Consider the following 258287-nt stretch of genomic DNA (forward strand, 5'->3'; position numbering starts at 1 on the left):
CCTTCCTTCCTTCTTTCCTCCCTCCCTCCCTTCCTCCCTCCCTCCCTCCCCCTCCCCTCTCTCTCTCCCTCTTTCTCTCTTGGTATGGATATTGGTACTTGTGCTTTAGCTTGGATTTTTCTACCACTTGAGTCACACCTCCAATTATAGCTTAAAAAAACAACAACACTGGGCTGGGAATGTGGCTTAGTGGTAGAGTGCTTGCCTAGCATGCATGAAGCCCTGGGTTCAATTCTTCAGCACCACATAAACAGAAAAGGCCAGAAGTGGCGCTGTAGCTCAAGTGGCAGAGTGCTAGCCTTGAGCAAAAAGAAGCCAGGAACAGTGCTCAGGCCCTGAGTCCAAGCCCCAGGACTGGCAAAACAAACAAAACAAAAAAACTTTACTGTTATTAAGGTGTTGTACAATTCAGGTAATGTGTGCTAATTCTAGCTTTTTTGCTGGTTAATCAGAGATAAGAAACTCTTGGATTTGCCTCCGCTTTATTTAGGGGAGAAAGCTGGCCTCAAACGGTGATCCTCAGATCTCAGCCTCCTGTGTAGCTAGGTATGAGCCACTGGCGACCCAGCTTAAGCACAGTGTTCCATTTATAGCAACCTCCTCTGGTAAAATAGGTTTAGAATTTTCAGAGGTGCCATGGGCTTGCCATCCTAGCACTCTGGAGAGGAAGGACTGTGAGTCTGAATCTGATGCCTATAATTCTAGTTATCCAGGTGACTAAATCCAGAGGATCTCAGTCTGGGAAGACAAATCCACAAGACTCTATCTCCACAGTAACCAGCAAAAAGCCAGGCCAGAGGCATGGGTCAAGTGGTAGAGCACTGGCCAAATGAGCAAGCTCAACAAGCTTGGATTCAGACTCCAGTGCCAGCAAAACAACAACAACAAAGCAAGAAAACAAACAAACAAACAAACACAAAAGCCGAGGCACTGGCCAGAATATTTGCCTCTGCTTACTCCAGACCCAGGCCATACACATGCAGGCTGAGTGTGTGACACAGGAACTATCTGAGCCCTTGCCTAGGTCAGGTGCAGCACCCAAAGCCTTCGAGCATTTTCTCTCGGTGAAGCCTCACCAAGCCCCTCTAGTTATTGGGGGCTCCATGATACAGACAGGGTAGGGGGGGTCCTCACTGTCCTGGGCATGGCAGGCAGTTGGGTTGCATCAGATCTCAACAGACCAAGCAGGGCCTCCAGGGCCCTTACACTCCTCAGCTCTTCCTCAAGGCCCACATGCTCCCCATGCCATGATGCACTGCTGTACTATGGCCCAGCAACACGGCCACCCAGAAGAAATGTTTCCTCTTTAGAGTCACTTTTCTCAGGTAGTTTGTGTCTGGAATGAAAAGTGACTAACATGTGACCTTGAGAGGAACCACCAGGGGGCACAGCAAATATTCAAGGGTGTTAGAATGCAATGATGGGGGCGTGGGGAGGATCTGTCTTTGAAGATGGAATTGAGCTTCTGAATTAACTGGGAAGCCAAGATTTCTGCTGTGACATCATTATCCATTCTTTTTTTTTTTTTTAAGCTCCAACACATGCGCACACACACACACACACACACACACACACATCATTATGCCGTATTAGAGGCACTATTTAACTGATATGTGCCTCAATTTAGTTCTCCTTTAAAAAATTTAATTGTTATTATAAAGGTGATGTACAGAGGGGTTATAATTATATAAGTCAAGTAAAGATTCAATTCTAAGAGGTACATCTGATCACAGTATAGAAATTGTGTGTGTGTGTGTGTGTGTGTGTCTGTTTGTCTGTCTATGTGTCTGTCTGTGCGGGAACTGGAGTTAGCGCTTTTGCTTAGTTTTTTCTTGTTCAAGGCTAGCACGTTACCACTAGACGGTGATCCTCAGATCTCAGCCTCTTAACCAGCTAGAATCACAGGTGTGACCCAACTGCATCTGGCAAGTGTTCAGCAATACAGCAATACTTACCCCCCTGGAAACTGCTGCCCTTCCTTCCTTCCTTCCTTCCTTCCTTCCTTCCTTCCTTCCTTCCTTCCTTCCTTCCTTCCTTCCTTCCTTCCTTCCTCCCTCCCTCCCTCCCTCCCTCCCTCCCTCCCTCCCTCCCTCTTTCTTTCTTTCTTTTTTTTTGCCAGTCCTAGGGCTTGGACTCAGGGCCTGAGCACTGTCCCTGGCTTCCTTTTTGCTCAAGGCTAGCACTCTGCCACTTGCGCCACAGAGCCTCTTCTGGCCGTTTTCTAGATATGTGGTGCTAGAGAATCGAACCCAGGGCTTCATGTATACGAGGCAAGCTCTCTTGCCACTAGGCCATATTCCCAGCCCTCGTTCTTTTCTTTTCTTTTCTTTTCTTTCTTTCTTTCTTTCTTTCTTTCTTTTTTTTTTTCTTTCTTTCTTTCTTTCTTTCCTTCTCTTTTCGCCCCCACTGTTGCACTTTCTCAAACAGTTTTCCTATATCTCAACTTGTATTTACCCTCAAACGCCTTCTTTCATCATCTTTCTTTTATAGACCAAAGGAGGAGTCTTAGGAGAGGCTCACAGAGGCTCAATGCCTCTGTGTCTGTACCACTAATCATATAAAATAAGATGTATCAAAATGAGCTCCAGAAAATGGAAACAAGAGTTTGTTGTTGTTGTTGTTGCTGTTTTCTTTTCTTTTTGTCTTGTTTGTTGGCATATCTATCTTTGGGAGTGTATGGGATACTATGTTGAAAATGAACCAGGTTGTGCATGAGGACAGGAGGGAAAAACTAGGAGAGACCCAGGGAAAGGATTGTCCAAAAGATTGTCCAAAAAGAAATGTACTCATGTGACTTATGTAACTGTAACCCTACTGTATATCACCTTTATAATAACAATTAATAAAATTAAATTTTAAAAAAGCCTTTCTGGGGCTGGGGATATGGCCTAGTGTCAAGAGTGCTTGCCTCCTATACATGAGGTCCTGGGTTCAATTCCCCAGCACCACATATACAGAAAACGGCCAGAAGTGGCGCTGTGGCTCAAATGGCAGAGTGCTAGCCTTGAACAAAAAAAAGAAGCCAGGGACAGTGCTCAGGCCCTGAGTCCAAGACCCAGGACTGGCCAAAAAACAACAACAACTCAAAAAGCCTTTCTGACTACTAGGCAGAAATAGGGAAATCCACAGGAGAACACTTCGTTGGGAGCATCTGGAGGCCTCTGGGCTCTGGGAGGTGTGCAGAAAGAAGGTGGGCAAATGGTGTGGGCCAAGGAGTATGCGTGGAAGAGAGATCCAGTGACACCCTAGGACAGGCAGGAGGAGCCTCCGCACTAAGAGGAGTTCCAAATTTGTCTTACAGGTCTATTCATCGGAGATTTTATTTGGGGGGGGGGGAGGGATACCACCACCAACAATTTTTGCTAAATTAATTCCTATATGAAGGCTTGAATACAGGGCCTCACACTTTTGCTTAACTTTTTCATTCAAGCCTGGTGTTCTACCACTTGAGCCATATCTCCACTTTTGGCTTTTTGCTGGTTAATCAAAGCTAAGAGCCTTATGAAGTTTCCTGCTTAGGCAGATTTCAAAGCTTGATCTTCAGATCTCAGCCTCCTGAATAGCTAGGATTATAGGCACAGGCCATCAGTGCCTAATCTTTTTCTTTTTCTCTTTCATCACGCCAGCCTTGTATCTTGAACTCAGGGTCTGGGCCTTGTTCCTGAGTTTTTATGCTCAAGGCTAGTGCTCTACTACTTGAGCCACAGCTCTATTTCTGGCTCTGGTTAATTAGAGATGGGAGTCTCATGGACTTTCCTGCCTGGGCTGGCTTTGAACTACAATCCTCAGATCTCAGCCTCCAGAGTAGCTAGGATTCCAGGCATAAGCCACCCTCACCTAAGTTTTTTTTTTTTTTCTTTTTTTAGATACAGGGTCTCCATCCAAGACCATCCTGTAAGTGGTACATCCTAAGCTTTGCAGAGCTCATGGACTCCTCAACTTCAGCCCAGAGACTCAGGCAAAGGCTCCAGTGTATGGATACCACTGTTGGGCCTGGAAACGAAGACATCCTGGAGGAGAGGAGGGCTGGGTTAGAAGGGGAGGAGGCTAGGGTAGTGTAGGGAGAGAGGAGGAAAGTGCTGGAAGGTTTAAGTACAACCAGATGTGCTGAGACTCTCCGGTCAGGCCCAGACTCTGAGAGGGCAAGAGGGAGGGGAGGGGGCCTGCAGGCTCTTTGAATTCCCACTTCCCCATTTGGCTATGAGTAAGTGAGCTAAAGGGAAGGGAGAATCCTAGTGTGTTCCCAGAAGGGCTGGCACATTTCAGAGTGGGTCCTGCACCCCCAGGATCGGGTGGTATCTTCTGCCTTTGGACAGGATGAGGGGCGGACCCTACTAAGGGTTCTGACTCAGTCCTGGCTACCCAGAGGCGGGGAAGACTTAGAAGAGCCTGGTGTGGTGCTACTAGCTGTGGGTGGGCAGGAGACCCCTGGAGTGTTTTCACAAAGGACTATATATCTGTGCTGGGTTCTGAAGGATGAATACAAGTTCACCAGGCAGAATACAGAAATGAGACTGTTATTTAAAATGATGAGTATGGGCTGCAGGATAGGAGTGGGTTGGTAAGCTTCTGTTTATAGACCAACAGCAGGACATAGTGTGGAATGGGTAGTCAGTGTGTGTGTGTGTGTGTGAGCGAGCGTGCGCACGCGCACGCATGCACACACGTGCTGTTACTGGGGCATGTACTTATAGCCTGGTGCTGTCTCTTAGTTTTGTTTTGTTTTTTAAAAAATTTATTCCTGGGTGGAACACAAATTCTATTCCTTGAGGGGAGAACCCTCAAATAATTATTTTGAATTCTTCTGAATTCTGTTAAGGAAGAAGCAGACAAAGCAGCCACCGTGAGTGGCAACCCTTTTCTCCTTTCTTGGGACGGAACCTGGTCTCTTTTTCTTTTCTTTCTTTCTTTTCTTTTCCGAAATGCAAAAGCAAGGCAAGGCAAGGCTTTATTCAAGCGTGGTCTCTTTTTCTTAAGCGGTGAGTAGGTACTACAATTTGATCTCAGGGCCTAGGCGTTGTCCCTTAGCTTCTTTCTGCTCAGGGCTGGCAAGCTACCACTTGAGCCACAGCTCCATTTTTGGCTTTTCACTGGTTAATTGGAGATAAAAATCCACGGACTTTTCTGCCCCAGCAGGCTTTGAATCTTGATCTTCAGATCTCAGCCTCCTAAGTAGCTAGGATTACAGGAGTGAGTCACCAGTGCCTGGCTGAGATGAGGATTTTTGGATGTGGGATATTAGGGTCCCCAAGTGTCCAGTCCTAGAGGTAAAGTGGGGGCTGATTGCTTACCCCAGCCAGCTCTTCCTCTAGATCTTGGGTGGCCTGACACAGAAGTGGATATGAGGCAGGGACTTTTCCTAATTCTGAGATTTCCAGGGGCTTCCGGGCCGTGTTCCAAGTGGCCCAGACACAGACTGTGGCTGAGGGGAGACAGCACTGGGATTTTCAGCATTGGAGAGACACTGGCAATTGAGTGAGAACAAGGAGGCTGGGCCTCCATTTGTAGGGATGGCAGCTGAGCGGCAACTAGTGCAGCCAGCCGGGCAGCAGCCAGCTGGGTGTGGTATGCTCTGGGCACACACCCCAGGCCACTAGCCTGGATGCGTTTCCTTCCTTTCCTGCCCACAACGACTCCTGAGTGGCCAGCCAGAGAACCACAAAGAGATGTCTCCCGCCCTTTCCTCTTCCTCTCTTCCATTTCTTTCTTCCTTCCTCCTCTCCACCCCATCCTTCCCCAGAGCTTTCTCTTTCCTTCCTCTTGCCCCCCCCCCCTTGCTCCTCTGTCCCTCCCTTCCTAATTCTCCCTCCTTAAAGCTGCTTCTCTCTGGCTCCCTGCGATTATTTTTCTGTGTGTCTGGAAAGGTCTCATGGCAAGTCTCTAGGTCAGGACAGTCACATGCACAAGAGAGCACACACGTGCATGTGCATGTGCGCGCGCGTGCACATACACACACAGGCACGCACGTCCCTCCCCCACCCCAGCAGCTATAAACTCAAGCACAACTCCTACCTTCTGAGCCAGGAACATGGGGGGTGGGAGTCTTCATTTGGAGTGTGATGCAAACCAAAGAGCTAAAAAAGGACTGAGGCTCCTTCAGAAGCCACGCATTAGCCATCATTGCCACTGTTATTATCCAATCCATTGCCAGGCACTTGACCTGCCGTGAGATGATCACAATGACCTCAGCAGGGGGCTCTCAGGACACAGATCCCCTGCCTCGGGGCACTTAGGAGAGGGGTCAGCTTGGAGACCACAGAGTAGGCCCCAGGGCCCCGCCCTTGGGCCGGAGGTGGAGATATGAGGAAGGGCCATTTGGCAGGACTGAGTGTTTGTCAGCTCTGGAGGCCTGATGATGTATTAGCAGGACTTTAATGAGCTCAGAGCAAGGGTAGCTGCACTTCATTGCCCAAGCCCTGGGACAGGATGAGGTTGGAGGGGAGAAGTGATCAGTCTTACCCCTATCTGCTAAATAAACCCTTGAATGTGACCATGGCCGTCTGTCCAGGAACAATTCAGTCCTGCCAAGAGGAGGACCTTACCTTAGCTGGCGGAGTCCAGCAAAGGCCTCTGTAGCGTACTGAGCCATCCTTCCAGTAGCTGATGACGCCTTCCTTAGAGCAGCCTCTCCTTCCCACCAGCCCCAAGGGGAAGAAGGCTGAACTGGATTTCCGTGCCAGGTGAGCGATCTCTTCCTTCAAGCTGGGTCCCCTCAGTCCAAGCCACTGCTGTCAACCCCTACTCTGAGCCTTTAAGGACTTCCTGGAGCAGTACTAGGCATGGTGTCCTGGCACCATCTGTGGGGCTGAGGGACCTGGGTTCATACACATATTGACCTCTCTCTCTCTCTTTTGTCAGTTGTGGGGCAGGGCCTAGGTGTTTGTCCTGAATTTTTGTGCTCAAGGCTAGGCTAGCAGGGGCTGGGAATGTGGTTTAGTGGTAGAATGCTTGCCTAGCATGCATGAAACCCTGGGTTTGATTTCTCCGCACCACATAAACAGAAAAGGCACTGTGGCACTGTGGCTCAAGTGATAGAATGTAGCATTGAGGGAAAGAAACTCAGGGGCAGTACCCCAGGACTGGCAAAAAAAAAAAAAAAAAGTGTGTGTGTGGGGGGGGGGGGACGACTAGGCTAGCTCTATCACTGAGTCGCAGCTCCACTTCCAGTTTTCTGGGGGTTAATTGTTGTTAAGAGTCTCACAGACTTTTCTGCCCAGGCTGGCCTTGAGCTAGGATCTTCAGATCTCAGCCTCCTGATTTGCTAGGATTATAGGCACCAGCCACCAGCACTTGGCTGGCCTCTCTCTTTAATGCCAGTTTTTGGTCCCTGGAGAGCCAGAGAGGTGCTAAGAATACAGTAGATTCTTGATGGGGCTTTGCTGTGGGATCCATGCATGGTACTTATTTTCTGGGTCTCAGCTACACCATCAGTAAGGAAATACTGGATTCAAGGGGCTCTTTCCTGTTTTGTTACTATGGGATTGTCCCTCTGTTTAGGGGTTCTGCCCAGCTAGGATGGTGTGTGTCACAAGATTCTCAGTCTCCTCTCATGCTAAAGCCAGGGGCTGCCTCAGCACCCAGCCCGGGGATGTGGAGTAGAGAGAAGAGAGGAAGGGAAAATTCTAGGGCTGGAACCCCCCTCTGACTTTGGTGAGTTCTAGAATCTTCTTGGTGTTGCTTCCGTGTGGGGAGGGAGGGGGAGGAGAAAGAGGGGGGAAAAATCAGGAAAAATATGAGGGCCTTCGGGCTCCCTTTCCCAGTGCGGCAGGGCTCTCGGGCCTGCTGAACTCAGACCCCCAATAGCCTCCGGAGGAAGAAGACTTCAGGCCTTTAAGTCCACTGAAGACTTCTTTCTTTTTTTTAAGAGTGTGAGTGTGTGTGTGTGTGTGTGTGTGTGTGTGTGTGTGTGTACTGAGGCTTGAACTCGGGGTCTTGCCCTCTCTTGACTTTCTCAGCTTATGGCATACACTCTACCACTTGAGCCACAGCTCCACTTCTGGCCTTCTTGGTAATTAATTGGAATCAAGTCTGCCGGGGCTGGCTTTGAACCGGAGCGGGTGGGATGACGGGCGCTCAGGTCTTCACAGAAGCTCTGGTGTGGGCGCACGGCTCGGCGCATCCACCGAGGCAGGGAGGCCGCAGACCCTGGGCCGAGGCTGGGCACAAAGGAGGCCCTGGTTGCGCAGCCTAGCAGCGTGCCCGGACCCCAGCGAGCCCCGGGGAGGAGGTCGGGCCGCGTCCCCGCCGTCTCCCGGGGAAGCCCTCCTGAGTCACGTCCGGGGCTCGCCCTCCGCCCGCCGCTCCCGCACTCGCGGGCCGGGCGTCCGGCGCGCAGTGGGTGCGCGGCCACCCTGGGGCGGGGAAGTGACCATGAGTCAAGAAGGCTGGGGCCTGGGGGTGCCGGGGGAGGGGAGGGTCTCGGGGAGGGGCCGTCGGGCGAGCGCGGCCGGGGATGCCCCGCGGGCAGGGGGCGGGGCGGTCCAGGAGAGGAGCGCGCCCTCCCCTTTAACCTTCGACCCAGGAAGCCGCTCACACCCAGCGGACGCGCTCGGCGGCCCGGAGCTTAGCCGGGGCCTCCCCGCCTTCCCGGCCGAACTTCCCGCTCCACCGGCCGGGAAGGCGGGGCACGCAAGGCCGCTCTCCACACCCAGGGTCATTTGCTCTTTTTTCCACCCCCTCGGTGGCTAATTTATATTAGAACTGGGGAGGGAGCGGGGCCCGCGAAGCGGGGCGGGGCGGGGCCCGGGCATGGGGGCGGGGCGGGGCCCGGGCATGGGGGCGGGGCCCGGGCACCGGGGAGGGGCGGGGCCAGGTGTGGGGCGGGGCACTGTGCGAGGACGGGCTGGGGAAGGGGGCGTGGCTCGGGAGGTGGAGGAGGGGCTAGGGAGGGGCGGGGCCCGAGGGTGGGGGCGGGGCGGGCGGGGGTGGAGGGAGGGGCGGGGGGGGGAAAAGGGGAGGGCAGCGCGGGCCCGCGAGGGAGGGCTCTGGGGGCGGGCGAGGGGAGGCGGGGGGTGGGGGTCCTGCCTGCGGGGGGAGCCGGGGCCGCCCCTTGTCCGGCCACCCCCACTGCCCAGTCCCGCTCCCGGCCGCGGCGGCCGCAGCAAGCCGCAGCAGCAGCGGCTCCAGGATGGTGAGCGCCGCTGCCCCCCAGCCCCGGCTCGTCGCCCCCGGCCCGCGCCCCCGCCCCGGCCCCTGGGCCGGACGCCCCCCCAGGCCGCGCACACTCACCTAGGACCCGGGCCGGTATGCCGAGGTACGGGTCTCGGGGCCAGGCCGGCCGGGGTCAGGGGGTGGTGACTATTGGATCGGGGTGTCCGGAGCTTTGTCCGCGGGCGCGGGCCCGTACCAGAGCCGGAGAGGGAGGGGGGTTGAGGGAGGGTCGCGGGGTTCACCTAGGCGGAGGTCGGAGGGCAAGACTGGCCAGAGCCCCGAGCGGGTGCGGGGGAGCCCGGGGTCACTTCCCGAGGAGGGGTGCGGGGCAGCGCGGGGGTCGCTGCCCGGCCGCCCACGGGCGCCCACTTCGCCGCCCCCCTCCAAGTGCCCAGGCGGCTTTGGGGAGTCGGCGGGGTTGTGCGTGTGGCGGGGGCGGGGAGGGGGCGTCGGGTGGTGGTGTTGGGAGCCGGGATTTGCGGGTTCGGGTCTCGGGAGGCTCCGGGGGCTGGAGCCCCGGGGCCGGCCCGCAGGCCCCTCCCACTCCGTCAGGTCTTTGTCCAGCGGCCCCAGAGTGCGAAGGAGGGGTGGGGGCTGGGTTCCCGGCCCGGAGATTCCCCCGCATCGCCACCGGGCAGTGACAGGAGGCCACTTCGGTCTCTGCGCCCCCAGCCTGCAGGGCCTTCCATTCCTTCTCCTCTGACCCGGGAGGGCAGAGCCCCCGGCTCCCCCATCTCAAGAGTTTGAGCTGCGCTTCCCTTGGCCAGCAGCTACCAGGGAGACCCCCGCCCCCCGCCAAGCTTCCAGTTCACTGAAGAACCCCTTAAACTTCCCCACTCCCGGGGCCCGCTCCTGGTCCGCACAGATGCCCGCGTTGGAGCCTCTGGATAGATCTCCGTGGCCTTCCGCGGGGATCGTGCACGCAGTAGGTGCTCCGCACACGTCGGCCCCAGTGCTCCGGCGTCCCCGCGGGCCCGGGAGGGCGAGCGGCCTGGAGCCGGTGCCCCGCGGCGGCCTGGAGCGCAGGGGTGGGTGGACGGGTGGGTGGGCTGTTAAAGGGACGGTCACTAAATCAGGATTAGGCTGTGAGGCTGTCAGGCTGCCGGCCCTGTCTCCATGGATACCTAATTTGGAGGAGAATAGAGGACGGAAGAATGTTTGTGTTGTGGTCCGCCTGCCTTTAGCCCCAATCCCAGGGAAGAGTTGGGGACCTGATTATAGCCCCACTGTGAGGCTTACAGCGTTGGGGTTTCTGGGTTCCTGGGACCCAGGGTCTTGGAGTGGGATGGTTGGTAGACGCTGCGGGTCAAAGACTCTGACCTTGCAGAGGGAGTCCTGGACTTTTCTCCTGAGTCCAGTTCGAACCCCCCTGAGCATCTTTAGGGAATCGGTCTGCTTCCTGAGCCACTCAGGCCGGGAGCAGATGTCATTCTCCACCGCGTCTTGGGCTCCCCCCCCCCTTCTTCCTCTCAAGGATGGACAGGCTGGACAGCTCAGTGCCGCAAATGTGCAGCGAACAGGGAGCCCGGTGCTGGTCGCTGGTAGCCCGGAGAGCTGCGGGGGGCGGGGGGCGGGGCAGGACTTCCTGGGGTGGGCGAGGGAAGGGGCGGGGTTTGCTGGCTTGGCGGTGCTGAACGGGGTGACAGGCCTCATAAATCCCCCTTTCCCATACTTAACACCATTTCATTTATTTCCACTCGAATCCATTGGTGCTAGAATCAGCCAGAAGTGACCCTCTTGCAGTGCTGTAATATCTTCTGGGGTCCTTTTAGGCCAAAGGGAGGTTAGCTCGGAGGCGGGGGGGAGGGGGGAGGCGGGGTGTGCACGTGTGACAGAGAGAGAGAGAGAGAGAGAGAGAGAGAGAGAGAGAGAGAGAGAGAGGAGGGAGGGAGAGAGGAGAGAGAGAGGAGAGAGAGAGAGAATGAATTGCTTCTGGTTCTCAAGCTTCAGGGGTCCACTGTCTCCCCAGGAGAAGGAGCTGAAACACAAGGGTGATGAGTTTGGTCTTCAATACCCTGCCCTGATTCTCTGACTGTGGGGTGGCCTGGGCCAACAGAGTGCCCTGCTTGGGCAGTTTCTGTCCAGCCTGGAGGGAGGCAGGGGAGCCAGGCCCAGACCGAAGTGTGGCTCAGACCCCAGAGTCCTCTCCTGCCTCCCTTCTGACCATCCATGGCCACAGCATTTTATGGATCAAGAGTCCCCTCCCCTCCCCTGCCTGGGCCAGCTTTATTGCTGATATCTCAGGCTCTCCACGCAATTTCACGCCTCTCTGCCTTTGCTCCTGCTGTTCCCTCAGCCAAATGCCTTCCCCATTGTCCCTGTCTTGCACAACCTCCTCATTCTTCAGGGCCCAGCTCAGATGCCACACATCCCCAGAGCTGCTTCCACACAGCCCCTGGGCTCCTGTCACTTGCCCCTCCCTCCCCAGTCCCCCAGCTCTGCACCTGTGCTTCCCTTCCGCCTTTGTGGCTGAGTCTAAACTAGGTTTTGCCTCTGGGAGCCCAGAACTGGACACATACTTGCCCCTTACTCCTTGCCCCATGGGGCTTGCCATTCCTTGGGTACCCTACAAATGTCTGTTGTCTGAGAGAAGGGGTTTTGTAAGGGCCTTTAGCCCTTGCACTTTCAGACAAGTAGCCCTGCTCTTCTGAGTAGTGGAGTCCTCTGAGTGGCTCTGCTGCTCCTCCTCTTCCTTCTCTACCTCCTCCTTCATGATCCCCCCTCCCAAGTCTGGGGAGGACTTTGCCCCTTCTCTTTCCTACAGACCAGCATTCTTTCCCTGCCATTATCATCCTGTTAAACAGAGAGGCCAGTCAGAATCCATATGGATCACATTAACAATTGCTTATTATCTGGGCCAAGACTCCCCCACTCCCCACTACCAGCGCCTACTGTGGCAGTTGCTGGACCCTTAGGAGCCCCCCCCTCCCCTCCCTCCACCATTGGTCAGCCCAACAGGGCAGGGAGGAGAGGGTTTTCCCTCACCCTCCCTCCTCAAGTCTTCTAGCAGAACCGTGCCTCTTCTTAACTTTGGCAGCTAATGACTTTACCCTGTTTAACGAAGCAAGGAACCTGGCTCGTGAGGTTCCGGGGCTGTGTCTGGGAAAGAGCAGCACAAGGCTGAGTGCACCTGTAGTTTATTGGTGGGGAGAGAACCCTCCCTACCAGTTGGCTGAAATCACCCCATGTACTGATGGCTTCCCCTATCTTAACCTTGGGTTGGCCCTGTTCTCTTGTGGGGGGCTGTGTGGTAATGATGAGGATACTGGCTGTACAAGGCTATGTGGCTTTGGATCCTAAGGCTTTCCTTGCTGCCAAAGAGGCAAGGCATAGAACTCGGGTTTAACTCAATGGTGGAGCACAGAAGGAGGCCCTGGGTTCAATCTCAATCACAGGGGTGGGAGGCAAGGAATGCAACCCTAGGGATAAAATAGCCCTAGCGATAAAATAGTCCTAGGGAATAGTCCTAGGGATGACAAGGGCCTCTAGAATTACCATTTTCGGGGTCATGGGGCTAGGGTAGCACTCTGGTACACTGGTAGAGGCAAGCACAGGTCCTGGGTTTCATCAGCATGCATAAAGAAAGAAAAAAGGAAAGTCCTAGACCCATTTATGTTTGCTAGTACATGAGTTTGAATTCAAGGCCTTGAGCTCAGCTGACTTTCCTTCTCATGACTGCTGCTCAGCCACTTGAGCTGTATTTCCAGCCTAGTTTTCTTTCATTTTTTGGTCATGGGGCTTGAACTCAGGGCCTGGGTACTGACTTTGAGCTCTTTTGCTCAAGGCTAGCACTCTCCTACTTTGAGCCACAGCGCTACTTCTGGTTTTTTGGTGGTTAATTGGCGATTAGAGTCTCATGGACTTTCCTGCCCAGGCTGGCTTTGAACCTTGATCCTCACATCTCCTGAGTAGCTAAGATTACTACCAGTGCATGGCTTTTTTTTTTTTTTAAATTTACTGAGCCCTCAGAAACTGAAGGAAGTTATCTGTACTAATCAATGCTGGGCCTTGTGTTCTCCTAACTTAGAAAGTTCTTGGGCTTGGAAGCCCATAGGTACTCTGTTTCCAGAGGCTCAATTTAGCTCCCTCTGAGGTGCTAAGGTCAGAGCTGTCCAGATCACCTGGCCTCTGCTCAGTGCTCCCTCCATGGCCTTAGTGGCAGGAACCCCATGCCAAGAGTAGGTGACTGGGTTGCTTGTTTGGCCAACCTTCGAATGGAAAGTACTTCCTGGGTCAAGGTTGGGATGACCATTCCATCTCTAACTGTGTGGTTTGGAGAGAGGCTGGGCAGGGATTTTTTTGTTGTCGTTGTTCTCCAGGAGCAAAAATGAGTGGCAAGAAAACTTAGCTCTTTTTGAAGCATTTTCATAAGGATCTTGGTAGCTCAGTTAACACTTACATAGTTCTTAAACACTCCCCATCATATGGAGGAAGAGGACTAAGAAAGGCATCCTGTGAATAAGCATCCTAGTGATGATTCAAAGGGACTGGTAAGTGGGTATCTGAGTTCTGGTTTTGAGTGACTAGCTTTGTAGGGACTGTGAAGAAACATAGGTCAAAATATTCAGAGCCATCCAGGCACTGGGGGCTCACATCTGTAATCCTAGCTATTCCGGAGGCTGAGATCTGAGGATCAAGGTTCAAAGCTAGCCCAGGCAGAAATCTCTGTGAAACTCTTTAATTAACCACCAGAAAACCTGAAGTGGCGTGGCTCAAACTGGTAGAGTGCTAGCTAGCCTTGAGCTGGAAAAGCTTAGGAACAGCATCCAGGCCCTAAGTTCAAACCCCACAATTGGCATTAAAAAAAAAAAAATCAGGGCTATGACTGACTGCTGCAGTGATATTTCTCTGGTTTGTGACACCAAGGAAAGGACTACAATGGGAATCAGCTAAACAGCTTCCATCTTTTTTTGTATTGCAGTGTGGAGAATCAGCCTTGTTTTAGAATTCACCTTGGGGGTTAGGGGTAGGGAGTGGGAGAATTAAGTTCATTTCCCCAATCCCATTTCATGATGATCAGTCTCCGTCCACACTCTAGGGACAAAGCCTTGAGCTGCATTGACTGTGCCTGCTACAAATCAGGGTAACCCTCAACAAGTGACTCCAATGAACCCCCTCCCAGGGTAGGAAAAAGAGAAGAGCATGTGTATGAAGGTTCTTCCCATAAAGGGCCACGTCATCTTTGAAGCCCTCTCCAAAGGAGAGTCAGGGCTTCAGGTAGAGAACAGGGCTCAGGAGAGGGTGGAGAGGAAGGCTAGCTTGGCTGCCTGCAGGATTCTGGGAAGTGGAAGTACCCCTCCCTCGGTCTCTTCTCAGTGCCCAGATAGGCTTAGACCCTCCTGTGCTCCTGCCCAATGCTGAGATTAATCAAGGATACAATAAAGAGGCTATATTTTATTCTCAGCCCACCTATGCTGTGCATCTCCCTACCAGCCCTTATATTGCACGGGGCCCTGTCTCTACCTCTGCCAGGTTCTAGAGGTTGGGATTCCTGGGCCCCTGACATTCCCCCATACCCACTGGACATCTGTGTACCAGGCCCTGAGGCTCTTAAGGCCCCAAGTTCAAACTTCAGCACTATAACAATGATGATGATTGGTTGCTACTTGAATAAAATACCTAGGGCTTGACCACCGCAATTCATGTTAGGTGCCTGTGGCAAAGTAGTACCAAGGTAGAGACATTTACTTCCTGCTCATGTGGAAAACTGAAACTTCATTTTCTTTCCTTACTTATTCCTTTCTTCCTTTCCCTGCCCCTCCCCCCCATCCACTATACTGGGGTTTGAATTCAGGGCCTTGGCTTACTAGACTGGCACTCTATCACTTGAGCCACACCTCCAGACTTGCTTTTTTTTTTTTGCTAGTTATTTGGAGATAGAGTCTAGAGAACTTTTCTGCTCAGGATGGCCTCAAGCCCACAATCCTCCAGACCTCAGCCTCCTGAGCAGCTGGGATTACAGGCATGAGCCACTGGCGCCTGCTCTCCTTTCCTTTTATTATTTTTTAATTTGGTATCACTTTCCAGAAACTTAGAGGATGTTGGGGACCACCAAAGAGGGAGAGGAACAGGCTCCACTTTCAGTACCACTGATTCCTGAAATAGAAGAAAGCCACTCAGGGGATTTGAGCTGGGCAGACACCTTCAGAGCTGTGGAATGTGTGTATACAAGACAGGTTGGAGTGTAGAAACTATGAGGGGGAGGGCCCAGCCTTGCCTCCGTGGAGGCCTAGGGTTGTTGTGTGTGAGGAGAGGCTATGTCAGTTGGGATTAGCAGGAAACTGGGACAAGGGACACTGCTTGGGGCCAGTCCACCTGCGACTCACTGCCCTGTTTGACCCTTGCAGGCTGAGGAGTCTGAGGGAGGTGTTGCTTCCCTCCAGAGCCATGGGGAAAGAAAGGACAGCCTTAAGTTGTGCCTTCTTTAAGTTCCTTTTCCATCCAGCTCCTCTCACACAGCGTTTCCCTTGTAGTCAGAGGTCCTGGTGCATTTCCTGCTGCTGTCCCATGCTGTACACTGGGTCATTCACAGGCAAGTTTCTCTGGCCCGTGGTTCTTGAGGGAAATTGTCGAGGGCCTTCATCCTGGACAAATGTGGAGACCCACGGAGGGGAAGGCCACACTCATTCTACCCAGAGCCCACTTCAGGGTCAATGGCCCACTTTTGCCATATTATCATTCATTCATTCATTCTCTTTTTCATTTTGCCATGCTGGGGAGGAACCCAGGGCCTTGCACGTGCTAGGCAAGCACTCTACACCGGGTTACATTCCCAGCATGGCATTTATGCTTTTTTTTTTTTTTCTATGCCAGTTCTGGGGCTTGAACTTCAGGCTTGGACACTGGCCCTGAGCTTTTTTATTCAAGGCTAGAGCTTTACCACTTGACCTATGTCTCTACTTCTGTGTTTTTTGTTTTTGTTGTTCTGTTTTGTTTTCCTGGTTAATTAGGGATAAGAGTTTCATGGATTCCTGCCTGGGCTGGCTTCAACCTTTAATCCTCAGATCTCAGCCTCCCAAGTAGTTAGGCTGACAGGTATGAGCCACCAGCACCAATGGATACCCTGTTTTCTTAGCTGCCAAATAAGAATGACAGCTCATATAGGAGGGAGAGAAGCATCTGGAGGCAGCCATCCTGGATGGGTGGTCCTCAGTCCTTGCCTGGTGACCTGTGCCTTGGTTTACTCATCTGTCACATGGGAATGCTGTCCTGCTCTTGTGAGGGCTGACTGACTGGTTGAGTTCCCACCCTGATCAGGTCGGCAGGGGAGTGGCTGTGGCTGTTTAGCCTTGCCTGGCCTCCTCCCCCTATTTTTCCTGCTCCCTCCATCCCTGTGCTCTGCAGGTGTGGGGGTTATCCCCTTGAGGACAGCCCTGCCCACTCACACCTAGGTGGACCGGCCAGGCTGCATAGCTGAGTGACTCAGCTTAGCACCCCAGGGCTGGGGAGGGTGGCCGCCTAGGCCTGTTTCCTCACCTTTTGGTCCAGCTCCCTGTGTGGGGCGTGTCTCACATACCCCATCATAAAGTAGTGTGTTTGAGACCAGAAAAATAGGGTCACTTTAACGCCTTTTGGAGGCCACATTGTCACCCAAACTGACTTGAGGTCACTTGGCAGGGGGTCACTGTGGCGCCCTAGAGAACCTTCTGGGCTCTGGGGCTGACACCTGTGTCTCATGAAGGCTGAAGACTTCCCAGATGGAACTGGTTTGTTTGTTTGTTTTGCTCAAGGCTAGCACTCTACCACTTGAGCCACAGCTTCACTTCGGGCTTTTTCTGTTTATGTGGTGCTGAGGAATCAAAGCCAGGGCTTCATGCATGCTAGGCAAGCACTCTACCACTAAGCCACATTCTCAGCCCACGTCATTTTTTAAAAAGGTAAAATAATAATTTAAAAAAATAACTAGAGGGCTGGGGATATAGCCTAGTGGCAAGAGTGCCTGCCTCGGATACACGAGGCCCTAGGTTCGGTTCCCCAGCACCACATATACAGAAAACGGCCAGAAGCGGCGCTGTGGCTCAAGTGGCAGAGTGCTAGCCTTGAGCGGGAAGAAGCCAGGGACAGTGCTCAGGCCCTGAGTCCAAGGCCCAGGACTGGCAAAAAAAAAAAAAAAAAAAAAAAACTAGAAGCTGAGGGTGTGGCTCCATGGTAGATTTTTGTGCTTAGCATGTAAGACTCAATTTTGAGCAGCCTCTCCCTACCCCCGTCATGCAATTACAGCTGTCTTCTAGCCTCCGGACACTGGTTGCGGGACCTCTGTGGGTACCAGTATCCAAGGACATCCCTTACCTAAAACCGTACCAGGATTGTATCAGCACAGATGAAACACTTTTACAAATGTTTTTCTTGACTCTTCTTTCTGCATTGGCAACTCTAGAGGCTGTGTGCATGGTAGAAAAGTAATAGTTTTCATAAAACAAGTCTTCATCAGCCTTGCTTGTGAGCCCTGGTCTGTCTGTCCCTTTGTATTGAGGAAGATGGTGAGGGAGGGTAAGGACTAGTGCAGGAGGCAGTAAAGGATGCTGGGCCAGAAACTGCCCACTTGCTCACCTGTGCAGAGCCTTTCCCAGGGAAGGCAGAGGCGGCTGAGCAGGGCCAGGAACTCAAGAGTCCAGTTTAACAAGTGCCATCAACTATCAATGAGATATATTCAAGTGGGAGAACAGAAGTAACTGGGAGCAGGGTACTACCTGTAATCCTAGCTGAGATCTGAGGATCGCAGTTCAAAGTGGTAGAATGCTATAGTTAAGCAAAAGAGCTCAGGGACAGCACCTGGCCCTTGAATTCAAACCCCAAGACTGACGGAGGGGGTATGTGTGGGAGTGGGGGGTGGGGGAGGGCAGATGTAACTGGGACTTGCTCCAGACCCCAAAGAGGAAGTCAACAGTGGCCTCCCAACTCAAAGTGACATGCCACTCTGGGAGTGTCCCTGCTGCAGCACATGGAGAGAAGGCATTCTGGACCAAGGAAGCAGAAGCCTGGCAGCGTGAATACATGAGGTCAGAGAGTGCACTGAGGTGACTGAGAGGTGGGAACGGCAAAATCTGAGCCTGAGGCAGGAGAGAGAGGCAGCTCTGGGGCCTTGCTAAGAGGTCCCTGTCCTCTGTGGGCAGTGGGCAGTGGCTTTGGTGTTTTGGAAAGCTGGATCTCTCTGGCAGCCAGGAAGGAGGAGTAGGAGGACAGGGAGCACAGGCGGTGAGTTCAGATGTCGGACTGACTGTGGGGTGTCACTCCAGAGCAAATGTCAGTGGAACTCATAGGCCCCTGGCATGGGGGTGATAAGAGGTGGAGACCTACAGAATCCATACTCCTAGCCTAGGTGGACAGATAGACACTGGAAAAAGAAGGCAGAGAAGTTTCCTGGGGCACGTTGGGTCGGGTCTGAGGACTCCATGTTCTTCAAAGGACCCTGCAGATTCTCATCTAAATTCCTAGGTCTTGCATTAAAATTCCAAAAGGGCTGAGTGCTGGTGGCTCTCACCTGGAATCTGTAATCCTAGCTACTCTGGAGGCTGAGATCTGAGGATTGCAGTTTGAAGCCAGCTCAGGCAGAAAAGGCCCCATGAGACTCTTATTTCCGATTAACTACTCAAAAACCGGAAGTGGAGTTGTGGCTCAAAACACCAGCCTTGAACAAAAGAGCTCAGCCCCTGAGTTCAAACCCCACAACTGCAAAAAATAAATGAATTCCAAAGGGCAGTGAGAACAGGCTGTGGGCACTGCTAGTTCTCAAGAGGGCCCTGAAGTAGGGGCATGTATACGATCTTGCCTGGGCAGTTTCGAAGTGACAGATACTTACGCGGCTCAAGTGGTAGAGCACTTCTTCAGCATGCTCAAGGCCCTGGGTTCAATCTTCAGTAGAGGAGGAAAAACAAAAACTGACAGGAGGTGGGGATCCTTTTCTATTAATGGAGGAGAAACTGAGGATCGATGTCTCATGCCACAGGTCAGGTGGTAGAGTCTGAATGGGACACCTGGAGAAGCTGTATTTTGGGTCTCAGACTGCATCTTCGGCAATGGTCAGCGGGTCAGGGAGCTTACCCCTGCGAGACAGCCATCTTCTGGGTCTAGGAGGCAGCTTATGAATTGTATATGTCTCCTTGGAGACTTTTTTGGCCAGGGGAGCACCCCATCTTCATAGCTTTCCTAGGCTAAAGTAGTGTGGTAGCTTCTGAGGAGCCCAGTTTAGTGTCAATGCCAACCCAAATCCCTTATTGGTGCCCTCAGCTGACTTGAGGGCTACTGCCCTCCTGACACTTGTCCATCTTAACAATCAGAGCCCGATCCTTGTAATACATGGGCATAGAGGGAAGAAGGGCTGCCAACCTCCATGTGGCAGCAAGCTTGCTAGGGAGGCTCCTGGGCTTCCGGCTGGCCTTCACACACCTGCCTTTACTCAGCCCACAGTGGGCTCTGGTGTCCTGGGAGTGAGAATAGCCAAGGAAGACAGACAGAAAGGCTCTAGTCCCTCTTCCCCCAGCCCCGTGGGAAGCACAGAGTCAGGGTTTATACTGAGTCCCTTTCTGCCTTGTCCCCAACTAGCTGCAACTGGAGCTTGAAGGCAGCCCGAGGGGCAGTGTGCCAGGGCGCCCTCACTCTTCCTGGCCTCAGTGAACGTGGGAGGGTTCCTTTGGGCCTATCTCCTGCAGCTGCGAGGCAGCATGCAGCTCGGCTGTCAGCCCTTCCAGAAGTGCTTGGCTGGTCATCTGGAACTCCCCACAGTTACTATTGGGCTCAAGAGAGAAAGCTTGCTAACCAGAATGGTATTCTCTTGCCCAGAACTTAGGCAGGAGGCAAATTTGTGGATAATAGCTAGGTTGATGCATCTTCCTCCACTGCCACAGGGAGAGGACCTGGGTTAGGAGACCCGTGGTGGGCTGGCTGGCCTCACAGGCAGGCATGAGGAGGCAGTCAGGGTGGACAGGGGAAGTGCCTCCCAGGCTGAGACTGAAACCACAGGAAGGGTCCTGAGAGAGCAGAGCGGGGCTGTTGGGAAGAAGGGGGCAGGGAGAGGAGGGCTTCTGAGCTGGAAAAGTGATTAGCAGCTTTGATGAGGTTGAAGTCAGGCCTGGTAGCCCCAGGGTGCAAGAGCGGGGGTTGTGGGGGAAAGCTGTGCTTCACAGAGGGTGGACAAAGGTGGCTACCATGCGAGGCACCCACCCCTCCCCCTGCCCAGAGCTGCTGGATCAGAGGAGGCCCAGGCAGAGCCCTGAGCCATGGGGGGTAGGATTGAGTCTTGTGTAAAATGTTGGGAGTCCTCCAGCACCAGGCACCCTAGGATCTTCAAGAATAGGGGAGAAGCTGCTTGCCTGTGGCTCACACCTATAATCCTAGCTACTCAGGAGGCTGAAGATCTGAGGATCACAGTTTGAAGCCAATCTAGGCATGAAAGTCTATAGACTTTTTTTTTTTTTTTTTGCCAGTGCTGGGGCTTGGACTCACAGCCTGAGCACTGTCCCTGGCTTCTTTTTGCTCAAGGCTAGCACTCTAGCACTTGAGCCACAGTGCCACTTCTGGCTTTTTTCTGTTTATGTGGTGCTGAGGAATCAAACCCAGGGCTTTGTGCATGCTAGGCAAGCAGTCTACCGCTAATTCCCATTTCCAGCCCTCAATTTACCACCAAAAACCAAAGTAGAACTGTGGCTCAAGTGGTAGAGTGCCAGCCTTGAGTAAAGAAAGGTAACAACCATTACCCAGGCCTTGAATTCCAGCCTCAGGACTAGCACCAAAAAAAAAAAAAAAAAAAAAGAAAGAAAGAAACAAAGAAAGAAGGAGAAAAAAGGAAAAAGGAAGAAAGAAAAGAAAAGGCTTGGGGAAGATCTGGGAGCTCCCCTCAACCCTCCAGGGTGGTAGTAGGTAGGCTGTTTGCTCAGTGAGTGTGCAAATTGGGATTTTATGGATTGCTCTTCACTGCTAGAGCTGGGGCCCCCAAATTCCTCTGTGCCCCAGAATGCATAATCTGGTTCTGAGCTTCCCCCTGGGAGGCAGAGGGAAGGCCAGGCCCCCACAGGCCCCCACCCTTCCTGCTGTGGTCTTCCCAAAGCCCTAGGCTTTGTCAGTGGCAGGTTGAGCGGTTCAAATGTGCTAATACATTCCCTGGGGCACCAGACAGTGGGACTTACTCTTCAGGGCTGTGATTGGCCAGAGAGACCATGGGAAGGAGTTTGTGGTAGCAGCTGGGGTGTGTGTGAGTGTGTGTGTGTGTGTGTGTGTTCACACACACTGCATGCCTGCTTGGGAGATTGCGTAGTATCATCCTGCTCAGACCACTGGGCAGAGACAAAGCGTCTTCACCCAGCCTGGAATGAGGATTAAGCCAAGAACAAGCCATGTCCCTGCTTGTCAAGCTGGTTAGGGAGCCCACCTGTCCACCTTTCCATCTTGAGCTGCTGGAGCTTAATGAACAAATGATGAATGAATGAATGAATAGAAGGGTGACTCCATATTTAACTGGGGTGGTATCTGCTTGAATCATCCCACACCTACAGATCCTTAAATTTCCTCCTAGGATTCCTCAGTACTCCCCTTCCCCACTGAGCTTCATTTTAGCCTAGGCCTGGCCAGACATCAAGGCTGGACATGAAGGACTGTCCAGGCCTCAGGGGACACAGCTGTGATCCCCCTGCCCCCCTTAACTATTGCAGAATGCTTTTACTGTGGTCACATTTCTTCTTCCCCGCTGGTCCCCATCTGTCCTTGGGATTGGATGAGGATGAGGATGGTGGGCAGAGTGGGGGAGGGGTGTGGAACAGCTGAAGGGGGAGGGAAGCACAGCCCAGAGAGCTAGATGACAAACTGCTCTGTCCTACCTTGTCCCTCTTCAGCCTGCCTCTCCTTTCCCTTGGCAGGCCCCATGGGCTGGGGGGAAGGGGCCGGCCCCAATGAGGCCAGGCCCGAATCTTAGGGAAGCTGGAGCCCAGTGTGGCTGAAAAACTACCCTGGGGAGCCTGAGAAAGAGTCCATCCTGCGGAAGGCCACCTGAAGCCCAAGGAGGGCTCTGCTGCACTTCCAGAGGAAACTCAGGCTGTAGTAGGTTGGGAACCAGGAACACCCCACGGCAGAGCTGAGCCCTGGGAGTTGGGATCATAATGTAGAACTTTCCATGTTCAGTCATGGATATGTTCTGTTGTGACAGCCAATATGTGGCTGTTGAGCACTTGGAATGCCGCAGTTGACAAACTGAATTTTGTGTGTGTGTGTGTGTGTGTGTGTGTGTATGTGTGAGAGAGAGAGAGATAGAATTGGGACTTGAACTCAGGGCCTTATGCTTGCTGGTGCTCTACCACTTGAGTCACAGCTCCACTCCAGGTTTTTTGGTAGTTAAGTGGAGATTTAGAGTCTACGTACGTTCCTGCCTGAGCTGGCTTCAAACTGCAGTCCTCAGATTGTAACTTCCTGTGGAGCTGGGATTATAGTCATCAGTGCCAGGCTTTCATTTTACAAAATCTTAATGGATTTAAATATAAAAGGTCACACCAAGCTGACGGCTGCCATTTGGACAGTCAGGATCAGAGGCTGGCTTCAGAGGTGTGTGCAATGCCCTCAGGTCTAAATACCATCCCTGTCCCTCCCTGACTGTGTGGCCTTGGGCCTTTGTCAGGCATGCTGTGCTGGGACTCCAGGCTGTCCCAAAGGAGATGTATGGATCCTTTGTGGCTAGGGGATTACCTGTGTCTGGGGGTTGGGGGTGTCTCTGAACTGCCCATGGAAAGTTCTGGGCCACTAGCAGACACTCCAGCAGGGAAGAAGTGGCTGAGGGCCTCTAGAATTGGAGGCATTGCAGGAACTTCCTTGAATGTCAGTACAGAAGGTTTCCTGAAGAACGGGTGACTGGGGTTTGCCCCGAGCGGAGCTGCCAGGGGATGGATGGGCGGCTGTGCCTGGAGACTGGGCCCTCCATTTCTTGTGTAAAACAGGGAGAGGGATGGCTATCTGGTGGGGAGGAAACTGAACAGTGACTGTGGGAGTTTTTGCAAACACTAGCAGGCTGGGAGGAAGAAGGGGCTTACTCCTCAAGGGTGCCAGCCCCTGGCCTGGCCTCTCAAGACCACAACAGATGGTCACAGCTTGGCTGTGGCCCTGACCGAGGACACAAGGCAGGGCGTTCTGTGCTGCCCCTCCCCCGCCTTGCCCTGCGCCTGTGTGCACACACAGTCCAGATTGGCCAGCTTCGCTCAGGCTGACCTCCTGCTGCTTGGCATTTGACATATGAGGAGGCCAGGACCACCCCCCCCCAACCCACGCCCACCCCAGAGAGGAGCCGGGCTGGCGGGGAGGCCTCACTGCCTCTAGGAAGCTGGGTCCCAAGGGCCCTGATCTCTTTACCATGTGTCCATGGCCTTTGATGGGAATTCCATCGCCTTTTTTTTTTTGTCTTCTCTCAGAGGCCTAAGGGAGGGGGGAACAGGAGGAGGACAAGAAAGAAAAAGGGGACCTGGTGGGGTCCTGGGATGGGTGCCCTTGTCTGGCTTCAGTCAGGTTAAGGCTGCGCAGTTTTTCTGGTGTTACCAGAGACAAACCCCCCTTACAGGTTCCTTCTTCCTCTCCCATTCCTGAGGCCATTCCCTGGCTTCCTCTCTTGTCTTGTATGGACTTGAATTGAGTCACTATGATGTTTTCTTTATTTGGCTAGAGAGGCAGTTTCAAGTCTCTTTGGCTGTATCTATCAATCCATTCACCCATCCATCTACCTACCCATCCATCCATCTATTCATCCCTCCCTCTATCTATCTGTCTTATAGTCTGTTAAGCAGTTACTGTGTAAAACAGGTGCTAGTGGCTTTTACCTGTAATCCTAGCTACTCAGGAGACTGAATTCTGAGGATCATAGCTTGAAGCCCAGGCAGATAAGTCTTTGACTCTTATCTTCAATTAACCAGTGAAAACCTGGAAGAGGAAACTTGACTCAAGTGGTAGAGTGCCAGTTGTGAGCCAAAAAATTGAGTGAGAGTGTGAGGTCCTGAGTTCAAGCCCCAGTACCACCACTGAAGAAAAAAAAAAAAGAGAAGGAAAAAGACCTTGCTGGGTGCCAGTGGCTCACACCTGTAATCTTAACTACTCAAGAAGGTGAGATCTGCAGATCAAGGTTCAAAGCCCGCCTGGGCAGGGAAGTTCATGAGACTCTTATCTCCAATTAAGCACCAAAAACAGCTGGAGGTAGAGCTGGTGGCTCAAGTGACACAGTGCTAGCCTTGAACAAAAGAAGCTCAGAGATCTCACCCTGGTCCTGAGTTCAAACCCCAGGACTGGCACCAAAAAAGAAGAAAGAAAAGAAAGGCCTTCTTCTGTGCCAGGCACTGTCCTAACTGCTTGAGACATAGCAATGAAAACAAATCTCCTGTTCTCAGGGAATGCCAAGTGGGTGTCCAGACAGGAAGACCACAGTTTGGTCAGGCAGGACGTGTGCTACAGAGGCCCTTGGGTTGAGGGGACGTCTTTGAGGTGAGGTGATAGTTGAGTAAATGCCTGAAGTAAGGGAGCCATGGTAGTGCTCCTGGCATAGAGAGCAAGGTCTCTGGGGTGAGGGGGAATGTCAGGGGGCCAGCATGGCTGAGGGGGAGGGCAGGTGAGATTGAGAGCTAATGGGAAGTGGCTCACTGGGACCTGGTCAGCCAGGTCCTTGAGGACTTGGGCTTCTTATCTGAGTGTGGTGGGAGCCACTAAGCTTATGGGGGTTGGGGAGAGGAGAATGGCACAATGAAGGATCTCCCTTGGATTCTGTGTTGCGAATAAAGGAGAAAACAGTGTCAGAGCTGGGAGAGATACATCTTTCAAGTGGGAGGAAGTGATTTAATTTGGACACATTTTGGAGCCAGGCTGGTGGGATTTGTAGCTTGATGTGAGAAAGAGAAAGAGACAGGGACTGCAAGTTTCTGTTTGAGCAGCCATTTTCTATGATGGAGAGACAGAGGGGAGGAAGGGCTGGAAGCCAGAAGTTTGCTACATGGTTTTGGACTTGTTAATTGTGCTAGTTAGTAAATCCTTGTAGTGGAGGTGTCACAAAGGTTGCCTGTGAACAGAGCTGCAGAACCCTGTCTAGGAAGGGGCCATGGTCAATGCTGGGGCCGCACTTATCCAAAGAAGTGTGTGGGGAGGAAGGAAGGCAACAGGCTGGAGGCCAGGCCTTAGATAGATGGAGCAGATGATGTGGAGGGCAGCTGGGGAAGCTGAGGAGGAGAAGCAGGGAGGCCAGAGAGCCTGTCGGTCATGTTTCCAGAAGAGGTGGTTGACTGAATGAGATGATGTGTGGGAAGGAGGAGGTGAATCCACAGGTGGGTGGAATTCTGGGTGCGAACACCTGCTTCAAGGGAGTCAGAGCAAATGCGAGAGGAGGGATCAGAAACTGACAGGCAACACCTAGGCTTTCTTGGTAGGGGAATGGGGGCAACACGAGAGAATGGAATTGGAGTGAGATCAAGAGATTGTTTCAGCATCTTTCCTCCCCCTCCCTGCCCAACGGGGAGTAATAACAGCATCTTGTATTATGGTTGATGGGAGCCCAGTCCAGTTGAGAGGAGGAGGAAATTGGTGCTGTAGGACAGGGGAGAGCCAGAGAAGAATGCTTTTTGAGTGTTGAAAGAAGAAGGGGTGCGACAGCGGGCACGTGGCCTCTGGCCCCTCTCTTTATGTCCCTTCTTCATCCTCTCTGCAGCTGCACAGTTTACACCCTTGTCCCAGCCTAGAAAGAAGGTAGGATCAGGGCAGATCTCCCCTCAGAGGTCTGCTGCTGGCCATCCGGGCCTTGTTACCACTGTGCAGGTGGACAGTGCTGGCCCAGAGGGAAGAGGCCCTCTTTCTGGGACTGGCCGTGTCTCCTGTGTGGAGCTGGGGCTCAGTGAATGGGAGTGCTGGCATGGGGGTGTGCCCCTTTCTTTTCTCTCAGAGCTGCAAGCCAGAGGGACTCAGGCATGCACACACCCATGCTGTCCAGACCCGTTTCCAGAGTTGCTGCTTCCTACAGCCCCAAACAGCCTCAACTGTCAGCATTTTCTCTTGGTCTCTTTCTCCCCTCCCTCCCTCTTTGTTCTGGTACTGAGGCTTGAATTCAGGGCCTCACCCTCTTGCTTGGCTTCATCTCTAAGTCTGGTATCAAGTCTACCATGTGAGCCACACCTCTGCTTCTGGCTTTTTATAGATTAAGTGGAGATAAGAGTCTTGTGGATTTTTCTGCCTAGGCTGGCATTGAACTGTGATCCTCAGATCTCAACCTCCTGGACAGCTAGGATTATTGGCATGAGCCACCAGTGCCAGTTTCTTTTTTTCTCTCTTTTTTCTATTATACTATAGACCTTAAAAAAAAAAGTAACATCTATAAACTAAATTCCTGTGATTCTTCATTAGCACCAAAAACTAAGAGTTGTCTGTGTTCTAAAAGAAACTGATTTCTTTCTCATTTTGAGACTTTGCATTTTATTTTTGGTGGTATTGGGGTTTGAACTCAGGTTCGCATGCTTGCTTGGCTGGTGTTCTACTACTTGAGCCATGCTTCCAGCTCTGTTTTTTTCTTTTTGCTGGTTAACTGGAGATAGAGTCTCAGAGACTTTTCTGTCTAAGGTTTCAAACTGTGGGCCTCTGAATCTCAGTTCCCTGAGTAGCTAGGATTATAGGTGTGAGTTGCCAGCCCTCAGCTCTAAAACTGTATTTTTAAATTGACAGCTAAGAGTTATATATATTTATATGGGGCATATGCTTTGATATGTGTACATGTATGGTTAGATTGGACAATGTGAGCATCACCTCATATATTTATTTGGCAATTTTCAAGTGTAGAGTATGTATTGTTAGCTGTGTCACCATAATGGGCAATAGACTGCTTGATTTATTCCTCCTAACTCAAATTTTGTATTCCACCCCCATCTCTCATTTTTATTTGTTGGTGGTAGTACTGTGGTTTGCCTAGGCAAGTGCTCTACCACCACGTGAACCACTAGCCCAAGCCCTAGCCCCTTTTACTTTTCATGCCTTTCATTTATGCCCTGGCCAGTGCCTGGATCCAGATGTTCCCTGGGTATCTGGAAAGATAGGTGTGTACCAAGCTCAGTTTTTTCATATTGGTTGAGATGGGATCTTGTGAACTTTTTGCCCTGGTTAACCTCAAATGAAGATCTTCAATACCTGTCTCCCAGGCAAGATTGCACTGTACCTAGCAAATTCTGTATTTTTTTTTTTTGTCAGTATCTCCCCATTCCCTCTCCCTCCCTTCCACCTTTCCTTTCCCCCTTTTGCTTTCTGGCCTTCCTTCCTTCCTTCCTTTTTTCTTTTTTTGCCAGTCCTAGGGCCTGAACACTGTCCCTGGCTTCTTTTTCTTCAAGGCTAGCACTCTACCTCTTGAGCCACAGCACCACTTCCAGCCTTTTCTGTTTATGTGGTGCTGAGGAATCGAACCCAGGGCTTTGTGCATGCTAGGCAAGTACTCTACCACTAAGCCACATTCCCAGCCCCTGCCCTTCCTTTCTTATGGACCACATCCCCCGTATCTTCTGTTAGCTTCATGTTGGTGGGCATCGGCCAGTGTAATGCAATCTTGCCACTCTAACAGCAGGCACATGGGGCTGGCATCCCAGGAGGCTGGGAGACTGTGCACCTGCAGAAAGCCAGTTTCAGCCACCACTCGGGCATTCTTATTTGGTTTCTCTCTCTTTAAAAAAAATACTGTTTTTATAGAGGTGATCTACTGAGGGGTTACAGCTACATGAGTCAGGTAAAGAGCACATCTTTTTTTTGACAACATCATTCCTTCCCTCTCTCCCCTCTCTGGCCTTCTTTAGACATGCAGTCTTGCCCACACTAGGGCCTGGCCCTGGCCCGGGAGCCGCCTCAGGCAAGATCCTGTGGGTCCGGTTCTGTCAAGGGCTGTTCGCTAGCCTAGCACTGGGACAGAAGGTTCCCCTGAGGTGTGTACAAGGGCTGTGGCAGGTGACCAGTCCTCCAGAGTCCCCTGGTCACTCTTTTCTTTTATAGTAGGTGGGGAGTGGCATGAGGAGTGGGGCTCGGAGGAGGGGCACAGGTCTGGTCAAGCGCTGCCAGGGACTGCAGACCCCCTAGGGCACCCGTTGTAAGCTGTAGACAAAAAGCCTGGGACAAAAGGCCTGTGGGAGCCTTGGTGAATAGATTAATGAGATCTCTGTGCAGAGGCCCCACAATGGGATTCTCCACTCCAGCCCCTTTGTCCAGGCTGAGATAATGGGACCAGAGGAGGCTTGCCCAGAAGGGGGCATCCGCCCCTGCTCCACACAGGCCTGGAGCTGCCTGTCCAGCTGCCCCTCCTCTACCCTACCCCCTCACTGCCTTTTGGCTCAGTCTTCTACCTCCCCCATGGGTAACAGAATCCACCATTAGAATTTCTGTTAGATCTGAAAAGGGACCTTGGGGATTGGAGGTACACGCTGGCACTGTGGTTGGGATCCCATCCCCATTCCTCCCTGTGGTTAAAAAAAAAAAATCTATCTTTCTATCATCATCATCATCATCTGTCTATCATCTATCTATACTGTGAGTCCTGGTGCTTGAACTCAGGGCCTGGGTAATGTTCCTGAGCTTTTTTGCTCAAGGCTAGAGCTCTACCACTTGAGCTATAGCTCCACTTTTGGCCTTTTTGATGGTTAATTGGAGATAAGAGTCCCATAGACTTTCCTGCCCTGGCTGGCTTCCAGCCATGATTCTCAGATCTCAGCCTCTTGAGTAGCTAGGATTACAGGCATGAGCCACCAAGCACCCAGCATATATATATATATATATATATATATATATAGAGAGAGAGAGAGAGAGAGAGAGAGAGAGAGACAGAGAGAGAGACAGAGAGAGAGACAGAGAGACAGACAGAGAGACAGACAGGCAGAGAGACAGACAGACAGACAGAGCGCAAATCCTTTAGGGGTTCAGTGAAAAGCAGTTTGAGGTCTACTACCCTGGGAAGTCAACTGTCTCCATTGATGGACGAGGAGAGTAGAGCTTAAGGAGGTTGAGTGTGTTGCCCATTTCCACAGTGACAGCCTAGTGTGGGCTGCAGGATGCGGGGTAGGGGCGGAGGGGGGCAGCATCACTACCTGTGCTGTTCCTGATGCACCTGGGAGGAGAGCGAGTGCAAGATGGTGGCCACAGTGGGTTCAGGAAGTTTTTGTTCAGTTGTGAAGGCCGAATCATTTCTCAGCAAGGGGAAAAGACTTCCTAAAACTGGGAGGAGGGCTTTTAGGAATTATTTTATGCTTACATCTGGTAATCCTTTCTGTATCAATTGTCCGTAAGTTTGATTGTGTTCTGTGGGTAGAGTCAGTCAGCTGTGGAAATGAAGGTGTTGTCTCTACCCAATCTCAACTGCCACTAGAGAAGGCTGTCAAGCTCCAAGAAGGAACTGTCTGCCTAGCCCAGAAACATATCCACAGGGAAAGCGAGAGCTCTCTTTGTGCTGTTTTGCCAGGGGAGGATGTAAATTCTGCCAGGTTGGAAGGGGCTCTCTACAGTTATAGGCTTGTGGACAGGCTCACGCAGCCCGGAATAAAGGAGCTGAGGCTATTCGGTGAGGGCTCTCCCTTCTGGCCTCAGGAACAAAAGGCTGGGGCTGACAGGCCTAGCTGGCAAGGGTCTAGGATCTGGATTTTGACTCCTGAGTCAGCAATGGAATAGTGGTGGGACCTTGAAAGTGTGTTCATCTCTCTGTACCTCCATCTCTTCTATAGAATAGGGATAACAGCAGTGATCTAGGCATAGCACAGAGTTGGGAGCTGGGGAAAAGGCTTAAGGGCTCGTGCATTAGGGTTTGAACTCAGGGCCTGGGAACTGTCCCTTAGCTCTTTTGGTCAGGGCTGGTACTCTGCCACTTGAGGCACAGCTCCTACTTCTGGCTTTTTGGGGGTTAACTGGCTACTATCTGGATTGGCTTCAAATCTTGATCCTCAGATCTCAGCCTCCTAGAGTAGCTAGGATTACAGATGTGGGCCACCTGTGTGGTTGGGGCTGCTTTTTTTTTTTTTTTTTAATCAGGATAGCAGGAAACCTCTCAGCCTAGAAGGAGAGAAGGTGACTTGTTTGGCATCACTGAGCAAGGGTGGGTTTCCTTTGTACTACTTTGTACCCTCTGCTTGACCATAAATTTTGAATATTTTTTAAAATCCTGATAGTCATTATGCTTTGACAGATGGAGGAATTGAAATTCAGTGAGCCCAGAATCATATAGTGTCTGCACCTGGATTCAAACCAGGCCCCCACTTTTCCTCAAATTCTAGGTCTTCCCTTGCCTCCAGTTTAGCTGATCTAGGGGGAGTGAGGAGTACAGTGTGCCTGTGAGCTGAACTCTGGAGGGGGTTCCTCCTTGAAGATCTTCCTGCAGGAGGTGGAGGGTGGGGGACCAGCACCCTCTATATGGGCTGTCAGGAAACACCTGTGAGTTACCATGTGCACACGTGGACATACCAGGGAGCCTCCCACAAGGACGCACACACAGGGGAGGCCACCTTGGAGATGGGAGAGCACTGCACTTGCTATGGGAGGAGCCACTGTTTGGCAGGGAGGAGGGATAACTGATTGGACTAGGTCCTGGCCCGGGCCAGATGGAGTCAAGGGCCAAGGTAGGTAAAGCACAGGCCTTAGATACATAAAGGTGGCAACAAAAGGCTTGTTTATTCCCCTGGCTAAAATGGGGAGGGGGGAATGACCTAAAGTGATGTATGTAATAGACACCGATGATATGGTCAGGACCCATGGCGTGGCTGGTGTCACGCATGAGCTTCCCTTCTTCAGACAGGGCCGAGTGCTGAACAAGTGACTGAGTGAGGCTGAGGCTGGAAGGCTGCGTAGAGGGTTGCAGGTTGGCTCATGAGGTTCACAGGCTCTGATGTGGACCATTCCCAATGATGGCCAGGCCAGAGTGGCTGGCTTATGGGTGAGAATCTGAGAAGACTGCTGGAGGCCAGCACCGGGGGAGTGGAGGACATGGCATGGCAGTGAGGAGCAGCAGCAGTGGGTCTGTGGTGCAGGGGAGAGAAGGGAGAGTGGGTGGGCAGTTCCAGAGCTAGGGTCTGTTTGCACTGTATCTGTCTGCTGAGAGAGGGTTGCCATTTTCCCCGGTATGGCTCGTGTAATATACGCAAGGCAAATGCCATCATTCAGGTTGAGCCTTTTTCCTCTATGTTTACCTAGAAGGAGCCAAGGCCCTGAGAGCAGTAACCAGAAAGAAAAGCAAGGAAATGAACCCCAACACCAACCCAACTCAGCCCAACTCGGTTTGGGTTGCATGTAAGACGTACTCCTTGGGTTGGTCTGACATTACTTTGCATGACCCTGTGGCCATACCTCTTGTGGCTTTGCCCTTTGATATCAGGTAACCCCTCCACTCTGATCTTTTTTTTTTTTTGCTCAAGGCTAGCACTCTGCCACTTGAGCCACAGCGCCACTTCTGGCCATTTCCTATATATGTGGTACTGGGGAATCGAACCCACGGCTTCATGTATATGAGGCAAGCACTCTTGCCACTAGGCCATATTCCCAGCCCCTCCCCTCTGATCTTTGGAGACCCCTGTCAGCAAAAGCCAGCGAGGGCTGTGAAGCTTCACCTCCGCTGCACCCCTACGCACCCCCAGCTGTTCTTTCTGCCTTTGGTGGCCTTGTCACCTCTCACATAGTAGGAAAGCAAAATGGCCTTGCGCCCCTTCCCTCTGGGACATCAAGACCCATAGCTCACACTTGCTCCTTGGGCAGTGGGAATGACACGATGTCGTTTTATTTTCAAATGCTATCTTATGTCATTGATGTTGGGTCACAGCCACAGGAAGTAGTGAGGATTAATGGAGGTGTGCCTGCTGGCAACCATCAACCTTCAGAAAGGAGGGCCAACTGCACAACTGGAGACTTGACTCCTCTCAGCCTCTTCTCCCCTCCTGCTGCTTTCCGCACATACTCCTCTCCAAGGCTCTGGAGACACAAGCAAGGCTGCTTAGATGCTGGCTCTAGGTTCATTGTGTGTGGCTGGAGCCCAAGGGGCAGGAGTCACTAGGGGGGACAGTAAAGAGCTCCAAGCAAGGGACTGGAGTATGTGACCTATCACAGCCCTGGCTTTTAAAAAAGTTTGGAGGGCTGTTACCCAGGCCAGTCTTGAGCTCAGCCTTCTGAGTGCTAGGACAACTGCTATGAACATGCTCTGGCTTTCTAATTTTCTTCTCAGCCCCTGTGAAAGGTGCAGTTCCTGTGACCTGGATATTCTGCTCTAGCCTGTTTGGTCCACTTGTTCTCACCCTTCAGGTCTAGTAAAGATGCCATCTTCTTGAGGAGGCCTGCTCAGCGAGGAGTGGCACCTAACCCATGCCATTTATTTTTCACCTTAACCCCATGCCGAGCAAAAGCACTTGGGATTTGCTCAACAAAAATTTGCTAAAGAGAAGGCTAGTTGCTGCTTGTAATCCTAGCTACTCTGGGAGCTGAGATCTGAGGATCATGGTTCAAAGTTAGCCCGGGCAAAAAAGATTCTTGTCCCCAGTTAACTAATAAGAAGCTGGAAATGGAGGTGTGGCTCAAGTGGTAGAGTGCCAGCCTTGAGCAAAAAAAGCTAAGGGATAGCGCCCAAGCCCTGAATTCAAGTCCAGTATTGGTGTGCGCACGCATGTACACACGTACACACACATTTACTGAAGAGTGGCTGGGAGTGTAGCTCTGGGTGTTTGCCTGACATACAGAACTGCAAAACAAAGTCCAAAACTTGAAGAGAGTAGCTCATCAGAAGCTTGGGTCTGAGAAATACTGACCAGAAAACTGTCTTTGGGAATGCTATGGACTCCCTTAGTCTCTGTAATGTTATCCTAAGCTCAGGCTAGCCCACTGGGACTATGCACCAGACTGTGTTATTAGGTCCTATATTCCTTTCACCAGTGCCTTGATGATTGCTATAGGACAGTACAGGAAACAGCCTTGGGACTTGTCTGCAGTGTTTATAATACAGATGTCAGGAGAGACATTGTTTATTACATCTCACAGATCTTTTTCTGAGGTTCACAGAGAAGTTTATGACCTCTGTGCCAGGAACACTTTTGCTTCTTCCGAGTAATGATGATATATAGATAGATAGATTGTGTGTGTGTGTGTGTGTGTGTGTGTGTGTGTGAGAGAGAGAGAGAGAGAGAGAGAGAGATCATATCTTCATCTTTATGTGGTGACTGAGAAGCTCAGAGACAAAAGTGGACCCCATTCTTTATCTTCCTGTGCTAGGGATGGAATGCAGGGCCTTAAGCATGTTATGTTAGGTTAAGCACTATACTACTACAACTGCCAGCCCGGAGATCCATTTTCTCTGAAGACTTTTCCTCTCCTCTCCAGAGTGTGTCTACCCACTCCAAACAATGCTTTTACTTTGTGGGAAAGACACATCTTGGAGATGATCTTGGAGGCAGATACAGGAGAACCTGTCAGGGCCCACAGCATTACACGTAATGTAGTGTACAGCACAGTGGCTCTGACTTCATCATGCACAGGCCAAAAGAAACCAAGTGGCAAGGAAATGCGTGCTGCTTGGGCCCGCACCTGCAGACGAGGCACTGCCACAAGGGCAGGCAGCTCAGATCAGGGGAGGATATGGAGTTAGACCCCAGTGAAGGCTGAAAACAATGCACAGGGGGATGTCAAACTCCTGGGCCAGCAGGCTAGGAGCCCTTGCACGGCTCACTCATCTTTACATCATCCTGGAGCTTCTGCAGGGCCAAGTGCCTGGCATGGCGTAGCAAGTGCCTGTTATCCACTGAGCCTCTGGGGTGTCTGGCCCTTCCCGCTGCTGGCTCCTCCACTCCTTAGGTCTCCGTTTGAATCCGGTGTCCTACCACACAGGGCCAGTGTGGCCAGGGCCCAGACCAAAAATCCTAACCTACAGGATGCAGTTGGCATCGACCAGGGCGCTGGCAGGACCCCCTCTTGGTTCAGATAAGCAATCTTGGGGTTAGAAGGAGTATTGGGTGGCCGCAGGGAGGATGCCACAGAGTGGGAGGGTAGGTGATGGGCGCTGTCCCACAGCACAGCCTACATGATGGTGGGCAGGACCTCACCACCCACGTCTCTCCTCTTGCTCACAGCTCTGTTGAAGATGCACTGGACACCCGAGCACGCCCAGCCCCTCAACCAGTGGCCAGAGCAGCACCTGGACGTCTCCTCCACCACCCCGTCGCCCGCCCATAAATTGGAGCTGCCCCCGGGGGGCCGCCAGCGCTGCCACTATGCTTGGGCCCACGATGACATCTCGGCGCTCACTGCCTCCAACCTCCTCAAGCGCTACGCGGAGAAGTACTCGGGGGTCCTGGACTCGCCCTACGAGCGCCCCTCCCTGGGCGGCTACGGTGACGCCGCCTTCCTCAACGGCGCCAAGGGGGACCCCGAGCCCTGGCCAGGGCCGGAGCCGCCCTACCCCTTGGCCTCGCTGCACGAGGGCCTCCCTGGAGCCAAGCCCGGGGCCGGGGCAGGCGCTGCGGGGCTCGGGGGCTCCCCGATCGTAGCCGGAAACCTGTCCGACACGCTGTACGCGGGCAACGCGTGCGGGGGCCCGTCGGCGGCGCCCGAGTACGCGGCCGGCTACGGCGGGGGCTACCTGGCGCCGGGCTACTGCACGCAGACGGGCGCCGCGCTGGCCCCGCCGCCGCCCCCGCCGGGCTACGGGCCCGCCGCCCCGCTCTACAACTACCCCGCGGGGGGCTACGGGGCGCAGCCCGGCTACGCGGCGCTCCCGCCGCCCCCGGCCGCGCCCCCGGGCTCCTACCTGCCGTCGGGGCTGGCGGCGCCCACGCCGCTGCCCGCACCCGCGCCGCCCCGGCCCGCCCCGTACGGCTTCCCCGCGGCCGCCGATCCCGGCGCGTCGCTGAAGCGCAAGGCCACCGACGAAGGCGCGGAGGACCGCTACCGCAAGTACGCGTACGAGCCCGCCAAGGCGACCGCGGCCGACGGCGCCCCCTACCCCGCCGCGGACAACAACGGCGAGTGCCGGGGCAACGGCTTCCGCGCCAAGCCGCCGGGAGCCGCCGACGAGGCGTCGGCCAAGTTCCGCGGCGGCGTCCCGCTGAAGGCGCTGGGCTCCCCGGCCTACGGCCCGCAGCTCGAACCCTTCGACAAGTTCCCGGAACGGGTCCCGGCGCCGGCTCCCCGCGGGGGCTTCGCGATGCCGTCCGGGGAGACCCCCAAAGGCGTGGACCCGGGCGCGCTGGAGCCAGTGACCAGCAAGATGGTGGAGTGCGGGCCCCCGGTGCAGTGGGCCGACGTGGCCGGGCACGGCGCGCTCAAGGCGGCGCTGGAGGAGGAGCTGGTGTGGCCCCTGCTGCGGCCGCCCGCCTACCCGGGCGGCCCGCGCCCGCCGAGGACCGTGCTGTTCTTCGGGCCGCGCGGCGCCGGCAAGGTGCTGCTGGGCCGCTGCCTGGCCACGCAGCTGGGCGCCACGCTGCTGCGCGTGCGCGGCGCCAGCCTGGCCGCGCCGGGCGCCGCCGAGGGCGCGCGCCTCCTCCAGGCCGCCTTCGCGGCCGCGCGCTGCCGCCCGCCGGCCGTGCTGCTGCTCAGCGAGCTGGAGGCGCTGCTCCCGGCCCGGGACGACGGCGCCGGGGCCGCGCTGCACACGCCGCTCCTGGCCTGCCTGGACAGCGGCTGCGGCGCGCGGGCCGACGGCGTGCTGGTGGTGGGAACCACGTCGCGGCCCGCGGCGCTGGACGAAGCCACGCGCCGGCGCTTCGCGCTGCGCTATTACGTGGCGCTGCCCGACGGCGCGGCGCGCGGGCAGATCCTGCAGCGGGCGCTGGCCCAGCAGGGCTGCGCGCTGGGCGAGCGGGAGCTCGCCGCCCTCGTGCAGGGCACCCAGGGCTTCTCGGGGGCCGAGCTGGGGCAGCTGTGCCAGCAGGCCGCGGCCGGGGCGGGCCTCCCGGGGTTGCAGCGTCCCCTCTCCTACAAGGACTTGGAGGCGGCGCTGGCCAAGGTTGGCCCGAGGGCCACCCCCAAGGAGCTCGACGCCTTCGTGGAGTGGGACAAGATGTACGGCTCCGGACATTGAGGGCGCGGGGAGGCCCGGGCCGCCTCCTCGCCGCCCCCCATCGGAGGATGGGGGTGGGGACGGCGGAGGCGCTCTTGGCCCGCAAGTGATGAATGTGGGGTGGGGGACGGGGCGGCTCCCGCCCGGCAAGGCAAATCGATGCCATAGGCGCCGCGTACTCAGGTTTTTCCTATTTATTGTGGTCAGGAAGTTCGCCATCTCTGCCCCGGTGGACGGGGCAGACCCGGCAAGGCTGGCACCGGGGGGCCCGAGGAACTGCTGCTGCCCTCCCCCTCCTTCGCCACCCTTCTGTTTCCTCGCTGTCGGGACGGCACCCTCCTTCCCCACGCCTCCCCTGCATTTGCTTAGTATTCGCTCCTGTTGCTTTGTCATGGACTCCCCTCTCCAACCAGTGCCCCCACCCGGCCTTTGCTCCTCCCTCCCGTCCCCACCTCTCCATCTATCACCTTCTGTGCTTCTGTCTATGTCCGGCTAGCGCTGCTGTCCCGGGGCGGGGCTTCCCGTCCGCGCCCCTCCTTGCCTTCTGTCCCCCTCATTCACGGCAGTGTCCTTTGGCAGATTTGAAGGCCCCCCGGGGCTGAGGAAGGGGGAGTAGAGCCTCCCACCCCTCCTGATCTCTTACCCATCTGAAACCCTGGGTCTTGGAGAGGGGGACAAGCAAAGAAAAGAACCCAAAGAAGGGTATTTTTTTGTCTTTTGTTTTTGAGGGGAAGTCCCAGAAATGTAGCTTGTTAAATATTTTAGGCCTCTTATTTTTTGTAAGATGTGTAGAATTTGCTGTTTTTATTTTGACAACTCAGGAAGAAACTGACCTCAGAAAGAATGTTAGACTTTGGCTGCTCTCCCCTGTGGCCCCCCCACCCCCCACCCCAGGGGAGCATATTCTCCCAGCAAGAGAGACCCAGGAGGGGGCAGAGGAAGGCCCGGCTGCCCACACATCCTGCTGTTCCTAGGACACAAGCAGAATGTATTTCTCAGGGCTTCCTCCCCTGGGCCTGCGGGGTAGGCCGGAGCGGGAAGGGGAGGATTTGAAGGGTTAGGTCTTGCTCTCTTCCGGCTCCTTCCCCCAGCTTTCAGCTTCAGGTTTCCTGTGAAGAGTTATCTAGACTTGGGTGATCCTTGCTCATTCCCTGCCCCTTAGAAGGTGACCCAGGCCAAAAAAAAAAAAAAAAAAATCTCCAGAGAAGTCACGTGGCCTCTGCCTTGGTTTAGGTGCCCACTAACAGACTGGAAGGATTTCCTCAGGAGGGAAGCAGTACTGGCCACAAGGCTGGTGGTACACAAAATCCACAGCTATCCTCAACTGCCTTCTGTGCTGGGACTCCTATCCCTCCCCGGGGAGGTTCTACGGGCAGGGCACCTCCCTGCAACCTGGCAGTCCCGGTCTAGAGGTCTGGGGCCTGGAGATGGATCCGTGTTTTCCTCAACATCTCAGCATCCCTATTCCATTTCCAGCTTGGAGTTCTTCCTCCATATTCCTCTCCTTCCACCAGTTTGACTTGATGGGGCTTCAGTTGTTGACCCCATGAGCCCACATCATACTTCTGATTTTTGGTCCCAAAGGGGGATACCCCCACCTCCTTTTCTCTGTCTAGCCTCTGCAAGCTTTTGGGCTCCTACAGTTCCCACAGCCTGTCTCCTGGCTTTCCTGGACAAGACGGGGTCCATGTCACTCTAGGGTGCTGAGGGGGAGCTGCCTCTCCACAGAGCCAGCCAGTTAAGCGCAGGGTTTGGTACCCCAAAGTAGTATTGCTGCCAAAGACCCTCAGAAAGCAGAGGGTGAGGGGCTTCTCTCAGGTGTATGTTTGAATGAGTGGACGGAGAGTATGGGGGGAAGCAGGGTTGGGATCCTGGCTGTCCCTTCAAGAGTCAGGCAGCCCTGAGGGTGGGTGGGAGCTCCCGGGGCCCAGCCCAGGGGTCCCCGCTGCCTCCTCTGCTAGGCCCTTCTTGTTCCCCAGGCTTGGGAGCTTTGCACAAGAAGATAGCCCCCAGTCTATGGCACCTACCTCAGGGGCACAGGGCAGGGAGGCAGGGCAGCTCCAGCCCTGGCAATGTGGGAGGCATACCAAAGAATCCAGGGGCCGGCTGTGGGCTGGGCACGCCGGCCCTCTGCCTCCTCCACTCACACTGGTGTCGGGACCCTCTCCTCCAGCTGCAACCACATCTACCTCATTGTGCTGCGTGTTGTACATGGACGTATTTATCTCCTGTCTGACGATGCTCTGCAGTTGTGGTCTGTCTACCTCAAAAGAGACTGTATTTTAAAAGAAAGTATTACACAGTATTAAAGCGATCACGTGGTTTCCAGAGGATTTCTTGGGGTCTCTGGGATGCAGCGTCCAGTGCGGCCTTTCCTGTTCCCACAGCAGACAGTTCTCATGGGATTCCGTCACTCACTGGCACAGCCAGTGGCTGTGGTCACATGAGAAGTTTCTGGTTGGGGACTCTTGTACGTCTGAGCTCTGGGCTAGGCCAAGCTGTTTCATGTAGTCCCATACTCCCTCCCACAGAATGAGGGGCACAGAAGACTCCCATGTGTGCTGAGTGAACAGATGAACAATGTGCATGAGTGTGTGTATGTGGAGAGTGAAGAGAAGGAGACATCTAGAAATCAAGAACCCAGGAGTTCCCCTGGAGTCCTAGGGTCTAGAGCTCCCAGACCTGGAGATGGATAGAGAGCAGCAGGCTTGGGGGTCCTTCTCCTTCTTCCCATGTGATGCTGAAGTTTAAATTCAAGACCTTGCACTTGCTAAGCAAGTGCTCTACCACTTGAGTCACATGCCTAAACACTTTGGGCTTTATTTTCAGGTAGTCTCTTTTTCTCCCACCTTTTACTGCCCTCCCCCCACAGCTTTGAAGTAACTCACATCCTCATACAGTTTTTTTTTGCTCACAACTGGTGCTTTGCCATTTGAGCCATATCTTCAGCCTGCTTTTTGCTGATTATTTTGGAAATGGAGTTCAGTGACTTTCCTGCCTAGGCTGGGTTTAACCCAAGATCTTCCATGTATCAGCCTTCTGAGTAGCTAAGATTACAGGCGTGAGCCAGTGGTGCCCAGCTTGGATCTCTCATGTTTGTTAGGGCAGCCTGCCAATCTGATTCTACTACCTACACTTCCCTTGTAGCTCGGAACACAGGCCTGCACCACCACACTCAAGGAGCCCTTCTGAGAACCACATGCTCTCCTTCCAGCCAATTTTCCTTGACATGCCTCTAGTCCCATTTTACAACTCTGATCCTTGGTTCAAAGGGAATCCCTACTTCATTTTCTGTCCCCTACTTCAGCATCCAGCCTGTTCCCTGCCTGCCTCTGGCCTGGTGGAATAAAGCTAGGGTCATGCTTAACTTCCACTGGGTGGTGGGCAGGGTGTGGAGACAGCTGAGTTCCAGTGTTTGTTACATGAGACCATGTGTCTACCTCACCATCATCTATCAGTTCCCAGATTCTGTGTGTGTGTGTGTGTGTGTGTGTGTGTGTGTGTGTGTGTGTGTGTGTAGCTCAAGGCCTGGGCACTGTCCCTAAGCCTTTTTGCTCAAGGCTAGCACTCTACCCCTGGCTTTTTTTGGAAGTTAATTGGTGATTAAAGTCTCAGGGATTTCCCTGCCTGGGCTAGCATTGAACTGCAAATCTTAGATCTCAGCCTCCTGAGTAGCTAGGATTACAGGTGTGAGTACCAGCACACAGATTACCTTTGACAGCTAATGATAAACAAGGGAAACAACTAGAAACACTTGCTGACTTAGCTCTGTAGAGAGGCCTGAAAGAAGTTTTGCCCTGAATCTTCTCAAGATGCTGGAGTAGTCTAAGCAAAGTGATTCCAAGTGCACCAGAGCTCGAGGGTGAGCAGCGAGTGAGGCAGGCACGAGCAGGCTAGAGGCAAAGCCAGCACACAGTGCAGTAAGCAGCTGATTCCAAAGGGACAGATGTGGGTGGACCGGGGCCAGAGAACTCTGGGGTTCAGAGACTCCCTACCCCTCGGCCCTAGGAGGCTCAGATACTTGATCCTCCATTTTACCATACAGCTACTGTGTCCACATGTGGTGAATGGCCCCGAGGACCACGGGAGTGGTTAAGTGTAGTTTCTGAGGTCCTACAGTCCAGGTTGAAAAAAGCTTAAAAACAGTTCCTTAAAAAATACAGCAGCGGGGCTGGGGATATAGCCTAGTGGCAAGAGTGCCTGCCTCGGATACACGAGGCCCTAGGTTCGATTCCCCAGCACCACATATACAGAAAACGGCCCGAAGCGGCGCTGTGGCTCAAGTGGCAGAGTGCTAGCCTTGAGCGGGAAGAAGCCAGGGACAGTGCTCAGGCCCTGAGTCCAAGGCCCAGGACTGGCAAAAAAAAAAAAAAAAAAAAAATACAGCAGGATAAGGTGTGAGGTGAGCACACTAAACTTCATATTCTCATGGTCAACATGATCATCTGGTATATAAAAGATATCACAAAAGCACTTAATGATTTCTAGAACAGTGCTTTGATGAGCATGTGCAACAAAGGTCTGGACACAGTGGTATGCCAGGACCTTTCTAATTGGAGGCTTGCGGCCTTGCAGTGTGGAGGCTGGAAAGAGCATGTCGCCTTCTTCAAGTGGGGTGGTGTCCCCAGCAGTCATTGGCTATGAGAACAAAGTGGGAGCAGGAGTGGAGAGAAATGAGGTTGGAGGAGTGGGTTGGGATGGAAATTCTAAACCCAGGCTTCAAGGAGAAGTGCCTGTGTGTGTGAGGAGAGAAAGGGGAGGAGAAAGGATCTGGATAGAAGATTTACTTGCAAGCATTCACTTCTAGCCTCAACATACCTTTACTGAACACTGATTGTGCACGAGTCTCTCTGGGGACAGTCTAAAGGGAGAGGCCGTAAAAAGGTAGAGCTGTCTGCTGGGGTGCCCCAGAGGTGAGAAGGGTACCCATGGGGACAAGTGGCCAGGACAAGGCCAAGACATTGTGAAGGAGAGTCAGAGTCAAGACTCTGTGGGGACATGAACCAAGTTCAGGTGAGTTAGGCCCCCGTGTGTGGGGTTTGGGGCAACAGGTGTTTACTTAACACAAGAGATAAGGACTTATGCTAGTGCAAGCTGAGAGTGGAAATGGGTCAAGTCCTCTTTAGCTGGGGAAATCTGACTGGGTCTTGAAGATGACATTGAGCAGGCGGCCTCTGGGGGGTGGGAGTGAGGGGGTGGTAAGTGAACTAGGGGAGATGGAGATTAGTGTAATAGGGACTCGAGGATCCACTTCAATATGTAGGCCCAGAATCCTAGCTGTCTAGAGGGCTAGGTCCCGGCCCACCTACCAGGGATTGGAAAACAAAACAAAACCCCCTATCATTACAGAACATTATGACCTGCAACCAACCCATGGGTGGGAGGGTCTCCTCCCAGTCCTTGGGTGCTGGAAGCTCCTGGTTCCAGCTAGAATGGGTCTCCCAGCTGGGCGCTGTTCACACCTGTAATGCGGGGACTGCGGCTTGAAGCCAGTGCAGGGACGTCCTTGAGGATCATATCCGGTGAACCCCCAGGATGCCCGAAGTGGCGCCGTGGCTCAGCCCAGGCCCAGCGCCCAGGCCCAGAGCTCAAGCACTTCGGCTAGCACACACGCTCGACCTCTGCCTCCCCCTCCCCCCGCACTTGGGTTCGTTCTGGAATGTTCCAAGCCTCCACCCCCCCTAGAATCCTCGGGAGGTGCCCCCCTGCCCCCTCTCCCCCCCCCCCCCCCCCACGGCCGGCCGCGGCGACGCGGCACGATGGCGGTGAGGGCTGTGGTCCTGATGCTCTGCGCCGGGGCCTGGGCTCCAGCTGGGGCCCAGGACGCCATGGGGCCTCATGCTGCTGTCCGCGTGGCCGAGCTGCTGACCCCGGAGGAGTGCAGCCATTTCCGGTCGCTCCTAGAGGCCCCCGAGCCCGACGTGGACGAGGAGCTGTCCAGGCTCTCCGAGGACCGGCTGGCGCGGCCCGAGGAGCTGGTGACTGCGGCGGCGGCGGCGGGGTCGCGGCGGCGCCAGCTGCGGGGGCGTCGGCGTCGGGAGGCGGCCACGGCCAGAGCCCAGGGGCGGAAGAGACAGCCAACGAGGCCCGCGGAGGTCTCCGACGGTTGCCGGGAGGCGCTGGCGGCCTGGCTGGCTGCCCAGGCCCCATCCCTGTCTTGGGACCGCTTGGCCCGGGCTCTGCGGCGCAGCGGCCGCCCCGACGTGGCCCGGGAGCTGGGCAAGAACCTCCACCAGCAGGCGACGCTGCTGCTGCGCAAGTTCGGGGAGCGCTACCTGCCGCTCCCTCAGGCCGCGGCCCCGGCCCCGGCCCCGGCCCCGGCTCCCGCCCCGGCCCCGGCTCCCGCCCCAGCCCCGCGCGTCCGCCGCTCCGCCGACGCCGCACCCAACTGGGACGAGCTCGAGCTGATCGTGGAACGCCTGCCGCAGCCTCCCTACGACCGGAGCCCCGCGGGCTGGGCCGGGCCGCTGGCGCTCGGCTTCCTCAGCGGCTTCGTGGGGGCGCTGGGAGTCGGGGCACTGCTCACCCTGCTCACGCTGTGGGTCACCGGGGGCGACGGCGACCCGGCGCGGCCCCGCGGCCCCGGCGCGCCCGCCACTCTTCCCCGCCCGAGGCCGACGCGCGCCGGGGCGCGGGACTGCGGGGAGACGGAGCCGCTCCTGAGCGGAGGGCGGCTGCAGGCGGCCTGGGCCTGGGCCTGGGCCGTCCCGGGCCGGAAGGCTCGAGCTCCGCGCGGCTGGCGCGCCTGGGAGGACGGACTATAAAAGCTACGAACTCTCGGTGGCAGCGCCTGTGGCTTTGTTGGTCGGCGGCAGCGGGAGACTCGGGGCCCGAGGCGCCGGCTACGCGTGGCAGTGTCTTCCCAGCACGTGCCGCCCAGGGCTGAGTAGCTGCGGAGTTGAGAGCCCGAGAGCACTGGGGGGCTCAGGCGTGCGAGCCTCGCTGCGCAGGAGGCCGAGGTCCGAGGATCCCTTCCGAAGCCAGCCTGGGCAGAGCCACCCATGGCGCCCATCACCAAGCAAACCACTAAGACACCAGCCGAGCTTGAGTAGAAAACCTCAGGGAGAGAGCCCTGCCCCGAGTTCAAGCCCCAGTACACACATACTCCTCTCACATTCTTCCCCCCCACCCCCAACCAATCGAAAGTCCTGAAGTGGCATAGGTAGGTTTTGAATCCCGAGCCATCTAACCTGAAAGTTTGATCCCAAAGGGATAGTGTGTGTGTGTGTGTGTGTGTGTGTGTGCGCGCGCGCGTGCTGGGGGCTGCCCAGACATGCTGGCAACCACAGCACAGGCCTCGCTGGAGCACAGATTAGCGGGATCCCTGCCCTCTCAGGCAAGGCCTCCGGAAGTCCCGCCTTCCTAGCCCACCTGAATAGTTAGGGGGTTGGGGGTGTGTGTGAGACAGCCCCACCCAGAAGCCCAGCCTGAGTGAGCTTGCCACAGGACCCGTCCCCGGGCACAGGGGTCTTGGTGGTAAAAGAAGCCGGGACAGAATGACAGGCCAATCCAAGAGGAGAGTTGAAAACAAGATTGACGTAACCCTTTATTGCAAATTCTAAAGTAAAAAGATGTACAGTACAAAGTAAAATTGAAATTTCAGACTATAAACTTCCAATCCACTTATACATTCTCATTTCTCAAGCATTTCTGCCATTTCCGCATAAACAGAACAGGGAACAAGTTGAGGGGGTGAGGGAAGAAGATACAGCAGGGGGAAAAAAAAAGAAATTAAGTGTCTAGAATAGTCACAAACCCCAGAAGCAAGTGAAAGAAAGAAAAGACATTTTCTCGACCTGCTGTCCTGGTGATGAGAAGCGGGGGTGGTTGGAGCAGTGCAGTTTAAAATGGCTCTCAGAATAGCAGCATTTATGGTACCATTTCATCTGAAGTTCAAATAATACTTTGCCCTTCCCTAGTGCCTTTGCCTCTGTATCTCAAAATGCTTTACAAAACATTTAGTTAAAGCCTCACAACACCCCTGTGAGGTAGGTCAGTATTATTATCCCCATTTTACAGATGGGGAAACTGAGGCACAGAGAGGTTAAGTGACTTGCCCAAGGCCACACAGCGAGCCAGTGATTGAGTTAGGGATAGAACAGTTCTGTCCCTTTTCTATAACCACTGGACCACGCTCCCCTTTACCTATATACATTCTTCACACACACACACATGTGCACATCTGCCCACCCCACCCCACTTAGCCTCTATGTACAAGCAAACAGCAGTGGGGGGCAGGGGCAGGGGGTGCCTCAGGAGCATTTAAATAAGAAAATCTTGTCAGTCATGAAAAAGGAGTCCAAGAAAGCACAGAGCTGAGCCACACCACAGACTCTGGTGCAAACTTTGCCCCTCTCCCCAACCCACACTTTTCTCCTGGTGGCCCCCTGACTGATTAGTTGCAGTGGATTCTTTGGGGGGGGGAGGGGGGAGTACCTGAAAATGAACGAAGCTTTTTGCAAGACTTTGGGCAACATCTGAGAAAAGAAAGAGGCATCGTTAGGGGAGATGCCCAGGACTCAAGTCACAGAGCGATCTCACCTCCACAGCAGGCCTGGAGGCGAAGGGCTGAGGAGCGAGGACCAGGAGTGACCAGCCAGCCATTGGTCTCCAGAGGAGCTACTGGAGCGGACTCGAGTGGGCACTTCGAGACCTCCTGAGAGTGCTCTGGACCAGGAGACATGGCCTGGAGAGGGATGTCCCCCAAGGGGGACACCCTGGTCCCTGCACAAATGTGAGGGACAGCCCCCGCCTGCTAGCCTGTCTGTGGGGGTGATGGACAGGCTCAGCGCTAGCTAGCAGAGGCTGCTGGCCATTGGGCTTGTCCTAGTGTTGGGGCATGGGCACGGGCTATGGATTTCTTAACATACGGATGAAAAAGGCAGAAGTAAGGCTCGTCCAGCTGGGCTGGCTGGGGTTGTCTCTGGAGGCTCTGCCAGGTGGATTAGGTGAGAAAGGGGATTGTGTGGGTCTCTAAGCACTGGCCCACAGGAATGCCACATGCAATGAGTGGGGTTAGGGGTCAGGACCTGGCTTTTCTTTCCAGTCTCTACTTAGCCAGAATTTTAAGTCTCTGGTTTCTGTCCTCATGTTCCCCTCCTTTCCCCATATGTGCTAAGGTCCCAGGTCCCAGACCCCTCCCAAGACTCAAGAATTGGGATAGTCAAGCAACAAACACACACCAAGACAGGCTTCCCTTGTACAGTAAAAAGGGTCGTTTTTATTTTTCTTTCTTTTGGCTTATAGTAGTGATTTACTTGTTTTTAAATTTTTATTATGTTTTAAATCACGTCTCATTTTGGGCAGCATTGGCCTCCATGCATTCACTAATACACTATTGGTCTTTTACAGTTTACATTGGTTGTGGCAAAAAATAAAAGAAGCCATCTGGGCACTGCCGCTCGCAGGGGCTTTGACTGGAGCGTCTGCTTCAGCCCACCCAGCCAATGTCTGTAGAGGTGGGGAGAGCGGGGCATGTTGACTTAGGAAGTCTCCCTGCCCTCACCCTCTGCTTTAGATCATGGACTCTCCTCATCCTAAGCAACAAGGAGGTTTATGGAAAGAAGAGGGGAAAAGTGTTTCTCACACAAATCAGCAGCCATGTCAGATGCTGCTCCGGTGGCTTTGGCTCTGCATTTTAAATGAACAAAAATCACGTCTTTTTGCTTTTTTTTTTTTTTTTAAAGGTGGATTGTGGAGTATAAATACTGCACCAAGGACCCGGCTACAAAAAAATAAATATTTGTATTATATTTATATATCTATATATATATATGTGCAGTGATACTGTGGCTGCTGCTGCTTTTTGATTGGCTTCGGTAATATTTGGCAAAGCATTGCCACTTGCCCACTCTGAAGACGAGCAAAATGCCATGGCTGATTCTTTCAGTTCAATGCCTGTTAACTGCGGGTGTAAACTGCTGGTGATGGTGTCATTTTACTACCAAAGTGTGGAGCAGGATGGGTGAGTGAGAGTGATGGAGTGAGTGACAGGGTGAAACTTCAGAGAGCGAAGGCGGCTTCTTTCTGTGAAGCTGGCTGATGGGCGTCAGATACCAAGGTCCACGTGTGGCTGAGGAGTCGGCCTCTGGCGGGGTCAGGAGCTGGCGGGGGAGGGTCAGGTCTCAGAGGACATTTGTTACTAGGCTCTAGTAGCTGAATGACATCACTAGCATGGCTCTTGGTGTATCTAGCGGGATCAGAGAGCTCTGTCGCCCATCTCAAGACCTAAGAACAATTATTAAGTTTAGCCAAATCTTGCATAGAAGTGTTTAGAATTTATTGCACATTGGAACATATATATATGTATATACATATATATTGTTGTTTTGGAAAAGACCATTATCAATAAAAATTTTTTTTTGTCTGTCTGTCTGGTTTGGGGATGTACATTGGCTGACAGCATCTAAGTTCTAAGAAGAAAGAAAAGTATAAAAAATAAAAATAAACATGACAATGGCATAAGCCAGAAGCCATTTCCTATTTAATAAGTTCATCATTTGTATTTACAAAAAGACATGCCAATAAAATAAAATCATATATTACAATATTTATAATTCTCTTAAAAAGAATAACCACATACGTCAGCGTCTGTTTTGTGCTGTTTACAATGTCGCCTGTACACGGCACTATACATTCATCCTAGCCAGTAGCAGGGTGCCGAGAGAAATACCTGTCCCACCTAGAGAACCCTACTGCGGGCTGTGGAAACAGGCTTAGGAGGCTGGACGGCTTCTAACGGCCCAAAAGGATCAACGCTCAGCCAACTGACCTGCTGTGGTTTGTTCTATGCAAAACTAGTCAAGTGGACTGTGAGATTACATCCAAAGTGCTTCTACTGCAAGGCAGATTGGTGTGTCTGATTATGGGTTGGTTCTCTTTCACCTCTATTATATGGTTCAGGAGGAATTTATTTGATTTGGTTCACATGCTAAATCTTTCCTCACTCTTTGAGTTGACTTCTTGACACATTTGGCCGCAGCATCTTGGCTTTGAAACCTTGTCATTAGATGAGATACCCCTGGACTGAGAACTGTTTTTGTTTGTAAAGCAGGAGTGGGATGGAAGATGGGATGGCCCCCCCCTCAGAAGCCACCTGCTTTGACAGTGGGCAGGCAGCCACTAAGCTGGCACTGTGGCTTCCACACAAGAACCAGCAGAGTCAGGAGAGCAAGTGGGTGTGGCTCAGAGGCGCGGCCTCGGCCTCCAGTCCCACCAGTGACTGCTATGCTAACCATACACAGAAGAAGCCCCAGCCCTAGCCCAGTGCTGCTGCCCTCATCTGGCTGCAAGGCTGGGAAGGAAAAGCCCTACTCAGTGGAGAGATGTGATGGAGGCAGGGGGAACCACAAAAGTGAGGACTGTGACAACCCCTCTGCAGAAGGGAGAGGCCAGGTCAGGTCAGCATATCTGAACCCCACTCCATATCGACCCAAGCCCGGAGAAAGCCATGATGCAGAAGGACATGACGCTAAATGAAGTGAGCACCCCAGAACCCCCAGTGAAAGGTTGCTTTAAGTTTCCCCAAATATCCCCTAGAGATAACATGCTACTCTGAATAGCACTCTTATCTCCACCCCAAGTGTCAGTTCTCCAATATGAAGGCTGAACCATCATCATAAATATTGCAAGATACAAATGAACTTTTTTTTTTTTTTTAGCCCTAGGATTTGGTTTTATAGTGACATTAATAGTACAAGCCATTTGGGATCAGAGTCTCCCCATGTACTAGACACAGAACAGCATTAAGTAGTTCATCTTGCAAAATGTGCAACAATGGCTGTATGTTAGAGATGTCTGTTAAACATAGACACACACGGATCCATCTGCTTGTTGGAGTGGGTTTTTTTTTTCCCCTTGTTGTTGGTGGCGGTCAATTGATTGGTTATATTTCCCTGCCCAGAAGGTGTATGAAAAGACTTTCTAAGAACTCAAAGAATTGCAGCCGGTATGGAACTCTTACCATTTTCTCCAAATACAGTGAACGGTGCAGGGCTGGGTTCTGTCCAGAGGCTGACCCAATGCGGGGGACAGGATTAGAGCAGTGTCCTGTGGTGTATGGATCTCATGCATGACTTCTGATCACGGCATGCCATCATGCAAATCGTTTCTACGCATTGAACGAGCACAATGTTTGGAATCGGCCTGAGCAAGTCCTCCTCAGCCTGAAAGAAAACCTGATTGTTTTCCCCCACCCATCTCCAAACCACGTGAAGCTCATGTGGAGAAGATGTGGTTTATGTCAAAGAAACTGACAACTGAATGACATGGGCTAAATGTGAGTGTGTGTGTTTTCCCTTTTTGCTGCTTAGCTTAACTAATGTCAGAGTGCAAATATAGTTTGCATGAACAAACAAACTTTTAAAGTGATGCTTTCTGCTTCTGAGAATCAACAAAATGAAAAAATAAAATCCATTTGGCTGCAACGGAAATGTGCTGGTCCCGGCAGCCTCTCCTGTTTTTATATCCTGTTAGTTTTTGTCCTAAGTTGCATTGACTGAATGTGGAACATGCAGTAACCACCTGCCCAAGCAATAGAAAATCTGTGTCCCGGGAGCAGGGTCCTTTGCCCTCGGCAGGTCACTGCTCAAGATGCAACCGTGTCACATGGTCATGGGAAGCAGATTACGTTTGGTACAGATCTTCAGGGTACAGTGTCTCCACAGCTGTTCTGCATTGATAGTATTCAGGAAGTTTGTAAACAATCTTTCACTTGCGAGTGTTAAACCGGTATATACCACTTCATTTTTGTTCTCCTCTAACATTTGGATTCTCTGACCTCTTTTTGTCTTTTGGCTCTTTCCCTTCTTCCTTCCTCTGCCCGCTGCTGCTTCTCCTTGTCAGGTTTAGTCACACTGTCATAGGATGGGAGGGAGGCTGTGGATGGGGTGCTCTCCTTTTTCTCCCGGTGTGTGCCTCCATTCTCCAGCTTATTGGAAGTCATCTTTTTGCAGATGAAGCCCCGCCTTGCCAAATGTCCCCGGTAGGCGCGCTGCAGGACCACTGCAGACACCTCTTCCTGCTTGCGCCGCAGTGTGGTTGTGATTGGCTCGTAAGACACTTTGGAAGGATTCGATGCCACGAACCGCTCCTCCATCTGCTGCCGCAGGATGTCCAACTCCCCACTGTCTCCCAGGACCCGCTTGGTGAAGGCAAAAAGGATGTCCAAGCAGTGGATGCGATCGCCGCTCACCATTGGCAGATCCATGGCGATGAGCTCAATGGTGTTGGGTTTGGGCACGCGGAGAGGATGCTCCAAGGCATCTGCGAAGTCTGCCAGCTTACAGTACTCGATGAACTGCGTGGCGTCGGGGTCAAACTTCTCCCAGATCTCATAGAAGGTCTCAAAGTCATCCTCACTCAGAGGGTCTGCACTTTCTTCTGTGGCTACACTGAAGTTCTCCAGGATGATGGCGATGTACATGTTCACCACAATCAGGAAGGAGATGATGATGTAGCTGACAAAGAAGAAGATGCCCACGGAGGGATTCCCGCAGTCCCCCTTGAAGCCACTCCCTGGGTGTTCCTTGTCCAGGTTGCAGTCAGGGGGCCGGTTGAGGATGGGCAGCAGCAGGCCATCCCAACCAGCCGAGGTTGTGATCTGGAACAGGCAGATCATGCTGTTGCCAAATGTCTCGAAGTTGAACATGTCGTCAATGCCAGCCTCGTGCTTCACATATGCAAAATTGGACATCCCAAAGATGGAGAAGATGAACATGACCAGGAAGAGCAGAAGGCCGATGTTGAACAGGGCAGGCAAGGACATCATTAAGGCAAAGAGCAGGGTACGAATCCCTTTGGCACCTTTGATCAGACGCAAGATGCGCCCAATACGGGCCAATCGGATGACTCGGAAAAGGGTTGGGGAAACAAAGTATTTCTCAATGATATCAGCCAGGAACATCCCTAAGAGAGGAATAGAAGAAGTTATTACTGACATCAGAGAGGCCCTTTCTCTTTCGCCTGGCACTGTAGAAATCATAAGCTGAAAAGGCTTTGTAGACTGAGTGCCTTCCTCTCAATCTGAACTGTTATTAAAAAAAAAAGTTTCAATAGCCAGAAGTGGTGCTGTGGGGGCTGGGGATATAGCCTAGTGGCAAGAGTGCCTGCCTCGGATACACGAGGCCCTAGGTTCGATTCCCCAGCACCACATATACAGAAAACGGCCAGAAGCGGCGCTGTGGCTCAAGTGGCAGAGTGCTAGCCTTGAGTGGGAAGAAGCCAGGGACAGTGCTCAGGCCCTGAGTCCAAGGCCCAGGACTGGCCAAAAAAAAAAAAAAAAAAGAAGTGGTGCTGTGGATCAATTGGTAGAGTGCTGGCCTTGAGCAAAAAGAAGCCAGGGATAGTGCTCAGGCCCTGAGTTCAAGCCCCAGGACTGGCAAAAATAAAAAAGTTTCAAACATATAGAAAAGAGGAAATAGTAGCACAGATGTCATGTGCCTAAAACACAGGTTTAATAGAAAATGGCATTTTACTAAATTACTTCCTTTTTCTTAATCCCTAGAAATATTCATAATAGTAAGTTGTTATAGTGGCTGTCCTAGTCTTTATAGTTTTATTTTGTACAAACCTATATATGGTATAGAGCATCCTACTATGTTTAGGAAATTATAGATTTTTTGGAGGGGGGGCACTGGTATGGGAGCTTGAACTCAGGAACTCATGATCTCCATGTTTTTATTTTCCTGGACTTTTCACTCAAGGCTGGTGTTTTACTACTTGAGACACATCTCCACATCAGGCATTTTATTTTGTTTTTTGCTAGTCCTGGGGCTTGAACTCAGGGCCTGAGCACTGTCCCTGGCTTCTTTTTGCTTAAGGCTAGCACTCTACCATTTGAGCCACAGTGCCACTTCCGGCTTTTTCTATATATGTGGTGCTGAGGAATCAAACCCAGGGCTTCATGTATGTGAGGCAAGCACTCTACCACTAAGCCACATTCCGAGTCCCCCACATCGGGCATTTTGCTGATTAACTGGAGGTAAGAGTGTAATGGACTTTTCTCCCAGGGCTGGTTTTGAACTGAATCCTCAGATTTCAGCCTCCTAAGTAGCCTTAAGCCTTTGTTGTTGTTGTTGTTCAAGGCTAGGCCTCTACTGCTTTATGTTTGTTAAATGGAGATAAGAGTCTTGCAGACTTCCCTGCCTGGGCTGGCTTTGAACCACTATCCTCAGATCTTAGCTTTCTGAGTAGATAAGATTATAGGTATGAAACACAAGCACCCAGAGAGGCTGGCCAAAAATTATAATCTTTTGAGATCTACCTATTTAGAGCACTTTTTGTGTGTGTGTGAAACTAGGTCTTTGTGTTAAAATAACTTTACAGTATTCACTCTAATAATGCAATGGTTTTCCCTTTAATGAAGAAGTCCTCATTTATTTACTTTCCCACATTAAAAAATGACTAGTTTATTAAGTGTGCATGTATAGTTTTCTAAGTTGTTGTCAAATGCTGTCCATGATGCCACCAAATTTCCATTTCTACAATGAAAGCAAGTTCCGGCTCCACTCCCAACTCTCACTACCTCTTGGCCTTCATGGCTTGTTCTGCTGGTGCCACCAATTTTCAAAGGATTTTTCCTAGCTCTGAAAAGAATATCTTCGTTGTTTCATTCTCCCATCTCCCCATGTTACCAAACAAGCGTAGATAATTAAAGGGAATTCTCAGCAATGACTTTCAACTTAGAGTTCCTGGATTTCAGACTAAAAGGCATAAATCTGAAACTAGTTTCAGCAGGTAAATATGGCCTAGTGACAAGAGTGCTTGCCTTGTATACATGAAGCCCTGGGTTCGATTCCCAAGCACCACATATATAGAAAACAGCCAGAAATGGCGCTGTGGCTCAAGTGGCAGAATGCTAGCCTTGAGCAAAAAGAAGCCAGGGACAGTGCTCAGGCCCTGAGTCCAAGGCACAGGACTGGCAAAAAAAAAACAAACACAAAAAAAACAAAAACAAAACCCCATGGTAGTAGGAGAATACAGAAATTGAGGGTGAAAGTGTATAAATCACAGGGCTTTTTCTATTTACAGCCATCCATAGGTTCCCCTCAACCAGACTGCTTGTCTTCACAACTAAAGGGCAACAAGGAGAGCGCCATGATGGGTGGTAGAAAGAAGAGAATGCTGGGAAATGAGAATGGAAGGGAAACAAGGGTGTTCTCTTCATTCACTGATTCTTCTTGCCACCCAGGTCCCAATAAGATGACATGAAGCATTTAAGTGAGCTATGAGAGGTGTTGCTCAGCTATTAGGATCATATATACTGGAGTAGTTAATTGCAGAAGGCTATAGAGTCCTTCATTTGAAGATTTAAGGCCAGGAAAGGGCCAGAGGTTACTTACTAGTAAGTTCAGAGGAAGGGCCAGGTAACTTCCTCTTCAGGAGCTGTTTGTGCTTTCCAGACAATTTCTACCTCAGCCAGGACCTAAGATGATATCTCAGCTTTCCTTTTTTTTTTTTTCTTTCTTTCTTTTTCTGCTTCTTTCATGTGGTACTAGAGAACTGAACTCAGGGCCTTGCATTTGTAAGGCAGGTGGCCTTATCACTTAAGCCACACCTCCAGTCCTCCCCTGCTTTTTGTGTTGGTCCTGGGGCTTGAACTCTGGGCATAAGCATGGACTCTGAGCTTTTGCTTAAGGCTAGTCTACCACTTGAGCTACCCTACCTTTTTGAGGCAGTTTAATGGAGACAAGAGTCTCACAGACTCTCCTGTCTGGGCTGGCTTCAAAACTTGATCTTGAGTAGCTAGGATTACAGGTGTGAGCCACTGGTACCTGGAAAACTTCCAGTTCCTTTTTGTGTTGGTCATTTTTGAGGTAGGGTCTTGCTTTATACCTAGGCTGGCCTGGACTTGGGCTGTAACTTCCTATCTGGGCATTCTCCAGTTGCCAAGGATGACGGCCAGCCGTTGCATTAGATGGAGTCTCATGAACTCTTATGCTCTGGCTGGCTTCCAAGATCCCTTGATCTCCTCTTCCCAGGAGTTCAGTACTCTTTTTAATTTTAATTTTTGTGTGTATGCTAGTCTTGGGGCTTGAACTCAGAGCCTGAGCACTGTTTTTATACTTTTATGGCCAGTCCTGTACTTGAACTCAGGGCTTGAGCACTGCCGCTGGCTTTTTTTTTTTTTTTTTGCTTGTTCTGTTTTTGGCCAATCCTGGGACTTGAGCTCAGGGCCTGAGCACTGTCCTTGGCTTCTTTTTGTTCAAGGATAGCACTCTACCACTTGAGCCGCAGTGCCACTTCTGGCTTTTTCTATGTATGTGGTATTGAGGAATTGAACCCAGGGATTCATGTACACGAGGCAAGCACTCTACCACTAGGCCATATTCCCAGCCATATTCCCATTTTCCCCCTCCCCCCCTCAAGGCTAACAGTCTAACACTTGAGCTACTGTGCTATTTCTGGCTCTGTGGTGGTTGGCTAAAGATAAGAATCTCACAGACTGTCCTGCCTGGGCTGGCTTCAAACCATGTTCCTCACAGATACTGGAGTGGTTCACTAAAGAAGGCTACAGAACCCTGGTTGGCTTGGGCTGAGGTGAGGCACAGTCACCACTCTGCACAGCCACCAGAGCCCTGGGGCTGGCTTCTGCCAGTGCAAGTCAGCCAAGCCCACGTGGAACTGGGGCAGTTTCACCCCATTCCGCATGCTCTTTAGGAAGGCCAGGACATGTCGGGAAGTCAGTGGGCTGACTACGTCTCTGCCTGCTGGCCAGGACAGCACCCTGGCGATGCTTTTAGGTGAGGGAAATCACGAACTCTGGAACCACCTTGAGTTCTGCTTCTGTCACTTCCCAAGTGAGTGACTTGGACACCTCCACTGTGAAGATGATATATACAATCACCTGTCTTGGGCTGTGGATTTACAGCACAGCAAACCGGCCTCACCCGAAACATAGTAAACGTCACCATCAAGCCACAGCAGCCTAGCTACAACTACTGCCACCTAAAATTTCCCTAAAATTTCATTACCATCCACTGGAACCACCTCATATTATACTTCTAATATGACCACATTTTAAAACAGCAACTTCCTTTTTATTTTCTCTGTTAGTCTTGAAACTCCTTGAAAGCAAGAACCTAATCTTATCTTTCGCCCTCAGTCATTTACAGTTCAGGACACTGGGGACACTTAGGACAATCTCACTTGTGGTGAGGCGCACTTGGCAGGCAGGCCCATGAAAAGAGTAGAGGACACTGTGCCCCACACGGGGTGTAATCGCACGCTCCCCTCATCATCCCGTCCTCATGCAGCATCCTGCCCCCACCCCCACTCACCCACGATGGAGAGGATGACCACCACAAAGTCGAAGATGTTCCAGCCAATGGTGAAGTAGTAGTGTCTCAAGGCAAACATTTTGAGCACACACTCACAGGTGAAGAAGATGACAAAGACCAGATTAATCCAGTAGAGAATGTTCTCCATCTGCTTGCTCTGAGTGTCTGTCTCCACCATCATCGTCACCATGTTAAGGCAGATGAGCATCATGATAACAATGTCAAAGGCTTGTTGAGTGACAAAATCGAAGACGATTCCTTGGATTTTGTTCTGGAGGGGAGAGAAGGAAGGACATCACAGGACTCAGGCAAGCCTTCACAAGCAGCTCTTGCTCCTCTCGTAAGCCCCAAGCAGCTCAAACATATGGAAGTTTTCCTATCTCTCTGGCAATCCTTTCTTAGTCCCATCTGCAAGCAATCCTTCCTATGACATTCGTGTTCTGAGAATGGTCGTCCCCACTGCTTACATGACACCTGCCCTACTTACCCCTTCTTATGCACCATCTTTTCTTGATGATTCATAAGTGTTCCAAACTTACACATCCCAAACAGGACTGAGTCCTTTCTGTTGTCCTTATCTAACTCGTTGCTCTCTCTCAACTATTCATCCAGTTTCTCCAGCTAGAAACTTGAGGGTTGTTCCTTCTTTCCTTTTTAAGCATTTTTGGTGGTACTGGGGTTTGAACTCAGGGCCTTGTTTCATGCTAGGAAGGGGCCCTACCACTTGAGCCATGATTATTTATTATTATTAATGTTTGGTTGTCATGGGCCTTAAACTCTGGGTCTGGGTGCTGTTCTGAGCTCTTCTGCTCCAGGTTAGTACTCTATCACTGTGAGCCACAGCGCCACTTCAGGCTTTCTGGTGATTAATTGGAGATAAGAGTCTCAGGGACTTTCCTGCCGGGGTTGGCTTTGAACTATGATCTTCAGATCTGAGTCTCCTAAGTAGCTAGGACTATAGGCATGAGTTATCAGTGCCTGGGCCTTGGTTATTTTCAAGACAGGGGGATTGCTTTATGTTTGGGCTGGCCTGGACTTCGATCTTCCTATTTGTACATCTCTTTGTTTTGGGGATGACATGTGATCACAAACAGGTCCAGCTGTTGTGTTGTAGTTGGGATAACAGCTGTGTGTCACCATGCCCTGACAGTGGTTGAGATGGAGTTTATCAAGCTTTTATTTACCCAGCCTGACCTCAAACTGAGATCCTTCCAATCTCTGACTCCCAAGTACAACAGTCAAAAAATTTATGCAGGGCTAGGAATGTGGCTTAGTGGTAGTGCTGGGTTCTATTCCTCAGCACCACATAAATAGAAAAAGCCAGAAGTGGCACTGTGGCTCAAGTGGTAGAGCTCCGGCCTTGTGCAAAGAAAGGCTCAGAGACAGAGCCCAGGCCCTAAGTTCAAGTCCCAGGACTGGCAAAAAAATAAAAACAAAACAAAACAAGCTCCTATGCATTACTTTATGTCTATTGTTTGGTACATAGAGGAGAATCTGCCAAGTGCATGTTAATTTCTGTGTGCATATGTGTGTATGTGTGCATGCTGATCGTGGGGCTTAAAAACTCAGGGTCTAGGTACTGTCCCTTAGCTTTTTCACTCAAGGCTAGCACTCTAACCACTTGAGCCACAGCTCCATCTCTGGCTTTTTGGTGGTTAATTGCAGATAAGAATTGAAGGTCTTTCCTGTCCAGGCTGGCTTCAACCCAAGATACTCAGATCTCAGCCTTCTGAGCAGCTAGGATTACAGGTGTGAGCTGTTGACACTCCGCTTGGAACATCTACTATTCACTCAAACAAAGGAGTTCTACTTTTACATCTACACAAATTAAATTGCCAGGAAAGCTTTTATTTAAGAGGTTCCGCTGTTTGCATGTTTTTTGTTTTTTTAAAGTTGCTTTAAATGAAGGTTACAAAGAAGAGATTTTGAGGCTTTTGGAAATATCCCACTAGCTTATTTTCAGAACAAGAGAAGGACATCCAAAGGAGGGTAAGGCAGAATCTGGGCCCCAAATCTGTCGTATGAAAGGCTCAATTCAAGAGAAGAAATCAGGTGTTTAACTCTCCTGCTTCTACCCTCTGTTCTAACAGCCAGAAACAACATTTTAGGTTCCAGACAAACCCTGCAAAGACACACTGTTGGGTACAAAGGCTGAGATAGCCCATTCCTATCTTGTTTTACTTATTTTTTGAGCCAGGGTCCTGCTATGTAGTCCAGGCTGGCCTTGGATTCATGCTCTTGCAGCTTCAACCTCCTGGCTACCTAATCCCATCTTGAATTGGTGAGAAAGGAATGGGCTAGGCTTTCATTCATTTTCCTTTGTTTATTTTATTTTATTTTTTTGCTGGTACCTGAGTTTGAACTTCTAGCTTGCATGTGTTTGCTCAGGTGGCACTCCACCACTCGAATCATGCCACCAGCCAGCTTTTTGCTCATTATTTTAGAGATACAGTCTCAGAATTCTCTGCCTGGAACCCCCTTCCTCCAATGTCAACCTCCTGAGTAGCCAGGGTTATAGGCATGAACTACCAGTATCTGGCTAGCTGTTTCTTTTTTTTTTCTTTTTTTTTTTTGGCCGGTCCTGGGGCTTGGACTTTTTTTTGGCCAGTCCTGGGGCTTGGACTCAGGGCCTGAGCACTGTCCCTGGCTTCTTCCCGCTCAAGGCTAGCACTCTGCCACTTGAGCCACAGCGCCGCTTCTGGCCGTTTTCTGTATATGTGGTGCTGGGGAATCGAACCTAGGGCCTCGTGTATCCGAGGCAGGCACTCTTGCCACTAGGCTATATCCCCAGCCCTGGCTAGCTGTTTCTTAAAAGATCTATCTACCTAGGCAACAACCAAAGTGGTAGGCATTCTACAAGGCAGAGCACAGGGCATAGGTCAAACCCTAATATATGTTACCCCATAGCTCAGTCCTTGCCCAGCTGCTGTTGGCCCCATCTTTTGGATGTGGCAGCTAGGAGAACATTAGGCAGCCATCACTCATCTGTTCCCTTTCTCTCAAGTGGCTGCTGTCCAAACAGTGCTTTGCCCGCACAGTGTACTCACCAAGGGACGGGGAATGGGTTTTTGTGGTTTTTTTGAGCCCAGCTTTTTCATGGCATTATAGTACTTCTTCTGTTCCTCTGTCATGAAGATGTCTTGACCTCCGAAGTAAAGGAGGGAAAAAGAGATAATAATCACAACCGGCTCTGAGTGCTAAGGCTGGATGGAGATCACTGTGAAACAGTGAAAATCAAGACATTTCCCTCTGGCTTCCAGAGGTGAGTTTAGCAGACAGCTGCCTCAAAGTGAGGCACACTTGCATTAGGGACTCTAATTCTGAGACCTGAATTTTCATCTTGGGGTTTGATTTGTCTGGTTGGGTAGTAAAGAAATGGATTTCAGACCTTCAGGAATGGTAAGCTTAAGGAAGGACTTAAGGAAGGAAGGACCATATCTCATGGTCCAAAATATTACTCCCCTCCTTTCCTTTATTTGTTTTGGCCTGATTTCCTGATAAAATTCCGGGAAAAAAATTTTTTCTTTAGGGAGTACTTATTTTTGCTAGGACCGGGGCTTGAACTCAGGGCTGTTTTCTCGCTGGGCTTCTTGCTCACAGCTGGTGCTCTATCACTTGAGCCGCACTTCTAGTCTTGCTTTTTGCTGGCTAATTGGAGTCGGGAATTTCCTAGGCTTTTCTCCCCAGGCTGGCTTTGAATCTTGTCCCTCCAGGTCTCAGCTTCCTGAGTAGCTAGGATTACCCTGGCCTCTACTGGGGTTTTCAACTCAGGGTCTTACATTTGCCAGGCAAATGCTATGCTTTCAGACCTAAAAAAATATATTTTAGAATTAAGAAAATGTTTAAACTCTGGCGAATAGCCCATTCATAGTAGATGATATTCAAAAGTTGGAAAACAACGGGAATTCTGGTGCATGGAAGACTGGTATTTGACTTGCTGAGATGGTTTGACTTACACTTTGCTTCGGAAAGCCTGCTAGCCAGGCAGGATACACAGGGAGAGGACTTTTCCTCAGTGAGTGTCCTCTCACGTGCCAGGTTGGTAGTGGTGCCCAGGGCTGGTGTGGACAGTTGAATCTGCCTCTAGCGGAAGTTTTCATCTATTTCTTTCTACTTGGTCTCCATTACAGAGTGAGCTCTGTCTCTGCTTCCTTCTGCTGGGAGGCCCAAACTAGTCATAGATGTGGAAAATAAAGGATTCCTTGTCAATGTGGTAAACCACACTAAAAAATCCAGCCCTGAACAGGAAGGGCCAGTTAGAGCTAATGCCCAGCAGGGCCAGTACCACAATGAGATGGCAGTTTGGATTTTACAAAAAGAAAAGAGGGGCATTTTCTCCCCCTCTGGAGACAAGGACAGAGTGCCCCTCCTGTGGGTGACCTCTGACCCCTGGCAATGAAGAGAGGAGACCTATCTTTTTCTTTTGTTGATTGAAGTTATCAATGATGACACCAATGAACAGGTTCAGGGTGAAGAAAGAGCCGAAGATGATGAAGATGACAAAGTATATGTACATGTAGATGTTGTCTTCATACTTAGGCTGCTCATCAGCCTGGCAAAGGACAGGAGAGAAGGACAATGGTCAGCTCCCAGTATGGGGACTGGGTGGGTGATTACAAGAAGTAAAGTCATCAGCCATAACTCTTCCCACCCAAGCTGCTGTACAAGCTGGGGGTGGAAGTCCTAGCTCCCTTCTGCCTGTCTTCTTCACACAGGCAGTGTTTGCCTGTGAGGGCATACTATAGCTGGGATGCCAGTCATGAGGCCGGGGTGGGGGGGTGGGAAGGGGGCGATATCTACAAGGAACTGCACTTTTTATTTCAAAGTGGGAATGAAGAGCAGACAGCTCCACTGGGGCCAAGTAAAAATCAACTGTCTGTCTGGAGCCAAGGAAAGTGAGGACTTACTGACGGGAAAAGAATCTATAATCAATAAAGCAAGCAACTCATGTCCAAAGAGAAACTTTACTCTTCTGTTCTTCCCTCCCCTCATCTTTCTGGGTGACTCTCAGAGATACTTGTTTCCTAACCTTCTAAGATGTGTTTCACCACACAGATCCTTACCTTTCGGGAATCTACAGCAGCGTACATGATGTCCATCCAGCCTTTGAAGGTCGCCTGGGAAATAGAGTCAGTTATCAGACTGTGCCTAGTAGGAAGTGGGTGAGAATCTACGCAAGGGGCCCAAAGGCCAGGCTCAGGTTTAGCAAGAATTCTGGGCACAGAGTTTGGATACAGCCTTACATGGACATAGGATTTCCTTGTTAATACAGGCCACAAGAAGGTCTTAAGTAAGTCCCTGAAAACACCACCAAAGATTGGCAAAGAAATATACTGACAATGAGAACTGGATCAACTTTCACACAGGACCTTAAGACAGCTCGAGAAGGCTGCCTAAGGGGAGGGCAATACATGCTTAGGAGTGAATGGTAAGAGTAAGGTGATTGGAACTTAAGACCTCCACTACCAAGGAGTTAGTTTTTAAAAGGTGTTAAATAACCAATAAGAGACTGAGAAATTCAGCTGCATTAAAAACCAAGTAGGATGAGAACTTGGCCCGTATTGAGATAGATAGCTATGCACAGCCCAAGGGGAGGAGCAACAGCTCAGTCCCCAGCAGAACACTCCAGTTCTCCTTCAGTCTACTGTCACTAGCATGATTCTAGAAACAAATATGGGTAGAAAATTAATATTTGGCACGTACTATTTGCTCAACCCGATGCTAGGTCTTTTCAGGGCATGAGGAGGTCTGGTTGTATTTATATGATGACCTTACTGCCAAGCACAGTGCCTTATATATGGCAGGGACTCTAAACACAATGTCTGACTTGGCTGGACATTGTGTACTGGGTTTCTGGAGCTGCTCCAATTCAGATTCAATTCATGGGTCCAATTTCTTTCTCCTTTGCAGTGTTAGAGATGGAACCCTTATGCATAATAGGCAAACACTCTATAATTGAACTATGCCCTCAGTCTCCCAGTCCAATCTCTCTCTCTCTCTCTCTCTCTCTCTCTCTCTCTCTCTCTCTCTCTCTCTCTGTATACTAGTCCTGGGACTTGAACTTAGGGCCTGGGGGCTATCTCTGAGCTTTTCTGCAACTTGGACCACAGTTCTACTTCTGGCTTTTTGGTAGTTGATTGGAGATGAGTCTCACAGACTTTCCTGCCTGGGCTCTCTTTGAACTAAGATTCACAGATCTCAGCCTCTTGAGTAGCTAGGATTACAGGCGTGAATCACCAGCACTAATTTTTTTGAATTGGCAGAGAACAGCAAAAGAGCTTTGTGATGGATAAAATACAGCTCATTCCATTTACTTTGCTTCTATTATAATGTAACAGTGAGTGCTTATTCTATTAGGCTAGGTTGAGAGTTTCATTATTGCATTATTGCATTTAACACTCCCAACAACTGAATGATGATGGTATGGTAATAATTATAGCAATACATAATATCAATTACCACTAAGCAGGTATATGCTAGGCATTATGCTAGGAACTTAAAAAATATAAATTCTCTTAACCATGTAAAGCAATACTATCAACACTCAATAGATGAAGAAACAAGGGGTCAGAAAAGTTGAGTAATTTGTCCCAATAAATATCAGAATGTGGCTCAGAGGTATATCTGTCTGACACTAAAGCCTAGGAACTTTCATAGCATCATACCAAACATCCAACCCCAGAAAAAATGAGGCAGGAAGAGAAGACTAGGCAAGCTGATGGTATGAAATTAAGCAAAGAGATTTATGTATGTAACTTAAACTTCTTTTTACAATGACACACTCACTTGAGACCTGGGGCTGAGCTGCCAGGAGTGGCAGTATTCTGGGACTGCCAGGTTCTTTAGTAAACTTTAGGATTTTCCTACTCCATCAATACAGGCTTTCCTGCTGGGCACTCGTGGCTCATGCCTGTCTGTAATCCTAGCTTCTCAAGAGGCTGAGATCTGAAAATCTTAGTTCAAAGCTAGCCCTGGCAGGGAAGTCTGTGAGAATCTCATCTCTAATTGACAACTAGAAAACAGGAAGTGGCGCTGTGGCTCAAAGTAGTAGAGCATTAGCCTTGAGCAGAAAAATCTCAGGGACAGCACCTAGGCCGAGTTCAACCCCATGACCACCACCAACAAACAACAAACAAAAACACACACAAACAAAACTACCTATCTATAGACTTTCTTATTTCTGTCAAAGCACATATCTTTCTTATTTCCTTTCTTTCCTGTTTACACTCTGACCTTGGGAGAGCACTCTAGCACTTTCTTGTGTTGCATCCATCTTTCTTTGTTGAAAGCAGAACTCTGCCTCTGAGTATGGGATAGATCCTCTTTGAGTGAGATCTCCTAGATATTGGAGATCTACAGGGATGGTGTTTCCCTGAAAGTGGTTCCGGGAGTGGCTTTGTTCTCATGGACCCATGCTTGAGAATGCCTTAAGTTCCCAGGACTGAAATGACAACACTTACTACTTGAAGAAGGGCCAGATACCCGGCCCCAACATTATCAAAGTTGATCTTCACGTTCTTCCATCTGATCTCTGTGTTGTTGCCTTCCATGAGCTTTTCACAGTCCGTTTTATTGTTGACGATTTCAATGTCAAAGCGGATTTCAGAAGTCTCGTTAAAGCAGTAGTGGTACTTTCCAGCAAACAGGTTGACTCCCATGATGCTGAAAATCAGCCAGAAGATGAGACACACCAGCAGCACATTCATGATGGAGGGGATGGCGCCCACCAAGGCATTCACCACCACCTGCATTGGAAGGGGAGGGTGCTGAGTGTTGGGAGGATGTGAGGAAGACATGTTCTTTTGATTTTTCAGGAGGGGAATGACATTTTGTGTGGCTTGTTCTGCTATAAAAACATTTTGTTCTCTTTGGAATTAGAGTAACTGGACAGATTCAGGAATAGGATCCCACATTTCTAAGCCCAGGAACTATATTTTGGGGGAATTTGAATAAATTCCATCTTTGTTTCGACTGATACAAACTCCCTGGACCAAGTTGACCCTGGTCTTTTCTAGGCACCAACCTGGGACCGAAAAAAAAAAAGATTTCTTAGTCCAGTCTCCCTCCTCTTCAGCTCATAAATATGCCCCCACGGGAAAATCTGAGCAATTGCAAGCTCACTAGTCGCCTTTCAACAGACATTCCCCCTCTGAAAAACAAGTCATGATTGTTCAGAATCACAGAGAGCTGCCCTTTGGGTTAGCAGTGAATCACTCCACAGTACATAACGTCTCTTTTATGACTATGCAAGGCCAGTTATCTTATTACAGGCAATAGCTGAGCATGCATATTTTGCAGGCTCAAGAAAGAAAAAAAAAAGCCATATTCCCTCTACCAAACAGTATAAAATAAAATCTGAACAGATGTGCTTCTTAGTCAAGGTTCATTATTCCTTAGCCTTTTTTCTTTTACTTTCCTGCCTTGTAGCTTGTTTCTCAACCTAAGAGCTACCCCCTGCTGGGCTAATGCTGAAGTTTCTGCTCAGTCCAGGGCTTGACTCCATTCTTCACAATGCATTAGAAATAAAAATATCTTAAGATGGGTTTTTGTTTTTGTTCTTGAAACAAAAAAAATGTATATACCATTAAAAGTCACTGAATACAGTAAGTTCAGGAATATTTTTAAAAGGGAGGAAACCCTGAGGAATAGAAATTTCTGTGTTGTCTTTAATTTTGATTTTGCTCTACGCTAGAGGCCAGAGTAGCTAGACAACACTTCCACTGCTGCAGTAGATTCCATTAGAGGAGTTCAAGTGCTTACAGAAGCAACAGTTGAGGCGATGGACCGAAAACAGAGCTGGTTTTCTTTCTGCCCAGAATCTCATTTGCTGTTGTTGTCAGCAGGGCTGTTAAGGCTCTAAAAGTTGTTCTAGTGGGGGAAGAGTGTTTCTTCCTTTTTCTAGTATCTAAGAAGGATCAATAGGGTTTTTTTTTTTTTTTTTTTTTTGCCAGTCCTGGGGCTTGGACTCGGGGCCTGAGCACTTTCCCTGGTTTCTTTTCGCTCAAGGCTAACACTCTACCACTTGAGCCACAGCGCCACTTCTGGCTTTTTCTATATATGTTGTGCTGAGGAATCGAACCCAGGGCTTCATGTATATGAGGCGAGCACTTTTACCACTAGGCCATATTCCCAGCCCAATCAATAGGGTTAATTGACACAGTTGAGACAAGGTGGGAAAGTCATATTGTACAATGACCGCCAGGGGGCAACTCTGCGTTTCAACTTGAGCCTTACTGGGGTTTATAATCTTGTCTTTGGGTTTTTTGTTTTTTTTTTGTTCTGTCTCATACAAAAAGGCCACGGAGTTGCTCTTCCCTTCAGGTTAAAGTGTCCCTCATGTATGAAGGCCTTTGGATTGAGAGGCAGTTATTTGTTTGTGTTTTGCCAGTCCCGGGGCTTGAACTCAGGGCCTCAGTGCTGTCCCTGGCCTCTTTGTGCTCAAGGCTAGCACTCTACACTTGAGCCACAGTGCCACTTCTGGCTTTTTCTATATATGTGGTGCTGAGGAATCGAACCCAGGGCTTCATGTATGTGAGGCAAGCACTATACCAGTAGGCCATATTCCCAGCCGAGAGGCAGTTATTTCTTAATTCTTAACCAAGAAATCTCCTCTGGATACCTCATCAGTATAAAATGTATATTACTTTGAACAAGGAAAGCCAGAATATCTAAATCTGAAAATCTTCAATGTTATGTTGGAAAACATTATTTGTTTCATGTATTTGTTCTTAAATTTGTCACCAAATCAGGTTTGAGTTCTACCTCCTCATTCTAGTTGGTCACCCTTTGGTAGGAAGACCAAAAACAATGAAATGTGCAAAAGAACAAGCAAAAGGAGAATGATCCACAAAATGGAAGAATTAATCCTCAAACAAGGAAAGTAGTTTCTGTAGAAATTCACAAGCTCAAGTCTGTGTAATGACACTGTGCAGTGGAGCTTGGGAGAGAGGATATAATCCATTAGGCAATGGTCAATGTGAAGTAGGGAAGTAGCCCCAGAGATGGAAACCTAGGAATGCTGTAGGTTTAAAGAAAATCTCAATTCAGAACCTATTTCTGGTTTCAGAGACGAGACTCTTCATTACAGAGAATGGCTTCTTGCCAAGCACTGTCTAATCTGTCCTACATGATATCCATGTATTATAATAAAATATGTTTAGTATTGATAACAGGGAAGTACAATTAGCTAGTCAGCTAATCTCTTTCAAATACACAGACTTGATCAAAGGGCTCAGAACAAAATTTACTGAGTCTGATCTCTGATATGGTATATATATTCAACAAAATCCAACTTTTTAGTTGGGCACCAGTGGCTCATGCCTGTAATCCTAGCTACTCAGGAGGCTGAGATCTGAGGATCAGTTTGAAGCCAGCCCAGCAGGAAAGTTTATGAGACTCTTATCTCTAATTAACCACTGGCTTTTCTCACAACCAGCCCCCCCCCCCCCAAAAAAAAGAATCTCACAACCAAAAGCAAGAAAGCTTGCTTATGCTTTGAACTCTCTCACTAAAGAGATGTCATAAGTGGATGACTCAAATTTTCATTGACAGTCAATTAACTGAACCTCTGTTCTTTGCTACCCTATAGTTATTTTGCATTTCCTTTAATCACAATAAAATCCATTACTGTTAGAAACTGTACAGAAATATAGCTTGAAATTAGATGCTAGCAATCTATGAAAAGCTACTTTCCAAAGAAAGTTTATACTTAGTGATATAAATGTTATTTAATTGATAAGAAAATTCCAAATGGATTCTAATTCTTATAGCATCATTATGTTCTCTATGATACCTAGGACATTAATGTTCATTATTAAATGCTACAAAATCTATCAAATAGCTTTTAATATCTGGCAGAGGGAACATGGCTTTAATGGACAACTATGTACTGACAATCAACAAAAATGCATGCATGTTTCATAGCATTACTATTATATACCCTCAAAAACATAATAGCACAGCAAAATCTTTAGATAAAGATTACTATGGAGGAGAGAGAAGCACAGAACTACATTAAGTGTTCCTTTGCCAATAGCAGGAGTGTTTCAATTTTCTGGTCTTTGATTTGAGGAAGGAGAGGAGACTGAAGTGAGCACCCCAGGACAGGCCGGGGTGAAATGCTCCCTCCCAAGTGAAGGGCTGAGCCCAGAACTGGAGCAGCACAGTGACAGTTGAGCCCATCTGCATGGATGATACTCAGTTTACGAAGGTTTCTTAATTAAATTTCTGAGATAATCTCACAAGTATTAGCAGACAGAAGAACTACAGAATGAAAAAAATTGCTCTAAAGGAAAGTAACATTTAAATAAAAAAGTATGTACCTAATTCTATTTATTAGTGGGTAACTTACTGTAAGCTTAGCTCAATTCAACCTCTTCTTGAAGATCCTCTTCCCCAGAAGGGCTGGGAAACTGCAGGGCAGGAATGGGTCCCTGGATTCTCTCCACCTACCCACCCAGCCATGGTCAGTACTGCTGGCTGGTGTCCCCCAAATGAGGTGGCACTTCTATCCCGAATCTTCCCTCACTGAACATTACTGATTTAGCTTGCTGCTTCAGGCTCAAGTTCAGTCTTGCATGCACTACCTAACTGAAAAAAACTGGATGCTTTGCATGTGAAATCTCCTAGGCCTGGCACTGACAGCTCACACCTGTAATCCTCATTACCGAGAAGGCTGAAATCTGAGGAGCCCAGTTTAAAGCCAGCCTGGCCTGGAAAGTCTCAAAGACGCTCATTTCCAGTTAACCACCAAAAAGCCAGAAGTGGAGCTGTGGATCAAGTGGTAGAATGCTAACCTCAAGCAAAAAAAGCTCAGGGACAGTGCCCAGGCCTTGAGTTTAAGCTCTAGGACTGGTACAAAAACACTGTCTATCTATCTATCTGTTGTGATCATTCATTCTGGACCTCTGGGCTTGTAAACTTGGAAGTTCACAAGTGTGTGTTTCTGGAGGACTTGAAGCTGAGAGTTCAGAGAAGGTGAGGAAAGGAGGAATAAAGGGCGAGGTTATCAGAAGGGCCCCTGCAGCCAGATTCCTCAAATAATTTCCTCATAAGCAGACCGGCATAAGCTGGTTGATGAAAACGGCTTCTATCAGGGGACAGGAGTGGCAGTAATGAGCAACCAGAAGGAGAGAGCTTCTAACAACAGTCAGCTGGGCACTGAGGGAGGAGGGTGCAATCTCCTTTTAGGAGATGCAGGATCCCTTAGAGCGAATGTGGGGGAGAGCAGGCTAACAAGTTAGGTCCAGGAATTGCCTTTGATGGGGTATTACAGGTTCATCCTGCCCTCAGTTTTTCAGTCACCAAAATTGACGATCAACTCTATAGCTAAACTACTAAGATTTATTTTTAAAAAACAAACAAACCTGCCTCTTATGAAAAAAATGCGAAAAAGGCAGGGTATGGGAGGGGGAAGAGTGTTTGAATCCTATTTTCAGCCACCCTATGACTATATAATCCTCTTACACTGGACCATAGTCAATGACCTGCTGCATGTATTCTTATCCATGGAAGAGTCTCTCAGGCTATGGAAGAATCTCTCAGGCTTTTTCTTTTTCTTTAATTAAAACATGCTTTGCTACTGTGGAACTGTATCCTGCAGATGGCTTCAGGAGGGCTATAGAATGCTCACATTTAGCAAACCAAACTGTGACTGTGCTACAGCAGAAACACAACTTGGTTGTAAATAGCATTTGTCTGAATAAAACTTAAAAAAAATTACAATTCCCAAATTCCAGTGAAATTTTCCTCTTCCTGGCATAGTGGCCAGGCGTCACAGGTGAGGAATGAGCGGAGCAGCACTGTCCTGGTATCTAGTTTCTCCAATCAGTCTTGCTGCATGAGGACTACTGCAATCGTTCTGTTTCATTCCTACATTCTGGTATTTATACACGTGAGAATATATCATCTTGTTTGCTCTCCTGCACGTATTCGACATCTGAATTGAAAGGAGTTTTCTTGGTCTCCTTAAGTATAACAGACCTCTCTGGCTACCACAGGACAACTATTTCCACCAAAACTAGCTGTCCACAAGGAAATCACCCTTTTCATGTGAGTGTGTGCACACACACGCACAATTAGTAAAACCAAAAGAGATGAGAAAAAGGCACCAAAAAAAGTGAGCCTTCTAATTTGGTAGGGCATTATTTTGTTTGGATTTGGATGGAGTACCCCCAAAGTAGGAATAGGAGGGCTGGAAAAATTTCAGTAGAACTAGCTGCGATTCAGTCCTCTAATACTGTGCCTGGTTGTTGTTTTGATAGTTAGGGTAGGGGACCATACAGCACGGGTAGAGGGTTGGGGTGAGGAGGAAAGCTTTGCTATCAGACAGAGGCTGCCAGTCCTTATGGGACTGGCCTGAGAACAACAAGGTGCAATAAGAGGAATCAGAATAGAAGGAAAAGCATTTCTTCTCCCAGGGCCATGCCAAATTCTGCTCCATCCCCAATTCCAGGCCTGCCATCGTGTCTTCAAGTCCCCTGGCCTCTGCCCTCTGCCCTCTGTGACTACTAAGGCCACAGTCCCCTCCTCTGGCTGCTGTCCCTACACAGCACTCTCCCTGCCTGCAGCCTATGCTTTTCAGTGGGTCTCTGGGTTATAATTCCCCTTCTTTGCACCTGGTGATTCTCCCTATGAAATCAACATCCCAGAAAGCCACCCAAGTGCTACAGGTAAGCCAGGCCAAATGAGAAGAGCCAATGTTCACATGTTCTGCGATGGCATGTTGTTGGGGGTGGGGCCAATATTAATGAGATGAGGCAGCTTAATGCAACTCCCCTGCGCATGGGACAGAGGCGGGGCTGAGAGAGTGGAGGATCCAATCAGCAACTGCATCACAGAATTCGTGTTTGAAATGATCTTTCCACCATGTGATCAGTTCTAGCATGCTTAAACAGTTTCCAGTGGCATGCAGAAGGATCAGCTGCTCTTAGTATCTTACCCTCATCCCTTCAAATCGTGATAAGGCTCTTAAGGGTCTCAAAGCTCTTAGGGTCCTAAGGGACTTTATGGCACCTAGTTCCGAGTAGCCCAGGGCATTAGCTATAAGGCTGACTAAAGAGACCTACACGGAAACAGAAGAGAAAAAAAAAAACAAAAAAACAAGAAAGAAAAAAGAAAAGAAAACAGAGGTTCCAGAGTGTTAGAATAAAGCCCCTAGCACTGATGACACAGATGGGCCCCCGCCCCCAGGTAGAGAAAGTGGGTAACACCAGCTGCCTACTTCAACTTGACTCAAACGACCTGGAAGGAAAGGTGGTTGAGAGAGGCAGAATAAAAAACACAAAGGGAAGAGAGAATCAAGAAGCAGCAGCAGAACATACACACGAATTGAAAAGGGAAGAGGCTAAAGGGAGAGGGAGAGAATGAGGAAGTTCCATTGGAAGGAGAGGAGCCTGAAGAGATGACAAGAACCTTACCCTCGCCCTTTACAGTCTCTGCAGGTCCCAGAAGTTCCCATTAAATTAAGCCAGACAAACTTAATGGAACCTATGGAAAAGAATACAGATAAATACACATACTCCACACAAGCTGCCCCTCCTCAGCTCATTCACCATGGGATTTCCACCAGGGACAAGCTCTCACTCCTGGTTGACAAGAAACCATTTGTTTGAGAATCTGAGGAGTTACTACATCAATAAAGGAAATATATTCAATAAGTACCACAGGTGACTTGGCAGCTCCCCAAAGAAAAGGCCAAATGGGGAAACTTCTTGACAGAATTTTGGCTCCAAGAGCACTCACTTGAGAGTAATTCTCTTCCTCTCTCTTACTTTTAACTCTAACAACTTTGGCTGATCAAATCTGAGAATGTTTGATCTTGGATTTTTCTTATAGCATCCTTTCTCTCACAATGTACCATTCTGAGATGGGTTAAGATGTTCCCGCCAACCACTCTTAAATTCCCTTTACTGGGAAGTGGTGGATACCACTGATGGATACCCAGTTAAGCAGGACCTACCTGCTTAACTGTGTAGATTTTAATGCAAAATTAGAGAAGGAAAAAAAAAAGCAATACATATCTTCGTTTCATTCACTACTTCTGAACTCTATCCTAGCGCTTTATTTTATATCTTTGAATGGCATGTTGTATGTATGCACAAACACACACATACACACACACGTGTTTGTTTTTTTAAATCAAGACACATAATTAAGCAGCAAAACTGGCAGAAAGTAGAAGTAAAAGGTCAATGATTTAGTGACGGTCCAGGATGAGTAGGTTCAAATATTTCAATTTTAAAATGGGTTTAAAGCCTTGATTTATGCATAAACTCATAATCCCCTACTTTAGGTATCTTCTCTGGAGTCCTAGGCAGTGTCCAAGCAAATCTGGAACTAAATACTGTTCCATTATGCTACCTATGTTCTTTAAGGTAGGTGGCCCACGGTTAATTTTTGCCTAAAAAAGGGGCCTCAAAAGTAACACTATCTATCCACTTCCCTTCCTTCAAAATGATCAGCAAAAATGGAGGTATCTTTTACCTACTATTACCAAGTGCTTCCAACTCAATCCCAAATAACTTCAAACTGTCTCACTCCTAGGTACACTTGAGGGAACCAGGTATCTGAGTTCAACAGTCCCCCAGGTCAGTCCTGTGAAACTGCAGATAAAGGTTGCAAAAACACTATAGTTGTGTGTGTCTATGGGTCATACAAGGTATTAAAACCCCAGCTCCTCAAGATGGTGCTGTATCTGCTACCAATCAACACTGAAGTAGGTACAAAGGCCAACCAAATGCTGGCTCTAAATGTTTTGGACATCCCAGCTCGACTGATCATCTAAGTGGAGATATCCAAAGGCAGGCTCAATAAGTGTCTTATTTGGGTTATTTCTTATAAGCTGAGGGCTGTCATTATAATACTGAGTCTCCATGTTAAATCCTCATTGAGAGATAATCAGAACATTGAAGTGCACTTTAAAGGAATGAAAAAAGAACTTAAAAAAAAAAAAGACTTGAAGCATCAAAATTCAGGATATCTGTAGCTGCAACCATGGAAGAAAAACAGGGTAGCTTTTTCATTTCCAAACAGAATGCTTTCAGTAGCCTGAGGTCAAGATGAGAGGTATGGACCTCAACATTCCCATTCCTGGAAAGGACATGCCAGCTTACCTCCAAAAACGACAGAGGAAATTTTCCTGGAAAAAACTGACAAAATTCCTTCACAGGACATAGTCACCAGTGTAGCTGAGGACTAGAGAAAAGTAAAATTCACATGACTTATAACTAAGGAGAATTTAAAAAGTTATCCCCATGACTCTCAAAAAAAGTGATTTTGTTAGTTTTAAGAGACAAAATGAGTGAATAGCCATCAGGGCAATGAACATGGAGATGAATGACAGACTCAGTGGACGAATGAAGTGGGAGGAATGGAATCTCTCAGGGATGGTGCTAAATTAGGACCTAACATTCATACCTCTTGGTTGTTCTAAAATGCCAATAGGATCAGACATATTGCTTAAAGCAACAGCAAACTCTTGATAGTTCTAGTTGTGAAGACATCAGTCTAAGCCTTCTTTTCTTTCTGTTTTTTTTTTTTTGCCAGTCCTGGGGCTTGAACTCAGGGCCTGAGCACTGTCCCTGGCTTCTTTTTTGCTCAAGGCTAGCCCTCTACCACCTGAGCCACAGCACTACTTCTGGCTTTTTCTATATATGTGCTGGTGAGGAATCGAACCCAGAGCTTCATGTACATGAAGCCAGCACTCTACCACTAGGTCATATTTCCAGTCTCAGCCTTATTTTCTACTCACACTAACAAGGCAATGAGGCAGCCAATCTTGATTGGATTAAGAAGTATCTAGATTAGTAAAACACACCTGTGTGAGAGTATGAGAAGATTCAATTTGAGGGTTCTAATCAAGGGATTCATTCCTTGATAAGACTCATAATATGATGGTATGGTAGGGAGATGGTGAAAGGTGGGAGGTAGGGCCAGGCCTAGATAGGAAGGAGGTGACTGGTGTGCCCTTGGGGGCTGTATCTTGCACGAATCCCTTCCTGTAGTCCTTCTTTCTGCTGCCTGGCTGCCATATGGTTAACTGCTCTGCTCTACTACATCCTCCTCACCATGATGGATTGAAACCTCTGAAACAGTGAGCCAAAATAAACCTTTTCTTCTTTAAATTATTTATGTCAGGAATATGGTCACAGTGATGAAAAGTCATTAACACAGGTGGCAAGCCTTGAGGCTATCCTTTTCTACCCACTTCACACTCTGCTTCACGCGTCAGCTATTTGTGTATGAGTCTGTCTTTTCAGTTCCTTAGAGAAGTGTCCATATCGGATAGCGCCTTTATTGCTCACACATCCACAGACAACAGGAATCACTGTTCATGGACTGTGGACAGTAACTTAAGAAAGGAGCATATTTATAGAGCAGAAAAACCTAGCATGAGACTTTTTGGATTGTGAGTAGCTCAGTAAACATTGGATAAGTGAAGAATAAATAAACTACTCTGATGGAGACAGGAAATCAATAGAAGGAAGGATCCTAGGAGAGCCCTGATCCCACAATGCTGGGTTACTGCTGCTTAGAGAATCAGGCCAGAGGTGCCTTGGGAGCCTAGTGTAAACCCTTTAAGGGTTGGGATTACGTCTGTCTGTTTATCTGTGATTTCTTCTGGCTCTTGGACAATTCTATATAAAGTATGGTATTCAATGTATGTTGTTCACCAACACTGCTATAGAAGCATTCTCTGGAGCTGATGTTAGGTACCACAGCAAAGTAAGAATCAAACAGTTCCCACAAACTAAGGTTGTAGTCAATTGGTCACATATATGTCATTTCTTTCAAACTACTTTTACCTAGTCTAAAAAGTAATAAAAATGTTGGCTAAATAAAGGGTGATAAGATTGTGAACGCACTTGGTGGCTTACTTGGGTAGCAGAGGCCTTCAATTCTGAGTAGCTCAGCCCAGAAAGAAGAAGAGAGTGATTCAGTGGATTGGAAAGGTTATGGTGGGAAGTTTTGCTACAGATGACAGCTCCTCTATGGTCGCTGGAAAGTTCAGAAAATAATGGGTCTCCCAGGGACGTCCTACTGACTTTAGATGGTTCTAGAAATTACTGTGAAATGAAGACTCTGTGGCATACCTTTCTTTAGAGAGACAGCTGGTCCAGCCTGATTGCAGACCTCTGGGGTTTATCCCATATCCTAAGTCTTTGAGGTGCAGCTTTCTGTCAGAGGGAGGGAGGGGTCTTTCCTACCAGCTGGTATTGATAGCTTCTGAAGAGATTGTCTGAAAAAGTCTCATTTCTGGTCCCTTTGGAGCCATACCTATTTGGCTCATCCTAATGGCACAGGGTGGCTTCATCACCTCATTCAGACATAAGGCTGGCTTTTTTGGAATGGGAGATGAAAATGGGGACAATGTGTTCGGAAAGGAACACATTTATGGAGCAGAAATCACCACTGGTGCTGAGTACTGGGTCCTTGTTACCTGAGAGATGGAAGAGGGAGGGAGGAGAGAGGAGATAAGAGAGAGATCGCCATACCGCTTTCTCCTACATTCTAGAGGTCCTCTACAGGTAGTTCACAATATAGTCAATGAAACCTCTCAGAATCTAACCACCACTTTCACAGCATTTCTTAACAGCAGCAGGATGTAAATTTTTCACAGTCCTGGTCCCACAATTCCCATTCATCCTTTCTTTAAATGCTGATTTAGCTGGAAGAAAAAAAAAGCTACAGTTTATTATACAAAATGAAGAACAATTATTGTTAGTAAAGTCAATAAGGAGCAAGTGCCAGTGGGGAGAGACAGTTACCAACGATATAGCTTCCAACCTGAAAAATAACATGGGAAGTCATGGCCAGTAAGCTTCGCAGGTGGTCTTGGAACCTAGAGGAGAAGAGGGGTTGTTATTTGGCAATTACCGTAGAAATCCCTGAGCAAGTGACTTGCTCAGGTTGAGTACGAAGTGTCTATGGGAGATCAGGAGTGCCACACAGACCCCACTCACCTCATCCCAGCACCTCTCCCTCATCCCTTCACCCCTTTTGCTAGTAGCCACCTTTTCGTTGGCTTGGAGCAAGAACCTCTGATACCACTTAAAATAAGAGATTTTGAGACTAATGATTCTACTTCTAAATCTAAATTAAGCCAGGCTCAGCTAAGTAAAGAGTTGGTTCCTCAAGTATGTGTAGGGTCTTCAGAATTCCCATCCCCAAATTAAGATCGGAGGGTCCTGGGAGGACCTTTACCCAAGTCTACATTTATCTGCCTATTGACTAATAACCAAGCCTCAGGCAGCTCCAGACAGTAGAGGGAGAGACTGTATGCTTCCCCACTGAAAAAAGTGAGAAATAGAAAGCAGGACACGTACAGCTACTATGAGGAAATCCAGCCAGCACCAGGCATTGGTGAAGAACTTGACAAAGCCATAGGCTGTCCATTTGAGTAACATCTCCAGGATGAAGATGTAGGTGAAGACTTTGTCAGCGTATTCCAGGATGGTACGAATGGTCTTCCTCTGCTCAATGTAGATGTCCTCGAAGGCCTGGAAGAGAGGCAGCAGTTGCCTATTACAGAAAGGATTATGGGTGTGAGCCCAGAGTGCCTGGCTAAATACAGACTTTTAAAATGTGAAATCAAAGCATGGAGGTGCTGTGCTCAGTATCCTGCATGTCTGTAGATGGACAATGAGGACTCAGGACAAGCAGAATATTAAAACTGAGCATCCGAGACCTTACTCCAAATATATGCCATGCCCTAGGCTCTCCACACTCACTAGGTATGAAAGAGTGGGTGGAGAAACATCACCTACTCCTATCGTGGATAGCCAAAACATGAAGAATAAGAGGCCCTGGGGTGTTGAGAGAGAAAGTTCATCTAAGGAAGGTCTTATTATGGGGCACATCAGGCAGAATCTGGTAGTAATCTGTGCACTCAGTCTAAGAAAAAGGGGATCTTAGGCTTGAGTAGAGTTATGCTAAAGTCTAAAAAGATTGGCTATGGATAAGTTTGGGTTCTAATCCCAAAGGCTCAAAACACAAGCCCCAAACACTTTACTAGGCCATTACTCTTGGAACAACAGCCAATCTGTGCTTTCAGAGATGCTGAAAGCTGCTGGGCTTCATCCAACCTCTTCACTGTTCTTTCTATCCCATCCCCAGTCAACCCCTCATCACAGTCTCCCCTGGTCCTCACCAGGGCGCCACTGCTGAGAAGAATCATGAAGATGATGAAGGTCTCAAACCAATTGTGCTCCACGATGAGGAAGCAGGTTTTCCGCAGGATCCACCAAGACTTGCCTAGCCCTTCCTCAATGTTGACCTGGCAGCACTTGAACCGCTGGACACAACCTGGGAGCAGCAGGAGAGGCAGGTGAGACTGTGGTAACTGGCCCTGCCCAGACCTGCCCTCCCCTAGGCCCTGCCAGGTACTGCCCCACCTGCTACGTAGCAGGGATAGTGGCTGACTTGGCATGTCTGAGTCAGGCATGGAGGGTAGCAGGGCTGAGGTTATGCTACAAAGGCTAAGGGCAAGGCCCTCTGGAGCCAGAAAGCTGCTCTATGAAGAAGCAGGAAGAGGGGAGTCAGGAGGCAGGCACAGCATGATACAAGAGGCCTTTCTAATGGCAATGTTATAGCTGGTACCAGGAAAGATGAACAGCAACGAAAATTGCACAAAGAAAGTGTTAGATGGAGAACTGAACAGGGGAAAAAATACAAACTTTCTTCAAAATGGTAAGGGGGGAATGCTCTGTGAGCAGCACACATGCCACATGCCCAGTCCCCCCCTTGTCTTTTTCACCTTCTGTGAAGCAGGCGTCTGGATCCAAGTACTCCTCAGGCTGCTCCACAGGGACTTCCTCTACCTCTGGCTTGATGTCGATGGTGCTCCCTTCAGAGGAGCTGGTATCATCCAGTTTCTAGACAGGAAGGAAAAGGGAGATAAAGCAGCTCTGTAGGAGCACATCCACTCATAATCCTACCTCTGAGAGGGAAGAAACCACTGTGTTTCTTACCCATAATCCTTACTGCAACTCATCTAATTTAGGATGGGCAAATTGTAACTCAGGGGCCCTCAAAACTTGTGCCAGGAAAGGGCTGGGAATATGGCCTAGTGGTAAAGTGCTCACCTTGTATACATGAAGCCCTGGGTTTGATTCCTCATCACCAGATATATAGAAAAAGCCAGAAGTGGCGCTGTGGCTCAAGCAGTAGAGTGCTAGCCTTGAGCAAAAAGAAGCAAAGGACAGGGCTCAGGCTCTGAGTTCAAGCCCCAGGGCTGGCAAAAAACAAAACAAAACAACAACAAAAAAACTTGTGTCAGGAGAGGGTATAATGTCAAAACCCATTTAGGGAAGACAGTGACCCAAATGTGATCCTAAACTGGTCTCAGGGCTATATATCAGGTAGACTTAATGGCAGGGAAGGATGCAAAGTGTATCTAGGTGCTAAATGAGGTACATCCCAAGAAGCTTGGTAATCAAGGGGAAGGCCCAGAGTGATGTTGGAGCATGTAGTTGGTTCTCAAAGTGAATCGACTATATATAGCAGGATCACTCCACCAAGCTCACAGGTTGGCTCTCACATAGAATCAAGAGGTTTTTCTAGGCTGGGACCTTACATCTTTGCTGCCTTCAGGATCTGACTCGCTGCTAACATCTTCAGTGTTGAGGTTCTCAAAATCAGACTCGCCTACAGCAATCGGCACCCGCACAGTCAAGTTGGGATTGTTGATGAAGGACATATGGTCCTCATCAATGATGTACTTCTCCACACTGCTGCCAATACCACTGGTTGTGCCATTGCCATTCTTCTGGAAGTCGCCATTTCGGTGGATGTCTACACCAGTGTGGTTGGCAATACAGTTGGCCTTCTTTTCATACAACTCGTCCAGAGGCTTCACTTCATCTGCCTCCCGCTGCTTAAAGTGGGCCTGCATGAAGGCATGCACTTTCACTTTGGTCCACGCCACACCCTTCTTGATTCGGATGACGGAGATCTGCAGGTTGTTCATTTCTCCATCATCATCGGTGGCTGCCAGGTTGTCTGCACTAAAGGAGCTCAGAAGCAAGGCCAGGAACAGGTTCAGCACCTACATCATCAGCATCACAACAGAGGAACAAGTGTTAGGAAAAGTTATCTGCTCCACTAGGGGATGCAAATTGGAAGCTGACCAAGTTTACATAACACATTCAGTCAGAGTTTCTGCTGTGTGTGTGGTTCCCCCTCCCCACCCCCCTATAGTATTTTAAATGCTCATGTGGGAATTTTGTTTTGGAGTTCGAACTTAGGGCCTTGCACTTGCCAGCCAGTCACTCTACCACTTGAGCCATGCCCCCAACCCTTTGTGCTCTAGTCATTTTTGAGACAGGGTCTTCAGTTTTTCCCCAAAGCCAGCCTGGATCACAATCCTCTTAACTTATTCCTCTCGAATAACTGGGACCACAGGCATGAACTACCATGCTGGGATTGCTGGTTGAGATGGACCTTCATTTCCTTCTTACACAGGTTGTCCTTGTGCATTAATCCTACTGATCTTCTCACAAACAGGATTATAGGCATAAATAACTGCTTATGACCAGGTTGTTGTTGCTGTTATTATTACTATTATTTTGCCCTGAGCACTGTCCCTGGCTTCTTTTTGCTCAAGGCTAGCACTCTACCACTTGAGTCACAGCGCCAGTTCTGGCTTCTTCTGTTTATGTGGTGCTGAGGAATGGAACTCAGGGCTTCATGCAAGCTAGGCAAGCACTCTACCATGAGACCACATTCCCAGCCCCCAGATTTCATTTTTAATATAAAGAGTGTCACATGTCTTTTCTTGGCTCTCATAGTTATGTATTTGTATCTATGTACCCCCAAACATTACTTCTCTTATATTCACACAAAATGAAGACTAAATTCATCTTGGTAGAAAAATTGCCCCCAAATAAAAATAATAGTTTGGATATGGATTACTGGGAGGGGTAAAGATTACATATATGTCACGTGTTCCTGAGCAGTAGATATACCAGAGAAACCATGTTAGAAAACACCCAGGCTCTCAGACAACCATACTTCCATACAATGAATCAGGAATGAATCTGGGGGTTCGCGGCATTGCTCAGTGGTACATTAGCACATGCTGGGCATGTGTGAGACCCTGAGTTGGACTTCTAGTACCTCAAGAGGAAAGAAAAAGATAACAGTATGTTTTTGCTTTCCTAACATTTATAAAAATGAAATTACTTTTCTGGGCATGACTGAATGTAATTGTTGTCTCAGCTACTCAGGAGGTTGAGCCCAGGAGTTTAAAACCACATAGTGAGATGCTGTTTCAAATAATTTAGAAAAATAAAACTTTAGCCAGATAGTGACTTGTATGTTCTATTACGTAGCCAAGTATCAAGCCATTAGAAATAAATTTCATTTATTTTTGTTTAATTTCCCCATTTTATTACATTGGACATAAAGATCATTTTTTTTAAATTAAATTCTACTTTCGCAAAGGGGGAGAGGCACCCCTTCCTGATTTAACACTTGTCTCTCCTTTGTCAGGTTTTAGGAGGAGATAACACAGTGCACACAGTAGGACATGGGTATAATGAAAAAACTCTTGAGCATCTGGGTTTTCTGGGCCATCTGTAAAATTAAAAAAATTATATGGCTGACAAAATGGAGTTGGAGAGACTTTAAAAGCCTGGCCAAGGGCTTTGAATCTATGTCACTGGCTCCACTGTTGATTCCTAAATAAAATAGTTGCAGATTTGAGAAAATTATTTCTATTAGCTATGTACAAAAGGGACCCGAAGTTACAAGGCTGCTGCAGGTGTGAGTTGATAAGGTCTGGATCAGGCCACTGCAATGCCAAACCTCAGCATGTGTGGGGATCTCCTAGGGGAGGACACTTGCTAAAGTATGCATTTCCTCCATTTCCTCGGCCTACCATGGATAGACACTGACTCAGCTGATGTGGTGGAAGGCCAGAGACTCAGCCTTCCTTCCTTCCTCCTCCCTTTTTCTTCCTTTTTTACTCCCCCCAGTCACGGGACTTGAACTCAGGGCTGGGGCACCATCTAGGCTCTTTTGCTCAAGGCAAGTACTTTATTACTCTAAGCCACAGCTCCACTTCCAGTTTTCTGGGGGTTATTATTATTTTGCCAGTCCTGGGGTTTAAACTCAGGGCCTGAGCACTGTCCTGGCTTCTTTTTGCTCAAGGCTAGCACTCTGCCACTTGGGCCATAGCACCACTTCTGGCTTTTTCTATATATGTGGTGCTGAGGAATCAAACCCAGGGCTTCATGTATACGAGGCGAGCACTTTACCACTAGGCCATATTCCCAGCCCTCTGGGGGTTAGAGATAAGAATCTCATGGACTTCCCTGCCCCAGCTTGCTTGAACTATAATCCTCAGATCTCAGTCTTTTGAGTAGCTAGGATTATAGGCGTGAACCACCAGAGCTGGCCCTCCCTCTCTTCCTCACTCCCTCTCTGTCTACTAGAAAATGAACTCAGTGTTGTACTGGCTAAGCACCTGTTTTACCACTTTTGAGCCATACCTCAAGCCCTTTTGCCTTTAGTTTGCTTTCCAGATTAGGTCTTTTTTTTTTTTTTTGGCCAGTCCTGGGGCTTGGACTCAGGGCCTGAGCACTGTCCCTGGCTTTTTTTTTTTTTTTTTTGCTCAGGGCTAGCACTCTGCCACTTAGGCCACAGCGCCACTTCTGGCCATTTTCTGTATATATGTGGTGCTGAGGAATTGAACCCAGGGCCTCATGTATACGAGGCAAGCACTCTTGCCACTAAGCCATATCCCCAGCCCCCCAGATTAAGTCTTGTGCTAACTTTTCCCAGGCCAGCCTCATATTGAGAGTCTCTAGTCTTCTGGGTCAAGGGTATAATGTATAGGGCAAAGAACAAAAATGAGTACTAACCACCAAGTTGCCAATAACCATGACCATCATGAAGACAATGAGGCACATAGCCTGGCCTGCCACCTCCATGCAGTCCCACATGGTCTCAATCCATTCTCCGCACAACACTCGAAAGACAATGAGGAAGGAATGGAAAAAGTCATTCATGTGCCAGCGAGGGAGTTCACAGTCCTGGTTGATCTTGCACACACACTCTTTGTAGTTTTTCCCAAAGAGTTGCATCCCCACCACGGCAAAGATGAAGACAATAATGGCCAACACTAGGGTCAGGTTGCCCAGGGCACCCACTGAATTGCCAATGATCTTGATCAGCATGTTCAGGGTGGGCCAGGACTTGGCCAATTTGAAGACTCGGAGCTAAAGGAAAAACAAACGAACACAAATAGACAAAAACTAAATGATATCCAGACAATTTTCTCAACATATGGTTAAAATGAAAACATATATTAATAAGATCAGCTTATATTTATTTAGAACCCTTGAGAAATACTTTTTTAAGTTTTAGCAGGGATTTACTTATTTGAAGACTCCTCTAAAAACTTTCCCAGAATAGGAGGGAAGAAACTGAGGCATAGATAAGGGAAAACTAATTAATTTCACAGTGAGTGAAAAATTTAGAGCCAGGATCTGAAAATTGCAACTAGTCCCTTATATTAGACCCCGAGTCAATCTGCTTTTTAAAAACTCACACATAGCTGGGAAGATAGCTTAGTGGTAGAGTGCTTGCCTAGCATGCATGAAGCCCTGGGTTCAATTCCTCAGCACCACATAAACAAAACAAAAACAAAAACAAAAAAAAAGCCAGAAGAGGTGCTGTGGCTCAAGAGGTAGAGTGCTAGCCTTGAGCAAAAAGAAGCCAGGGACAGTGCTCAGGCCCTGAGTCCTAAGCCCCAGGACTGGCAACAAAAACTCACACATACAGCTGGGCGCTAGTGGCTCACACTTATAATCCTGGCTACTCAGGAGGCTGAGATCTGAGGATTGCAGTTTGAAGCCAGTCCATGAGACTGTTATCTCCAATAAACTACTCAGAAAAAGACGAAGTGGTGCTATGGCTCAAGTGGTAGAGCACTAGCCTTGAGCACAAAGAGACTCGGGGACAGTGCCCGGCCTTGAGTTCAAGCCCCAGGACCAGAAAAACCAACAACCAAAAAACTCATAAGTGAACATAACTTCTACTGGTTTCTCCTTTGATGTCTCAAGGGATATTGCAAAGAAAAGGGGGTCTGTAGGAAACCAAAAGATAAGTGTTATAAGGACAGTAAAAAAAAAAGTATATATATATTTTAAAAAAAGCATTAAAAAATTCTGGTATGAATCACTCCTAATTATTGTACATAGTACGTTTAGTGGATTGAATTCTAATCTTTGGCTTCCTGAATTCCAGTTGGTTTGTTTTTTTATGTATGTTCTGTACTTTTAGTTGTAAATCAGTAAACTTCTTTGATTGCAACATCCTTGTAATTATTAAACAATGTAAAATTAAAAATCAGTCCAAAGATCTTATCCTTGATATGCTTCCTCATCAGTGTAGACAGGAAGCAAAGAATTACATTATTTCTGCAGCTGGAACTCAAGAGAATGAGCCAGGGTTCTGAACTGATGTTCACTGTCAATAAGGACCTGGCCACACTCAGACATCACTGCTGATATCTCATACACCGAGGCTACTGCTGAAATCCCCTCATAGGAGGAAGGGCATGATGGCATCTATAAAAGCCTTCTGATTTGGTTGTAGATACAAAAAGCAGAGCTTTTTAAGATTATACAAAAACGAAACCTCTTTCCAAATAGTTAGAGGAAAAAAGTTGACACTACAGGACGATATCTAGAGTTCTGCAGTCTGAGAGGCAATGAATGTGCTTTAAAAAAAAAGTAATAATGACAATGATAGTTGAAAAGTTTTAGATTATGAAATCTCAACTGCCTCTTGAATATAGTTGCTAATAGTACTTTAGTCTGATGAGCTATTTCCCCTGCTTTATAAACCTATATTAGATGTTTAAATGGTTTGAAATAATTCAGAAGGACCATATGACAAAAATTGGCTGATAGCTGTGCTTTCTTAGAGAGCAAAATCATGTTGAGTGTTGGTAACCTAAGAATACCACTCAGGGGCTTGTGCTGCTGTCCTTGTAGCACAGGCTCCCTGCCCTTAGAGAGCTTCCATTTTTTAAAGTTAAGAAGGCTGGGCAAACAGGACCAGGCTTTTTGTCTCATATGAATGAATTTCAAAGAAGATAATAGGAAAAGAGAATAAAAGTGAAGATGTATTTTTTTGAATCATAGGCACATGAATATAGCTGTTGCCATTTCTGTATCTTCTGGGAAGGGTGGAATGTAAGAAGAAGGAATTCAGACAAAACATTTCTTTAGTCCCAAGCACTGGTTTTAATAAATGTGAAATTATTAAAATGTGATGGGATGAAAAGAATTCTACATTTAAACTGTTGTTCAGCACCAGAATTGTATATGTTACAAATCATAATTTCTAAATCTGGATTTTTTTTTGTGGTTTTTGACTGTTTCTAAGCTAAGTAGCTGTATATAAAAGTTTTCTCTGTTTTTGAAAAGATCCTATTTTTATATAAAAAAAAATTCTGGTATGTCCCTTTTGCTTCCCAATGAAAAAAAAAATCAATGGCTGATACCAAACTGTGCAGTATGTCAGAATAACATAGAAGAAAAGTACAACTCCCAAGTAGAGGTAGTCCCACATATCAAACATTTTATGAAAAGGGCCTGTACTGTTATGAGTTCCTATCCATCAAGAATATATTTTCTGTTATGATTCCATTCAGAATGATTTGAGAAAGAATTATAATGCATCAAGACCATGGTGGCTCAGCCATTACAATGATGGTAATAAGATCACTGTCAGGTGTCATAAGTTAGCAAGTAACTGACATCTTCCAGAATGGGAATTCTGGGGCTGGGAATGTGGCTTAGTGGTAGAGTGCTTGCCTAGCATACATGAAGCACTGGGTTCGATTCCCCCGCACCACTTAAAACAAAAATAGCCAGAAGTGGCGCTGTGGCTCAAGTGGTAGAGTGCTAGCCTTGAGCAAAAGAAGCCAAGGACAATGCTTCAGGCTCTAAGTTCAAGCTCCAGGATTGGCAAAACAAAATAGAAGGGAATTCTGATAAACAGGAGTGGCACTGACCTGGACCTCTAAGTCTTATCTGAGAGTTCAAGATTTGCCAGGTGTTGCCATCTGTGCACAGCTGGGACACTTACATTGTCTTCCTTGCCTAGCTTCTACTTTACTCAGAATATTAGTTCTAAGGTTTCTGTCTTCCAATTCTTCCTTGTACTTGAGAAAATAAAAGACTTCTCAAAAAACCCAGTTGGGTTGGGGTGGACAAGCAGTAGTAAGCAGAGGTTTCAGATGTTATTTGGAACTTGGACCCAGCACCAATAGTTTCACTCTGTTCTAATTCTTTCTTGGTCTCTGAGTATCCCAGTGAAAAAACCTGAAATATGTTGAGCTGTAAGGACTGTAGTAGTTTCCTGAACTGGGAAGGAAAGCAGCAATGAATGTCAAGTTAGATGCCCCATGGTACCTTGGCCTACAGGGACTTATTACGACATCATTATATATGTAGCTATGTGAGGCTCTCTCACTATTTCATTAACTCATCTATTATTTTAGTAATTTAAAGACTAACTTATTCACATATATTAATAAAAATATCTCTTAGCTATTGACATGGAAAATAATGCCAGCATTCAACAACTTAATATAATTTAATTATGTTATTTTCACTTTCTAGAAGGGGTCACCACAATAGAAGAAAGGAGGAAAGCTATCTTTGGACACAAGCTAAGTTCTTCCCTTATTTCAGGGGGCTGTTCAGACAAGAAAATAGTTCACAAGCAATCCAAATTTGGCCTCAGAAAGGTACAGTGAAGCTTTTCATCATTTAGATTAGGCACTATTATCTGAGGAACTTCCCCACTATTGATTCCGTTGCTTATTGACTTTTTTTTTTTTTTTTTTTTTTGCCAGTCCTGGGCCTTGGACTCAGGGCCTGAGCACTGTCCCTGGCTTCTTTTTGCTCAAGGCTAGCACTCTGCCACTTGAGCCACAGCGCCGCTTCTGGCCGTTTTCTGTATATGTGGTGCTGGGGAATCGAACCTAGGGCCTCGTGTATACGAGGCAGGCACTCTTGCCACTAGGCTATATCCCCAGCCCGCTTATTGACTTTTTATTAGCTCCTATTTGTTATAGAGAAGTTTTCATTGCTACATCTCCACACATGATTACATTGTATTCCAATCAGTCTCACCCCTGTTGCTTATTATTTGTAAAAACAAACTCCTATAGTTGCATTTAGCAGAAAAGTTTTCGGTATTTTAGCAGCTAAGTCAACTAAATGACTAACTGGAATTGGAAGCAGAAATGTATCTAAGACTTTTCTTTTTACAACATTAAATTAATTGATACAAAGCTGTTTATCATAGTTGCAAGACAGGAAATGTTAAAAGAAATTGGAGAAATATAGAATACCAATCGGAAAGATCGCAGCACCGAAAGCCCCTCCACGTCTGCTAGACCCAGTTCCATTAAACTGAGGGAGACAATAAATCCGTCAAAAATGTTCCAACCTTCTTGGAAATAATAGTAGGGATCCATGGCTATGAGCTTCAGGAACATTTCTGCTGTGAAAATTCCAGTGAAAACCTGAAGAAGGGAAGGCAGGAGGTAAGGAAAAGAAATAACAGGAAGAAGATGCTTTTATCATCTTGGGATACAACATGTCCAAGAAACTTAGGAGCCAGATGCCCCATGAGTACCTCACACAAGGCAGTAAAACCTCATTATCCTCTTACATGAAGCCCTTAGGCCCAAAGACTATTTTTGTTGCTAGAACCACTCAATTCATGATGTTCAAAGGGTAGTTAAACAAAACCAAAACAATAATGTAAGCAATGCTAACAGTATACAAGGCTTCCTGATACTTTTAAGGGTCAGCAGTCATTTGAATATGTTGGTGGTTTTTTATTGCCAGCCCTAGGGCTTGAATGCAGGGCCTGAGCACTGTCTCTGGTTTCTTTTTGCTCAAACCTAGCACTCTGACACTTGAGTCACAGCACCACTTCTGGCCATTTTCTATATATGTGGTGCTGAGGAATCGAACCCAGGTCTTCCTGTGTATGAGATGAGCACTTTACCACTAGGCCATATTCTCAACCCCACAGTCATTTGAATATGTATGCTTGGTATTTTTGCTTTTTTAAAAAAAAACCTCAGTCTCATAGAAACAGAGAATAGATAATGGTTACACAGGCTGGGTGGGTGAGGGGTAGGGAATAAGGGAGCAGAGGGAGTGAGGGTGGGGATACAATGATCAGAGTATAGTCATTGGATAAGAGGAAGTTCTATTTTTATAGTAGAGTGACTACCATTACCAACAATGTATCCTATATTCCAAAATAGAGAGGAATTTTCAATGTTTTCATCACAGACAAAGGAAGAATAATGGAGGCAATGGATATATATGGTAATTATGCCGAATTGACCACTATATAATATTTACATGTTTTGAAACATTACACTGTACCCTAAAACATGTATGGTTATATGTCAATTAAAAGCAAAATGAAACCTGTAGAAAAAGATTATGCATATTATAATTAAATTAGAAATATACAAGTTGTGTGTGTGTGTGTGTGTGTGTGTGTGTGTGTGTGTGTGTGTTTCTTTTTGCCAGTACTAGGGCTTGGGACTCAGGGCCTGAGCCCTGTCCTGGCTTCTTTTTGCTCAAGGTAGCACTTTACCTCTTGAGCAACAGTGCCACTTCTGGCTTTCTCTGTACATGTGGTGCTGAGGAATCAAACCCAGAGCTTCACACATGCTAGGCAAGCACTCTATGACTAAGCCACATTCCCAGCCCAGTTTTGTGTTTTTGTTTTGTTTTTTTTTTAAAAAAAACAACAGTTCTGGGGCTTGAACTCAGGGCTTGGGTGCTGTCCCTGAGCTTTGCTTAAGGCTAGCACTCAATCACTTGAGCCACAACTTCATTTCTAGCCTTTTTAAGTAGTTAATTGTAGACAAGAGTCTCATGGACTTTCCTGCCTGGGCTGGCTTCAAACCATGATCCTCAGTGCTGGGTATCAGTGGCTCAAACCTGTATTCCTAGCTATTCAGAAGGCTGATATCTGAGGATTGAAGTTTGAAACCAGCCCAGGCAGGAAAGTCTCCAATTAACCACCAGAAAACCAAAAGTGGCACTGTGGCTCAAAGTGGTAGAGTGCTAGCCTTGAGCAAAAGCCCAGGCCCTGAGTTCAAGCTCCATGACTAGCCAAGAAACAAACAAACAAAAAAACAAAACTCACCACCCCCCAAAACCCTATGATCCTCAGACCTTAGCCTCCTGAGTAGCTAGGATTGCAGGTGTGAGCCATTGGTGCCTGGCTTTAGAAATGTGCAGTTCTATTTGTGTTTTGGTATTATATGTTTTCTCAAAGCTACACATACACTGCAAGAATCCTTTTAAGCCATAAAGCAATTGAATATTGTCAAAAGCATGTAAGACACAAGAAAAATATCCAAAATCTCATTACTTTGCATATAATTGTTCGTTTTATATATATTCTGAGTTTTTCAAATGTATATACATACGACAACTATAAACTACCCAGTACATAATACCTTGGGTCTAACTTTCCTACTTACCATAAACTCATCTATGTTGCTACACAGTCTTTCTAATTCTCATATTTGTTGCCTATAATATTCTACTGGGTAAATATATCCTCAAAGAATCTTCTTATTGCTGGAGATTTTGGTCCTTCCTTTGGATTTTTTCAGTATGATAACAATGTAGTAAATGTTGGGTTTGTAGTTTATTGCATGAGAGAATGACTTTTTCCTAAGTTCCCTGTTTCTCATTCTTCTGTCTGACAGCACCTCCCACTTCCCAGGGCTTTCTGTGTCTTTCAGACCTTAGTAAGGTAGCATTTCAGAGGAAAAGGTCAAATCCCAGGGTACCACTTGTAACAAGACCAATAGTCTCAATCTAGGTTACCCACACAAGGGCCTGAACTGAACATTATATGTTTAGAGACAACTTTATATTCATTAAGTTTTAAAACTGCTATGATTTATTTAGAAGGAAGGCTGATATAATTGCTGGAAGGTAAGCAGGGAAGCAAGGCAGGGTGTAGCACACTCTGTAGGGAGCAGCCCCAGCTGGGGAGTCAGTCCTTGAGGAGGGATAAGTGGCATGAGTGATCAGCACTAATGAGATGCCCATTCTGGGACATAGTCTAGCAAGGGTTGTCAGAGGTGCAATGAACATGTGCTTAGAGTGGCTACACTGCACAAGTACTGGGCCGAAGTAGGACCGGAGGGGTCCATGCTAGAAGCAGTAGGGTTGCTGGCATAGAGTGGGAGCCTAAGCAGGGTAAAAATCCACAGAGGAGGATCCATGAGTGGAGTGGGAAGGGACTCCACAGAAGAAGACTCAATCTGTGTATCACAGCCTGAGTGGAGTAAGGAAGGTGACCACTCAGAGTAGTGGCCCACTGAGGGACATGAGTGCCCAGGGCCATGAGGAGGTGTGGACTGATCAGAGGGAAGGAAGGCCTATAGAGTGAGTTCCTGGAGAGTGGTGAGGGCAGTGATCACATAGACAGATGGTGACTTGCTATATGAGTCAGGGTCCAAGCAGCATGGAGAGAGCTTCTGTGCTGTAGAGTGAGCAGAGCTCCATGCAGGAGAAAGTTTCCTGTGATGCTTCAGGAGTCAAGTGGGTAGAGGAAAACAAGAATGTGGGGGCCTGGGATGGGCTACTTGTATGAGAAGTTTGAGGGGTGCCCATGTGGGGCAGTGGTGAGGATTCTGAGGGGGGCATGTAGCATCTATCTCTGTGTGACTTAAGGGTTCCCAGCATGAGGAGTCAGAGCCTGAACAGCTGTAGTAAGATGCAATGGCGGCTTTCTAATCAAAGAAGTGCATCAAAGGTACTGACAACTAGTTACTGTTGAGGAGTTACAAATATAGGAAGAAAGAAGAGGAGAAAGAACCCTGAGGTGCTGGACTAGAATGGAGGTGACAGCATCCTGTTAAAAGTTGTTACTACGTACAGCCAGGGAGCTCTCTACTGAAAGGTTGTATGCTGCTCCAAGCAGTAAAAATGCTCAGATTTCAGATCCTGACATTAAAAAACTATTTCCAATAAAAGAAGGCTTCTTGAGAATGGCTGATTCCAGGCTTAGAATGGAAAAATGCAAAACTAGCCTGGAATATCTTGTGATACCAGGAAACAAGGAAAGGATGAGGATATTATCAAAAGACACAGAAACCAGGTTGAAAGGCTAGTGGCTAAATAAGGGACAGTTTAAGCATCAAACTATGTGGCTCAGTGCATAAAATTGTAAATTATGTGTCTATTCTGAAATAAATAAAAGAAAAAAGACAAATGACTCCAAAAGCAATAGTTACAAAACCATGGGGGGAGAGGGGGAAGAGGAGGGGGAGGAAGGAAATGAGGGAGGAAGCAACAAATTGTACAAGAAATGTAGCCACTGCCTTACATATGAAACTGTAACTCCTCTGTACATCACTTTGACAATAAATAATTAATTAAAAAGTTAAGTGATTAGGATATTTAGATAGTATCTTTATACTTATTCATTATAAATAGAAAAAGTAGCTCTCAAAATGGTACTTTCCAAAGACAAAATAAATGAGTAGCATTTTGTTGTTGTTGTTCTGGTCCTTGGGCTTGAATTCAGGGACTAGGTGCTACCCCTGAGATTTCTTTGCTCTCTACCACTTAAGTCACAGCTCTACATTTAGCTTTTTGGTGGTTAATTAGAAAGAAGAGGCTTGAGGACTTTGCTGCCTGGGCTGACTTCAAGCTGTGATCTTCCTGAGTAGCTAGGATTGTAGGTATGAGCTACTGGTGCTTAGCTAAATACCTTTTTTGGGGGGAAGGGAAGTCAGCCATGGAGTTTGAACTCAGGGTCTGGGAGCTGTTCCTGAGCTTTCTTGCTCAAGGCTAGTGCTCTTCCACTTTGAGACACAGCTCCATTTCCAATTTTCAGGTGGTTAATTGGAGATAAGAGTCTGATAGACTTTCTTGACTGGGCTGGCTTTGAACCATTATGCTTAGATCTCAGACTCTTGAGTAGTTAGGATTACAGGTGTGAGCCATAGCGCCCAGCTATTGAATAGCATTTTTGAAATTATATTTGTTATTTTTAAGAAGTGTACAAAGGGGTTACCATTTAATATATGAATAGCATTGTTTATGATAGAAAAAGTAACTATACTGGGAGAAGCCTACTGCCCTAACCAAGTGATCAAACCCAGCCAGGGGACAAATGGAAAAATACAACAAGAACAAGATAGCCCAGGCTGGGAATGTAGCTTAGTGGTAGAGTGCTTGCCTAGCATGTATGAAACCCTGGGTGCAATTCCTCAGTACCACATAAACAGAAAAGAACAAGTTAGCCCAACTCATGTGATATGCTAACCAAAGTATGTAAGCCATGTATAATCATGAAGATCACACTGACCCAAAGTGAGGAAACTCTACAAAATTATTGACATATGATCAGTGGTAGTAGCATTAAGGTCATGGAAGCTAAGGAATTCTTCTGGGCTGAATAAAATGTTTTAAATATGCTAATTAATATATTAAGACCTAAGGTAGAAACTCTTGTGTGTGTGTGTATGTGTTTTTGAGAGGAGAGAGAAAAAGAGACAAACACTGGGCAGAGATCATGTTGAAATTACATGAGAACATACTATTCCTAAGGAATAATGAGGCCCAGATGACCTTGCAGGTATGGGGATCCAGTCCCTGGGCCATAGAAAGCCCATGAAATCATTTGGTACGTATAGGACAGACGGGTATGCTTCATGTTGACTACCTCTAATGATAATTTTGTATGGCCTGAAAATGATGTTATTTACCCAAATGGCCCTTGACAGAAAAATAACTCCCCAACCCTGACAGAGGATTCTTTCCAACCAACTCCTTTCTATGGATCAAAATTCAATTACCTTCTAATTTTTGTATTATAGAAGGAAAACAGATCATCTGCAAATCATAACTATTTGACTTCAGGATACACTATGTAATCTGTTTTTTTTAAACTGCATACACATCTTCTAAACACAATTAATATACAACTTAAACTAACATTAAAATAAATTTGGAACAGTTTAACTAATGGCAGAAACTGGATGATGGCCCAGAAGTTGGATGTTGGAATTAAAACTCTTCCCATAAATAGTTCCCATATGGATAAGAAAGATCCAACAATGCAGGCAACAGTACAGAGATTAATACACTACAATGACTCCCTCTCACAGAGTGGTTGTTCTTAAGGTGAAAGGGAAGTGACTTTTTGGAGCAATGCAGGAATCCATGCAAGAAACAGAATGAGAAAACAAAAGAAAACAAAACAAAAAACAAAACCCCGAAGTCTTTGGCTCAGGGTGCACAAACCAACCCACTGTCCCTTGTCTCCTATTCTGTCACCAGGGTTGGTTTCCTGCCAATAACTCCTAAATGACGTCTTCAAAGTTCTGCAAAAAGAGGAACCAGCCAAAGGATCACAACAGTAAGCAGAAGTGCTGGCATATGTGGAAGCATTTGTCTTCCAATTAACTATTACTTTCTTGTCAATTAAACTTCAGCTTCCCATACAGAACATGATGTGGCATAGGCAGAATATATTCCAATCATGACATCAGGAGAAAGAACTCCATCTTACCAGATTTCCTACAGTCAGGACATGTTCAAATTGTGGTGTCATAGGGTGATGCTCCATGGCCATGAACAGCGTATTTAGAACAATGCAGATGGTGATGGCTAAGTCCACAAAAGGGTCCATAACGATCAAGTTCACAATCTCTTTCAGTTTTATCCAGTAGGGATGACACTCCCAGATGAGGAAAGTATTGGCAAACTTATACCAGCATGGAGGGCACTTTCTCTGAGACTCTTCTAGCTCTGGAGTAAGAAAGAACAAAGAGGTCCTCAATCAAAGAGAAAAGGAAGGGGACATGCAGTACGGTTCTCTGGTTAGGTTATTATCATTATTACTAGGTGAATAAAGGCTGCTTGAATGTTGACAATCTTCAATGTTTCCTTTTATGTTAGAGAAGAGCAAATCACTTCCCTCTTGATAATGGTGTAGCTATAAATAAGACTCAATTCGCCATTATCCGGACAGAACACGATGGTTCCAGCTTCACCTCTGGAGCCTGACTTTCTGGTTCAACTGGCTCAACACTGAAAAGTGTCCTGATCTCTGGTAAAGTAGCTGAATTCTCTAGGCCTCAGTTGCCCTGTGTGTAAAACAAGGCACTGATTGTGTTTGTGTGTGTGTGCATGCACATGTGGGTGCCAGTCCTGAGGCTTAAACAGGCCCTGGCGCTGTCTCTGAGTCTTCATGCTGAAGGCTGGCACTCTGTCACTTGAGCCACAGCTCTGCTTCAGGATTTTGGAGATAAGAGTCTCAAGAACTTTCTTGCTTTGCCTAGCTTCAAACTATTGATCCTCAGATCTCCGCCTCCTGAGTAGCTAGGATTATAAGCATGAGCCACCGGCACCCAGCAAAGGCACTGATTTTTATAGGTTTGAAGACTGAATCATCTGGGGCTGAGAATATGGCCTAGTGGCAAGAGTGCTTGCCTCCTACACATGAAGCTCTCGGTTCGATTCCCCAGCACCACATATATGGAAAACGGCCAGAAGTGGCTCTGTGGCTCAGGTGGCAGAGTGCTAGCCTTGAGCGGGAATGAAGCCAGGGATGGTGCTCAGGCCCTGAGACCAAGGCCCAGGACTGGCCAAAAAAAAAAAAAAAGACTGAATCATCTAAGTTCAGGTCACAAGGTTATGTGACTTTGATTAAAAATGAAGGAAAGCTGGGTGCTGGTGGCTTATGCCTATAATCCTAGCTACTTAGTAGGTTAAGATCTGAGGGTCATGAAAGCCAATCTGGGCAAGGAAATTTGTGAGACTCTTATATCCAATAAGCACCAAAACCCCCTCAAGTGGTAGAGCACTAGCCTTGAGTACAAAGATCAGGGACAGTGTCCAGGCCCTGAGTTCAAACCCCAGGACTGGCACAAAAAGAAAAAAAAAAAAGAATTAAGGGAGTGATGTATGTAAGCATCCAGCAGCACAGTGCCTGGCACAAAGTAAGGCTTGGTAAAGGTTAGATATTGTATTTTACATTGTAACATTAATTCCTACTGTTAGGTCTGTCCAGGAAAAATGGCCCCTTCCTTTTGTTTTCTCTCCATAGGAAATCCCATGTAGATCCCTTCCCCTTTGTTCTCTCTCTGTGTAAGACTGCACATGGCCCAACCTAGAAGTCCCCGCCCAGCACCTGTACCTGCCAGGTGACTGGTTACTGACACCTGTGGGTCAGTGGGAGGTCCCCAGAGCTCTGAGGTCATTTCCTCATCCACTCACACTTCCTTCTCTTGCTTCCCTATGTAATCTCTCTCTGCCTTTAGTTGGAGCTGCTACATGCTATACCCTACTCTAGAATTCAGCCTGGAAGTTTGGCTCTCCCAAATAAACTCTGTGCTGTCTGAACCATGTGGCAGTCTCCTTTCGGCAACCCTTACACTATCAGAGAAGCTGTCAAAAGCATAGAGTGAGGTCCGATATACCTGTAGTAGTTCTAATACCAGCTCAGATACTTGCTAAATATGGGAGCCTGAGCAAATTAACTCAATTTGCTGTGAGAATTAAATGAGCTACAATGGCTGTGCAGTGCCTGAGAATACCTCAGGAGAGAGTAAGTGCTGTGGAAATACTTGCTATTATTACCTATCAGCAGAAAAGGTGTAGTCAGCTAGCCAACACATGAAATACAGCTATTAGAGTCTCAAAATGGTACAGGTTACTGGCACCACTTTCAGTGAGTTTTCAGTTCACATGTAGGTTAGCAATATAAGCATCATTCCTTTCTCCTTTTCATCTATTCTTCCTCTCTCTTATTTCTTTCTTTCTGAGCTTCTTCTTTTTCCTTCTTTCCTTTTTAGTCTTCATTGTCTTAACCTTTGTCTCTATCTCTTCTAAAAGTAGAGCTAGCCAGGTGGGGCTGTCAGTGGCTCATGCCTGTAATCCTAGCTACTTAGGAGGCTAAGATATGAGGACCATGGTTCAAAGCCAGCCTGAGCAGTCTGTGAAACTCTTATCTCCAATTAACCACCAGAAAACCAGAAGCAGTGCTGTGGCTCAAGTTGGTAGAGCACTAGCCTTGAGCAAAAGAGCTCAGGGACAGCGCCCAAGCTCAGAGTTCAAGTACATTTGTTTTTTTGGGTGGTGGTGGTGGTGGTGGTTGTAGGGCTTGAACTCGGGGCTTGGGTGTTATCCCTGAGCTCTTTTGCTCAAGGCTAGTGCCCTTCCACTTTGAGCCACGGTACTTTTTGTTTTCTGGTGGTTAATTGGAAACAGGAGCCTCATGAACTTTGAGCCACCAGTGCTTGGCTCTGTGAGAGTCTTATCTCCAATAAATTACTCAGAAATAGCTGGAAGTAGAGCTGTAGCTCAAGTGGTAGAACGCTATCCTTGAGCACAAAGAAGCTCAGGGACAGTGTCCAGGCCCTGAGTTCAAGCCCCAGGACTGGCAAACAGAAAAACAAAAACAAAAAGCAGAGCCTATTTTTTTTTCTTTCAAACAAAATCTCATGTGGACGCCAACATATAAAATACACAGTTAGGAACTGTTCTAACTAAAGCAAAAATAGGAGCCCAGTCCAGTCAACAGGCTTCTTGCTCAAATGTCCAGAGTCCTAGGACTCTCAGCACACAGACAGAAGTCACTGTAGTAGATCATCTCTCAGCTTGAGAGTAAAAGGAATGACTGGAGACCAAGAGCAGAGAGCCACTTAGCTGGGCAGTCATACAAACCCAGGCACAAGGCCTCAAGGCAACCAAGCTTTCATCAAATTATGTATAAAATATTAGCAGCTAAGATTACAAAATTCAGGTCCCTAAGCAGGGGCTATTCTTTTTTTTTTGTTTGTTTTTTTGGCCAGTCCTGGGGCTTTGGACTCAGGGCCTGAACACTGTCCCAGGCTTCTTTTTGCTCAAGGCTAGCACTCTGCCACTTGAGCCACAGCGCCACTTCTGGCCATTTTCTGTATATGTGGTGCTGGGGAATTGAACCCAGGGCCTCATGTATACGAGGCAAGCGCTCTTGCCACTAGGCCATATCCCCAGCCCCAAGCAGGGGCTATAACTGAAAACTTAATAATCCTTAGCAGCAAGGTGCTGTCTCCACAGGATCTACTCTAGCAGATTCCCCCCTGCTGACAAAATAAAAATCATTCAGGGAATAAAGAAAGTTTCCCAACATTTCCCCAAGAACAAGATGGTGGTCATAAATCACTCTCTTTCCCCTTTCTCCACCCAGCTGGATGGTGCCCATGGTGATGGCTTTATTTTAGATGGGGTGGTTTTGGTTGGATATCTGATTGGCTCCCTGGTTGCTAAGAAAATGGTTGCCGTGGTTTTTTCAGATTCAAGGGCCACAGTAAGCGCCACGTAGGAGTTTGCGTGGGAAAGGAAGTCTGTGAAGAAAATTTGCTTTGGCTTCTTCCTCATAGAACTCCCTCCCTCCCCAAGGTAAATTTAGTTTTCTTCCCTAAAAAAGAAAATGAAAAGCTTCTCTTATTTCCATAAATTCTTATAGCACATATTTGGGAATTTAGTTTCATTCCCCCCCCTTTAAAAAAAAATTTCTTCCCTCTTCCAAACGTCTGCAGATCACAGGCATGTGTAAGCTGAAGCTTTGACTGTTCACATTTCTGACAGATGACACAACTATGATGGTTTACAATGTACTGGGCTCCAAGTCTTGCTAGACAGCAGGAGATTTTCCTGCCCTCAGGGATCAATAAGATACCTACAAGGACACTAGTTATCTTCCATCCACACTTACTGAGCAGGGGAGACCCCTGAGATAATCTGTTCCACAGAAGTAGAGGCATGTAGATATTAAGAACTAGAAAAGATCATTAGGAGAACAGGGAGGTTGAATTACTCATTTATTTATTTCGAGATGGCTGGGGTAGGGCATAGTTCTTGTTATGTGCTCATGCTGGTCTTAAACTTGTGAGCAAGGGATCCCTCCTACTTCAGTCTCTCTAGGACTGCAAGTAGCAACACCAAGCTAGGTGCATAAAGAGATTCAGAAAACTATTTAGGACTGAAAATTGTCACCAACCCCACATACCTGGATGATGAAGTATTTGGTCTGGGGGAATAGGTGAACATAAGGAGTCTAAAGATTTGTGGGGCTCCTACTTGGCCTCTGGACATTTTTGGAGATGTTTTGGCAGGGAAGCCTCATGGGCATTGGAAACTGTTTTCCAAGAGGGACTAGTAGGGCTGGGGATATAGCCTAGTGGCAAGAGTGCCTGCCTCGGATACATGAGGCCCTAGGTTCAATTCCCCAGCACCACATATACAGAAAAAGCGGCCAGAACGGCCAGAGGCAGAGTGCTAGCCTTGAGCGGGAAGAAGCCAGGGACAGTGCTCAGGCCTGAGTCCAAGGCCCAGGACTGGCCAAAAAAAAAAAAAAAAAGAGGGACTAGTAAGTCACTAACTTGGTGGAACAAGAGGTTTCTGAAGAGAAGGGTTTTTCTCCATTTAATTCGACAATTTCTAAGCACCTGGAATGTGCTATGCTCTGGGGGTACTGTCCTGAAGAGTCCTCAGCCTCATTGAGTCCACACTTGCACAGGAAGGGCAGATATTGGATGAGTAACTTACTGATCCTGATACTTGTAAAGAAACAGTGGTAAAAGACCTGTAGACCATCCCTCTAGGGAAGTCTCAACTGTTTTACATGAGAATGAATTAATGCCAAGTACCATCACTAATTCCACATTCTTCCTCCCCCAATTATTTCCCTTTCTCTCATAGCTTTACTGTTGAGTAATAAGTACCATATCCACTGTGGTCCCTGAACATCCCCAAGTTTAATGGCTCTATTTGGAGTAAATTTGGCAGAGTTTACTGGACACTGCTGATGGGTGAAGGACAGGGGGAAAGAAGAAGAAAAGAGAACTTTAAAATGTCCCAAATGCTTGCATCTAACTCAGCAGAAGAATTAAATGCTACAGTGTCCATAACAAACTGTGTAACACAAACACTCTCCACTGTTCCAAGCAAAATTCAATATGACATTGTTTGACCATCTACTTCTGTCAGACCCTATGTGAGGCCACTGTGACAATCAATAAATAACTGCTGCATTGCATTGGTAGTTTTCCTGGTTGGTCTGACATCACTGCCAATAATAGAATGTACTTGTTGGGAGGTTGTTAGCTTTCTTTATCAATTGTTATACATCCTTGGAGATTCTGTTTAGATTTCAAAGTGAATAGTAAAATCAACTTAAGTTCTTAAGCTAGTGTTTCATAGTGTGGGATTCTTAAAATTTGAAGTTATTTTTGCCTGCAATCTCAAAGTATAAGCCACAAGATTTAAAGATGTTCCATCCGACACTGACCTCAATGGGAATGAAAGGAAGCTGGAGGTTGTTTAGGCAGTGGAAAGCAGCTCAACACTCCTTTTACTTGACACACTGTCAATGTTAGTGTATAGTATGGTCCAATTCTTTGACATATGTGGATACAAACACTCCTGGGAAATTCCTTCTTAGGAATCCTTAGGTATTTTCCCTGGATACACACAGTTTGGTGCACTGGGCTTTAAATGACTCAAAATATAATGTATTCCATGGCTAAAAGATAACATTGAGAGTCTATTGACGGATTCTTCTTAGTGCTCTGTTAGCCTGGCTATCTCAACTCTGACAGTAACCTGAGACCTTAAAAGTAGTCTGCACAGGTGCTGGGTATATGTCCTCATATACATGAAGCCCTGGGTTCGATTTCCTGAGCACTACATACATAGAAAAGGCCAGAAGTAGCACTGTGGCTCAGGTGGCAGAGTGCTACTAGCCTTGAGCAAAAAGAAGCCAGGGATAGTGCTCAGGCCAAGTTCAAGCCCCAGGATTGGCAAAAAAAAGTAGTCTGCACATACAGACTCAGTCAAACCAATATGAATCAAATGAAGGAGACACAGGCAAAATTAATCAGAAACTTGTGAGAAAAAAAATGTATTTACTGGTTTTACATTCGAGAGGAGCCTGGGAGATATATATGATCTATCTACCTACCTACCTACCTACACCTACCCACCCACCCATCTGAAAGGGCTGATATTTGACAAGGGTACTGTGGTCTAAAGGAAAATCCTCAGGCATTCCTTAGCATGCCACATCGTACCATGGAGAAACCACATAGCACAGAGAATTCAGCACTGAGAGCAGTATCACTGTAGACAGACTAGGATTCCACAGTGGCTGCTCTTTGTGGCAAAATCCCCAAAGAAAGAAGGGTTTCAGATTACCTAGTCATACAGAAGATATATTTATGGGTATGTGGGGGTGTTTGGGAAAGGCAGAATTAGGTACAGCTTTCCTTCAGGAAAAAAAAATCAAAAGGGCTATAAGTACTTAAAAAAGAGAACTATGTTGTCAGGTAGAGGTCATGAAGGGGATTCTATCACTGACTCTCTGCGGTGCTTGGTCCCCATTCCCTGATGTCTCAAAGCACCCAATCAGCTCCTCATGATGATTACTTGGACCTCTCCAGACCCTACAGATCTTCTCTGCCATTCCTTCAGCTTTCTTACTTATCTGTGTATGATGCTGGCAGGGGAGCTGAATCCTTACTTGATTATTTGCTCATGGCTTCTAGAAGAGAGATTCTGTGACCTTGTTTTCTATAATCAGTAAGATCTATTCCAAAAGCTCAGAGGAAGTTTTTACTTTTTTTCAAAATTCATGTCAAGGGACTGGAGTTTTATTTACCATGCACACAGCATATTTACATCTCAACAGCTTAGACTTGCATCACTGGCTACATACCTTCAACTAGTGTATTTGTAACAACACTCATTATACTGTTGATTCTGTCCTTCCGACCATAGGAGGCCAATTGGTCCATGGAAACTAAAAGAGATCCAGGGCCTTTCTTCTTAATTTCCACCTCAGTTGTTGCCTACAAAATAAACAGATAAACCAATAAATAAAACAGTGAGAAAACGTGCAAACAAAAGGCTGGCTCTTACTGGACCGACAGTCCAAAATGTGAAGAATATATGATCTGCATTGCTTTTTAAAAAACGTAATCCTACTTGGGTGCCAGTGGCTCATGTCTGCAATCCTAGCTACCCAGGAGGCTGAGAGCTGAGGATCATGGGTCCAAGCCAGCCCAAGCAGGAAAGCCCATTAGACTCTTATCTCCAATTAAGTACAAAAATGCTGGAAGTGGAGCTGTGGCTCAAGTGGTAGAGTGCTAGCCTTTAGCACAAAAGTTCAGGGAGAGTGCCCAGGCTCTGACTTCAAATTCCAGGACTGACACACAAATACACAAAAATCCTGATCTTATAACCTAGCCACTTCATCAAGTGAATAAAACAAAATAATTTTGTAGATAAGAGCAAGCCACTTAAGTTCATGAAAATCTATGATGAATCAAAGAATCTGCTGAGATTCAAATATTTCATCTGCTTATGTTGAAGCCTAGAGTAAGTAGAAAGACTAAATTCCCTAACGATATTGCCACCAAAGAAGACCTTGAATGTTCTTGTCTTAGTCTGAAGCCCAGATCATTTGGCTAGAATTAATCTATGTGCTAACAAGGGAAAATCATCTTTACCCAAAATTTCATTGAAGCTAAATTCCTAATAACTGTGTTAGTTGCTGTTTCTTCCTTTGGTAGAAGTGTCATCACTCTATTCCCTTTCCAAAAGTTAGGCCAATTATGCACTAGACTAACTAAACCAGCAAGCTGGAGTTTCTACTCTAAATCTCTTCCCAGTCAGTATGAGAAAATATGGTAAGATTTGGCATCTTAATGAAATATACTGCAACTTATGCTAATTTATTTTTTGTGGTACTGAACCCAGGGCTTCCCATGTGGTAGACAAGAGCTGTACCATTCAAGGTACAGCCTATATCAAGGTATAGTCTATATCATATGTTTATCTTCCCACTTTACCATTTTATTTTATGAGTTAACCCACAATGTTCAAATTTCCAACAAAATAAAAATGGTAGAATAAGTCACTGGATTGTTATGAAAAATTGTTACATACTCTATCCCTGGACAACAGTGGTTTGGTGAATTATAGCAATTATAGGTTTCTTACTGTCCCTGGCTTATGTTTTTGTGTGAACGTTTTACATCAGATCAAGCTTTAAGGGAAGATTATAACCGACTTTTCTAGTATTTGTGTTGTCTGTGGTATCATGTTACCAGGAAGGCTTGGCTGCTCCTTTCACAGGGAAAGTAGGAGGACAAAGAGTCACCATCCATTAGAGCACAGGGAAGAAATATGTTTGTCTGAGACTAGAGAAACATACATGTGATCACACCAAAATGACTGTTTTGCAAATAATTATTCTAGGGAAGCTACATCAAAATGTTCTACGAACCTTCTGCATGTTTATATTTTAATGACTGCACAAAAGAAAGTTGCTAGCAGAGGACAAGATTTGTCTTTTTTGTTGTCGTTATTAGTCATGGGGCTTGAACTTGGGACCTGGGCGCTGGTCCTGAGCTCTTTCACTCAAGGCTAGCGGCTCTATCTACCACATTGAGCCACTTGTAGTTTTCTGATGGTTAACTGGTGATAGGAGTCTCATGCATTTTCTTGCCTAGACTGGCTTTGAACCATGAACCCCAGATCTCAGCCTCCTGAGTAGCTAGATTATAGGCATGAGCGACTAGTGCCTGGCTGACAAAATTCATCTTATCAAAGTGTTTCATCAGACTGTTTTACTGGTTCACACATTTGTTTGCATATGGCAGAACTTCAGGACAAATGGAAAGAAAAAATTCCTTCGGATTTGTGGCTGCATTACTATATAAGCAAATATCTGCACATTTAAGAATGAGTTACTAGGGCTGTGAATATGGTCTAGTGGTAGGGAGAGTGCTTGCTTCATATACATGAAGCCCTGGGGTCTATTCCTCAGTACCACATATATTGAAAAAGCTACAAGTGGTGCTGTGGCTCAATGGTAGAGTGCTATCTTTGAACAAAAAGAAGCCAGGGACAGTGTTCAGGCCCTAAGTTCAGGTCCCAGGACTGGCAAAAAAAAAAAAAAAAAAAGAATGAGTTACTAACCATTATCTCAGATTGTAAGATACATTTGAGAAGTTGTTTTTTTTTTGCTACAACTGTTAACCTGATATTCATGACATTTAATAAATCAGAATAAACTACTGCTTTTAGAAAATGACAATTACCTAACTGAACAAAGAAAGGATCCATACAATAGACACTAATTTTTAGCATGGTGTTCATTCCAGATTTTTTTTTTTATTGAGTTTCCCCTTGTATAAATCTACAGCACATGGTAGACGATTTTTACAATGTTGATCCACAAAGTGCTGTACGATTGGACCAACTGATTCATCAGGGAATATAAAACTATACAATATGGCTTTGACACTGAGTATATCTTACTGCTTTCTGAGACTTCTAGATATAACAAGTTATAAATTCATCAGAGTTTCTTAATGACAACCTTAAGGAACAAGATTAAGGGGCTGGGAATGTAGCTTACTGGTAAAGTGCTTGCCTAGCCTACATGAAGCCCTGGGTTCAATTCCTCAGTACTATGTAAACAGAAAGAGCCTGAAGTGGTGCTGTGGCTCAAGTGGCAGAGTGCTAGCCTTGAGCAAAAGAAGCTTCAGGAAATGGAGCTGTGGAACTCAAGCAGTAGCGTCTTGAGCACAAAAGCTCAGGAACAGCACCCTTGCTCTAAGTTCAAGCCCCAGGACACACACACACACACACACACACACACACACACACACACACACACACAGATTTGACAAGTGTGTTTTATCAAACATTTAGGAAGAAATAATACCAATCTCAGACAATTTTTTTCCAAAGAACAGAGGAAGAGGGGAAAAGTTTTAATTTGTTTTATAAAGCTAACAAAGTCCTGACGTTAAACCAAACAAACAAAATAAAACAGTATAGGAGAGAAACATTAGAGAGCAAGAGATACAAAGTCTGTAATAAACATAAGCAACTAAACAATATAAACAAAGGACATAATACAACTAAGAACAGAATTTAACCTAAGAAGTCAAACTTAGTTTAACACTAGGAAAAAAGCAGTTATTCAACACATTGACAGTATGAAAAAGATAAGCACATATGATCACCACAGGATGCAGAAACAAAGCACTTAGCAAAATTCTAAACCTCTGAAATGTAACATTTCTGAGCAAACCATGAATAGAATGTGGAACTTTCAATCTGGTAAGAGAGTTCTATGAACACCTACAGACAACAATCCTCTTCTTGGTAAACTCTAAATCCAGTTCTTTCAATACTGGAGACAAGGATGCCTGTTTCTATCACTTCTGCTCAATTTCTTTATGAAATTTTTGCTAGTGCAACATAACAAAGGTTCTCCAAACTCAAGGCTCTGATTTCATGTCCCAGTATCATCAGATATAAATAAAGCAGTTGTTATTCATAGAAATCACTGTTGGATATGAAATTTCTATAAAACTCCAAATCTGGGCTGGGAATATGGCCTAGTGGTAAAGTATTCGCGTCATATACATGAAGCTCTGAGTTCGATTCCACAGCACCATATATATAGAAAAAGCTGGAAGTGGTGCTGTGGCAGGAAAGTCCATGAGACTCTTGTCTACAATTAACTACCAAAAAGGCTAGAAATGAAGTTGTGCCTCAAGTGATAGCCTTAAGCAAAGCTCAGGGACAGCACCCAAGCCCTAAGTTCAAGCCCCAGAACTGTTTTTTTTTTTTTTTTTTTTTTTTTTAAACAAAACACACAAAACTGGGCTGGGAATGTGGCTTAGTCATAAAGTGCTTGCCTAGCATGTGTGAAGCCCTGGGTTTGATTCCTCAGCACCACATATACAGAAAAAAGCTAGAAGTGAAGCTGTGGCTCAAGAGACAGAGTGCTAGTCTTGAGCAAAAAGAAGCCAGGAACAGCGCTCAGGCCCTGAGTCCCAAGCCCCAGGACTGGCAAAAAACAAAACTCCAAATCTAAGAGAATCAATGTTATATTTACCAAGGGCAACATGAGGCAGGATCAATATATAAAAACCAATGCTATTTCAATGGTCTGGTAATAAACATTTGACAACTAAGGTTTTAAAAAATTAAACCTTTCTAGGTAGTACCAAAAAAGCCCAAATGCCAAGCAATAAAGGTATACAAGAACTCCACTATAGGCTAGTCAACTTTGCTGACAGTTTAGAAGACTTAAGTAAATGAAAAAATATACCATATCCATATATTATTATTAGAACTAAGAAGCCTACTCTTCTCAAACTGATTATTATTAACTCAGTTCAATAATTATCAAAATTCTAGGCTCTCTGGAAAAAACTGACAAGATGATTTTAAAGTTTATATGGACATACAATGGCCTAAAATAGGAAAATAATCTTTAAAAAAGATTTACAATAGCAAGACACTGTCTTAAAAGATACTGGCTGGGTGCTGGTAGCTTACTCTGCAATCCTTGCTACTCAAGAGGCTAAGATCTGAGGACTGTGGTTTAAAGCTAGCCCAGGGGAAACAAATCTGAGAGGCTCTTACTTCTAATTAACCACCAAAAAGCCAGAAGTGTAGCTAAGGATCAAGTGGTAGATTGTTAGCACAAAAACTCAGACTAGCAGAAAGAAAGAAAGAAAGAAAGAAAGAAAGAAAGAAAGAAAGAAAGAAAGAAAGAAAATAGTAGTTTTCTGTTACAAATATATTTCGTTTGGAGGGTTTATACCCTCATTACAGGGTTATAATAATCAAGACATGACCACACACACACACACACACACACACACACATAAAGCATAGGCAAATAAGGGAACCAAACAGACCCCCAAAATAGACCTAATATATACATCAATTATTTTAACTAAGACTCCAGCCAATTCAATAGCTGACATTACAGCTATGTGGGAAGTCTACACTTGATCTTAGCCAAAAGGCCGAGAAGCGATATGTGGGAAGTCTAAATAGGAGAAATCATGGTCCACATAGGCTTCCAACAAAAAGTAAGACTGTTAAAAAAGTAATGAAAGCAAAAAGGGGTGGCGGCATGGCTCAAGTGGTAGAGTGCCTGCCTAGCAAGCTCAAGGTGTAGAGTGCCTGTCTAAGCTATGGTGATACAAGCTGATGGTTTAGAGGACAATTGACTAGTCAGGAACCTTGATCCTTAGATCTCAGCTTCCTGAGTAGCTAGGATTATAGGTGTGAGCCACCAGTGCTTGGCACTATGCTTAAGTTTTGAGAAATTGCCAGAATATTTTCCAAATTGGCTGCTCCCTTTTGTGTTGGATGGAGACTGCTGATTGTTGTTTCTTTTGTAGCTAAGGGGAAGGAAGAAAACCTGGAGTAGAGCCAGGTTTATCCAAGTAAACCAACCAGTTTGTAGTCAGCTTCCACCTAGATGTGCTCAGCTGTTCAACTCTCATCTAACCATTTTTTTAAGCCAGAAGGTTTTGTCTTAAAAAAAAAAAAAAAGCCTATAAGGAGCCTTGCAGTAAAACCATCAGTAACAGGAAAAGCAACTGAAAAAAGCTAAGCCCGCCTTGGTGCTACTTGGGAAGCTGGGTCAGAAAGATCTCAGTGTAGGCAAGTCAATAAAACCTTATCTCAAAATAAAATTAAAAAGGATGTAGTTTAATCAAAGAGCACTTGCCTAGCATTCTCAACGCCCTGAGTTTGATTCTTAGCAACACAAGAAGGCAAAAAGAAACAAGTAAGATCCATCTCTTAACCCAAATTCTTCCTCCTAAACTATTTCAGTCCTCATAGATAGGCCACTGCAACCACATGTACTTCTGATCCTGTTTCTCTCCATCTGCCCAAGAAAGCTCAGCTGCCTATTGATTCTATGTTTTCTCTTAGAAAGAAGCATATAACTGTAAATTTATTAGTCAGGCACTTTTCTTGGGACTAAAATGTAGAGCATGTTAGAAATATTTGCAGAGCCGAGCTATTAATCAATCCTGTGTCCAAAGTATTCGGCTTTGAACTGACTTCTACTTCTCAAAGACAGGATCTTCACAATCCTAGAAGTCAAGCACCTCAGTGGAGGGTTGGGAATATGGTCTAGTGGCAAGAGTGCTTGCCTTATATACATGAAACCAGGTTCAAATTCCCCAGCCCCACATATATAGAAAACGGCCAGAAGAGGTGCTGTGGCTCAAGTGGCAGAGTGCTAGCCTTGAGCAAAAAAAGAAGCCCTAGACAGTGCTCAGGCCCCTGAGTCCAAGGCCCAGGACTGGGGGGGGGGGGGGAAGCACCTCAGTGGAAACTGAACACCAAGAATGTGTGGGAATGTGGCTTAGTGGTAGAGTGCTTGCCTAGCATGCATGAAGCCCTGGGTGGGTTCAATTCCTAAGTATCACATAAACAGAAAAAGCCCGAAAGTGGTGCTGTGGCTCAAGTGGTAAAGTGCTAGCCTTGAGCAAAAGCAGCTTAGGAACACTGCCCAGGACCTGAGTTCAAGTCCCACAACTGATGGGGAAAAAAAAGAATGGGTGACATCCTTCACAGTAGAGTTACAGCAAAGGTCCTTTTATCATTTTATTTTTAACAGAAAATAAAATGGGCTTAGAAACAATTTCCCAGGATTACATGAGTAAAGAACAAACTATGGCTTTAGAGCTAGTGTCCTGTAATGGTTACTGGTTAAAGCTCTGGAGTTAGACTGTCTGGATTCAAATCCTATCTCTATTGCATATTGGGCAATTGTGGACAGGTTGCTTTACTCTTCTAAGCCACGGTGGCCTCCTCAGAAATGCAGACAACAGCAGTATATAGTTCATAAGGTGAAAATATGAGAATTAAGTGAGATAAAGCAAGCACATCTTCAAGTTGCTTCATACAGTTTCTGTGTTGTTTGTGATTGCTGGACTGTTGGTGGCCCCTGCAGTGATTCTCACTTATTTCCCCAACTCAGAGATGAGGCATGGGAAAAGTGTGAGAAGTTCCAAACCATGAGGAAAGAAACCCATCACACTTGATAATAATTTGATAACTAGTAAAGATGTGAACATTCTTGATAGGACTAATGGTGTAATGCTCACATATCTTTCTTTTTCTTAAGCATGTTACATTTCTTAATTTGAACTTGAAAAATACACATATAGTTAAGGATTGGACTCATGTCTATAATTCTAGCTACTCAAGAGGCTGAGATCTGAGGGCTGCAGTTCAAAGCCAGCTCAGGCAAAAAAATCTGAGACTCGTCTCTCCCATTAACCAAAATCAGAACTGGAAGTATAGTTCAAGTGGTAGAGCATCAGCCCTGAGCAAAAAAGCTGAGGGAGAGTAAGAGGCCCTCACTCAGTTCTAACCCCATCTAGTACAAAATCCAAACCAAACCCATATAGCTAGCACAGCCTAAGCACAGACACTGTGCAGGACCAGCTCTCCACACCACTCCACAAAGCATGAGTATCTACAACTGGAGCATTCTAATGGCTCAAATGAAGTCCAGTTAATCCTGGGCTGTGGACAAAATCCAAATATTTGATAGAAACACTATATCCTAGCACAAATGGATTAGGATAGGCTTAGTCAGGCTGCCAGGTAAGTAATTATTATCTCAAATTTTATCATTCAAACTTGCAATGATAAATTAACACAAAGTATTTAGCTAGTATTTTAAAAAATTCCAAAGGAGCTAAGAATATTTAAAGTGTTAGGAAGATCTTGGTTCAAGTTCTACTTAGGCAAGATATTATCTTTCTGCGAATAAAAAAATCATTCACTGAATAGGATGGGAATAAGAATTTAATGAGGGGCTGGGAATGTGGCTTAGTGGTAGAGTGTTTACTTAGCATGCATGAAGCCCTGGGTTTGATTCCTCTGTACCACATACATAGAAAAAGCTGGAAGTGGCGCTGTGGCTCAAGTGGCAGAGTGCTAGCCTTGAGCATAAAGAGTGCAAGGACAATGCCCAGGCCGAGTTCAAGCCCCAGGCTGGCAAAATAAATAAATAGACAGATAGATAAAATAAATAAAAATAAAATCAAGGGCCAGGCACTGGAAGCTTACACCTGCAATCCTAGATACTAAGGAGGCTGAGATCTGAGTACCAAGGTTTGAAGCCAGGCTGCACAGGAAAGTCCATGAGACTCTTACCTTCAATTAAAGTGGTAGCATGCTAGCCTTGAGTGCAAAAGCTTGGGGACAGCACCAAGGTCCTGAATTGAAGCTCCATGACCAAAAATAAATAAATAAAAATCAAGGGCTGGGGTACGGTTCAGAGCTTTATTATCTAGCATGTATAAGGCCCTGGGTTTGCCAGCACTGAAAACAAAAACAAAAACGAAAAACTAGAATGTCACTAGTAGTTTTTCCTTTTTAAAGACAACTTCAGCTAACTTCACCTTTTTCCCCTCTCTATGTAATTAGTCTTTATATGGGTTCAGTCTTTTTTGTTTGTTTTGTCCTTTTTGGCCTGCTAATGTAACTAAAAGATTTTCCTACAGCATTATCCCATAATCATAACAGAGCTGTTGTGGCCTCTAATAAAATACCACTTCCTAGTTATAAAGCCCATAGTAATGATAAGCTCTTGCCTACCCCATATTCCTGCCACTTTGGAGTATGACGTCTTAGCCTTGGGAATACTCAATTTTGTCATCATCATCTTTTGGGGCCATTTCAGAAAGTCTCCCAAGTGTTTACAGTTTGCTAGGTAGATAGGATTTCCCAAAGTCCAAAGGCAGAGAGCTCTAGGCCACAGTGCAAAGTGGAGCAGAAAGCCTTACTCCACATGTGTTCAATTGATTCTCAATTTTTTCTCCCAGACAGTACAACAGAGCTGCTCAGAAAAACAAAAACAAGGATCCAGCAACAAAGGCCAGTCCAGGAAAAAAGAAAAACTCAGGGCTGGGATGTAGGGATGTAGCTCAGGGGCAAAGCACTTGCCTAGCAAGGGCAACATCCTGGGTTCAATCCACAATACCAAAAAAGAAAAGAAAAACTCTATCTCAGAAACAAGTCAGTTGCTGGTATCGGCTACTTGGGACGTGAAGGTAGGAAGATTATGTTCCAGGACAACACAGGGAAAAGCTGCTGTAGGACCCTTATGAAAAACAAATCAAAAGCAAAAGGACTGAGGGTATGGTCCAAGTGGTAGAGTACCTGCCTAGCAATCACAACACCCAGAATTCAATTTCCAGTACCAAAAACAACCTCCCTCCCAAATATTCTCCCTCAAGTCCAATCACATGCCTTAAGATGAACTTAATGTATTTCCCAAACCCCTCTTGCATGTTCACTAAGGGGAAGATGCAAGTTGTATTATATTATTATTTTTTAAAATACTTTCAGGATATAAAAACTCAATTTGGTCCTAAAAATATAAGTTGCTCAACTATATTGCCCCATCAGTTTTCAATTGTCAGCCTTACAAAATTTTTGTTTAGAATGAATTGCACAATGCAGATAAAAATAATTTTTAAAAACTTGTGGGGGTGTAGCTCAGTGGCAGAGTACTTGCCTAGCATGTGCAAAGCCCTGGGTTGAATCTCCAGCACAACACAACATACACATACACATACACATACACACACACACACACACACACACACACAAACAGCATAATTAGTAGCTTGTAAAAAGCTACAAACATATTGGGCAAATGATTTTTCCTTTGAAATAAATGGGCAGAGAGAAAGAGAGAGAGAGAGAGGAATACAATCTCAGACACATTTAAACTGCTTTTTGAACTTTTTTGTGTGTAATGCTAGAGATGGAATCCAGAGTCTTTTGCATGCTAAGGACATACTCTACGACAGTTACACTGCAGGCCTGCCCTCTGAATTTTTATCTGTACTATCAATAAGTGCCCTTAAGTGCTAAAACACAGATTATTCTGCAACATTTCATTCATGATTGTCCAGTTTTCATCCATACATGCATCATGCTAATTGGAGCTGGCTATCTTCATGCTGGGTTAGAAGACACTGAAGTGTTAGAATGGGGTATAGACTGACATGCTATCTCAAGGAGCTCACACCAGCTATGGGAGGCACCTAGGAGAGTTAAAGAATTAGAGGCAGGAAGTTTAGGATTGCTGAGATTGTGATAACTTAAAACTTAAATGGAGAAAAGAGTATAAACAGCTTAGAATTTAGAGAAATGTTAAGAGATTTTCCCAAAGAGGGGAACCATTACTAAACCCCTGACAAATTATTTTGTGAAGCTATTATATGCTTGCTACTTGATTACATTTAAAATTCATCTTTGCTTCCCTTCTCCTTCCTCCCCCATACACCATGTGTTCTTGCCCCATCTCCCACTTGCTCTTTTTCTTTCCCTTCTAGTCTCTGCTAATAGTCTGGTCTGGCCTCTACAGGCCTCTTCAACCTTGCCTGGCTCTCCTGAAACAAAGCTCCCATCTCAGCATTAGGTATGAACGTTCCTCTTTGGAAAAATCACATCTTATCCTTGCAGAGAAGACAGAAACTTACTTAAAACGTTACTTTCTTTAAAAAATTAGAAAGGGTAAGATCTTTAAATTCCAAGCTGTTTTCCTAGTTGGGAAGGGCAAGTGTGGGGAAAAGAAGCAAAGGTGGTTCCAAACCGGCTCAGAATTGGTCGCTGGTAGTGGCATGGTGGCATTCTCATTCCATCCGGGCAGTCAATCAAAGCAAGTTGGGGGAGGGAGGGAACCCATGGGGCCGATGGAGGGAGAAAATTGGAAGAAGAAAAAAAAAAGAAAGAAAAACGAGTTGCTTGGAAAGGAGATTAGAAACAAAGAAGACAGGTTAAAGAAGCAGTGAATAAAGAGGGGGACGGGGAACAACGAGGGTCATGGGGAGGACTGGAGAGAGATAGAGGCCAGAGTGGGTGCGAGACAGTGAAAGGTGTAATTGACAGGGCCGGGCAGGGCAGGTGGGAAGAGGGAGGGAGTTGAGAGACCGCCATGCCTAGCCTGTCTACTGTGTACTTCCTTACGCTGTGGTCGGTAGCTGCCTTATCTATTTTCACCTCTGGCAGGAGCCGCCCTCCGATGTGGGAGCCGGGCCCTCCGATGAGCGACACCACGCCGTTGCAGTCCACGGTGCTGTTGCGCTTGATGCTGCGCCGGAGGCTGGGGAAGATGCGCGAGGAGCGGCTGCCCTGGCTGTAGCCGCTGTAGCCGCTGTAGCTGCTGCGGCGCTCGCGGGCCCGGATGGGGATGAACAGCGAGTCGCGGCGGCCCTCGCTCTCCTCCACCGTGCTGTGCTCGTCGTCGGCGAACTCGTTCTCAGAGCCGGGGTCTCGGAACCGACCAGGGCCCCGGAAGCTGAAGATGCTGCTTTTGCTGTTGTGGCGAGAGAGGAAGGGCGAGCCCGGGATGCTGAGCAGGGACTGCAAGGGCAGGAGAAGGGAGAGAAGGAGAGGAGAAAGAGATGTGACCCCACGGGCTGTGCAGAAGACCCCTGGCGTCCCCAAGCCCGGCCACCGGGGCAGTCTTCCCATTAGAACACAAGCGTTCCCAGAAAGTAGTGGGTTTTTGTTTTTTTGTTTGTTTGTTTTTTAATGATAACTGTGGGAGAGTTGTGGGTGCTACTTAGCATTCATTCTTATCTTCCTGTCAGCTAGACAGGAAATTTCTAATTCTACACTCAAAATGCGTCTAGTTTCTGTCTCTTCCGATAATGTCCACAGCCTCCAATCTCAGATCAGTACATTTTCTTTGGAGAATTCTTGTTCTGTTATGCTCCATTCTCTTACCTTTTGTGTGTTTCAATGGCAGTATAGTCTCTTCCTGCCTTGGTTGTAAGCAACTTGTAAATGAGACATAAATGAGTTTGATTACTAGAGGTCATGTCAAGAAAGACACTAAGCATAGATCATTTACATGGAGATTACTGTTAAATACACATCATCCAGTGTAAATAGGCCTTTGGAGAAGAGGTTGCAGGTAAGCAACCTTGACTTATTTTAATGTTCTGCTGTATCCTAGCACTGAGAGAGGGTGGCATTCCCTGAGTGCTGACTGGGTCTTGTTTATGAATAAAAGCTATCGTATATTTACAAGATGCACATATTGACACAGGGATCTGGTCTTCTCTGCCTTACACATGTATGTTAGGGCATCTTCCTTGAGTCACTGATTCATCCCGATTCTACTAAAACCTATTCTACTAAATCTATTCTACTAAAAGTGTGATTCACAGATCAGTGCTGGTACAAGACTGTTAATGGTTTGCAATGAGACAAGACAAGAAGCTGAGAGAAACATTTAGTGATTTTTTAAAATAGCAATTAACAATGTCATAACATCTAAGAATGCCATCATTTCTAGAAATTCATTGTTGTATTTTATAATAGTATCATTTCCTAACAATTGGAAAAAATAGAAACTAGTCCTTTATTACAGATAGTTTGGGGAAAATATTGTTCTAAAGAATGTGGCTGAGCTGGGCACCAGTGGCTCCCCCCTTCCCCCCCCCCCCCCAGAGAAATCCATGAGACCCCTCCATTTATTTATTTATTTATGCATTTATGTTTGCCCATCCTGGGGGTTGAACTCAGGGCTTGGGCACTGTCCCCGAGCCTCTTTGTACTCAAGGCTAGGCTCTACCATTTGAGCCACAGTGCAAATTCTGGCTTTTTAGTACTTTATTGGAGATAAGAGTCTCATGGGGACTTTTCTGCAAGGGCTGGCTTCTAACCGTGATCCTCAGATCTCAGCCTCCTAAGTAGCTAGGAAGACAGGTATGAGCCACTAGCACCAGGCCAGTGAGACTCTCATCCAATTAATTACAGAAAAAGCCAGAAGTAGAGCTGTGGCTCAAGTGTTAGAGTGCTAGCCTTGAGCAAAAAGGAGCTCAGGGGCTGGGAATATGGCCTAGTGGTTAAGTGCTCGCCTCGTATGCAGGAAGCCCTGGGTTCGACTCCTCAGCACCACATATATATAGAAAAAAGCTGGAAGTGGCACTGTGGCTCCAGGTAGAGTGCTAGCCTTGAGCAAAAAGAAGCCAGGGACAGTGCTCAGGCCTTGAGTACACGCCCCAGGACTGGCAACAACAACAACAACAAAGGAGCTCAGGGACAGCACCCAGGCCCAAAGTTCAAGCCACAGGACGGACCAAAAGAAAAAAAAAATGTGGCTGGCTAAAAGATAGTGTCTTAATATGTACCCACACAATCTGGCCATTATGTCACATACCTGTAATCCCACTACCCAAGAAGCTGATCAAAGCCAGAGAGTGAAGAGTTTCAGGTAAGACTCAATCTCTCACATATATAAGAACAAAGATGTATATCCACAGATGGAGGGAGGCTGCTGTTGAAGGGAGAATTTACTACTCAGTGCTCAAGAGAAGCAGACATGCAATGTATGAGTCCCTCTTTCAGGGTACTTATGCTCTACTTCTCCTACGATGTGTGTGTGTGTGTGTGTGTGTGTGTGTGTGTGTGTGTGTGTATCTTTATCTTTCCTTCAAATCATCTACAAGGCCACACATCCTTAAGGCCACACAGTGCCTGTTCACCTTTATATCTCTTGGACTGCTTTGTACATAGTTGATGCAGTATTTAATTTAATTAACATGTACTTAGATTACACACTGAAAATTAGCTTCCCTTGCAATGGGTCACTACTTTGCTTCACACAGCAAGTTTTCCTGGACTGAATGATTTTACATCAAGCTAATGCTTGATGTAGTGCTGACACTACCTGGTACATTAGCCTCTACCTAAGGAAAGAGGTTTGATTTATTTAATGATGAAATTTAATTTTATTTCACAAAATACCTATTATCTATTAACTCTGGTACTTAGTCAATTTTAAGAGATGAGGAGGCCTTACTTGCTATTTTCAAAATCTTCCTGGTTAACAACCAAGTACTCTTTAGGTGGTTATATTATAGCTAGTTAAAAATATAGCCTTGGAAGCCAAGTATTGGTGGCTCATGCTTATTCCTAGCTAACTCAGGAGGCTAAGAGTTGAGGATCAAGATTTGAAGCCAATCCAGGCAGGAAAGTCCTTGAGGCTCTTATCTCCAATTAACCACCAAAAAGCTAAAAGAGAAGTTGTAGCTCAAATGGTAGAGTGCTAGCCTTGAGCTAAAAAGCTCATAGACAGCAACCAGTTCCTGAGTTCAAGCCCCAGGACAGGGACACACACAAAATACACACACATACACACACCCTTGGGTCTAGGTGTTTCTTGGGAGAATGGTTCTGAAGTGTTCTGGATTTGAGAGGATAGAAACCATATTCTATTAAAAAATTATCTGGGGAATCAGGGCATTTATAGGCTTAAAAAAAAAAAGTAAAGCTCTCCTTTTGATAGGTTCTCAAAATGAGGTCAGAAGATTCAGACCACATTTGGTTTGTGAAGCTCTTTTATTACCTGCCTCCATAACCCCTTCCCACCAAGGTCAAAACTACTCCATGGTAACACTGAAATAATGCTTGCCTCAATACTCTCATTTTCTCATAAGCATACAAGGGGTACTGTAGGCCTAACAACTTCACAATATCTAAAGACTTTTCCTTTGAGACTGGTGGTGAGAAATATGACAATATTTAGAAAACATGCATAACTCAAGTGAACAAAATTTCCCAAATGATCAATTCATGATGTTACAAATGATTCACAGGTTAAAAACAGAATGAGCAGAGTGTGAAATTAAATGACATAGTTTCAGGTTCTGCATTTTAACTAACAAAAATCTGCCACTGTTGAGTTTGGAATATCATCAAGGAGGTCCATCTAAAATGTGAAAAGGTTATTAAAAATATTTTTACCGGTATGGAGAAAGATGGCGCCGAGACAATAGGGAGGCACCCCGACTCGCACCAACTGAATAGCGAGCTGGGAACTCCAACACCCAACACTCCACCAAGAACCCAGCAAAACCAGCATCCAGAAGCAGTGGAGAAACGCAGGAAAACAAAAAGGAGCAAAAAAGAAGAACCGAAAACCTACACGGAGCCGGAGATTAATCGGGGCACCCTCCCCCCACCAGCCGGCCCTGGCCCAAACAGGGTCAGGCTGGGAAAGGGAAACCCGGCGATCGGCAGACAGGTTGCCAGGAGCGCAGAATCCATATAGCGGGAGACCCCACGGACACAAAGCAGGGTGCGGACCAAGACACACCCAGCAGCGACGAGAAGTTCGGGTCCACACCGGATTCGGACAAGGGAACCCAGCGCGGCAGAAAGAGGGAATGGGGGAGCCACCACGACACTTCGCCAACCCCTGAAGGGCCAACGGCGGTGCGGGACACGCACACAAAGCAGCAAAAGTGAGTCCCCCATAATCCCTTCCCCCAACGGGAGACCCAAGCCCGACAAAGACGATATATCTCCCTCCCTCCCCCTCCCCACTCCCGTGGGAACAAAGATTCCCCAAATCAGGCGGGAAGCTCCCAGCAGGCACTGGGAAGCCAGTCTAGCAGGGGAAGGGCGGAACAGCCCCAAGCCCCCAAAGGTTCCTGAACTGGCAGAACCGGCCCCGTCCCCTTCCCAACAGGGGCCAGGGACGGCCGGCAGGGCAAGCCCCACCCGAGGCGCCTAGACCTTGCGGACTCTTACAACTAAAATCACAGGCGCTGGTGGGCAATACCAGCCCAGCAGGGTCACCTGAGCCTGATCTCGTTCCCCCTCCTCGAAGCGGAGGCGAGGTCTGAGGGTGCCAAGCCACACCCGGACAGTCGATCCCACTGGGCCCCACACATACTGCTTCCCCCCCCCAACGGACTCGCGGGAGGGCGCAAGCACAACCCAACAACCCAGGGCTCGCTCTGGGAGGCAAACCCCACTTAAGTGCCTGTTGTAGGGGACTCACAGTGCACAGGAGGGCGGGGCCCCGGCGAAAGCGCCCGCTCTGATAGGCGTGCCCTGCACTGGTGGGCGGGGCCACAGCGACAGCACCTGCTGACGCAGACACGCCTACACAGAAGGGAGGGAAGAACTACACAGACTTCCAGATGCGCAAATCACAAAGAAACATAACTCAGTTCATCAAAGGACAAGCCAACTCGCCAGCTCCAAAAAGCAGCACGACTGGAGAGGAGATGGAGAATAAAAAAGCAAATGAGGACATGTTAACAGGAATGATCGAAACCGTCAGAAATGAAATCAGAAAACAATTCCAGGAGTTTAGAGCGGAAATCTGGAAGGACACCCAGGAAGCCAAGAAAGAAATGGAAGCAAAACTGGATACAATGCAAGCCTCGTTTAAAGAAATGGAAGCAAAAATGGATACAATGCAAGCCGCCTTTAAAGAAAATCTCCACACCCTGAGAATTGAAATGCATGAAAAAATAGATTTAAAATACAACTCTTTAAAGGAAGAAATTTCCACGATCAGAGCTGATATGACAACCATGAATAGCTCTCTGACATCCATAAACTCCGCAATTGAAACCATAACACAAAGAATGGACCATATGGAATCCAGAATCTCTCGCCTGGACGATGAAGCAGCTGACAACAACCAGAAAATGACCACACTCCAAGAAAAGGTGAAGCTTCAGGGAAGATTACTCCAGGAACTAATGGACAAAGACAAGAGATATAATCTGCGTATAATTGGAATAGAAGAAGGAGCCGAATATCAGAGCAGAGGGCTTAATCATGTTCTCAATAAAGTTATTGCAGAAAACTTCCCCAATCTCACAGGGGACCCCATCCAGGTAACCGAAGCCTATAGGACACCTGGCAGGCCAGACCCCAGGAAAACCACCCCAAGGCACATAATATTCAAGACTACAGACCTCAAGATTAAAGAGCAAATTCTGAATTCAGCCAAAGCGAAGAAGGAAACTTTTTTCAATGGGAAGAGGATTCGAATAACATCCGACTTATCCACACAAACTTACCAAGCTCGAAGTGAGTGGAAGAACACCATCCAAGTACTTCAGAATAACAATTTACAACCTCGGATCAAATATCCAGCGAAACTGGAGTTCACATTCGAAGGGAGAACCAGATCTTTCCACACCAAAGAGGAGCTAAAGGAGTATGTGAATAAAAAACCAGCCCTACAGCGAATATTAAGAGGGGAAGCCCACCCAACAGAGATCGTAAAAGACACACAGACAGATTCAGAAAGAAACTTCAATAGCCAAAGTCCAGCAGAAACACAAGCTCACTAAAGACAAGAAGAAAAAAAAAAAAACAACAGGAAAAAACAGCCCAACAAGAAAATGGAAGGAGAAAAAACACCCTTATCCTTGATCTCTTTAAATATAAATGGCTTAAACTCCCCGATCAAGAGGAGCAGACTGGCAGAATGGATCCGCAAGCAAAAAGTTGACATCTGTTGTCTACAAGAGACCCACCTTACAGCAAGGGACAAAAACAGGCTTCGAATGAAAGGATGGAGCAAGATCTACCAAGCAAATGCACCCACCAAAACGGCAGGTGTAGCCATCCTGATCTCAGACAAGCTGGATTTCTCTTTAAAGTCCACTCAAAAAGACAAAGAAGGACACTACATATTGATACAAGGAAAAATCCAGAATCAAGACATCACGGTGATAAATGTATACTCACCGAACAAAAGAGGCCCGACATATGTCAAGCAAATTCTCACAGAATTACAGAGCAAGATAGATGCAAACACAATCATAGTGGGTGACTTTAATACTCCTCTCTCTCCAAGAGACAGATCCAACACCCAGAGGATTAGTAAGGGAGCTGAGGACCTAAATAACACCATTGCCCAAATGGATCTAACAGACCTATATAGAACCTTCCACCCTACAGAGACCCAATACACCTTCTTTTCAGCAGCCCATGGATCATATTCCAAAATAGACCACGTCATAGCCCACACAAAGAACCTCAGCAAATACAAAAGAATTGACATCATCCCATGTATTATATCTGATCACAGTGGATTAAAGGTAACCCTCAACAACAAAGGATACCACAGAGCCTATACACACTCTTGGAGGCTAAACCCCACGCTGCTATCCAACACTTGGGCCACAGATCAAATTAAAGATGAAATCAACGAATTCATAAGCCACAATGACAAAGAAAACACATCACAAAGAAACCTATGGGACACAGCTAAGGCAGTACTGAGGGGCAAGATCATTGCACTCAGTACCCACATTAAAAGAATGGAAGCAGAGCAGGTGAATACCCTCACGATGAAACTAAAACAACTGGAGAAACAAGAAATGACAGAATCTAAAACGACTAGGAGGGGAGAGATTACAAAGATTAAAGAAGAGATAAATCTGATTGAAAATAGAAAGACCATTCAACAAATAAATAAGACTAAAAGCTGGTTCTTTGAGAAAATAAACAAAATTGACAGACCCCTTGCAAGACTCACAAAAAAAAGAAGAGAAGAGACTCATATACGTAAAATCAGGGACTCCACAGGAAAAATTACAACAAATACACACGATATTCAAACAATCATAAGGAGCTATTTCCAAAACCTCTACTCAACAAAAAACAATAATTTTACAGAAATGGATCAATTCTTAGAGAAGTACAAACTGCCCAAACTGAACCAAGAAGAAATAAATCAACTAAATAAACCAATAACTTACGGTGAGATACAGGAGGTAATCAAGAACCTCCCTACTAAGAAAAGCCCAGGCCCAGATGGATTCACCAATGAATTCTACAAAACCTTTAGTGAGGAGCTAATTCCAATACTCCTCAAACTCTTCCGCGAAATAGAAACGGAGGGAAAAATCCCGAACTCATTCTACGAAGCTAATATCATACTCATCCCCAAACCAGGCAAAGATCCAACAAAAAAAGAGAACTACAGACCAATATCACTAATGAACACAGATGCAAAGCTCCTCAATAAAATATTAGCTAACAGGATCCAGAAAGTGATCAAGAATATCATACATCATGACCAAGTAGGCTTCATCCCTCAGTCACAAGGATGGTTCAACATCCGTAAATCAATCAATGTAATTCACCACATAAACAGAACTAAAATCAAGAATCACATTGTTATCTCAGTCGATGCCCAAAAAGCCTTTGACAAAATACAACATCCATACCTATTAAAAGCTTTGGAGAGAACAGGAATAGATGGAACATTCCTCAAAACAATAAAAGCCATATACAACAGACCAACTGCTAATATCATATTAAATGGAGAGAAACTTAAATCATTCCCCCTAAACACAGGAACAAGACAAGGATGCCCACTCTCCCCACTTCTGTTCAACATAGTACTGGAATCCCTAGCCATAGCAATAAGGCAAGAGGAGGACATCAAAGGGATCCACATCGGCAAGGAAGAAATCAAGTTATCCCTATTCGCAGACGACATGATCTTATATCTCAAGGACCCAAAAAACTCAGTACCCAAACTCCTACATCTAATAAACCAATTTGGCAAAGTAGCAGGATACAAAATCAATCCACAAAAGTCAGCAGCTTTTCTGTACACCAGCAATAGACAAACAGAAAAGGAAATTATGGAAACGATTCCATTTACAGTAGCCAAAAAAAGAATAAAGTACCTAGGGATCAACTTAACCAAGGACGTGACGGACCTATTCAATGAAAACTACAAAAATCTAATAAGGGAAATCAAAGAAGACACAAGGAGATGGAAAGACCTCCCATGCTCATGGGTAGGCAGAATCAATATAGTGAAAATGGCCATACTGCCCAAATTGTTATACAAATTCAATGCAATACCTATCAAAATCCCAGCCACATTCTTCACTGAAATAGAGAAACCAATCCATAAGTTCATATGGAACAGCAAAAAACCTAGAATAGCCAAAGCAATTCTAGGCAAAAAACATAGTGCAGGAGGTATCACCATACCAGACTTCAAGCTCTACTACAAGGCCATCATAACAAAAACAGCATGGTATTGGTATAAAAACAGATCGGAAGACCAGTGGATTAGAATTGAAGACCCAGAAATAAAACCGCACTCTTACAGCCAACTGATATTCGACAAAGGAGCTAAAGACATACAATGGAATAAACATAGCCTCTTCAACTACTGGTGCTGGGAGAACTGGGCAGCCATATGCAGAAAACTCAAAGTAGACCCAAGCCTATCACCATGCACCAAGATCAACTCAAAATGGATCAAGGACCTCAACATCAGACCTGAATCCTTGAAACTACTGAAGGACAGAGTAGGAAAGACACTAGAACTTATAGGCACAGGAAGGAACTTCCTGAATAGAGTCCCAGGCGCACAACAAATAGGGGAAAGACTCAACAAATGGGACTACTACAAATTAAAAAGTTTCTGCACAGCTAAGGTCATAGCCACCAAAATAGAAAGACAGCCAACGATATGGGAAAGGATATTTACCAGCACAGCAACAGACAAAGGCCTGATATCTGTCATCTACAGAGAACTCAAAAAACTAAGCCCCTCCAAGCCCAATAAACCTATTAGGAAATGGGCAAAAGAGCTAAAGAGAGACTTCACAAGAGAAGATATAAAAATGGCAAAGAAACACATGAGGAAATGCTCAACATCCCTGCTAGTAAAGGAAATGCAAATAAAAACAACCCTGAGATACCACCTCACCCCAGTTAGAATGGCCTATACTCTGAACTCAGGAAACAACAAATGCTGGAGGGGCTGTGGGGAAAGAGGAACCCTTCTCCATTGTTGGTGGGAGTGCAAATTAGTACAGCCACTTTGGAGAACAGTATGGAGGTTTCTCAAAAAGCTCAATATAGACCTACCCTATGACCCAGCCATACCACTCCTAGGCATCTATCCTAAACAGCAAAACCCAAGATATCAAAAGGACATTTGTACTTCCATGTTTATCGCAGCACAATTCACAATAGCCAAAATTTGGAAACAACCCAGATGCCCCTCCACAGATGAATGGATCCAAAAAATATGGTACTTATACACAATGGAATACTACATAGCGATTAGGAATGGTGAAATATTGTTATTTGCAGGGAAATGGTCAGAACTCGAACAAATAATGTTGAGTGAGACAAGCCTAGAACACAGAAAACAAAGGGGCATGATCTCCCTGATATATGACTGTTAACAAAGGGAGATGGAGAGACAGTAGAGACCAAGTCTGTGAACACTGTATATGTGCTTGATACATTGTATACTGCATATGGGTCTACCTGACCTAGACAAGGGATGGGAAAACAGGTTGTAAGATATCACAAGAAATGTACACAATGCCCTACTATGTAACTGCACCCTCTTTGCACAGCACCTTGTAAAAAAAAAAAAAATTTATGTTCAATTGATAATAAAAAAAAAATAAAAAAAAAAATATTTTTACCCCTATTACAGAGTTCCATGTTGAATGACACCCTTTTGTTTTTTGCCAGTCCCGGGGCTTGGACTCAGGGCCTGAGCACTGTTCCTGACTTTTTTTTTTTTGCTCAAGGCTAGCACTCTACCACTTGAGCCACAGCACCACTTCTGGCTTTTTAAAAATGTCTATGTGATACTGAGGAATCGAACCCAGGGCTTCATGCATGTAAGGCAAGCACTTTACCGGCTAAGCCACATTTCCAGCCCCAAATGACACACTCTTAAAGTGGTTTTCACCTACATAGTATAGGTTGTTAAGAGTGTTTCTAGCTTCCTGCTTCTACTGTTTTTAAGAAGTAATTGACTCAATGTGCAACTTTTACAGGAAACAGTTTTTGGGTTAAGTGCTGAAGTTAACATGTTCATATTTGACAAAAAAATAAACATTGTTCCCTTTCCCAACTATGTATCTGTATAAAACTATTTTCTTCAAATACTTCAACCAAAAAATATGTTCTAACAGATTAAATGTTTGGAGAAGCAGGTTTGATTAAAGATAATTATAGATAGGTAAACAATAGCACTTTTCTTAATTTTTAAAAAATTTAGAATGGATTTTATTTATGTATGCATTTTTTGCTTTTGTGCCAGTACTTTTCTTAATACTTCATTTTGTAAAGACTATTTTTTATAAGAAATATAATACTGGGGCTGGGAATATGGCCCAGTAGTATAATGTTTGCTTTGTATACATGAAGCCCTGGGTTTGATTCCTCAGCACCACATATATAGAAAAAGCCATAAGTGGTGCTGTGGCTCAAGTGGTAGAGTGCTAGCCTTGAACAAAAAGAAGCCAGGGAGAGTGCTCGGGCCCCGAGTTCAAGCCCAGTACTGGCAAAAAATGTGTGTGTGTGTGTGTGTGTGTAAGTAATACAAATCTTAGTGATGTTATACCATCATTTTAAACTAAATTAGCAAGTGAATATTTAAAATTTGAATTATAACATAATAGGATAATGGGGGGGGGGTGCTGGTCTTGGGGCTTGAACTCAGGGCCTGGATGCTGTCCATTAGCTTTTTTGCTCAAAGCTAGTGTTCTACCACTTGAACCACAGCTCTGCCTCTGACTTTTTGGTTAATTAGAGATTGTAGTCTCATAGATTTTCTTGCCTGGGCTGGCTTTGAACTCTGATCCTCATATCTCGGTGTCCTGAGTAGCTAGGATTATAGACATGAGCCACTGGCACCTGGTGCTAGTTCTGGGGCTTGAACCTGGGACCTGAATGCTGTCAGTGAGCTTTTTTTCCCCCCCATTTTTTTTTGCTGAAGGGTAGAGCTCCACCACTTAAGTCACAGCTCCATGTCCAGCTTTCTGGGGGTTTATTAGAGATAGGAGTCTCACAGACTTTCCTGCCTGGGTTGGCTTTGAATGGTGACTCTCAGATCACAGCCTCCTAAGTAGCTATGTATGAGCCATTGAAACCTGGTTGCAGAAGTACATTTTAATAAAGTTCTTTGGGCTGGTCATGGTGGCATAAACCTGCAATCCCAGCATTTGTGAGGTAGAGGCAGAAGGATCTTGAGCCTCAGCCTGGAGCTACATAGCTAAACTCTATCTCAGAAAATGAACAACAACAGAAGCAAAGCAAAACAAAAAAGTTTCTTTGGAGTCATCAGTGATTTTTAAAGATATAAACAACCCTAAGACCAAAATATTGTTCTATAGCTGCAATAATTAAAATACTGTGAAAAAATAGTCTCAACTTAATACTTACAAAAAAAACCAGCCTGAGCTCTAAAAATAGAAATGGGTAGGAGATATTTAGACTTAGAAGATAAGACATAAAGGAAACTGACACATTTGAATTGTGCTGTGGGAAAACAAAGACACATTCATTCTTAATTCTAAACAAGATCTGACCATGTATGTGTACAGGTGAGGGACAAGGGTAGCTAGGAGCAAAAGTTCTGGAGTAGACAGATCTGGGGTTAAATTCTACCTCTAACCCTCTACTAGCTATATAACCTTGAATAAGTTAGTAAATCTCTCTTACTTGACTGGAACCTACCATCACAACTGTGTGCCTGAGAGAAAAGTGGGATCCTATAAAGTGAGGCCTCACTTTCCAATTCATTCTTCCAAATAAAATCAGAGAAACTGGAGGAGAGTCCTGGGACAAAGGACACCACTAGCATGTGGGGCATTGAAGCAAATCTTGGCAGTCAGCCATGGCCTCTAGGAATCTACAATGTTTTTTCAAATGAAGAAATTAGAGGAACTGAACATTTGTATGCAAAGCAGGACATCTCTGAAGCCCAGTTTTATTTTTTGAGCTAGGCAGCAATCAATACGACTCTGTGCTAAAGCTCATGGATTAATCAGAGACTATTCAATAGCTAGTGCTACCATCACTAATGTATTCATTAAGGAGCTCAGTGATGGCTTTCAAGACAAGGATAGGATTACAATAAAGCTGCAATCAACACTTTTCCCCAAAAGAAGTGGAACTAGGAGAAAGGTGATATGAAGGTGAGACAGAGATGATTCCAGACTATAAAGAAGTCCTAAAGGTAGTTAAGCCAGAATTCTGAAAGTCTAACAATAACTGAATGATGGCTATGCACGAAGAAGCAGACTAAGATTTTGAGAGGAAAGGATATAAACATTAAGTCTACAGGTACACAGAGTACACATACAATAAAAAGGAGGATAGTGGTTCCAGCAAAGCTGGGCAGAAAAGTCTGAGAGATCTATCTCAAAAGAGGAGTGTGGTAGCATGTGCCTGTTATCCTAGCTACATCGAGAAGTATAAAACAGGAGAACAGAGCTTTAAGAGTGGACCTGGGAAAAAAGTACGACCCCCATCTCAAGATAACCAGGGCAAAAAAGCTTTGGAGCATGCATTTAAGCAGTAGAACACCTGCCTAGTAAGTTTAAGGTTCTGCGTTCACAAAGAGGTACATAACTTCCAATTAGGGAGGGGTCAGGAAAGGTTTCTGAAAAGAACAATGTGAGGAATAACTGTGACATGGACAGTCAGAGATGGGAAAATGGGGCATCTTAGGAGCATGTCTCGAGCAAACCACAGAGAATAGAAAACAAACATCACAGATGATAAACAACTGGTAGTTCATTCTGGGTATACCAGGGACTAGAGACTGAAAAGAATGTGTCCATATTGGGGGGAGGGAAATGCTATGAAGTCTACACTAAAGAATTAGGATTTCATTTGCAAATAGAATCTGTTTAGGGGAAATCCTTCTTTTTTCCACTCCTCCTCCTTTTTTTTGGTGCTAGCAGTGGGGCTTGAACTCAGGGCCTGGGCACTGTCCCTTGGCTATTTTGCTCAAGGCTGGCAGTCTACCACTTGAGCCAGAGCTCTACTTCCAGCTTTTAACTGGGTAACTGGAGATGAGGGTCTCATGCATTTTTCCTATCCAGACTAGCTATGAACTTTGATCCTCAGATCTCAGCCTCTTGAGTGGTTAGAATTACAGACATGAGCCACCAGGACCCTGCCCATTTTGCCTAACTACTTTGAACTGTTAATGTTTCCTTTTCTGGCAGTACTAGGTTCGATTCAGGGCTTTGTTCTTGCTAAACAGGCTCTCTACCCCTTGAGTCCTGACAGCAACCCTTCAATAAGGAAGTGTATAAACCCTCAATTCAACCTCTCATTCCCTTCAATTTAGATTTTTATTTCTCTAAATTATGTCTTGTACAAATGTATCTGTTCCATCTTAACCTATTTTTCTGACGTTTCAAGAGATGAAGTACTCCTAACCAGTTAATGATTATATCATTCCCTCATCTTCCAAACCATGGTCTGTTCTTTTTTGTATGTGTGCTGGTCCGGGGGCTTGAACTCAGGGCCTGGGTGCTATCCCCAAGCTTCTTTTGCTTAAGGCTAGCACTCTACCACTTGAGTGGCAGCTCTACTTCTGGCTCCCCCCCCCCCCCCCCCCCCGCTCCTTTTGGTAGTTTCTCAGAGATAACAGTCTTAGAGACTTTCCTGCCCAGGCTGGCTTTGAACTGTGATCCTCAGATCTCAGCCTTCAGAGTAGGTAGCAAGGATTTCAGGTGAGCCTCTGGAGTCCGGCTTTTTTTTTAAATAGGGGTCTTGTTTATGTCTAGCCTAGCCGAGGCTATGATTCTCCTATTACCATATCCAACTTGTTATTGTTTAGGATGGGGGGAGGGGTTAATGAATTTTTTTGCCCAGTTTGGCCTGAAATCTTGATCCTCCTGATCTCAAATTCCTTCTAGGATTATAAACGTGAGCCATTATGCCTAGATTATCAGTTTTCTTTCATGAGCACCAGCTCCTACATCTATGAACACCAAAGTCATGTCTGTGTCACACTGTTCTCTCACCTGACACATCGTCTTTGAATGATCTCATCAACTTTCATGGTTCCAATCACTAAGATCTGAGTCACTGTTTGACCATTAGAATGTCAGAAAGACCTCCCTTTGTTGGCTGTCCAATAAATAATTCAAGTTTGGGATGTCCATCAGCACATACGTACATCATCAATTTCAGTTTATTCTTTAAGCCTCGTTTAGAAATTGATCCCATCTAGAAAAATCTCAGCTAAGCCTTCAGATCAGGAGAGATCTATACTCTCCCAAACAGTTCTACTATAGTATATATCAATTATATAATGATATTGTTGATGCCATTACATAAATAATTCTTCACTGCATCTGGCTGCCCCACTGCCCTGTAAGCTCCCCAAGAGGTGGGTTATGTTGAACTACCTCTAAAAAATGTCTAGGACTCCCACAGTCCTTGACACATGGTAGTCACTCCATAAATGCTTGCTACATGAAAAATGAGAGTTACATTTCAGGGGTGTTCTACAGACAACACAAAAACAGAAAGGAGAGGGAGAAAGACTACAGAAAGGAAAACTGCAGTGGAGAGCTGCATAGAAAAGAAAAACAACAAACTAAGATAAAAAGAAAGGGAGGGACAGGAAATACTTTGCTATGATAATATGAACAGGATTGTCTAAAGACTAAACTAAGGTAAAAGATGAAAACAAGACATAAAATGAATTATCTCTGGGAAAAAACAAAAGACACTACATACACTGCCATTCACAATAACTGTAATGTATTTTATACCTATTCTATACCTTTCCAGCATTCTTTAAAATGGGTAGTTAAATGGCCTAAGGATTGAATTTCTGTGATGTCCTTTAAAATCCAAAGAGATCTATCATGTGATGGTAGTGACCGAAATGGAATGCTAAATGTTTATAAGTTCTCTCCGCCTTGTTTACCTTAGCTTCCACATCTACTGAAGTTGGGTAAAACTGTAGGCTTTTGATATACTGTACTTATCAGCACAATATACCATATATTTAGCATAATTAATTACTAGAATTTGCCATGCTCAAATAGGATATCCTGAAGAGTTTCACAACTCCTTTTATTTCCCACAATTATATGCAATTATTAAACAGAGACGTCTGATGTTGAAAGGAGAAAAGTTCTTCCTGATGCTTCAGAGCTCACATCAGGCTTGCTGGTGTGAGGCAGATGTTAGTGAGAAGCAAGGCTGCCTAAGGTGATCACAGTGTGCCAGGGCTGCCTTTTGCATCCACAGGGGAGGGTAGGATTAGAGAAGAAAAAGTTCCCAACCTGCTGGCAATGCTTCCTCCTGAAGGAGGGCAATGTGGAGCACAGAGGAAGGACTGAGGTCAGGGCAAAAGGGAAAATAAAATCAGGCGAGATGGGGAAAAGAAGAATTCCTTAGGCTTACTTGCAAGGAGTTTACCTGATTCATGATGGAAAATTTCCTCCCGATTCTATTGTCTGGCAGCCGAAAACCCTTCTTTCTCATACCATCTTCTGACTCTGACTTAAACACCTTCTCAGGATCCCCTTTTTCTTCCCCTTCAGAGAGCTCCTTTTGCTTCCTCTTCTTTCTCCTGTTTCGTCTTTCCTTGGCACTCTTTGAACTGAGCTTAGAAATTTCAGAAGAGCTCCGTGGAGAGCCAACACCATCTTCACCTTCTTCCTCAATGGCATCTTCTGAGACAGTGCCTGCAGACGTGGCCATTGCAGCAGCCTAGGAAAGGAGCCACAGCAACAAACCAGGTCACAAGCCTTATCAGAGGCCACCCAAGACAGCCAATTAGTAAGGAACATTTCTTTTCCATAGACAGAGAAAGGGAGGGAGAATCCCTGACTGAGGAGGCTGTGGCCAGGCTGGGTGCCTCCCTTTTTTAGGTGAATTGGCACATAGCCCTAAGTGATTAGAACAGAACCAATGGTGAGCACTTTGATGAACCCTTCTGGGTATCTCAGTTATGAACCTAGCTGCCCTCTTGATACCAAAAGAACCCTGTTGAGCAACTCTGAAAATTATAGCTAGTTGGATGTCAATGGCTCATGCTTGTAATCTTAGCTACTCAGGAGGCTGAGATCTGAGAATCGTGATTCAAAGCCAGCACAGGAAGTAAAATCTCTGAGACTCTTATCTCCAATTAACTACCAAAAAGCTGGAAATGGTGATCAACTAGCTTTGAGTAAAAGTTCAGAGACAAGCTCTAAGTCCAAGCCCCGAAAAGAAAAAGAGAAATTACATTCTGTATTTTGAGGCCAAAAATGTTTTTTAAAGGGCTGGGGATATAGCCTAGTGGCAAGAGTGCCTGCCTCGGATACACGAGGCCCTAGGTTCGATTCCCCAGCACCACATATACAGAAAACGGCCAGAAGCGGCGCTGTGGCTCAAGTGGCAGAGTGCTAGCCTTGAGCGGGAAGAAGCCAGGGACAGTGCTCAGGCCCTGAGTCCAAGGCCCAGGACTGGCCAAAAAAAAAAAAAATGTTTTTTAAAAAAGCATACATATTTGGATAAAGACTAGAAAGTTTCTTAGAAAAATGGAATCAAGGGGCTGGGAATATGGTCTAGTGGTAGGGTGCTTGCCTAGCACGCATGAAGCCTTGGGTATGGTTCCTCAGTACCACATAAACAGAAAAGGCCGGAAGTGGCGCTGAGGCTCAAGTGGTAGAGTACTAGCCTTGAGCAAAAGAAGCTCAGGGACAGTGCCTGGGCCCTGAGTTCAAGCCCCAGGACTGGCAAAAACAAACAAACAAACAAAAAACATGAAGCACTATATAAATAACACGGGTCACTTTTTCCCACCAATCTTCCTACACAATGAACACTGCTGAACAGAGCTGAATCTCAACAATGGCAATTAGATGGAGCTTTAGTCACTTGGTCTGGGAGGGAGGCCTGTTGCAAATAACTAGTCACCAACCTGTGCTTCTTCCTGCTGCTTCTTAAGTTGCTCCAACATTGCTTTGAACTCAGCCTCTTTTTGTTCTGCCTCCTCCAGTGTTGCCTGATTCTGTTCTTCATAAGCCATGGCCACCACAGCCAAGATCAAGTTTACCAGGTAGAAGGAGCCCACAAAGATGACCAAGACAAAGAAGATCATGTATGTTTTTCCAGCTGCTCGTAAAGTCTACAAAGACAAAGTCCATTTAGTAAGTCACTTGCATCAAATGAAGCAGACTGAAACACCCGTGGGCCCAGTTCTTCTGTTGAAGTATTGCTTACAATCTGGATAGGTAGCACTTACTGCTGAACACAGAACATGTCCAGGAGTGAATGGGATCCCTTATGTTAACTCATACTAAGCAGCAGTTGTATGTCCCATCCACTGAGAGGAATAAAAAAGCCTGCTTCCATTTCCAAAGATTCCCTACCTACTTCTTCATGGAAAAATGCCTTAAAAATGAAAAAAAAACTTTGGGCTAAGAAATGTATTTGACTCCATCATCAGCTGGTTCTAAAATGAGTGCAAAGAAAAAGAATATACAACTAATCTACTGGTTCTCCAAGAATATTAACAGACAAATTTCATATTAGGGATCAGGTCAGGAAGTCCCCATCTTAATTACCTCACTGTAGTCTTTTGCAATAAGATGACTTATAAAAGAGACAATAAAGGATAGCGGGAAGTGGAAAAAAGGGAAAGAGTCCTGTTTCTTTCACTAAAAGTGAATAAATGAATCTCACTGAGAACAGTTGGGTTAGGTTATTTGTATACTACTGTTTATGGAGTTTTCATTTTTATTCTTTCAATAAAAATATTTAAATATTTCATATGCAAGAGTCTAACCTTTGAGATCTCCAGGCTGACAGAAAAGTAAGAACAGAAGCATTCCTTAAAGAGGTTCCCTCATGTATTGGGGTAGGGGAAGCATTTTTATTCTCAAACTAGCCAGCATCACCAAATATCAGAGTCAAGTAGAAAACAATGTGATGGGATTTCAAAGTTGAAAGAGCTTCAGCAATCTACACTAACTTTCCCATCATAGCCAGTAAATTAAACTTTGTGCCAGAGTCTTCAATGCAGCCCAAGAGAAAGATACTAACTTTATTTTTTAATGAACTAATTTATTTATTGTCAAAGTGATGTACAGAGGGGTCACAGTTTCATATGTAAGGCAGTGAGCACATTTCTTATCAAACTTGTTACCTTCTCCCTCGTTTTTCTCCCACCTCCTTCCCCTGACTTTATATTTGCCTGTATAATATGTCTGAACAAGTCCAAATGTGCTACAACCCTCAAAATGCTGATACATTACACTTCAAGGTCCTTATGGATAGAAAACCCATCTTTATGTGTAGCATAGTGCCATGCACAAACAAGGTCTAATATTTCTTAAACTGATTCCCTAAAGGAGAAATGCTGCTGATGGTGAAACAAGAGAAAGTAGTCATGGACTGCAGATTCCCAGGCCAGGCAGAGGCTGGTAAGACTGTAAGCTTCTACTTCTGTATGTGACTGAGCATTCAAGAGATAAGAATGAGAGCTGGGAGCATTCACTTCAGCTGTCTGTAGAAAATGCTATTCCTCAGATCCTGCTTAAGGTCCTCACTAACAGTCTTTCACATAGGATTTCCTCAACCCACATGTAACTTCTTGGCCACTCTACCACAAAAGAAAAAGAGTAGATACTTGCCAACTGATACAAATTTTCCCAGTAGTCCTGGGTCATAAGGCGAAATAATGCCAGGAAGGCCCAGCTAAAAGTGTCAAAGCTTGTATAACCGTAGTTGGGGTTCCTTCCTGCTTTCATACACTGGTATCCCTCTGGGCATTGCCTGAAGAAAGAAAGGGAAATACAGAGTTTTTCACCTAATTTTACCAAGTCATGCCCTTGAAGAAAACAAACAACACAAATCCACCTACTCTATGACCTTGGAGAGAGGAAACAGCCATCTAAAATGTCAGGCCAACCAATTAGATAGGAAGTAGGAGTTAGGTAGGAAGTGGCTGGACAATTTCTACATAGAGCTTAGAATTAGAATCACTTGGTATAGGCCTTAAAAATGCAGAGTCCTGGGTTGAGTGCTGGTGGCTCACACCTGTAGTCCTAGCTACGTTGAAGGCTGAGATCTGAGAATTATGGTTTGAAACCACCTCAGGAAAGGCTGTGAGATTCATATATATCTAACTAATCACCTAAAAACCAGGAGTGGAGCAGTGGCTCAGAGTGGCCTTGAGCAAAAAAGCACACAGCAATAGTGGAAATCTATGAAGCCATATTTTAAAGAGATATAGTGGAAATCTATGAACTCATATTTTAAAGAGATATGTTTATTTGTTTGTTTATTTGCCAGTCCCGGGCTTGAATTCAGAGCCTGGACATTGTCCCTGAGCTTCTTTTTGCTCAAGGCTAGCACTCTGCCACTTGAGCTACAGGGCTATGTCTGGCTTTTCCTGTTTGTGTAGTACTGGGGAATCAAACCGAGGGCTTCTTGCATGCTAGGCAAAGCACTCTACCACTAAGCCACATTCCCAGCCGCTAGGTAATTTTATACATGCTAAAGTATGAGAACCATATATAGCAATTTACAAATCAATCAAATTCATTATAGCTTCTATCCCAAATGACAAATGCCTCAAAAGTTCTTTTTGGTTATTTCTGTTCTTTTAACACTCACTGCAACAAGCTGGGGATTCTGGCACCCCCTAAGTCATTAACGCTTTTGCTTTTGGACCTACCTGATACTGCTTTCCTTCTTTAATATCTTGTCATGATCATTAACTAATGCCTGTTCTGGGCTGAAATCATGGCTCAAGGGATAGTGTCTGCCTAGCAAGTGCAAGGCTCTGAGATTAAAGCCCAATACCATTAAAGTGGATCTGGTCCTCAGTTCTAATATCCTTTAAATAATTACAGTATACTCAGAATAACAACCAATATATCGGTCCTAAGGACCAAAATAGTCTACATAATGACCAATCAACAGCTATTTACAAAGAACTTTCATGTATGTTATCAATTTGGCTCCTTACAATAACTGTGAAGAAAAGAAAGCCTCGCTTATTAAGTCTATTTCATGGACGAAAGAAACAAGACTCAGAAAAGTTAAATAAATGCTTTGGCAAAGGTCTTAAAACTAGAAGCAGGGCTGGGAATCCAGCTTAGTGGTAGTGAGCTTGCCTAGCATGCATGAAGCCCTGGGTTTGATTCCTGAGCACCACATAAAATGAAAAGGCTGGAAGTGGCACTGTGGCTCAAGTGGTAGAGTGTTAGCCTTGAGCAAAAAGAAGCTCAGGGACAGTGCTCAGGCCCTGAATTCAAGCCCCATGACTGGCAAAAAACAAAACAAAAAACCCTACAAGCAGCAGAACCAGCACACAAATCTTAGGTTGTTATGTATTTCTTCCCCCATGCTGTCAGGTCTAGCACATTTTTGGTTCATCCTTGGATGCTAAATGATTACCAAGAGAATAGAATGACTTTGTTCTATATGCTAAGATAGAATAAAGGGAATGTGTAAATCTGTAAGCTATTTAGTGTTACATATTTTTCCCTGATCCTTTTACATCTTTGACTTAGCTTGAGACTACAGGTACAATCACCATTAGTGAAATGTTAACCTATGAATAGATGAATATGAAACAGAAAGAGACTCTGAGTCAAGCAATAGGTCAGACCCATTTGTACAGTCAATGAATACAAAGAAATGTGAAAATATTGTCCATTTTGACCCAACTAATAATAGGGACATTATTTTAAGGAAGGAGAATAAAATCAGGTGAGCTACTTACCCAGCATCAGAACTATTTCCACAGAGTAAAGGTTCCAGCATGCCAGGAACTATGTAAAAATTTGCTAGAAGAGTGTGAAGAGGCAGGAAATGAATAGGTAAAATGAATTAAATGAATGAGAGAATAAGGTTACACTGTTCCTAACTGGCCCTCAAGAAACAGCTATTGATTTAAGCTCATATAAATCTTTCCAACAGCAGTGAAAGCTGACGAGAATTCCTTCCCATTAATGACTTTCCTATAGACATTTATATCTAAAAGTGCTACTCTAAGGCCCTTGATGTAATGGTCTTTTAGAGGCACCAGGCTTCCACCAGTACTTCTGACCTCCACATCAGGTTCTGGCACTTGAATCAAAGTTGCTGAGTTCTTCATCCCTTTGGATAACTTTAATCTTTATCCTTATACCTTAATTTTATCAAAATATTCTAGACCTCCTCAGTGGTCACTAGTTACCATGTCATATTTTTAATTAGAAGGTATGCATCTCTGAAATCTTCTTTACAGTATTTTCTTATAGTGATGAAACTGACTTTCTCAGGAGTTACTAATGACAACATTGCTAACTTTTATATTAGTTAATAGAAATACCACTACATCATCATTTCCTTGTTAAAACACAAGTGCTTTAGTTCCTTAAATAAAATTATTAAGAATACATGAACTGTAATGTAACAGGCGCTTGGTGCCTTGCAGACTGCCTGACTTCCTAGACTAGATAGATTACAAAGGTCTTACTAGTATTAAGCAAGCTTAGATTCCAAAGGCATATTCTGAACTACATTTTTAAAGAGCTCAAGTATCACAATAAGGGAAAAAATTTATATCAAGCTTCCAAGCTTAAATGTTAAAGCAAAAGTTCAGGGTACACATGAAAGAGCTCCAAGGGTTTGATTATATAGAGGGGTAGAAATGAGAGAGGGCTGATTTCTGAGGGCTTCCAAACACAATCCTGGCTTTAAGAAAAGAGAATGTCTTCACAAATCTTCTGGAAGTGTTGCCATCCATTCTAGGCCTATCTACTTTTGAAGCCCAGTGGTTGCTTCTGACCACATAAATTAGGGACAGGCTTTTCCTCTTGCAGGTGAGGGGCCACCTACTTTTATTGTTGATATATTCTTCCCAATCAAAGCCCTTGGTGCCATTTTCAAGATAGCTCTCATTGAAGTTTATAGGCCACACGACACACTTGTTTCGCAGGTTCCCCATGAACAGCTGCAGTCCAATCAGGGCAAAAACACTCAGGCAGAACACTGTCAGGATCATCACATCCGACAGCTTCTTCACAGACTGAATAAGGGCACCCACGATTGTCTTCAAGCCTATGGAGATAGAGCCCCCAGAACCAAAGTCACTGGCAAGTCCCCTTCACCTCCCACAGCCTCCCTCTTAGCTCCAGCCACTGTCCTTCAACCGCAGCACCTCCCTTGAATTATGGTTACTGCAACCTTATACCCAGGATAACAATGGGTCAGCAGAAGTTTCCACACTTGTCCATTGTTAAGGCTGATACTTTTTTTTTCTTTGTGGTTATGGGGCTTGAACTCAGGGTCTGGGTGCTATCCCTAAGCTTTACCCCTCAAGGGTAGCATTCTATCACTTTAAGCCACAGCTCCATTTCTGGTTTTCTGGTGATTAATTGGAAATAAGAGTCTTACAAACTTTCTAGATGGGGGGCTGGCTTTGATACTTCTCAGAAAGCCAAAGAAAGCTTCTTCCACCAACATGTGGTCCCTTGCTCCCTGGATGTACTTTCCTGTCTCAGACAACTGTTAATAACTTTTAATAATAACTTTCTCAAAATGAACCAAATTCAGTCCCTCCTCAGGGCCTTTACACATGCCGCTCTCTCTGCTTGATTTCCTTCTCCCCTTGTCCTACCTGTCTACTCCTCCTTGACCTTCTAATAGTTTGCAGGGTAAATATCATTTCTACCAGAAGGTCTCCTTGCCTTTCTAACTCTTCTCTCTCCTTTACTAATTGTTAGCATCTTATCAGTACCTCATACTTTCCTTTGTAGAATTTCTCATGGAAGTAAACCATTTTTAATGCCTTTCTTGTTCAAAGCTCTATCTATAAAGCCTAGCCTACAGTAAATATTTGTTGAATAAACAAATGGAAAAATCAGGGATTAAAGAGGCTTTCAGGCTGAAGAGGGAACTACTTGGTAGTTTAAACGGCAACAAAAAGCAGGGACGTATAGTAATAATTTTCCCCCCAGAGTTATGAAAATGCCAATGTATTGAAAATGTTAATTATTCTCAACCCAGTATTTATAGCTTGCCTTTCCATTTAAAAATACACTTTTTGTGTACCACATACATGCCCTAATTGCTTCAGTGACCTTTGTTTATCCTAGATTTAAAACCAAAAAGATTTATAATCCATTTTAACTTGGGCTTTCAAATGCAGAACACTGGTTCAAATTTAAACTTGAAGAAGGTAATTTTCTGGATATCACAGAAAAGATCAGCAACAGAAGGCAGAAAAAATAGAGTTGTAGGTTCATACTGTTTGGGTCAAAATGAGTCTACATAAGGTTCTCCTTGGAAGGCCTGACATCAAGCTATTACAGAACATGGCCCACAAAGCACTGACACTCCTGGTGGCTATAGTCCCAGGATGAGCAAGAGACAGACAGGCACTGAACCTTGACACACACACCTCAGGTAAGATCTCATCCCTGGACTGTTTCTGAAGACAAGAATATGAGGCTGATATTCAAAGGAATCTTGATCTTGTCTTTGAAGCATGTGCTTGTGTGAATCATCACTAAACTTAACTACATGATACAATTAACTTGTGATCTCTCCATTTACTCATCTTTAAAATGGAGATTAAGTAAGGCTAGAGTAAAACTGAGTAATTAGCTCAATGGTAGTGTTTGCCTAGCATGTACAAGGTCTTGGGTTCTATCCTCAGCACTCACAATAGCAATCATCATCATCATCAACAACAATAATAATAAGCAAAATGGGGATACAACTGAATTTCACAGAACTGTTATAAGGACTAAGCAAGATTTATATAACACATTAAATAAAGTACCTAGTAAATGACTCAAATATTAGCCATTATTGTCTAAATCTAAGCTTAGTAATCTATAAACTGTTGTGAGGCTTAAACAAGATGATGAAGATAAAACATATTTAGTACAATGCTTGGCACCCAGCATTTGATGGCTATCATTAGTATCCACGTTTCCCTCCTTAAAGAGACCTGGTTGGGAAATGCCATTGCTCATAACTAACCTCACATGATGGTGATCTGATGAACGGTACAGCTCTCTTCTTGCCATATTTTGCAAAAACTACCACTCTGAATTTTCAAAGTTAAGCCCAATAAATTTTGTACCTGAGCCCAAAAGAAGTATTGGGCTAGTAGAAGGCACCTAATAAAGTTTTATCCAAAAAGAATAAATGAATGGAATATTCCACTCTTCTAACAGATAATGTGAAAGAGATCTAGAGCAAATTACAGAAAAACTAAAGAGCTAAGAGCTAGGCTGTAGGCTGCAGAAGTGTGCAGAGGGCTAAGCCTTCCTAAAGAGTGGCATCCCTGGAGATGGTGACACTGAAGGAATGAGGAAGACATGCTACTCAGATTCTTTTTCAACTCAGAGTTATGCACAAAAAGCACTAGACAGAGAACCAGAAAGCTTCGTGCTCCTGGCTTAGTCATTATTTACAATCCCATTTCTGAACAAAATTTAAGGTCATCTCCTAAGAGTCCTATTTTCCCATGTACGGAATGTGGATAAACAGCACTATGTGGCAGTGGGCAGTAAAAGAGAAGGCAAAGATCTTCTCTACAAGTCTTTGAGGTTTAGCAGTTGAGACTTCACATTATATTTTAGGCCTGGGAAATTATCCCCTAACCACACAGCTAGGTAAGAAGGCACTGAAGGAATAAAGTGGAGGGAAGCCATCAAGAAGCAAAATGTCCCAGGGTTATGGAACTTATTTCCATATCATTGCTGAGGAATAGCAAAAGTCTTTATTATATTTGGACTGGGATTGGGGCATGTCTTATATTGGGTCAATAATTCAGCATTAATCTTCTAAAACTATAAAGGTCTACTGTTTTCTAAGTCAAAGAATGGTTTTACAAGAATATTTGGATGGGGCTGGGGAGATAGCCTAGTGGCAAGAGTGCCTGCCTCGGATACACGAGGCCCTAGGTTCGATTCCCCAGCACCACATATACAGAAAAACGGCCAGAAGCGGCGCTGTGGCTCAAGTGGTGGAGTGCTAGCCTTGAACGGGAAGAAGCCAGGGACAGTGCTCAGGCCCTGAGTCCAAGGCCCAGGACTGGCCAAAAAAAAAAAAAAAAGAATATTTGGATGGGTCACTGCAGAATGATGCAATTTTTTTTTTTTTCCCCTAGACTTCTTTTCTTAATTTTAGTTAGTTTGTTTTTGGTGTCATTCCTGGGGCCTGAGCACTGTCCTGAAGCTTTTTTTGCTCAAGGCTAGTACTCTGCCACTTGAACCACAATGCCACTTCCAAACTTTTTTGTTAGTTAAATGGAGATCAGAGTTTTATGGATTTTCCTCCTCAGGCTGGCTTCAAACGGTGATCCTCAGATCTCAGCCTCCTGAGTAGCTAGGATTACAGGCTTGAGCTGCCACATCTGGCTTCCTGGTCTTTTTTTATTGTTGTTGTTGGTGGTGGTCATGGGGCTTGAACTAAGGGCCTGGGCACTGTCCTTGAGCCTCTTTGTGCTCAAGGCTAGCACTCTAACACTGAGTCACAGCGCCACTTCCAGTTTTCTGGTGGTTAACTGGAGATCAGAGTCTCATGGACTTTCCTGCCCAGCTGGCTTGGAACCATGATCCTCAGATCTCAGACTCCTGAGTAGATAGAATTACAGGCATGAGCCACCAGTGCCCGACACTCCTGGACTTTATTTTTTTTTAATGAAGAGTTTATATAGCTACTTCTTCTGACTGAGTGAGACAAGCACTAATCTCAATACCAGATGGTCATTTAAGGCTCTTTCTATAATTATTTTAACTGAATTGAAGTGTTGTATGCGGTCACATATATTAGCAATGAGAATATAAAACTACAAGATAGTAAGCTAATGGTTTTGCTCTGAATAAATAAGAATTCTTAAAAACATATCATTTTTAGCATGAGTCTCATCTCATTTCCCTGGATGGGAACTCTGAATAATTTTAAGTCCATATAAAGAATCTCCAGGCCAGAAGCTGCAATTATGTCCTGTTCTTTAAGGGTACACTCTCCTTATCTGTGTGTGTACAGTGCCTTCTCTTGGCTACAGGTGTCAGGGTGGACGCCTTCCCTACAGGAATGTGGAACATGACAAGAGAAAAATGAGTAGTCTTTTTCTGTGGTTGGAATGGTAACATGCTAAGCAATAGAAATATTGTATCATTATATGAAAATATATCTGTGAAGTAAAGGAATTTAGTATTCAAAAAGAGAGAAAGATGAAATAGAGAGAAAGAGACAAAGTACTTCTTGGCACTGGGGTTTTCTGTCTCTGCATTTTGGTTCCTACTTGCTTCCAGAGGCCCAAGACCACTCCAGCCCATGGGTTCCCTGAAATACTCCTGTGCCCTTATACTGCACCCAGAGATGCTCCACTAAAGCATCAACCAGTCATGGCACTTGTCATTTCTTAGAGATAGATATGAATGCTCATAAGCAGCAGGCTCAATATCTCGTTTTTTCAAGCTAGATGTCATTGCTGAAGAAGTATGGACACATGAGACCAGAAAGTTAATTCCTTCAGTGTTACAAAGTCTATGGCTTACATTAATCATCTTTTGGGTGAAAAATGTGTTTAGCTTTCAAGAAGCTTAAAGCTGGACATGGTGGTTCATGCCTATAATTCCAGCTACTTGGGAAGCTGAGATTGGGAAGACCGAAGTTGAGGCCAGCCTGGGCACAGTTGGCAAGACCCTATCTCAACCAATAGCTGGGTACAATTGCATGCACCTGTCATCTCAGCTATATAAGCGGCTGAGATCTGGAAGATAAGCATTCCAGGCTAGCTCAGGCAAAAACAGTTCACAAAACTCCATTTCTATGGAAGAAGGGGTGGGGGAGCAGGGCTGACACACCGCTCATTCCAGTTACATGAGGAAATGTAAGATAGTAGGACCTAGGTATAGATATAGCCTCAGACAAAAAGTGAGACCCAAGGCTGGGAATATGGCCTAGTGGTAGAGTGCCTGCCTTGTATACATGAAGCCCTGGGTTCGACCCCTTAGTACCACATACATAGAAAAAGCCAGAAGTGGTGTTGTGGCTCAAGAGGTAGAGTGCTAGCCTTGAGCAAAAAGAAGACAAGGGCAGTGCTCAGGCCCTGAGGTCAAGCCCCAGAACTGGAAAAAAAAAAGTGAGACCCTGAGAATAATGAGTGCACAAAGGGCTGGAGGCATGGCTCAACAGCAGAATACCAGTGCTAGCAAGTATAAACCTTGAGTTCAAGCCAGTAATGCAAAAAAAAGTAAGAAAAAAAAACCTTTAAAGTAGAAACTTGTTAGAAAATGGTATTCAGATGCCTGTACTGCTTGTATTGCATAGAGATCCAGAGAAATCTTAATTAGGTAAGAACAATTGCTAAATAACATTAACTACTGCTCTCTACAAAGTTTACTCCCCAAGATACTCATCCAGATCACGAAGAAAATTAGAAGACAGCAAGGAGAAGATAAGACTGTGCAAGTGAAGGAAGGCACATGACTATACACCAGCATTAGGCATGTCACTGAACTGTATTCTGGTCTCAGCCATGTCTCTTCTTCTACTTGTGGTGACAGTTGAGAATGACAATGTTTACACAGATAACAATGTCACTTTATGAAGATGATGTCTATCATTGCGTCTCCTAAGCCCCAGCTCTCCAGTTGTGCCAGCAATGGCTGCACAACAGTAAATATATCCAAGCAAAAAGACTTCTGCCACCAACAGCAAGCAAGGTCAGCAAGGACAAGAAGGTGATGGAATTTCTGCCTCGGTGCTGGGAAGAACAGAAAATGCCACTGTTCTGGCTGTGAAGGGAAGCTGTCTTGCTTCTTCTATTGGCTCACAGTGGCACATGCCAGAACAAGCAAGATACTGACTGAAGACCGATTATCCAAAACAGAGCAGAATGCTCCTTCAAACGACTCCTACACAACAGAGTGTGCAACAGAAGCCACATGGGGGCTAATTGGACAGTGAGAACTCTTGGAAGAGAATTCTAATATTAGCTAGCATTGATATGTGTCTAAGCAGAAATTAATAAATTTACTACAAATCCTCCAAAGACAGCTGGATCCACAGTACAAAAAGGTCAGCTAGTAGAGAAGTGGTCAGGTGTTTCAAGAATCTTGAAAAGCTGGAGAAACTGTGGCTGCAGTATTCTATTCCTATCTATGTCCAAAGGCACCTCTGTTCCTCCTGTCATCTTTCATAATGCCCAGCGATTCTTTAAACAAATGAACAAAGCTATTTAAGTGCTAGGCCTGGAGAAATCAACCATGCATACTAGGATCAGTCTTCAGACAACAGCCTGATTACAGATTGTAAATAAGTTAATTCACCTTCCCCAGTTTATAGCTCAGATGGAGAAAGTTAAGTAGTTTGAAGCAACACTGAGTTAATCTCTCTACAAAATTAATATTAGAACACGCCTCAGTAACAATCACAAACACTCTTCAGCCCAGGGGAAAGAACAGCTTCCCAGTTCCCAGAATCTGGTCAAGGCTCAGACAAATGCCAGGGATAAAGTAGAACCTTGTTACACTTTCTGCTGCACACACAATTCTCACAGTGGTAGTTCTTAAAGGTTTGTCAGATCAAGAATAACCTGAAAGAGATTCTTGGGGCTCACAGATTTATTTACATGAGGCCAGATTCACATGACCAGAGCTAAATCGGCTTTCAGAGATGGATCAATAGGACTGCATGAATCTTAAGTGCTTTCTACTTAAGAACACAGTTAAAATTTACTAATTCTTCCCTAAGAACATGAGAAAAGTATAAAAGCAACAAAATGAATAACTCAAATATTTAAAAAGAAATGAACGAGTCTGAATAGAGTAAAAACATTTGTTACATTCCCTACACTGGGCAACTGTACATTGTCACATTCAAAGCTATACATTTAAAGCATTTAAAGAAATGCTTTCCTGGGCTGGGGATATAGCCTAGTGGCAAGAGTGCCTGCCTCGGATACACGAGGCCCTAGGTTCGATTCCCCAGCACCACATATACAGAAAACGGCCAGAAGCGGTGCTGTGGCTCAAGTGGCAGAGTGCTAGCCTTGAGCGGGAAGAAGCCAGGGACAGTGCTCAGGCCCTGAGTCCAAGGCCCAGGACTGGCCAAAAAAAAAAAAAAAAAAAAAAAAAAGAAATGCTTTCCTTGTGAATACTAGGGTGGGAAAGAGAAGAGTCCATCATTTTCTCTGCTTCCTATACAACTCCATTTGTTAGGAGTAAAAGTAATAGAAATGAGAGAATTAAAATATATCAGAGATTTAAAAAAATCAAGAAATAACACTAAAGAGATTGAGCAAGTATTAAATCAGTACTGGTTAGCAGTGGGTAAGTAGTGCTTTGGGACAGTCCCTGAAATGACGGAAATGAGAGTGAACTGGCACATTTGACCTTCCAGATGGATTCCATTTACCCAATAAAGACCTATTCTCCAAGAGAAGCTCAAGAAAACCTCTTTGAGATTCTTACCCTGTCTTCAGGCATGTTTGTCCTGTTGCCCAGAATCAAAGCACAGTGAAGAGGAAATTTCTGACAGTCCCTTAGAAGCTCACTTTTCTGCCTAAGGCCCAGATAAATAAAAACAAGGCTTTTTGTTGCTGTTGTTTATTGTTTTTCCCCAGTCCTGGGGCTTGAACTCAGGCCCTGAGTTTCTTTTGCTCAAGGCTAGTATTCTACCTCTTGAGCCACAGAGCCACTCTGGGCTCTTTCTGTGTATGTGGTACTGAGGAATCAAACCCAGGGCTTCATGTATGCTAGGCAAGCACTCTGCCACTAAGCCACTTTCCCAGCCCCCCAAATAAGGTTATTTAAGACATAAACTTTGGGCTGGGGATATAGCCTAGTGGCAAGAGTGCCTGCCTCGGATACACGAGGCCCTAGGTTCGATTCCCCAGCACCACACATACAGAAAACGGCCAGAAGCGGCGCTGTGGCTCAAGTGGCAGAGTGCTAGCCTTGAGCGGGAAGAAGCCAGGGACAGTGCTCAGGCCCTGAGTCCAAGGCCCAGGACTGGCCAAAAAAAAAAAAAGACATAAACTTTTAGGTAGAATGGTTCAATTATGAGTTGAATCTGGCCATTTAATGCCAAAACACATTTCAGCAAAGAAAGTGTACACTGCCATTCAAGTTGGAGAGACTCTGAAACAAAGGGGAAACCACAAGTGATACACTTCCAGGTATCAATTAGCAAATGCAGAGTCAGAATGTGGATCTTGTCTCTAAGCTACTTAAGGTCTCTACAGCAAAGCATTTCTTATACAAAGGCTGGAATGAACCTACACACCTTACTCTCTAATCTTCTGGAGCCCCAGCTTTGACGCATTCAACATATTTACTAGATGAAAAGAAGATGGCCTGGACCCAGGTGAGATAGATGAGTGCACAAAGAAAGAAAAATTCTCATGGAGGTAACTGAGACTTGGAAGTTTGGGGAGATCTTGCAGACCCCATTGCAGTTCCATGGATTGACAAAGCCCTATTATGAAACGAGAAACAGAGCCACATTTTACCGAAGTAATCAATGAGAAAACTTGGTATACGGAATATGGTTTTGGTTTTTACTACGTGTACTATGTCACAGCCCTACAACACTAGAATCATGTTCACTTCAAGTTTCAAGCAAGAGATAAGCCCAGAACAACACATGCACACCTTGGAAGAACTGTCAGGTAGGACTAGGACAACAGTTGTCTGAGTACATGACAGAAAATTTGGAATTGTACATGGAATTCTCTTCCAGACCAGCGATTGGATTTTTCTTACTAATTCTAAAAGATAGCATGGAGAACAAAAGTATTACATTGAAAGTCATACTGAATTAAAAAGCTGTGTGCTAGTGGCTCATATCTATTAGGGGTAATCTGAGCTACTCAGGAAGTTGAGATCTGAGGAACATGGTTCAAAGCTAGCCTGGACAGGAAAGTACGAGACTCTTATCTTCAGTTAAGCACCAAGAAGCTGGAACTGGAGCTAGGGCTCAAGTGGTAGAGCACTAGCTTAGAGCAGGGACAGCACCCAGACCCTGAGCTCAAGCCTCAAGACCAGCACAAAAACCCAAATATACCCCTTAATGACAGTGATCTATTTTGCTATTTTCCATCCTAGTTAGATTCCTAAAGCCAGCTCAATTGGGGGTGCTTCTAGAAATAGGAATCTGGCATCTATTTCAAATGGTGAAGCTGATATCCAAGTAACTGCTACTATTACAATGATTTATGAAGCATCATTGCGAGCTAGGCACTGTGCTATATACTGTAATCATATATATATATACATACATATATGCATATGTGTATGTTTGTATGTATACATCAATCACCAGGATATTAAGTAATATGACATTAGTCAAGAGTTATCTTGTAGAACTGCCCTAGTCAAAAGTTAACCACACTGTGGAGATAATGACAGAAGCGCTGAGATGAGCTAGGCTAGAGATAGCATCTGCTGCCCCAGTTAGTGAACAGAATGCAGCTTTCCAATTTAATTCTGGAAGAGAAGTTTTGAGATCACAAGAACATAGAGACAGATGCCGTGCAGAGTATGCTGGGGGAATGAGCAGGAAACATGGGATCATGACCTGGCACAGTGGCTCCTCACACCTCAAATCCTAGCTACTTGGGAGGCAAAGACTGGGAGGATGGAGTCCAAGGCTAGCACAGATAAAAAGCTAGCAAAGCTTCATTTCAACAAAAACAAACTGGGTGCAGTAGTTTACATTTATAATCCCAGGTAGGCAAAAGACATTGACAAGAGAAACATGGTCCAACCTTCAGCTCAAGCAAAAAAATGTAGGACCCTATCCAAAAAAATAACTAAAGCAAAAAAGACCCTGGAGTGTGACTTAAGAGATAGAGCACCTGCTTATCGGGTTCAAGTCCCTGAGTTCAAACCCCAGTACTGCCAAAATGGAATAAAGCAAAACAAAAATATAGGGTCATATTTTAAAGTGGCCAAAGGAGACAGAACAAAAGAAAAATGAAAGTAAAGATCTGACAGTCCAGTTGCCTCAGAAAAAAGCAAAAAAGACAGGGCCTGCCTAAAGATTTACCTTTCTTGGGGTTCCTGGTAACTATAACTCAACCCTGGCTCAACCAAGACTACCTTACCTTTGTGCTTTCCCTGCTTCTGATATTTAAGTAATACTGAAAAGGGGGTAAGAGAATTCTTTCTTCATTCCTTCCTTCCTTCCTTCCTTCCTTCCTTCCTTCCTTCCTTCCTTCCTTTCTTTCTTTCTTTTTCTTCCTTTCCCTCCCTCCCTCCCTTCCTTCTTTCCCTTTCCTTCCCTCTTTCTCTCTGTCTCTTTCTATTTTGTGTAATGGGTTTGAACTCTCAGGGCCTTACATTTGCTTAGTCTGCTTGTGCAGCTGACTCTCTACCATGTGAGCCACACCTCCAGGCCAAAAGATTTCTGAGTCATCCATGAGGAGATAAATCACATAATCAGAACAGGATGCCTCTGTTATCTGCATCCCTGTTTCTACAGAACTACTGTGGAAAGCGTGCCTCTAGGAAGTCTTCCTTAAAAACCCTGAATGCAACTAAACTCCAAAGAGCAGCAACATGATATTGGCCTCTGCCATTTAACCACCAGTTTACCTTAGGCTGTTAAGACTAACTAAATATCTTTCCTTCCAGATTTCATGACTAATCTTTAAAAAGGTAAGTATTACACACCTGCAGTGATTCAAATTAAGGGATCTTAACCTGGGGTCCATGGATGGGCATCAGGGAGGGTCTGTGACCTTTCATCTGAGACTCAAAGGTTTCCAAAACCTTCAAGAGGTTAAGAATGACTGGGCTAGCTCAACCAGGACCAAAAAGAAAAGGGTGAAAAAAAATTAAAGATACTGTTAACCAATTGCTTCTCATCCCATTTTCTGATTCCTTAAGTTTCTGTACTTTTTGTTTGTATCTCATCTTACCTTTGGTTTTGAAAATCCGCACCTGCGCAAGTTTTCATTGGGATTGATGTTTGAGAATAATCCCTGAGCATATGCACAGTAGATGTTTACTGGCTCTCACTCTAATGAAACAGACAGCAGTCTGATATGATAAGTGGAGATCATTAAAATTCTGCTCGCCAACTCCAAGGCTCTTAAATTTGTCTATACTTCTGAACTAGTTAACTATCAAGATCTCTTCTTTGATTAAATAATCCCAGTAACAGTAAAAGCATAGTAATTTACAGTAACAGTAAAAGCATAATTGAATAACATTCCATTAGCAAACCATGCTACAGGAAGCCTAGAGTCACAAGCAATGGAATAATGGCAAATGTTAAACTTACTGTAATTCCATGAGGCTAGGATTCAAATAATTTATACACAAAGAGACAACTAGCTCTATGATAATTTTTTTCCAGATACCATAAAATCCAAAGGATTCTTAAACATGTGCTTTTTCAAAAGCATGGATGGAAAAAGGGCTGCATGCCTGGCAAGCACAGTCAGAGAAGAAAATTGCCTAGGTTCCAAACGACCATTCCAGAGGCTGTCTCCCAGCATGCAGAATGCAAGGCCATATCAACTGTGCTGACACCAGTTTAGAATGTGATGGACAAAATGAATAGAGGGAAAGAAGAGATGCAGCAAAGTCAATTCTGTGCACACATTTTCTCACCTGGAATTACAGAGATAGTTTTCAAAGCTCGGAGAACCCTGAATGTTCTCAGCGCTGAGACATTGCCCAGGTCCACAAACTCTGTCACATATCTGTAGTAAGGGAGGTCACACACAGACACAAATGACAAACACAAACACAAACACAAACATCAAAGGAAAAAACAAAACCACAACAAAACAAAAAGTACAATACGTCACGTCAGGGCCCTAACCCAACACCTAACACCAACCCCGGGCCATCTTACCTGGGATTACCGAAATAGTTTTCAAAGCCCTCAGTACCCTGAAAGTGCGTAGAGCTGAAACATTGCCTAGGTTTACAAACTCTGTTATATACCTGCAGAATCAAACCAAAGTTAACTTGTAATGGTACCACTGGGCGAGAGTTTGGGGATGGGGAAGGGGAGGAAGGGTCTTATATACAAGCTAGGATTTCATTTATCTCCCTGAAAAAGAAAAAAATTTCAAGATATAAACATTTAAGGAGGCTCTCTTTGAAAGAATTGATAAACCCAGTAAGTTCCACAGTTTACTCTTAATCAGCATAGTGAATAAGAATGACTTCACTGCCAGACTATTTGTTTTAAATGAAAAGGAAAGCCAGGAGGTATCAAAGGCTGTCCCCAAGTTTTGGGAGCAATTTCTTAAGAAGCAGAGACACATTTCTGCAGCAGGAACCCCATAAAAACAAACCTACATTAAAGAAGCCCCCTATTTGACAAAGGCAAAAATGCCTCAATGGCTGATACATGACTCCAAGAGCTATAGGCACGTGTTTACAAGGAAATTTTACCCTTTGCCAGACAAAAGTGGACTTAGGAAAATCCAGGTCCTGAGATGAGAGCAAATACTGAGTACACATTTTATCACATCTAGTAAGAACACTTAAATGCATACTAATGTATCTCTCATAATACTGGAAAACTAGAAATCACCTTTATATAACAGAAAACCTGTTTCATTTAAAAATATTCAATGCATACCACTGAGTCATACTTCAGAGTGGAACTGTACCTTTCTACCTCAGACCCATTCTTATGCAAACTATCTTTCCCTCTCACACATTTCCAGGCACATACACAAACACACACAAAACCTATAAACTGAGCTGGAGGTGTAGCTCAAGTGGTAGAGTGCCTGCCTCGTAAGTGCAAGATCTTGAGTTCAAATCTCAGTACCACAGAAAAATAACCCTTCCCCCCAAATAATAACAACAAACTATGAAGTTTGAAATTCTAGTTAGTAATTCTTCAGGAGGCGTGCCAGTCAAAATCCTGCTTCATTTAAAAAGGAAAAACAAACAAATGGTGGCAGCAGTGGGTCTTAAACTCAGTCTTGTACTTTTGCTTTGCCTTTTCCATGCAAGGTTTGCATGCTACCACTTGAGCCACAGCTCCACTTCAGCTTTTGGCTGGTTAATTGGAAATAAGAGTCTCACAGACTTTCCTGTCTAGGCTGGCTTTAAACCAAGATCTTCAAAGCTCAACTTCCTGAGTTGCTAGAATTACAGGTATGAGCTACTGGTGCCTGGTTTCCCTCATAGTTTGACTCCAAAATGTACTCCTGGCCAGCCTCATTAAGTCACATGTGATCTTCATGAGATCATGCTGTGATCTCCGATTGTTGGGAGGCTATAGTGTAGGACTATAGACTGAGGCCAGCTCCAGGCAAAAATGTAGGACCCTAACTGAAAAATAACAGTGGAAGTAAAAAGGACTGACAGTGTAGCTCAAGGGGAAGAGTATCTGCCTAGCCTAACAAGTGCAAAACCCTAAGCTCAAAACCTCACCCTTACCCTCAAAAGAAAACATGATAAGACATCTTCAGCAAACACTTTCAGCTGAAGGTTTATACCTAAAATACTTCAAAGTCAGGTGCTGGGTGTGGTGACTCATGCCTGTGATCCCAGTTATTCTGAAGATGAAGATCAGGAAAGCCATGATTCAAGATTAGCCCCACTAACAAAAAGGACTAGCCTCACTAACAAACAGTTAGTGAGACTCTTTCCGAATCAAAAAGCCAGGCATGGTGGTATATGCCCATCACTCCAGCTGAGAGGTATAGATCAGAGGATGGCAGTCTAAGCTAGCCCCAGGCAAAAAGTGAGTCCCTACCTGAAAAATAACTATAGAATAAGAGTACAAGTGGCAGAGTGCCCTGACTAAAAAGTATGAAGTCCTAACTTCAAACACTAGTACCACCAAAACAAAGCAAAAATCGAGTCTTCACAGAGGCCCCCTAGTGATGGGTATACAAACCTTGGTTGATGTGACAGGGCAAATAAAATATGAGATGTATCCTTAGGAAATCACTCCCTACTTTCCCTCCCAGCCATAGCATGAACACACTGCTGAAAAAAAATCACATGTCCTCATAAGCAAGAACCACAGGCCACAGCTCATGGTTTGACATGGTTATTCAGTAATTCTCCAAATCCCTGAGCTCACAAACTCATAAAACAATTAGGCAAACATACTCATGAGTGCCCACCCCCATACACACATGATCACACTCAGAAAAAACAATAAAGTATAGAACTTACGCCATCATGATGACACTGAAATCTAACCAGTTCCATGGGTCCCGTAAGAAGGTAAAGCCATCTATGCAGAAACCTCTTGCAATGATTTTCACTAGTGATTCAAATGTGTAAATCCCTGTGAACGTGTACCTGTCAAAGAAAAATGGACAGCTTGAGATACTTTCTGAATAGAGAGAAATTTTGAATGATCCCCAGGGCTTTGAACACGCTAGACAAGTATTCTAAATTTGAGATAGATTGAGCTAGATCCCCAGTCATTTTTTTAATTATATTTTGCTTTTGAGATAGGGTTTTACTAGCCTAACTTTTGCCCAGGGTAGCCTTGAACTTGAGACCTTACAGCCTCAGCTCCCCTGAGTGCTGGGAGTATAGACATGCATCTTCATGCCTGGCTTAAATGAGCCTTTTGAAATAACACTTGCCTCAAGTGTGGGTACAATTTAATGCAGCAGGATGAGAAAGAGGAGGACAAAGGATGTCCTGACTGAAACTTGCTGAACTGCTCACACTAAGAACTGTGAGATGTTTCCCTGGGGCCTGAATGGTAATCCAAAGAGTAACATCGTACTTCCACCTACTATGTGATCATTTTGGAGCAGGTCAGGGGGCCCCTAGAGCTATTTTTCACCTTGGAGGAGTCAAAAAGAAAAGAAAGCCTGAAGTTGGAGAAGACATCCTTCAGGAACTGAGGGCACAGGACGGTGGTAGGTTATAGGGAAAAGCACTGGCCAGCATAAGAAAGAACAGGAGTGATGGACAGTACTTTCCAGAACATACTTGTTCTTTTCAGAATTGACCTCTAGGGATATTTCCTAATTCCATGTGTATCTTCAGACCTTCTGTGAAATACAGTGGTGGTAACTTTTTTCCTTCATGGTAAAAACTAGTGGCAAAGCATAAGATTCAATGGCTAGAAATCCTTGAAACAAACAAGCAGACAAGCAAATGAGCTACTTACTCCACATTCTTGGACCAGTCAGGAGGGTTACTAAAAGTCATGAATACACAGTTGGTCAAAATAGTACACATGATGATCATGCTAAATACTGTAGAAAAGAGTCAAGGGGGAATAAACAAAATCTGGTCTTTTTTTCCCCCTTAGAAAACAAATCCACTTTGCATTGGGTTTCATGAGACCTAAGTCAACAGCCTGAAAGGAGACAAAGCACAGAAGAAGAAGAAAAGGCAAGGTGATAATAAAAACTGGTCACCAATAAGAAAAGTCACTGTTTCATCCCACTGGGCCAGAGAACCATGGATCGATGGGCAGAATGGTTCTTTCAAAAGTGCTGTCATTTGGCTGGGTGTTGGTGGCTCACACCTGTAATCCTAGTTACTCAAGGAGGCTGTGATCTGAGGATTGTGGTTCCAAACCAGCCAGGGCAGAAAAGTTCCCATGAGACTCATCTCCAATTAACCACTAAAAAACTGGAAGTGGCACTGTGGCTCAAAGTGGTAGAGCACTAGCCTTGAGCTAAAGAGCTCAGGGACAGTGCCTAGGCCCTAAGCTCAAATCCCATGACCAACCGACCAATTAAAACAACAACTACAACAACTACCAAAAGTGCTGTCATTGTTCTGTTCCTTCTGAACAAAACATTTCTTTCAGTTACCATTTTTTTACCTCAACTCTGGAAGAAGCCTCTTAATACTTTAACTCTGAGTATAGTAGCCATAAATTACCAGTATATCAGACTCCAAAATCATTAGGTAAAAAAATAAATCCATATTGCTTTTCAGTACTCACTTATTAATTTTTTATATAACTAGTTATTTGCAAATCTCCATGTAAGTAATGGTTTGCTCTTCTTTCTTGTTCTTCTAGATGCTAAATTGTCTTTGGGGAACATGGTGCCAAGCAACGTGCGTTGATATATCCGACTGGTTATGGCACATCAGGCATGTATAGCAGGAACATCTTCTCCCCCTACTTCTGACCCTTCTCCACGTATCCAACAGTGTATGAAGAGTAACTCTTCTGTTGTCATTTTGGTTCCATTCACAAGCTTTTTCAGCCCTTTCTATGTTTGTTTACTGAAATTAAACTTTTAGGTCATCAAGAGTTAGGCAGACTCAAGCTGTCACTTTAACAAGCATGGAATCCCTATGTCAATGTTACTAACTCGTGTGTGTGTGTGTGTGTGTGTGTGTGTGTGTGTGTGTTACAGAGGCTTAAACTGTGGGCCTCATGCACTCATTTGTCTTTTTTTGCTAAGAGCTGGTATTCTACTGCTTGAGACATACCTCCAGTTCATCACTCACTCCTTGGGAATCTCCATCTTTATTTCACTAGTGAAATTTTCTAAGAAAAGGCCAGGTACTGGTGGTTCATGCTTGTAATCCTAGCTACTGATGAGAGTGGGATGATTACAGTTCAAGGCCAGCTGGGGAATACACACAAGGCCCTTTCTTAACCAATACCTTCATCCCAGCTGCATGGGAGGCTGAGACCAAAAGGATTGTGGTACCAGGCTAGGCCAGGCCAGGCCAGGCCAGGCTGAAAAGTTTGAGAGATTCTATCTCAATAGGAAAAAGAAATGGGTATACTGGCACACACTTGTAGTTCCAGCTATGATGAGAAGCCTAAAATAGGTGGATTGTGGCTCAAGAGTATGGCTGGGCAGGAATGAGACCCTGCCTTAAAAATAGCCAGTACAGAGCTGAGTGTGGTAGTACACACCTGTAATCTCAATGCTTGGGAGGTTGAGTTGGGGAGGATTTCAAGTTCCAGGGCAGCTTGGGCTATATAGACTCTGTCTCAAAAATGAATAAAAGAGTAAATAATCAGTGCAAAAAAGGTTGAAGGCTGTTATAGAGTAGTTGGTAGACCTATCAAAACCTAGTATCCTCAAAAAAAGGGAGAGGACTCCAGAAAAAGAGTAATTTGTTCTGCAATCTTCATCTAAACCTCCATGCTGAGGAGGTGATTTCATCTGAGAACCTATCACTTCTTTGTGTGTGTATGTGTTGATACTGGAGTTTGAACTCAGGGTCTGAGTACTGTCCCTGAGTTTTTTCACTCAATGCTAGCAATTGACCATTTGAGCCACAGCCCCATTTCCAATTTTTGGCCAGCTAATTAAAGTTAAGAGTCTCATGGATTTTCCTTCTTGGGCTGGCTTCAAACTGTGATCCTCAGACCTCAGTCTCCTGAGATGTGAGTCACTGATACCTGGCTTTACAGATATGGTTTTAGCTTACTGTTCAAAAAAAAAAAATCAGGGAGATCTCTAAAGCATTCATTCATTTAAATTATTTGTAACTGCTTTCTCTCTTGGCAGTAGTTGTTTTGAACTCATGCTTACTAGTGTTCTACCAGTTGAGTCATATTCTTAGGCCTTACATGTTTTAGTTACTTTTCAGATAGGATCTCTTGTTTTTGCCTGGGATTGTTCTCAGACCATAGTCTCTTCTCCTCTTACCTATGGCCTTCTGTGTACCTGGGACCACAGACATATTCTTTTCACACCTTGGCTTGCTGACTTGTTGCTTGGCCTCAAACAGATTCTTTCCATCTCTGCCTCTGGAGACTACAGGCATGAGTCATCATATCTGGCCCTTTTATCAGATCTTAATATATTAACAAGTCTAGGGATGAAATTACTAAAAAATAAGAATATCTAAGACTTCAGTAAAAGGTCATATCTCAATTTACTCTCATAATGATACCAATGAAATTGTAGACTTAGTAACATCTCAAAAAAAAAAATCTTCCAAAGTTCAGCTTGGGATTTGGCAGAACTTCACTCAGAAACCTCAGCCTCTGGGATGGTTTCTATTGGCAAGAAATTTAATGCACAACTCATTTGTCAAATACCAAAACAACACACAAGCAATTTTGCTGCTTCTGCACTCACACTTGCAGAAAAGGATATGAATGTATCAAAATTTTAATAGCTATTCTTCTTATCAGGTTAAAAGGACTTAAAATGTACAAGGCAGGCGTGGCACTAAATCTGAAGAGAGTTTTCCCTCTGTTTAATACTACAAAGGTCTGTGGAGAAAGAAAAAGAGAAATTATTAAAGCATGAATATAAATCACCAAGCAAGACAACATTGTTCTAGACAAGAAGTAAACTTACTCAAAGGTATTAATACTTTTCTTAACTCTCCAATTTTGGGTTTTTAATGCAAGAAACCTTAAGGGACCCTATCACCCTTGCCCTCATTCCGTTCCCCTGCCCCAGATTATATTATACATAGCCAGCATTTAAATGTATTATACCTAAGCTATCTAAGCCAGGTCATTAATTTAGGATTGGTTTACCTCAGTAAGTGATGACTTACCCACTACAATGTGCTGCCCCATGTTGTAGGAGCTTAGGCATCATCAAGTCAGACCTGGCCTTTGGGAAGCATAAATGCCAATGGGGAAGACAATCAGTATACAACTTAATGGATAACTGGATTTTGTAGACAAATTTTTAGATGTAGTTTGACACATAGATGATGATTTGTGCTATAGAAGAAAGAGAGCCCAGGGAGATGACAAGAATGCTGGGGGTAGAAGGGAGGTCAGACAGAGTTGGGCAAAGACTGAAAGTGAGAAAAGTGTTTCATTTGATCAATATTTACTTACCAAGTCTGCTCAATCAGGCTTTTAAGAGCTTCCAATATCAGCCTTGCCAAAAATCATTCAATTGAATTTCCCAGCATGACTCTTCCTATCAAGCTAAATTAGTTTGTGTCCTCAGGACTGGTGATAATAGTGCATAACTCTGGTCTTTATTCACAGTACTCATCCTACCCAGATTGCCTTGTCTTGTGAATTCAATTCCATTATTTCTGACCAACTCAATTATATTCTGTGCCAGGCCTTGTGCTAAGCTCCAGGGACACAAAACTGAATAGGGATACAAAACTGTACTTTCAGGGAAGACGTGTAGACTAATGATTAGGATGCAAGGTAAGCACAGTGTTCAATACAAAAATATGAGAGGCAGCAGTAAAGAAAATTTCCCCCTTTCGTAGCTAATAAAAAGGAGAGCAAGGGGCTGGGGATATGGCCTAGTGGCAAGAGTGCCTGCCTCGGATACACGAGGCCCTAGGTTCGATTCCCCAGCACCACATATACAGAAAACGGCCAGAAGCGGCGCTGTGGCTCAAGTGGCAGAGTGCTAGCCTTGAGCGGGAAGAAGCCAGGGACAGTGCTCAGGCCCTGAGTCCAAGGCCCAGGACTGGCAAAAAAAAAAAAAAAAAAAAAAAAAAAAAGGAGAGCAAGTGAGGAGGTGTTGACATGGGAAGGATTTAAAGGGAAAGTATGAACTAAGAGAAATTATTAAGTAGAGAAGGGAAAGGGTTAGCCAGGAAGGGGAACCTTATAGCTTGTATTTACAAAAGCACAGTAGCATACAATTGTGGGCTACTTTCAGGGAGTTGACAAGTCACTCCATGTTGATGGAGGATAAAACAGGGTAAGAGAAGCAGAGGCCTGTAACACTGGAGCAAGAGGGCAGGCCTATTAAACCAGGAATCCCTAAGGAGACCAAGCCAGCAGAAGAAACTGAGAACATATGGCCAAGTGTTGTATCATATAGTTTTTAAGATTTTAATTTATACTGATATTATGCTTATAATTTAAAACCAAGAACGTAAGACCATGTTCTATCCTATTGCTCAATGATAATCCTTGCTGCCAGTTTTTTGTATATCCTCCCAGAAATTTTCTGTATAAATTTAACCATACAGCTATATCCCTAAAGTCTCTTCCTCATGCCTGTAATCCTAGCTACTTGAAGTTCGAAAATTGCAATTCAAAGCCAACCTGGGAAGGAAATTCTGTGAGACTCTTGTCCCCACTAAACTACTAAAAATGTTATAAGTAGAGCTGTGGCTTAAATGATAAGAATGCTAGCCTTGAGCAAAAGAAGCTCAGGGACAGTGCTCAGGCCCTGAGTTCAAGCCCAGGACTGGTATATGTACATGCGTGAGCAGGTGTGCACGCATGCACGCACACATATACACACACATCTCTCCCTCAAATAGGATTTTACTATAAATACTCTCTGTACCTTGAATTAAAAAAATGAACCCCCACAAAGAAAATCCCAGGACCAGATGGTTTCACTAATGAGTTCTACCAAATGTTTAAAGAATTAACTCAAACTTCCAAAAATAGAAGAGAAGGGGACATTTCCCAACTCAATATATAAGGTCAGTATTATCCTGAAATGAAAGCAGACAATGATAGCACAGGAAAAGAAAACTAGACTGTTACCCTTTACAAATGGACAAAAAAAAAAAAAGCCTCAACACAAATACCACCAATATCACATCCAGATAAACATAAAGGATTGTGCACCATGACCAAATAGGACTTATCCTAGAAGTGCAAAGATAGTTTCATATATGAAAAACCATCAATGTAACATGAGAGATTAAAATAAAGGAGAAAGCTATGTGACCGTCTTCATAGATGTGTTTACCCTGCACCTTAATCATGTACTGAAAGATTTGACAAAATCTAACATCTTTTCATAATCAAAACTCAAGAAATTAGAAATTTAAAAAAGAAGCATCCCTAAGCTGATAAGGGCCATCTAGGAGAAACCCATAGCTAATGTCATACATTTTTTTTAAACCCCCATTCTGTTTCATGAGGTTTTGAAGCTTTTGAAGGTGGGAATCAACCTCACACTTGTACTCACAATTTCAATATAATATGCAGCTCATGCATTCCCATGCATGGTAGGCAGGTATTTATTTAAGTTCTTTCCCTCTATCTTCAGTGTTTTTCCTTTCTTAGTCTATTAGTCACACAAGTTTCTTCTAAGGAGGAAAGCAGTGCTAGTGCTAGTCTGGAGGCATACAAATTTTGGAAATGTCCAATGTACATCCTGTGTTGATTTGACCTCACTGTGATAATATTCTTTCTGTAGTAAAGTGTGCAAAAGGAAACAGTAGATCTGTGATGGACCTAAAACAGGTCAAGGACAGCTATGGCTCCATTTCTTAGCTTCCCAAAGAAATAAACAAGCCAGGACTTTCCCAAAGTCTCCTCTCAAAAGTATTTGTTTCCCTTTGTGTTTCTATAGGAATTCTCAATGCAAATGCCAGGCCTTTCAAATAAGCTTTTCTTTTCTCCGTCCCTCCCTCCCTTCCTCCCTTCCTCCCTTCCTTCCTTTCTCCCTTCTTCCCTCCCTCCCTCCCTCCCTCCTTTCCTCCCTCCCTCCCTCCCTGTCTCTCCCTCTCCTCATTTCTCCCTCCTCTCTCTCTCCCCATTTCTCCCTCCCTCTCTCCCTCCTCTCTCTCTTCTCTCCTTGTTTCTCCCCCCCTCCCTCTCTCCCTCCCCCCCTCTCTTTTGCCGGTCCTGGAGCTTAAGAGTCTCAGATTTTTCTGCCCAGGTTGGTTTCGAATTGCAATCCTCTCAGCCTACTGAGTAGCTACAATGACAGATGTGAGCCACCAGCGCCCAGTTGTAAGCTTCTCTTTCAATCACACAGTACTCCTAGGAAGTATGGGTGAAGGTGGGATTATTAGGCCTATGCTTCTTACAAAGACTCAGAAGAGGGATACCAACTATGAATGTCCTGCAGAAAAAAGCAGTATATTATGCCAAGCTCACCTCTTCACATCAGCTACTGTGCCAGATTAGGAGGCAGTTTCATAGCCTGTGGCAGAGAATAAACCTGGTGTGGGTGAATGGGAAATTTGAGCCTCTGGGGTACACTACATCAAGCAGCTAAGCAACAATGAAAGAGCCACTGGCCCATGTCCCAGGACCTAAAAACCACCAGGCCAGTCTTTTATGAAATCACCTAGCTACCTTTAAAGACTATGAGTGGGATTTAAAAAAATACCTATTCTTTATCTTCCACTGAAAAAGTACCCACTCTTCTCTTACTTTGGTCACCAGGCTGTCGGTGTCATGGAGGTATTTCCTATCACACAATCAATGCCTGCATACAGCAGGTGTTTCATGACCAAGTGTTGTCACTTGGTTAATGAACAAATATTTGGATTTTCTGAGCTGAGAGTAAAGGGAAGGAAAAAAAAAGCAAAAAAGGTGAGATTGTTTCACTTTCACTGAAGAAAAACATAAGTAGCTAACCTTCTGAGTCAGTACAATGATGGACTGACAAGTGGGAGATTCAAGATCCTGAAAAAAACTAGGTACCTTAAGTAAACTTTGAAACTATATATTTCAAAATAGAAAGGCCTTATTAGGGGCATTTTTTGGGATAAAGTAGAAATTTCACCATTTGGGAAGTGCTACAAATAGAATAAAAATAATTCATCATTATCCCTTTCTAAATATTCATACCCTATGTCTTTAACTTGTATAAAAACATGGACTTTCTCTATTATTTTTTTCCAGAACTTAGGTGTTTTTTTTCCCTTTTGCTCATGCTGGTGCTTTACCATTTGAGCCACAGCTTCACTTCCAGGTTGATTTTGGAAATAAAGAGTCTCACAGACTTTTCTGCCTAGGCTTGCTCAGCATCCTGAGTAGCTAGGAATACAGGCGTGAACTACCAGCGACTGACACCCTTTTCTCTATTCACAGAGAAAGAAACATAATACTCCACACTAAGCCTCCTGAAATAAAGGCACATTCTCTATACTTGAAGTAGAAAGCTATATTACAATAAGACCCATTTTGTCATTAATTAGATTTATAGACATCTCACTGCATATGCAGTTTTCATAAATGTAGCTTTTGTATCAAGCATAATAGTGTTTGGAACAACACAAGTACTTAAAGCTTAGGATTTTCCTTAACACTGGCTAACCCTCGTACTTGCAGTGCTTACGTGAGAGATAGAATATACCAGCATTGGCCTGCTCATGTGTAAATGTGCAGGTAAGTAGGAAGTGCTGTATGTGCTGTCTCTGCTGCAACAACTCATCTCTGCCACTGTGGTACACAAGTAGCCAGAGACAATGCATAAACAAACAAGAGTGACTATGTGCCAACACAACTTCATGAACCCTGAATTGCATATAATTTTCATGTGTTCAACTGCTTAGGAATATAAAAACCATACTTAGCTTGTGGGCCACACACACACACAAAAAAACACAAAACAGATGGCAGAGTTGACCTAGCCCGTAGCACACACAGGTACCAGTTTGATTGTTTCAGACTCATTGCACAGAAGTAATCTGAATAGCTTCTCTAAAGATGTAGATTCATAAATTGTACTTCCAGAGGTTCTGGGTAAATAAATCTGAGATGAATCATGTAATCTGTGACCACCAGGTCACAGGGAAGCAGCAGTGCACTCTTAAATTGTGAGTCTTTCTTCATCTACCTCTACCTAGCTGTATGACCTGTATGAGACTGCTTCTCTCCAGATCTCACTTTCCTCATGTATACAATGAGAGACAGGGCTGCAGGTTGGCCCTGCCAGGCCCACTCTAGCTCTGATATTTATGAGTCTACATTTTATAAAAATCACAGAACGTTCCAGATGAAATGTAACAACGCAGTAAACCATACATTTGAAGAGAAAGCATATTATGATTATTTTTCACATTTCATATTACATTGGGTAGAATTCTTCTAGGTTAGATATTTTGCATCCAGGAACCAGCTAACTTGATAACCACCTTTACGTCAGCAGAGGGCAGCCAGGAGCAGTCTCCTGGCAGACTGCACTAAATAATGCTTCTCTATGAACTCTCCTACTTCCAGCTCTGCTCTTCAGAGACAGTGAATGTAGAAAAGATAATGACTAGTGTTTTGCTTTGGATATAAAATGTCACCAAAGGTTCATGTATTGCAGGCTTAGACCCCGATGCAGTGTTCAGGTGGTAGAACCTGGGAGGTGTAAGTAGTCACTAGGGCATATTCTAGAAGGGTAAATGGTGTCCCTAGACTATTCTTGTCTGTCACTCTCTCCATCCTCTCCCATGAGACAAGCAGCTTTCCTCTGTCACACCCATCTGCCAAGATGTTCTGCTTTTCCACAGGCCTGGTAGCAATGAAGCCAGCCCACCATCGACTGAAACCCCTGAGACTACTAGTCTTTCCTTAAGTTATTTTTCTCAGACTGATGAGATACTGACTTTTTAGAGAAACATATAATTGCATTTTAGACCATTCCCATATTTTAATGAAATCTCTGCTATCATTGTTAAACTGTGTGAGATTTGCTCCTTGCTTGACACTGCTTCAATACCAATCCTTCGAAGTCTAGCAATAGGAGGAAGGATGGCAAGCTTTAGACTCTATGAGAATACATCTTAAGCAATGACAACTTGGTGCCCATAAAATTCAATACTATTTTGCCTAATCTATCTTAAATTAGATCTTTGTAAGGTAAATGAATTAAAGGAAAATTGAAATTGGACTGTGGTTTACTGCCCTAGGGGAAATATCAGTTTATAACAACAGCCAGTGAACACATTTGAGAACAAGGCCCATTAAGAGCAATGGAATAACTCTTAACAAATTATGGCATGGAGTATTAATAAATGTGTCATGTCGGCATAAAATGAGCCTTCTGAAAACCACAGGCTTTTCATTTCTAATTAGCAATGTGGGGTTTGGAATATACTATTCAGTGGCATTGCCACTATTAAATTAGGATGAGATGTTTTCTCTTTGGGGCTCACAATTAGGGGAAGGGATACTGCATGGCTAGGTACAAGCATATTCATATGTGAATCAAACAAACACATACACTGCAAATGAAACACAGCAAACACACACAGTTATCACAGTACTATAGAGAGGCCCACTTATGAGTATGTCCCTACCCCTACTCTTGAGATTTGAATACTTTTTTAGCCATACAAAAAGTATAAATTAGAACCGAGCTTTATGTGGAAGAGTAGTACTCAATGCAGAGGTAGAGTTTACTATAGAATAGAAAGCTTTCTAGAGAAACATTTATTACCTAGCTCCTGCCTGACTTTGGGATGCATAGCCCAGGACTCTCAACCAAGTTCTCTGCCTTCTGAGAGCTTATAATATTGTAACTCACTGATAACCTTCTAGCTCTAATGCACTGATAGGCTTCTAAAGATCTAACTAAATTATAAGAGGTCAGCTAGGGATTAAGATCCTTGGAGTCTATTTAGCTACAGTCCATCTGGTTATGACTGTCTCGAGAATCTGCATCCTAGATCTTAAAAATCTTTTAATCTCTAAAACTAGTTGGCCTTCTGTATTTTTTAGCTGACTCTGAGGCCTTAAATTCTTGCCAGCCTGAATCTATCATGTGTACCACACTGTCTCAAAATGATGTACTTCTTTTTTTTTTTTTTGGCCAGTCCTGGGCCTTGGACTCAGGGCCTGAGCACTGTCCCTGGCTTCCTCCCGCTCAAGGCTAGCACTCTGCCACTTGAGCCACAGCGCCGCTTCTGGCCGTTTTCTGTATATGTGGTGCTGGGGAATCGAACCTAGGGCCTCGTGTATCCGAGGCAGGCACTCTTGCCACTAGGCTATATCCCCAGCCCCTCAAAATGATGTACTTCTAATCTAGGCAACTGGTCAGTTGTCAACAATCAATGGCAATTTGGCATTCTCTTCTGAGTAAATGCGTGTGTGTGTGTGTGTGTGTGTGTGTGTGTGTGTGTGTGTACAATATAGTGAACAACAAATAAATGTTCTTTCAAAAGTTCTTTGGCTGGGCACTGATGACTCACACTTGTAATTCTAGCTATTCAGAAGGCTGAGATCTGAGAATCTTGGTTCAAAGCCAGCAGGTGCAGAAAAATCGGAGACTTTTCTCTACAATTGTTTTGTTTTGTTTTTTTTTGCCAGTCCTGGGGCTTGAACTCAGGGTCTGAGCACTGTCCCTGGCTTCTTTTTGCTCAAGGCTGGTACTCTGCCACTTGAGCCACAGCACCATTTCTGGCCTTTTCTACATATGTGGTGATGAGCAATCAAACCCAGGGCTCCATGTATACGAGGCAAGCACTCTACCACCATATTCCCAGTCCGAGGCCACATTCCCAGCCCTCTCCACAATTAACCAACAAAAAAAAAAAAAAAACAGAAGTAGAACTGTGGCTCAAGTAGTAAAGTGCTTGTCTTGAGCAAAAACAGCTAAAGGATAGTGCCTAGGCCCTCAGTTCAAGCCCCAGTACTGGTACCCACACACGTACACACACGTACACACACGTACACACACACACACACACACCACTTTTTTGTTTTAGACCGGAATGGTACATGCCTGTCATCCCACCTCCTGGAAGGTTGAAGTAGAGGATCATGAGTTAGAGGCAGCCTGGGCTATATATAGTAAGGTCTGCCTGGGCTACATAATGAGATTATGTTTTTAAAAAATTCCTTGTTTTAAAAAGAGAAAACTATAAAACAGAATCCAGATTCTACATGAGGCTATGAAGCATTTCAGAAACAAATGAGCTGTCAAATCAAAATGACTAACTCATGTTAAAGAGTGTTGGTAACTCACTGTTGATCTGCCTAATGGATCTCTCAAGTGAAATCACAATACTGTACTGTACTACAATGCCACAGCCCCAGTGTGTATGTAGCTCTATTCCCATAGTACCTGCGAAAGGGTAGGATTCAGCTGCTCTTAGAAAGACTGAACTAAATCAACAAAAACACTCCAAACTCTGTCTCTCACAGACCCAGTCAATATACCTGAGAAATAAAAAACAAAGATATGATCAGCCTGTTTACTTAAAACCATGTGTGCTAAGAAAAAATAGTTCATTATGAACTAAATACAAATGATTTTTAAAACCGTAAAATATCAAAACCATTCGTTTGGTCATTTAATTAAAGATTAAAAATGTAAACACACACACACACACACACACACACACACACACACACACACAGAAAGACTAAACTAGAGCTGGGCACAAATGATACAATGCTGTAATTCCAGCTACTCATGAAGCTGAGACCTGGAGGATCATGGCCCCAAGTCAGCTATGGAAGAAAAGTTTGTGAGACTCCATCTCCAAAATAACCACCAAAAAAGCTGGTCTGGAGGTATGGCTCAATGGTAGAGCTCCAGCAGAGTAAGCAAGCCAGCTAAACAGTGTGAGGGCCTGAGTTCAGGATGGGCAAAGCAAAACAACAAAAAAGAAATGCTCAACTAAGAAAGCAAGACATGATGACTCAGGAAATACCTAAGCTTATATTTCTATTTGAATTGTATGAATATTGAGAACTCTCAATTTTCAGGTCTCTACTCAGTGCACTGAGAACTGAGTAAGAGAGATTTCTAAATCCCATACTTTAAAAAATAATTTTAGACACTGATTTTACTTATGAATCTACTTGAAGAAATACTATAATAATAATATACATTAACTATGCAACTGACATTCTCCTAAGATGCTTTATAAATAACCATCTCACAGCAACCACTCTATGAAACCAGTACTATTTTATAGATGATAAAACTTAGGCAATAGATTAACTTGCTCATGACCACACAGCTAATAAGTTGTGAATCTTAGGAGCAAAACAGCTAAATACCAAAGCCTGCATTCTTACTTACCATTCCACCCTGCAATGCAAAAAAAACAAATTTCAAGACAATTGATCAAATATGCTCTTCACTGCACAAAGGGCTCTACCTAACCTCTGTTGACAGAGTGAGTGGCTAGGAGCATTACTAGGGTCCAGATTTTCTAACTTTCAAGTAGAATTCAAGCCACATCAGATCATCTGGTCTAACCCTCAGATCAATGAAGAAACCTCTTTTACTTTATCCCTTTAATATTCACAAAAAGAAGAGCCCTCAGGTGCCTCAGAGAGTTAAGCAAGTCTTTCTGGTCTTTTCCTCTGGTCAGGCTGAAGATAATGCTAGTAGCACATCTGCATTTTCCAAGTGCTTCTGCACACGTTTCCTCTTTTTGCTGGACCTTGTAACCCCATGCCCTACAACCCACATTTGGAGCACCTGACACTCTTCCTGCCACAACCTGGTCACAGGAAGCTACACCTGGCAGAACAGCAACACCAGGCACTTGCTTGATTGCTGAGCCAGCTCCCAGGGGCCAGGCAAATCTGAATCTCCTCCATGGCCATTCTTCCTCACTGTCCTTCACTAAGAATTTGCCTTTGAGCCTGTTCCCCATTAGCTTCTTAAGGTATATGGACTACAGTTGCTCAAGGATAGAGTAAAATGCAGGTTTATTATATAAAACATATATAATTTTTTACTGAATTGATATTGTAGGCCTATTCTTGCTTTCTTCTCTCAGAAAGCAGCTGAGTAGATGGCTGAAAGGCTGTGAGGCCAGAGACTTGGGAGTCAAGGCCAGCTCTGTGGCTTACTAGCTATCATGATCTTAGGGAACTTTGGGTTGTTAAGATTCAACTTTTCTTATTGATAAAATGACTGGTCACACATACTTTATCAGGTGGTTGTGAGAATAAAAAGGTCACCAAAAGTCCCTAACACAGTGGCTGAAACAGATATGACTTTGCTGCAGCTCTAGGGATGGCATTCCTGTTAATTAATATCCAGGCACTGAACACACATCAGCAGGGCACTGTGCACAAACTAGACCAGGAGTGCAGAGGACTTGGGAGGTCCCTGAAAGCTGTACTGGGGCATCATGAATCCCAGAGTTTATTTCAGACATGGAAACTGAAATGGGGAGAAAATAAAATCTGCTCAATAGGTACTCATAGGAATCCAATCTTCCTCTCTAACTTTATCTCCTCTTAACAAACCACCCTATACTCCAAAATTCAGCATCTGTTGTGTTTCTTAGCCTCTGTACACAGTTTTCCTTTCTTGACTACTCTGTCTCCCCTTCAATAGAATATTAAAAAAACTTCAATAATTTAAGGTCCAGCTCAAATATCACTTCTTGTACAAATCCAAACTACACAGAGGTTCTCTTATCCAGGCAGAATGGTTATCTGCAAGAAAACAAACAACAAATGCTGGGCACAGTGGCTATATCTGTTCCTACTTACTGAGGAGACGGAAATGTAACGATCAAGGCTCCAAGTCAGTCCAGGCAGACAAATCTGTGAGACTCTGTTCTCTAATTAGCCAGCAAAGCTGGAAGTGGCTCAAGCAGCACAGTACCAGCTGAGAGCAAGCAAGAGTGTAAAGCCCTTAGTTCAATCCCCAGTACCAGCATACACAAAAACATATGCACATACACACATTCAAAATGCTTTCTAGCTGTGCGTGTGTGTGCGCACGCGCATGTGTGTATGTCCTTTATACACTATTGGAGGGAATGCAAATTAGTGCAGCCACTATGGAAATCAGTATGGAGGTTCTTTCTTTAAAAAAATTATATGATACTGCTATGCCATTCTTTGACATATACTGGAAAGCATGAAAACCAGTCCATAACAGAGACATCTGCACACCAAATTACAATAGCCAACCTATAGAATCAGCTCCTATCAACAATATAATAAATTAAAAAATGTATCAAGTTATCTATCTATCCATCCATCTATTTATCTAATACGCACAGTGGCATTTTATCTGGCCATAAGGAAGAACAGAAATTATGTTATTTGCAGGAAAATGGCTAGAACTAGAGGTCATGTTAAGCAAAATAAGCCAGACTTAAAGATGCACGTTTTCTCTAGATTTAAACACAGATGCATGCATACACACATATACAGACAGAGAGACAGACAGACACACATATACACAAAGAAGCAGAGAGACTATTTGGGGAGAGGAAAACAAGCAGTGGGAGTAGAGGGGACAAGGGAAGGTAATTGGGGGGTAAATATAACCAAAGCAAATTATTTACATGTATGAAATCCACTGATTGTACAAAATATTTTTTAAAATACCACTTTCTGAAGGCAGCACCACTGAACTGTCTCAAACAGAAGTATCCCACCCTTCTATGTATCCCCACAACACTGTACTTACTCTACAATAGCAGCTAAGAGAATACTGTCATTTTATTTATCAGTATCTCTCACTGAGATTGGTGAAAGCAAGGATTTTCCAGCTACTGTTACTTTCTTAGCTTAGCAAGAAGAGTATATGAGGCCCACTGACATGGGAGATGGTTAATTCGTGTGTGTTTAATGTATGAAGAAATCCCTTAGACATTAAGAAATTACAGGCTTACACCTGTAATCCTAGCTACGTAGGAGGCTACAATCTGAGGAACATGGTTGGAAGTCAACCCAAGCAGGAAAGTGTTTGAGATTCTTATCGCCAATACCACTGAAAAGCTGGAAGTGGTGCTGTGGCTCAAGTAGTAGAGTGCTAACCTGAGCAAAAAATGCTTAGGAACAGTGCTGAGGCCCTGAGTTCAAGCCCAGGGACTGGTGCGTGTACGCACACACACACACACACACACACACACAAATGATAAGGCTAATAAAATCAAGGGACCTGTAGCTATATCCTGCCTTTAGTTAGATACCCCAACTAAAACAATATGGTTACCTTTTCTCCTCTCAACTCACCCACCATAAAAATTCTTTTTACCTTGAAATGTTTTCTTGCCTTTACTATGCCTCAGATATTACAGTAAAGATGTGGTAAGAAACAAATACATTAAAAACAGCCACTGTACTAACTTGCTGTTGAAGAAATGAAAAAAATGATAGGCAATGCTTTAAAAATAACAGTGAAAACACAAAACAAAGTATCTTTCTGCACTATCCTCTACAGAGACAGAGCATGGCAGAAAGACCACAACTGTTAAACTCAAACATCCTAGAATGAAAACCACATAATAGTTGAGGAAACTTGAACAAATAAGCTAATGTTTCTGAGCTATACTTTCTTTTACTTATTCTTAAAGATATGCATCATTCTACTGTATGCATCTCCCTAATACCGATGATCCTCAAGCATTATAGGCAAATGGGGAGTTAATAATGACATCTAGTATTCTCAATTAGGGCAGAAGATTAAAAAAAGAAGATAATAGGTTTGAGAGGAGAAAAATGAATTCCACTATGAACATGCTAGGTCATTTGTAGGAAGTCCAGACAGATGTGACTAGGAAGGTACTGAATACTGGAGAAGCATCCTTGACCACAGACAGAATCAGGAGGCCTCTAGGGTACTGATAGAAGGGAGGAGATCACCCAGGGAGAGTGACAAGTGAGAGGATCCTGGGTCAAGGACAGAACTCTGGGGAGTATAAATATGGAAGTGAAAGGTGGGAGAAAGAAAAGGAAAAGAACCTGAGATATAAGGGCAGTTAGGCCAAGGAAGTAGAGTAGCAAGAATCAAGGATAATTAATGGTGTTAAGCACAGAAGAGCTGCTCAATGAAATAAAAACTTAGAAGATGCCCTAGGTGTGTCTATTTGAGATCTTACCTTATCCTGTAAACATCATGGAGGAGAAGGGGAAAAAGTAGTCACACTATGAGGATTGAGGAGTAAGAGGGATATGGAACAGGCTTTGTGTATGTTCACAGACTGGAGGGAAGAAACTAACAGGAGAGAGAGAGAGATAAAAGACACAGAAAAAGAAGGTATAATCAAGAACTTGAAGGCCCTGAGGCAGTAGGGAGGCAAAGGGAAAAGGCAGGAGAGAGGAACTGGTCTTGAACACTAGAAAGGCATCCTGTACCTGTAAATGGAGTATTTTGTTCAAACTTGATTCCATAGGTAAAAACTTTGCAGTCTCAATTGTATCTAGAATAGGAATGCATCTTCACAGATTTACAAAAAAAACTCTACACCTCAAATGCCAACTCCAATCTTAATATGAATTAACTGGGACTGCATAAAAAGAACCACTTTCAACATTTCTATGAATTAGACAAAAATTAGTAAGAGAAGTCTTACTCTCCTTGACTAGGGAAGGACTTAAATATAGTTAATTATTACCAGAAAACTATCAATATCATAATCTTGAGACATTTTCCAACATGAAAACAGGTATTATTAAATAACTCTACTCATCAAGTCAAATTTTATTAAAATAACAGGATTCTACAATTCACATCCTGGAGAAGCCAACAGAAACTAGTTCCTAACACTAGCCACCAGTGAGACTTTTGTAGCTATGATCAACTGATTAACATAATCCTAGAATTCAAGTAAAAGCTGTACATATGTAGCTCAGAACTTTGGGATTACAATTTAGTGCTTATAAAAAGCTTAAGAAGATTTGAGGCTTGTGTATGAAGAAAATGCTAGGTTTATCTGCAGGTACCCCACAGCTCAAACAGATTCTAAATTATACTGGACTCCCACCCATGTTAGAACTGACAACTAGTAGAATCAACAGTGACAACACTGGCTCTTAAGCAACTCACAATATTTGCTTTAGGGGGCGGGGGCTGGTTAATTTAAGATAAGAGTCTCATGTACTTTCTTGCCTGGCTTTGAACTCAATCCTCAGATCTCAGCCTCCTGATAGGTTTACTGGCATGAGCTACTGGCACCCACCAAGGGTTCTTTTAAAGACTACAACTTGCTACTTGTTAAATGCACAGGCACTGAATATTTGAGAAAACATGTATCTTTTGATTTTACTAGACTCTCCACGTTCAGTCTTTGTTTCATGTTAAAGCAGCCTAAACCAGGGAAGTACTTGACCACAGCTGGAGTATATTATCTTCATTAAAGGATTTTACTTCTTTTTGTATGTTTATTACATGTTTCCCTAGCAAAAACTAAGCTATAAGAGTATATCAACTTCTGGTTTGTTCCCCAGGGTATTGAACCCCCCACAATCAATTACAATATCCTATCACAACATCTCTGTACTACTTCTTAAACACATCTATTTCCCTTAATTCCCAATTTAGACCCTCATTACCTCATGGCTGGCCTCTCTGTCCTATTTCTCTTTTTTTAGGACCCATCTTACACATCACTACCACACTCACCTCACAAAGTAGACTACAAACCACATACTCTTACTTCCACTTAGCACTCTCAGTAAGCACTTCATTGCTTATCAAGCAAAGACCAAACTCCTGGGCCTTACTTTCTCAGCTCTCCATGACTAGGCTCCAGCTCCTTCTCAAGCTTCTCAGTTATTCCCCACATTCCAATCAAATCAAATCTGTCCTTTCATTATAAATTGTGTCCTTGTCTCTCTGCTAGGATGATTTAGTCCACCCTTCGATTCTAAAATCCAAAATCCAATTTAAATATCACTACTATGAAACTGTCCCACAGATCCCTCATCAAATGTGATATACACATACTACCTGCTACTACATTGCAAGCTACTTAAAGGTAAAGAAAGGCCTTTGTTAATCTCTCTTTTCTCCAAGAGAACTGAATGCCTAATTTAAAAGAAGTACTTGCTGAGTGAATTTATCACATTTATATGACACCACCCAAACGGATGCATATTTTCTATCAGTTTCTATCATTTCCTTTACATTCAAATAAGAGGATAACTCACAGAAGCAAACAGTAAAACACTTACAAGTGGGATGTTCCTAATAGAACATTTGTGCAATACACACTTGTGTATCAACAAGACATTCAGCTAGAGGCTGTTACCTAGTGACAAAGTCTTTTCTAAGATTCTGTGATAAAAATGATAAGCCCGATGGCAACTAACACTGATCTAGCCCTCTGAAATGTACCTAAAACATCAGGAAACATAATTAGACCCTAAACATAACCAATTCTTTGAAGAAGAAAAGAATCATGCTGGTAATTAGTATTCTAGTAAAATTCATTTTGGAAGAGAGGAACATTTTCATTACAAAAACATGTCCTAATAGCACCTTTTATATCCATAGTACTTAGAAAAGTACTGCTTGCATATACATTATCTTATAAGGTTAATGAACTTATTTAACAAATATTGATTGAATGTTTACTGGTGAGAGGCCACTGCTCCCACTGATGAAGATATAAGGAAAATAAAACAAATATAACAGATATACCATATACAAATGTTAAGTCCTATGAGGAAAATGAGGCACATTTGGGGTAATTTTATTTAAGCCTGTCAGAGATTATCTTTACAGCAACTCTAAAATAGGTTGGATATCAGTTATTAGTAAAATCTTTCTCTTAGGGGAGGTAGAGTCCTAGGGCTTGAACTCAGGGTCTGGGCACTATCCTTGAGCTTCTTTTTTCACTCAAGGCTAGCATTCTACCACTTGAGCCACAGCACCACTTCTAGCCTTTTCTGTTTATGTGGTACTGAGGAATCAAACCCAAGGCTTCATACATGCTAGGCAAGTACCACCAAGCCACATTCTCAGCCCCTATTAGAATTATTTGAGTCTTCTAGATTGGTGAACAGTTAAATGACATGCCCAAGATCAGCTGGAATTAGGTGGGAATGGGATCAAAAGTAAGATTTTCCAATTCTTGGTCCATTGCTGAAGGTAAAAAAGAAGAATCTGACTTAGGAATGCTTAATTTCCTTTCTCTTTACTTGATCATGTTTGAGTAGGGAGTAATAACCCTATATATGTAATCATTCATTGAGCACTCTGAAAACAGCCCACTTCTCACTGTCTCATGAGCATCTGTTTCAATTTGATTTGCTGAATAAAGTTAACTGAAATATCCCTTTATTTTCCTGTATTGTGGAAACAAAACTTAACTATGATATAAATCAAAATTTTACAAATATGTAGTTTTAAATTTAAAACAGAAAGCAGCATCTAGGCTGTGCTAAAGTAGGTAACAGAATAGATCATTAGTAATACCTCAAATCATGCCTCTCGGACATAAATCTCCCATTAATAGCCTGGCTCTGCTCTGTACACCTGGTGAAAGTGTATAAAAATAAGAATAGGAAGGAACATTTGCCAGGAACTCATGGAAGTGGGGGGGGGGGTGAAAGAGAGGGAGGAAAGGAGGAGAAACAAAGAAGAACAGAGAGAGAAAGATTGACAGATGGAGATTTATGAGTTTTCATTTGAGGAAGTTGATGGTACTAATATTTGTGAAGTAAGGAGAAAATTGTAAAGATTGTTGGGAAAAGAGGTGCCCTAAACTTAATGAAACTTAAAAACCACCTTTTTTTCTGAGATGAATTTAAGACCTAAATGAATTACAAAAGTTCAGAAGGAGCAGGAAGGGAAAACTGGGAGATAACAAGGGAAGGGGTGACGCTGCCAAAAAAGAAATGTAACCCCTCTATATATCACCTTTATAGTAACAAGAAAAAAAAGAGAAAGAAAGTTCAAAAGGAGGTAGTATGAAGTCTGGTGCAGGAGCATCAAGGTAGGCCATAAGCTAAGGACATGAACACTGCACTGGGCCTAGACAAATGGGTAGATTTCCAAAAGGAAAAGTTAGAAGAACACAGTACATTCCAAGAAGAGGTGAAGACACAGTAAGGAAATAGAAAGAAGTCTGCCACACCTAAAACACAACATGTGATAGGCAAGGGTATGAAATACAAGCTGAGAGCCAATGGCTTACACCAGTAATTTTAACTTCTCAGGAGGCTGAGATCTGAAAGACAAAGGTTCAAAGCCAGCATAGCAGAAAAGCCTATGCGACTCTGTCTGCAAAGTAACTGGCAAAAAGCAGGGCCGGAGCCATGGCTCAAGTGGTAGGGTACCAGTTGAGCAAGTTAGATGGACAAGGAAATGCCAGTACCATAAAAAAAAAAAGACTCTGTGACAAGGGTGACCAAATGCAGCAGCAATACTAGACACAATGTTGGAAATGAACTATTCAACTTGGGGCAGGGGTTGAGAGGGGAAAAAACTGGGAGAAAAGGCAGGAAGAGGCAATACTGTTCAAAAAGAAATGTACTCATTACTTGACTTATATAACTATACATCACCTTTACAATAACAATAGAAAGTTAAAATTTTTAAAGGTGTGAAACACAATTAGGAAAACAAAGAAAACAAAGGTCAATTTTATTGTGCTTATTGTAGACTACAGAATTTGAAACAGAATTTAAATAATTTGGCCCAGGTGGGGCAAAGCTGAGGTTAAAACCAAGGTGTTTTTTCCATTACACCATTCTAGTAGCAGACTGTTGTAAAAAGGAGATAATACTCCTTTAAAAAGTAATAGTAATTAAAAGGCGTTAAATTTGTTAGTCTCAAGATTGCATGAGAACGATTGCAGAAATGTTTGTCTAGGGCTTCTAGGTAAATGGGGATAACATGAACATATTCCTCTTCCTTAGATGCACAACAGCTCATTGCATTGGACTCTTTAGAACCCACCTCAAGGACGCTTAATAATCACAGCAATTATTATGGATGCAAATGAGGTTTTCTGTTTTCAATATTTGTCTGTCCAGCTTCAGGAAAAACTGTACCATTTGAGAATTAACTAAGGCTACTGAAAAATTTAAAGAAGCCAGGCATGGTGGCTCACACCTGTAATCTTAGCTACTCAGGAGGCTAAGATGTGAAGATCACCATCCAAAGCCAGCCCAGGCAGAAAAGTCCCCCTGAGACTCTTATCTCCAGTTAACCACTCAAAACCCCAAAGTGGCACTGGGATAGAACACTAGCCTTGAGCACAAAGAGGTTCAGAGACAGTGTCCAGGCCTTGAGTTGAAGCCCCACAACCGATAGGTTACATTAGATAGATAGACAGACTGATTGATTGACAGATTGATTTAAAGAGCGGGAAACTAGGAAAATGTGATGGAGAATCAGAGGCATGAGTTCTAGTACTGGTTGTAGCAGTAGTGCTAGCTTCTGACAAACTGTTTCACCTCATAAAATTCATAAAATGAAGACATTAGAGGATGTGTAATGCTATCAGATTACAATTTTCTATGACTCTAACTGGACTCCACTTTTCAGGAAAAAGTCTATATGAAAAGTTGAAGGTAAGCTGAACTTTGGGAAGCCATATAAATGCTGAATGCAGTTAGAATGTGCCACACCCATCAGTCCTATAATTTGCATATTTTTGTTTATAAATCTTTCAACAGGGCACAACTATGAAATAAAAAGGACACACCAATGATCAATTCTAAGAGGTGGGAAAAGGGTACAAACCAATTAGGAAGTAATTCTTTCAATCGAACCCTATACTCCGTGTGTGTGTGTGTGTGTGTGTGTGTGTGTGTGTGTGTGTGTGTGTGTATGTGTGTGTTTAAGACTGTGTCTCCATATTCATAGCTGGTTTTTAATTCACATCCCCCTACCTCTGTCTCCCAAGTGCTGGGATTACAGATATGTGTTACTAAGCCTGGCATTTTAATCCATATACTTTCTTACTGCCTACTCACGATAGTTACTAGAATTATATATGGCCATTTAAAATTCATTATGTTACTATTATGCATTAGACAGTATATTCTGTAATAAAGAGAGAAATTCTGAGCAGCAGAAAAGAAAGTCCTTGATCTGATTCACTAAAAAAAGTTGTGGAAGGGGCTTGGGATATGGCCTAGTGGTAGAGTGGTTGCCTTGTATACATGAAACCCTGGGGTCTCAGCACCACATATACAGAAAAAGCCGGAATTGTGGCACTGTGGCTCAAGTGGTAGAGTGCTATCCTTGAGCAAAAAGAAGCCAGGGACAGTGCTTAGGCCCTGAGTTCAAGCCCCAGAACTGGCAAAAAACAAAAAAAGTTGTGGAAGAAGGAAAAGAATTTAGAATTGACATTGATAACTTAAGATTTCATAGTATGACAGAAGATAAAACAAGGAACAAAATTAAAACTTAGGCTTAAGAAAACAGTGGGAAGAAAACCATGAACAAGGATGTATAAGTCAAGTTCCTGAAAAAAAATATACTTTCTTTGGATTATACATACATAAAGAAATTCTGGGAAACACTGTTATCTGTGGTTACATGTGCAGGGAAAGAAAGCGGGGAGATGAGGGACAGGTATAAAAGACAGACTTTTTAACCAAACACCTTTTCAAATCAGTTAAATGTTCCTTTGTAGCAAACATCTAACAAAAAACTCAAAGGTAATAGACAGATAGACAGACAGGTATAGATAGATAATAAACAAGTAAATAAGTAAGCAAGCCAAAGAAAGGAGCCATTAGAACAGAGAATCAAAAGTCACAAAGAAAATATGAAAGGAATAGTTCTGGGAAGTGTGAGGCAAGTCAGAGAGCATGATCCAGCCTGGGAAAGTCAAGGTGAAACCAAGAAAGATCTTAGAAGCTCATGAGAGCCAAGCAGCACCATCTGAAAACAAAGTACAGTATCTTGAAAATGGAGTACACAATTTTTATGGCCCTGGGTTCCTTAGGAATGAAATCTATTATGAAAGTTTTACTAGTAGAGAACTAGTTCTCTATTACCCCTACAAGAAAGAAAAGAAAATAAGAAACTAGATTCAATGACAGTCACAAAACGAGTCAGAAAATGAGGCCTGGGGAAAAGGTAAATGATTCCACTGGTACAATTTAGTGGAAAGAAGAAATTATATTTTGCCAAGAATTATTTAAGGCAAATCTTGAAAAACAAATGTAAAGATGTAAAATGTCCTTGTAAAGCCATTTCCACTCTTATGATTTTTTGATTTGTGGGTTAATTCCCAGTGTGCTTCTGTATAAGAGAGGCCTTCCTAATTTAGCCTAGTGCAAGACTTAATTAGTAAAAACTGTTGTAATGCAGTGAGGTTCTGCAAGTACACATATGTATGTGTACATACAAATTAATATATAAAACAATGTATACACACATATATGCACATATATTATATATATATATATATATTTTAAATTTTTTTTTGGGGGGGGGGCCAGTCCTGGGGCTTGGACTCAGAGCCTGAGCACTGTCCCTGGCTTCTTTTTGCTCAAGGCTAGCACTCTGCCACTTGAGCCACAGCGCCACTTCTGGCCGTTTTCTATATATGTGGTGCTGGGGAATTGAACCCAGGGCCTCATGTATACAAGGCAAGCACTCTTGCCACTAGGCCATATCCCCAGCCCTATATACATATTTTTTTTTTTTTTTTGGTGTGGGAACTCAGGGCCTTTGCTCTCCCTTTGCCTATTCTGGTGCTTTACAATTCGAACCAGACCTCTTCTTCAGGATTTTTGCTGGTAAAAGTGTCTCATGGATTTTTCTGCCTGGGCTGGGTTTGCACTGCAATCTTCAGATCTCAGTCTCCTGAGTAGCTTGGATTATAGGTGGCAGCCACCAGCACCTGGTTTAGCATATTACTGTTGTTATTATTTTGTACTCATCCTGGGGCTTGAATTCAGGGCCTTGGCATTGTCCCTAAGGTTTTTGCTCACTCTACCACTTGAGCCACAGATCCACTTACTACTTTTTGGTGGTTAACCGGAGATAAGGATCTAAAGGACTTTCCTGCCAGGGCAGGCTTTGAGCCATAATCTTCAGATTTTAGGATTACAGGTGTAGCTATCAGTACCTAGTTAGCATATTATTTTCAAACAACTGAAAATTTCCTCATTAAAAGAACTTTTGAAGTGCTAGCAATATTCTTTCTTGACATGGTGCTTGTTTGCTTTACAGTAGTCAATAAGCTTTTATAAACTTTTGTGAATGCTAGCATAATAAAAAAAAATTTAAGACTCAAAACTATAACAAAGGTTATCATTTCCAGGGACAATTTAACCTACATAGAGAACAAAGGCTAATGTTGGATTTGCTATCATGAAGAGCCATTTCCCTAATGGAGCTCTGCCTACCAGAGAAGAATACCCATCAGGGTCTGAGACCCACTCTTTTTAGGGAGTCTTTGACCACAAGCCAGGCCACTGAAATCTGGGGCACTAGGAACAGAAAGAGGCTATTACCTAGGGCATGACTCAGGAAAAAGATACATAAAGAAAAACAGAGCTCAGGCAAGTAATGGGTCTATATGTTTTCATATCTTATATCAGGTTTAAGAAAATGAAACTTAATTTGCATATGAGTTGAAAAATAAACAGTTCAAGGACCAAAGTGACTTGAATTCCTTTTGTGGTTTGTTTTTCTTCATTTATTCTCCCCCACTAAATTTTTGGTGGTAACTTAAATTGTAAATAATAAACATATCCTGCTTTATTTTATCTTGTTTTATTCTTAAACTTATAAGATTTAAATTACTGGTTCCATTTTTTTCCCCTACAAAGTCGCTGTTCTGAGTTGTAATACTTACTTTATGCAGAGAACGTTTTAACTACTTTCTCTACAACTACAGCCAGATCTCTTCCTTCTGCCCCATTAGCAAGCCACAGAAGCTAAATTTTCTTCCAGAATTGAAAGGCTAAAAAGCAATTTAGTTAAGGATAGTTTGTAAGGGCAGAGACAGTTTAGCTTGTAAATATGTAATAAACCCATTCCCCCTCCTCTCATCTGGAAAATCCTATCAGTCTAAGTCTTTAAATAACATGTTGAATGAGTGGTCCTCTAAAACAGTGTAGATGTCAGTCCAAGACTTAATGGCTAATTATTTGGCTGATCAATCATCCAGGAGGCTTTGCTTCTCTATTTGTACTTGTTTTAGGAGAAAATCATAAAAAAAACTTTAATATTTGGTCAAATATTTTTTTCTGAAAGTTTCAACCCACTAGCCAAATGAAGACTGCATTTTTGTTTTGGGTTTTTTTTTGTTGGTCAGTCGTGAGCCTTGAACTCTGGGCCTGGGAGCTGTCCGAGCTCTTCAGCTCAAGGCTAGTGCTCTACCACTTTGAACCACAGAGCCACTTGTGGTTTTCTGGTGGTTAGAGATAAGAGTCTCACAGACTTCCCTGTCCAGGCTGGCTTTGAACCATAATCCTCAGACCTCAGCCTCCTAAATAGCTAGGATTACAGGTGGGATCCACTGGTGCCTGCTTGAAGACTGCTTTTTCCTTCACCTGTGTTCTCTTGTCCACCAGAGTAGAAGAATTAACTTTGCTACAATAATCTACAGACAACTGCATTATCAAGACCAAAGGTCTGAGGGGGGAGTGAGGGAGGGGGTAACAAATAGTACAAGAAATGTACCCATGGCCTTAAGTATGAAACTGTAACCCCTCTGTACATCACTTTGACAATAAATAAGTAATTATTAAAAAAAAAAAAAAAGACCAAGGGCCTGGAGTTTTCCTTCTTGGCCTGGTATTGAAGAGTGAAGGTAAATGAAGAGTGAAGGTAAATCTTACTTTGAGGCAGCCGTGACTCCATTTTGAAACCATACCATCTTGTTGTTTATGTTGGACTGTAAAAACTAGACTTGTTTGTGCTGAAACTGTTGAGCTGTAAATTCCTTAAACAAAGCTATCTTAAAGCCAGCCAGGCCCCACTCTGTGCCTGTAACCTTGGGCCTGCACAAGCTCTGAGAAATGGCCATGCTGGCCAAAGATAAACAAGCACTGTGAGCCCACTCAGGCCGCCAAATACTCCACCTAACAGGACAGGTTGTCAGAACCCAGACAGCCGAGAGACTGTTTTGATAACCTCTGTCCACCTTGGAATGCTGCCCCTAGCCCAGAGCCAATGAGATCTGTAAACACCTGGTTACTGTAACTTTGTGGTTTTTGCCTTTATAAACCCTGTAAAATTTCAGCTTGGGGTCCTCCTCCCTATCTCTGCTGCATTGGTGAATGGGACGAGACCCAAGCTGCAGCTTGCCTGAATAAAGCCTTGCTTTTGCATTTCGGAATGTCTGGCTCTCGGTTGTCTTCTTGGAGGTCATCTCGCGACTTGAGGCGTAACGGTATGTTTCATTCTACTTCTGTCATCAACAGCAATACTCTCATGTCACAAAGAAGACAAGAGTGTGATCCTATCACCTCTACTATATTAACCACAGGTTCTTCTGAGACTCCAAGGGTCTGTACTGCGTAAGCTTTTTTTTGACTTTAATAATAAATGATCCTTGTTTCATTTATGGCCACTTTCTTCTTTCTTTCTTTCTTTTTATTTTGCCTTCCTTTTCTCCTTTCTTCCCTTCCCTTCCTTCTCTTCCTTTTTCTTTTTCTCCTGCAGTGTTGAGGACAACCAGGGTTGTCACATAAGCAAGATAAGCAGTAAGTGCTATACCCCTAGCCACTATTCCCAGCCTCTATATTTTCTTTTTCTGATCCGGCCTTGAGCCCAAACCAGAAGATTAACAGACTTGACAAGCAGGAAGATCCACAAATGACTCTTAGCAGTAACTAAACAGAAGATTTAACTCTGAAAAGCAGACCTGAAAACAAAGGCTAGCTACTTCCCCACCTCTAGCAGAGGCATGGCTTCCTCCCCTTTCCTACAGCCTGCCAGGGAAGGGGCATTTGCAGCTGTACCTCCTCCAACTCACTTTCTGCGTCAAATAGTATGGGTCAAAGTCCTCCAGGGGAACTGCAACCAGGCCTTGGGGGATGTCTCCATAGATGAAAGGCAAACTCTTCCCTGCTTCCAGGTCACTGTTTGGCTTGGGCTTGCTGTCCTCATCATCTTCCCGGTGACTGCCATCAGCCTTTGGTGGTTTCTTGAGCTTACTCTCAGCAATGCGCCTCTCGATGTTTGCCAGAGACTCAGGGGTAAAAGGCTTGAAACTATCAGGGCCTGGTGGTGCGAGCAGCTGCGCTGCCATCTTCTCATCCTGCAGCAGCTTCGTTACTTATGCTGCGTCCAGGACAGGTCAGCTCTGGAAGAAACAGCAACACAGGCAGCATTAATCAATCACTGCTCTAGAAAGAAGTCAGACTAAACCATCTCACACTCAACCTTTATTCACAACCTTTGTTACATATATTTTCCTCCAGGATATAGTCCTTTTTTTCTTAGACAATGTGCAGTATGAATGTACTAGGTGACATTCACAATTGCTCCTCAAGGGAATGACCAGTCAGGGAGATGGAAAGATAGGAATCTCTTGGATTGCTAATATTTATCACATTTACTTAGATCCAACTCATGGCGAGGAACCACATACACAAAGGAGATGTGTTCTATATCTTCCAGGAAGGTCTATTTTAAACTAATAAGGCATGATTAATATTCTGAAGGGGCATATGTTTCCTTAGGAGTCCTTATACACTTAAGCACTTTTCACTTAGAAGGAGCGCCATCCTCTTACCTCTACCCCCACCTTCACCCTGTGTGCCAAGGACAGTTTTCCTTTAAGAGCAGCACAAGGGTAAACTGTCCCTCTTCTCATATTTCACTTTCAGAAAACAAAATTAACTCTTTAAAATTTCAGAACCATAAAATATAGTTGAAATAGCTTCTACTTATTTTCATCCTCCCACTTCAAGTTAGTTTTCATTCACCAAGTTGTGTGAAATCTACCCACTTTAAAAGCCCAGAAGCATCTTCAACGATCAAGCTCCTACTGAGGACAAACAAGAAACACATTTTTCTGTGGAGACGGCAGACACTGTTCTCAGGACCTCCTGCTTAGCAAAGAGAAAAGGCAAGTGGGAAGGGAATCCCAGAGAACTTCCTCTGATCCAACAGCACTGCAGGCCCAACAAGGCCAGGCAAGCCGAGAAGCCTGCTGGGGGCTTTTGAGAGGGAAAAGTGGGCAAGAATGGAATAACCAATTTGCTTTCCTAAAAATAAAAACTACAGTAAGGCCTTATGAGAACCAGTAATTTCTAAGAACCACATTTGAGAAGCCCATTGAAAAGTCTGCTTAAATTAATGCATGTCTGAGGATATTTCCATACAAACTTTGACATGGAGGGGCTCTGGGGTCAAACAGTGCTCCGCTCTGTCCCAAAGGACAGGACAGAGATTCAGGCTTTTCTGGCAGCTTACCTGGTACTACTCCCAGAGTCCCTTTCTTCCTTCAGTTCTGAAGCAACACAAGGACAACTCAGGAAAATTTTTAGAAGGCTAAATACTGTTCTTTTCTGTCTTATTTAGCCCTCAGAGTCTACTTGAAGGCAAGCATCCACAGCCTTAAGGTTCCTCAAGAGAATGGTAGTACAGTAAACTCTAAGTAATTTTAGAGTGTGGTCCCTGGGGGCTCCTTTCAAAAATCCTAGCCTTGGCTCTCTCAGGCGTCACTGCTGAAAACTGCACAGCAGCTGGGGTGTGTATCTGTGGTTAAATGATTCAATTACTTACAGCAGAGGCTGATGGGTCCAGAGTCACACGCTTGTCCCCCACAGACTAGCCAGTTTCAGACTGTACCAACACCCCACCCCCCTACCAGATGAATGGACCAGAGGAATCATTTCCATGAGAGCAGTGTAGGGCTGCAGGGATGCAAGACACTGTACAGGTCCAGCCTATGCCATTTGTCAAAGGCCAGGATAAAAATAATAACTAACAACTTTCCAATACACAATTCTTTTATTATAACAAAGAATTAGCAATACATCTGATAGTATCCTACCTCCTGCCAGTTCCCTATAGGAATTAGTCTGGTTCATTAAGGAAGCTGCACAGAAATGCCATGGCTGAATTGATCTAACACTTACAACGTAGAGTTCCTTTTTCCTTATTCCTTAGCCCCTGTACTGGCCCAGTATGTCTTTCCTCCTCCACAGAGACTTCCCAGCTTCCAGCTCTGCTAATTCCTCCCCTCCCATATTCCTATAGCACTCCATCATGAGCTTCACTGGTATTGGCCACAGCTTATGTTTCAAACACTGGGCTTGCATTAACTCATTTAATATCCAGAACACCATTTAGCATATAGAAACATAGAGCCTTAGAGAACTAGTAGGGCTTTCTCAAAGTCACAGACTAGAAAACAACACAATAAGGGCTCTAAACACCTACAGTTGCTTGCTTTGACAATCAATGCTGAACAGTACTAAATATACAGTATGAACTCTTAAGAGTTCTAAAACTCCTTTTGTATCCTTTTTACAGAGAACAGAAACCCATGAAAAGCCTATATGGGATTCCCACATCCACATTCACCTTCAACCCTAGGTCATTCTCTGTTCCTACTCAGAGGACAAAGAACACTGCAAGAATAAGTCACTTATGATGATGACAAATTCTTGTGATCTAATTGCAGGCAGCTGGGCTCTTCAGAGCTGTCCTCAGCTAGGTCTTCTGCCTGCTCTCAGATTGTTTCCTCTTGCCTTCTCTAGGCCTTTGTCCTCTCAATCTTTCCTACTCCATACATTTTCAATCATCTTTTCCTTCCTGTACAGCTATATCCCCCACTCGTTGTTCCTTTGACCTAAGTGACACTACATCATTCTGGTTTTCTCCACAGCTGTGATCTCCTCTCCTAACATGTTCTTCCCCTCACCAAGGGCTTCTGGAATTCTGTTGTACTCTCTCTCTCTTAGGGATCAACATAATCTGTGCATGGGTAGCTCTAATACTTCCATCATCAATCCTGACTGTCCAGATGAGTTTCAGTGTTGTCTTTAGGGCACCAGCCACGATTTCAAATTTAAAAGCACTTAAAACTACTCTCACTTTCCAGGTGGATTCCTCATCCTGACTTTTATTTCTGGTACCAGGGCCATCAGTTCTCTGGCCACCTAGCACAAATTCTGAGTTACCTCTACCTAGTTCTCCCCTTGCTACCCATAACCACCCAGTCACCAGAGTCTCAATCTCTCCAACACAGCTTCCATTTTCAAGTGTCATCTTAAGGAAAATTTACATAATGAAATTAGCCATTTTAAAGTGAACCTTTCAATGGCAATTAGGATGTTCACAGTCAGTACTGCTGTCTAGTTCCAAACACTTTTACCACTCTAAAATAAAACTCCTTACCCATTAAAATTTTACATTTCTTTCCATCTCGCACCCCCAGCTCCTGGTAATCCTTTTCTGCATTCTATCTTTACTGATATATCTATTCTGGATATTTTATATAAATGAAATCACACAATACTTTCACTTAGCAGGATAGTTTCAGGGTGCAGTCACAATGGAGTATGTACCAGTACTTCATTCCTCTCCCTCCCCTTTTTTTTTTGTCAGCCATGGGGCTTGAACTTAGGGCCTGGGAGTTGTCCCTGAATTCTTTTGCTCAAGGCTAACACTCTACCAATTTGAGCCATACCTATACTTCCTGCTCCAGCTGGCTTTGAATCATGATCCTCAGATCTCAACTTCTTGATTAGCTAGAATTACAGGTGTGAGCCACCAGTGCCTGACTACTTCATTCCTTTCTATAGCAATGTTTCATTTTATATGTACATACCACAAGCTACAAATTCATCCACAGACATATGTAGTGGCTATTATAAAGAGTATGTGCCCAGGTACTTGTTTTAGTGATTATTTTCAGTTCTTTAGATATATACCTAAGGATTGAACTGCAGGGTCATATGGTTATTCTATGTTTAATGATTTTGTCGAACTACCAACCTCCTTCCTCCTTTTTTTTTCCCCCCTAGTCCTGCGGCTTGAACTCAGGGCCTGAGCACTGTCCTGGCTTCTTTTTGCTCAAGGCTAGCACTCTGCCAACTTGAGCCACAGCGCCACTTGTGGCCTTTTTTATATATGTGGTGCTGAGGAATCGAACCTAGGGCTTTATGTATACGAGGCAAGCACTCTACCACTAGGCCATATTCCCAGCCCACCTTCCTCCATTTTTTAAATCCCCAAAGTGACTTAGCCATTTTATATTCTCACCAGCAAAGTAAGGCTACAATTTGTCCACAGCCTTGTCTACAATTGTTATTGTCCCTTTCTTTCTCTTAAAATTGTGGCCATCCAAGTAGTTATTTTTGTTGCTGTTATTTAGAGAATACATTAATATTTTCTGTAATCAAACCCATGTAGATAAGATCTTAAGTATTTAAATACAGTGTGTTTACTCCTTACAAATGGAAAAAATTAAGTTTAATATTTCTAGACCAATATGGCTATTAATTTCTGTACAATTCTAACTCAGCACACTAAACTGGTATACTTTTTCCAAAATTGACAGCACAGCTAAAGTTTCTAAAAATTCAAATTATATATGTATGTATATATGTGTATATATATACATTCATATAAAAAGACCAATAATAGCAGTGTGTTATACATCAATAGCAGCAACAGCTTTTCCAGGTTCTGCAGTCATCTGAACAAAATTAGACATCTAGCACACTCCACTAATAAAAAGATAAAGAACAAAACCCCCAGAAAAAAAAAGTGAAGTTCTGCTACTGTTATGGTACCTGGTACCATTCCTCATATGGTTTTTGATTTACATTTTCCTAGTGACATTGATGTGCTTTTCATGTGTTTGTTGGCTCACTAGTTTTCTTTTGTAATGTCTGGTGATTTTGAGCACTTTTTCATAGTTCATTAGGTATTTAGATACCCTCTTCTGTGAAGTGCTGGTTTCAGTCTTTGCCTCTTTCTCGTTGTGGGTCACCTACATTTCTTATTGACTTATAGAAGTTCTTCATATATTCTCTAAGCATACATCAGATAGTTAAAGCATTTTTCTCCTGCGTTCCTTCCTGCTTTTTTTTTTTTTTTGCAGTATTATGGTTTGAATTCAGGACTTCATGCTTGCCAGGCAAGTATTCCATCATTAAGCCATGTCCTACCTTCTTTTGCACAGGTTATTTCTGAGCTGCATAGGGCCTTGCTTCCTTCCTGCCCTGATCTAGGCCATGGTCCTTCTATGAGCTTTCTACTCATAGCTGGGATAGCAGGCTCATACCACCACAATACCCAACCTCTTGAGATGTAGTATCAAGGACTGTTTTTATTCTGACTTTCCTAGAACCATGATCCTTTGGATATCAGACTCTATAATAGCTGGGATAACAGGTCCATGCCACCACATCTTACTTTTGGTTGAAAGGGGGTATTGTGTACATTTTGCCTGGGCTGACTTGGAGCCACACTCCTCTTATCTCAGTCTCACAAGTAGTTAGGATTATAGCTAGCCACTGGCATCCAGCCCTTTCTGCTTTTGTCATGGTGTAAGTTGGTAAATAGTAGTTCATATTTTTACTGAAATCTAATCTCAATCTTTTCTTCCAAGTTAGTGCTTGAGCTCTCTCTCTCTCTCTGTGTATGTGTGCATATATACACACACATACACACTTATACATATGTACACACACACAATGTTGAGAGAAGTTCTCCCTATTTAAAGTTCAAGAGAAGCCTGGACTACATAGTGAGTTCCAGCTACAGGCTTGTCTTGAATTCAAGATTCTTCTACTTCAGCATCTTGAGTGATTGGATTATGTTCTACCACACTAGGCAAGTGTCTTTTATCCCCCAACTCCCAAGTCATACATGTAGGCTCCTATGTTTTCATCTAGCTTTTTTGTATTGCCTTTCTCATTTAGATTTGCAAACCAGTTGGAATTTTATAAGATGAAAAGTCAAGGTTCATTTTTTACAACATGGGTATTCGATATACCCAGCATCTCTTGGTAAAAGGTCAAGCCATTCTAACTTTCAATGACTATAAATACACTGTCATTTTCTGCTTCTACCCTTTCAAAGTTTGTTTTTTCTCCCCATCTTCTTTCACTTAAACTCTATTCATGCATTAAATTCCTCCTTGTTCAGAGAAAATTGTGTTGCAAAAAGTAAAAATAAATTTCCTAGATTTAGAATGAATTCATTTAGAATTTAGAATGACCATGCAGTCCTACCATTCCTTACCTGCAAGTTAACTGAGGGAAGCTTGGACTGTCTGTCAGATGCAAAATCAGAATCAAGTTTCTTGATCTCCAATATACATATGAACAACATGGGCTTGAACTGCACAGGTCCACTTCTATGCAGACTAATTTTGGATATTTGCAACAATTTGAAAAAAATACAAGTAAACTAAACAGGCATACACATATATATACTTAGGTGGGTCATGATAGTGAATAATCTATTCAATTATTTAATACCAAAAATACTAATTAATCTATTACCAGAAAGTTAAACTTTCTCAAAAGTTGAACATGCTTAGACCATAAGTGGTTACTTGCAGCCTAGAAAAACTTGTAAATATAAAGACCTAGGATTACGTCATAAGTGCGATAGTCTAACTGCCCAGTGCCTCCTGTTGCACTCAGCATCTCCATAAGAGGAATTTCTCTCCCAGTAAGCTGTGTACCTTAGTTAAAGGAGATATCTCACCACTGTGCACTTTTCTACCACATATTATACATAAAACACACAAAAATATAGATACAGGCAATTTATTATCTGTAAGGCTCTGGTCAACAGCAGGACAGTAGTAAATTGGGAGCGAGAGGGATTTTAGTTATAAACAGATTTTGCTACACAGGAGGCGCACCCCAGTCCCCATGTTGTGCAAAGGCCAGCTATAATGCTATGTAACCCAGTATCTTAGTCAGTATCCCTTGTCTATCACACCATTATCTCAGCTGTTCATCTTCCTGCAGTAGAAAGAGGACACAGGCAGCACAGAGGATAAAGGGATGATGCAAGCAAATTCTGGCCCTGTGAGTTAAAACAAAACAAAAAAAAAACATGCTGCACTAGAATAAAAATTGGGTGCAATACACTATTTTCTCTTGGTCATCCAGGAGAATTAAGACCTGAAAAGGTTATTTGTGGCCCAGATACAAACAAATAAAGAAGAATCCATAGCTGGGCACTGGTGGTTCATGCCTGTAATCCTACTAGCTACTCTGGAGGCTGAGGTTTGAGGATTGTAGGAAAGTCTGTGAGACTCCTATAATCAATTAAACACCAAAAAAGCTGAAAGTAGAGTATGGCTTAAGTGGTAGAGTGCTAGCCTTGAGCACAAAAGCTCAGGGTCAGCACCCAGGCCTTGAGTTCAAGCCTAGGACCAGCAAATAAATAAATATATAAATAAATGCACATTAAAAGACATAAGATGGGAAGATGGAAATAAAGCTGGCATTGAAATGAAGTTATTAACAGGATGTGAAAGAAATACCCTAGAAAGATATACTAGGAGGAAGAAGAAACAAAAAGTGGCAAGTAGTACCAAAAACTTATCTTAATGGGTAGGAATATATTTCATTGGTATTTACTTAGCATGACTATGTAAGATCCTGTTAAGATCTGCAGCACTACAAAAACAACTAAAACTTGTCTCAGACTAGAGAAAGGCAAACAAAGTTAAAGGAGTGATACTTCCTGATATAAAAACAATACAAATATACACTAATCAGAAATTTGGTACTGTCATAAAAATAATTATCTAGTGAACAGAATGGAAAGCCCAGATAATAAACTCTCACATGTAGTCAAACAATTTTCAACAAAGTTACCAAAACCCCTCAGTGGTGAAAAAAATAGTCCTTTCAATAAATGGCCTTAGGGAAATTGGATAAACACAGGCAAATAAATGAAGCTGAACTCTTATTTAATTAATTCAAAATAGACCAAAAACATAGCATAAGAGTTAAAATTATATATATATATATACATATATATATATATATATTTTTTTTTTTTTGCTAGTCCTGGGGCTTGAACTCAAGGCCTGGGCACTCACCCTGGTTTCTTTTTGCTCCAGGCTAGCCCTCTACCACTTGAGCCATAGCACCACTTCTGGCTATTTCTGTTTACGTGGTACTGAGGAATCAAGCCCAGGGCTTCATGCATGCTAGGCAAGCACTCTACTGCTAGGCCATATTCCTAGCCTAAAATTATAAAATTTCTAACAGAAGACACTAGGCAAGGCTTCATGACATTAGACTTGGCAATGATCGCAGCATATAATACTGAACATGTAGACAACAAAAGGAAAAATAAATTGGAATTCACAATAACTAAAAAGTTATGTGTTAAATAATACTGTCAAAAGAATATAAAAGAGAACTCACAAAATTGCAGAAAATATTTGCCAACCACGTAACTGACAAGGCATATTCAAATATACAGAAAAACCTCTAACAACTCAAAACAAAAATAATTTAAAAATAGATTTTAAAAAACTTGAACATTGGGGCTGGGAATATGGCCTAGTGGTAGAGTGCTTGCCTCATATACGTGAAGCCCTGGGTTCGATTCTTCAGCACCGCATATATAGAAAAAGCCGGAAGTGGTGCTGTGGCTCAAGCAGTAGAGTGCTAGCCTTGAGCAAAAAGAAGCCAGGGACAGTGCTCAGGCCCAGAGTTAAGTCCCCAGGACTGGCAAAAAAAAACCCAAAAAACAAAAAACTTCAACATTCCTCCAAAGAAGATATACAAATGACCAAAAGCCATAAAAAACATCCATCATTACTAATCATTAGGTATGTGCAAATCAAAACCACAATGAAAAGCTGTTTCTTGTCCTTTAGGATAGCTAATAAAAATGTATGCGTGTGAATATAAATGTAAAAAGCAGAAAATATCTATTGTTGATAAGTATATCAAAAAAACTCGAGGGCTGGGGATATAGCCTAGTGGCAAGAGTGCCTGCCTCGGATACACGAGGCCCTAGGTTCGATTCCCCAGCACCACATATACAGAAAACGGCCAGAAGCGGCGCTGTGGCTCAAGTGGCAGAGTGCTAGCCTTGAGCGGGAAGAAGCCAGGGACAGTGCTCAGGCCCTGAGTCCAAGGCCCAGGACTGGCCAAAAAAAAAAAAAAAAACTCGAAGCCAGCTGGGCACCAGTGGTTCATGTCTGTCATCCTACCTCCTCAGGAGGCTGATCTGAGGATCACTGTTCAAAGCCAGCCCAGGCAGAAAAATCAGTGAGACACTTATCTCCAATTGATCATAGAGAAAGCCAAAATGGAACTGTGGCTCAAGTAGTAGAGTGCCTTGAGCAAAAGGAGTTCAGGGACAGTGCTCAGGCCCTGAGTTCAATCCCCAGGACCAGCAAAAAATAAAAACAAACAAAACAAAACATCTGAAAGCCTCATACTGCTGGTGGGAATGGAAAATAATGCAGCTATTACAGAAAAGAGTATAGCAGTTAGAGGAAACAGCATAGCAGTTAAAGAGAGAATTACAACACAATTCGCCAGTTCCACTTTTAAGTACATACCCAAAAGAACTAGAAACAAGGACTTGAACAGATATTCCTAGCAGCATTTTTTTGCAACTGCCAAAGGAACCACCCAAATTCCCATGAACAGGTAAATAAAATAAAGCCTTAAAAAGAAATTCTAACACATGTTCCAACATGGATTAACCTTGAAAACATCCCACTGGGTAAAATAAACCAGATACAAAAGGGCAAATGTGTGATTCAACTTACCTATCATACCTAGTCATACCACAGTCAACTACAGAGGCAGAAAACAGAATTGTGGTTACCAGGGCTGTGGAAAGGGACTTGTTTAATTGGTAGTGTCAACTGGGGATGATTAAAAGGCTCCAGAAGCAAGCAGTGGTGACGGTTGCACACAATGTGAATGTTACTTAATGCTGCTGAACTATATGTAAGAATGGTTAAAATAGTACACTTTATAATAAATATTTCAATCATAATTTTTTTGTGCCAGTATTGGGGCTTGAATTTAGGACCTCCTGCTCTTCCTTAGCCTTTTCCACTCTAGGCTGGCACTCTACCACTTAAACTACTGTTTTTTTCCTCACAATCTTTTTTTTTGGCCAGTCCTGGGGCTTGGACTCAGAGCCTGAGCACTGTCCCTGGCTTCTTTTTGATCAAGGCTAGCACTCTACCACTTGGGCCACAGCGTCACTTCTGGCCATTTTCTGTATATGTGGCACTGGGGAATTGAACCCAGGGCCTCATGTATATGAAGCAAGCACTCTTGCCACTAGGCCATATCCCCAGCCCCCTCATAATCTTTTTAAGACAGGGAAAAAAAATCTTACTATGCCCCAAGAAGCTATGATGAGCAAGATTGCTCACTCCTGCTCCAAGGGACATGAATGTCTTTTTGAGGAGACATACAACAAAGAAAGAAAACTACACCAATAAACTAAAATAGGCTGTTACAGAGACATGCAAGCAGGACCCCTAACCACTTTGGAGAAATCAGAGAAGGTTTTTCTGGAGAAAGCAACATCTTAGCTGAAGGCTAAAAAAAAACCAGACTAGTGGAGTGTGAGGTAGAAAGAGAATGGGTACAGCACTACAGCAAGGAGAAATAGTATATTGTACTCAACAGCCCACAGACAAGACAGACAGATCAAGTCATGTAGGCACTACAAGCAGTTTGGTATAGGTGGACACTGGAAAATAGCCAACTAGTTAAGTCCATGCATAGTCCAGAGGAAGGCAAAGTCCTGTTACCATGAAAGGGAGAACTGATTTGTTCCCAAAGTGCAAAGAAATGTTGAAGGCTCTTAAATAGAGAATGATTATCAGTGTGTGGGATAAGGGAGAATGAAGGGGAGCAAAGGGAATAAAGCAAGATCGGAGTGAGGAAGATAGGTAGCTTGCTGTAGCCATTCAGCTGAGAGGCACGGACAGCTTTTGATTACATAGCAACAGTAGACATGACATGCTGAACAGTCTTGCTGACTGAGGTTGGGATGTAAAGCAGAGGGAAAGCAAGGAAGATATCCCAGTTTCTGACAGTGGCAAAGGGATGGAAGGTAATGAAGCTCACCTAGACAGGAAATAAGATGTAACACATGAGCTCTGGGGTTCAGATGACTTTACTCTTGACCATGGTGCATATGAGGTATTTGGTACATCCAAACAGGGATATCATATAGGCAGTAGAATTTGTGGTTCTGAACTTCAAAACATGAGTTTAATAACAAGAACCAACAGAAGAGAAGGCTGGTAAAGAACTACATCAAGATTCTGAGGCCTGGGCTGGGAATATGGCCTAGTGGAAAAGTGCTCACCTCGTATATACATGAAGCTCTGGATTTGATTCTTCAGCACCACATATATAGAAAAGGCCAGACGTGGTGCTGTGGCTCAAGTGGTAGAATACTATCCTTGAGCAAAAACAAGCCAGGGACAGTGCTCAGACCCAGTACTCTAAGCACCAGGACTGGAAAAAAAAAGACTAAGGCCTGCAAGCCAGCTCTTTGCATGTTGCTATGTAGCTCATTTGGAATCAACCAGAGGAGCAGCTCTGGAGTGAGAGGAAGGTGGGTGGCTCGTATCATGGGAAAGGAGAGAAATGCAGCCAGATGGATAGTCTACACTGTCCCCACTCCCTGGGCTCTACTTTCATCCAATGACAACTAGGTGCTAGGCTGCCAATTTCCTACTTTGTGTCTCACAGATTTCATTTTGGAAAATCTCTAACAGTTCTAGAAATTGAAATAAAACAACTCTGTCAAACCTAAATTTTAATCATTGTAAACCTGAAGAATTGTCATCTTAACCCTATCTTCTTTTTTTTTTTTCCTAGTCCTGGGGCTTGAACTTGGCCTGGGCACTGTCCCTGAGCTTCTTTTGCTCAAGACTAGTGCTCTACCACTTGAGCCACAGCACCACTTCTGGCTTTTTCTGAGTAGTTAATTGGAGACAGAAGTCATATGGACTTTCTTTCCCAGGCTGGCTTAAAATCACTGTCCTCAGATCTCAGACTCCCGAGTAGTTCAGATTACAGGCATGAGCCACTAGCACCAGGTTTTAACCCTATTTGATCACAGCATAATCCAGCTTTCTCTCCTATCAGGCTTGTGGCCCATCCTCATCCTGGTGAGTGACATGCATGCTGAGAGAGCCACCCATGAATTCTTCTGTCTCACCCACTTTCCACCCAGCCTGGCTACTTCTGAAGTTTGTACACCCACCAAGTTAAAAAACAACAACCAAAAACCTGATCTATTTGCTTCTTGTTCACAGTACTGGTGTCTTTGCAATCCTTTTAAGACAGTTGTTCTGGGTTGAGCTGAAATATGTCTTCTTGAAGAACCTCTCTGAAGGGTCTGTTTATAGAATTCCTTGAAAAGGTCTAATACAGATATAAATGTACGATTAACCACGATAAGCAACTCTATTAGGAGGTCTCAAAAAGCATTCATGTTTTCACTACTTGGATATTCTGATGTAAAAATGCTAAGAAACACTCTTAAGAATTTAGTCTACTTAAATCAAACCACCCAATCAGTGATTAGAATGATTTTATGGTTTTTAAGTTTTATGCTTTTTTTTCCCCTGGGACTACAGTTTGAATTTAGGACCTTGCTTACACAGCTTGTCTTCTATCACATAGACTTACCTGAAGCCCATCTTTTTGTTAGTTACTTTAGAGGTGGAATCTCATAGACTTTTCTGCCTGAACTGGCTTTGAATCATGATCCTCCAGATCTTTACCTTCTGAATAACAAGGGTTCCAGGCATGAGACACTGTTACCAGGAGAATCTTGCTACATTGCTCATACTGACTTAGAACATTCAGGCTCAAGTGATCCTACAGAAGCAGGACATGACACCTGGCCATTAGAATTACTTTGATTGGATCTGTTTCTCTAAGCAGATCCCATCAGCCCAAAATGAAGACAAGTTTCATCTCCATATAATTCATACACTGTATAATTTGATCTTGAATATCTCCACAAAAGGCCACACATTAAAGGCTTGGTCACCAGGTGCTGATAGTGAAAAAAATGATGGAATCTTTAAGAAGTGGAGCCTAGCCAGGAACAGTGAATCATACTTTTAATCCTAGCTGCTCAGGAGGTGAATATCAGGAGGACTGTCATTCAAGGCCAGACTAGGCAAAAAAGTTCCTGAGATATTATCTCAACCAATAAAAAAAAGCTGGGCACAGTGGAGCATACCTGCCAACCTAGCCATTCAGGAAGCATAACTAGAAGAATTGTGGTCCACACAAAAGGGCTGGGGCCATGACTTGAGTTGTAGAGTACCTATTTGGCAAGCACAAGGCTCTGAGTTCAAACCCCAATATTACAGAAGGGGAGAGCTGGGGAATAATCTCCAGGTCAATGAACACATGCCCCTAAGAAGGATATGGGACCTCTGGCCCTTTCCTCTCTTTCTCACTTCTTTCCTAGAATTAAGGTGAGCGATTGTGCTGTCATATATTCCTGCCATGATCTACTCTGACAGAGGCACAAAGCAACAGGGCCATTTAACCATGACTAGAAACTTCAAATTGGAGTCAAAACCAGGCAAGTATAACAGTACATGCCTATAAGCTTAGTTATTTGGAAGAATGAGGTGGAAGAATTGGGAGCTTGAGACTAGGTTGGGCTACCTAACAATATTTCCTCTTATGAGAAAGAGGGAATAGCAAAGAAAAGGAGGGATGGAGCAAAAGAAGAAGGAGAGAGAGGAGAAAAGGAAAGGGGAGGGGAGGAAAGAACTGGACCACAACTGTAAACTAAAATAATGTCAACTTTTTAAGTTGATCTACCCAGGTATATTTTGTTACAGTAACAGGTACACCATACAACTGCCAAGCTGTCTGTCTGTTTTCCAACATACAGTCCAATGAAGATGTCATTAGACTTCCATTTTCCTGGCCCTGCAGACCCTAAGACTCAAAAATGTTCTTTGTAGCACCACCTACCCCCAACACCGATTTTCTTCTCTTTAGATTTAATTTACTTTCCTTCTTTTCTTTTATGTCTTCCACAGGGTACAGAAGCCTACGTATTTTTTTTTTTTATTTTTATTTTTGCCAGTCCTGGCCTTGGACTCAGGGCCTGAGCACTGTCCCTGGCTTCTTTTTGCTCAAGGCTAGCACTCTGCCACTTGAGTCACAGTACCACTTCTGGCCATTTTCTGTATATGTGGTGCTAGGGAATCGAACCCAGGGTGTCAATTATACGAGGCAAGCGCTCTTGCCACTAGGCCATATCCCCAGCCCAAGCCTACGTATTAACATTGTTGCCACCACATCTTTCTCAGTTCTTCTACTAGTCTCCTTGATTCAGGGAATACAAACATGCTTACAGCTTTATAACTGAAAAGGGTTTCATCTATTTTCATAGATTTTTGTATTGTGGTAAAATATTTATGGCACAAAATTTACCATTTTAGTCATTTTAAGTTCTATGACATTACATAATCATCCAACTATAGAAACCAGCCATCTCCAGAACTTTTCTACAATCCCACAATGAAAGTTTAAGTCATGTTTTACTGGAACACAGCCGCATATACATTCATCTACTTACTGTTTATGTCTGCTACACTGGCAGAATTGAGTACTGGCAACAGAGACTATATGACCCACCCAGGAAAAATATTGACCTATTGACCCTTTCCATAAAAAGTCCCTTGTCACTTTGTATAAAGTTTACCCAGCAACCATCTATAACTGGACTCATTTGCCTCCAATTTCATTTATTTTCAGTTCTTTCACAAGAGGAAGTTTTCTTTTTACAAAATCATTATTATTATTATAAAGGTGATATGCAGAGGGACTACAGTTACATAGCCAGGCAGAGTACATTTCTTTTTGGACAATGTCACCCCCACAACAATTTTTCTTAGATATGATTCTGTTCAATTAACTCTTGGTTCAAAAACTTATTAGTGTCATCTCACAGGCTAATGTATTATCTTCCAATGGATTCTTGTGAACATTAGCCCCAGAAAGTTAGCACTGGTTATTAAAGGCTCTGAAAAGTATTGTAGAAGAAAAACCTGCTGAGTACTGACTAATCTGTAGAAAAGCGCTTCCTGTTTGTGATCAGTGGTTTTGCACTTCTTTTTGCCTCTGCTTCAATATGTACATTAGGTTCCAACTTCAAAATTTTCTGCGCATTCCTTTCAGAGTAATATTGAGACTTACCTCTCCACCTACTTGGTCCTGTCCTCCCCTCTCCATGTTCTCCAGGGAGCTAAACTATTGATATAAACTTGCCATCTAGAAAAGAAAAGCCAACTAACAGGTGCTTATGCTCCTAAAAGGGCTGACATTAGTCAGAAAGCTGTATTTCGCGTCGATTATCTTAAGACAGGTTCTAGGTACAACTCTCAAGCCTGAAACTCTCATGACACATATTTTCCCATAAGCATTCACCATATTTGCTATGGTGAGAATAGGAAAGTTGCTCTCTCTCTCTCTCTCTATATATATATATATATTTTATTATCAAACTGAATTACAGAGAGGTTACAGTTTCATACATTAGGCATTGGATACATTTCTTGTACTGTTTGTTACCTCGTCCCTCATTCCTCCCTCCCCCCGAAAGTTTCTTTTTGATAGGAAAATAGTCGGGAGAGAGGGAGAAAGTGGTCACATACATTGAAAAATGATAAAATTCTTAACTATAATGGAGGCAAAAGAAAGTCATCTATCTAGTACTTTATGTTACCCTTTTCCTCTACAGTGAGACATAATTAAACAGCTTAAGTCTACTGAGCATATGATGCATATGAAATTGGTCCTAATAAATAAAGGCATTAACCGTTATGGTACACACTTGTAATACCAACACTTGGGAGATTAAGGCAGCAGGGTCATGAGTGGGAGCCAGCTTGAGCTACATAGTGAGTTCCTAGCTAGCCAGAACTAGTCAATCTCAAATAAACAAAAGAGATAATACTTGCAACAACCAGAATTAATATGGAGCACTATTCTCCCCATGTTAGGCATGGGTCTAATAGCTTTATAATATAATTTTTTCATCTGTCCAACCACCTTCAAAGGTAATTATTGTTATTATCCCATATTATTAAGGAAACTGAGGCATAAAGAGGTTAATTTGTTCAAGGTAACGCAGTGGATTTAACTCAAGCTTTTGGTTCAAGCTCTGTGCCTAACTACTTCATGATACTACTTATTCTCAGCATTTTTCCCCTTACTGTGTCCCTACTAAGATCTCCTACAGATCCTTGAGTCCTTAAACCTGAAGTAATTAGCTGTCTTGGACTCTGTATGACTAAGTAAAATTGGCTTCTTTAAGAGTATTAACCAAGGGGCTGGGAATATGGCCTAGTGGCAAGAGTGCTTGTCTCGTATCCATGAAGCCCTGGGTTCGATTCCCTAGTACCACATATATAGAAAATGGCCAGAAGTGGCGCTGTGGCCCAAGTGGCAGAGTGCTAACCTAGAGCAAAAAGAAGCCAGGGACAGTGCTCAGGTTCTGAGTCCAAGGCCCAGGACTGGCCAAAAAAAAAAAAAAAAAAAAGAAAGAAAAAGAGCATTAACCAAGTTCAAAATATAAAATGGCACATGGCTCACACAGTAGCACACCTGCCTACTAAGTGTTAGGTCCTGAGTTCAGACCTCAGCAAAAAGAAAAAAACTTTTACTTTCAAGAAACCCAGAAGACATTCCTTCAGATGTCATCATGCTCAAAACTATGACACAAAATAGTTAAAAAGTTGAGTCTCACCCAGGTGCAAGTGGCTCAAGCCTATAATCATAGCTGGCAGGCTGAGATCTGAGGATCATGATTCAAAGCCAGTTCCTGAGACTGTTATCTCCAATTAATCACCAAAACAATCACAAAAAAACAACAACAAAAGCCAGAGTGGAGCAGGGGCTCAAGTAAAAAAGGAAAAAAAAAGCTCATGTCCTGAGTTCAAGCCCCAGGAGTCGGGTGCCAGTGGTTCACACCTGTAATCCCAGCTACTCTAGAGGCTGAGATCAGAAGATTGAGGTTAGAAGTCAGCCCAGGAAGGAAAGTCTGTGAGACTTTAATCTCCCATTAACCACCAAAAAACTGGAAGTAGTGCTGTGGCTCAAAGTAGTATCACACTAGCCTTGAACATAAAAGCTCAGAGACAGCGCCCAGGGCCTAGGTTCAAGCCCTACCACCAACCAAAAACAAATAAAAAGTTGAGTTGCTCACTCCAGAATTCAACAAGAATCTTACACAATGGATCTGGGGCATACTGTTGATAAAATCCCCTTATAAGGTTCCAGCAGGAACACATAAAGGTGGTTCCAGGCCTATCTGCAAGCAGGAATAGTATCTGTAAAGAGTATGATAACATGCATCATCAGTCATGTTTACAAACAGTATTGCCAATCCTCACAATAACCTAATGGTAGATACTGGCTACTTCATTTTACGAGGAAATTAAGAGTATGAATTTCCAAGGTCCTAGTGGAAGCAGCTTCCTTCCAAAGCCAATGTGCTTTCCTTATACCGTGATGGCTCTGATGCTAACTAAGGTTAAGAACTCCCCTACTATTGAAGAGGTCCATAAACAAGACCAACCTTTTAATTACCACATGAGAATTGACATCCTACACAATTTGGCAACTCAAGCAATACACTAATTGCTTCACTATTTGAAAAAGAACACACTGCATTAAAACAGCACCAAGCTACAATCAAAAGCTACAGGACTACCAGGTCTGTTGAATGGCTAAGAGGTTTGGATTCAGACAACAGAGGCTACTTTAGGCTTGTATGGATTTTGCTCTTCACTTGCAGAATCAATCACACCAGGCTGCAGAGCAGATCCACAAGGTGGTGAACAGAGGATATCCTACTAACCAAATTGAAAAACAGTGCCCTCCCATATTTCCGAGTACAGTGGATGAAATGATAGGCCTCAAGTAGTTATGACACTCAGATGACTGGAAGGAGAAACAAGAACAACAGGAAGATCTAAAGTATAGCTCCAATCACAGAGGCTATAAAATCTTCCTCATAGGTCAGGATAAGAACAAGGTATACAAATACAGAAATATACAGTAACTTGACTATGCACTGCTACAAAATCATGGCAGCAAGCAATCCCATCATGATTAAAAATAGGGGAGCTCTTTCCTGAAGATCTTAGTCTTGCTACATCTGAGGAGATTGAGCTGACAAAGTTACAAAGTCTGCAAACAGTTGCTGAGGTTACAAATTGATGTGATATCCTATTTGCAGAGTGCTTTAACATTTACAGAGCATTTTCTTATCCCTTACCTCATCTCACTCTTGCTTGTGAATCTAAATGAGAAAATATTGCTAGCTACACTCAAACTACAGAGAAGTGTTTGGGGTTAAAGAGGTGAACTGACTTGCTTTATGTCAAGCAATTAGTGACACAGGGACAAAACATTAAATAGTTCCTTCTTTTCTAAGGAGGGAGAATTCATTTCCTACTAAGACTATCGTAAGAAAATAAGGGTAGGAAGAGAAAGTGGAGTTAAGTTATAATAATGATAATGATGGTGATGATAAAGACACCAGGAAGGAAAAATGTAGGAACACAACTATGGCTAGAGAGAACAGTGGAAGAGATGACTGAGAAGTTTGAAGGAAGAAAGAGGAAATAGTACAACTATTGTATGAAGTGGTTAGAAAATACCTTTTAGGAAGTCTAGTGTCCAGGATATCTTCTCCAGAAATAGTCCAGGTGGGAGTGTAAATTTGTTCAATCATTCTGGAAAGCAGTGCGAAGATTCCTCAAAAGCCTAAACATAGAGCTCCCCTATGACCCAGTAGCCACGCTTTTGGGCATCTACCCAAAGGATTACAATCAAGACCACACTAGAGCTACCAGCATAACTATGTTCATCACAGCACAATTTGCCATCACTAAAATATGGAACCAACCCAGATGCCCCTCAGTAGATGAATGGATCAAGAAAATGTGACATATACACAATGGAATTCTATGCCTCTGTCAGAAAGAATGACATTGCCCCATTTGTAAAGGGGAAAAAAAAATCATACTAAGTGATGTGAGCCAGATCCAAAGAAACATAGGCTCTGTGTTATCCCTTGTTGGTAATAATTAGTACATGTCTAGGATAGTCCCAGCAGAAGATCACAGTAGCTCAATAGCTATGTACATATGAACACATAAGATAATGCTAATAAGCAAAATGAACTCCAAGTAATGGAAATAAATGGTTTATCATTGTTGTTGTTATTTTCAACATACCATGTGAAATTATGCCATTTTCTTTTGTCTTTCTTCCCCAGGGTTTTACCCCCTGTAACTGATTTTGGTACTCTGAGTATTGTATATATGTTTATTGGAACTAGGAAAGGGAAGGGGAACATCAAAGACAGGGTAAAAGGCAAACCAATGCAACAGCAATACTCACAAAACTATATGCTGTAAAACAAATGTACAACATGGGGGGATTGGGGAAGGGGAAAGGCAGGAGAAAAATGAGGGAGGTAACAGTTTGATAAGAAATGTACTCACTGCCTTATATATGAAACTATAACCCCTTTGTACATCACTCTGGTTTTTTTTTTTTTTTTTTTTGGCCAGTCCTGGGCCTTGGACTCAGGGCCTGAGCACTGTCCCTGGTTTCTTCCTGCTCAAGGCTAGCACTCTGCCACGTGAGCCACAGCGCCGCTTCTGGCCGTTTTTTCTGTATATGTGGTGCTGGGGAATCGAACCTAGGGCCTCGTGTATCCGAGGCAGGCACTCTTGCCACTAGGCTATATCCCCAGCCCCTTTGTACATCACTTTGACAATAAGTTAATTAATAAAATATCTGCATTATTCATTAAGTCTTTTAGAATTAGATTTATATATGTGTATGTATTGTTCCTGGATTATTTTTAATGTTCTGTTTTAGTTTTACAATGTCTTAAGACAAAAGCTGCACAGCTTACAAAGTCCAAGTTACATTCTGAGTTATACTGACAAGCTGCAGGGTGTGGGCTGGAATCCATTGTTTCTGCTTTCTACCCCATTGCTTTTCTATAATGACACTGTCTCTGAACACTGTGGGCAAGATGTAGAATAATGCACTGATCTTTTCAGAAGCATCTGTGAACAACTGTCACAATATCTATAGGAAACATCATCTCCAAATATCAACCAAAGTAGGACAAATCCCAACTCTATTAGTAATGTTGCTTTCACAGCTACTTTCCAACTGGAATCTCCTAACTACGATGTGACAGACTCATATAGGTTAAATGACTTGCTCAGGGTCATAAAGACAGTAAATAGCAGAGTTAGGAATTTAAACTCAGGACTGACCTCTGTTCTGTGTATTTTTCAATCTGGAAAAAAGTGTTAAAATGGGACAAGGGCAACAGTAGTAAGATGAGAAATGTATCTCCAATCAAAGCCTAATGTTTTCTCAGATGTTCAGGGCTCATCTACCCCAGAAGACTGGACTAGAAAAGGGTAATCTAGAAAACATACTAAAGCAGAAAATGGTCTGTGATTGTTATGGTGTGTTAACTACTGTTAACCACTCTACTGATGACAGAAGAGCTCAAGTATCCACAAAGATGGCTCCACCCAAGCAAACTTCAGGGGCAGGACAGTCATGTTTACTAATGGATGAAACTAGGGACTGGCAGGAAGTTCAGGTTGGATGGTCATGGCTCCTTTCTGCTCAAAAGCCTTCAGACTCTCACTGCTTGTTGAATAAAAGCTCAAATCCTTAAATGAACACTCATGGCCCTTTCAGCCTATTAATAGACATTCTCTGCTGATATCTTATGCTTCACAAAACCATTCCCACTCCTACAGTACTTTTCTACTCCTACACTTCGGCTGTGCCTGGAATGCTCTTACCCATCCTAGCTTGGGATAACTACTCCTACTTCCCCCTGTCAAAAGCAATCTCTCACTCCCTCTCAATATTTCCTATCAGATTTGAAAGTCTAGTTTTATGTCTGTATGTTTTATCTGCCATACCTGAGGGAAAAAAGTGAGCCCACAAAGAGTATGGCAGGCCATTGAAAAACTATTCTGTGACATTTGGGTAATGGTAGCATAAATGTAAAGAATAGTACTCAGCTATTAGGTAAGACAATGATCATAGAGAAAAGCAAATTGACTAGTAACTCTTAAATAGTACATCCAATAGAATCAGGGCTCATTTCCTTACATAAATACATTTCTGTTCTTCACCTTCCCATACGCACAGACTAAGATCTATAGGGTGAACATTAATAGTAATTTGGGAGTATTCAGTTACTAGGTAGAAGATGCAACAATTGAGTTGGGTCCATCAAACTGACTTACTTCTAATATGAACAGAGGTATGACAGATTGAGGCAGTCTTTAAAATTGAATTTAAAAACAACAACAAAAGTTACTAGTGGGGACAGGTATTAATTAGAGAGTAGAGAAGTTTCTGGGTGCTGTTCACTGAATATGAGGAAATCAGGGGCTGAGAATATACTCAGTAGCAGAGCCCATGCTTAGCATTCCAGAAGCCCTATCTCTCTCCAGCATGAAAGAAGGGAAAACAAGGAAGGGAAGGAAGGAAAGAAGAAAGAAGAGAGAAAGAGAAGAGTCCTATGGCTTAAAGCAAGATTTTTAAATAACACTTAAAATTGGATACAATGAAGGAAAATCCAACCAACTTTTAAAGTCTTTTTTTGGGGGGCGGGGGTCAGTTGTGGGTCTTGAACTCTGGGTCTGGGCACTGTTCCTGAGCTTTTCAGCTCAAGGCTAGCACTCTACCACTTGAACCACTTCTGGTTTTCTGGCGGCTAACCGGAGATAAGAGTCTCACGGACTTTCATGCCCAGGCTGGCTTTGAACCTCCATCCTCAGATCTCAGCCTCCTGAGTAGCTAGGATTACAGGCGTGAGCCACCGGCACCCAGCTTTAAAGTCATTATTTATCTCAGTCTTGGGTGTACTTTCTTCATTTCCTCATTCATTATTTCTAGTAAGGCACTAGCATTTAAAGCTGCTTTTCATTTCTCCACTTAAAGAGTTCTAGGGAGAATTACTCACATCTTATTACTCAGCCAAATTACCTTTTCTGTACAAATGAATAGAAAACATAGTTTAAAGTTTCCCATCAAATGACTCAGTTTCCAGAATGTCCCCTTCAGATGTGACCTTTTTCACTCATTCATTTATTTGCTCATTTATCAAAGAATCAGTTAGCAATGCCATCTATGTATCTTCCATGTACTAGACATTGTGCTAGGCACTGGTATTCAAAATATCTGCATCCTGTCTTATGGAGTTTAAACTCCAGTATAAAAATGGATTGCCAGCCAATTGCTATACAGCAGCATTAAGGACGAGATACTCCCATAACCCCAAATTCATGACATGTATGTGTTGGTGGGGGGGCAGTTTTCTCTAAACATAATTAAGCTGAGAAGAAAACTTTTGTTCTATAAACATGTAAAATATGAAATCTTAGGAATAAGATAATCAGTTTATTTCTCTGCAGTCTGATCAAGTGGAAGATGTCTTTCTAACTACGATGTAGCTAACTCATTAATATGGTTAGTCTTTGAAACTATTTATCTTAATGTTTTCTGTTAACCAAACAGTACACTTTGGCTTTAATCCTAGCAGGATTCTAAAGCTAGTTAAGTTCTTGAAGGCTAGTTAAAAAAATTAAGTGCAGAGAGTACAGTAAAGCACTTGAAAATTAGAACTTGTTATGGTAATTATTTCTCAGGTCCTGGTTGCAGGGGAAATTCTTTGAGTAACTATCTGTAGCTACCAAAATCCTGTCTTCTTTTGATGATTTCTAAATTCTTAGAGAAAAAAACGGCCATTTTTCTGGATATACATATACATATATATGAATATATATATATATAAATATAATTTCAGCTGGACAGCAATGTCTCAGGCCTGCCATTCTAACTACTTGGGAGGCTGAGATTGGGAGGATTGCAGTTCCAGGACAGCCTAGACAGCAAAGTCCTTGAAACTCCAGCTCAATGGAAGAAGTTGGAGATGGCAGTACATAACTGTCATCCCAGTCATAATAGGAAGCCTAAAATACAGGGGTTGCAACCCAGGCACAAAAGGTGAGATCCTATCTCAGAAATATCCACTGCAGAGTTGTAGAACTGTTTAATTTTCTGCATGTAAAGACTCCTACCATGATCCATTTCAAGCTGCAATATGAAGTCAGGGGTCTACTGAGTGGCCTCCAGATCCACAATTGAAAAGTCCAGCTACTACCCATATTAGCCACTGTGTAGCCTAAAGCCAAATGGCCAAGTAGTTCTTTAAAAACTTATCTCACTCCTGAGCTTAAAATATACCTCTATGTTCTCATATCCAAACCCAGAATCCTTACAGTGGCTACAAAGGCCTCTGTTGCCTTCCTGACCACATCTTCCTGTGTTCTCTCCATTCCAGCTATCCAGCTCCTTAGTCTCTTACTTACTACTCCAGGTCTTCCCCCAACTCAGAGGCTCTGCTTGAATTTAGCCAGTGCTTTCACCTTCTGAAATCTTTGGTCAAATCATATCTTGTTTACGAAACCCCACTGATATGAGTTCTCACTTTAGAATTTACTTCAAATTGCTATTTTTCCTTTCTGTAGCTTCATTCCTACCCTGCTTTTCTTTTCTATCTTCCAAGATAGTCTCTTAAACATTAAGAGAACACCTTCTTTTCTCTTTTCCATATATCTCAAATAATCAGTTAAAAAAAAGGAGGGTGGGCAGTGCTGGAAGTATGGCACAACTGTAGAGCGCCTGCTAGCAAGAAAATGTCCTGAGTTCAAATATGTATTTCACTGTAGAAAATTTGAAAATTGTAGTAACTATGCTCCTAATACCTAGCAAACTATGGCTCCATTTTCCCATGTTCTTTCGTTTGCCACTACTTTTGAAGAACTGGAACAATCCATATATTCTGAATCTTTTTCTTCATATGTCTTATGAAATAGTTCAAGTATAAAAAAGAACAGACAAAACGAGGCACTGGTGGCTCAAACCTATAATCCTAGCTACTCAAGAGGCTAAGACCTGAAGATAATGGTTCAAAGTCAGCCCAGGAAAGTTTGTGAGACTTTTACCTCCAATAACCACCAGAAAACCAGAAGTGGTGCTGTAGCTCAAAGTGGTAGAGCACTACTCTTGAGCAAAAAGAGCTCAGGGACAGTGCCCAGGCCCCAAGTTCAAGCCTCATGACCAACAACAATAAACAAAAAACAAAAGCACAGACAGTGACAGAATGTCACAGATCCAACTGCATATTCATTTCCATTCACTTCCTTTCTACTATCCTGAAAAGTAACATTATGATGAATTAGGAATGCCTCATTGTTTTAGTTTCCTTCCTTCTTCCTTTCTTTTTTCTTTCCTCCCTCCTTCCCTTCCTTTTTGTGCCAGTAGTGAGGCTTGAACTCAGGGCCTTAAGTTTTTGCTCAGCTTCTTCTGCTCAAGGTTGGTACTCTACCACTTGAAACTTTACCTCCACTTCCAGAAATGTCTCATTCTCTTTCTATATTACTACCATATAACCAGCACATGTAAAACAAAGGGTAAAATATAAAGGGTTGTTTTGTATGTTTTGCAGCTTTTTTAGTTGAGGTCTTGCTATGTAGCCCATAATGGTCTCAAACCCCTGGGCCCAAGTACTGGAATTACAGGCAAGTGTCACCACATACAGACAAAGCTTTGCTTAAACATAAAACATTTATCATATCCAGAAACTTGCGTTTTTCTGCTACACATTATATTTGACATTTATTTCTTTTAACATTTTCCTCTAGTCTATGTGTTCTCATATAGTAGTAGCTCACTGTTTGACTACCATAATTTATCCACTTTGAAGTTGATGAACCATTGTTGTTTGCATTACTGTGTGCTGCTATTAACAATTCCACCATAAACATACTTGTCCAGGTTGCCAGGTACCCATGTGAATAAGTTTCTTTTGAATACCGAGAAGTAGAAGTTCTGAGTTCTAGATTATAAATATTTATCATTTCAACACTTGACTAAAAAATTCTTATATATTATCTTATACATTTTAAACAAAATGGAATAGTTCTGAAACACAATTATACAGGGATCTCTTTTCTAAAGTGTTCCTTTTCTTGTCTGGGCCAGGGTACCATAATTTTAAAAATGAATTAAGTGACTGGGATGCTACAAGACAGTAACAAGAAACCAGGATGTCTATAAAGAAGTTACAAATAGTCATACTGAAATGGTTGACAAAGATTCCTAGCTTAATAAAAATTTAGTTAAGCTTTTAAATTTTCTCCTAGGTTCCCTGTATACATCCTGTTTCAGTGAAAGAAAGTTAATAAGTCAGTGCAGGAACCTTCATTCTCACTAATCACCCTTGATGTGATGGGTTCCTCGGCCTCCAACATTCTTGTACTGTTTGAGGCAAGGGTCCTGTTACATGACTTAACTAATTTACTAATGCTATTTCCTCGTAGTCATTTTCTATCCACTGACCTCACACTATTCCTTGGCTATTGTAAGTCTCTGTTTGCTCATAATCAGGCTAGTGGGGCTCAATCTCCTCCACCATTACAGCAGTCCCTTTGCCTACCATAAAAATCCTGAGTAGTCTTCCTTAGCACACTTTCACCAATATCATTGAAGAACATGTTCTTTAACGTGATCTCCACTTTAATGTGCTATAGAGAAGTGTTGAGCCATCAGTACAGCTTACACAGCAGAACTCTCTTCAGACCTCATGCAGTGGAAGGGCCAGGATAGAGAAAGGTAGTGTGATCTAAGAAAGAATTAGTGGCAGTAATCTTGCAAAGCAAATCCCCTCAGCTGAATAGCTGATGAAGATCCTTAGTAAAATCTGTTATTGAATCTGGGCAGTAGTGGCTATGTCTGTAATCTCAGCTACTCAGGAGGCTAAAGTCCACAAGACTCCATTTCCAATTAATGAGCAAAAAAAAAAAAAAAGCTGGAAGTATGACTCAAGTGGTAGAGTACTATCTTGTGCAAGCAAGCCAGAGTGAAAGTGAGACCCTGAGCTCAAAATTTCAGTATTTAGAAGAAAAAACAAACCTGAATTTTGAGCAAACATATGGAAAGAAACTAATTTTTCAAAATGGCCATTCCAGTGCAAAATCATGAGTCAGATTAAAATGTTAGAAAATAACATGGCATCTTGGAAATGACAGAAGGGAATCTAAAATAAATGATTTTTCTACCTTTAGTGTATCTAGTTTTTCCATGTGTAAACATATGTGTATACAGTGTGTACTACACACGCGCATGAATGTGCACACACACATAACAGCAAGCAGATGCACAGCAGTTTGCAAGAGCTCCTGGGATTCCAGTCCATCACTTCCTCAGCAGCACCATTCACCCAACAGATCCTCTCCTATAACCTGGAAAATACTTGTGGGTTCTCTGTACAGATGACAGGTGCTGTGTGCAACACAGCTTTATAAAGTACTTCCATATATTACCACATTTGATTCTCAAAATAAGTCAGGGCAAGCAGGTGTTATTCTCATTTTACAGATGAAACATATAAACTCAGAGGTGAAACAATTTGCCCAAGGTCACAATGAGGGGCAGGAAGGGGGCTATGAAAACACTAGAGAAGCCAGACTAATAAGAAGTCATGGAAGGCAGATCTTCTACAGGGAAGCCAAGCATTTTGCCTTAAAAAAAAAAAAGTGTGTTCAAAAGAGCTGGGTATGCAAAGAAACATGGACTCTATGGTCTCCCTTATTGGGAATAATTAGTACAGGTTTAGGCAGGTAATAGCAGAGCATCACAAGGCCCAATAGCTATACACTTATGAACACATAAGATGATGCTAAGTGAAATGAACTCCATGTTATGGAAACAATTGTTATATCACAGTTGTAACTACTTTCAACGTCCTATGTGTATCTGTAGCTTCTATTTTTGATGATGTTCTTGTATCACCTTCCTGTGGTTGTACCTACACTATCTCTGTAATCTTATCTGAGTATATTGGAAACTGTGTTTACTGGTATTGGAAGTAGGAAATTCAAAGGGAATACCAAATTTGAGAGACACAGGGTAAAAAAGAGAAACAACTACAAAAGCAATACTTGCAAAACTGTTTGGTGTAAGTGAACTGAACACCTCCGGGGGGGGGTGGGGTGGTAAAGGAAATGGGGAGGAGGGAGGGGGGTATGAGGGACAAGGTAACAAACAGTACAAGAAATGTACCCATGGGCTGGGGATATAGCCTAGTGGCAAGAGTGCCTGCCTCGGATACACGAGGCCCTAGGTTCGATTCCCCAGTACCACATATACAGAAAACGGCCAGAAGCGGCGCTGTGGCTCAAGTGGCAGAGTGCTAGCCTTGAGCGGGAAGAAGCCAGGGACAGTGCTCAGGCCCGGAGTCCAAGGCCCAGGACTGGCCAAAAAAAAAAAAAAAAAAAAAAAGAAATGTACCCAATGCCTAACGTATGAAACTGTAACCTATCTGTACATCAGTTTGATAATAAACATTTGAAAAAAAAAAAAAAAGAATCCAGGGACAATGCTCAGGCCCTTAGTTCAAGTTCCAGGACTGGCAAAAAAAAAAAAAAGAATGGTAATCTTGGGAGAAATGAGGGAGGAGGTAACAAATTGTACAAGAAATGCACCCACTGCCTTACATATGAAACTGTAACCCCTCTGTACACCACTTTGACAATAAATAAGTAATTATTTTAAAAATAAATAAATAAAGGTCATTTTGCATAGAAAAAAAAGAGCTGGGTATGGAGGACATGGTACCTCCAGCTCCAAATGTACCTGTAATTATTTCTTTCCCAAAATAAAAAGTAAATATCCTTATTCCTTATACTTTTATGTATGCTTGAACTATTTCATAAGTAAAAAATAATCCTGTGAACAAAGTTTAGAGCTGCCACTACATACAAATGGTTCCGATGTCCATGGAAATGACAGGAGAGGGGAAAGGTATAACTATGGCTATAACTGAGGTTAGGCAGAATACTCTGCCAGTAATGGAGGGCAGAATTATACAAATGCTAAACCTAAAAGAGAACGAGGGAGGCCCAATGAAATCAGCAATGCATGATAGTGGGTCAACGTGATTTCAAGAACAGATCACATATCCAGGAATAACTTAATTCTCTAAGCTGTTGTTCTGAAATATTTCCCCTACTTAGCAGAAAAAAATCTTTGTACTTTTTTAGACGGATAAACAGACTCAAGCACATTCAGTAAATACTGTATGAAAAAGATAAGACAATTGGAAAAGATGCCTGGTTTACTTCTGGGGAGACAACCTTCCCCATTTTACCAGTAGAGACCATGATAGTTACATGAGCAAGTGGTAGCAACAAAACCCAGCCAGCTAGGGAGACCCAGGCTTGGGAGGCATTTCCTAAAACATGTTTTTCAACTTCTCTTCTTATCTGTCCTGTTGGGTTTATTTATTTCCTTGATCCTTCTATATTAACACTGGGGAAGGGAGGCGATATCTTGCTGAAGGTACATAGCTGGGCCAGGAATAGAACTCTAGCATCCTGTCTCTCAGCTCACTTCTGGACCATGCTACCTCAGGAAGGAACATTTGAAAATAGTAATTCTCTCCCACCTTTCCACCAACCAAGCTGTGCACAAGCACATGATCAATGAATGAAGTTGGCTCAATGACTCAGCACTGGGATGGCTCTCCTGTGAGTCAGGGCCAGAATACTGAGTGGCTGGAAGCATAGTCAATTTAAACAAGACTTTGAAACCAGGATCTTTACCACGTAAAAAGACTTCTTTTCTTTTGTTTGAGCAAAGGTCAAGATTTTCACCTCTAGTGTTTCAGACATGAGCCAGCTTAAATAATTACATTATCTATGATTTGCATGGGTGGTGCTTTCTTCGTACTCTATGGGCTTGCATTACGTAGTGTAATAGGGTGCAGAATCAGTTGAGGTACAGAGTCACAAGAACAATATAGGACAATCTATAAGTGGCTTGACCACAAAAATGAATCTACAATTTAGTATAACATCTGCATCTTTTCCTCTTTATTGCAGAAAAAGACCCCCCCAGGAAGGTTTTTTCTTTTTCCTCTGAAGGGTACCAATTGTCGCTACAGCTTAGGGGTATGTTGGTAAGCTGCCCCCACCTGACCCTGTCAAGAGCCATTGCTTGTGACCAACTGCTCCCAGCAGGGAAGAAGCCAGCCTCTGAGCAATGACCCCTATGACAGATGGCGCAGCACAGACAGAAAAGGGCCAGCCAAAAATATGTCTTCCCACAGAGGGAAGGAGCCTGGGTGTTTAAAGGCAGGAGTCAAAGGAACAAAGCAACAAAATTCACCAGTGTATCTAAAACTCACCCTCAAGCTATCAATAGTCTTTTGAATGACAGATGAATCAAAATCCAGGACCCCAGGACCCTGGGTACAACAAGCTGCCATCAGCAAGGTTTTGGAACAAATTATCTTAGAGAAAAGTGTGACAGTGAAATTTAGTGAAGGACTCCCAGAGTCATTAAGGAGAATCTGAACAAGTATCACAATAATGTTAGAATAAACTGAAATTTCCAGCTTTGGAAATAACAAAGTATAGAGTAAAAGGTAGCTTCTAGAAGGAACCTGAACTGGCAGGTTTTTAAAAAAAAATCTATTAGTCAAACCCTTGCTTGGGTTTGATGACCTACACTAAACAGGAGATATAGAAGTATAAGAAACTAGCATTTTTGGGCTGGGGATATAGCCTAGTGGCAAGAGTGCCTGCCTCGGATACACGAGGTCCTAGGTTCGATTCCCCAGCACCACATATACAGAAAACGGCCAGAAGCGGCGCTGTGGCTCAAGTGGCGGAGTGCTAGCCTTGAGCGGGGAAGAAGCCAGGGACAGTGCTCAGGCCCAGAGTCCAAGGCCCAGGACTGGCCAAAAAAAAAAAAAGAAACTAGCATTTTTAAAAAGCAAGTATCACTTATGAGGAGATGATGCACTACAGCAGTATTCTTAATAATAGTGAAAAAGAGCATCCAAAAGTGTCCACAGACAGATAATAAAATGTGGTACATTCATATAATAGGTCACTGAGCTTTAAAAGGGAAGGAAGTGATGAAACATGCCACAGCATGCAAAATAGTGCTCACGTAAAGTAAGCCAGTCATAATAAGACAAACACTCTGTGTCTCCTCTTCCATGAAGCTCCTGGAGTGGCAGAGGGGGCAGTTAGTGCTTCATGGTTACAGATTTCAGATTGGGAAAATACAGGTTTTTGGAGATGGGTAATGGAGATTGCTACACAACAACATGAATATTCTTATGCCTCTGAATGGTACACTTAATATGATTTAAATGATGTTATGCTGTACATAATTAACATATTTTTTAAAAATGAAAATCAATGTGAGGTTAAGAACTTGGCACTGTTACAATTTAGAAATGAAGAAGATGGAATTTTAACTATGATGAGAGCTTACAATTTCCCTAGGCATCCCTCCTCTTTCACCACAGAACTGTACAGGTTGTGGGAGAAATGGATTAACACTGTCAGGAACAGAACCTGTATGCTAGGATGACTAACCTCCTCCTCCTCTTTACACTAGCCATTACAAGTGTCTATTTAAACCCTGTCAAATCTTCTCACCATTATCTCTCCACCCTCTTTCAAGTGTGGGCCACAAAGAACAAATATCTTAAACACTCAATCCTACTCTAAACATTCCAAAAACCTTCACGACCCAGAAATCCCCTCTGAATTAGAAGGTAACACAAGGTCATCACTCCCACTATCGAAATCCCCTAATCCATTCTTACTTGCTAATATATCTATGCCTTATCTGAAATGCTTAGGACCAAAAGTATTTCAGATTTCAGAACTTTTCAGATTTTGGAATGTTTGAAAAAGACTTTACTGATCAATCATCCCAAAATTAGAAATTATGTCAACACTTTTTGGAGCATCCGAGTTTTTGAATTTTTGGAATAGGAATGCTCAACCTGCACTTCTTTTACAAATTGCCAAGGAGGGAAAAACATCCTCTGCTACAATAAGAAAATAGTGAGTTCCTCAAGTGGCCTATTTCATTTGCCAACAAATTATTCCTTAAATATGTCAGATTTTGTTTCTTTGCTCCTACAAGCTTTTGCCCATAGGTCCTAGTACTAGTTCTTAAGGTTAAACAAATTCCTATCCTATCTTGGCAGATCCTAAGAATTTAGCTCCCATGTCTTTTATATATACTGAATGGTTATTAGGACAACTGTCCATATATGATTCTATGCTTACTTTGGTTTAAGAGTCTTGGACTGAGCCAAGTGCCAGTGATTCAATCCTAGCTCCTAAAGAGGCTGAGATCTGGGATCAAGATTCAAAACCAGTCAGGGAAGACAAATCTTTGAGATTCTTATCGCCAATTAACCATCAAAAAGCTGGAACTGGAAGCATGACTCAAGTGTCAAGTGGTAGAGTGCCAGTCATAAGCAAAAAAGCCCCAGTACTGGCACAAGAAAGAAAGGGAGGGGAGGGGAGAGGATGGGAGACAAGGGGGGAGGAGGAGAAGAAGAAGAAGGGAGGAAAGGAGGGAGGGAGGGCTTTTTGTAGCCAGTTCTGGGCCTTGGACTCAGGACCTGAGCACTATTCCTGGCTTCTTTTTGCTCAAGGGTACCACCCTGCCACTTGAGCCCCAGCACCACTTCAGGCCATTTTCTATATATGTGGTGCTGGGGAATCAAACCTAGGACCTCATGTAGTTGAGGCAAGCACTCCTGCCACTAGGCCATATTCCCAGCTCTCAGGGAGGGTTTTTTTTTTAAAAGTGCTTGGACTAAAATTCAAGAGCAGGTAACATGTCTACTTTATATTGCCCAGCTCACCAGTAAAAATATCCAGACTAATGCTTAGTAACATATATTTAGAACTTCCTTGTATATAACTAGGTTGATGAAGAGCAGTGGATATCTGCTACTATGGCTTGAGTGTGTTCCACAAAGGTCTGTGTGTTGGAAGCATGGTCCCCACTGTAATGAAATGAAATGGTAGTAGGACTTTTATGAGGTGGGATCAATGGAACATCATTAGGTCACTGAGGGTATGCCTTTAGAAGGGGAATCCAGCCTCTCTCTGGCTTCCTGTCTCATGTCCTCCTCTTCCATGTGTACCCACTGAAAAGTGATAAATTGGAAAGGGGGGCTTACCAGAACCAATGCCATAATGTTTAGACTTCCAGCCTCCAAAGCTGAGCAAAATAAATATCTTTATTTTAAAATAAATTACTTAGCCTCAGGTATTTCACTAAAGTGACAGTAAATGGACTAGTAGATTTGCCAGGCTGCTACAATACTTAGATAAAGAAGAAAGCCTTATTTATGGAGAAAAATGGCAAATTATGAGCCACACAAATATAGACCTGCTAAAACCAATACTCAGCATTTCTTTCCACAGCCTCCGCCAGCCACCTACAGCAGGGGCCAGCATGTAGTTACGATAATCCACATCTCCCTCCAAGCATGCGAGAATTCCTACACAGTTTTAAATATATATTTTTTTGTATCTTCCAGAAGAAAAATACCCAAAACTTGGCACAACTCCAAGAAAGATTGAAAATTGCTAACCTATGTGCTTAGTTAAACTACAAAATTATTACAGCAAGCAAGCAAACAAACAATCCTGACAGCCCGTGTGGATTATATTGTGACATCAGCAGCCCGAGACATTGCCTGTGCAGAAGAAGGGTGTCTGTACAAGCATGAGGTCTCCACCCTGAAGGGCTCATTTCCCCAATAGCAATGACTCACTTCTCAGCAAAGTCTGCAGGTCACTTGCTTGACTATGACAAATGTAGAGCCACAGTGAATAACTGCAATTTAAAAATTATTCTTAAAGCCTCATCAGCTTGACCTTTACTTGTGTTCTATCAGACAGTCACCTTCTCATATGCCATTTTCATTCCTCCCTCTAATCCTGCAGTGAGCATGTTATTCTTCTACTTCCCAAAAGTAAAACTGTAGTTCTCATGGCCCACATTAGGTCTGCCCCCAGACTTTCTATTACATTACATTATATTGGCTTCTTTCCATGATGTACTCTCTTAGGCAGTAATATAACAACTTCTGATTCACTACTATATATTCTGCTTTAGAATTCACTCACAAAGGTTTGCTTAGATATGTTAACATCCAACAAATACCAATAAATCAACACACAGTAAAGGAGTACCTGTAATATGTTTTATACTCTAGGTTTTGTAGCAGATAGAGAATACAAACATTCTATCTTGCCCTTTTTGTACCAACAGTCATTAAAAACAATTACTAAGTACAAGAAAACATATAACTATTAAATTACAGCTATAGCTCATAAATACTAAAGAAGTTCAGAAAAAAGGAGCAAGGTCACCCTGGTCTCATTTCTTGGAGTAGATGTCAGAAACTAAAGAAAAAAAAAGAAATACATTTGTTCTTTCCTTCAAAATGTTCTGAGTCTTTTATATAAAAAGCATCATAGCATACTTTACATTTGTATTGCACTTTGTTTCACATTTATTACCTTATGTCATCTTTAACAATGACATATGATAGAACGGGTTGCAATTATGAATCCAATTCTTTAGAGGAGGAAACTGAAGCTTTAAAGAAAAGACCCAAAATGTATATGTTAACACCAATCCAACCCATGAACAAGTCTCCTTTTTCCTCTGCCCAAGTCTCTGTCCTCATTGCCTCTATTATTCCCCTATAGGCACTTAAGTCCGCATGCCCCCATGCGTCCCCCATTACTGCTTGTTAGAGGCAATAGTAAAAAGTTAAGAAAACTGACTAAATGAAAGTTTTCGGTGTGTTTAAGACCAGCTACCGGGCTGGGGATATGGCCTAGTGGCAAGAGTGCTTGCCTCGTGTGCACAAAGCCCTAGGTTCGATTCCCCAGCACCACATATATACAAAATGGCCAGAAGGGGCACTGTGGCTCAAGTGGCAGAGTGCTAGCCTTGAGCAAAAAAAAGAAGCCAGGGAAAGTACTCAGGCCCTGAGTTCAAGCCCTAGGACTGGCAAAAAAAAAAGACCAGCTACCACAGATTTTTAAAAGAAAATCTACTCATCACATGCATTTCCTTATATTTTAATGAACACTAAAATTTTGAATCCATAATCTCAACTCCCTAAATCTAAAAGTATGTTCAGTAAACAATAATTTTTGAGGAAAGGCTGTAGGGGTGAAAATAGGAAACATAATGCACTATGAGGGAATGCATTTTTGTCTTTAAAAAAAGTAACTGCTGGGAGCTGGTGGCCCCTGTCTATAATCCTTACACAGGAGGCTGAGAGCTGAGGATTGCAGTTCAAAGCCAGCCAGAGGAGGAAAATCTATGAGACTCTTATCTCCAATCCAATTATCTCTTATCCAATTAACCAGTAAAAAGCTGGGCGTTGAGCTGTGGCTCAAGTGATAGAGTGCTAGCCTTAAGAAAAAACACTCAGGAACAGCGCCCAGGATCTAAGTGCAAGCCTCGAGACTGGTGCACGCACATACGCACATGCACGTGCGCGTGCACACACAGTAACTCTACTCAGTTATGAATATTCATCTACTTTATTAACACCTTCTCGATATTCAGAGATTAGCAAATGCCTGGAACATGATAGATGTTCAATAAGTGTTTACTGATTGAATTAATCTTTTTTCCTGCTGTATCATGAGCCCCTTGAGGGCAAAAACTTCTATACTTTTGTACTCCTGTTTCAAAATAGTTACGCATTGAAAAGCATTCACCTGAAGATAGGAAGAATTTTAGAGAGAGAAGGGGATGGTTGTGTTGATGTGTTTTCATACATTCTGTATTTATCTATTTGGCATCATTGATCACAAGGCCAAACTTATGGCCAAAGGTGTTTATACATTCTTGAAAGCCAGTCTGTATTTTGAGATACCTCTACAGCATGAGTCTCACAGACCAAGCTAGTACCTCCCCTGCCCTAACTCAATCCAGGGCTGCATGCTAGATAAGCTGGGACAGCCCTGTCACCAACAGCAAATCCCAAAGAGTTTCCCTGCTCTGCCCTTCTTTCCCTTTCCTAAGGAAAACATAGAAAAAGCTCTTGGCCATGCTTTCTCTTCCCTCCTCTTCCTCCAAACTCACTGTGGTATGTCTTTCTATAGCTCAGCATAGCATAGAATGATCTTTCTCTTGGGAAATGTTTAAGTAATAAACTTTTCTTTTGGCAACATTTACTTACTGTATGTTGTCATTCAGTCATCTTCAAAATGAAGGGCCAGGGACAAATAAGTAAGAAACTAGCATTACTGTGGCTACCCAACTCAGCTTAATCCTAAATGTCATCTTACAAAACAATTTATAAAACCTCACCTTTCCTACAAGAGGGCCAACTCTTGAAGTCATAAACAAGGTTTTCTCTTCGTATCCACTACTGGCCAAAGTTAATGCATGTACACAGTAGTTAATTCATAAAACTGATTTGTACATAGACAAGCAAACAGTTCATATTTTCATACCTTTTTTTTTTTTTTTTTTTTTTTGCCAATTCTGGCTCCTGGACTCAGGGCCTGGGCACTGTCCCTGGCTTCTTTTTTGCTCAAGGCTAGCACTTTGCCACTTGAGCCACAGCACCACTTCCAGCTTTTTCTGTTTATGTGGTGCTGAGGAATTGAATCCAGGGCTTCATGCACACTAGGCAAGCAGCCTACCAATAAGCCACATTCCCAGCCCCCATATTTTCATACTCTTATCAAATTCAATTATCCTTTCTGCCCTCAGAAAAACAGCAAAAACAAAAAATTGGTAATTAATCTCCAATGCTGTATAGCCAGACAGTTTCTATCAAGCTATAAACTTACAATATGACCCAGTTATTACACAGGTAGGTACTTATCCAAGTGAAATGAAGACTATATTCCTACAAAAACCTGCATACAGACTTTTATAACAGTGTTAGCTTATAAGCATCCAAACCTGGAAGCAGGGGGCTGGGGATATAGCCTAGTGGCAAGAGTGCCTGCCTCGGATACACGAGGCCCTAGGTTCGATTCCCCAGCACCACATATCCAGAAAACGGCCAGAAGCGGCGCTGTGGCTCAAGTGGCAGAGTGCTAGCCTTGAGCGGGAAGAAGCCAGGGACAGTGCTCAGGCCCTGAGTCCAAGGCCCAGGACTGGCCAAAAAAAAAAAACAAAAACAAACCTGGAAGCAACCACGATGTCTTCCAACAGATGAATGAACAAATTGGTATATCTATAGAATGGGACATTACTTAATAACAACAACAAATTCATACAACGGCATGGATGAATCCTAAATCCATTTTGTTAAGGGAAAGAAATCACATTTTATGACTCCATTCACATTAGCTTTCTGGAAAAGGGATGGGAAACAGATTAGTGGTTGTCAAGGTTTGCAGTGGAGGCAGCTGACAAACGGATGTACAGGAACATTTTAAGGTGATGGGACTGTTCAATGTTACTAGGGTATTGTTATACACATGACTCTATACTTATGTCAAAACCCATAGAACTGCATCTTACAAATTTTTGAGCCAGGAACCAGTGGCTCATACCTGTAATCCTAGCTACTCAGGAGGCTGAGATCTGAAGATTACTTTTCAAACCAGGAGCAGGAAAGCCCATGACTCATATCTAATTAAGCACCAAATATCTGGAAGTTAAGCTGTGGTTCAAGTGGTAGAACACTAGCCTTGGGCAAAAGAAATCAGGGACAGTGTGCCACTCTGAATTCTAACCCCATGATGGACATAAATACATACATACATACATACATACATAGGGGCTGGGAATGTGTCTCAGTGGTAGAATGCTTGCCTAGCATGCATGAAGCCCTGGGTTCGATTCCTCAGCACCACATAAACAGAAAAGGCCAGAAGTGGCACTGTGGCACAAGTGGTAAAGTGCTACCCTTGAGCAAAAGAAGCTCAGGGACAGTGTTCAGGCCCTAAGTTCAAGCCCTAGTACTAGCAAAAAAAAAAAAAAGATATAAAGAAAAGCACCTGAACAGTCTAAATATTAGTGAATAACCTCCTTGACAATGTAGAGAACTCAGTTCAATTTATTGAAAATTTTTCTTTTTGGTCGGTGGTGGGGCTTGAACTCTGAGCCTGGGCACTGTCCCTGAGCTTTTCAGCTCAAAGCTAGTGCTCTACCACTTGAGCCATGGCACCACTTCATCTACTGAATCTTGACAACTGTTGAGAAATGCAAGTCTACAGACAAGTTTTGTTGTTCTTGGTGGTTGTGGGGCTTGAACTTAGGGTGCTGTCCCTGGGCTTTTGTGACCAAGGCTGATGCTCTACCACTTTGAACCACAGCTTCGCTTCAGTTTTTGGCTGGTTAATTGGAGATAAGAGTAGCATTGTGGCTCAAGTGCTAGAGTGCTAGTTGTGAGTACAGAGATGCTCAGGGACAGATCCCAGACCCTGAGTTCAAGCCCCAGGACCAGCAATAAACAAACCAGCAAAGGAATGAATGAATGATTTTTGAAAGTAAACCAGGATGTCAGAGCACCCCTAGGTAGAATGCAAAGTGTGACAAAAAGAATATATTATATTAGCTAAGCACAGTGACACATGTCTATTGTCCCAAACAGGGTAACACAATATGACCCCAATTTCAAAAAGAAAAATGTCATACATTACAAATGTATGATAAAAGTCACTAAAAGAGGGAGAAAAAGGAGCTGACCTAAAATAACGTTGAAAAAGTGTAGTGACTAGCAACAATAAGGCTACAGAATATAAACATTCCACTCTAGATGGTGCTCACAGTGATGTAACTTAGCAATTCTCAACTCGCTTTACATGTATGGGTTTGCACACATAAGTTAGCCCAAAGCTACTACAGTGAGATATCAAGAGAGGTTTCTCATTGTCAGAGAGTGTGAAATGTAGACAAGTAAAAGGGGAAGACTAGAATAAACTCTGTTATGCTGGGGTAGACAGATGGCACAAACCCATGTTTAGTTTAGTATGTATGTAATTCAACAGATATAGTGATAGTTATAACTATGTCTCTATACAGGATTACTATATACAGGTTAAGCATCTTTGATCTAAAACACTAAAATCTAAAACTTTTTGAGTGCCAATATGATGCCACAGTAGGAAGTTCCATTCCTGACTTCATGCTTCATAGTCAAAATACTAGCAAACAATAAGTACCTGTCAAAAACACAAGCATATATATGTACTTGTGTACATGTATGTACACATATAAGCATGAGAAAAATACTAGACACAACAAAGTTGAGCACATTCTTCAGACTACTTCACCAGTGCTCCTCAAACTGAACAATGCAAAATTAAGAAACCATCACAGAGCAGAAATGACTAAAGAAACAGATGACTGAATGTAATGTAGTTACCCTAGATCAGATCCTTGAATAGAAAAGGACACTGATATAAAAACCATTTTAGCTAACAGAAAATTATTAGTTTTGGTTTCTTCATTTTGACAAATGTATCATGGTAATATAACACATAATAATGATATCAAAACACTATTAATATAAATATACATATTACATATAGTATACATTAAGGAAACTGGACACTTGTGTGTGCTGGAATGTTCTGTATTCTCTTTGTACCATTCTATACACCTAAAATTATTCCAACTCTAATGTTAAAGGCTACAGTGTAGTCTAGTGGTAAGCACTTACCTAGCATGTGCAAGACCTACTAAGAAACAAGGTGAAGGAGAAAAAAAGTAGCTCTATATAACTAATTGAATTTTATGCTCAAAAGTCTTTGGCACAGTATAGGATCATGTTATTGGACACATCTTTTCACAAAGTGCAACTATTGACATACTATCTTGTGAACTGAACCTTTTGTAATGACACTTTTATTAATAATGAGAATGAATTTCCATGGCATATTTATGGTCAGTTGATTCTTTACCAGAGATACAAATAATACTCCAAACTCAGGACTGCATGTTCTTTCTTTGGTGAGGACTTTCTCCAAATGAGCCAATCTGGGGTTCTCTGGCTTATTAGTAACATAATAGAACTTTAGGAATTACTGGATCCCTTCCTCACCTTGCCGGTCTACTTCCTAGTCTGCCTGAGAGGCCTATGACTATGCCTGTGCCACTTGCTCTTTACTTCCTACAGTGTTTATGACAAACTAAAGAAATATGTACTGCTTAATCTTTCTACATCCAGATAGATTTTCTTCTAGAATCATCACTATGCACACGAACAGATAAAGTAATAGCAATATTGTTATCTGTACAAATTACTGCTTAGGCTTTGCATAAGACATTAAAAACTAACGCACTGCCAGTTGTATCATTAAGACCACAGCACACAAGCCATTCTAAGAAACATCATACTTTGTCTTCTCATTCAGTCCCACTGTGCCATTTAAAAACAAAAGAATAACAACAAAAACTGACAGATGTCAAACAGGTTCAGCAGGCAAATTCAAACAAGAAATTTCAAGAATGCTTGGTGTAACAATTGCTTTGTTTTATTAAATACATAGCCTTCAAGATAGCCACTTTTCCTTCTTCTTTTTAATTGAACTGCATTACATTTCTTTACAAAACTAACACTTGCTCACTTCAATTTTTCAAATGACATATATTACATAAAGAAAAATTAAAACAAGATGACTATTTGAAGAGCCAACATTATCAGTTTATTACTTAAGAGTTTCCCCAAGTAAGGCATCCTTGAAAGAATACAACATTCACTTTAAAATACTCTAACCCATCAAAGTAACACTGGTAAGTGCTTTGGTTAAATGTCCATGATAGTAAATACTTCAAGACAGCTTCTTTCACAGAATCTTTTCATATCACATGTGCTGGTCTGGATCAGATAAAAATGATCATGGCTTTTTTAAAGCTTCTTATTCTACCCTCAGCACAGTAAATGACAATTTTCACCTGCTTTTTGACTTATATAGACATGGCTGTGTAGGTGAGAACTTGTGATAAGACAAAATGTTCCTCAGAAGGAAATAATTAATACAAGTCAACATTCAAAGATCAGCTGGTCATCCAAATCCTCTTGACTTCCACATCCTTTTTGCTGTTTTCTAATTGTTGTTTTACCAAATTCTTTTCATAGCTGGTATATATCTTGTTAGCATCTTAGAAGAGGATGGACAGAGGGAAAATATCAATTAATCCATTTTCTTTGTTTTTGTATAATTTGAGTAAAAGACTTTCCAGAGCCATAGTCAGATGCTCACCGGAGTTAGAAAAAAGACGTAATGTTATATGAAGGTTTCTTTTACTTTAAAATTTCTTACCCTATCAAGGGGTTTGGTGGATTATTTGCAGTCAGATAAAATATCAACTGGGCCCCAATAGCTCATACCTGCAATCCTAGCTACTCACAGGGCTGAAATCTGGAAGTTGGCAGTTTGAAGCCAACCCAATCACAAAAGTTTATGAGATTCCATATCTCATTAACAAAAGCAGGACTGAAAGTGGCTCAACTGATAACAGTTCCGGCCAAGCAAGAAAGTCCAGCAAGGGGCTGGGAATATGGCCAGTGGCAAGAGTGCTTGCCTCGTATACATGAAGCCCTAGGTTCGATTCCCCAGCACCACATATATAGAAAATGGCCAGAAGTGGCACTGTGGCTTAAGTGGCAGAGTGCTAGCCTTGAGCAAAAAGAAGCCAGGGACAGTGCTCAGGCCCTGAGTCCAAGGCCCAGGACTGGCAAAAAAAAAAAAAAAAAAAAAGAAACTCCAGCAAGACAAGGCCCAAAGTTCAAACCCAGTACCACCAAAACAAATGATTTACTAGATCAGTGAAACTGCATCCATTAAATGGCATTCTGCACAGCTATGAAGACTTTTACTTTTCTTTTTTCTTTTTTTTTTTGCCAGTCCTGGGGGCTTGGACTCAGGGCCTGAGAACTGTCCCTGGCTTATTTTTTCTCAAGGCCAGCACTCTACCTCTTGAGCCACAGTGCCACTTCTGGCTTTTTCTGTTTATGTGGTGCTGAGGAACTGAACCCAGGGCTTTGTGCATACTAGGCAAGCACTCTGCCACTGAGCCACATTCCCAGCCCAATAATGAGACTTTCTATAGACATGGTACAGAAAGATTTCCAGGACACAGTAAGTAAAAAGGGAAGGCATAGAAAGCCACCATTTTTGTTACTGTACACACACTTGTCCATAGTATTTTGTAAAAGATCTCTGTGGGAACCTGATAAGTGGTAATCTTAAGGAAAAAAAAGAAATAGGAAAACAAATAATAAAATAGTGTCTTAAATTCAACTATATTAATTACATTAAATGTAAAATTATCTAAACAATCAATCTGATTGGTATGTTTAGATAATTAGATTGCCATGGGGAGTTACTAATTAATAAGCATATATTATCAGTAAGCTAGATGAACAAATTCTAGACCTCTGCTTACTATATTGCATCTATAGTCAATAATATTGTATTATATACTTAAAATTTGTTAGGAAGGTAGATCTCATATCAACTGTTCATACTTCATACTATATTAAAAAGAGATTGAAATATAGTTAGAATGGATTAAAAAAATAAAAATTAGTCAGGTACCAGTGGCTCATGCCTATAATCATAGCTCCTCAGGAGGCTGAGATCTGAGAATCACAGTTACAGCCAGCCCAAGCAGGAAAGTCCATTAGACTTATCTCCAATAAACTACTCAGATAAAACCAGAAGTGGTGCTGTGGCTCACGTGGTAGAGCACTAGCCTTGAGCACAAAGAGGCTCAGGGACAGTGCCCAAGCCCTGAGTTCAAGTCCCAGGACTGGCAAAAAACAAATAGAAAAGGTCATACGATATGCTGGCTACCAGAAATCTACATTAAATACAATGATTATATATATAGACATCAGAAATAAAAGATGCTATATTCGATATGGTAGCCCTAGACTGGATCCTGAAATAGAATGTAAGTAGAAAACTCTGGTAAATCCAAACAAAATATGTTACTTATTTAATAGAATATTATATCAATGACAGGTCATGATTATGTAAGATATTAACATTAGGGAAAGCTGGGTGAAGAGTATACTGGAACTTTGTACTATTTTTGCAATTCTTCTATGAATCTGAAATTACTTCAAAATAAGATTTTGTAAGTAAAGAGAGGAGAAAATAAATACCATGAAAATATGAATCATCAGAAATCTGGTGTGGCTATATTAATATCAGACAGAGTAGACTTCAAAAGCAAGGAAAATTACCAGAGCTAAAAAGAGACATAATAAAAAGAGACACAAATAACGATAAAGGGTCAATTCACTAAAAGATTCAAAACAATCCTATATGTGTAATATACATATATATATATATGGCACAAGACCTCCCAAATATATGAAGCACAAACTGACAAAACCATAGGAAGAAATAGACAAAAATCCACAACTACAGAGACTGTGGTTTCCTTCCTCAGTCATCATAAAAACCATTAGACATAAAATGCAAGGACACAGAGAAACTGATACTACCAAACAACTGAGTATAATTAATATCCGTCAATAATTCCATCTCACAACAGAATACAGATGTAGCAGACAACAAGAGAGACTAAATCTTGGTTTATTAAATCTCAACAAATTTTAAAATATTGAAATCATATATGGTATATTTTAAGCATAATAGAATTAAATATCTATAAACCAATACACTAAGACACTCCCAACACATCAAACAACACATGTTTAAATAATCCATAGGTCAAAGAGAAAGCAAAAATTATCAAAGGAAACAAAAATTCAACATATCAAAGTTTTTAAATAGCAACCACAACAGAGCTTAGAAAGACACTTACAGCATTAAAACCTGTACTAGTGAGGCAAGAGAATCATGAGGACAGCCTTGGCTACCTAAGGAGACCTCGTCTCAAAAAAGAAAAAAAAAAAAAAGGAAATGAATCAACAATGTAAATAAGTATATATTTTATTTGTCTGTTTAAAGTGGCAAAGTTAGGAGTTTAATAAGAGAGAAAATACACTGTTAAGGGGTGGCTCAAGCCAGGTCTCAAGAGAAAGCATATGGTTAAAAATTTCAATTTCCGGGCTGGGAATATGGCCTAGTGGCAAGAGTGCTTGCCTCATATACATGAAGCCCTGGGTTCGATTCCCAAGCACCACATATATAGAAAACAGCCAGAAGTGGCGCTGTGGCTCAAGGGGCAGAGTGCTAGCCTTGAGTAAAAAGAAGCCAGGGACAGTGTTCAGGCCCTGAGTCCAAGCCCAGGACTGGCAAAAAAAAAAAAAAAAAAAAAAAAAAAAAAATTCAATTTCCAGAGTTCAGGAGTTTATAATAATGATAGAGAGCTCAGCTTAGGGAAATGAAAGATCATAACGATCAGAATTTGGAAGGAATCTGTGCATGCAAAGGCTGCCATACCAAAGTTTTAAGTATAAGCATATGCATATGTTATATTGTAAGTGCAAGGTTCAACAGAAAGGAAAGGAAACCAGCCACATGGTTGAGGCAGAAAGGAATTTATTGGGGGGCGGGGGGGGGGGAGAGCAAACTGCTGGTCCGCACACACAAGATGGAGGTGTGGGAAGACAGAGGGGAAGGAAGAAAAAAAAAAGACAGAAAGAGAGCAAGAGAGAAAAAGAGAGGAGGGACTGTGTTGAGACGGATTATATAGAAAAAGATGGGAGATCTGGCCAGGTGGATTGAATGTGACCTTAGAAAAGCAGGAGGTAACTGCCTCCAGGTGTGCCAGTTACCTAGGTAACTCGGGTACTGGGCACAGACTTAAACAGGTGGGGGGCAACTGCATGGAGCCCTCCCTGGGAGTGGATCTTACATTCCGGCCTTTTAAAATTATGAAAAAGGGTGCGGGCTCTCTCCGGCTACTTCCTGCTGGCAAGGGGCGTTGATATTAGGGACAAAGGCAGAGATGTGGCCCCTCCAGGAGGAAGACAAGCAGCAGCTGTCCCTTGGTGGTAGATGCCAGTCCTTGAGTGAAGCCTAGAAGTTTCATGAGGCAGGGGCTGTAACTTACCAGGAATTGACCACAAATACTTGTCAGAGTTATTTCTCTAAAACTGTCTGCTTTTTCCTTTGGCTTGTAGGGTGGATCAAACCCAGAATGACTAGCCTTTAAGAGGGAACCTGGGGGGGGGGGGGGGGCTTCCCTGGAACCCAGCCCGCGTCACACTCTCGAGGGCACAATTTTCTAGCCTATGAGGCGTTTTGACTTTATGGAGTAGTCTGGTGAGGACATAAAGGAGTCCATAAGGACATAGATGGGGGTCCACAAGGACATAGACAGGGGGTCAGCAAGGATGTACAGTCAAATTCTCAATTTAGGCATCCCTGAAATGAGAACAGACTGGCCAAAAAGGCATTTGGGGGTCCCTGACTGGCATGGTCAGACAAACAGAGGACCTGTAGCCAGGAGTCACCAGATGTGGAGAGGAGATGGTGTGGTGGATGCACAGCCAGCAATGGTAAAGGTGAGAAGTCCAAAGTGAGTTTCCTCTTGCTTTTGGCAGTTCGGTGGGAGAAGGAGTGGTCAAGGAGGCAGATTAACATTCAGAAGAGGAGTGGGAGGAGGAGAACCAGCAACTTCTGACTCTGTCCCCTCCTGAGTCACAGCACCAGATGTAAGGTTCATCAGAAAGGAAAGGAAACTGCTACATGGTTGAGGCAGAAGTTTATTGGGGAGAGAGCAAACTGCTAGACCACACGCACAAGATAGAGGTGTGGGAAGACAGAGGGGAAGGAAGAAGAGAAAAAGACAGAAAGAGAGCAAGAAAGAAAAGACAGCAGAGATTGTGTTGAGCCGGATTATATAGGAAAAGGTGGGAGATCTGGCCAGGTGGATAGGATGTGACCTCAGAGAAGGAGGTAACTGCCTCCAGGTGTGCCAGTTACCTAGGTAACTCAGGTACTGGGCACAGACTTAAACAGGTGGGGGGCATCTGCATGGGTCCTTCCCCAAGGTGGACCTTACAGTAAGTATATGCATATGAAATGCCACCCATATGCATGAAGTCTAAAGTAGGAGTTTTTGCACAAAGGCTAGGCTTAAAGATGCATAGTCTCTACTGTCCAGGTGCCTCAGTTTGTCTAGAACTGACACACACCCCTCAAGGAGTAGTGCCATGGGAGGTACCAGGGAGGAGACAGAACTCCCCAGGAGTGTTTCCCAGAATATAAATAGGAGAAGTGATCCATTTCAGCATTCTTTCCCTGTAGCTAACCTGCAATAAGACTGACACTTAATGTGTCAGTAGGCAAAAGTAACCACAAGAGAAAGAAGTTGGTGCAGAAGAAAGGGTTAGTTCAGAATCTGGAACCAGCAAGTGAGAAAGGTCCTGCTTTTGAAGTTCTAAACTGCAGCAGAAGGTTCTGGACAGAAAAGCCCACATCAAAAGTATAGGAAGGAAGCAGTTTCAAAGTCCTGTGCTTTCAAACTTTTCAATAGTTGCTGGGGGCCTTGGTCAATTAAGGTATTTTCAACAGTAGGTAATAGACAGATACATCCAACAGTGGCCCAAATGCACAAAGGCACTAAGACTCACTCAAAAAAGGTGCCAGGCTTCAGATGCTCCTTCAAGGATTTGTATTATTCCTTTCTTAGTTGTAGGTGTTTGGAATTCCTCTCTTTCTTTCTTTCTTTCTTTCTCTCTCTCTCTCTCTCTCTCTTTCTCTCTTTCTTTCTTTCTTGGCCATGGGGCTTGAACTCTGTGCCTGGGTACTGTCCTTGAGCTCTTCAGCTCAAGTCTAGAGCCACAGCACCACTTCCAGTTTTCTGGTGGTTAACTGGAGATAAGAATCTCATGGACTTTCCTGTCCGGGCTGGCTTTGAGCTGCTATCCTCAGATCTCAGCCTCCTGAGTAGTTAGATTTACAGGTGTGAGCTGACGTCCAGCTAGAATTCTTATTCATAAAGTTGAGTCTTGCATTCCAAGTTTCCATAAAGTAAAGTAATGATGAATGAACTGGAACTGGTACCTGAGATGACACTTGTCTTCTCAGTGAGGAAAAAGTATAGTGTGTCTAGAAGTCTCTGAGCTGGACTTCAACACATTCAGAAGGTAATAAGAAGATACAGAGAAAAGCCATTGGGGCTATACAGATCTGTTTTTAAATCTTGGTCCCTGTGAATGTTAAGTAGGTCACTTCCTGTCCCCAAAATGCCCTCAGTACCTCTAAAATAGAGTCAGCTGTTCTCTGACACACTATGGTAGTATGTACCTTAGAAAAGCAGAAAAAGAAATCTAAATTAACTCAAAACTAGCAGAATAAAATTAAGAACAGAAATCAACTAAACTGAAAGCAGAAAAAAATGAAGAAAAAGCAATAAAATCAAAAGCTGATTCTTTGAAAAAAGATGAGTAGAGTTAATAAGCCTCTAGCCAAACCAAAAAAAATTACAGATTAGCAATATCAGAAATGAAAGAAGAGGTATTACTACAGAACCCATAGACATTAAGGAAGAGGAAGCTATAAACAAATCTATACACACAGAGCAAACAATAATAAAAGGATCAATTCCTTAAAAGACACAAAACACCAGAATTCATTCAAAAAGAAACATTATTCTGATTTATTATCACAGAATTCAAATTTGTAGTTAGAAATCTTCACACAAGAAAAACCTAAGCTCAGATGGTTTTACTAGAGAATTCCACCAAATACTTAAAAAAGGAATTCTATGTAATCTCCTTCCAAAAATATTAAAAGAAATATTTCCTACTTTATTTATAAAGCTAGTATCTTAATACCACACCAAACAAACAAACAAAAAAAAAAAAAAACCCAAAGCCAGACATGGTGGTGCCAGCCTCTAATCCCAGCAACTAAGAGGCTAAGGTAAGAGAATCATGAGCTAGAGAACAAATGGACTACATAGTGACAACTTACAGGTCAACCTGAATTGTACAGTGCAACTCCACTTTCCTACTCCTCCCTAAAATAAAACACAAGAATGAAGCCAAGAAGCCTCAGTCTTCCAAGTTGCTTGAGTCAATAAAGACCTTTTCTTGACTTAAGAAAAAAACAAAAATGCAACAAAACAGAAGACCAATATTCTCATGAAGGTAGATACCAACTCCTTAATAAAATATTAGCAAATAAATCCATAGACTAACCACAACCAAGTGTCATTTATCCCAGGAATGTAAGGCAGTTTCAACATTTGAAAATCAATGTAATCTATTATATTAACAAACTATAGAAGGAAAAATCTATATAACCATAGCAATTTATACAGGAAAAAAAAACTTGACAAAATTCAATATCCATTCCTGATAAACTAGCAAGAGAGGGGAACTTAGCTTCATAAAGAACATGTATAAATCTAGCAGCTAAAACCATATTTAATGTGAAAGACTGTCTCTAAGATTAGGAAGAAAGAATGGATGCCCATCTCTTAACATCCTTGTTAATACTTTACTAGAAGTTTGTAGTAGAGAAATAAAAACTTAAAAAAGACCATATAGATTAGAATGGGATAAATACGTCACTTTTCACAGACTATACATCATAGGATGTTTCTAAAACTTTCAATAGAAAATCTCCCAAAAATTCATAGAAAAGATCCTAGAACCAACAAGTGAATTTAATGTGGTTGTAAGGTACAAGTACTTATACAAAATTCCATCATATTGCTAAACATAAGAAATGAATTAGATGGGATGGGAGGGGAAAACTAAGAGCAAGGGAAGGGGTGACAACATCCATAAAGAGATGCACTCGTTGCCCAACATATGTAACTATAACTCCTCTATGTATCACCTTTATAACAACTAAAAAGTAAAAAATAAAAGAAACAAGTTAGAAACCAAAACCAAGAATGACAACATTTATATTGGCTCAAAACTATGTAGATATAAACATAACTACATATATGCAGAATCTGTATGCCAAATAAAATGCTGATGAGAGAAATCAGCTATTACCCAAACTTTAATGAAGAAACATATCCTATTCATTGATGACAAGACTCAATACACTTCTCAATCTATAGATGTAGTATAGCTCTAATCAAAACGCCAGCAGGAGGTTTTGCAGATATACACAAAATAAACTAGAACAGCCAGAACAACTCTTAAAAAATAAAAAAGTTGGAAGACTCACACTACCCAACTTTCAGACTTGCTGTAAAGCTATAATAACCAAGAGAGTGTGGTACTGATGAAGTAACAGACACATAAATCAGAAAAGAGTCCAGGAATAGACCCATATAGACTCAGCCAACTGGCCTTTAACAAAAATGCAACATCAATTCAACAGAGAAAGGTAATCCTTTCCAAAACTATGGTGCTGCAACTATGCTCACTGCACCATTATTTACCATAGCTAAGATATGGAATCAACCCAGATGCCCCTCAGTAGATGAATGGATCAAGCAAATGTGGTATAGATAAACAATGGAATTCTATGCTTCCATCCGAAAGAATGACATTGCCCCATTTACAAGGAAATGGAAAGACTTGGAAAAAATCATATCAAATGAAGTAGGCCAGACCCAAAGAAACATAGGCTCCATGGTTTCCCTCATTTGTAATCATTAGTATATGCCTACAGTCCTAGCAGAGGATTGCAACAGCTCAATAGCTATGCACATATGACCATATAAAATGATGCTAATCAAAATAAACTCCAAGATATGGAAACTAGAGGGTTTTTGTTGTTGTTTTTAATGTATGGTGTGGTTATTTCTTTTTACTTTAATTCCCCCCCCCCTTTGGTTTATCCTCTGTTGTCACTGATTTTGACCTAAATGTAAAATGCACAAACTTTAAAAGTAACCAATGAACACCTTGTGCTAGATTCTGAAAAGCCTTATATATAATCCATTTAAAAAAAAAACTGACAAAGGCTGGGAATATGGCTTAGTGGTAGAGTGCTTGCCTGGCATGCATGAAGCCCTGGGCTCGATTCCTCAGCACCATATATACAGAATTAAGCCAGAAGTGGCGCTGTGGCTCAAGTGCTAGCCTTGAGCAAAAAGAAGCCAGGGACAGTGATCAGGCCCTGAGGTCAAGCCCCAGTACTGGCAAAAACAAACAAACAAACAACTGACAAGTTAGGTTTAACCAAAAGTTTAAATTTTAACACTATAAGTCAGTGTTAAGAAAACAAAAAGAAAAGGTGGGAAGAAACATGACCAAGGAATTTATCTGATGAAATATTTGTGCCATGAATGCATTTTTTTTTTTTTTTTGGCCAGTCCTGGGCCTTGGACTCAGGGCCTGAGCACTGTCCCTGGCTTCTTCCCGCTCAAGGCTAGCACTCTGCCACTTGAGCCACAGCACCGCTTCTGGCCGTTTTCTGTATATGTGGTGCTGGGGAATCGAACCTAGGGCCTCATGTATCCGAGGCAGGCACTCTTGCCACTAGGCTATATCCCCAGCCCGCATGAATGCATTTTTTAAAATAAATTTAAAACAAAGAACCACTGAGAATCAGTGTGCCTAACAAAGGGGACACAGATCCAGGAGATTTGTGGTTTGAGGCCAGCCAAGACCAAATGCTAACAAGACCCTTCTCAATCAATAAAAAACTATCATGGTGACATACACTGTCATCAAAGCTACTTGGGGTCGGCGCTGGTGGCTCATGTTTGTAATCTTAGCTACTGAGGAGGCTGAGAACTGAGGATCTCAGTTTGAAGCCAGCCAGGGCAGAGATGTGCCCATGAGACTCTTATCTCAAATTAACCACTCAAAAACTGCAAGTGGTGCTGTGGCTCAAAGTATAGAACACTAGCCTTGAGCAAAAGAGCTCAGAAACAGCACCCAGGATCTGAGTTCAAGTCTCATGACCGATAATAATAATAATAATAATAATAATAATAATAGAAAGGTATAAATGAGAGTATCACTTTCAAGCCTATGTAGTCAAAAACAGAGACTCTATTTAAAAGATAAATAAATCCAAAGAGCTGAAAGTGTTGCTCAAGTGGTAGAGAACTTGTCTAATAAGTAACAAGATCTGAGTTGAAACCAAAAAGAGGGAAAAGAAAATCCAATACTGTCTTAAATGAGCAAAATATTTGAAAAGCCAAATTTACCATAGATACAGCAATAGCAAATAAGCATGTGGAAATATGCTCAACATCAAACCACTACAAAAATACAAACTGGGGGCTGGGGATATGGCCTTGTGGCAAGAGTGCTTGCCTATACATGAGGCCCTGGGTTCGATTCCCCAGCACCACATATACAGAAAACGGCCAGAAGTGGCGCTGTGGCTCAAGTGGCAGAGTGCTAGCCTTGAGCAAGAAGAAGCCAGGGACAGTGCTCAGGCCCTGAGTCCGAGGCCCAGGACTGGCCAAAAAAAAAAAAAAAAAAGCTTCCTCAGAAATACAAACTGGGACCACATGAAATCCCACTACCCACTTAAAAATAATGACACCACTGAGGGTTAATGAGGATCCAGAGCAACAGAAGTCCTGTACATTGCTTGAAAGGGTGTCAAATGGTATAACTACTCTTAAACTTTAGTAGTTTTATTCTTATAAAGGGAAACATCCACATGCTATATTACCCAGCAATACTATTCTTAGCAGCTAATTTGAGAAAAAAGTAAAGTTAGGTTCACACAAAATCTATACAAGTATTTACAGCAGCCATTTTTCACAATTTCCAGAGATGGTATCCCAAATGTCCTTCAACACTTGAACAAATAAAATGTGGTATATCAGTGTTATAACCAATGGTACAATCTGTTATGTGGAAACTGATTAATGGAAAGTGTTTAGGTCACTTTTCATATAAACTATTGCCTTTGGTGGAATAGTTCTTAGCAATAACAAAGATCACTTGATCAATAGAACCACACAAATAAATCTATTTATGCTGAACAAAAGATGCTAGTCTCAAAAGTTATATGCCATATTATCATTCCATTCATATGACATTCTGGAAAAGACAAAACAGGAGTGCAGAAGCAAGCATGGGTTGCTAAGAATTAGGGAGTAGGGAAGGCTTTGCTACAAAAAGTCCATATAAGAGAGGTTTGGGGTTATGCTGGAACTGTTCCTGATTATGGTGGTAGTTACATGAATCTGTATGTATCAAAAAAGAGTCAACGGGGTTGGGAATGTGGCTTACTGGTAGGGAACTTGCCTAGCATGCTTGAAGCCCTGGGTTCGATTCCTCAGCATGACATAAACAGAAAAAGCCAGAAGTGGCACTGTAGCTCAAGTGGTAAAATGCTAACGTTGGGCAAAAAAGAAGCCAGGGTCAGTGCTCAGGCTCTGAGTTCAAGCCCCAGGACTGCAAAAAAAAAAAAAAAAGTCAAAATTCTTTCCCAGTGGTGTTGCTCACAATTTTTTAAATCACCATAAAAGAAAATAACAAAGCTATTTAAAATGGAAAATGCATTTTCCATTCATGAGCTATAACTTCAAATACTTTCCAAATGTTTACTCATTTACTCATACCTTATTAGGCCATAGAATCTCAATAGGAATAAGTGACAAACAAAAGAAGTGTGTTTGCCCCAGGAATATGGTTGGCCCTAAGACACCACTAGAGTGCAGGAGTTCTAATCCTTAAATTCTGGCCATAAAACAATGCATATACTCTAGCCCAAAATTAGGGCTCATACCTATGCTTTGAATTCTGCAGATTCACCACTAGATTTTTATAATGCCATCAAAAGTCAATATCAATTCCCATAAATAGGAGTTCTTATTAGCTTCTGTGGTTAAATTATAGAATGAAAAAACTGGGACGGCCAAACAACTCCACAGCTATAAACAAAAGCAGCTAGGAAGGTGACATACTTTCCATACTCATGGGATTTCTTTTTTACTTGCAACAGGTTGCACTCCATGGCAAATTAATTTCTCTTAAATTTTCTCTAAGTTCCACCATGGGCAAAGGCAGGCCTTGGAAATGCCCAAGTAAGCAAGGAAGTCTAATTGCTAGGTCTCATCACTGGAAACCAGCAAGACAGATGCCGAGGAAGGGGAGGCCAAAGGTGCAGCAACTTCCACATCCTACAAGTGACAAGATAAACCAAAGATTTAGAGTGACCAGGAAGACAGGTGGCTAGGCACAAAGCAGACAGTCCTCAGGTTTTGGCTGGACATTATCAAATTAAAATAAAAGATCAGAAGTGGTGCTGTGGCTTAAGTGGTAGAGTGCTAGCCTTGAGCAAAAAGAAGCTCAAGGACAGTGCCCAGGCTCTGAGTTCAAGCCGCATGACCAGAAAAATAAAAAAATAAAAAAAAGATGAAAACACTCACATTTAATTAATAGCAAGTCTTGATATTCACTGATCACACAAAGACATCTTAAGAATTTTTTCTTTTAAACCTTACCTATTGGGCACTTATGGCTGACATTTCCTTTAAGAACTGGGAAATGGGGGGCTAGGAATGTGGCTTATAGTAGAGTGCTTGCCTAGCATGCACCAAGCCCTGGGTTCGATTCCTCAGTACCACATAAACAGAAAAAGCCAGAAGTGGTGCTGTGGCTCAAGAGGTAGAGTGCTAGCCTTGAGCAAAAAGAAGCTCAGGGACAGTGCCCAGGCCCTGAGTTTGAGCCTCAGGACTGGCAAAAAGGAAATAAAGCCTTATGAGGTAAGTGAAAACCTCACACAATCATTGTACTGGTTTCTCCACTACACTGGGCCCTCCATATGTATATTCAGTAAAAGCAATCTTTCCCCTTTTCTAGAGATGAGGGAGAAATAACTAAAATAGACAGAAAACTAAAAAATAAGAAAATGCGCAAACTTTTATTAAGATAGCAGAATCCCCAGATTAGTGCAGCAGATAGCCATTACTCAGGCCAGCAGTCTTTGTAGACTTTCCTTGTCGCAGGACACTATGGTTTAATCACTTCAATCCTGAGCACTGCAAGAAGGAGGCAGGTACAACTCAAAATACAATTGCACAGAGAACCTAAAGGAATTGCTGAAAGGGTGCTTTGCATTCCTAAACAGTACTAAACTTATTAACATCTTATGCATCAACTCTGCCTGCTCTACTGGTTTCACAGCAAACCATGGGGACTTCTGCCAACTGAGTGCAAGCTGTGTTAAATGTAAATGGAGTATGCAAAAACTTGCAATGAAACAGAAAGCAATTTTAACAACTTGTGTTTTTATTAAATTAAGTTCCTGGTATGCTTTTCTCTGTGTATATTTTTATTTTGATGTATACATTTTGCTGTCTCAGTCACTCTAGTTTTTCTTATTCAGAGATCTTTACTAATCAGAAAAAGTAAGCACAGAACCAAGCTCACTGGGCCCTGCCTTTATTGCACGCTACCACTGTGCACTGTGTAAGTTTTACAGGTCCCACTGATCACTGTTTTGTACTCCAGCTACAGCAAGGTTGGTTCATGTAAGTTAAGTCTGAGTCTTCATCCACAGCCCAAGATTCATAACCTGAAATGGAAAGCAATAGCACTGGCTGAATGCAGCCTCTTCCTCAGTTTTACCTATAAGAACACTTTCAGCTGCTACCTTTAATTCAGCCCACAATTTCAAACACCAAATCATCAGAAAAGAAATTCACTGAGTTTCAGAAAAGACACTGTAGTCATACACCAGGCCTATGAAACAGAATGTCCTTGTCATTTTTTTTATCCTCCAAACCAAAGGTTAGTTCAGAGAAACCAAGGAGAAAGATGAGTTAAGTGTCTATATATGGAGGAAGACTCCAAAATATCAATATAAAGCCACAAACATTAATCTTCATCAGAGACAGTGTAGAGAATAAGGAATTTCATAATACAGTTCCTCCTAAAAGAAATAACAAACAAAAACACTGGACTAGACTACTGCCAACATGTAATACAAGACATAACTTCCCCAGTTTTTCAAAATAGAAAAATTTCCATCTCTAAACTTTAAAACAAGAACATGATCCCTAATGACCTTCTCCCTCTCCCCCATGTGAAGTCATTTACTGAGTCTTACTGAGTCTACCTAAACTTTTTAGGTGCCAGTCCTGGGGCTTGAACTCAGGGGCTGGGCATTGTCCCTGAGCTTTGTAGCAACAAAATATTGGCATTAAAAAGATAAACAAAAGTTGGACAGACATCCATGTGAAACATATATTTAAAACCATATGTTCCACATGACACACATAGTCAAAACCACATTTACGTTCTTTCTTTCCAGTCTTCAGCACCACTACTCTCTAGTGCAAGCCTTCATCAACATATAGGAAGACAAATTGAACTTACCAGATGTCCATTTCTTACCCCAGTCCATCTTATTAGACACCAGACTAGGTACCAGATTTTCCTAAACCATTGTATCATAGCCCTGATTATCATACTGCACTCCCTCAAAAATCTTCTATGTTCTCATAGTGTTTGGCTAAGTAGCCCTTATCTTTGCAGGCTTACCTGATGAGGGACTGTACCCAATTCAACTGGTTTGCTCCCCCAAAACACTTCATACATTCATAGTTTTTCATTTGGTCCACACTATTCTTCCCAACCATTCTGTAAAGCACAGCTCAAATTATATTTCCTCCACCAAGCTGTCTCTGATCAAATCAGCTTGAAGCTTTTCTAAACCATCATCTTATTTATGAGTCACACCATTCAGCTGGCAATTAAAACCTTTTTGATGACTTATTCTAGAACCATTAAGACTTTTTTTCTTATTACATGTTGTGTTTCTTTTTTCTTTTCTTTTTTCTTTCTTTTTTTCCAGTCCTGGGGCTTGAACTCAGGACCTGACCACTGTCCCTGGCTTTTTTTTTTTTGCTCAAGGCTAACTACCTCTGGAGCCAAAGTGCCACTTCTGGCTTTTCCTATCTATGTGGTGCTTAGGAATTGAATCCAGGGCTTCATGTATACGAGGCAAGCACTCTACCACTAGGCCATATTCCCAGTCCCTTTTGTTTCTTATTTAGCAAAAAAAAAAATAAAAATAAAAATAAAACAAACAAAAATGAATTTCTAGAACATAAACCACATCTTTTACATCTCTCTCAATGCCCATTACAATGCCACACCGCCAGATCAGATGCTACTCACTAAATATTCATTGATTAGTGTGGTCAGGATAGGTAATTTATTGTTCTCCATTGGTAACAATGGACCAAGAGTTCTCAAGATGGCCACAACTTCCTCTATGCTATTATTTATTTAATAGAAAATTCTCTAGTAAAAAAACTAAAAAAAAAAGTAGTTGGTAGAAAAAACTGCTTTGGCCCAAACTTTTTATATTAAATAAACCAAGAAATTTGAATATGCATTTCACAAAAAAGTAAGATACAGAACATGTATATCATAAGGAAAAGGGAGGATTAATTGATTTAAGAGGATATAGTTGTTCAGCTCAACAGTCTTTCTTTAAAAATAATGAAAATAACTAGGGGAGAGATAATGTGCGCGTGTGCATACGTAGGACAGAAGATTTACATGAGAAGTTGGTATCTGCCAACTTGCAACTGCCCAGGGGTCAGAGACAGTAAAAGGAAGACAAATTTAAATCTAATTTTCAAACCCCATTTCTCTAAAAACTATTCAAATAAATAAATGTAAATGCTATATTTTAAGACTACATTCTTTCTTTTTTAAGATGAAAGAACTTCCATCAACAGCACCATTTTTTACAAGATTTTTTTTATATTCAAGGATAAAAACCCTTAACAAGAAAGACAAAATAAAAGAAACACTTAAGAATTATCACTAAAAAAATTTTGCCATGAAGCAAGAAAATGTTCTCGTTTTCCCATTGTAGATAAATTTTGTAAAGTGATTTACAGCAAACTTCTAGCAGAACTAAGGATAAAATAACACTTTAATAAACCAAACTCCACCTGAAAGTGCTATGTACCCTGTCTAGGAGAGAAGGACCACTCTATCTCAGAAATGAGCCCAGCCACCAGGTGCTGGTGGCTCAGGAAGCTGCCATCTGAGGCAGATCGCCATTCAAAGCCAGCCTAGGTAGGAAAGTCCATAAGACTCCTATCCCCAATTTACCACCAGAAAACCAGAAATGGCACTGTGGCTCAAAATGGCACCAGCCTTGAGAAAAAAAGATCTCAAGGACAACACCCAAGCCCTAAGTTCAAGCCCCATGACTAACCAAAAAAAAAAAAAAAAAAAAAAAGGAACAAAAAAGAAAGGAAGGAATTAAGGAAGGAAATAAGAACATAAGGAGAGAGGAGGGGAGGGGAGAGGAGAGGAGAGAGCCCACCCATGTACCCAAGGTCTCCTCAGAGGGCAGTGACCATCATAACTCCACAGGCACAGGCACATTCAAATTTCCTCACCCACTCTCACTGATGCCTTCACGCTTCTCCCTATCCCCTCTGATAATCCCTCATGTTCCCAACATTTCTCCCCATCATAACACACATCTCTAAAATGTCTTACTTTGTTTAAGTCATTTTCTCCTAGAAATAAGGACCTCTTTAGTCTACACCAAAATCTTAGGAAATAAAATTAAGAATTCTGCAATGAATATATGACTTCTGGGTATTCTGATGTCTGAGAAAGCACTACCAAACAGTACTGCAATCTCTTTAATTTTGCTCCACAATTTAATAACTCATTAATTTGCTTTCATGTAAAAGCATTTTGCTCAGCTTCTTGCTAAGACAAAAAGGCACCAGTGGATGTGACATTAAAAAAAAAAAAAAAAAAAAGCCTAGGGGCTGGGAATATGGCCTAGTGGCAAGAGTGTTTGCCTCATATACATGAAGCCCTGGGTTCGATTCCTCAGCACCACATATATAGAAAATGGCCAGAAGTGGCGCTGTGGCTTACGTGGCAGAGTGCTAGCCTTGAGCAAAAGGAAGCCAGGGACAGTAGTCAGGCCCTGAGTTCAAGGCCCAGGACTGGCAAAAAAAAAAAAAAAAAAAAGCCTATTATATTAGCCTTAAATGAGGAATTCCTCCTAAAATAAGAAGCTAACTACATAATAAATTAAGCCCGATTTGTTTACAGGGCTGTTGTTAGGCAAAAGGAGAGGAAAGTGCTATTTCACACTGGATTACAACAGACTACATGCAAATGGAGGCTCAACATGCAACTGCCTGCATCTGCATTGATAAGATAATTGTAAGCTCTTCCATTATCAGCTATTATCTAAAAATTAAAAGTAATATTTCAATTTTAATTTTTTTCTCCCTTCCCAAGTTCAATCTAGTGGAAATATTAACAAGAGTTAAATACCCAAAATGCAGGAGAAAAAAAAAAAAAGGAAATGAAGGACTGTATAATTCACAACTTCTCTAGTGTTCTTTTCCCCCAGGAACTCTAAAGTTTTACAGATGAGAACCACACTAATCAACTGAACCTGAAAAGACTTTTGAGGGATTTTAGTGCTTTCCATTTCTACACCCTGGGACCAGTTAGTGAATGCAAGAACCTCTCTCTATTCCAACAGTGCATTAAAAAAAAAAAAAAATTCTCCCAATCTCTCCACCCAACAGTTAACTCATTCCATCCCAACAATCCTTTCAGAACCAACAGAGCTACTGTCCTAAACTAAGAACCTCTTAGACCTCAGTCTCCCACCTTTCTTTCATTGTCTTCTCACTATGACACAGCTCAACACACAAATGGAAAATACTGACATTATACTCTTTCATATTCTAGCCAAAGGCCCCCCAGAACTAGTTCTACTCCAATTCCCTTGCCACACGCCAGCGTCAATCCTGAGCATGCTCTGCTCCCTGCGACCTACACCAACTTCAGCCTTGATAAGCAAAGATGTCCTGGTGACAGTCGTCTATAACTCCCTCTGGTCCTAGGTTGGCAATGTAAGAACATTTATAAGTAGCCAAGTATTTGTATTTGTGTGCAAGAGATATGGAGAAAGTAGCTAAGATGGCTACAAAGGAAAACAAATAGACTACTTTAATGCTCTCTTTTCATCCACTTTCTACTTTTTGGTACATCATCAGTTCATTTCCCTTCATCCTTCCTCTTCCAAAATGTTCTCCTTCAAAGGTACTTCTGCCCTCCCTCTGCCTATCCCAGAATCTTTCATTTTGCCCACTCACTAAGATATGTTTAGCTACCTAGGATAATGATAATTTCTTAAAATAAACCAAAATTGCTCACATTACTTGGTTATATGAACCTCAGAATATAACACCATTTAATGGGAAAAAAATCTTTTAAGCATGAGTCAAAACTACCCTGAATACCAGTATCCACTCTACCATTTAAATAGTCCTTAGGCCTGGCAAATCGCTCACTCTCTTAGATACTCCTTTCCTCAGCTGTAACATGGAGTAATATTTGCCTTACCTAATTCCCACAGGAGTTTTTAAAGTTTTCATAAACAACATAGAGTGGTCACCTGTGAGACAGAAATGTATGAGACCCATTCAAATGAGGCCTTTAAGTTCAGGGAAACCTAAAATGATGAAGACAAATTAACTCCAACCTTGGATAATCACTTGCCACAACTAAAAAGTTGAGAATAAAGGTAGGTCTCAGACTTTGGGCCCATTTCTCTAGATCCTAAGCTATAGCAAAAAAAAAAAAAAGCCCAGTCACCTACCAACTGGGAAAAGTAAAGCATTCCTTTGTGGAAGAATGCTAGTCTTGCCCAAGTTGGGAATGAACTCTTGTTCAAAGGGAAGAGTTAATGCATTTGCACTGTAGCAGTGGAGGCCAGTCCAGCAACTACAGAGTAAAACTGTAAAATTTGCCTCCATTCAGATTAGCAATGTCCATCCAAGTTAAAGGACCTGCAGATTCTTACTTCTATGCCAGACTGAAGATAAAAGTAGTCTATGTTTTCAGACTACTGAAATTTAATACAGAACATATATATGCTATATCAAATATGCATATAAATACATGCTAAGCTGCTAAGTCCCTAGAGAGAAAGGAGCTAATATATACTGATCTCTATGTGTCAGAACCCATAGGAAACAGAGATTTCATTTAATCCCCACAAACATCCCGCAATGTATTAGTATTCCTATTTTTATAGATGAGAACACTGAAGCCCAGATAGATTAAATAACTTGTCCAAGGTCACAAACCAAATAAGTAGTACAGTCAAAATCAGAACTTAGTTTTGATGACTCCAAAGTCTATGCTACTCTTGACCTTTTTTTTTCCTCAGTGGAAAAATGACAACCTTCTTGGGCCTTCAATTCACCTTAATCTGAGATAGTACTTGTGTGTCTGTATTGTTTCTACAACTTCATAAAGGGACACACAAAAAAATTTTCCATTACCTTCTCCTTTGTCTTTTCTTTTTCTTACATTTACCTTCCACTAAATCATTGACATCAACCTGAAAGACTACCACACAACAGTTCAGTAATCAATAAAAGGTAAGAGTTTTGTTTCATTCATTCATTTTGGTGTCGGTACAGGGGTTTGAACTCAGGGCCTCACGCTCTCACTTGGCTTTTTCACTCAAGGTTAGCAGTCTACTACATGAGCCACAGCTCCACTTCCAGCTTTTTGGAGTTTAATTGGAGAGAAGAGTTTCACAATTTTTTTTTTTTTTCTGCTTGGGCTAGCTTTGAATCATGATCCTTAGATCTCAGTCTCCTAAGTAGGTAGTGTTATAAGTGTGAGCCACCAGCACTTATTCTGTTTCCTTCCTATAAAACTTGAACAGCCATGGTCTTTGAGGGCAGCATTATTTTCTAATCTGAGGCCATTTAATATGCCAGCGCCCGGTACATGCCTTAAACACAGGAGGTGCAGAGTGAGATTGTGTTCATTGAGTATCTGATTAAGAGCTTCTTTATTCTTCTAGGTAACTTTTTAGATTACATGGAGACTTCAAATAAGTCCAATTTTATGAGTGAATTTTTTTTTTTATTTTTTTTTTACCAGTCCTGGGCCTTCAACTCAGGGCCTGAGTACTGCCCCTGGCTTCTTTTATTTGCTCAAGGCTAGCAGTCTGCCACCTGAGCCACAGCGCCACTTCTGGCCATTTTTTATATATGTGGTGCTAGGGAATTGAACCCAGGGCTTCCTGTATACAAGGTAAGGACTCCTGCCACTAGGCCATATTCCTAGCCCGAGTGAATTCTTGCAAGAAAAGCATTTAAAGTTTTTTTTTTTAATCAAGAAGATTAAGGAAAAAAGTAACCTGAAAACCAACAACTTAGTATTTAAGTTGCTGAGTGACTACTGTACTATGAATTTATAAATTTGGAAGAATCAGTTTCAAAATACTGTTGCTTAAAGTATATTTCCCAAGTGTTTCTTGAAAACAAAAGACTGAAAAAACACAATCACAGACAACTTTTGCTTAGGATAATAAGACTAAGAATGACTTTCCTGCTTTTACATACATTAAAGTTTTGTGCAATATATATAATTTTCATAATTGTAGTAACTAATTTCACTCTAGATAAACTTTCTATTTTTAACACTTTCTATTTAATGTGTGTTTATTGTCCTGGTTAGATATAACCTATAGGGACTAAGTACTCATTAATTCAAGAATGTGCCTTTTAGAACAACTTGTTATATAATATCAGCACATTAAACATAATTATTTTTCTTTCCATTCACAGGATGTTTTTCTCAGTTTAAGTGGACATGCCTCTCTGTATTATTTGCTAAATACAGGTTTCTCCTATAATCTCTACAGAACATTGAGTCTCAATCTTTTCTTGGTAAAATGAATAAGAATGACATCTGTCCTGGTATAGCCCCAATTCAAATGCCTTTCAATTTTATGTATGTTACCTTGTAAATGTAATCACAATGAATGAGCTACTTTCTGTGTCTTAAGTTCCTACCAATGAAGTATTCAAAGCAGATTATCTCCCAAAAGAGAATTTTCTTTGTTGAATGGGCAATTTTACATGATCAATTTTAGGGCCCCTTTCCTATTCCATAATTTAAAAGTGATTTTCTGTATGAAAATACTTTAGTGAAACAACTGGACACCTGCTGTTGTACAAGTCCCTTTCTCAACTCACTGGTCAGATCAACCCAGTGAAGATGACCTCCTGATTCAACTTAACTTGGCAAACTATCTAGTCACTTCTGTCAAAGACCATATTTCCATAATATTAACATTTTCTTGATATTTCAAATATGATTGAAATGTGCTGAAATAATGAAGTCAGCAGAATGTCACTGTACAACTTTACATACGAATCTGTGGCAGCTGATAAAACAGTGCCTCCATGGGGGACAGCCAAAATGGGGAGTTATGTGGGAGTAATAAAATGTGATAACTAGGCCTTCAACCTCAAGTACAAACCCAGCTGCGCATGCACATGCACACCAAAAAACCTGCGGATAATAAAAGGCAAAGAAAACCTAAATCATGTCCAGCATGTGAGCCCTTCCCTATGAAACTAGCAGGGAACTGTCCTTTCAGCACCACAGCTAGAAGCCCTAGCAATGAGCCTAAATCAGTGCAACCCAAAGCTGAACCAGGAGGAAAATTTTTCTAAGCATCCTATGAAGAAGCAATATGGACTACATGGTTGTTTTTAAGTGTATTGCATTCCACTTCAGCCTTATTAATTTAAAATAAAATCTACATATTTTGATAAAAGTTGGCCAAGAAAAGAAAAGCCAACGGCATATAAAGTCAACCTTTCAAATAAAACCCAGGAAATCAGTAACTGGCCTGCATCAACATGAATTGCTTTGCAATACCCACAAACAGCCCTACTAAGAAATACCACATATACATACACCCTGATTCAGATGTTCTGAGAACACAGAACATGTCTGCAGCCTTCTCCAGAGAGAGCTTCAATTTCTAGGACAGAGAATGCTTGCTGAATATGGAACCATCATCCTCCCTCCCCCACCAATCAAATCCTCTTTCGGGGAGACGTGAAGGCCTTATGGGTCATGAGTTCCAAAGAGAAAAAAAAAAAAACACTGCGGTATGTCAAGAACCAGGTTACTGGCAATGTGCTACCAGCTTTGAGCATTTCCACTCTGAATGCCTTAGGATTCCTACCATCCTGGTATTTACTGGGTTGCAATGTTGCCCAGCCATTTGCATTACACATCAAAAACAGTTCTTTTGAGGAAAGAAAAAAGCCCCCTCCCCCATATCTAATGCACGTGGAGAGAGATGCACAGAGAGATTGTTAAGACAGTAAAGGAAAAACCTACCACACCCCAAAATCTCCTTAGAAAGCTAAAACATGCCTCAGCACTAACATACAGCTACCTCTCTGAAAAGATCTCCAGGCTCAAACTTGAGAAAACAATTATAGAAAGCCCTCCTCCCTTTGCCCCCCCCCCCAAGTCCTCACCCACACTCCTGGCTTCCAAACCTCTGCCCCTTTGGTGCCCACTGAGCATTAAAAGCAGTTTTTCCTTGTGTAACAGCTTGCTCCATACTAATTATTTCTCCCTCGCCGCGAATTTTGTCAGATGCAAGCAATGCAAAGTTTCTCCAGATCCCTCTCCCCTGAACCGATGACAATCGGTTGAACACCGATGCAAATCTTGGAATCTCCTGATTAAAAAATGTATTCCCCCGCACTTCAAAAACTGCAGTGTAAGTGAGGAAGAGAGGACATAGGGTGGAGTAGTTGGAAGGAATGCATACTTTGGAGGATCCTATGTATCAGGCAGAAAAATGATCGCCACTCCATCCCAACCTTGGAAGCTGGGGTCTGGGGTAAAGGGGTCTGGACAGGCCCCGATTAACGTTAGCTGGGAAAGTTAACTGCCAAGTCTCCACCGGTGGTTGCTGCAGGTAATGGAGGGGATGGAGCTGAGCTCCCAGGAGAAATGCGGAGGCTTTGCGGTTCCCTTAGGTACGGAAGGGGCAACTAGAGAGGAAGGGTCCGAGCGGCGCGGCCGGGCACACAGTCCACGCTCCCCGGAAGCCCCAGGGTGCAGCCGTCCGTGGTGAGGTGGGGGAGGGAGCCCGGAGGATAGGGACGAGCTCTGCATAGGGTGGCGTAGGGGGTGGGGGTGGGGGACAGGGATGTTCTCAAAGTGATGTACTCCCCAATGCAGGAATCTCGGCCTGCCGTGGAAGGTCGTGGGGGCCCCCCCCACACACACACACAGCCCCCGGAGCACCCGGCTGGGAGGGGGGCTGAGACATGCAAGCGGAAGGTCAGAGCGGGGGCGGCGGTGGTCCTGGATGCCCTCGAAGCCCGGGAGCCCTCGGCCGCAGCCGCCGGTGGCAATCCCGAGCGGGGTGAGGGAGAAGGGTGCAGGAAGGCATGGGGGCGGGGGGCAGAGCTGGGGGCTGCCGTGGGGAGATCCCGACGGCGCTGCCCTTCCCAGAACCACCCCGACTGTGCCCGGCCCTGGGGGAGGGGGGGATGGGTGGGGTGCACCGCGGAAGCGGCGCGAGGGCCACACCGAGGTCCCCCCGACGCGGCCAGGAGGCGAGGGGAGCGGGGTGTCCCGGGGTGGGGGGCGACTGGCGGACCTCGGTCCAACTCGGGGACCCCAGAAAACACGGCGGAAGGAAGCGGGAGCTCCAAACACCTGTCCAAAGCCGACGAGGGCATTCGCCCCGGGCGCTCAGCGGCCCCACGAGCCCCGGCCGCACACTCTGCGGCAAAGCCCCTGCCCGGGGAAGGGATTAGCTCGCTCCGGGGTCCCGAGGTGAGGAGGGGAGCCCGGCGGGCGAGGAGGGCCACCCGCCAGGGCGGCGTTGGGGTTCTGTGGCGACTTACGGCGACAGCGGCGGCAGCGAGCGAGGCGGCGGCGGCCCTAGCGCGGGGCCCGGGAGGCGCGGCCGGACTGCAGAGGCGCCGGGGCTGCGGCGGGCGGGACTGCGGTGGGCGCCATCTTGGAGCGCTCCCCGCGCCCGCCCCCTCCCCCTCCCGCGCCGCGCGGGTCCTTGCATAATTGATGACTCGCGCCCGCCGCCGCGCGCCCCCGCCCCCGCCGCTGCCGCGCGCCCCCGCCGACCCCCCGCCGCGCGCGCCCCCGCGCGCCCCCTCCTCCCCCGCCCGCCCGCGGCCCACCTACCCTCGCCGGACGCGCCCGTCCGCCCGCGGCGCCCGCTCGCTGTCTCGCAGGCCGGCGTCCCCGCGCCGCCGGGACTCGATCCGCGCGTGGAGCCGGGGCCGACAGGGGGCGCCCGTCCGAGAGCAGCCGGCGTCCCCGGGCCCGCCTCCGCGACGCCCCCGCCCGCCGCCGCCGCGGGAGGGGCAGCACGCACCGGGGCCCGCCGCGGACCGACGGACGGACGGACGGAGGACAGAGACCGCGCCCCGCCGCGGCGACACCCGAGAGCTACGGTGCTGTGGACTCGGTGCTCCACGGCCTCAGTACCAGGTCTGTCTGTCGGCCTCGCCTCCTCGGGGGCTGGAGTTTCTGACATCTCTAAGCACCGGGGACTCCAATTTCCACAACCTTTGCGGAGCGGCTGCGGTTGCAGGAAGCCGGTGCGAGGCGCGGGGGTGACCTTCCTGCCCGATGACCTCCAGGGCCCGAGGGGCCTGAGAGGTCGTGTGCGCCCGGGGGAGCGGGCGCGAGCCTTTCCGCGGCTCGCGGGCATCGGCACGGCGAACTCGGGGCCTCCCGGGCTGCCATCGACGGGTGGGGTGTCACCATCCGCACACTACCAAAACCTCGCCCGTGCCGTGTGAGGACCGGAGGGAGGACGCGAGTGACACAGCCCGACACGCGGGGCCCCCTGCGCGGGAGCTCCGCGGGGCGCACACAGCCCGCCGCCGGCCGCGAGGGTCGCACGTGTTCTGCTCTGGCTAACGGGTGTGCATGCCTGAAATCCCACCCAAGTGGTTCAAGCCCCCATCGCCGCTCAGAGTTCTCGCCTGCGCCTCTGAAATGCTCTGTGTGGCTGGCCCCCAGACACCCTCTCCCGTTACTGTACATTACTGACTTTGCATTGTCTAGAATCTTACATGGATGGGATCATACGGCGTGAACCTCTTTTCTCCCACTCAGTCCAGTTATTCTGAGGCCTTTCTGTTGGTTGTTCATAAGAGCTCACTGCCTCGTATTGCTGAGTAGTAAGCAGTTTAGAAATAACCAACGATTTATTAATCCACCAACCTATGATGACATTTAGGTTATTTGTAGGTTTTGCCTGTTTCTAATAAAGCAGTGGTGAGCATTCACTTAACAAATCTTTGCTTGTGCATGCACATCCATTTGTCTTGGCTTGTAAATACCTAGAAATAGAATGACTGGATCCTGTTTTAAGAGGTATTTAATATAGTAAGAAAGCACACTAAGAATGTATCTATTTAATATGCTAAGAAAGCAGTTTTGCAGTGTGGTTGTGCCCTTTATGTTGCTCCTCGGAGCATGAGAGTTCCAGTTGCTCCACATTGTTATCAACATTCGGTATCAGCAATCTTTTTAATAGATGTACAGTGTTATCTCATTGTGCTTTCTACTTCTGTTTAATAACTCATGTTTTATGAACTTGTCATCAGCAGATCCTCTTGGGTGAAGCTTATTCACCTCTGGCACCTATTTTAGGAGATGATTTTCTTACTGAATTTTGAATTGTATATATTCTGAATATAAGAAAAGTTAGTGTAAAATTCATACTGTTTCTTTTCTAAAAATCCAATCTAATTTTCGAGTGAAGTCATCTGGACCTGGTGGTTCTTTTTTCTTTCTTTTTTTTTTTTTTTTTTTTTTGGTGCCAGTCTTTGAGTTGAGGTCTGGGTCTGTCCTTAAACTTTTGTGCTCATGGGTAGTACTCTACCACTTGAGCTACAGCTCCACTTCTGGCTTTTCTGGTACTTAATGGGGGATAAGGTCTCCCGGATTTTCAGCTCCAGCTAGCTTTGAGCCATAATCCTCACATCTCAACCTCCAGAGTAGCTAGGATTACAAGCAGGAGTCACCAACACCAAGCTGTAGGGTTTCTTTTGAGGGATAGTTTTAAACTACAAGTTTATTCAGTAAATAGATATTTGAGTTACTGAACATTGGTGATTATGTCTATGAAATAATTTATCTATTTCATCATGTTGAATTTATGAACGTCAAGTTGTCCATAACATCCTTTTTTCTGTCTATCCTTTTTTTTGTGGCTCAGTGGGTAGAGTACTTGCCTAGCATGCATGAAGCCTCAAGTAGTAGGGTGCTAGCCTTGAGCAAAAAGAAGCTAGGGACAGTGCTCAGGCTCTGAGTTCAAGCCCCAGATCTGAGTTCAAGCCCAGGACTGGCAAAAATAAAAAAACAAAAACAAACCCAAAGAATTTATAGTGATGTGGTGTTTAATTCCTGTTATTGGTAATATGCATTCTCTCCCTCCCCCATCTCCTTGGTAAACACTTTTCTGGTTCCATTGATTTTTCTGTACTGACTTTTTATGTTCTATTTCATTGATTTCCACTCTGACTTTTATTTCCTTTCTTCTGTTTACAGTTCATTTGCTTCCTATCCCTTGTTTTCTGAGGTCAAACTAAGGTCATTGATCTCAGACCTTTCTTGTTTCCTAAACTGGGCATTTAATTATATAATTTTTTCTCTAAATACTGCTTTAGCTGCATCCCACAAATTTTTATATTAATTTAAATTTTTAAATAATTAAAATTTTCATTTTAATTCAGTTAAAAATACAATTCCCTCTTTGTTTTTACCCTTGACTCATGGAGTCTATAGAAATACATTCTCTAGTTTTCAAATATTCAAGAATTTTCCACAGTACTTTCTGTTATCATTTTATATTGCATGTAGTCCAGAAACATGATTTATATGACAGTGCCTTAAAAAATTAGAGTTGTTTCATAGCTTTCAAGATGGTATATCATAGTTAAGCATGCTGTGTGCACTTGAGAAGAATGTCTATGGCTATTACTGGATGGAGTACTCAATAAATGTTGATTAGGTCTGAGTGGACAATGGTGATGTTAGAATACTCCACATCCTTACTATTACCTTTCTTTCTACTTAAGAAAGGTGTACTGGGGGCTGGGGATATAGCCTAATGGCAAGAGTGCCTGCCTCGGATACACGAGGCCCTAGGTTCGATTCCCCAGCACCACATATACAGAAAACGGCCAGAAGCGGCGCTGTGGCTCAAGTGGCAGAGTGCTAGTCTTGAGCGGGAAGAAGCCAGGGACAGTGCTCAGGCCCTGAGTCCAAGGCCCAGGACTGGCCAAAAAAAAAAAAAAGAAAGGTGTACTGAAATTTCTGAATCGAATTGTGGCATAATATTTCTTTTTTTTGCATTATTTTACCTTTAGCCTTTTTGTGTCTTTATTTAAATTGGGTTTCTTAACAAGCAGTAGAATGAACCAAAAAAAATGGAATTGAGGAAAATATTTTAAACCATAATATCCAAAAATATATAAGGAATTCAAATAAATTAATACAGAAATAATTAATCTGATTACAAAGTTGGCAAATGACCTGAATAATCATTTTACAAAAGATAAAAAAATGTCCGAGGGGCTGGGGATATGGCCTAGTGGCAAGAGCGCTTGCCTCGTATACTTGAAGCCCTGGGTTCGATTCCCCAGCACCACATATACAGAAAATGGCCAGAAGTGGCGCTGTGACTCAAGTGGCAGAGTGCTAGCCTTGAGCAAAAAGAAGCCAGGGACAGTGCTCAGGCCCTGAGTCCAAGGCCCAGGACTGGCAAAAAAAAAAAAAAAAAATGTCCAAGAGAAAGGTGGAAAAAATGCTTACCATCATTCATCTTTGGGGAAATACAAACTTAAACCACAATGACATGTCATCTCACACTTAATATAAAGAACAAATAAACTGGGAACTGGGGGACTCACACCTGTAATCCTAACTAATGAGGACGCTGAGATCTGAGGATCAAGGTTCAAAGCTAGCCCAGGCAGGAAAGTTTGTGAGACTCTCATCTCCAATTAACCACCAGAAAACCAGAAGTAGAGCTGTGGTTTAAGTGGAAGAGACCTAGCCTTGAACATAACAGTTCAGGGGCAGTTCCCAAGCCTTGAGTTTAAGCCTTAGGACCAGCACCAAAAAACGGACATATAACATATATTATATATGTAATATACACACAATAAATAAAAAGTAATTGTTGTGGTAAGTGTGTGGAAAAAAGTGGCATTGGTAAGCTGTTGGTAGGGATGCAAATTTTTACAGCCATTACAAGAAACAATATGAAAGTTATTCAGAACATTAAAAATAGAGTTGGGAATGTGGCTTAGCAGTAGAGTGCTTGCCTAGCATACCTGAAGCCCTGGGTTCGATTCCTCAGTACCATATAAACAGAAAAAGCTGGAAGTGGTACTGTGACTCAAGTGGTAGAGTGCTAGTCTTGAGCAAGAAGAAGCCAGGGACAGTGCTCAGTCCCTGAGTTCCAGCCCCAGGACCGGCAAAGACAAAACAAAACAAAACATTAAAAATACACTGAGGGGGGCTGGGGATATGGCCTAGTGGCAAGAGTGCTTGCCTCGTATACATGAGGCCCTGGGTTCAATTCCCCAGGACCACATATACAGAAAATGGCCAGAAGTGGCGCTGTGGCTCAAGTGGCAGAGTGCTAGCCTTGAGCAAAAAGAAGCCAGGGACAGTGCTCAGGCCCTGAGTCCAAGCCCAGGACTGGCCAAAAAAAAAAATATATATATATATATATATATATATATATATATATATATATATATATATACTGAGGGATCAGAATGGCCTGTACTCTGAACGCAGGCTACAACAAATGCTGGAGGGCATGCAGAGAAAGAGGAACCCTACTGCACTGCTGGTGGAAATGTAAACTAGTACACAACCACTCTGGAGAGCAGTCTGGAGGTTCTTCAAAAAATCAGCATAGACATACCCTATGACCCAGTCATACCACTCCTACGCATATGCCCTGGGCAACAGGATCCAGGATAGGACAAGGACACCTGCACCTCCATGTTCATTGCAGAATTGTTCACAATAGCCAAGATATGGAAACAACCCAGATGCCCCCCTACGGATGAATGGATCCAAAAATTGTGGTACCTGCATACAATGGAATTCTACACAGCTATTCAAAATGATAAAGGCATTTGCAGGAAAGTGGACAGGTCTAGAACAAATCGTGTTGAGCAAGGTAAGCCAAGAACAGAGAGACAAACGGCGCATGGTCCCCCAGATATGCAGGTGTTCGAATTAAATAGCAAAGAGACATGGCCAAAAGAAACAAACAAACAAAAAAAAAAAAACCAGCGAGACCAAAAAAGGACAGTTTAGGGAGAAATGCACTAAAAATAAAACCCAAATACTACTTCATGTGTACCTAAAATAATATTCAGACTAAAAAAAACTCCAAAAATAAGGAAGCAAAAGACCTTCTTAGTCTTATAGTATTTAGAGGACCCTATATTCTTTACCTCACGTGTATACACGTGCACATCTGCGGGAAGCTGGGAGGAGGACACAGAATGAGTGGGAAATGGGTGAAAAAAAATACAGTAGAGGGGGCCTAATAGCTGCAGTGAACAATGATGAAAGTGAACTAAGCAACTCAAGGGCAGCAGGGAGAGAGAAGAAGTGAGAGAAAATGGGAACAGATGATACTAAGCAAAAGGAAAGAAATGTACATATCACTTGACCTGGAAGAAATTGTTTTATTGGTAATATTCATAGAGTTCCTAAGCATTGTAGACTAGAATGACAATGTCCATCATTGGGAAGGTTCAAAAAATGATTAAATCAAGGGGGGGGAGTTAGGGGGAAGGAATGTGGGAGAAAAATGAGGAAGGGGGTAACAAGTATGACAGGAAATGTATTCACTACTTTAAGTATGTAACTGTAACCCCTCTGTACATCATCTTGATACACACACACACACACACACACACACACACACACACACACACACTGAGGGTGTGGCTTAAGCAGTAAATCATTTGAGTTCCAACACCAGAACCATAAACAAACAAATAAAATAGAACTACTGTATGATCCATGGAAATCAATACTGGGTTTATAACCAAAGGAAATGACGCAGGTACATTGAATAGACATCTGAATTCCTCTGTTCCTTGTATCATGTGTCACAATAGCTAAGATATGCAATAAACATAAATGGCCCATCAGTGGATGACTGGGTAAAGGAAATGTGTCAAGGGGAGATGAAGGAGAAAGATGGATTGGTTGAGTTTGATCAAGGAGGTATGCTGTATAGGTGGAAATGACACTGCAATCACCTTGTACATCTAACATCTGCTAAGAAAAAAATCTTAAAGAAAATATGGCATACGTACAATGTGGAATACTATTTAACTTTTATAAAGAAGTACATCTTGTCACTTGTCACAACATGGATAAACCTTAAGGACATTATGCTAAATTTACTGAGGCTGGTACAGAAAGACAAATGCTGCATGGTCTGATATATGTGGCTTCCCATGGAGTTGAGTTCGGAGAAGCAGAGCATTAAGTGATGGTTTCTAAAGGCTGGATAGAGTGGGGAAGTGAGGAGATTAGAGAGTCATTGGTCAGAAGATACAAATATTCAGTTAGAATAAGTTCAAGAGACCTATCATAGTGAAGATTGTTAAAATAGAGTGAAAATATTTTCACAAAAATACATATGTGAGTAATGCCTATGTTAATTAGCTTGAAGTAGCCATTCTATGGTGCATGTATGTTTCAAAACATCATGCTGTATGTACTTTGGAAATATACAGAATATCGATGATATAAAAACATTAAATATATCTTTATTTCTTAACTAGTCCCCATTATTTCCTTTGTTTTTGTTTATTTTTTCCATTCTAAAATCTCTGTGGTTTTTTTTTTAAATTGGGATGATTACACAGGTAATTTCTGTGATTGTTAAGATGACTGCAGTTAAACCTAACATTGTACTGTTTCCCATCTGTTCTGTTTCCTCTCCTCTCATTTTGTCTTATTTTAATATATTGAAATATATTTTATGATTCTATTTTATCTGTGTTGCTGACTTAGTAGGATAGATCTTTGTTGTGTTGTTTCATTCCATGTAAATTTACATTAACTTGGGCACTAAACTAAATATTAGTTCTTAAGACTCTTTGAACTTAGTGTGCATTGTATGCAGCAGGTGTTCAGTGCATGCTTACTGAATGAATGAGCATTTATTTGTTTGCAACAAATTTTCTTGCAACAGCAAGCATTTAGTGGCCACCTGCTAAGGGTGCTTTAGTAGGATAATTAGCTCATGGTGATTATGAACAGAAGGAGAGAAAGAAAAATCCACAAAGATAGCTAAAGTACAGTTGCTAAAGGCATTTAATACAATTTTTTGTATGTGTGCCAATACTAAGGCTTGAACTCAGGTCCTAGGTGCTGTCCTGTAGCTTTTTTAATCCAAGTCTGTTCTACCACACAAACCAAGCCTCTACTTCTGGCTTTTTCCTGGTTAATTGGAGATTAGAGAAGACTTTCCTGCCTGGACTAGATTTGAACCATGATCCTCAGATCGTGGCCTCATAAGTAGTGAGGATTTCAGGCATGAGCCACTCACACCCAGATGGCAACATAATTTTATGAATATAATTTTATGTAGTATAATATATAAGAAAACCAGTGTATAAAGAAGTTAGAAAGAGCAGTTTGAGGTCACAAACTTTCTTTTTAATTTGGTGCCATGAGATATAGTCTTCATAACAGACTTTCATAAATAGATTTTTTGTGTTGGTTGTTTTGTTTTGTTTTTATATTTTCTGAAGTTTTATTGCTTTTATCACCAAACTCCATTTCCTAGAAAAAATATAGACTACTAAGAGAGTATGAAAAAGGCTGAAAATTCCATTTCAATGGAGCTCTGAGCCTGCTAAATCTACACCATGCTTATAGCTCATCCTCCCAAGCTCAAAAACAAATGTATGGACAATGAATTATTAGTGAAATGAAATGGTGTCAGACGTGTGCAAGGAATATTACAGGGATCAAATCTCTTTTTCTTATTGTCCAAGTCCCAGACTTCAATTCAGTATCTGACAATTTCCCTCAGTGGCTGGCGCTCTATCCACCGAGTCATGCCTCCAACCTCTCCATCTGTTTTTGAATATCATGATAGAAGAATGTGTGGAGATGTTGACAGAACAATACTGGAATGGTAGTAATTCCAGGAAACAGTATCATCATGTCAGAAGCCTTGGAATGAGTTGAGGTAGTGTCTGTTCAGCAGAGAATTCCTTGTCCCATCTCCACAGGGCCTGTTCCACTAGAACATTAAAATTGGATCAAATAAATTTTCATATTCAACTTTTTGTTGATTAAAATTTTATTACAGTCAAAAAGGTACCTGTCTTCCTTATTCAGTTGGCTTTTCCTGACAAATCCTTGACAGTATCAAGCATTATTTGTCCAACAACAGAGGATAAGGACAACCAGTGTGTAAGGACAGAGTTCTGTATCCTTTCTCCTATCTTTCAACAAACATGGAAGCTCCACCCTCAGTGGACTATATAGGGTACCAATAATAGAATGTGTCACCTTTAAGCGACAGGTGGCTAGCTTTTGAAAACATCAGAATATTTGCTGACTCCATGAGGATCTTTGAAAGCATCAAAAAATGTCAAAGATTTCCTTTAACAAGTTAAGCTCTTATCATGGAGCAAAAAAAATTCAATGCACTGAGAAATGAACTTCTGTTTAAAAAGATAACAGAGGGATTAGTCTTAGCCAGAATTGTTCCAGGGAGCACAGCCAGGCATGGAGTGAGAGTTCTGAGGGATGATGCCAGCTCTGTATGAGGAAGGATGCTGTAACATAGCTGAGCAACAACAAACAAAAAAAGTGGCACCTCCAAGGGAAGAAGCCCAAAGTGTTTGTCCAAGGAAAAACAGGACAATCAGTGGTTCTGAACACTTTTCAGATCAAGGATTCCTCTGAAAAATCTGATGAGAACATGGATTTTTTTTTCTCCCCTGAAAAATGATTCGATCCATACACATGTACCTGTGTGCCCACACATGCAAATGCACAATTTCTGTGCCAGTACTGGGGCTTGGACTCAGGGCCTGGGCACTGTTTCTTAGCTTTGTTTTTCTTCTCAAGACTGGTTTGTGCTCTATCACTTGAGCCATGGCTCCACTTCCAGCTTTCTGGTGGTTACTGGATGAGAAGCATCTCATGGGCTTTTCTGCCTGGATTGGTTTCAAACCATTCTCAGATCTCAGCCTCATGAGTAGCCAGGATTACAGGTATGAGCCACTGGCACCTGGCCTTGAAGCTTATTCTTGAATTGCTAGTATTGACAGATGTTGTAAGCATGAAATAGGAGAGTATATGATCCTCTGGTTCTATCCCCATCAGTCCCTTCAGAGGTCATCTAAGGCTTCCAAACAATCCAGCAGAAGTACTTTGCTTCTTTGGGTGTTCTGCCTTGCTTCTCCTTTCTACTTTTTTTCACCCAATAATAATTTACCTCACTGCAGACATTATTGCTTCCTCCAAATTTACTGTTCCCTTCAGTGGAGGCAAAATTTAATCCCTTGGCTTTCTGTGAAGCCAGCAGACTCCAGTCTGAAGATTTTATCTCTGAGATTGCTCCTAATCTCCTCCCACAACAGCAGGCCCTGAAGGAATACCAGTGATGGCAAAGATATCACTCATTTCAGCCTTCCTTTCCACTGCCTCCAGCATGAAACTCTGATGACAATGGCCTGAGGACTTGGTTTATCCTACTTTTAGACTCTTGTTGCTTTAAAAAATTGTTTAATTCATTGGTCCACATTTTATCTACAAGAGCATACCTCATGCCTCCAATTAGTGTCTGGAATCTCACTGTCAGCACACTCTGCTGGGCCATAGTCAAGAAAATTGTTCATTATGATCAGACATGTGGATGGGTGGACATCATGGATTCAACTCCACACTTAACCCTGTGAGAGCCTCCGGATCATGGGCAGTTATATAACTACTGAGCTTTGAGTTCCTTGTGTGTGAAGTAGAAATGTCAGTTCCTGTCTCATAGGGTAGTTAGGAAGGATTATATAAGTCATCCACCACATAAGCACTTAGTGTGGTACCTAGAACCTCCAACTAAGCATCTCATAAGCATTAGTTTATTATCCATATGCCCAAGATAGACACCTCACTTATAGTGGACCCAAAGGTTTTTAATACCAAAGATCATTAGTTCCTTAATACCCCATTTATCCTGCTATCACAACCATTACCTCTTACCATCACTGTGGTGACAAGAGTATTTTAATGGTGTACTGTTCATTCTTTTTTCCTTCCCCTTGCAGTGTCCTGGAGAGGCAGAACATAATCCCTGCCTCTGTATCTTTGGATATCCTTAAATGGCTTGTACCTTTTGGCTTAGTCCCTTGTGCTAAGAAAAATATAGGAATAGCACACACCTAACTAGTCCTTGGCACACAACTTGGAACAGACATGGACTCACACAGTCTGGAGGCAGCCTACCTAGCCTGAGTTGAAGTCAGTCAATAGGCTCATGAGTAAGAAAAGCTTGAAGAGAGAAACACTGGGAGTGGTTTGTATGTAGCACTAATGTAGTGATAGCTAATGTAAACACCTTTCTAGCTATCTCCCAACAAATACTGTTCCAGTCTGTCTTCTTGCTACAGATTTGTCTTTCTTTACATCAAACTAATCAGTCCCCATTGTGTCATTGTGTATGTGTGTGTGTGTGTGTGTAGGTACCAAAAAATAAATAAATAAAAGAATAAAAGGCAAGTTGAACACTGGTGACTAACACCTGTAATCCTAGCTACCCAGGAGGCTTTGATCTAAGCATTTTGGTTCAAAGCCATCCAGTCCAGGCAAGAAAGTCCCTGAGATTCTTATGTCCAATTAAGTACCACAAAGAAAAAAGCCTGAAGTGGATCTGTGGCTCAAGTGGTAGAGTGCCAACCTTAAGCAAAAAGAGCTTAGGGACAGTGCCAGGTCAACAATAATAACACCAGCAACAAAAATGCTGTTTTTCATAGATGGAAGTGGTAATGGACAAGTTTGGCCTGGCACCTGCATCACACTGATGTGTTTGTGTTCTGCTGGCATTCTGTGTATAATCATACTCATCACATAATCCAAACTTTGCTCTGTTGTGGAAAATGTCTTCAAGAAGAATCCAGTGTCTGAACGCTCCCCAATCTGCCCCTGCTCAATTCCCCACAGTCTTTCAGCTCATTTATGTCAACAGCTTCTTTTCTGGCAGGTCTCTCTGTTTCCACTCTGACTTCTTCAGTCTTTTCTTAATTCAACCTTCAAAGGGATCCATTTAAACCTCAGTCAGTCAGATCAAGTCACTTTGCTAGCTCACTACACTTTAATGCCTACACTCCAGTGATTGGCCCATTCACTGAGTATGCTCATTGGCCACACCCATCCCTACACTGAACTGGACACAAAGGGCTCTCCTGGCTTTTGCACTTGCAAATGCATCTTCCTAGAGCAAAAAGCTGGAAGTGGAGGGGTGGCTGATGTGGCCCAGTGGTAGAGCCCCAGCCTTGATGGGAAAAGCTAAGTGACAGCACCCAGACCCAATACCAGAAGACACACTAAAAAACTGAAGTCAAATCTATAAAGAATTGAAGACAAGTGAAATGCAGCACAGACCCAGAAAGGACTGCTCTACGGCAGTGAACACACAAACACACACTAACTAAAGCTACAGAAAGCAACATGGACGACTCTCACAGATATTTGAAACACAAAAATCACACGCAAAATAGAGCTGATAGCTTCATTTACATAAAGTTCAAAAACACTCACAAGGGCTGTGGGTGTGGTACAGGGACAAAGTACTTGCCAAGCATGCATGAGTCTCTGGGTTTGATCCCCAACACCATCAAAAATAAGACTGTGGGCCCCAACCTACTAGCCCCTGGGCGATCTACAGAGAACACTTCCTCCCACCTGAGACTGGAACGTTTCCCAGCATGGAGGGACAGAATCTCAGCCAAGATGAATCACATCACCCACTCAGCTCAAAAGCTGATAATTAGGAGAAGATTTAGACCCTCTGTAGGGCAGGGCTGGGGATGTAGCTGAGTAGTAGAGCACTTACCTAGCATGTGTAAGGCCCTGGGCTCCATTTCCAGCAGCAAATAACACAACACAATATAACAGCCAGATGCATTGCATCATATCATTTAGAGGTCATACTCTGGGGATAAAGTGACAAAGGAAAGTAAAAATGATCATGAAGATCAGGAAAATGGCTGCCTCTGGAGGAGGGGAGGAAGGAAAGAGTCAGTTGGGAAGGAACAGCTGTTGGGGCCTGATAATGTTCTATTTTCTTGACTGGGGAGGGTGGTGGTAGTTATCAACTCTTTATTTTTGCACTTTTTCTTTAAAAACACATTCTCTGTTTTCTTTCTGTATTATGCATCTCATAAGAAAATGAAATTTCAAAAAGAAGAGAGAAGAGGGAAGCTGGCAGCTGCTGTTAACTCTAGAGACAGAAGTTAAAAGGTCTAAAAAAATCACAGTTCTCACAAGAAAATGGGAATTTTGAATGACAGGTATGAGATGTCACATATGCTGTGGAAGGCCTTTGTGTTTGGGATGAGCCTATTGTGGGCATCAGGTAACAAGATGAAAAAGCTGTTTGGGTGAATGTTAGAGCCAGAATAAAAAAAAATACAGTTATCCTGTGAGATAAATTATTATGCATCTGATAGAATCACTTAAAATTTTACTCTGAGAGGAAAATGTTATGTGAGGGTGGCATGTGAGTGAAGGCAATATAAACTACAATGACAGATAAACCCTGGGATCTCAGTGGCTGAACACAATAGAATTTTGTTTCCCATGTTAAACCCACTGGGTGAGAGGATAAGAATATAAAGAGCCTTGCCCTACATGGTCATTCAGGAACACCCCAGGCTTCCAGACCCAGCCAGCAGATACATAAAATTCATACATAGAGAGCCTCCTTCTCCTTTGTTCTAGCTGCATAATATTCTAATCTGTGGATTTTATTTTGTTTTTACTGCTTTTTAGTTTTCATTTTTAATTGTTATTATAAAGGCGATATACAAAAGGATTACAGTTTCTATGGACGTTTTGAGGGGTTTTTTTTTTGGTGATTTTTTTTTTTTTTTTTTTTTTGCCAGTTCTGGGGCATGGACTCAGGGCCTGAGCACTGTCCCTGGCTTCTTTTTGCTCAGGGCTAGCACTCTACCACTTGAATTACAGCGCCACTTCTGGCCTTTTCTATATATGTGGCACTGAGGAATCAAACCCAGGGCTTCATGTTTGTGAGGCAAGCACACTACCACTAGGCCATATTCCCAGCCCCCTCTATGGATGTTTTATAATATACTTATTTATGAGATAGCTGTCTATCCTCACTGTCTACTGAGGGCATTCTATATTGTCCTCAAGGGGATAGTGTTATGACAAAGCATATAAGTTATATAAATGTAATCATAAAAAAAGCCAAAACCACAACATAGTAACATTAAGCAGAGGTAACATATTAAAAAGAAAATTATTCGGGCATAAGTCGGGCATGATGTCTAACAGCAATATTTTTTTAAATTTATTTATTAATTAAACAAAAATTTTTTGACAAGGTGTTGTGCAAAAAGGGTGCAGTTACATAGTAGGGCAGTGTGTACATTTCTTGTGATATCTTACACCCTGTTTTTCTTTCTCTTCCCTAGGTCAGGTAGACATATATACAAAACACAATGTACCAAGAAATATACAGTAGCCACGTGGCCTATGCCAAAGAAAATTCGCCTAGGGCTTTAAATTTAATGTCGACATTAGACAATATGTCGACAGTAGTCTTATATGAACGTACATACATAGCTTTTGAGCTATTGTATTCCACTGAGAGGTCAATTTTTGACCTTTATATGTTGAGTAGTTGTTTGGTTTTAGTTACATAATGTTGGGTCACTGACCCAATCCTGTGGGAAATACCATTTGACAAGCAGTTTTTGGTTCCACAGACCTGGTCTCTACTGTCTCTCCATCACCCCATCTTAACAGTCATATATCAGGGAGATCATGCCCCTTTGTTTTCTGTGTTCTAGTCTTGTCTCGCTCAACATTATTTGTTAGAGTTCTGACCATTTCCCTGCGAATAACAATATTTCACCATTCCTAACTGCTATGTAGTATTCCATTGTGTATAGGTACCATATTTTTTGGATCCATTCATCTGTGGAGGGGCATCTGGATTGATTCCATATTTTGGCTAATGTGAATTGTGCAGCGATAAACATGGAAGTGCAAATGTCTTTTTGATATCTTGGGACCTGCTGTTCAGGATAGATGCCTAGGAGTGGTATGGCTGGGTCATAGAGTAGGTCTATATTGAGCTTTTTGAGAAACCTCCATACTGTTCTCCAAAGTGGTTGTACTAATTTGCACTCCCACCAACAATGGAGAAGGGTTCCTCTTTCCCCACACCCCCTCCAGCATTTGTTATTGCCTGAGTTCAGAGTATAGGCCATTCTAACTGGAGTGAGGTGGTATCTCAGGGTTGTTTTTATTTGCATTCCCTTTACTACCATGCTGAACATTTCCTCATATGTTTCTTTGCCATTTTTATCTCTTCTCTTGTGAAGTCTCTCTTTAGCTCCTTTGCCCATTTCCTAATTGGTTTATTGGGCTTGGAGGGGCTTAGTTTTTTGAGTTCTCTGTAGATGACAGATATTAGGCCTTTGTCTGTTGCTGTGCTGGTAAAGATCCTTTCCCATATGGTTGGCTGTCTTTCTGTTTTGGTGGCTATGTCCTTAGCTGTGCAGAAACTTTTTAATTTGTAGTAGTCCCATTTGTCAAGTCTCTCCCTCTGAATAGTCCCTCTGGGACTCTATTCAGGAAGTTCCTTCCTGTGCCTATAAGTTCTAGCGTCTTTCCTACTCTGTCCTTCAGTAGTTTCAAGGATTCAGGTCTGATATTGAGGTCCTTGATCCATTTTGAGTTGATCTTGGTGCATGGTGATAGGCTTGGGTCTACTTTGACTTTTCTTCATATGGCTGCCCAGTTCTCCCAGCACCAGTAGTTGAAGAGGCTATGTTTATTCCATTGTATGTCTTTAGCTCCTTTGTCGACAACAGCAATATTTTGACCTTAGGAAAATAATTTGTTCTCATTGGACCTTCTGTGTTTTTATCTCCAATGGGAGCAATTAGTTGGAACATTTCATGTAAAGTACTTAGGACAGTGCATGGCACATCCCAGCATTCAGTACCTGGCAGATATTTCCACAAGAGGGTACTGACTAGGGGAGCTTTGTGGACGTGTGTCTTGGTGAGGAAGGAGGAAAATGACACTAATAGTACTAGGACCTCAGTGGGAGAGAATACCACAAGCAAACCTGCTGCGCTGGGAACCAAGGGGCTAGCTGGGAGACAGCAGTAGGCTCATAGATGGGTAGTAGACAACTTCCTGAGGGGTCATGGGAACCCCATTGGCTCACACTTGTAATCCTGGCTCCTCGGGAGATTGACTGAGATCTGAACATCGAGGTTTGGAGCCAACCCAGGTAGACAAATCCTAGAGACTCTTACCCCCAATTCATCAGCAAAAGAGCTAGAAGCAGAGGCTAGCTCAAATGGTGAGTGGGAGAGCAAGAGGCCCTGAGCTCAAATCCTAGTATTGGGGGGAAAGAAAAAAAAAGGTAGGGAGAAGAGATGTGCTTTTTTTTTTTTTTTTGAAGATAGTCTTGCTATGTAGTCCAAACTAGCCTTGAATTTATAATCCTACTGCCTCAGCCTCTAAGTGCTAAATGTGGACTTTGATAGCAAATTGAAGTGTGAGCTAAAATCAGGAGCCATCTTCTTATTTCAGGAAGATCGTTATAGCTAGCAGTGTTCAGGATGGGTTGGAGTAGAGAGAGAGAGAGAGCACTTTGCAAATCTTTTCTTGTTTCATTTTTACTCGTTGCTTTATCCTCATTATCAGCCCTATTGTAGTAGCAACCAGGCTTAGAGAGGACAAGTAGGTTTTTTTGGTTTGGGTTTTAGTTTGTTGGCTTTTTTGTTTTTGTTTTTTTGGGTGTTTTTGTTTTTGTTTTTTTGGCCAGTCCTGAGGCTTGAACTCCAGGCCTAGGCACTGTCTCTGAGCTTCTTTTTGCTCAAGGCTAGCACTCTACTACTTGAGCCATAGCGCCACTTCCAGCTTTTTCTGTTTATGTGATTCTGAGAAAACCCAGGGCTTCATGCATGCTAGGCAAGCACTGTACCACTAAGCCACATTCCCAGCCCCAGGTAGGTTGTTAATGGTTGGAGAACGAGGCACTGGTATTGGTCAATAGAATCCTGCAGTTGTCTCACTCCAAAGCAGAGGTATGCAGGAGCTGACTCATAGAGGCTTGCAAGGGCAGCCAGCTAAAATTCCTGGAATTTTAGGAGCATTTGTAAAAACACGGCCATTAGTAAACTATAAACTCACAATAAAGCAAATTCAGAACAAGATTTTAAAAATCACAACTTCCTAGTTATTGTTACTCTTTTTTCGGGGTTATTCTTATTTTTGTACCAGTACTAAGTCTTGAACTCAGGGCCTGAGCATTTGTTCCTTAGTTTTTTTGCTCAAGGCTGGTGCTCTACCACTTGAGCCACAGCTCCACTTTTGGCTTCTTTTGGTTATTGGAAATAAAGAGTCTCATAAATTGTTGTACCAGGCTGGCTTCAAACCATGACCCTCAGATCTCAGTCTCCTGAGTAGCAAGGATTACAGGTATGAGCCACTGGCCCTGAGCAACATTTTTGCTGTTGCCTGTATTCTTTTATCCCCTTGTTTGGGTGTGCTGGAGTGTCAGGGCTTTATGCTTGCTAGGCAGGTGCTCCACCACTTGAGCCATAACCCCTGCCCACTTGTCCATGCTATTAAAATGATTTACTTCTCTCGTGTCTACCTGTGTGATGAACATACTCTATAACAATGTGTTCACCCTCATCTCTTCCCAGCTCCACATGAAGTGAGACTACACCATTAGCTCAAAAGTGGCCAAGATGGGAGCATTCGCAACAGAGCTATTGGTACTTGCTACCACTCAGGGCTTGATTGATCATTTTGTTCATTGTATAGCATTAAGAAGGGATGAGGAAATGTTAATAATACAGATTAAGCTTAGAAGAGTATCAGGTCTATAGCTCTTGCCTTTTGCATAACCCAAAAACGTTGAGGAAACACTCTTCCAGGAAATATTAGAGAGCTGTTACCCCAGTCAGCAAAGCCGCTTGTGTCATCAACAGCCAGTGATGTTCCAACATGCCTTTGCTCCTCATTATGTTTGCAATCTGTCGGTTGCAAACATAAATTGGTTAAGGATACAGAGTTTGGGGAAAAATCAGCAAAAGCATTCTGGGAGAATCAATTGGTGATGCATGGCCATTTACATTTAAATTTTTTTTTTTTTTTTTGGCCAGTCCTGGGCCTTGGACTCAGGGCCTGAGCACTGTCCCTGGCTTCTTCCCGCTCAAGGCTAGCACTCTGCCACTTGAGCCACAGCGCCGCTTCTGGCCATTTTTTCTGTATATGTGGTGCTGGGGAATTGAACCTAGGGCCTCGTGTATCCGAGGCAGGCACTCTTGCCACTAGGCTATATCCCCAGCCCTACATTTAAATTTTAAAATTTGAAAATTGTGTGCTACAGATCATTCCTATCAGTCAAATTTATAATAAGCATATAAAATGGGTTGTTGTAGCTCACATCCATAATCCCAGCTAATCAGGAGGCAGAGACGGAGAATTGTGCTTTGGGCCAGCCCAAGCAAAAAGGATAGCAAGATTGTATCTCAGTCAATAAGCCAGGCATGGTGGTATACTCAAGTAGTTCCAGGTATGTGGAGGCTTCAGGTAAGAGGATCAAAATCCAACTCAGATGAGGTGTAAAAAAACTCACAATACCCTATCCGAAAAATAACTAAATCAAAAAGGGCTAGAGACATGGCTCAAGTGGTAGAATGTCTGCCAGGCAAGCACTAGCTCTAAGTTCAAACCTCAGTACTGCTGCATAAAATCATATATATATGTATGTATATATGTGTGTATATATAATATGATATATAGTATATGATATATCATATATATGACATATAATATATGATCTATATAATTATATATGGCCTTCTTATGTATAATATACACCATAATATATTATATGTATATATGACTAGGTCTCAGGAAAAGGTTATAATAAATCTAGTAAGCAGGCTATCTGGGAACAAATGCATCCACCTGCACTTTTGCTAGACATTGCAAGTGAGTAGAGAAGGAGCCATACCTTGGAATCAGGTTACTGAACACAGGCCTCCAACAAGCAGAGGATATTTATTCTAAGCAAGCTCTGTTATTTTCATTTGACCCGTTCCCTGATTTTCTTCTAGGTCTTTGAAATACATCACTGCTTATTTTCAGCCCAAATTATGCAAGTATGTAAGACTTCCTCTAAATCTGTAAATAGTCATTTTCTGGCTTTGCTTTTCCCTTCAACACACTGATTCATCGATTTGAAGATGCATATTTTTTCACATCTCACCATCTCTGAAATCAAGAAGCCTCTTCCAGCCACTGCTGGACAGGCAGCTCTGTCACCACCTTCACGAGGGTGAACGTGGCCACATCTGTTAGACTGGCATTGCTGTTGAGGCATTTGAGTGATGTTTAAAAATATCTTTTACTAGATTGTTCATTGAAATGAAAGGTGACTGTGGTCACAGGAAGGCAGGGTCTCAGAGCAGCAGGGGAAAGTGAGGGTAATGAAGCAAGCGTTTCACCTTAAAGGAACAGCCAGAATTCCAAATTCTCCTGTGAAAACCAACTATGAACTTTACAGGAAAGGAGAAATGAAGCTGTGCTCCATTTTATTCTGGAACTATATTCAAAAGCAATGTCTACCATAAGCCAAGAAAATAAAGAAAGCAAAGACAGGAAAAACTGCCAAATCTCTTGAAATAAACCAAAGAATCAAAGGAAATTAGAACTGATATGACCCATTCATGCATTACTAAGGATCATCTCTAACTCAGTCCTTCACGGACAGTTCACAGTGGTCTGTTTTGTCTTAATGGTTTATAAAGTAAACAGAAGAGTCCCTGGGACTTCATCTCAATGGAAGAAAGTAGGAGTGGCAGGGCCTGTCTATTTTCCTAGCTGTGGTAGGAATCAGAAAAACAGAAGGATCCCAACTTAGGCACATGCATGGTCAAGAAGCAAAACCCTATCTCAAAAACAACCAGAGCAAAAAAGTTCAGTAGAAAGCCTGCCTAACAAGCACAAGGCTCTGAGCTCAACCCTCAGTACCACAAAAGAAAGAAGCAAACAGAACATTAATGGCACCTCAGGAGCTCTTGGTGGGCTCCTCGATCCATCACTAACTGCACTGTGATTCCCAAAGATAGCCACCAGTTTTAACATCACAGCTTAGTTTCCTCCTTCTTAAACTTCATAGAATAACATATGTATTATTTTAATTTTGGCTTCTCTTACTGAATAATATGTTGTGAAATGTATCAAAATTATTATGTGAAACTTGAACTCACTCATTTTCATCATGGTATATGATTTTATTGCATGAATACTGTTAGTTTTCCATTAATGTAATAAAATACCTGAGAAAAATACTTTTAACATAGAAGAAAGGTTTCTTTTGGCTCACAGGTTTGGAGTCTTTAGTCTATAACCAAATGCTTTGGGCCTGCGGCAGCAGAGGAATGTCACCTTTGTCATAATACAAAAGTAAATGGAGGGTCCTACAGCTCCCATGAGGACACACCCCAGTGACTGGGAGACTCCCACCAGGCCCCCACCACCCACCCATCAGCACCAACCTGGAGATCAAAACTTCGAGGATAATCCAGGTTCAAACTACTGCAAATATGCCCCAATTCTGTTTATTCTACTGTTGAGAGGTACAAATGTCTGTCTGCCAAGGGCTTGCTTATTGTAAGGGCTTTTTTTTTTTTTTAATAGTACTTGGGATTGAACTTAAGGCCCTGAACTTGTTAGGCAAGCACATCCCATGTGAATCTGGTTTTTCCTACCTTAGTCTAGTTAGGGTCGCTCTCTTTTGTGCCTGGGGCCAGGCTCTCCTGTGTCTACCTAAAGCATAGCTCAACCAACAAGAAGCAAAGGTTTAGGCCTGTCATCCTAGCTATGTAAGAAGTGTAAATGGAAAGATCTCAGTCCAGGCTGGTCTGAGCAAAAATCCAGACCCTTTTTGAAAAATTTAAAAAGCGAAAGAGGTGTTTCAAATAGTAGAATCTGCCTAGAAAGTGTGAGGCCCAGGGTGCAAAGTGGGAGGGGGGGAGGGGAGAGAACCATAAACTAAAAGAAATTTGGGAGATAGAAATTAATTACCATATGAACTTTACCTGTATCTTTATTTGAACAAACTGTAAAAATAACATGCAAACCTAAACTGAGTGAATATATGATATTGAGCAAGTTACTAATTTTATTTATTTTTTTCTTTCATTTTTTTAGGCAGGGTCTTATTATATAGCCCAAACTGGTCTCAAACTTCTTTTTTTTGCTCAAGGCTAGCACTCTACCACTTGAGCCACAGTGCCACTTCCAGGCTTTTTTTTTTTATCTATGTGGTGCTGAGGAATCGAACCCAGGACTTCATGTATACCAGGCAAGCAATCTACCCCTATGCCACATTCCCAGCCCCTGATTTCAAACTTCTTGAGATCCTCCTGCCTCTGCCTCATGAGTGCTGAGATTATGGGCATATGTGTGTCACCATACCTAGTTAATTAGGATTAACTTTAAATATATGATTATGAACTGGTTCCTGGTGACTTACACCTGTAATTCTAGCCACTCAGGAGGCTGAGATCTAAGGATCATAATTAAGAGCTAACCAAGGCAGAAAAGTCTGTAAGACTCTTATCTCTAACCAGTAAAAAGTGAGAAATGAAGATGTGATTCAAATGGGAGAGCACCAGCCTTAAGCAGAAAAGTCAAGAGAGAACGAGGCCCTGAGTTCAAATCCCAATACCAGCACACACACACACACACACACACACACACACACACACACGCACTCTCTATATAAATATAATATTAATATGTATAATGTACAAAAGTCAATGTATATATAACATGTAACAATATATGTATATGTATAGTATAGATGTAAGGTATATACTATGCACAATGTGTATATTATATATTGCATGGGTTTTTTTTGTTTTTGTTTTATGGTTTTTTTTGTTTTTTTGCCAGTCCTGGGCCTTGGACTCAGGGCCTAAGTAAGCACTGTCCCTGGCTTCTTTTTGCTCAAGGCTAGCACTGTGCCACTTGAGCCACAGAGTCATTTCTGGACGTTTTCTATATATGTGGTGCTAGGGAATCGAACCCAGGGCTTCATGAGCACTCTTGCCACTAGGCCATGTTCCCAGTCCCTTACATATTGCATATATAATATACTACAAAGAACACAGGAAGCTACTTGTAGTGATGCACACCTGTAATCCCTGCACTAGGAGGCTGAGGCAGAAGAATCATGAATTTGAGACCAGCCTGGGCTACATAGTGATACCCTGTCTCAAAAGAAACAAGCAAAAATACAGAAAAATCAGCTTATGGAACTTCCACTGGCAAAA

The 258287-nt window shown here is 43.5% G+C and overlaps 3 protein-coding genes, 1 long non-coding RNA gene and 1 pseudogene across 4 annotated transcripts; 3 read left to right on the forward strand and 2 right to left on the reverse strand.

Moving 5' to 3' along the window:
- Window positions 1-3865: 3865 nt before the first annotated feature.
- Window positions 3866-9331, reverse strand: LOC125364590. Its single transcript, XR_007213537.1, has 4 exons — window positions 9229-9331; window positions 6460-6521; window positions 6013-6160; window positions 3866-4010 (listed from the first exon to the last, which is right to left on the reverse strand). It is a non-coding gene; the product is annotated as an uncharacterized LOC125364590 (long non-coding RNA).
- On the forward strand, window positions 9082-36146 carry Fignl2 (fidgetin like 2). The gene is made up of 2 exons (XM_048364180.1): window positions 9082-9253; window positions 34197-36146. Exon 2 carries the CDS (start codon window positions 34208-34210, stop codon window positions 36143-36145), a length of 1938 nt encoding a protein of 645 aa, XP_048220137.1. The 5' UTR covers window positions 9082-9253; window positions 34197-34207; the 3' UTR covers window position 36146.
- A 5737-nt stretch (window positions 36147-41883) lies between these two features.
- Tmdd1 (transmembrane and death domain 1) lies at window positions 41884-42888 on the forward strand. The gene has a single exon (XM_048342065.1). It carries the CDS (start codon window positions 41884-41886, stop codon window positions 42886-42888), a length of 1005 nt encoding a protein of 334 aa, XP_048198022.1.
- A 4514-nt stretch (window positions 42889-47402) lies between these two features.
- Window positions 47403-236851, reverse strand: Scn8a (sodium voltage-gated channel alpha subunit 8). The gene is made up of 27 exons (XM_048364197.1): window positions 236824-236851; window positions 173048-173377; window positions 148912-149030; window positions 145995-146084; window positions 145037-145165; window positions 142493-142584; window positions 130743-130964; window positions 129643-129706; window positions 127544-127685; window positions 125830-126036; window positions 124341-124634; window positions 108342-108704; window positions 97192-97324; window positions 90001-90239; window positions 83777-83950; window positions 79266-79622; window positions 75977-76447; window positions 75158-75275; window positions 74552-74706; window positions 73728-73901; window positions 68342-68464; window positions 61863-62147; window positions 59466-59519; window positions 58817-58954; window positions 57450-57554; window positions 54403-54673; window positions 47403-50029 (listed from the first exon to the last, which is right to left on the reverse strand). Exons 2-27 carry the CDS (start codon window positions 173321-173323, stop codon window positions 48882-48884), a joined length of 5943 nt encoding a protein of 1980 aa, XP_048220154.1. The 5' UTR covers window positions 173324-173377; window positions 236824-236851; the 3' UTR covers window positions 47403-48881.
- Window positions 236852-244580: 7729 nt separating this feature from the next.
- Window positions 244581-244900, forward strand: LOC125354762 (annotated as a pseudogene).
- The last annotated feature ends 13387 nt before the right edge of the window (window positions 244901-258287 follow it).

This window comes from Perognathus longimembris, chromosome 1 (assembly GCF_023159225.1).
Source record: "Perognathus longimembris pacificus isolate PPM17 chromosome 1, ASM2315922v1, whole genome shotgun sequence".
NCBI classification, from domain to species: domain Eukaryota; kingdom Metazoa; phylum Chordata; class Mammalia; order Rodentia; family Heteromyidae; genus Perognathus; species Perognathus longimembris.

Bases quoted from the DNA above. Each gene is read 5' to 3' on its own strand.
- Fignl2 (XM_048364180.1), top strand. From the start codon at position 34,208: ATGCACTGGACACCCGAGCACGCCCAGCCCCTCAACCAGTGGCCAGAG.
- Tmdd1 (XM_048342065.1), top strand. From the start codon at position 41,884: ATGGCGGTGAGGGCTGTGGTCCTGATGCTCTGCGCCGGGGCCTGGGCT.
- Scn8a (XM_048364197.1), bottom strand. From the start codon at position 173,323: ATGGCAGCGCAGCTGCTCGCACCACCAGGCCCTGATAGTTTCAAGCCT. The intron at 126,037-127,543 runs GCAAGTATCTAC...TTGTCTTTGTAG, and splicing joins GGGAAAATTTGTATCAGTTG to ACTTTACGAGCAGCTGGAAA. The intron at 73,902-74,551 runs GTGAGGACCAGG...CCTCTCTTCCAG, and splicing joins TTCTCAGCAGTGGCGCCCTG to GCCTTCGAGGACATCTACAT.